This window comes from Schistocerca nitens, chromosome 8, assembly GCF_023898315.1.
Source record: "Schistocerca nitens isolate TAMUIC-IGC-003100 chromosome 8, iqSchNite1.1, whole genome shotgun sequence".
NCBI lineage: Eukaryota > Metazoa > Arthropoda > Insecta > Orthoptera > Acrididae > Schistocerca > Schistocerca nitens.
In genome coordinates, this window is record NC_064621.1 from 263,354,640 (window position 1) to 263,642,997 (window position 288,358).

General features: G+C 43.5%; 2 protein-coding genes and 5 non-coding genes across 9 annotated transcripts; 3 read left to right on the plus strand and 4 right to left on the minus strand.

Moving 5' to 3' along the window:
* Positions 1-12,697: 12,697 nt before the first annotated feature.
* Positions 12,698-66,545, minus strand: LOC126199376 (RING finger protein 141-like). 2 transcript variants are annotated; one of them, XR_007540161.1, is made up of 5 exons: positions 66,311-66,545; positions 36,272-36,443; positions 35,660-35,973; positions 24,717-25,034; positions 12,698-13,790 (listed from the first exon to the last, which is right to left on the minus strand). XR_007540161.1 is itself a non-coding variant. In XM_049936288.1 (4 exons), exons 1-4 carry the CDS (start codon positions 66,457-66,459, stop codon positions 24,878-24,880), a joined length of 792 nt encoding a protein of 263 aa, XP_049792245.1. In that variant the 5' UTR covers positions 66,460-66,545; the 3' UTR covers positions 24,095-24,877. The 2 variants fall into 2 exon arrangements, 1 of the variants encoding a protein (XP_049792245.1); XM_049936288.1 differs by lacking the exon at positions 12,698-13,790 and having other exon boundaries at positions 24,095-25,034.
* Positions 66,546-66,638: 93 nt separating this feature from the next.
* Positions 66,639-218,579, plus strand: LOC126199375 (ankyrin repeat and LEM domain-containing protein 2). Of its 2 annotated transcripts, none has more exons than XM_049936286.1 (11): positions 66,639-67,005; positions 67,085-67,200; positions 67,281-67,606; positions 72,061-72,372; positions 111,260-111,412; positions 111,509-111,726; positions 130,863-132,040; positions 178,066-178,101; positions 178,199-178,343; positions 217,985-218,116; positions 218,214-218,579. In XM_049936286.1, the coding sequence occupies exons 2-11, from the start codon at positions 67,092-67,094 to the stop codon at positions 218,383-218,385; spliced, it is 2,781 nt and encodes a 926-aa protein (XP_049792243.1). In that variant the 5' UTR covers positions 66,639-67,005; positions 67,085-67,091; the 3' UTR covers positions 218,386-218,579. The 2 variants fall into 2 exon arrangements, with proteins under 2 accessions (XP_049792243.1, XP_049792244.1); XM_049936287.1 differs by having other exon boundaries at positions 130,863-130,996; positions 218,214-218,577.
* On the minus strand, positions 210,245-210,319 carry Trnat-ugu (transfer RNA threonine (anticodon UGU)). Its single transcript has one exon. It is a non-coding gene; the product is annotated as a tRNA-Thr (tRNA).
* On the minus strand, positions 210,652-210,726 carry Trnat-ugu (transfer RNA threonine (anticodon UGU)). Its single transcript has one exon. It is a non-coding gene; the product is annotated as a tRNA-Thr (tRNA).
* Trnat-ugu (transfer RNA threonine (anticodon UGU)) lies at positions 211,059-211,133 on the minus strand. Its single transcript has one exon. It is a non-coding gene; the product is annotated as a tRNA-Thr (tRNA).
* On the plus strand, positions 211,403-211,477 carry Trnat-ugu (transfer RNA threonine (anticodon UGU)). Its single transcript has one exon. It is a non-coding gene; the product is annotated as a tRNA-Thr (tRNA).
* Trnat-ugu (transfer RNA threonine (anticodon UGU)) lies at positions 211,810-211,884 on the plus strand. Its single transcript has one exon. It is a non-coding gene; the product is annotated as a tRNA-Thr (tRNA).
* Positions 218,580-288,358: the final 69,779 nt, after the last annotated feature.

Here is a 288,358-nt window from a genome sequence, read left to right on the forward strand (position 1 = left end):
TATTACAGAAAGTAAGAGTGTTTAACTGTTTGAAGAATCTGAGGACTATATGGATGACAACAATTTGAAAGATTTTTCCAAACTAACAATGCATAATGGAATGAAACTGGATCTTAAGATCGTCTTACAAAGAGAGGAAAACACTGTGTTCATAAAATTGGGAGTGATGACTAGGAATGTTTAACAGTAATGATGACAGCCTGTGCTGCAGCAAAGATCTTTCATGCAATGATTGTTTTTAAATATGACTGACAGATAACTAATCTTGTCCAAGATGAATGGGGAATAGGTAAATTTGTGTCTGGAAAGTGGTTGATGACTTGCATTCAAGTGACCACTTCCCTGTCTGGATCCACCTCACAGGCAGAGCAGTCCTGAAATGAAGCCAACCATAATGGATGCTTAGCAGAGTAAACTGGACACCATACAGCCAATTAACAGTTTTTGAACCCTGAGATAGTGTTCAGAACCAAAGGGATCACACTACTAGCATGATCCATCTTTCCACTGATGCATCTATCCCCAAGTCACATCTGCTATGAACCTCACAGCCTTTTCACTCATGAGGGCAAAGACACAAAGGACAATCAAAGCGAGCAGAATGAGATCATGGCCATGGGCATCCACAGAAATTTTCCCAAGAAGGGCAAGATTCAAAACTTGCCAGTTTTGATATAACTGATTTAGTGAGTTTGAAAATATGTCATGCCCCATGAACTGCATCTGACAAGAATTATGCAAAGCTTATTGTATCACAAAAGAATGATAATTATCTACTTAGTATTTTTAAGGTAGAGTGCTTTGGGATCCAAACAATAAGCATATATGCAAAGTAAACTATGGGAACTCCAGATAAGAATATCAACAATGTAGGAAAAGACAGATTCTACTTACTGTAAGGCGACACGTTAAGTTGCAGATGGTACAACTGAAAGACGCTTACATAAAAGTTTCAGCCAAAGCCTTCAACAAAAAAAGAGAGAGACACACACCACACCATCGATACACACAAGCAAGTAAAACTCATGCACACATGACCCCCAACTGCAGCATCTCGGGCTGTAATGCTGGAGTTGGAAGTCATGTATGCGTGAGGTGTGCTTGCTTGTATGTAGGTGTCTTTTAGATGTGCCTGTCTGCAACTTAATGTGTCTTCTTTAAAGTAAGTAGCAATATGTCTTTTCCTAGAGTGCTGAATATGCAAAGTACATTTTTTATGTTGTTAATATGAACACGAATGCCACCTTTTTTTATTAATTTATTTGCACTCCCATTATGTTAAAGTAGAATGATTGAGGAAAATCCTGCTGGTTATCAACAAAAATGCCACATTAATATCAATCACAATTGAGAAACAGGGAATAAAAATTTAAAGAGGCTTATTCAACTATGATGTAATTTCAACACTTTGTTTGGTTATAAAACTTCAGAACTGTTTACAGTAGTGGATTTAATACATTACTTTCACAATTTCTATTTTCTAGTGTCAACCGACATAGCTGATGTTGAAAAAAATGTGTTTTGAAAGCTACTTTTTTGCTTGGTTATGTAAGGTGTAGTACAAGGCCAACACTACTATATGAATGTAGAAAATCTCCCGAATCCATCCTCAAGTTGGCCAATGGAAATAACTTTTAGCAGCATAGGTCTGCATCAACGAAATCCCCATCTCTCCAGTGTGTCACATGAAAATGATAAATTTGCACCTCTGTGACTGCATGTGGCATTCAGTTGCACCTGTAGACTTTGAGAAGGTGCCAGTATTGGAGAGTACATTTTCTCATCCTTCTCTCTCTCTCTCTCTCTCTCTCTCTCTCTTCTAGTGCAGAAAATTTTCTTTTTCTTTTTGGCTGATGTATTTGGAATTAAATGTAGATGTACACAAGTATAACATTACATGGCCCTGTTCTTCCGAGTGTATTAAAACAGATCTGTCAAATAAAACTAAATGCAGAATCACGAAGCCACCATGGATTTTCTTTATTCACAGACAAATGGTAAATTGCTGTTGTGATTTCATTGTTTCATTGTTCATAAAGTGTAGGTGGCGTCCTTATAGAATACAGGTGCTTACAGGCCTATTGCTGCCATCTTAATGTGTTTGGAATCGGCGATGAAATCTACAAAACAGCAAAACAGGTGTTTATCCAACTCCTTTCTGCAGCTTGGTAAGGGCTGAAGAGGAAGCAAAAGAAAATGATTAAAATTATTCTGGCCCAGTTCTGTAAAGGTTTGTATTCATCTTGACTGCAGATCAGTGTTAAAACTGCAGCTGCCCCAAGGAGTTGGCATAATCTCCCAAGGACAAATTGACAATAAAGAAAACCCAAGATAGGTATTGATTGTGAAGACTGCAGTATTTCTTGACACTGTCTGCAATGTTAAATTTGCAGTTTAATGCAGTCACAGATAATGCACGATAGAAATTTGAGAGAATTCTTTAATGAATAAAAAAGCTGTACTTAGATTGCAGGAGGACAAGCACCCCTTCTTGGGTTTTTGCAGACACCTATGGTCAGGTGAAGTGTTTTTGGACTTGATAAATAATTACAACAGTTCTTCAAAAATATAATGGGTAGCCATAATGAAGATATCTGGCAAATGTTTCAGAGCACCTATAACTATTGTACTGAGGTAGGGATATCTCCAGTTTACAGTTGCGGGGACATCATACAGGTAAATACAGAATACTTACGTTCAATCATGCCACTAAAAACCAGGAACCAGTTTCTACCACCATCATTGATTTATGGAGCACAGTGTTTGGGGTTTCCATTCCAACAACTCGAAGAACTACAATTGTCCCTTTTCTATGTGCGAGCTTTAATGTGCATTCTCTTGGGTCAAGTAGACTACATCAGGTAAGGACTCAATCCCACAGAGCATGTTACAGTACCTCAAACAGGATGCAAAGGAGATCCTCCTATCCCTTTTCAATACAGTTTGGTTGACTGGGGACTTTCCTGACTTGAGAAAGGAGCAATTTTGATGCCCCTTCTGAAATCAGGGAAGGACCATATGTTACCCAGTAGTTACATAGCATAGCTCTCATCAGCTGCATATGCATATAGAAAGTACGGTCATGTGCCATCTGGCTTGGGTCCTGGAATCATTGGACCTAGTTAAGTCATTTCCAGTGTGGGTTTGAGATATATCATTCAACCCTGAACAACCCCACCATGCTGGAGATGGAAATATAAAATCATTCCTACACAGACAACACCATACATGTATCTTCTTCGATCTTGAGAGGGCCTATGACACCACTTGGAAATGTCCTGAGATACACAAATGAGGCTCCCGAAGATGGCTACCAATATTCATATGGTCCTTCCTTTCCAGATGATTTTTTTCAATGTTGTGTTGGTGAAGTTTCTTCCAAGCAATTCACGCTAAAGAATTGTGTCCCTTGATGGGCGGTTAACATGGTTACCATACCTGAAGAATATTGAGACCAAAAGTTTAAAGGCATTGAATATTTTAAAATGCCTCACCCACAAGTCATGGGGAGCAGAATGAACATGTCTGTTCCAGTTTTACAAAGCATTGTGTGATCCCCTCTTGACTATGGATTTGTGTTTATGGCTCAGCTAGGCTATCTTATCGTATGACCATCAATACCTTTCACCATGGGGGATTCAGTTCACAGTGGGAGCACATAGGACAAGCCCAACTCCCACCCTCTGTTTTGAGGATGGTGAACAACCATGTGTCATCCAATGGTGGATCCACATGATGCATCAAGTATGCAAGCAGCCTACTCTCCACTCAACAGAACCCGGTATTCCATATTGTTGCTCACACTCCAATGGGGTAACTATTCAGGAAAAGGCAATGAGCAACAAAGTCGATCGGGACTCACATGTGACATGACCTAGTATCTCTTAATGTGGACTATATTTCTGTGGTTCATCAAGGTTGGAGCCATTTGCCAGCCTGGATAATATGGAGACCCAGAATTATTTTAGATTTATCAGCGTACCAAAAGAAATTTATTCCAGACTATGTTTTAAATTGACGTTTTGCAGAATTTTATCTGCGCAGTATGATTTTGTTTTTGTTTACACTTTGCACAGGGTTATTACATCAGCTGTGCTGAGTTATTTCCAGAATGTTTTCTGAAAATTTGCTTACCTGGTACATTCACAGTGAACGACACTGAATTACGTGTGATCTTGATGGTGCTGGAGAAAATGTGGTGTCCTCCTGTTACCAAATTCCTCATCTGCACTGTCTCTGTAAGCCTCCTTCAGGCTATCCATCACAAGTATCTTCAACTGATCTACAACATCCTTTTCCACTTAAAAGGCAGGGCAGAGAGGTGTCATTCTACTGGGTACCAGGGTATATGAGCATCCAGGGTAATGAAGCAGTGGATAAAGCACCTAAGAATGCCTGCTTGGAAAATACAATTTCTCAATTTGCTACCCCCGTACATGCAGTTACTATGCTGTTTAGGCACAGTATCATTTGCCTGTTAGAGGATGAGTGGTTAGGATTGAGGAACAACAAGCTGCAGTCAGTGAAACCTATGACATGGCCATGGTGTTTTTCCTTCCAACCGCTGCGGCAGAAGGACGTACTCTTAACGTGCTTCCTGAAAGGACGCTGTCCTCTGATGCATATATTCCTCCTTTGGCAAGAAGATCTGCCAATATGCAGTGTTTCTGGGGTACAGGTATCTGTACACATTTTAACAGATTGCATTTTTTACCAACCCACGGGGCTGCAATCAACTTACCAACCTTTTATTTTAGGAGACATTCAATTGAATGTGGTCCATGTTTTAAGAAGCTAAGTGATGTCTAATCTTCTCAATAGCATCTTACAAGATTTTCAGGTATTTCCATGGTAACTGCTTTCTCTACTATTTTTGCATTGTTCACTCAGACGCAGTTCCCTGTTACACTATTTTAAATGTTGTGTAGTTATGCTGTTTGTATTTTAATTATAAACTGCCTTGAGGCACACATCTTTTTGTTTGTGTGTGAGAGTGAGAGGGTGTGTCCGAAGGTGGCAGAGGATTCACTTTTATATTTTACCTTTTGGTGAATACTTTTCACAAAACAAAACGCATACATACCCAATTAGTTGGGTGAGGGCATCGATGACCTTGCTGTTGAATGCCCAATACACATTACCAACACAACATGTTTTTTAGTACAATAATACCATGGCTAAATGAGAAACAGATTCAATTGCAATATTTTTTAGGGTCATATGAATGTTTCTCATCTAACATTGCAAGTGTGTCAGTTGTGTGAACAAAATGGTGGTGTTTTAGTGTGGTTTCCAATAAACTCAACGCATATTGCACTGTCAATGGATGTTGCCATCTCTCATCCACCCAAAGTGACTTGGAGGACGACAATTGACAGTTTCCAAACAGAAATGTATTTTACAGTCATGTGTCATGAACATTTTGCTCTATTTTTGGAAGAGGCTTTGGATAGGATTGATTTCAACGACTATATTATGACTTGTTTTCAGTAGCCTTAATCTATTCACAGTTTAGGCTATTGACATGGGAAAATTAAGAAGTTCACTTTCAGAAGAAAAAGGTACCAGTAACAACAAAAATGAAAACTCGGAAATTTTGTTACTTGTCAGCTCAGATCCATTTAATCTATTTGAAGATAAAGTTTCTTGCTTCAGGAAATGTATAGAAAAAGATGCAGCGTGGAAAGAACCTGAGACTAAGAGATCCTTTTTCACTTTCTATAACAAAATTTGACAGATTCTAAAGTGTGTACATTGTAACAGTTCAAGTGCTTCAGTAATGCAGAATACATCAGTGGAGAGTAATGATGGAAGGCATAATGACAATTTACATGAAAACCTAGGGAACAGCTCAAGAGACATTTTACATCAAAACACCCCATTAACCAAGAAAAGAAAAAAAAAAAAAATTATCAACCGGCCTAATTTGGATGATTTTTCACTTAATCATGATATCATTCCCAAAAACCATTTTATCTAGAAGTGTGGATAAAACTTTGCCTTCAACCTTCAAATGGCTGTTAGTTTGGCCAGAAAAAGTTGCTTCTAAAAGCAAGAAGCCAAGGATAGAGTGCATAACATATATTGTGACATCAAGAGCTTACAAAGAGTGCTGTTGTTGTTGTTGTTGTGGTCTTCAGTCCTGAGACTGGTTTGATGCAGCTCTCCATGCTACTCTATCCTGTACAAGCTTCTTCATCTCCCAGTACCTACTGCAACCTACATCCTTCTGAATCTGCTTAGTGTATTGATCTCTTGGTCTCCCTCTACGATTTTTACCCTCCACGCTGCCCTCCAATGCTAAATTTGTGATCCCTTGATGCCTCAAAACATGTCCTACCAACCGATCCCTTCTTCTCGTCAAGTTGTGCCACAAACTTCTCTTCTCCCCAATCCTATTCAATACCTCCTCATTAGTTACGTGATCTACCCACCTTATCTTCAGCATTCTTCTGTAGCACCACATTTCGAAAGCTTCTATTCTCTTCTTGTCCAAACTAGTTATCGTCCATGTCTCACTTCCATACATGGCTACACTCCATACAAATACTTTCAGAAACGACTTCCTGACACCTAGATCTATACTCGATGTTAACAAATTTCTCTTCTTCAGAAACGCTTTCCTTGCCATTGCCAGTCTACATTTTATGTCCTCTCTACTTCGACCATCATCGGTTATTTTACTCCCTAAATAGCAAAACTCCTTTACTACTTTAAGTATCTCATTTCCTAATCTAATTCCCTCAGCATCACCCGACTTAAGAGTGCTATGGGGGAAAAAAAGCAAAACCTAAAACAGCAAAAGAAGGGAGAAGAAAAAGTAGCGAGTAAAGAGAAAGAAAATAAATTATCAAGTGAAACTGACTATGAAGAAGAAATGGAAGAGCTAGACAAAATTGTTACAAAATATAAAGGAAATAGTTTTTTGTACAGGACTAGAGTTAAATGGAGGTAAAAATATACAGAGAGAAAAAAGGAAAGGAAATGCAAACAAAAAGACAGTGATTTTGAAATGGGGAGTTTTGTTACTGTAAAAAGTGAGAGTGAATATTTTTCTGATAAGGATGAAAAAGTTAAAATCAAAAGATTCAATGTATTAACATGATGAAGATGAGTGGAAATGGTATGAAAAGAGAATTAAGACAATGTGGTACACAAGAGATGATGTTATTCATAAAGTCAACACCAATGAAGGTCAACATTAAAAGCACATTTTGTGTAGTGACATCTTAAGATATGTTAATTTCAAAACAGGTTTTCTAATATTTCAAGTAATCTTATTTAATGTGAACTGCGAACAGCCATTAGCTGAAATCGGGTTCAAATTAAGAATCTTCTCGAGCATGGTTTGTATTTCCAATGAAAAACTCTCAAAATATAAAAAACTTCATAAAATATATAATGTAAGTCTAATAAAGTATGGTATGAAAGATAACTTGATTCATTCTAATTGACTTGTCTAAATAGAACTTTTTTACAAATGTTAGCCACTATATCTATATGTAAGTGTGTCAGCTTCTAAATACATTGGTGTCAGCTATTAGCATTAAACATGTGTTGTGTAAGTTTCACATATTCATTTTCCAATTTAAAAAATTATAATCCACTTAGGTACTGAAATTTTGTGCAGGCCACTAGAAAATTACTAAATATAGTGAGCATTCAGGTAGGTCCTCAATATAAAACTCTGCAAAAATTTTACTTTTGGTGTCAACTACTGGTGCACTCCACCCTATTTAACTACCTGTATCTGAGAACTGAAAATCTCTGATAGCAGTAGGTTATATATCAAGGCTTAATGTAAATAAGTCCCAGTTTTTACAGGATATAGGTAACAGTCATGCTTTGGCAATTCTCAGTGTAGTCATGTAAACACTAAGAAAGTGAGGTGAATGAGGAACAGCTACCATGACAACAATTTCTCCAGTATGAAACTCCCTGGCAGATTAAAACTGTGTGCCGGACCGAGACTTTAAGTCAGGTAGCTCAGTTGGTAGAGCACTTTCCTATGAAACACAGAGTTCCAGTCTAGGTCCGGCACACAGTTTTAATCTGGCAGGAAGTTTCATATCTGCACACAATCCACTGCAGAGTGAAAAATTTCATTCTGTAAACAGCCCCCAGGCTGTGGCTAAGCCATATCTCTGCAAGATCCTTTCTTCCAGGAGGGCTACTTATGCAAGGTTCGCAGGAGAGCTTTTGTGAAGTTTGATAGATAGGTGATGAGGTACAGGCAGAATTAAAGCTGTGAGGACTGGTTGTGGATCATGCATGGGTAGCTCAGTTGGTAGAGCACTTGCTCACGAAAGGCAAAGGTCCTGATTTCGAGTGTCGGTCCGGCACACAGTTTGAATCTGCCAGAAAGTTTCATATCTGTGCACACTCCACTGCAGAGTGAAGATTTCATTCTGGAATTTCTTCAGTAATTAGTTATTTGCATGTTTTGTGGAACATATATGTGATCTCTCACTATGATGTAGAATGTGCCTGTTAGTTTCTAAATTTTACATTCTGTCAACAAAAAATATGGCACATGTTAATTACTTATGTGGCTATTACATTAATCTCAAGATTTCTTCAATTTTATTTTCATAAGGCGATTTACCTTAACTGTGTGAAATCTCTCTCTCTCTCTCTCTCTCTCTCTCTCTCTCTCTCTCTGTGTGTGTGTGTGTGTGTGTGTGTGTGTGTGTGTGTGTGTGTGTGTGTGTAAAACACACACACACACACACACACACACACACACACACACACTATTACACATTAGAAGTGGTTTCAGATTTTGTTTCACATTAATTTTAGAATCTGTTTCATTCTTCATATTGATAGGTAAGTGCTCAAATATTTTTATGGTTTAACAGCTCACTCCCTTCTGTAACACACTTAGGGCTAACAAGGAACCCCTTGAGTGCAAGGTTGCAAATGGCCAATGGTGTTTATGCCATTTGACACTCCACAAATTGTCTACACACAACCACAATATTGGCTTCTAATGGCAACAAGGGGGCATGACTGTAGGTATCCAATGGCGAGCACAGCATGAGGCTAAGGAGTGTCGTTGAACTGCTTAGTTGACAAGTAATTTACAACAGTGCTACAGTGCTAGTGGTGCTGATGCAAAGCAAAGCAATGACAGTGATAAACAAAGCAAAACTATATTATATCTACAACAACAGATGCCACAGTTTACATTTCATCATAAAGGAACCCAAGGAATTTTGCAAAGTGAGAAAGAAGTGGTTGATGAAATATTAACATTTCTTCAAGATGAGTCAGTGGAATGTGTGGTGGTGAACATGCTCGACTGTACAGTGTACACAAGGAGTACAATGATGACAATATATACTTAACAAGTGAAAGTGATACTGAAACAGGTGTCAAGCCATGTAGTTTCATCATCCTTGTCAGACAGGGAGTCACAAATCCTGTGTCTAGTCAAATGTAGTACAGGACAATCATTGTCCAAGTAGCGGGTACTAAACATAATTATGTACATGAAAGATTATCTGCAGCATCGTAATAAAACAATTATGAACATATTTTGTAAGTCTGCAGCAATATGACCACATAGTACATACAAAAAACTATGAATGTTCAAGGGAGAACAAGGCACATTTGTTACAAAAACTGGTGTTTGCTCAGGGTCAAAGACGCTCCATACAATGTACAGGGTGTCTATGGTAGCATAATACGAAGTTGTGCACATCAAAGTCCATCCAACATACATTACAGTGATTTCAAGGGAATCAGTGGGTGGTTGCATAACTTCAAACATTACTAACACCAATGTTTTAACACATTCATATACAATTATGACAACTATTAATCAGGGTGGTAAATTGGCTGGAAAGTTATTTATAGTGCTGTGAGAAGTTGGAGTTTCTCTGCCTCCTATGATTCTTTCTTGTGTGCATGATCTTGCAAGCGCAGTAGGGAATATTTACATCACAGCAAACAAGAATGGGAATATTGGCATAAAACAACTGCAACTATGGTATGAGCACTGCTTTTGGCCAATAGCTGGTCAAAATAACTTGGCTTTGCTAGATTCCTGGTCTGCATATAAAATCATACTCCTCTAGAATACTATCCCTCCAGAAAAGTGTGCGACACAGCAGTTTATACTACCTGGGACCACTGGACAAATCCAGCCTCTGGATGTTTTTTTTCTGAGCTTATAAACCATATTATTGCACTGTCTGCAGCTATGCCTTAAAGGAAAGCCAGTTTCACAATAAGCTCCTCAACAGACTGTTTTGCGTTAAGTTGCATGCCACCACATTCTATCAATTCTCATCATCCCATTACACCAAACTGATTCTATATTCATTCTTTAAGGGTGGATACCTAGCTGAATGTCCTGCACTGTTTGTGACTCTCAAAGAATTTGTTCTTGATCTTGATGGTGTGAACTGTTGTGATCACTGTGCCTTGCCATTTTTCTTTTTATGTTGATGGTGCAAGATAATGGTTTGTTCTGAACATTTCTTGAATGTAGACGATGTTCATTTTGTGAAGTGTAACACATACATCCCATATAAGGCTGACCTCTGCATCTCCTGGACACTCATTTTCTGTCGCTCTCCTGATACACATGGTGAGTCATTAGCAGCTAATATTTTTCCTGTCATAATTGTTACATATCACTTTCAAATGGGCTTCACTAAAGATTGAACATGCGACCTCACACTCAGGGGGGTTCCTTGTAAATGATGGATGGTTTAGTCCTCCTCCTGGTATTATATTTATCAATGTTATTGTTGTAATAGAGGGAAACATTCCACGTAGGAAAAATATATCTAAAAACAAAGATGATGTGACTTACCAAATGAAAGTGCTGGCAGGTCGGCAGACACACAAACAAACACAAACATACATACAAAATTCAAGCTTTCGCAACAAACTGTTGCCTCATCAGGAAAGAGGGAAGGAGAGGGAAAGATGAAAGGATGTGGGTTTTGAGGGAGAGGGTAAGGAGTCATTCCAATCCCGGGAGCGGAAAGACTTACCTTGGGGGAAAAAAGGACAGGTATACACTCGCACACACACACATATCCATCCACACATACACAGACACGAGCAGACATTTGTAAAGGCCAAAAATGTCTGCTCGTGTCTGTGTATGTGCGGATGGATGTGTGTGTGTGTGTGCGCGCGAGTGTATACCTGTCCTTTTTTCCCCCAAGGTAAGTCTTTCCGCTCCCGGGATTGGAATGACTCCTTACCCTCTCCCTCAAAACCCACATCCTTTCATCTTTCCCTCTCCTTCCCTCTTTCCTGATGAGGCAACAGTTTGTTGCGAAAGCTTGAATTTTGTGTGTATGTTTGTGTGTCTGTCGACCTGCCAGCACTTTCATTTGGTAAGTCACATCATCTTTGTTTTTAGATATAATGTTATTGTTGTCTTTGAAATGTGACTGTAATCACACCCGCTGGTGTAGTGTATGTGTGCGAGTTTTATCTTTGTTTAACAATAGCTCATTTGAGGACATGTTAATTTTCAAAAAAATGTTATTTACTTTTTCGAGAGTCGAAGAACCTCCATTAGGCTTGATTATAATACTCCCCTAATTACTGAACATAATTATTTCAGATTCTTGGATATGCAACAAAAGGTCTTTTTTTGTTTGCTTGACATAGTATAATATTAATCTCTGTGAGAGATAGACTTGAACTGCTTGCTGTGAACCATTTGTAGCCCTGTATGGTCATATTTGGTACAGCTGTATTTGGGTAGGACAGTAGTACATTGAAAACCTGACACTTTCAAGCATTCCTTTAAAGTTATTAGAAGGTCACTTACAAAGGTTATATGTATAAGTTGATGAAATATCAAGCCATGGGAGCTTCCTCATTTTACATTCTTTCACCATAACTATAATTCGATTGAAGTGCAATTTGTCAGTGAAATTCTTGCTTTTTTTCATGAAAATAAAATTGTGTCTTCCATGAAAGGAGGACACTATTAATATCTGACCACAATATTTTAGTTTTCCAAGTATAATTTTTTTATGGTCAATACAATCAGAGGCCTTGGCAAGATTACAAGATGATGATAGTTCTTCCAGAACGTCGATGGCATATCATGAATGGCTTTTCTTTGGAGAATATATTATGAAAGCCATAATATGGAGCAATTATCAGTTATGAGGTGAAAAATGAGTGAAGTGTCCCATTTTAAACCATTTTATGAAATTTCACTGGCAGGAATAAAGTGAGTCTGTAACTGACAGTGAATTTTTTTGTATATAGATGGGTGTGGCAGCTACATATCTACACCTGTAAGAAACAACTCACTATAACAGACTGGCTGCAGAAAGAATCAAATCAACAAAAGATTTTAATACTTTGCTAGAAACTGCAGCTAGCCTCATTCCTCCTCTTGGGGCCACAATGATTTTTGTAATCTCCTTATAAGCTTTACGTTTGAAACTAATGTTTGTCAGTTGTATAAACGGTGCTGTTGAAGTAAATATAATGCAACTGTATTTCGCTGTTTAGTAGCACATACAAGTTTGCTGCTACATTCATTTGTTCATTCATTCACACATCATGTTCTGTCAATCCCATCATGAAGAAGAGCCCTCAGGAATGTGAAATGAGTCACAGTACATCAACACAGGAATTGTTGCATATTATCTTGCTGAAATCAAAACTTTTCATAAAACTTATGCTGTGATAAATAGACAAATTGTAATATCCCATTTACTTTATTATTTACATAATTTGCTTTGTGTAAAAAGAAACACATACACAGTTAATTAAAGTATCAAGAATTAATCACAGTAATACATTGGAGGACATTACAGAAAAGGCACCTTGACCAAACATGACAGCATCTCAAAATGGCTCTGAGCACTATGGGACTTAACTGCTGTGGTCATCAGTCCCCTAGAACTTAGAACTACTTAAACCTAACTAACCTAAGGACATCACACACATCCATGCCCGAGGCAGGATTCGAACCTGCGACCGTAGCGGTCGTGCGGTTCCAGACTGTAGCGCCTTTAACCGCTCGGCCACTCCGGCCGGCTGACAGCATCTCATTCAGGATTTACTATCTGTAGTTCAGTAATGTGCCAAATTACATGTCTTAATTTATTGCTATTGAATGAAGATTTGGCGCAAATGGGTTAACATTTGCTATGTGCTGCAAGATGTACAAGTTGTACTTTTAATGGTATGCTATATATCATGCAGGAACAGAATGGTCACACAATGTGACATAGCTGGTGAGACAACACATGTATGTTCAATTTCACAATATGCACACAAATACCATAAAAAATCTGAAATTGGGACCCATACTTCAGGAGATGGGGATGTAATAACATATGATGTACATCAGCACAGAATTGCTTCATATGGCAAGAATTATTCCTGAAGAAAGATTCACATTTAGCAGCTACATATTCACTTCTTCATTATTGTCAGTAACCTTGAAACAATCTAAACTATTACTTGAAAAGTATTCTACACTCTTATCTGGTGCAAATTCATGTTCATTCTGTTTCTTATTCAATCCCCATAGTCTCTTAAATATACGCTTTAAACATAGACAAGGTTAAAGAGTACATTAGCTTGCTGCTTTTACTTATTTTATCATATTCAATACTTGTAGAATTCCTGTGTTTTTTTTTTTTTTAATTATTTTGTCTGGAATCTTGATCGTCATCTACAGACAATTTTGCATTATACAATGTGCATCTGCTGGCTAAAGCAGACAGAGGCAGTTTACATTATGTCTCAAAACAAATTTATCCGGGGTTAAAACAGTCCTCCATTTGGATCTGTGGAAGAACACAATACTGAGACAAAGACAAATCATCAAGTAAAATCAACATATTTAGTATCCTAGAGATTTCTAAATGGATTAGAAACTACTGAAGTAAGTATTCAGAGAATAGCACAGTTTCAGTATGAGAAACTGATTTGTATACCAACCCTACTAAATGACTACAATATGGAAATCCATTTAACAAAAATAAAATACTGTTGAAAACACAGGCTGGCTTCATCCAAAACGTGAAAGACATGAGATCACAGTATAAATTATTGCAAGTTGTTGCTAGAGAATTTGTTTTCCCATTCCTTTCAGCTATGTTTCTCAATTACGATACAAATTAGATATAATGGATAGTTATAAAAAAGTGAAACAGATAAATTAATAATGAGAGATAAAACACAATAAATCTGAAATACCTGAAAATCAGTGGGTCCACAGCTACACAGATGGCTTGTTAATGGAGAAGAGAGAGAAATGTAGGTGTTGGAAGATAAAGAAAAATTCTCTCTTTGTGTCAAACTTTAGGACCAAAACACTTGAATTTTGAAGGTGAAGTTGAAGCCATCAGAACTGCAATAATACAGCTAAACAACTTTTTATACACATTCAACAAAGCAGTTATAGTTTGTGATTGCAGAGTAGCAATATCAGCAGTTGTTGACACACTAGATCCAAAAAACATTAAAGCTAAAGAAATCCAAGAAGTAATTAAATCACTATAACAGAAGAACAAGCCAACTGCAATTCTTGTAACCTTCTCACTGTGGCTTAGATTTTCAAGCCAAAAGGGCACAAAAATTAAACAGATGCGAAAAAACTAACATGTCATATCTTTCAGTGAAATACACAGTTAAACAACATATTTTAAGAAGAATTAAAATCATCCAATAAAATTTCTTGGGAGGGAAAGATCTGGAAGAACTGTACAGATGACTCAGTAGTTCCTGATGGACAAATAAGAGAAGCCGTAGCCATATTCAGATTGATTACTGAACATGATTGACTGTCTGCCCACCTGCATAAGATCTGCATCCTGTTGTCTCCAGAATGTGTTCTGTGTCACAAGATTGGTTTGATGTTGAACAAAAAACATTTAAAAGAGTGTACAAGATTAAGTGATTGTAATTCAGATTTAGCAACACTGTATTGGGAAGCAAGATGAATGATGATAATTCATGTGCCAGAAGATTGAAATAATTGTAATAATAATAATAATAATAAATAATAATAATAATTAATTTTGTTCTAATGACACTCTTCTAAGGACTTTGTGCCATTATACATGTTATGATTCTAGATTTCATTTAGATAGATACTGCTTGGGTAAAACATTAACCAACTTTTTTCTAAAGCATATCATACCATTTTGCAGGATTACTAAATTTTTATTCTTATTTTTTCAGAAATAATATCTGCAGATGATTTATATAAGAGGGATATTTGATTCTGCGGTATTTCTCATATTAATGTCGTTCTTAATGGTTTGTTTCACAAAGTTTTGAAACTAAAATCAAATGTTTTGAATTATACAAGTCACAACTGAGTCTTACTGCCAGAGACCAACTCCTTGAAATCTGGTCCTAGTACTGGATTCTTTATTCTTTTCACACATCACTTTCTTGTGGCTTCTTTTTTCTTGGAATTTTATTTCCCTCTCCGAGCTTTCATTGCAGGTTACAAACCTGGTGAATCATTATTCAATGTGATCCTAGCGCACGTTGGTAGTCCTTGCTGAAGCTACATCGTCTCCCTCACCCTAACTGAACTAAAGGCAAATATGCTATCTGTTTGCAAATTTTGTAAATTCTGTGTGTTTGCACATGGTGACTTTTTGTGTGTTTTGGTTCTGAGACAATGAATGAGGTCAGACTTTGTGTTATTGTGTAAGAGAAACTTCCTAAAATCCACATTAAACCTGGTTGGCATACAAGATTAATAGTGAGATATACCATAAGGCCTGGTTCACTTTCATTTCTTGCAAACTATTACTCTGTGTGGTACACTACACTAGCAGATTTATGTCCTTGGGATTCTTTTTTTAAAGATTATTTTGACCTGGCCCGTATGCTCCTGTATCGGTAACTGTCCAATAACATACCTCATAATGAAAGCCTCCCCCCCCCCCTCCCCCCGCCCCCATGAACCATGGACCTTGCCGTTGGTCGGGAGGCTTGCGTGTCTCAGCGATACAGATAGCCGTACCGTAGGTGCAACCACAACAGAGGGGTATCTCTTGAGAGGCCAGACAAACGTGTGGTTCCTGAAGAGGGGCAGCAGCCTTTTCAGTAGTTGCAGGGGCAACAGTCTGGATGATTGACTGATCTGGCCTTGTAACACTAACCAAAACAGCCTTGCTGTGCAGGTACTGCGAACGGCTGAAAGCAAGGGGAAACTACAGCCGTAATTTTTCCCGAGGGCATGCAGCTTTACTGTATGGTTAAATGATGATGGCGTCCTCTTGGGTAAAATATTCCGGAGGTAAAATAGTCCCCCATTCGGATCTCCGGGCGGGGACTACTCAAGAGGATGTCATTGTCAGTAGAAAGAAAACTGGCATTTTACGGATTGGAGTGTGGAATGTCAGATCCCTTAATCGGGCAGGTAGGTTAGAAAATTTAAAAAGGGAAATGGATAGGTTAAAGTTATATATAGTGGGAATTAGTGAAGTTTGGTGGCAGGAGGAACAAGACTTCTGGTCAGGTGACTACACGGTTATAAACACAAAATCAAATAGGGGTAATGCAGGAGTAGGTTTAATAATGAACAGGAAAATAGGAATGCGGGTAAGCTACTACAAACAGCATAGTGAACGCATTATTGTGGCCAAGAGAGATACGAAGCCCACACCTACGACAGTAGTACAAGTTTATATGCCGACTAGCTCTGCAGATGACGAAGAAATTGAAGAAATGTATGATGAAATAAAAGAAATTATTCAGATAGTGAAGGGAGACGAAAATTTAATAGTCATGGGTGACTGGAATTCGTCAGTAGGAAAAGGGAGAGAAGGAAATGTAGTAGGTGAATATGGATTGGGACTAAGAAATGAAAGAGGAAGCTGTCTGGTAGAATTTTGCACAGAGCATAACTTAATCGTAGCTAACACTTGGTTCAAGAATCATGAAAGAAGGTTGTATACATGGAAGAACCCTGGAGATACTAAAAGGTATCAGATAGATTATATAATGGTAAGACAGAGATTTAGGAACCAGGTTTTAAATTGTAAGACATTTCCAGGGGCAGATGTGGACTCTGACCACTGTCTGTTGGTTATGAACTGCAGATTAAAACTGAAGAAACTACAAAAAGGTGGTAATTTAAGGAGATGGGACCTGAATAAACTGACTAAACCAGAGGTTGTACAGAGTTTCAGGGAGAGCATAAGGGAACAACTGACAATAATGGGGGAAAGAAATACAGTAGAAGAAGAATGGGTAGCTTTGAGGGATGAAGTAGTGAAGGCAGCAGAGGATCAAGTAGGTAAACAGACAAGGGCAAGTAGAAATCCTTGGGTAACAGAAGAAATATTGAATGTAATTGATGAAAGGAGAAAATATAAAAATGCAGTAAATGCAAAATGGCTAAGCAGGGATGGCTAGAGGACAAATGTAAGGATGTAGAGGTTTATCTCACTAGGGGTAAGATAGATACTGCCTACAGGAAAATTAAAGAGACATTTGGAGAAAAGAGAACCACTTGTATGAATATCAATAGCTCAGTTTTAAGCAAAGAAGGGAAAGCAGAAAGGTGGAAGGAATATATAGAGGGTCTATACAAGGGCGATGGACTTGAGGACAATTTGATGGAAATGGAAGAGGATGTAGATGAAGATGAAATGTGAGATATGATACTGCGTGAAGAGTTTGACATAGCACTGAAAGACCTGAATCGAAACAAGGCCCCCGGAGTAATGAAATGAAATGTCATGTGACGAGGGCCTCCCGTCGGGTAGACCGCTCGCCTGGTGCAAGTCTTTCGATTTGACGCCACTTCGGCGACTTGTGCGTCGATGGGGATGAAATGATGATGATTAGGACAACACAACACCCAGTCCCTGAGCGGAGAAAATCTCCGACCCAGCCAGGAATCGAACCCGGGCCCTTAGGATTGACAGTCTGTCGCGCTGACCACTCAGCTACCGGGGGCGGCCCCCGGAGTAGACAACATTCCTAAGAACTACTGACAGCCTTGGGAGAGCCAGTCCTGACAAAACTCTACCATCTGGTGAACAAGATGTATGAGACAGGCGAAATACCCTCAGACTTCAAGAAGAATATAATAATTCCAATCCCAAAGAAAGCAGGTGTTGACAGATGTGAAAATTACCGAACTATCAGTTTAATGAGTCACGGCTGTAAAATACTGACGCGAATTCTTTACAGATGAATGGAAAAACTGGTAGAAGCCAACCTCGGGGAAGATCAGTTTGGATTCCGTAGAAATATCGGAACACGTGAGGCAATACTGACCCTACGACTTATCTTAGAAGCTAGATTAAGGAAAGGCAAACCTACGTTTCTAGCATTTGTAGACTTGGAGAAAGCTTTTGACAATGTTGACTGGAATACTCTCTTTCAAATTCTGAAGGTGGCAGGGGTAAAATACAGGGAGCGAAAAGCTATTTACAATTTGTACAGAAACCAGATGGCAGTTATAAGAGTCGAGGGACATCAAAGGGAAGCAGTGGTTGGGAAAGGAGTGAGACAGGGTTGTAGCCTCTCCCCAATGTTATTCAATCTGTATATTGAGCAAGCAGTGAAGGAATCAAAAGAAAAATTTAGAGTAGGTATTAAAATCCATGGAGAAGAAATAAAAACTTCGAGGTTCGCCGATGACATTGAAATTCTGCCAGAGACAGCAAAGGACTTGGAAGAGCAGCGGAACGGAATGGACAGTGTCTTAAAAGGAGGGTATAAGATGAACATCAACAAAAGCAAAACGAGGATAATGGAATGTAGTCGAATTAAGTCGGGTGATGCTGAGGGAATTAGATTAGGAAATGAGACACTTAAAATAGTAAAGAAGTTTTGCTATTTGGGGAGCAAAATAACTGATGATGGTCAAAGTAGAGAGGATATAAAATGTAGACTGGCAATGGCAAGGAAATCGTTTCTGAAGAAGAGAAATTTGTTAACATCGAGTATAGATTTAAGTGTCAGGAAGTCGTATCTGAAAGTATTTGTATGGAGTGTAGCCATGTATGGAAGTGAAACATGGACGATAAATAGTTTGGACAAGAAGAGAATAGAAGCTTTTGAAATGTGGTGCTACAGAAGAATGCTGAAGATTAGATGGGTAGATCACATAACTAATGAGGAAGTACTGAATAGGATTGGGAAGAAGAGAAGTTTGTGGCACAACTTGACTAGAAGAAGGGATCGGTTGGTAGGACATGTTCTGAGGCATCAAGGGATCACAAATTTGGTATTGGAGGGCAGCGTGGAGGGTAAAAATCGTAGAGGGAGACCAAGAGATGAATACACCAAACAGATACAGAAGGATGTAGGTTGCAGTAGGTACTGGGAGATGAAGAAGCTTGCACAGGATAGAGTAGCATGGAGAGCTGCATCAAACCAGTCTCAGGACTGAAGACCAAAACAACAACAATGAAACCTCAACTTCACATTCCTGGCACACTGTTATAAAATTTCATATATCCATTTCAGTTACTGCCATAACCAGATGAATGAGTCACAAAGCACCCAAATTATGTTGAGCAGCAACCTCACTGGGTGAGTTGTTCCTTGCCTAAATTTTGGAGGTAGACATTTATCTGGTTGGATAATTTTTTTGTGAACACATCAACATGAAACACTACACAGCATTTGCAGTGAAGTTGGTATACAATAATGCTGTTCTCCCAGGTGGCTATTGGCCATGGTTCCAATGTGGTAGGAAATGTCAGTGACAGGACTTCAATAGGACATAGTCAGCAAATGTATGGCACATATCATATACTTGCATCTTTCACACTGATGTGCCAAATGGGACTGGGGTTGTTGGGTGCAAAAGTGGCAAAGGAATGGGCAAGGACGTTGTGTATGCTAGGTGAGAGAATGGATACAACTTTGAGATATACATTCCTGACAGATTTTAAATTGAATATGCTGTGAAATTAGCCATTCCTTAGTTCATATTTATCAGGAAACTCTACTGCAACAGTAAGTATCAAATATCTGAAAAATAGTGCAAGTAAAATAATGGGCGCGCGCACACACACACACACACACACACACACACACACACACACACACACAGAGAGAGAGAGAGAGAGAGAGAACACACACAGAGAGAGAGAGAGAGAGAGAGAGAGAGAGAGAGAGAGAGAGAGAGAACACACAGAGAGAGAGAGAGAGAGAGAGAGAGAGAGAGAGAGAGAGAACACACACACAGAGAGAGAGAGAGAGAGAGAGAGAGAGAGAGAGAGAGAGAGAGAGAATTACAGAACAATACTGTGAATTTCTGTCTGTTGCACGGTTCTATAGTAGATATAGCAGATTCAAGGTTGTAAATTTATAGTGTTCCTGGAGCAAAACTAGTGTTTTTCAAAGAAATGGAACGGTTTTAGGTAAAACTACTTTTGTGAAAGGAAACATTTTTTTCACACACCCAAGTGTCTTACAAATAATAGATGTAAACACAGGTGAACAGATATCATTCTTTTTTTCTGAATTTCCAATAGGCATCTATCACACTTGTAGACAGTTGACTGATAGCCAAAATATGACCACATATCTACAAATATGTGACTGGCTTGAGCAGTGTTTAACAAACAAAATGGCTCTGAGCACTATGGGACTTAGTTTAACAAACACAAAAAATCAAGCAAAGTTCCGCCACTTTGGCCTCAGATGAGCCTGTCAGGACTGACTGACCACTATTTCATGCTCAACCAGAGGCAGCATCTGGATGTGGTATGGAGGGGTGTTTTGGTCAGCACACTACTCTCGGACAGTTTTTAACAGAACCCAGCACATTATACAGGAGGCCACACTGCCAGGAAACAACAGGGCATCTCTATTGTTGGTTTTAGTAGTTTCAGCATTTGCAGTCATGGTCACTTTCTCTTTACACAATATTGCAACAACTTCCGTAGTTGTCTTTATCATGTGGTGAGCACAGACCTTATTGCTTTCTATGGTTGGAGTCCAACCAATCAGCAACAAAATCTATGCCAACTCCTGCCAAAGGAAAGTGAACTTCTTGTAGTATCATATAAAGAGAAAATCAGCTCCTAATCCCAAACTTGTAAGCCATCAATTTTCCCTTGAAAATCTGAAGGATCAGCTCTTAAGTTCCTAATATAAGTTAATGATTTTGCAGACACACTAAGATTGTTCACTGATGATACTGCTGCCTACAGAAAGAGTCATTACTGGCAGTTTGTAAGCAAATTCACACAGTATTTCTGTTTGTGTGATGAATTACAGAGATCTCTAACTGTGGTGTCTGATTATAAGTTTAGTGGTAAATTACTGGAGTCTGTCACATTGAATACTGGAAGATAATATAAAATAGTGATACAAAATGAACATGATAACTTAATAGTAGGAAAGAGGCACCTAAATCTCTGGAGTTCTTATCATGTAGGCATGACAACAGATCTCAAATGAATTCAGTCATACTGCTGGGATTGTAATAAGTAACAGGTAAGTACAGACCATATGAAACTGTAAAACGAGATGTTCAAAGAGTCTTGTCTATATCTATAAATTTAGGAAACCTGTATGTGACGACTATAAGCCTTCTACTGAACCATACAGTCAGTAATTTCCATAACGCTCCATGTGTGAATAAAACAGGACAGAAATTCAGTAATTTCCTCCAGCATACAGCAGCTTGCAGAAGATACGCATAAGTGTGTATGTAGATAGCAGGCAAAATATTCTATAGTTCAGGGCATGACAAGAAAAGTGTGTGTGTGTGTGTGTGTGTGCATAAAAAAAGTCATTTTTTGAAAATATAATTGGACAGATAAAAATAAATAAATAAAAAAATACTCAGCAAGTGGAGCCAGGAGTGAACGCATACAAAAGTTAAGGAAATGTACAAGCTTTTGGAACCAGTGGCTTCTTCTTCTTATTATTATTATTCTTTTTCTGGCGAAAGAGTGGAAGAGTTTGTAAGAGGTATGAAGAAAAAGAATTGGTGAGGTTTAGGAAATGATGAGAATTTTGGAAAAGTCACCCACAACTTGGGGTCGGGGGAGACTTATTGGATGGGATCACAAGGAAAGACTGATTGTTGGAGACTGCACCAGATGAGATTTGAAAGAGCTTGAAGGTGGAAGATAGGATAATAAGCAAGATAGAAATTACTGACAAAACATTATGCAAGAGTTAATATGAGCAGAAAGCTAAGTCTGTCATATGTGAAAGAGGTAGGGGGCAAGGAAAAATAGACAGATCAGAAAACAGAATATACAGAAAACAAAAAGGTAGTGAAGAAAGGAATACTTACTGAGAAGAAATTCTGAGACCAAACAAATTAACAGAAATTAAAAATTAAGGCCATGTGGCTGGTGAGGACTAACGACTTGTTATAATGCCAGTTCCTACCTGTGGAGTTCAGGAAACTGGTGTTGGGGGCTGGGCAAGAATGAGATGGCACATGTGGTGGAACAGGCATTGAGGGCATGAAATTCATGACCTTAAACAGAATACTGTTTATTAGTTTTCTCCTATCTTCCACCTTTAAACTCTCATGTTTTCAAAGGGACGACTTTCTGTAACTCACTCCATTTCTTAAACCTCACCAGTCTATTTTCTTCAGGAGGAGGAGGAGACAGAAGCTTCTATTCCTGTGTGTATATTGCTGCTTATTTTTAGTAAGGAACATCTTGTTATTCCACAACACACAAAGTGGGCAGATTCATCAATCTCAATACACCATATTATTAGAATTCTCAATGTCACAATTCCTGAAAGCATGAGAATAGTATAAATAGCAAAACTAGCATCCCTCATTTTGCCTACTTCCCAAATGTTTTGTGCAAACCTAGTATAAAGCCAACATGGTCACTCAATGCACACCATTCCTGACAATACAAAAGTGTCCTCAGTCACCATATGACCACCTGTCATTTACTGTGAAAAATGCACTTGGAGGATGAGGATGGGGACAATGTGATGCGGGTGAGGGGGTGGTGGCAAAACTCTTGGGCCACAAAGCCCTTCCAGAGCACCAAGTCATGAAGATGAATTTATTTGACATATCCATCTCTCATAACAGCTGAACACCTATGGAGTTAAGATTTAAACTTTAATAAGACTCGAAAGTGCTGATGGCCAAGGCCCTTTCAGTCACCCGGAGTGCATGTTGCTTAGTATTGTGTCACCATAGCAGACATCACCATCAGTTAAGAAAACAGGAAATTTATAAATAAACTGCATAAATGATGGAACTTTCTCAGCAAATTGCAAATTTAGAATAGAGAAGTAGATAATATATATCATTCAAGAGTGCCCTAAGATCATACACTAATGCTTCTGAGAATTTTCTGATGGCAAGTCAGACATTTATTAATTGCATTTTCAATTTAGTCTCTCTCTCTCTTATCCCCCCCCCCCCCCCCCCCCCCCCGCCACACACACAGCTGTGGCAGTGGTGAGAATGATTATAATGTTACACGTCAATTACAGCAAATAGTCATGTCAGGGCAAATACATCATAGCTGTGATACTAACTAACACAATAACAAAATGGATTGTATTATAGGGACAGAAATGAGGAGTGCAAGAGGCAGTGGGAGGAGGGCAAGGGGAAAGAGGAGTGCAAGGAGAAATAGGATGGTGAGGGGAAAGAGGAGGGGATACTGGTACTTTCTCCATCTACCGCACTCTTGTGCCTTCCCGGTTCAATATTTTTGTGAAGCCTCTTAAGAACTACTACTAAACATATCTATTTTTCGAACAAATATGATTGTATTAAGAATATTTTCTTGTGAACAGGTAGCAGCACACAAACTCTGAAAATTACTGTTAGCAACCTCCCTGTTTCACAAAATTTATCATTAGTGTTTCTGTTTACCATACACAGAAAGATAAATGTTTGTTTAAACCTGACTAAAGTGACTTACTCTCAAAAATACATATATTCATCATGACCATAAATAACTTAATAATCATAACTTGTAAGTTCATAAGTTACATTAGAAGGAAAGGAAGAAAACCCTATCAGCGTACACTCCGCTGCAGGGTGAAAATCTCATTCAAGAAAACCCTACTTTGAACACTTTTACATATTTATATAAATTTCATAATGATGTCCAATTTCATCACTAAATGGCAGTTACAGTAGAAGGTTTGTACAAACATATGCAAAATTCTTGATGAACAGTCAGTGATACAATTTATTCGTGTCACTTATTTATCTCATTAACAGTGGGCAAGAAATAATCTGTTCCACCAAATGACAAATCCACTACATTGTCAGCGTTGGGTATATCACAATAATATATATCTTTTTAATACTGACTTCTTATATATAGTCATGACTCACAATCTGGAAACTCAACACACTTGCAGACCACTACCACAACAGTCACTACAAGGAAAAAAGGAAGGGCAAAGAAAATGTGAGGAATAAAGAAAAATGGTAAATAATATTACTGCTGGGGGTAAAAGTTTTTGGCAAATAATGAATATAATGAAACAAAATTAAAACACTGAATGTAAAATGGAATAATTTTTTATCCTTTGTGTAGTTTCTTCAATACATGTACGACATCAAAATAATTTATCATCAGAAAATTCGCAATATTTACACCAATGAGTGAGTTTCTCTTCACTTTTCCATGACAATTTTTCTAAGAATTTTCAAATAGCTTGGGATCTGCAGTAAATACATATGCAGAAGTGATTAATTATAATTTTACTTTTCACTTCAGATTTGGGTTTCTGTAACACGATTTTACAATAACAAGAGTTACCTGTAAAAATTATTCCATTTCTACTAGCTGGCCATACCATCCATGGTCATGAAACCATATTTATCATCCTTACACATAAAACGTGTAACAGATGTGCAGGTGTATTCTGTCTGCATTTTATTTCATAACTATGACATGATAGTGCTGGACAGTCAGAGGCATCACTTTGGAGTGCCTGATGTTGAGGGCAATCCCATGAGAGCTGAACATATTGCTTCATTTATTTCATGGGCTCCTGGTACTTCAGAAATAACCCAGCTGTCATCAGTACTTTCACATGCTTCACGACATATGGGACATGTCTTGTGATTTACATTCCTGTAAACGAACAGCACAGATTAAATACTGCCATGACATATGAAAACACAGAGCTGCATGCTGGGAAAAAAGTGAGAGAAATCAAAGATCATAAACTTCTCTCAGGAGTTGTAATTCACTTGTCATATGAATACAGGATGACGCGATGCAGCTGAATGAAAATGAACAAAGTGAAGAAAATAACAACTTAAGTCTAGTAGCAACATCTCAATGTCACACGGTAAGTGTTGACCTTTAGTATGTCATGTCTTACAGCAATCTAGAATACAACAGTTCCTTCACGACTGTGAAAGTCATTCTGTTTGTCCAAAAAATGCTGCTATCATCTGAGACAGTACTGTTGAATTAAATTTTTAAATAAATTCAACTCTTTTAGTGCTATATATCCACTGCTTATGGTTTTACTAGTCATGACTGACTGATTTGCAACAGTATATTTTTCATAAGTTTTGTACATCAATGACTTCTGAAAATTTGAAACTGGTGAAATATCATCAACCTCCTTCAAAAATTTCCATATTTATAATTAATTATGAGTTGCAGCATTCTATGACACTTTAAAAACTTATTGACTTGGTAAGAATTTATGTTAGTTTACGGTTATATCTGACAGAATTTTACCCGCGATCTGCAATTCAGAGCAATTGTTCAATACAAAGTTTGAAATTCATTTAGCTGCCTACCTAATCACTGTAACGGTGCTACTTCACATGATGTATGCAACAGTTATCTCATTGTGAATATATAGAATAGAACATAACCTGATAACATTGGCATTTGCTGTATCCCTTGACTCCAATTAATAAGTTAGAGCTGATGACAATAATGCTTCACATTAAACAAACTTATAGCCACAAATGAGCTAAATCTAAGCTTTGACAGACATACCATAATAGTAGCATTCGCTGCAACCTCTACTGGTATACTGTTAGTAGCTCTTAACTACAGTGTAACAGAAAAAAATTCTATATGCAGGAGCAGGCGCAGCTCGTGGTTTCTATACTGGGGAAGGCTGCAGCATTTATCGATCGATGCCAACATAGACCTCGGGTTATGCTACAGATTAGTCTGACATAAACAACTAAGAATTCAGGTGGAGGGGGTGGGAAGATCACTCTCTACCCATAATTTTACGTACTGTATCTTCTATAATCAGGTATTAAATATCATTAGAAGCTAACTTCGAGTTAAAATCTTTGGTAAGTGTTTTTATATGTCATCATTACATTTTCTGACACTTTGCAGCAAATCATATGGAAAGACGCGTTTCGGAGAGATCTTTAATGCGGGTCTGGATGCACCAAGTTCTTTCACTTTCATTCTATGGCCATGTTCCAAGTTTTTACCTATTAAATTGCACACTGAATTCATATTACGCTTGTTTCACACTCGCGGTATGTCGCAGATATTCACCAGCAAGTAAAACTCACTAAAATCTTGCAAAATATACTCCGAAAAAGAAACTTGCTATTATTACACGGTATCAACAAAAGCAGTCAGCATCAGCAAGCAAGGAAAGTAAAGTAACGGGACAAATTTCGCGCGCTTTGTCCTCTAACCACTTATGAAACTCTCGCTAGATGGCAGTACTGGTATGTTACTGTAGTGTAGTGCACTCTGGCGGGATATTTGCAAACTTATTCTAAATGTGGATAAAATAGCCAATGGCAGAAACAAAACAACTATGTAAAACATTATCAAAACAATAATACTAAACGTCGATTAATGACGCATCGAAGCTTAGTAGAGATGTGCAGAGACAGAGATTGGATAGCGAAGTTTCGGCCACTCTACATTCCTTTATTACATAGATAGTGAAACCTGAAAAATGTGTGGTGGTTGGTATGACACCCTTAGGCTGCAATCTCTGAGCCTTCGGGTCGCCCATAAAGAGCAGTACTATGTAGAAGCCACACCCCCAAACCGCTACTACATGCAGCTTACGGACGTTCCAAGGCACAGCCTAAACACTACTAACCGTTCGGAAAACATCTATTGATACAAACAGTTCCATAAACGTTGACCGCCGTTATTTTAATCGGAATGGGAAATATGCTGAATTCATCCTGATAATTTAAATTATGTAATACGTTCTTGCGAAATTTACTTTAACATATATTTTGGGGTGGCTCCGCCTCAGAGCCTTTAATTACGAGCCGCGCCTGTGCAGGAGTATCAGATCACGCAGCCCTTTTTATATCACTACCAAAATTAAAGTGAGGCTGCACAACTCAAGAAAGTAGGAATTTTGGTTACAAAAATGGGGAAGAGTTTATATTAAGAAAAGAATGCTTCATCACATGGCCAGGTTTCAACACATGAATAAATGGCAACTACAAGAACTTATCTGTAAAGAGTGTTTCCCTTATATAACAGTATGAGACATGTCTCACTAAAAAAAATCATGGATAACAAAATGAATTTGAGTGTCAAACATTACAAATGAATAATATGCTTATGGAGGTAACAGTAAACTTCCTGCCACCAAAAATAAATCTGACAATGACAGAGAGAAACTGTCCAGGCTAAATTTTCCCATTTATCAAACTCTAATGTTATTAAACATTTCTCAAAAATTCAAATTCTGTAGGATAGCATGAGGTTCTCAGCGAAACAATAACAATAATCTGTCATGGATTTGCAGATTCTCTCTTCTTGATAATCATTAAATCTTTTAATGATTTCATGACCGGCAAATAAACTGAGGTAAAAACAGTAAAAAGATAAAATAAACTCTAGGCCTGCCTCACAGCTATAAATTTTCTAAAAAGAAAAATTAAAAAAATAAAAAAAAATTTAACAGCAGAAGGGTAAGATTTTAATTTCCACATATCATCAGTCCACGTAATCAGTGTGGTTTCAGGAATGGCCGCAGAAGACTTCATTCATTAAAGAAATTGGTCAGAAAGTAAGCAGCTACCTAGATAATATCACAAATGTGACATATTTTTTGTGCCCCCACAAAAATCTTCAATGCTGAAAGCCACGATTTGCTTGTCCATGAACTGTGGCCAAAACACTGGTATTTGTAGCACCGCATAGGGTTAGGAACATAACGCCTAATGACAGCTAAAGTGACAGCTAAAAGCATATTTATTTTCATGAATAATTATAAAGGTGCATTTCGTTGTGTTTTACTGTGTTTGTAAGATATCGATCATATGTGGCTTAGAATCTGCATAGCTTTGGTAGACTGTTTCTACTGTTTTATCAGTTGTAGCAAAGTAATAATAGCACTATATACACTCCTGGAAATGGAAAAAAGAACACATTGACAGCGGTGTGTCAGACCCACCATACTTGCTCCGGACACTGCGAGAGGGCTGTACAAGCAATGATCACACGCACGGCACAGCGGACACACCAGGAACCGCGGTGTTGGCCGTCGAATGGCACTAGCTGCGCAGCATTTGTGCACCGCCGCCGTCAGTGTCAGCCAGTTTGCCGTGGCATACGGAGCTCCATCGCAGTCTTTAACACTGGTAGCATGCCGCGACAGCGTGGACGTGAACCGTATGTGCAGTTGACGGACTTTGAGCGAGGGCGTATAGTGGGCATGCGGGAGGCCGGCGGAAGGTGCATGTGCCCGTCGACCTGGGACCGGACCGCAGCGACGCACGGATGCACGCCAAGACCATAGGATCCTACGCAGTGCCGTAGGGGACCGCACCGCCAATTCCCAGCAAATTAGGGACACTGTTGCTCCTGGGGTATCGGCGAGGACCATTCGCAACCGTCTCCATGAAGCTGGGCTACGGTCCCGCACACCGTTAGGCCGTCTTCCGCTCACGCCCCAACATCGTGCAGCCCGCCTCCAGTGGTGTCGCAATAGGCGTGAATGGAGGGACGAATGGAGACGTGTCGTCTTCAGCGATGAGAGTCGCTTCTGCCTTGGTGCCAATGATGGTCGTATGCGTGTTTGGCGCCGTGCAGGTGAGCGCCACAATCAGGACTGCATACGACCGAGGCACACAGGGCCAACACCCGGCATCATGGTGTGGGGAGCGATCTCCTACACTGGCCGTACACCACTGGTGATCGTCGAGGGGACACTGAATAGTGCACGGTACATCCAAACCATCATCGAACCCATCGTTCTACCATTCCTAGACCGGCAAGGGAACTTGCTGTTCCAACAGGACAATGCACGTCCGCATGTATCCCGTGCCACCCAACGTGCTCTAGAAGGTGTAAGTCAACTACCCTGGCCAGCAAGATCTCCGGATCTGTCCCCCATTGAGCATGTTTGGGACTGGATGAAGCGTCGTCTCACGCGGTCTGCACGTCCAGCACGAACGCTGGTCCAACTGAGGCGCCAGGTGGAAATGGCATGGCAAGCCGTTCCACAGGACTACATCCAGCATCTCTACGATCGTCTCCATGGGAGAATAGCAGCCTGCATTGCTGCGAAAGGTGGATATACACTGTACTAGTGCCGACATTGTGCATGCTCTGTTGCCTGTGTCTATGTGCCTGTGGTTCTGTCAGTGTGATCATGTGATGTATCTGACCCCAGGAATGTGTCAATAAAGTTTCCCCTTCCTGGGACAATGAATTCACGGTGTTCTTATTTCAATTTCCAGGAGTGTAATTAACATGATAACAACATTTTCAAAGAATGTATAAAACATAATTCAATCAAAGTATGGGCATATTAAAATTGCAACCTTCTCCTCCTCCCCCTCTGTGTCCACCACTTCCTACCCTTGTCTCTCTGTCCATTTTTGTTCTCCCACCTCTATCTGTCCATATCTTCCTCCTCCTCCTCTCTCTGTCTGTTCATCTTCTCCTCTCCCCTCTGTGCTCATCCCCTCGTCTATCCATCTCAAGCTTCCCCCAGCTGTGCCCACCCATGTGTATAGACCCTGCACAGCAGGTCAACGAAGTAGGCTGTTACTATTCCCACAAAGTGGTTGTCATATACAGCAGCCTATGTACCACGAGCTTGAAAACAGTTTCTAGTCCCTGACATGTAGGCTGCTCCACAAAGCAGGTCAATACTATTCCCACTCAACACCCCCTTTGTGCAGAGCAGCCTATTTGGCACGACCCTAAATAACATGCACGCCTGTATCTCCATAAATATTAGAGCTACAAGTTATAAACACCCCTATGATAGTCCTCTCAAGGCAAGGAGTTAGTGTGTCAAATTTGGCTCACTTTGGTCTAGGGATCTAGGAACAGTTCTTACATTATATGCATATGCTCTGCTCGTACTCTCTCTCTCTCTCTCTCTCTCTCTCTCTCTCTCAAACCTTTTCTCCATCCCTGCAGCTTTGTCTGCATACATGTGTCACATATTATGAGCTCAACCCTTGGTACATCTCCTCCTTTCCTCACTCTCTACCCATCATCTCCTTGCCACACCCTCTCTCTCTGTCCATCTCCTCTTCCCAACCTTTCTATGTCTTTACATCTCCTCCTACCTCATCTCCCTCTCATCCCCTCCTGCACCTCCTCTCCCTATCCACCCCACCTGCACCTCTTCTATCTCATCCTTCCCTAAGGCACGGCCATCTGTATATGTAGTCCTGCGAAAAGACTTCAATGAAGCAGGTTGGTACTACACTCACAACACACCTTTCAAGCAGCCAGCCTATATGGAAAGGGCTTGGACATCGTTTTTCCTGCGATGTGTAGGCTGTCACACAAAGTAGGCTGATAAAGCAGACCCATTACAACATGCCTGTTTGGCCAGGCAGCCTACACATTGGGAGTTGGAAAACCACTTCTTGCCCACTGAGTGTAGGCTACCCTGAAAAGTAGGTCAATAAGGGTGGTTGATACCATTCTCACAGAAGACACATCACACAGGGCACCTTATATGGTGGGGTCTTAAAAACACATCTGTGTGTCCATAAATATTGGAGCTAGACCATTATAAATGCCCATATGTTACTCCTCTTGGGGCAAGGAGTTAGTGTGTCAGATTTAGTCCACTTTGGTCCAGGCAACTGGGAGGAGTTATTACACGCATACATACATACATACATAAGTGCAGTTATATGTATATATAGCTATAGACCAGCCTTTTTGCCGAGGCTTTGCCAGCGAATGCATTCAGCAAATACATTGAATTCAACTCTACCTCCTCTTCCTCCTCTGTAATGTCACCTATTCCTCCCTCTGTCTATCCATCTCCTCCTCCCTCCCATATCTGTCTGTCTGCTCCTCCTCCTCACTTTCTCTGTCTCTTCATCTCCTCTTTCCTCCATCTTTGTGCATTTCCTCCATCCCTTCTCATTGACTATAATCTTCCTCCCCCTCCCTCTGACCATATCTTCCTCTCCCTCTTTACACCTCCAGCTCCTGCTTTTTCCACCTGCTCACTACCCCTTGACAACATCCACCTGCCACATGCACCTCCCCACCTCCACTCTCTATCAATCTCAACTTGTCCCCAGCCATGCTCATTAGGAAGTGTTGTCCCTGCAGTGCAGTTCAATAAAGCTCAGGTAATACTACTCCACAACACAACTGTCATGCAGTGCAGGCTACATGCCAGGGGACTGAAACTCATTTATTTCACCTTGATGTATAGGATGGCCACGCAAAGCAGGTCATTAAGGCAGGCTGAAATTACGCAGCACACCTATCATGCAGGGCAGCCTACATCTCAGGACCTGGTAAGCCATTTCTTGCCCCTGAAATGTAGGCTGAATGCAAAGCAGGTTGATCTAACAGGCAATAGCCTATATGCCACGAGCTGGAAATTACATGTTTTTGCCCAGATCTCCACTCCTATCAGAGCTATTTGGTGATACTTGTGAGGTCTGCTGTTTCTGTGCCAGATTTCATTGACTCTCTCTCTCTCTCTCTCTCTCTCTCTCTCTCTCTCTCTCTCCCCCCCCCCCCCCCCTTCCCCGCCGGCACTGGGAAGCCTGCAGCTTGCTGGCAGCTGGAAAACTGTTTCTTGCCCCCAACATGTTGCCTGCCCTCCAAAGCAGGTCAATCAGGCAATGGAAAATCTTTTTCCACAACGTGCCTGTCATGCAGAACAGCCTATACACTGTGGGGTGGAGAAAATATGTTTCTGCCCTGTTTCCACTCCTTTTGGGGCCAGGAGGTTATAAAACCCACAGTGCTGATACTTGTGTGGCCTGCTTTATCTGTCCCAGATTTGGTTGGATTCAGTTCAGGGATTTGGGAGGAGACACACACTCACACCCTCTGTTTTATACAGATAACAAATTAATGCTTTAATGGATAAAAATGGTGGCTCCATGAGACTATTGCAGATAAGGGCATCCATAATGAAAGTTCCAGTGCCAAAATTATGTAGAAATAGAACCACTGTCCAGAAGGACGTCGAAGTTGAACAGCATGTTATTGATGAAGGGGGAAATGCCATGAAAAAAAGAAAAACAATTAACGGAAATCTGACCAATAAACAGCACTGTTAAGTGTCAGAAGATGCACACCAAGAGATGTGCAGCACACAGCTGTTTCTCAGTTTGCATCTGAGATGTGCAAGATAATTGTCTCTATGAAGGATCATGTGCTGCTGGTAAAAGTCTTTTACAAGAATGGTGACTGGATGCCAGTAGCCCTGCAGAAGTCCTGGATATGGAAAAAGCATTGGTTTGATTCCTGCTAAAGGTTTGGAAAAAATGTTTACAAAATTCTAAGAGACAGATTCTTAAAAGTGCAATGTAGAAGAGGGACGGAAGCGGGGATCCAATGTCTGTTGAAGCCATGGCCACATCATCGTAGAGACTGATTGGTGGTGTGCAAATATGCAGTGCACAGGGCTCTGCCTGAATGCTGGACATGCCCGCGAGCATGGTGTACAAAATCCTACGAAACGTCCTGCATCGCTATCCTTACAAGATCATCCGTGTTCAGGAGCTGCTTCCGGCTGACCAGGCAGCAAGACAAATGTTTATTCTGGAATTTATGGCTTGAATGGGAGTGGACAAACAAAGGTAATGGAACATTCTGTAGACAGATGAAGCCCATTTCCATCTCCAAGTACATATCAATATGCAGAATTCCAGTATATAGCCAATGGAAAATCTGCATGCACATCAACCAGTACCACTTCATTCTGTAAAGATGACTGTATGGTGTGGCTTGACAGCATTCCTTATCATAGGGCCATATTTTTTTTGAGGAGATGAGTCCTGTATGTTTTGTTACCTGTACTGTCACTGGTAAACACTACCGGAATCTTTTACTCCAATCTGTTGTGGAACATACTGTTTCTAGATTTCAACTTGTAGCAGACAGCAGGGTGAGCATACTGAACAAGTCTTGCACCAATTTCAAGATAATTAATAACTAATCTAATTTTGCTTTTTATGTGGTCTTTGTCCCCAGGGCAATTAAAAACCAATGTCACTTTGCTTTTTGATTTTGCTTTTGATTTTTCCCACCTAATGTGGTACAACCTTGCCATGGAAACAAAAGATTTTCAAGCCTCTAGTGTGCAGCCTGCCCTACATGACAGGTGTGTTGTGGGAGTAGTATCAGCCTGCTTTACTGAACTATATGCAGGGGCTACAAAAGCCAATGAGCATGTCGGGAGATAGGTTGAGAATGATAGAGGAGGGGATTGAGAGAGTGAGGGGGAGGAGGACATTGATGAAAAGACAGTGGCGCAAAAGGATATGGTTACAGAGGAAGGGGGGAGGGAGGGAGGGAGGGAGAGGGAGGGAGAGGGGGGAGAGGGGGAAGAGGGAGAGGGAGGGAGAGGGAGGGAGAGGGGGGAGAGGGGGAAGGAGGGGGGAACAGTGAGAGGGGAGCAGCATGGCGGAGGGATCAGTGAGGGGGGAGCGGCGAGGAAGGGGGGGAGCGGCGAGGAAGGGGGGGAGCGGCGAGGAAGGGGGGGAGCGGCGAGGAAGGGGGGGAGCGGCGAGGAAGGGGGGGAGCGGCGAGGAAGGGGGGGAGCGGCGAGGAAGGGGGGGAGCGGCGAGGAAGGGGGGGAGCGGCGAGGAGGGGGGGGAGCGGCGAGGAAGGGGGGGAGCGGCGAGGAAGGGGGGGAGCGGCGAGGAAGGGGGGGAGCGGCGAGGAAGGGGGGAGCGGCGAGGGGGGGAGCGGCGAGGGGGGGAGGTGGTAGGGGGGAGCGGCGAGGGGGGGGGTGTGGCGAGGGGGGGGAGCGGCGAGGGGGGGGTGCGGCGAGGGGGGGGAGCGGCGAGGGGGGGGAGCAGCGAGGGGGAAGAGCAGCGAGGGGGGGGGAGCAGTGAGGGAGGAGATGATGAGACAGAGAGAGTGGGGAGGAGGAGATAAGGCAGACAGAGGTGGGACGATGAGGTGAACAGCCAGAAGGAGAAAGGAAACAGAGGGGGAGGAGGAGTCGAGTTCACTATGTGTGTCAAATGCATCTGCGGGTGAAGCTGCGGGGGAAAAAAAAATAACAATGGAGGCCCCATGACTGGTTGCAATGCCAGAAGACCGTAACAACGAGAACAAAGACCCACAGGAGATTGGCAACGGCTGTAGGGACTGGCAGTTGCACCTCTTAGGTCACGTTATTGGTGAAAAATTACTAGATATAGTACCTACTATAAATCACTAACCTGAAATGGGCTAACTGCATAAAACAAACAGCAGGATAAGCAGATTTTAAGGAGAAATTCATTGGGAGAATCTTAAAGAAATGTAATTCCTCTGCAAAAGGAGAGAATTTCAACACACTTTTTTGACATTCTTGTGACTTGCTCATTGGTCTACGGCCCTTACCATGTATGATTAATAGAATAGATACAGAATTTCCAGCAAAGATCAGCACACTTTGTTATGGGATCATTATGTCAACACAAGAGTGTTACAGAGATGTTCAACAAACTCCACTGACACTACAAGAGAAGCATTGTGATGTATGGAGAAGTCTACTGTTAAAATTCAAAGAGCGTACAGTTCAGGAAGGATCAGTCGGTACATTGTGTCCTTCCATATATTCCTTGTGAAATGATCATGATGAGAAAATCAGAGAAATTAGAAATGATACAGACGTCCACAAACAAGCATTTTCTCCTTGCTCCACTTGTGAATGGATCAGAGAAAGGAGGGGGTGGATGTTGTGGGAGGTACCATAACTACCTTCTGCCACACATGATAAGGTGGCTGGTGGAGTATACATATACATGTAAATTCAGAGAGCAGAATTTGTCAATAATTAGAAAAAAAGAGTAAGATGTGAGGACTCCTTTGTTGCAAACCATAGAGGTAGGGTAAGGACAGTAAGTTTTTCATACACTGAGCTATCCAGTTATTGTGGATTTCATAGCTAGGCTTCTAAATCTGAATTTTAGAGCAAACATCTGTGGCAAAAAGCTTACTAGTCTTGTAATAATATAATTCTCCTCCACTGTTATTTGAAGAGCAGTACACCCGAGCTGGGCTAGTTGTATGTAGTTTCCTCCGCTCCCTCTTGCTGTGACAATCCTTTCCCCTCTACCCAGATAATCACCATTTATGACAATAGAGGAAAGTAGAAGAACAATGAAAGGACAGATAAAAATGTCTTAACATATCTCCAGAAAAAAAAAAAAAAAAAAAAACAATTTCTTGGGGAAGAGTGAGGAGGCATGGTGGTCATCCAGTAAAGTGACTTCAACCAGACATAAAATACTTACAGCCATACCCACTACATTCAAATGCCTGTATATTAGCAAACAACTTACCACTGTTCTATACAAACAACACAGTAGCTGTGAGTGCATGGCAAAACTATATCTGGTTTTCTCTCCAAACAAATGCAGCAATCATTAGCACCACTTGTAAGTGTGGCTCTCTCCTCCAGTATCATGGATGTGTTAATTAACCTCTGAGTAGGCAAACTATGTGACTCTGACATTAATGCTGGGCTTTCAAAGGTATTAGAGGTACTGCCATTATGCTGGCTGTTGTTAACTTCCATTCCAGTCACTGGCTGGTTGGTTGCACAATCACTGCTTTGCTCTGCTACTAGCAGTTGACTCTGTAGAGACCGGCAAACCTAAAACAAGAAAAGGGTTGTGACTGTTCACTTCCTCTCAGGGTAATCGATGAAAGAAATTTATGGGTGTATCTTTGTGTCCAATGGTGTAACATTTTGGCAATGTGGTCCATTGGCAGAACATTGTACCTGTTAGACATGGAAATTTGGCTATACAGCACTGAATTATACTTTGCAGAAAAAAAGTTGTATTGGAAGAAATTTTAAATGCCCTTTTGCATAACAGTAATGGTAAATTCTGTGTGAACTGAAGGCAATGCAATACAGTGAAATAAAAGGAAACTGAACTAACACTTACTTTCAAAAAGTCACCGAGGCTGAAGAGCCTATGCCCTTCGATTTGTTTTGTAGAAGGGTCAAATTTTACACACAATATTTTAACAGTTCCCTTCCATAATAATGTTGAGTCAGTCCCTTTCTTTACAAGAAAGAATAACTGTTTGCCATTTCTATCAGCACAGTGACTGCATCTGAAAATAAAATATAATTCACTTTCAATGAATACGAAAACTACATAAGTATGTTTGAAATACATCACCAACAGTTACACATTTAAAGTGACAATGGAAGCAACACTAACAGTATTAGTAGGAGTAATAGTAGAAAAAATATGTTGTACATTCGGTACTTATGTAATTAAACTACATATCTAACAATGGAAAGGCCAGGTTGGAATATCAACAATATTATGAAAAGGATAGATTGCTACTCACCGTAAAGATAACACACTGAGTTGCAGACAGGCATAACAGAAAGACTGTTACACATTGAGCTTTTGGTCAAAGCCTTCTTAAGAACAGAAAACATACATATATTCATACAAACAGGCACACATCATGCACACGTGACAGCTATCTCTGACAGTTGGGGTCAAAATGCAACTGTTGTGTTCACTGAAATCAGTGATCAGGAATGGGGAGAAGAGAAGGTAGGAGAGGGATATAGCAAGGTACAGGTGTGGGGAAAGGAGAGCACTGTCTGTGAGAGACTTGATGGCAGAAGACAAGGTTGTCAGGTGTAGTGTAAAGAGACTGGGAGGGGGATTGGGAGTGGAAAATATTATCACAGAAGGGGAGAAGACTGGTAGGTGAATTGGCATGGAGCGGCACACCGTGACGGTGAGGGGACATAACTTGGGGAGGAGGTGATAGGACAGAGGGGACAGAAACTCTTTGGTGGAGGGTTTGGAGATATTAGATTACCACAGGCTGGGGTGGGGGGTGGGAGGGGTTAATTTTGGGAGCAGAGAACATGTTCTAAAGATAATTCCCATCTGTCCAGGTCAGAAAAGATGGTGGTGAAGGGGAGGATTCAGGATGACAAGGAAACTGGATCATCTAACAGCCTCACTCGCAGTCACTCACACAATCACACTAGCTCACAAGCTTCAAGATAATGTAAATACAGTCAGATGTTCTAAAATTGATAATTAAAACACAAGTTATACAAGAGGAAAGCTAAAATAATTACATAGGTATATGTGGCTCACTGATAACTTACAAAATACATACATGAGTCTGACACCCTGATAACATGTTACAAAGTTCCCTAAAATTTTGGGGAAAAAGTTGAACATTGCGCAGCATCTTGAAATCGTATCATTTGTATCATTGAGATAGAGGGCAAATCTGTCTGCAAATTAGCTGCTGCCCTCTTGTCAGAATTTAGAACAGAATCCACTAAAATGTGTCAATGAAAATAATATTTTTTTTGAAAATATGACGAAACAGGTAAGAAAGGCTGCTCACCTGCTGGTGGCAGGAGAAAACACATACAAAAGTTAGGGTAATGTGCAAACTTTAGGAACTAGTGGCTCCTTCTTCTTGCAGAAGAACTGAAGGGAAAGGAAGAGAGGTGAAGGAAAAGGATTGTGAAGGATTAGGAAATGGTGACAATTATGGGAAAGTCACCCAGAACCCTGGGTCAGGGGAGCCTTACTGGACAGGATGAGAAAGAAAGAGTTTCCTTCTTGTCCTATTCAATAAGTCTCTCCTGACCCAGGGTTCTAGGTGACTTTTTCTTGGTGGAAGGAACCACTGGCTTCAAAAACTTGCATATCTCCATAACTTTTGTGTGTGTTTTCTCATGTTACCGCTTGGTGAGTACATTTTTTATTGACCCAGTTATATTAAATCTACTAGAACATTGGGCACCGAGATCAGCATGCCGCAAGCACCTCATACTGGAGGGTCCTCTCATTAAAATAAGAAACCATGCACAATAGTGTTTTGTCCTATGCAAAGAGAAGTGAGAAGCACGTCATCCCATCTGTGTGGCTGGAAGAAGCTATGCTATCGCAGAGCTGTTGGCTTTATTAAGCACAGCTTATTGTCTGTCTCTGCCAGCCACTCTTTTTCCCATATATGCACAACTCTGTACCTCAACAGTAAAGTCATAGCATATAATGGGAGAGCACACTGAACAATCCGATTATTGTGACACGCCTACTTAGTTGCTACATTTAATTTCCACTAATACCCATGTACCTTAGTAGCAGCAAAAACCACCTCCTTTCTGAGCCTTTGCCGGTGGAGAAGGACATTCTGGATGTTCTGGACTACTTTACCATCTGGGTACAAGTGTTGTAGAGAGCTGCACACACTCAGAAAGTCAGAATAGATGAAGAATATAGCAGGCAGAACACATGTCATCTGATCCAGTACCCTCAAGATCATGTACAATTCTGCATTGAACACACTGGATTCTTGAGGTAACCAGATCTTGAGGACACAATCAGGGAAACCAAGAGAGCAGCCAATGAAGTCCCCCTGTTTAGACCCATCTGTGAATATGGTTATATAGTTACGGTGCTCATTCAAAACATCATAAAATATTGTATTAAAAACAGAGCAGAAGTGCAGGATATTGCACAGTAAATCTAAAATTACTCTGGGCCTCAGCAGTAACCAAGGGTGGCAGTCGGTTCCAGCCCTGGATTTGGGTTTCTACTTACACCACACCAAGCAACCTCAGCACATGCTTCACAAAGATCCCAAATGGCCTGGTTGCTTGTGGCCAATTTGAGGAAAAAGTTTTCCACAGCCGGAAAAGCAACAGTATGATATGCTAGAGAACTGGGAACAGTAACGATCTTATTTGCTTGACATACAATGAGGAGTTGCTGTTCGATGGTGAGTGGCAGCTTCCCAGCCTACCACAGAACTGGGTACAGGCTGGTCCTGTAAGTACCTATGGTCAACCTGATCCCATCATGATAGCATGTGTCAAATGATTTTTGGGTAAGAAGGTTTCACCTATTTGTATAGTGTGCTCGGATAGTGTAGCTGCAGTCTCACAAAAGCCCTGTAAAACTGGAACAGATGCACCCTGTCCACTCCGCAAGATCTGTGGCTAAGGCATTTCAAAATGTTAAGTGCTTTCTGGGCCCAGAACCATCACAGAATCTTTAAAATGCAAATATGTTTGTATGTTGGGTAATTTAAAAATACGATGAAAATGGTTAAAATCAACAAACACGTCCCCCCCCCCCCCCACACACACACACACTCAAAATTACCTGTAGAAAACATAAGAACCTGTCTTTGCAGCCCACTCCTCCAACCTTTTCATTACACCTGATGAGTGACTGTTGCAGTGTCATATGCGGGACAAAAAACTACAAAATCATCCACAAATAAGAAGCATTGTTCAGGTCTTCTTGCCGCAGACATTAGGTTGTTTACGGCTATGGCAAAGAGGGTGGGTGACTCTTAGAATATCTCCCTGGGGAACATTATTCTTCTGCTCAAAACAATCTGAGAGCATGTCACCAACTCATACCCTTTGGTAAGGAGGACTGAATGAACACTGATAGGAGCCACAAAGGCCTCACTGATATAACTGTACTAAAATATTGAGTCTCCAAGTACGCCTTACTGATGTCAAAAAATGTCCTTACACAAGGCTTCCCGCATAGGAAAGCCAGCTGAATAGCACCTCTAGCAAGGTCATGTTGTCAACAGTGGATCAACATTTCCTGGTCCTGGATACAATCTGCGAGTGGCTAAGGAGCTGCTTGGTCTCTAATTTACAGACAAGATGACAACTGACCATTTGCTCTAAGGTCTTTGTACATAGACTGATAAGACGATGCTTCTGTAACTGCTGGGACAATTTTAGTCCTTTCCTGACTTGAGAAGATGTATCAGAGTTTCCTCTCTTCATGAGTTAGGAAATTGTCCTGTCCGTCATATTGAATTCTATGATTTTTTAAATGCTATTTGCAAGTTTTGCAACATGCTGTATTGTATTTGGTCATGACTGAGCACAGTATCACGAGCCTCAGACAGTCTTGAATACAGATCCTACATGGAGAAAGGGCATGTGTATGACAGACAATTGTTGGGTATCAAGTCCAACTCACTCTTCTCAATGGTCACATGGTAGTGGTAGAACACTGGAGCCTGGCTAACAGGGCAGTAGTCATCACAAAATGCTCTCGCATCTTGGCGATATCTTCAGGCATTGTTGCAGATACCCCTGCTTCAGCACCATTGCTATAAGTACCCAATTGTATTTACTAGAAATCCTCCTGATGACTTCCCATACTTTTTTTTAGAACAAGTGGAGCTGTTGATAAAGTGCAGGAATGCTTTCCATGACTTTTTCTTGCTCTCCTTTCTTGTGTGTGTAGCTCTTGCTCTTACTGTGTGAAAGTCTGTAAGATTTCCTGTTGTTGGGAGCACTTAAAACATCACACAAGATGGAATGCTGAGCAGCACTCATCAGCCTACCAAGATACAGGCTGCCTTCTATGGAGACCTGATGATTTTAGGATGCATAAGCCGGGAGCACGGTTGATCATTACATCTGATGTGATCCACGCATTCCTGGACACTGCCTTGTTGTTCAAGCAGTCAGGTGGCTGAGCAGCATCCACTTTGCTCTGCTATTCATTCACATTGGTGATTTATTTTCAAGTATTGCTGCAATTGGTAGCTGGATCCTGAGTGGGAAGTGGGCACCAGAATTAAGTTCAATAGTGACTTCCCACTGTGCTGAATCTACAAGGGCTGTAGAGCACAAATAAAGGTCTATGACTGAAGATGATCCAGTAACAACATTGAAAAGAGTTGACTTGTCCTTGTTGAAGATACACAGCTCATAAGACATCATTAGCCTCTCTAAAGCTGAGTCTCTGGAGCAAGTAGTTTTTGAACCCATTAATACATTAAGGGCACTGAGGACTTGTTAGGTGTTGTTCTCTAAGATCTGTGAGAGAAACTATAGCATCTCGTAGTGACAAGTACACAGAGTATATATTAGTCCTTTGACCCATATAAATTTCAACTGCAACTACTTACAAGTCAGTAACCTGGGACGGAGCAGAGGAGTGGTGTGCGTTATTTAGAAACACAGTGACCCCATGCTTGGCAATTTCCCCAGTCAGGTCATCCTTGTGGTGGAGGATATAGCTTCATAGCACAGGTGAGTCAGTAAGTTTAAAATGTGTTTCTGGTAAACAAAAACAAAGGAACATTCTCCTGCTAGGAATCTCAGTTCCTTTACATGTGTTTTTGAACTCATTAATGTTCCACTGTAGTATGAGAGACATTTTATCAGTGAGATTTTTCTTTCACCCTGTCTTGTCTCCACCAGGGTGGGTATCCAGTGACTGCTGGATGCTTAGTCATGGAGCTTGATGGTAGCTTCAGGCAGACTTCATATTCCATTGTTTCAGAAACATAATCATTACAACCATCAGATAGAATGACATTACATGGTCTGGCAGTTTATGGCCTGTCTTCTTCTGATGTGTAATTCTTTAGAGATGACACTGTTGCAACTGCACTTACAAACACAGGCACTATTAACCTCAGTTTGTGTACAGGCATCAACTTCTGAATGGACTTTTTGAGAGCTGAAGCAGTGAAAGTGAAACGCTGCATTGCTTTATAGATCTTTTTTATCTCACCATACAGAATATGTTTTGTTGTTGTTAGTTAGCTCTTGTGCCTTCCTTTCTTTAACGTAGACACTGCAACCTCTACTGCAGAATGGGCCATCTCCCGAGCAGTTAATACACTTTGGACAGGATGACTCCTTCATGAGTCGTCTTACCACATTTGCCACAAGTGGCACCTCCCTTACAGGCTAGAGTGGTGTGCCCAAAGCTCCGGCATTTGAAACAGCATATTCAGTTGGGTATATAAGGCCTCATACTTAAACAATTGAAACCTCCGTTGATATGCTCTGGAAACATTGTGTTACTGAGTGTAGGAATCAAGGAAACTAATTACTGCAGTTTGCTATCTGCTCTTTTCAGCTGTTTTGCACACCAACTGCACCTTCTTGAGTCCACTCATCTTTCATTTCTTCTCCAGAAATACCAATAATATCTATACATGACAAAACACCTATCCTATATCTAAAGCTCTTTTTTGATGGCATACTGCCGGAAGAATTTAGCTGCCTGGAGGTTTGGTGCTAGTTGGGAACTAGACATTTCAACCAACAGTGTCCCCATTTCTCAATCACTTTCATAGTTTTAGGGCGGTAGGAATGCCCACTAAACCCTTTTGAATGTAATAAGTAAACCTTCATCAGAGTTACCATGCTTTCTTTTATTTATTAAAACACATTTTGTCTAACATCATGTGTTCTGTTACTACAGACTAAAGTATTTGGAATTATCCCTGCATCAGGAGCACTGGATACACAAACTCTCTTGCTGGGTTCAGTGTTGACACCCACCAAAAACACACCCATTCCGCTGGGAAATAATTGGAAAAAGTTTGATAGTTCCATCTTGGTTCCACGAGATCTAGTGAGTCCACTCAGAGAGAGCCATATACAACAGAGATAGTGGCAGGTGCTGCAAAGGGTGTCCGCTAATGAGTGTTGCACCTCAACAGCCATGCATCTCATTGGCATAGAATATGCCTTCAAAATTTTCTATTTCTACAGTTTTACACCACCCCTGTGATAGAAGTGGTTACGCAAAGATCCTCGTTCCCTGTTACGCACAACAATCCATCACCACACCACACATTGGTCACTGAAGCATTCCCAAAACTTACAGAGAATTGGCAGCACTCACCAGACCCCATCTCAGGGAACATTGGTTCACTAAGCCCACACCCTGAAAGTGAAGGCAATGCTTCCTGAGGCACTTGCCATTTAGAATGACCTGGGGAACACATGTGGCTTTAACGAAAATACCACAGACATAGCAATCATTACCCCCCTTCACCAATCTAGTAGATGGGTCATTCGTTGAACGATATGTTATTCCCTGGCGAACATTGAATCATGAAAGCAGAGCTTCAAGTTTAGAACAAAGAACTTTATGAATGAGTCAATGGGTTCCACAAAAGATGGGTAATGATTTAAGATACAGATGGAGAAAATGACAAAAAAGTGGAAATTATTACCGAGAAAGGAACACGTTCACAAACATAGGTCGCAATATTTCTGAGTCACTGAGAAGTACAGAAATTGTGGGAGGTGTGTTACACACGTCAATGAGACTTATGTGCATTTATTATACACCACTCATTACAGCAATAAGAACAAAGTTGTCAAAGTACAGGCCAGAGAGGGTAATAATGTAAGTAGAAGTGATATCTTGTAGGACATCGACAAATGGCTATCAACAGCAGTGTCCCACGAGTAGCCGCAGTCTCACATTACAGGTGTGTAACATTTACAATATTTTTCAAGTAGGTAGAAAATGGATGCATACCCTCCTTCCCACTTGTGGTGTGTGTCCCCCCACCCCCTCCCCCCAGTGTGGTGGCTTTCTTCTCCTTACATACAGCCCATGGTAGAACTTGCTGAGTATGCCACAGATGTAACTGTTTGGGATTCTTCCATCTCAATGTCCCTCATGCTGTGCATTGAGGAGCTAAAGCTAAGTCCCACTTCCAGTGTGGTGATGGCATCAATGGGAATAGTGAGGTGTTGGTGCTGTGGTCCCCACGAGTGGACACAGCACGGAATCAGCTAAGGCTGCATCTGTCTGCTGATGTTGTGGTGCAGGAAGTCAGTCATTGGCACCTGTTGAGTATCAGCAGTTACAAGATTTGTGATGATGCTACTGGTGCTGGCACTGCCATTAGTGGCTATCAACTGCTTGGCACAGAACCTCAGTGGACACTACGTGGATTTTCTTGGTGGACAGTAAGTGGATTTTGTGGTTAACTGAGAATCCGAACTGACTGAAAGCATCTAGGCCAAAGCTATTGTCTACATTCAATGGACTAGAGATCAAAAAGGAAATCTGTCTAGTTATAAACTGATTAGAAACAATGGAAACTCCAGGTAGGAATATCAACAGTGTAGGAAGAGACAGAGTGCTACTTACTGTAAGGTAGAATGTTAAGTTGCAGATAGGCACAATTAACAGGCACTTACACAAAGTTTTTGGCCACAGCCTTCACCAGCAAAAGAGAAACACACACCACTCATACATACAAACAAGCACACCTCATGCACACGACTGGGAGTTGGCAGTCATGCACTTGATGTGTGCTTGCTTGTGCGTATGAATGGTGTGTGTTTCTCTTTTGCTGATGAAGGCTGTGGCTGAAAGCTTAAGGTAAGTGTCTTGATTTTGCCTGTCTGCAACATAACATGTCTTGTTCACAGTAAGTAGCAAATCTGACTTTTCCTAGATTGTTGATAAACACTGATATGATACTTCACCTCAAAATGTTCCTTTTATTTGTAGCTCATGTGCTCTACATGACATACTTTTCTTGGCACATGAATGTAATAAAAGTGATCCAAGAGCTACACAAATATTCCAATCGATAAGCATTGCTGAAGCTCTTATGTCCATTCAAAATACTATTGTTTTATTTAAGATTTGTAAACCTATTAATTTTTGTGGCTTGCCCATTTCCATCTCTACTAAAAGTACAATTTTATGCACTGAATCACTAGTGGCCTTACAAGAAGCTCAAGAATTACAAACATTGCTAACAGGACCACATTTCTCACAACAAATGCAGATTTGGAACAAGGAAGCAGTGGAGCGGTGTTTAGTGGGAAAGTGATGCTCAACTGTGATTAGAATTACCTGAAGAACATTTAGAATCTGAACTATGTTACAGAAAAGTTGTTTACCTATTTTTGCTTAAAGAGTGTGCCCTTTGATGAATTCTGTCGTTTCCTATTACTGTTCCAAAGTGCAACCTGCTCCTGTGCTGGCTGAGCCATCTGTTTGTCCCTTTTAGCCATGCACAATTTTGAAACTTCAGTGTGTTTTTGTCAGTGCTTTTCAGTCTCTTGTTAGAATGCAAAACTTTGCACAAGATTGAGAATTTCTTTCAAAGACAGACCCAAGTATGCACTTCTTTATCAATGTATAGAAGTATCCAGGCCCTGCTTAGAGAAGCAGGGTACAATTATTTGTATTGTTAACTTGCACACACAAAATTGCAATGACAACTCAAAGCTTTAAGATCTGATGCCCAGACAAAATGTGATTCAGATTGCAACTTCCAACAGTGATAGAATTCCAATCTGGAAAACAGTATGCAATTTGTGACTATCAGTCAAAAGCCACTTCACTTCACAGATCCTGGAGAATGACAGCATATCAGTATATTCAAGTGGGGTTTAGTTTTCTAAGAAGACACACTACTTCCAGAGACGATCAAAATAAAAAAGAATGATTTCTGAAGATCAGGATTATTTACCTTGAAAGCAGCAAAACAATAGACTAGTCAATGCAGGTACATTTCTCATTCATCAGTGCCACCATGAAATAATGGGAATGGTGGAACCGCATGTGTCATAGATGATGTAGTTCAAAATACTGTTAACTGTTGCTGTTGCATGGCCATCTGCGGAATGGTGGAACTGCATGTGTCATAGATGATGTAGTTCAAAATACTGTTAACTGTTGCTGTTGCATGGCCATCTGCAGTTACTCTCAAGATGTGAACTGTTTTTGAAGTAAGAGCATTTATTGTTGTTTAGCTCCCACAACTCTCATTAAAGTTGCGTACATATTGTAGCACTGCAGGTTCATTGCCAATGTTGAGATGTGAAACACATCTAGTTTAGTGAACATAAGGCTCAAAGACAGTTTACACAAAGTACAAGTCCACTCATAATCTTCAATAAACAGTAACTCAGAATCTGAACAACACAGTAAACCATAGTGAGTTCATCAAAAATGCAATACTCACTGTCAATGATGCAGCCAGAATGTAGCATAATAACATCAACCATGTGAACACAAAAGTCTGGCTGTTATTCACTATGCAGACCTACTTATGTTGCTCCAGAGGCCACTGGTTGATGCCACATGACAGTGTTGGGCCACATCCAGGGATGATTGTTTTTTGTCCAGCCACAAATTAATTAGGTTGCATCTGTAAGGACAGGCCATGAGTTGTTCCATGTCTTGCACAGCACCACAATCACACTTATCATCATCCACTTTACCATGAACCTCACCGGTCATCTTTTTTTCACACAGCCACCCCTATTCTTACAAAATTCAGAGTCTTCCATGTTTTACAGCTTCTTGTGGACCTGCCAGGCACTATGTGTGCTGGTAGATACTAAGATGATGATTCCTGGATGCCCATGTTTAAGAACCTTTTATGGAACCTCACTCATCCAGGCTCAAACTCAGCTCCAAAAAGAGGATGTTGATCATTGATGGTTTGTCTGATTCTCTCTGTGAATTTGTTAGATGTTCTTTGGGATCTGTGACTCGCAAGACCAGCAACTCTGTAAAGCTTTGTTAGGGGCATGGACTTCACACACCCCATTGTTATTCAACATGGTTTCTTAAGGGTATGTCAAATTTCTTTGTGAGGGCTGATTTGGTCCACACTGGACAGGAGTATTCAGTCACATACAAGCCCAGCGCTTGTGCAGAAGTTCTAAGGACAGTAAGTTTTGCTCGCCATTTGCTATTCATGAGTTTTCACAAAATATTGTTTCTGGAGGCCACCTTCTGACTGATATTTTTACTGTGGTGTCTACATGTTAGATGTCTATCCAACGCCACAATAAAATAGGATGGTTTACCTGAATGTTCCAATGTGTATAATTCCAGAAAACATTCAGCTTTCGCTTTGCTTGTCGAGATCGAACATGGAAAGTGCTTACTTGAGCCTTCAAAGGATTCAATTTACAGGAACTATATTGATAATAATCTGACAAGTCTCTCACTGTTTTATCTGGCTTCTGCTATATATCCTCTAAAGTCCTCCTTAAGATGTGATTGCAAGATGATCTGCATATAGGAAAAACTGACTATGATTAGGTGTCTCCATCGGCTCTTTTTCCCCACCAAGAATGACATAAGACTATGTTTTGTACGTAAGTCACAACAATACTGACAAACTGTTAGTCTCCAAGTTTGTTACAGAATTTCTGGAAAAACAATCTATAGGTGATTGTATTGTGTACAAAGAAGAGGTCTTTTTATATGTTCTGCTAAGTACAGAACTTGGATTATGCATGATTTTCCAGGTGTAAAACCAGCTTGCTGAGGGATAAGTTTCAAATCGATACTCTGCCATGCAGTTCAAAATGAGTCTCTCATACAATTTATACAGGTGACAAAGAACTGATATAGATTGCTAGTTCTTTGGCAAGTCCGGTTCCTTTCCAGGCTGCAGCAGTGTCATTATCCTTGCCATTTCCACATCCTAGGGATATTATAAGTTTCACAGCTATAGTTGAAGAGCTGCAGGATCCACATTTTGGCACCGGGTCCAAAATGTTTGATCTGCTCGATACACATTGCCTTTCTTCGTGAAAGTCACTGAAAGGGTATGCATGAGGTAAGACAATTCCTTAAGAATATAATGAAGTGTACAGGTCATTAGGTGATGATGCCAACCAGGTATTCAGCTGAATACCCAAGAACATTTCAAAATGTGAAATTCAAATCATCTTACCCTCTTCACTTTATAGGAATTTCAGGCCTCAAAAATAACTCAATTTCTGATGTTTTCCTTGTTAAGCACCATACATTACCTTGTGACTGTTGCAGTGCCCTTGTCAAATACATCACAAGTGATGCATGCACTTGAGTTTCATCCTACGCCCCATATGAATCACATGTTTCAGCCTATCATGAAAAAGTTGTGCACAAACTTCATCTCTACCATGTAATACTGCCAAAATATGTTTAGGTCACTCAGATCGGTAAATAACTCAGAGGTCTAAGAGGAATCCAGCAAAAGCATTACGAAACTAAAACATGTAGATCTAAATACGTATCACGTCCTACCACTGAAGCATTTATGAATGTTGAATGTACTGATTCTACTTTCAATCAGAACTTGTCTTTTGGTATGATTGTGAATAATGGTGTTGTTCACTCATGACTGGTATCTTCAAAGAAGAAGGAAACCGCCAGACTCTTTCTGAGGAATAATGTGTGTAAATCCAGTTCTTTGAGGAAAGCTGGAGGAGGACGGCAGGCATTTACTTCACTTTTAGAACACAACAGTTCAATAATATGAATATCATCTTGGAATATGCTGTTGTTTGTTGTCAAAAACTTCCACAATACAATGGACAATAACCCCTAAATCATTTAATAGAACTTATAAATATCTGGATGAATATAATCTTCTTTTGGAATGTAATACTGAGAAGTCCCTAATGGAAAACAGTGAGTTTTTCTTCAAGGGAGTTATGGCATGCTATGGTTAACATGGGAGCTGGCTGAAGTCATAAACTCTTTATAGAATCTGAAAGAGATTTCATCAGGCCCTGCAACTTTGTTCAGGTTTTGTAATTTCATGTGTTACTCAAAACCAAAACACTAATATCTATATCACTTATTTTTGCAGGACTGAAGTGGGGAAGTAACCTTGGATTTTCCTTTCTATAGCAAACATGATCTACAGACTTGCGCATCCACAGAAATTTTTTGAAAGTGAGACAAAACTCTGAAATAGCCACCTTTTTATACAATAGAACTACTGAATCAGAAAAAGTGTTCTGCCATAAGAACTAATTTTGACAAGAAATAGACAAAAATTCTTATACCCCAAACGACTGATAGTTATCTAATCAGTATTTTTAGAACAGTTTACTTTGATATCTTAACAGTGACCATATTCAACTGTATATTAAAAGTATATCATTTATGTAAACCTAGGCTTCCGCAGCCATTGTCACGGTCAATAAAATTCTTCTGGGTTTGGGACTGCATTGCCTTCCTAAGGGTGTATTGCTAACTGCTGAATGGTGCTAGTTTGATTACTTATGTACTATGGGGAGTGCTGTCATTGGATATGAGAGTGAGGAGGAAGGGGATTAGGTGTTCTTTTATTGGTCTTTGCATCACATGTTGTCATTGGCTGAAATAGGCATTTTGCATTGGAGTTTCCTTTATTGCTTGTTATTGGTGGAAATCGGCGAATAGGAAATTGTGTGGCAACTGCAACGTAGCACTGTTTACTAACTGCCTAGTATCGACTAGGGCATGTCAGCATTCTGTGTACCATCTGTCACTGTGGTCTACCATGGACCTGTTGCTTTGCGAGAGCTGTCCTTCCGCAAAGCTGTCACTGCTGGCAGCCAAGATGCTGGAAGTCAGTACCTGTCTTCTCTATTCACATCGTCGGGGTGCTTGGCTATTTATGTAGACTCTCTGATCTTCCTCCTCAAAATAAATGGCCGTTTTGCCAGTACGCGGGCCTCTTGAAATTCACTCTTCATCCTGCGCTATTCCCGGTGTTCTGCCACCGTTGATTTGTTGTATTGAGACAGATACATCTATCGCATTCAGATAACCTTATGTTTATTGGATGCCCAGTCTCGCCTACATACACCAGTCCACATTCACACCTGATTTCATAAACTCTGGCAACATGGAACTTGTCAATTGTATCTTTAGTCGAGTCCAGAATATCTTTTATTTTGTTGTTGCTACAGAAAATCGGTTTAATGCCTGTCTGACGGAGAATTGTCCAATAAGCACAAGGATAACTGAACACAAGAGATATACCCGTCTCAAGCAATACAACAAATCAATGGTGGCAGAACACCAGGAACAGTGCACGATGAAGACTGAATTTTGAGAGGCCCGCGTACTGGCCAAACAGCCAATTAGCTTGAGGAGGAAGATCAGAGAGGCTATACAAATAGCCAAGCGACCAGACAACATGAATAGAGAAGACGATTACTGACTCCTAGTGTCTTGGCTGCCAGTAGTGACAGCTTTGTGGAAGGACAGCTCTCACAAAGCAACAGGTGCACGGTAGACCACAGTGGCAGAGGGTACACAGAGTGCTGACACGCCCTAGTGGATACTAGGCAGTAAGTTAACAGTGCTACACTGCAGTCGCCGCACAATTCCCTATTCATCAATTTTCACCAATGGCAAGCAATAAAGGAAATTCCAATGCAAAATGCCTATTTCCGACTCAATGCAAAGACAAATAAAAGAACACCTAATCCCCTTCCTCCCCACTCTCATATCCAATGACAGCACTCTCCATAGTACATAAGAAATCAAACTAGTGCCATTTAGCAGTTAGCAATACACCCTTAGGAAGGTGTCTTGCAATAGTCGCCGAAACGTCGGAATAAGTTGACAATGCGGTCCCAAACCCAGGAGAATTTTATTGACTATATAGTTTATTTAATTCCAGCATATCCAATAAGTTATGAAATAAAATTTGAAAATGTTTACAAAAAATTTATATATAGCCTCATAATGAGCTATGAGATAAAACTAAAAAAACTGAAACAGAAAAAAGTAACAACAGTGGGAAAATCCTGACATATATCAACAAAAATAACCAGTATGAATACTCTATGAAGTGGAGGTACAGGCGGCATACTCCGAAAAATGACTTTTTAAATTTGATGTCAGGTAGTAAAACACTTTCTTTGCTTAGAAAAAACAACTGATCACATTAATGACTTTATTTCATCACTTACATGTTTTCTATTTTTTGATACTAACTGAAATAACTAAAACTGAACAAAATGTGTTTTAAAAACTACACCTTTTGGTTGGTGACTCAGCATAATCCAGGGCATGTAACTGACTGAATGAACATAAGGATTCTTCCAAAAATGCCCCCAAACTGAATGATAGAATTTACTTTTAACAGCCTAGGACAGAATCAAGGCAATCTTTATCTCTACAGATTCTCACACTATTGTGTAGTCAGGCCAACTGGACTGCAGAGTTTGTAGCTCTATGCCTGCATTTTCAATCTTGAAATTTTACCTTTTTTTCTTGCTTCTACAGCATAAAAGGAGATTTTACGTTTCAAATGAAGCATTTGGAGTTAAAGATTAAGAACAGATGACTGAGTCCTTCACAATCTAAGGCAATGTCTCTGCCAGGTAACACTGAATGCATAACTTGCAAGCCATCATGAGTCTTATTTGTCCACAGGCAAACTACTATTGAGATTCTTTTGTGTGGCAAGGGGAGGGCATGTTTCAAACAAAGTTGGGGTCAGATGACAGGCATGGTGCCTTGGGGTAATATTGTAGATCAGTCTCTCTCTCTGCATTTTGGAGAGAGCTGCACAAGAAAGACAAAGAAAAGATTGATGACACTATTCCACTTCTGTTCTCTAAAGATTCACATCCATGCTTACACCAGAATAGTGTGAAAAGTGCTATTGTGCCAAAGGGATCAGTGCAACTTATCAAGTTGGGCACGTAAGTAGTAGTAGTAGTAGTAGTAGTCCTAGTGTCACCATTGATAACAACAACAACAACAACAACAATAATAATAATAATAATAATAATAATATGGTGATGCCCTTCATTCACCTCTACTGACAGCAGCAGAAGACATGCTGCACTCACCAAACATTGGTGGCCAGAGAAGCTGCTGTTAGTGTACCAATGCTTCTCTCCAGCACCCACACTGGTAACATCCACAGCAGATATCTCTTTGGCTCCCAAGCTTTCCAGGAGCCACTGTTCTAACCGCCACCATTAGTCTTTGTTTCAGCTCCTTCTAGTTGTGTTACCAAGAACTTGGCTCACACAATGGGATGTGGTTTGTGTCTTTGGCACGTGCCTCACCAGCGTTTGTTCTAATGGTAAAGCACCGTATTCAGTCTGATTAATTGAAGGATTTCTGTCACATTTCCCACGCACTGTTGGGCTTCTGCCACATCTCCTGCAGACCACTTTAGAGCTTCCTTAAGAAGACTTGCATAGTGCTACAAAGACTGATGCCAGATGCCTGATTTGTCCTCCAGGTATCAGTGCTGGATTATATAATGTGTAGTGATAAACAGTGCACTGATGTGAGAGTTCCAGAAGCACCAGGTGATCTATTTTACTAGTCTCATGCCTAGCCGTTTTGGCACCCCTTTACCGCCAAACGGCCCAGAGACAAATTCTGCCCTGACCATGCTGGCCTCCTCCACCGTCAGATGAGTCCCTTCTTTTAATCTTAATTTCACCTCATACGGCAACGCAGTATTCCAAGCTTGAGGTATGAATGCTAACCAGTGAGGATTCCACCAGTCCCTTGAAGTAGGAGGTCCTGTACCATGACAGTGACTGTTTCTCATAGTCTCATTTTTGGAACTGTAGAGGTAAGGCGTTGGCCCCGCAATATCTCAAGTGCTTTTTTGCCTCTGTATATATTTGTTGTATCAGCTAGACTCCGGAATAAATGTGGAACTACTGATGTAGAACCCAACTCAGAGTTTCATTTCTATGCCCTTAGGGGCATACGAACCTACCCACGTGTCCTCCTCATAGTAACTTGTATAATGTTACTTATTTTCTCATTCGAGCAAGGAAGAAAGCACATTCCTTCACTGGTGACTCCCCCTAAAATGGAGCCAGGTTCACTACCATTGGTTTCTGTTTTATCTGTTGGGTGTGCTCCACGTCACCAAAATTGTATTTCATTATTGCTAAGTTGGCAGGACACATTCCACTTGCCGTCCCACACTCTTATCTCCACTCTCCACATTCTCAGCATCATCATCCGCATGCGAGTGCCCCCCCCCCCCCCCCTCCCTGCACTCTTAGTTTGCCCCACCCACTCATTGTCATCACCCCACCCCACTCACTGCTCCCCCTCCATTACAGCTCTCTGAGCATGCTACCCATATGCTCAGCACCCCCAATGGTCACTACTGTGTGCACTCTTTCATCATGCAGCCTACCAGAATAGCTCTTTTTTGCAGCAAAAAAGAGATATTTCATTCCCTGATCCACACTGCTCATCTGATCCACACTGCTCATGTAAACCCCCCCTTATTTTCTGTAATACATTTTTTCATAGTTGCCACAATGTCACTACCACACTTTCCCTCTACTGTGGTGGCCTTGCCTGATAGACCCTCCACCCAGCAGCCTTCCATCACAGCTTCTGCCCCACTGTCCATGAGCAGTTCAAATGTTTCAGAACTCTGCACAAAATGGCAGAACTATATAAGCTTCGCTCAGATAATCAATGGTGCCACTGGCCAAGCCTCTGGCAACTCTGCAGAACCACCACCATGTTGCACTGAAGCCCATCTGCTCTTGAGGCAGTTTTCGCAGGGTGCTTCAACACAAAAGATGCTGCGAAGTTTGGGTTGGTCATCAGCCACCTTGACCTGACTACCACCCCCAGTCTGAGATATTATTTCATACCCTCCTGCCCCCTGCAAGAGCTAGAATAGCAGATTATTTCCCATTTCACATCTTCAGAGTTGCATGTGATTTGTTATCCTCTGAGCAGTGCAGTGACTTGCACCAATCTCTATTGCTAGATCATATCAGAGTGCTTACCCAGCCCGACGTTCTCCCCAAAGGTGTGCCCCTGAATTGCTCACTCGTGCACCTCACTGTCACCATCCAGACTGCTCTGGTGTTGCACGTCCATTTAATGTTGGGCAACATAAGTTGTTTGGCTGATAAACTGTTTGAGATTTTAAATTTCTCGTTGGCTGCAGTTGCCATGTGTCCCACTGATAATAACTCTCTGTCTCTGGCACACAGTTGATAGCAGGACGGCCAATTGACCACACCTCCCACTCCACCCCACTCTCCCCTGCCTCCCTGCGCATGACATCACTTGCATTCCCCCACTGCTTGTGACCTCCTATCCAGCACAACAGGCCCTGACCTCTATTGGATTCTGATGCACCTGAGCTCCGAAATGGCAAGCCTGACTGCACCTTTCCTATTCACTGCTGGGCACTGACAACCCCCACACGCATGATGCAAGCTCAGGAGGAAACAGCAACCCCCACTGGCATGGAAGATTACCACAGCGAGCTTACTTCAGTTTGCTATTATCATCAGAGGTTCAATGAGAATACCACAAATTGTCGATCCCCTTGCTCTTGGTCGCAGAACCACAGCAGCCCCCAGAAGTAGGCGCATACAGCTGCTGTATCATTTCACAGTGCCTATTCATTTGGGACTTGAATGATGCCAGTTCCATTGCCCAGTTCACTACTTCATCAATACACGTTCCAGTCTATCCATACATGCCCACTAACTACTCCCAAACCCAGGCCCCTGTCTCTCCTCTCTTGATACTGCCACCAACAACTCAGCGCTTAGTACTTATGGGGTACATACCTACTTGTTCAACCTACTTGATCGATTTAAGACTTCATTGTGAAATCCAGTGGGCCTTCGTAGTTGTGGACATTACTGATGCCATTCTGGGTGCTGATTTTCTTGTCCAGAGCCATCTAGCTGCCAACGCAGCAAAACACTGTTTAGTCAATAGCACCTCACTCAGGCAGGTTTGTCCACTGCAGCTTTCTTTCTGCTATGTGTTTTGCCATGAGACAGCTAGCATATACAGACCCATATGTCAAGATAGCCATCGCCATCGCCATCGCCATCGCCATCGCCATCCGCCCCCCTCCCCTCCTTGGTTTTCTGTCACACCTGTCCCCTGTTTCCCGAAAAGCAAAAGACTGTGCAGAACCAGCTAGAAGAGCTGCTCACAACTGGCGTACTTCACCCTTCCAAAAGCCCGTGGGCCTCCGCTCTTCACCTTGCCCCCAAGAAAGATGGTTCCTGGCGCCCATGTGGCAATTACCTTAACCTCAACACTCGCACCATTCCCAACCATTATCCCGTTCCACTCCTATGCACCTACAGCAATGCCATCTGGGAAGCAAATGCCTTCACTAAGACACATTGCACACAAATTCCGGTCACCCACGACGACATCAGAAAAAAATTGAAAGAAAGAAAGAAAGAAAGAAAGAAAGAAAGGCCATAATCACACCCTGCAACCTCTTCGAAAGCTTTATGGTGTTTGGCCTCCTCAATGCTGTACAGACCTGGCAGTGATATTTAGGCAACATCCTCTGAGGTGCACCACGTTGTTTTACCTATTTAGATGATGTATTCATCTACTCCAGAGACCACAACAAACACCCCAACATCTCCAAGCAGTTTTTACCCTCCTACAGAAAGCATAGGTGATGCTCAACACTGCTTTAATTTCTGCACAGGTGTGACAGTGCCACTTCACTATACAGTCGGTGTGGATACTTCATGAACAGCTTGGGAGCAGAACCCTGTGAGACGCAAACAAACTCACCATGCAAGTTGGTCTACATGAAGCACGGCGTCTGAATGCATGCAGAGATGGGTACCGGAAGAACTCAGCATGCAGCTGGCACAGATCGATCAAAATCCATGGGCTCCACATTGGCAGATCAGATACAGGTGTGGGCTTCACAGAGGGCCACTGACGCAGGCGACAGAAGGACAGTGGAGTGCGGGGAGTAGGTGGCATTGAGGTAGCATGCACCTTTAAGTGGAAGCCCTCACCTGGAATGACTTTGTGACCCAACCTGCCACCCAGCAAACAGGCAGATCGCAGTGCTGATGTATGAACAGGGCACAGGCATAACTCATTTGCTTGGCAGGTCAGTTGCTCCCAGTCCTATGCACCTGCAGTGGCACTATCTTGGAAGCAACTACATTCAGTAAGATACAATGCCCACAAGCCTAACCCAAAGCCTTGTTGCGCAACACTGTGCATTACATTTCCATCACCCCTGGCCTCCAGTTTTCTGCTGCCCCACCCCTCACCACTGACAAGCACAAAATTGTGCAGAATGAGTTTGAAGAGAGCTGCTCACCACTGGCGTACTTCATCCTTCCAAAAGCCCTTGGGCCCCGGCTCGTCACCTCACCCCTAAGAACAATGGTTCCTGGCACCCATGCACTAATGCCATAACACAAACACATGCTGACATTTGTGGCCCACCATGACACCCGGCAACCACCCCCGCCACCAGCCAAAGAACCAGGCCCAAACGGCAGCTCCAGAATGAAAACACAATGGGCCATGATGGCCCATGGGCTGTGACTCAGGATGCAGCATAACCAGACTTCATGGCTGGCACCTGAGCAAATGTTCCGCCAGACTGCTCACGCTGACTGGTGCCACCCAGTATGTTGCCATAAAGCTCGGACATCGCATCATCATGGTAAGCGCTAGACACAGACTCCTCCATTTGAGTCTTAAATGTATGCATGAAGCGTTCAACTTCCAAAAGTCGTCATATTCACGTGACACGAACTGCCGGCCATTGCCACATACCAGGATCTTAGGCGATTCCTCATTGGAAAAATAACTGGCAACATGCAAGAAGTGGCAGTCGATTATATGGAGGACAGCTTGGCTACTTACAAGAAATCTGATAATGCTTTGGCCACCAAAAGCTATATGCTGCCCCACAAGGGGCAAGTGAAATCAATGTACACCCTATCCCAGGTATGCTCTGTGACCAGCTAAGGAGAGAACAGGCACCACAGTGCAACCTGGTTCTGTGCACAATCCCCTGTGACCAGCTGTCAGTAGACATGATATTGTGACAGTGGTTTCATACAAGTCAAACCACAGTGCGACACATGTAGCAATTGGAGTATGCAAGGACACAACACCAGGAGAACAACCAAACAACAGCATTGCTCCTCCATGGCAAGCATGAGAACCCTCTGGACAACATTGCACTGATCATGTCAAAGGAAAAAGCGTATGCCACACCTGATTCACACCCAAGGTGATGCGCTCCTGCCAACCCATTTGGACTGCCAAAACAATTTCCCACAAAAATGGGTCAGTGGTCATGGTGGTTGTGACTTCGCTTGCTGTCAATGGAAAGTCTGACAGGCTTTGCTGCAAGGCATCATACAATGTGAACACAAAAGCCTCCTGCTGATCGAACTCCGGATTGGGTCCTACTGGTAGCCACAGTAGCTCATCAGCATTGGCCTGCTAAGCGGTGGAGTGGTGACCAATGCCTTAACAATAGCTACTAAGAAAGAGGGTCCACTGCTGCAACTGGTGGGCAGTCCTATCTACCAGCTTGGAATGGGGACCATATAATGAAACCAACAGCTTGTGTTCAATGAGGAGGAGGAATCTTGACCCATACATGAAGACGTGGAACATTTTAACCTTATAAATAATAGCTAGGACCTCCTTTTCTACCTGTAAATAAATACAGCAATCAGCAGAAGGCATATTTGTTATATAAGTGATGGGTCATTCAGTGCTGTCTGGATTCCAATGGGACAGGAAGGCACCCATGCCATAATGGGACCTGTCATAGGCCAGGGTAAAGGTTTACCTGGAGTAAAACATAGGGAGCAGAACACAAATGCTGCTTGAGAGGCTGAAAAGTCCATTGAAAATCCACACACAAGGCAAATTTAATGCCCTTCTGGTAAAGCCGATCAAGACACTAACAGATGTACATGGCCAGGGGAATGAACTGAGCATAGTACAAAATCTTACTCAAAAAACACTGGAGCTCTTTCAGTTTTTTGGATGCCAGCTGGCTGATAATGGCTCCAATGTGGTTGTCCACTGGGACAGGACTATCTTTGTTAAGCACACGTTCCAAAAAAGTGCAACTTTGGGGACAACAAACTGCACTTTTCCAGCTTGAAAAGAAGTCCGTTCTTCAAGTAGTGTTGGAAAACTAACTGAAGATTTTGAAAATGTTCCTCTCTGGTAGGGTCCATTACCTAGATGTCATCAAGGTAATTGACGCAACGGGAGGCATCCTGTATCAACTGCTGGTAAATTTCCAGCACAGACAAGATTCAGAAAGGCAAGAGATTAAACTGGTGAAGTCCACAGAGGGTTTTGAGGACAAGTAAGGTCTATATTGGTCTCCCGACAACTTTGCCAACAATTCCGCCAGCCCAGAATGGTATAAGAATCTGTGACGCATTTCATGTTGACCAACTGTTTAAAATTATGACAAAGGCCCACAGTGCTGTCGGACTTCTGAATCACCACCAAAAGGGTGGCCACTGTCTCGATGAAATAGGAGAAACAGCACCCTGATCCTTCCAATGCTACAACAAAGCCTGTACGTTGACATGTCTGGTGAAGAGAACAAAGTGGGGATGACCAAATTTGGGTACTGCTGACAGGTTGAGAGACACATGCCCCTCAAAATTTTCTGCTAGGCCCAAGGTCTTTACAAAAGGTAGGCTGTAGGACTGCAGCAAGGTGTCCCAATGGTGAAAAGGAATGGACCGAGACACTAAATGCATTTTGTCAATGATCTGGAAGGTGAAAACAGAAAACACTTGAGCCTGAAGATATTTTGCAACAATGGTGAGACGACCTCAAACAAGGTAAGCTGACGTTCCACATTCTTCTAGTATGCAGAGATGGAGAAGTTTCCCTGCAAAGGAATGTGCTGTTTACCATAACACACAACCTGATGCAGGTGTTGCAGCTCTGGTAACCCCAAGAGCCTGTATGTATCTAAGTTAATTAGGTGACTGTCGCTCCCGTGTCCACCTGAAATTCGACCAACTGCCCATCTATTACCAATGTCAGTAAAATACGCCATGGTGACACGTGCAGGGTGTCAAGAGACAGCCCCAGAGCCTTGCGAAAACACGCGGGTGTCCAACAACTGACTCAGAGCTTGCTGACTTTCACAAACAGTTGTGAAATGACCTATCAGCCTATCCGCCAGTATGCCCCACACAAGGCATCCATTTAAGTGCAGTCATGGCGAACGTGCAACAAATGATAATTGGGGCAAGACTGCTCTAGCTTGCCCAATGAGCAGTACGGGAATAACAACAAAGACCTGAAAAAAAAATGCCGCTGGCCAGGATTACAACACTGTGAGTGGCAAAAACCTACCAATCACAGCCTAGGCGAGAACAGACAGTGCCGCAACACCAATGCAGCAGCTTCATAAAAGGTGAGAACACACAGCCACTCAGTAGGAGGTGGGGCTGGTTGGGTTATCCTATGAGACTCTGGGGGCTGTTTATCATGCACACACAATGTAGCCACCTGTCAATTATCAGAAAGCTTGTCCCTCGCTGCCACCATAAGATCATGCAGTCTGCAATCTTGGTAATGTCAGGTAAAGAAGGGATAGACAAAGTAAAAGCCTTAGTCTGAACCTCTTGATCAGGAGCTAATCTGACAATCACATCCCAAATTTCTGAGTGCGCATAAGAGGTAGCACTCAAAATAACAACTGAACGAGAGGCCCTGTAAATCAGTGATCCAGATCATATACGACTGCGCAGGGCACTTGTGATGGTGGTTAAACTATAATTGCATTGCCGCCATATGGGTTTGATGTCCAAAATACTACACAAGCAACTAGCAAAGCTCATCAAAGAGAAATTTCTTGCGCTCTATGGCGGGCTTTAAATTTTGTACAACTTCGCATAAACCTGTGCTGCTGGACACTATGGCTGCCTTACCTGGGAATGAAGCTTTCTGGTGACTCACGAAAATCAGTAAATGCCATCAGTAAGAGCTGGCTTGTGGACCCCTACCAGTGAGGTAAGGTCACAAACAAAGCCCACATTCTGGGTTACCAGCACCTGCATCTACTACTGTTGCTGCTGCAGCTGATGTTGCTCCTTGTGTAAGCACAATTGTTCCTGGCAGCATTGCAGGCATGACAGGTCGATGGTGGTTCAAGTAACACTAGGAAATGGGGAAAGAAAATGGAGCATCACACACATAAGAATGTCCTTCGTCGCCACTTTAGCATCTTCACACGCATGCCAATGCCACTTCACTACACGATCAGTGTGGATACTTCATGGAGCCATGGTGGTTTTTATACTTTCAAGCTTTCTGATGTACACTGCTATTAGGGTGCTTATGAGTGTGAAAGCTCTTCACAGTCTATGGAGCAGTTCAATATTTTTGACCTTCAGTTGGGGGACATGTCTTAACGGTCTTCGTAGACCACTCCCCCCCCCCCCCCTATCACCAGATTTTACTGGAAAGATTTAGACCAAGGCCCCCCCCCCCCCTCCCGACAGTTCAAGATGCAAGAAGTCATGCAATTCACTGCAGACATCTGGCATGTTGCCAACATCTGTAACAGTGTCGCTGATTGTCTCAGCTGGTGCTGCACCTTCACTCAGCCACTAGGTTCCAACACTCTAGCCACCACACAAGAGCATGATCCGGACCTCAACCACTCCCTCCAGCACACTAACTCCAGCCTCAAACTGCAGTTAATCCCTTTACCTGGCTCTGATCACAAAATCTGGTGCTACACACTTAGGAAACAGCGTTTGGTGTGGCTGAACATTCAGCACGACTTCTGCTACTGGGACTGAACCTGTATTCCATGCCAGTGCACTGAGGTTGGCAGATGTACATGCCCACATCACCACCTTTCCTTCCACGCAACACCACTTCATCAAACACGTCAACATCGTCAGCCCATTACCTTCCTCCAGCAGCTTCGTGCAACAGCTCCAAAATTTCATTGCTCAACTGCGGCCAACACTTCCGCAGCATCACAGTGAGCACTGCACTGCCATCCACCATGATCTCACATCATGCACCCACATAATACTATGGATGGACGAATATCATTCACCACTTTGCCTGCAGTACTCAGGCTCGCACCTACTGTTACAATTCAGGGACAAGATGTTCTCCATTCATCTGAACACGGCTGCAACAACTATCTCCATAGACAGGCGCCAGCCTACTTCATGGAGCTACCCAGGCCAGTGAGCACAAAACCATCGAGCTGGAGTTCCCCCATCCACCACCAACCCAACTCGCAACACTGCCGAAGCTGGTGCTGTTTCTGATGTGGCAGTTGCCAATGCTACCCCTACACTGCTCCCGAAGTGCCACCAACTGATATCCCTCATAGCGCTGGGACCATACTGCCCTTTTCCCAGCTGCACAGGCACCTGATGTTCCTGACACAGAAATGCCACTGCCACTGTTACTGCCTGTGTCTGCTTGCCATACTTCTGCCAGGCAGTCGGTAGAATATTTATTATTTGTTGTAATGTGGAATAATACAGCTGAGGTGATTTTTATTAATTATTAACATCTGAAGTGTGCTTGTATACCTTCGCTGAGAGACAGTGTGTCTTGTCTTTCTTGGTCTGAATAATATTAACAACTGTTGTCTGTATGGCATTCGGTGGGGGATAGGGCTGACTGTTGTTACTTCTCCTTCAATGGTGTGGGGACTACCCATTTGTATGTCTTTGCTGGTTGGTTGTTTGGGGAAGGAGACCAGACAGCGAGGTCATCGGTCTCATCGGATTAGGGAAGGAAGTCGGCCGTGCCCTTTGAAAGGAACCATCCCGGCATTTGCCTGGAGCGATTTAGGGAAATCACGGAAAACCTAAATCAGGATGGCCGGACGTGGGATTGAACCGTCGTCCTCCGTATGTCTTTGCTGAATGTTCCAAAACCTAGAAGGCTGCTGAATTATGAGTTCACAAGAGTGCAAGGTGGCAACAACATGCTCAAAGCACACCTAATGCAATTGTGTCACTGGAAAAAAATAATGTGAGCAACAGAGGCCCATTGCCTAAAGTACCTAAGAGCTGTTTTCAGCAGCTTTGGCTGGAGAGCCAGCCACATAGTTCCAGGGATAGAACTGCAGCCAGTGGGACTCACAAAAATGGTGTCTGTGTTCCTACTGCTTGTTCATCCATACCAATTGATGTTCATGGTTTTGCTCCTCCTATCCCACAACAACACTTATGACTGTAGTCAGCTACCTTCACTGCTAACACTGTATTTTAATAAATTCTACTGAATCACACTATACACAATTAATCACATTGATATCTTGGCAAAACATTTCACTTCTGACAGAAGCATTAACTTCCAGATGGTGTATCAACAAACATAAAAAAAAGAACGTCGGAAAGTGCAGACACCTGGCGAAATATGCAGCTGTTATACATGTCATGTATGTGATGGTCATGAATTGTTCATTTTTGTTGCAGCTGGTCTTCAGTAACATCAACTTATGAAAGAAATTTGTCTTTGTTATTCACTTCATATTTACTTTGGCATTCTTGCTTTCCACATGTGATGTCAGTTGTTCAAACTGTTCTGATAACCAATGTACCTACACTGCATGGAAATTATGGTATCTTGAGATAAAGTTAATTCACAAGTAACTGCTCATTCTTGTGATATAAGCATATGCAATGTTGCACAATTGTGGGTGAAACAGGTGATAGACTTTGGTTTATTGGTAGAATAGTGAGGAAGTGCAAGCAATCTACATCGGAGATTGCTTACGAATCACTCATGCGGATGGCTCTATAATATTGCTCAAGTGTGTGGAACATGTACGAGAAAGAACTATGAGGGGATATTGAACATGTACAGAGAAGGGCAGCACGAATGGTCACAGGTTTGCTTAATCCATGGAAGAGTGCCACAGAGGTGCTGAAGAAAGTCCTGAGAAAGTCTATTAACAATGTTTCAAGAACCAGCTTTAAATGATTACTCGAAGGAATATAGTACAACCCCTATGTACCGTTCACTTAGGGATTGTGGGGGAAGAGATTAGAATAATTTCTGCTTGCAAAGAGCCAATCAGACAATAATTCTTCCTGCACACAATACATGAATGGATCAGGAAGAAATCCTAATAATTTGTACAATGGGATGTACCCTCTGCCATGCACCTCAAAGTAGCTTGCAGAGTATAGATGTAGATGTAGACCTCTTGATCTTTCTCTGTTGTAGGACATACGTGAGTCGATCAACAAGAATGAAAATTTGTAAGATCAATATTTATAAGTTAGAAATTCCTATGTCAATAATTTTTAAGCCTCTTCAATGTGCATGCTGAGGTATTTTTTCCTACATTATAACTCTCTTTTTATCAACTTCTACAGGTTTGACATTTTTTCTACTGGGAGGCATCCTGCTAATATCATCACATACACACAAAGCCCCAGTCACATCACAGTTATTATGAACTATCTTGTCAAATCTCTCCTTGTGTGATGTTCCAACAACAGCTTTGTGTCTTTTTGTCAGTGACAATTTGCTGTCATACCAATGTCTCTTTGAAGGGTGACTTTCGAAGTGTGTTTTTTGCTCTGAAGTCAGCATTTCTTAGTTCTTGAAAAGAAATTTTATGAAAATTTGTGTCTTGTAGCTACTTTTTAAGTTTTTCTCACTCTCACTGTCAATGCTTCCTTCATGTAGCCCTTTTATGTTGCTGTCTTCCTTTCCAATGTTGCAGTACTTTTCTTCCTTTGGTGATACTCTCTACCCCTCTCTTGTTGATTGATTTTAGTTTTTCTTCTTCAGTTACTAGCGTGTTCCTCCACATTTGTCATCTCTTCTTCAAGTATGTGAAACCTGGGCACTATATTCAGTCAATACTGGAAAAAGGTCATATTTCGGAGTAAGAACAGACATATCATATGTCTAACAAAATTAAACTTACAGAATGCTACATCTCATATTTCAGAAACATACATAATCTGATGAGAACTGAATGTTCAGGCAGAGTTGTTGATGAACATAGAAGTTCTCCATCCTGAAGGCATTGTTCCACAGCTTCAGCACCGAAAAAAGACTTACACTGATATGCATGTGACTAGAACCACATATACAAGAAGGTTGTTGACAGTCACTGTGAATGATTTACAGATGTTATGTGCAACTGTGCATGGTACCAAATTAGGCAATTTTCCTTTTTCATTGGGAAGAAAGAAAAATTAATGTTACATGCCTAACAGGAATTTTACAACATTTGTGTTTACTGTTACACCAGTCTTGATTCATGAAATTCAGGTAGCTAATTTTGCTATATTTGGAAAATAATTATGATTATCCTTCATTTCATGTGCAACTTCCACTAGTTTCTTAAAAACTGAAATACATATACCATTCCCAAAAAATTGTGAAATCTCCCAAGCAGCAGAGTGCCTACCCCTAACCAAAAAGAACCCAATAAGAATATTAAAAGTAGAACTAATCAAACAATGGAAAATCCAGGATGGAATGTAACAATACCAGAGAAGGAAAGTTGCTACTCACCATATAGCGAAGATGCTGAGTCGCGATAGGCACAATAAAAAGATTCACACAATTAAAGCTTTCGGCCATTAAGGCCTTTGTCAGCAGTACACACACACACACACACACACACACACACACACACACACACACACACACACACATCTGCAGTCTCATAGAGCTGAGACCACACTACGAACAGCAGCACCAGTGCATGATGGGAGTGGGGACGGGGTGTGGGTAAGGAGGAGGCTGGGGCGGGGAGGGGGAGGGAGTGGCGGACAGTCAAGTGTTGCAGTTTAGATGGAGGGCAGGAGAGAAGGTGCGGAGGGGGGAGGGGGTAAGTAGCGGAAAGGAGAGAAATAAAAGAAATTAAAAGACTGGCTGTGGTGGTGAAATGACGGCTGTGTAGTGCTGGAATGGGAACAGGGAGGGGGCTGGATGGGTGAGGACAGTGACTAACGAAGGTTGAGGCCAGGAGGGTTATGGGAACGTAGGATGTATTGCACGGAAAGTTCCCACCTGTGCAATTCAGAAAAGCTGGTGTTGGTGGGAAGGATCCATAGGGCACAGACTGTGAAGCAGTCATTATGATGAGTGGTATCATGTTTGGCAGCGTGTTCAGCAACAGGGTGGTCCACTTGTTTCTTGGCCACAGTTTGTCGATGGCCATTCATACGGACCGACAGCTTGTTGGTTGTCATGCCTACATAGGATGCAGCACAGAGGTTGCAGCTTAGCTTGTAAATCACATGACTGGTTTCACAGGTAGCCCTGCCTTTGATGGGATAGGTGATGTTAATGACCGGAATGGAGTAGGTGGTAGTAGGAGGATGTACGGGACAGGTGTTGCATCTAGGTCTATTACAGGGGTATGAGCCATGAGGTAAGGGATTGGGGGTTGTGTAAGGATGGACCGTGGTATTACGCCATCCACTGAACCTACACAACATACTCGTCCATCATGCACTGGTGCTGCTGTTTGCAGTGTGGTCTCAGCTCTCTGAGACTGTGTGTGTGTGTGTGTGTGTGTGTGTGTGTGTGTGTGTGTACTGCTGACAAAGGCCTTAATGGCCGAAAGCTTTATTGTGTGAATTTTTTTATTGTGCCTATCGCGACTCAGCTTCTCCGCTATATGGTGAGTATCAACTTTCCTTCTCTGGTATTGTTAAAAGCAGAATTAAGGAAATTCCTGCTCAAGATAGTGGGACCAAGGATCCTACTGTGAACCAAGAAAACCTCACTAATGACATCAGAAGGAGACGACTAGTATTCTATGGAGCCCATATGTTGTCCTACAAAATGTTCAAAGTAGCCAACAAGGGTGAATCCACTGGATATCAAGCAAATGAAGCAGGGCTTTGCAGAACTTCATATTGGGCAAGACTTAGTAACTAACTGAAATATCAACAATTTATCTTTTCAGATCACACCTTCCTAACATCCTTTGCAGAAGTTAACCACAATGAAACCAGGAAACAATCGGAGAGCAGGAAGATATAGTTCAGCAGGGAAATGAAGAAATACTGGGCGGCCGGCCGGTGTGGCCATGCAGTTCTAGGCGCTTCAGTCTGGAACCGCATGACCACTAGGGTCGCAGGTTCGAATCCTGCCTCGGGCATGGATGTGTGTGATCTCCTTAGGTTAGTTAGGTTTAAGTAGTTCTGAGTTCTAGGGGACTGATGACCACAGATGTTAAGTCCCATAGTGCTCAGAGCCATTTGAAATACTGGGCTAATAGAAAAACTCAAGGTACTAACCAGTAAACAGCCACTAAACTTCACTAAGAACACCATAAACGGCAGACAACAGCACAGTAAAAACATCATGCACCGTGGTATACAGACGGCCTAAACAACTTAATAATAAACACAGAAAGGTAAAAAAGAATATTTATTCCTTTCCTCCTACATATTTGAATGTTCCTTTCATATTTAAATAATGCAACACAACGATGTTTACAATGTCTTGCAGCAATCTCTCTTATTATCCTTGTCTTCTTTTAAAAATTAATAAATGCATAGGCTACATACTATGTACAGTTTGCGTGTCACTTCGGGTGTCGTGTTTTTGAAATTGTATTTCGCTTATGTAATAACATGGCTATATGTTTAGTAATAAACTTACAGCTGATTCAGTTGCTTAATGCACTCTTGCAGATCATCGTATGAAAGCGCAGCAATTTCAGAAAGTAATCTTGCTTGTCGGCAAATGTCGTCATGAAGGTTTTCCACCGTCTGTGGAATAACGCTGTCGGTGCTATTAGACTGCCCCATCAAGAAAAATTAAAAAACTATTTTGTGACACATCGAAAACACCACCCAAACACGAAGTAAAGTTCGTATGTTTATAATCTTCACAGCGCGAGTGACATTTCTATTATAATCTTTGCATGGAAATCACCGCACGAAATATACTGTCTTTGAGTCAGTCAGCTGTCTGTTTGAATGTGTGAATCTGCCTTCGTCAGTTAGTTATGTTTCGAGAGTGCTTAATGTTGTGATATTTTAATTCGTTTGAAGTTACACTGTTAAAATTATTGTATGTTAGTTTAGTTCTTATTTTAATTCGTCAGTTTTGGGATCTGTGTGGATGCTGTTCCGTAAATATCTGGTAACTCAGAATAGAAATGCCAGTTCATTTCTGAAAGTTTAATTTACGTTGCGCCAAGAGCGCTTTATTAAGAAGCATCGGAAATTAAGATCCGTATATCCGAGCCTGTTGCAAAAATGATCTGAGACGTAAGAAGATAGTGCAAGACTCTTTCATGGTTCATGTTATATGAGAATTTGCAGTGTTTGACAACAAAATGTGCTTGGCACGTATGTGGAATTCTATGGATTCCGTTCTGATGACACTAATTATATCAAAGAAAATATTGAAATAGTAACTGTTTAACAGGAACGCAATGAGAATGCCGAATGTGGGAGAAACATCCGAAGTTACAAGCCCGAATCCGGGTGTTTTATACTACGGCGTATATGTTCCGAATGATACAAATCTCGGAGAGGAGAATGGTAATAAAATATTTGCGCTTCATATTGCCCGTTTTCACATTTGTTTCGTAAAAGTTTATCAGAAGTTTCCTTTTTTTCAGATAAGGTTCATGTCTACACTGATAAAAGTGAAGCACTGAAACTTGTTAAAAAATATAAGAAAGCAAGATTCAAGGCATTCAGACTGAAAGAAGAAGCAGAAGAGTTTGCGGAACATGGTTCAGAATCATGTGGGACGACAGCCTCAACGCCAGAAAGAAGTGGACCAGTTGCTGAAAAGCCAAGCCCGTTCAAAGCGCCGAAACCGCAGGATCTTGTCCAGCTGAGAAAAGCAATCGAGACGGGAGCGACAGATATAGTTAAGAAAATTGTACTGGAAAATCCTCGTTACCTAATAAGCATAGGAGACACCCCTGCGATTCTGCAGGTAAGAGATGCATGTGATTGAAACGTTTGCCCCAGGGTCATTCCATGTCAGTTCAGCCAGGGGCTCCAGCTCAGTAGTCTCAGATTTGACTGAAATTCAGTATGTGGAACACTCGTGTGCAAAGTATTGGTTTCCCCCGCCAATTAGTTCCAGAATTATGACTTGTGAAAGAAGGTGGCATGACCCGGAAATAGCAACCCGCATCAGGCAATCTATCTTCAGACCCAACTTCAGGTCTTAATAACTTTGGAAGTATTCCACACAGTCCAGTGAAATTTTTACAACCCAGTAACACCCATTTATAGAACACACTCTCTGAATCAAAACACCAACAACATATTTCGGAGGGAAAATAAAAAATTCCAAAATGTGATTTAAAAAATGTAATAGGCCCTATGTTAAAAGGTACATATTGTAGGTGCCCTCTGTGTCAAATATAATTCACTCAAAAAGGGTATAATTTTTTTTTTTGATAAGCTTAATGTGGCCTAAACACACACAGAACTCATCATGCCCTTATCAGTCACAAAAACTGAGTTACATGCACACAAAAATACGAAAATTTGAAAAATTACCTGAAAAACATCGATTTACGAAGTGTGTTTTAGCACAAAAGGGAAAAGTGGTATCCAAGCCAAATTTCACACACTGCATAAGTAGACTGTAATATAATATGTGGCAAAATTTCAACTTGTTGTTGGAAGACATTTGTGTACAATGGAAGTTGACAGATGTATTTGGTGATGTGGCCATTGTTCACAACACAATTTTGTAAAAACATATCTTAAACTGTTCTGCCTCTTCTTATCGTGTCCCACAACTGTTTAATCACTAAGCAACAACATATAGATAGATTAACACAACCTATCATTAATGTTTACTGCACCTTAACTACTAAAAACCAGTTGACTGTGCTTCGAACAGAAGTTCTCCCTCACTTTAGCTACTGTACTCTGTACATTGAGTGGCAAATTGTACTGTCTTCCTGACACTGTGGTAGGAACTGGAACTGTCATAAGAATATGTTCGAAAGGAATCCAACACCTGTCTGCCAAATGTGGCCAATGAAATGATCTTGCTGGTCCTTTTGGTGCCATGAAGTTCACAAATACATCACCTTCTGCTTCACAGCACTCTGCAACACATCGTAAGTACCATTTGTCATCATAAACAGCAATAACATAGCAACCTGGTTGTATGTTGCTCCTTTTGCTTCTGAATCCAGAGTCAGACACACTGTGAAGACACGTGTTGTGCATGAACCTATAGTTATAACCAGACAGTCTGCTTGTCTGCACATTGTCAGAGTCCGCTGGAGAGAAGTGATGATGGCTCCTTGTGCCTGCAACAGTTTTAATGTGTTCTAGTCTGCTGTTTTGCAACTCTTTGATTTCACCTCATCTTTCGAAACATAGAATAATTGTATGCCAGAGATATTTTTCTGTACCCAGGTAAATAATTGAAGAGGTGTTAGAATGTGACCTTCTGTAGGGTGCCTTAGACTAGCTCGTGACGCCATGCGCTTAATGGTAGCACCAATACCATCACATACATTTTACCATGACTTGTGGCAAAAAAAAATCCTTTCTGCATGAATCTGATAATCATGGTAATGTGTGCATAAATTTTTGAGATTTTTACAGTTTTTGTACTGACTAGCTGCCCCATCACTGAAGTATTTCTCAAAATGTATGTGAGGCAGCCTGTTTTTCACATATGCCATGACAGTGCGAATGTGGGCATGAATTGCAATGGCATCATGAATTAAACAATCACTAAAAACGCACAGGTTCATTACAGATGCATCACCTGATTCACCTGTATAGTAAATCGCAAATGGCTGGAGAGTTGCTTGACTGTTGTCCCAATTATATCCTTGGATGGCATCTTGAACTAAAAATGAATAATTTTCAGAAAAGTCTAGTATTACTATAATTTCATCTTGTTTCAGATTATCGTTACAAAACTGGAGATAAGCTGATTGTGCTGTTGCTGTGAAGCTGTGTGTGGTCAGTTTGTCGGTTTTTTGACAATACATTTCAACAAAATCTTCCACTGTACTTTGCTTTGTTTCAAGACTTGTGCGATCCATGTGTGTCCATTGTTTATAAGAAACAAGTTCATCGTCATCCATAAGGACTTCACCATACAGTTTGTTATTCATGTGTTCAGCAAGATTTGCCTTACCAGGACACTTTTCACACCTGTGTATCATGCACTAGTAGGAACTGATGTCACACACTAGCAGCTTCATTGCACCTTTGTAATCCAGACCAGAATCCTTTATAGCAGTAAACATCAGCTTAGCATTTTGATGGGTCTCACATACACAAACATTGTGAGTGCCCCTTGCACTTAAAGGCACAACCCATTTTGGCCAAAGATTGAAAAAAGATGATAAACCTACTTTGTTATTGGGATACTTTTCCTTGAATTCTACACATAGTTGTGATATGTTGCACAGCTAGTCTTTTTTGCATCTGTACACATACATTTCCCATTTTCACCATTACATAGTCTTTTTTTTCCAGGCATTATTCGGCTGTAGTCATTCTTTTCATAGAACTCCAACACTAGCAGCTTTATTTCTGAACTCAATTGCTTACCCTGAGCCTGCTGAAGTTGTGGAAGCACTCCTTCGGTTGCTTTTATTTTCCTTGCTTGCTTTACCATATCTGTAGAAACATTTAATTCCTTTGCAGTGTAGTCAATAGACCAACTGGAAGGTGCAAGGGTAAGAATAGCTACTTTTTTCTGGCGTGTGGATATGGCACATTTTTCTTTCAAATCATGCACAATTTTGTCCAAATCAGAGCATTTCTGGCATGATTTCTGTTCCTTTGGAGCAGATAGTTCTTCCTCTTCCACCATTAGTGTGTGAGCTATTTTGTGTTTTAATTCCGTTTGAGCTTCTTGTAATTTTCTTCTACCATAGCTGGACCTGTCTCTTTTCCCAACTTTGTGTGTCTTCATGGGAGACAAACCAAGAGCAGTCACTGAAGTATTTAATTGCTCATCTGCTGTGGTTGTAGGTGGCTGTTACTCTTCATCACTGTCATGTAAATTATCAGAATATTCTTCATTTTTTAGCAGTGTAACACACCTGGAACATAACTTTTGTCCTGGTTTCATGTTAAGTCCCATGCACTGATTCACTTTCAATACTGATTTTATATCAATTTCTCTGAGGCTACACTTCACTGTCTTCTTATGAATCCAAAATGCATCAAAACAACTTCTTTGTAGGAAAGAATATGTACCCAGAAACACTTTCATATGATGATAACAAACACTAAAGTTTCCTGGAACTGTACTTCTTGTGCCCACAGGGTGTATCCCAGATCTCTATAGCAACAAATATCGGTCCGATTCATCCAGATCATACAGTACAAAATGAATGCCACATTTTGTTCCATATGTTGTTTTATGAAATTAAGATGCTTGTGCTCTACCAATACTGCAACTTGTTTGAACAAAAGCACCACTAGTACACTCTTCTGCCTGCATACTGACCTTCCACAACAGTACTGACCAGTCTGAACTAGAATCTTAAAAACATGAGTAACCTGTAATTGTTGCTTGTTTCCTTTATTGTTCCTGCCTAACAATGACTTATTCTGTCCCTGAAAACTTCCATTGTTTAACTTTCTGTTGCCTGATGGTTCTCAACAATTGCTGCAGCTTTATCTGAAACAAGTTGTCTGCATCATCACTATTACTTGCTAAATCGTGTTAAAAGAAACATAACCAAATACATCTGTCAACTTTTATTGTACACAAATGCCTTGCAATAACAAGTTGAAATTTTGCCACATATTATATTATGGTCTACTTATGCAGTGTGTGAAATTTGACTTGGATACCACTTGTCCCTTTGTGCTACCACACTTCGAAAATCCATGTTTTTCAGGTAATTTTTCAAATTTTTGTGTGCATGTAACTCAGTTTTTGTGACTGATACGGGCTTGATGAGTTCTGTGTGTGTTTAGGCCACATTAAGCTTACCACAAAAAAATTTATACCCTTTTTGAGTGAATTATATTTGGCATAGAGGGCACCTACAATATGTACCTTTTAACCTATTACATTTTTTTAATCACATTTTGAAATTTTTCTGTTTGCCCTCTGAAATATGTTTGTGTTTTGATTCAGAGAGTGTGTTCTCTAAGTGGATGTTACTGGGTTGTAAAAATTTCACTGGACTGTGCAGAATAGTTCCAAATGCAATTTCCGGGTCATGCCACCTTCTTTCACAAGCCATAATTTTGGAACTAATTGGCAGGGGAACTAAAAATTTTATACATGAGTGTTCCACACTTTGTAGCAATGGTGTGGTAAATCTCAGCCAAATCTGAGACTATCAGCTGGAACATTTTCTCAAATTGGTTGAATTGACATGGAATGACCCCTCAGTTTGTTTGTGTCTGTCAAACACACTGTTTTTCTGTTCTTAGGAAGGCTCACGTTACAATGCTTTACATATCGCAGCCAAAGCTCGACGTGACGATATTTGTGAGTTCATTCTGGATACTGTTGGAGATCCTGCATTCATTTCAAGGCTTTATGGCGATGATGACATGATAAGTTGTCAATCGAGAGCTAATATTTTATTAGACCTCTATCTTAACATGCCAGACAAAGGACTAAATGAGACACCACTACATTTTGCTTCGAAGTTTGGAGCTACTGCTGTTGTTGCTAAACTTGTGTCGTATAGTGAATGTGATAAACATCCAAAGAATAAATTTTCTCAAACGCCCAAAGATGTAAGTACTAAATAAATTTTATGGGAAAGTTCTGGTAGAATATAAATAATTTAAGAGTGAAAGTGACCCTTCACTGAGTAGCAGCAGTATTGTTGTCAGTGGACACGCATTAAAGAGGATGAAAAACTGCTATCTTTCTAGCTCATCAAAGGTTTTCTTCCGGAAGCTAGCAAATTTTCATTCTCTTTCGGTGTGTCCGCCATCACTAAAATTATTTATAAGTATAAATTTTCTTGTGTTTATACTACTTTGTTTCTTGTTTTTATAGTGGGTAACGAATCAGGTAGCCTCTGTATTGAAGATAAAGGTTTTTGAGCAGTTTATCCTCAGGGAATTGAGTTACTGATAACTAGTTTCTTTCTTTCGGTCTTTCTTTTCGTACCTTATTGACTTGTTCGTAGATGAGATTACACTTTTTAAGATATTGTAGCATGAAGGAGAAGTTTTCTAATTTGATTAATGAAAAAAAAATTGTGTGGATGGAATTGCCATATTACAGTGCAACCAGCACCTACATGTATTACCAAGTACTATTGTTATCAATATAATAGAGGGAAACATTCCACGTGGGAAAAATATATGTAGAAACAAAGATGATGTGACTTACCGAACGAAAGCGCTGGCAGGTCGATAGACACACAAACAAACACAAACACACACACAAAATTCAAGCTTTCGCAACAAACTGTTGCCTCATCAGGAAAGAGGGGAAGGAGGGGAAAGACGAAAGGATGTGGGTTTTTAGGGAGAGGGTAAGGAGTCATTCCAATCCCGGGAGCGGAAAGACTTACCTTAGGGGGAAAAAAGGACAGGTATACACTCGCACACACGCACATATCCATCCACACATATACAGACACAAGCAGACATATTAATTTATTGAACTTTGAGTACATTCATAGTAAATTCTCAAAAGTTACCATGAATATATCAACAGGTCTGAAGCACAAGATATAGCTAAAATTTTATCAGAGTAATTGTCAAATTTACAATTTTCATGCTTGTCTGAGGTCTGTGTTTTCTATTTGCGTATACTGTGTTCCTAGCTCCATTTCAAAGCAAGCTTCAGCCATGATAGGCAGAGTACATCATCAGGTTATTTCCTTAAAAACAATAAGAAAAAAATTGATTTGGCTGCTCAAAAAGGTAAGTATGTTGAGAATTGTTTCCCCTGCCAATTGCCAGGAGCAATACCAAACCATTCTTGTCATGCAGTTTATTGTTTGTTACTGCCAGCTAAACAGTAATATATTTTAAAAGTGTTTAACCAAATTATTCAACACCTTATATGCTACTTCGCCAACTACAGATCAGTCTGTCACCACAACATACTGTTCACATTTTACGATCTTTCAGTCTTGCATTTACACTTCTTTTGGTAGTTCCAGTGTAGACCTTTCCACAAGTTCATAGAATCATAAATACTCCACTTGCTGACTGAAAGAACATATAGAAGTTTTTGCTGACTAGGGAAAACAGAAAAATCATCTATAGAAGAGCATGCTCTTCAGTCAGAAAAACATGGAGTAAAGTTTTCTGAAACCAAAATTTTATCTACTATGACAAACTGTTATCCATGACTATATAGAGAAGCCATCAAAATATATAAGCATAGTGATAATTTTAAGAGAAAAGAAGCAGCTACGAAACTCAATTATATGTGGACAGTGACTTTGCAGAATCAGTAGACAAGTTTTTATCTGTTATAAGTGACAGTCGATAATTAAGTTTTATCCGTGACAAAGATTATCTCTGCTGATCATGTGTAAACTTGACCACACTCTCTTTACACGATATTTGTGTCACTCTTTGACATCCCACTTGTCAGGTGGCAAGACTCAGTGTCGCCAGCAACACCTCTGAAGATGTCTAGAACAGCTGTGGATGAAATATCAAGTATCTTTTAGTTTCTTTGATCGTGGCCATAAAGCTCAGAAGACTCATCAGCAACTATTATAATAAACTTCCCTGCCCCTCTCCCCCCTGCCCTCTCCTGTACCCAGCCACTGTGGGCAATCCTCATGCAACTGTTTACAGTTGGCACCACTGCACGGAGCTAAAAATCTTCATGACAGCTAAAGTGTGTCACCAAGTGGCACAGTTGTTTTGTCAGTTACATAAATTTACATTTATGACAAGGGAACCTCCCCATCACACCCCCCTCAGATTTAGTTATAAGTTGGGACAGTGGATAGGCCTTGAAAAACGGAACACAGATCAATCGAGAAAACAGGAAGAACTTGTGTGGAACTATGAAAAAAATAAGCAAAATATACAAACTGAGTAGTCCATGCATAAGATAGGCAACATCAAGGATAATGTGAGATCAGGAGTGCCGTGGTCCTGTGGTTAGCGTGGGCAGCTGCGAAACGAGAGGTCCTTGGTTCAAATCTTCCCTCGAGTGAAAATTTTACTTTCTTTATTTCCACAAAGTTATGATCTGTCCGTTCGTTCATTGACGTCTCTGTTCACTGTAATAAGTTTAGTGCCTGTGTTTTGCGACCGTACTGCAAAACCGTGCGATTAGTAGACGAAAGGACGTGCCTCTCCAATGGGAACCGAAAACATTTGATCGCAAGGTTATAGGTCAACCGATTACTCCACAGGAAAACACGTCTGGCATGTGCGTCACATGACAGGGATATGTTGTCGACCCATCTAACTTGTACACTTGGCGAATGGGTAAAAAGATTCTTCTACCTTGCCCGATTTAGGTTTTCTTGTGGATGTGATAATCACTCCCAAAAAAGTGATGAAAACATAACAGACGGACAGATAATAATTGTCTGAAAATAATAAATTAAACTTTTCAGTTGAGGGAAGACTTGAACCAAGGACCCCTCGTTCCACAGCTGCTCACGCTAACCATGGGACCATGTCGCTCCTGAGCTCTCGCCATCCTTGATGTTGGCTATATTCTGCATGGACTACTCAGTTTGTATATTTTGCTTATTTTTTTTATAGTTCCACACAACTTCTTCCTGTTTTCTCGATTGATCTGTGTTCAGTTTTTCAAGGCCTATCCACTGTGCCAACTTATAACTAAATCTGAGGGGGTGCGATGGGGAGGTTCCCTTGTGAACATGTAATAACATTGCCAGTCTTTGCACCACTTCGAAATTGTATCATGATCTGATTGCATATTTGTGCATTTACATTGAGATAGTACTCCAGTGTAGATCCCTGCATCAGATTACTTGTAATGTTTGACGCTACACATTGCCCTTGATCAGTGATGTAATCGAAATGTCCAGAATGCATCACCAACTAAATTACAAGGTGGTGGCTATTGTGTCACAAACACATGTTGCAATGGCATGAAAGAGCATGCACTGCCCATTTTGAAATTAATTTGGTTCCTGGTAAGTAAAATAACTAACAGAACTATGGCAGGGAACTGAGGGTTTTGGGTGAGGGCAAACAAAACACAAGAATGACAGACAACCAACCATCAAAAAATTAATAAAATATACAAACCCTAACAGAAAGCATTGATAACTGCTGTATGTAAAACGTGTCCCTCCTAAGAGGCATCAGGCCCGTTTTCTCTGATGTTTTGTCAGGTATTTCCAGTTTCGTTTTTACATTGTATAGCTGGACATGTCCAGACAAATATTGCTCATTGTGTCTTTCATGATACACCCAGTGGTGACAAAGCATTAGTTTGTTTCTCATTACAAACAAAATGATTTTTAAAGCAGAATTTTACAAGTCTGTCAAATAGAGTTGTCCCAAATTAGTCTAGTGTGATGTTTGTTTTATTGATATGTACTGATAGGGACAGCTTAGTAGCTGCTGAAGTACCGATTATTATTAGATTTTTACAGTAGTGGCAAACACACTTTCTACCAACTCTAGGTCTTGCATGAAATATGTGATGAGATGTCCCAAAGTTCATCTCTTAGAGAGGCATAGTTGTTTCATGCATAAAAAGTCATTATTGGTGTGATATTTGACTGTCAAAATGGGTTCCTTCACACTAAGTACCAAATTCAGTGCAATTTGTGATCAAAAGACACTAGAAAAGAGATTTTGTAAATGTCTCTTTGGTAAAACAGAGTTGTCACTGCTCTACAGTTGACTGCTGTTTCTCCTGCAGCCATTGTCACTTAACAGTTGAATGTGGGTGACAGTGGTGCTAACTGTTTGGGGGTCTTCTTATGTCAACTCAACTACAGAATGTCTTGAGAATCATCAGGGGTGCACAAGCATGACTGACCACCAGAGATGCCTGTGAGACACCTGTGAGAAGGACTGGGAATGGAAAAGTGTAGTGAGAAAATTCCTTACAGGCATTAATACTTTCCTAACGAAGTCTTGATGTGTTTGCAATCACCAAATGTTTCCACCTATTTTCATATGGCATACAGGTAACAAAAGGATTTGTAAGATGCTGTCAGCCAAAATTTGAAGGAAAATTATGCACAAGATTATATCACTTATCACTTGATTGATATTGATGAAGATCGACTATTCTATGGCTGCACCTCACCAGAAGTTGTTGAAGAGGCCTTCCACTGTTTGATGCAGAGCAGTGTTTTAGAATGGAAAGACTTCCCACTGCTATGATTGAACTACCCTTTGACAGTGACAACAGTGAGAATGGAGGTCGTGATCTCAAGAGCAGAGAAAGTTATGAGAACTCCATCTCTGATGACATTAAAAATTGTGGATTTTGTTCTCTCACATTGAAAAAATAAAATAAATATTAAATCACAGTGTACATTGAAACTTCCCTGCTGTCTCTTGCTCTATATGTTTGTAATAATATAATACTGATAAAGATTTAAATATATTGTATTTCATGTTAGACAAAACTTGAAAAAAAAATATTTAAAAAAAATCACAAATTTTGTGAAATTATTTGTCGAAAAGTAAGAAATAAAACAGAGTAGAGAAACATTTGACACACCTTCGAACGAGGCTCGAATTGGTGTACAGCAAATGAGGTGCCTATTGAGAAATTAAAATTCAATGTTTAACTTACAATCTTAGAATTTGAAAGAGTGCTAGATGATATTTGTCTGGTGGATTAATTACACAGTGCAGTCTGCTATTGTGTGGTCTTGACATATTTTTATCGTCTACGCCCAAAGGTGTAAAAAGGTTCCAACAATTTTTCACTCTCAAAAATGTTTTAATGAAGTAGCCTCCAAATAGTGGGAAAGGGAATGTGTGCACAAGAAGTCATGTCTCACACACCAGTGCTGTGGTCCTAATTTTTTTTTTTTCTCTCTCACTTTTCATGTTAAAAAAAGTACATGATTTCAAGTGTCATTCAAAGGTATGTCAAATTTTTATTTAATCTGTTTTCTTGCTTACTTTCAGAAAAAGTGATTTCATGAATGAAACATTCAACCAATTTCTTCATTTTTTCAACTTTTTTCTGTGAATCCTTTTTCTCTGCGCTGCAGTATTTCGTAGTGAGCAAGTTACTCTATCAAGAAGTATCAGATCATTTATGTAATTCACAAATCTGAATGGCGACTGTTATTAAAATTAATGTTATATTAGCTTACAGGAATTTAATTGCATTTTGCAACAGTGAGTTCAGGGTCAGCAAAGTTTGGATTTTTGAGCTTGGGTTGGTCATCACCATCTTTCCTTTACTACACTCTGCTCTAGGTATGCTTTAGCAACAACTTTTTGTCATACTGGTGACATTGTGTGTCACAAAGAGAAGGAATATGAAGAAGTTTGTACTATTTGTGTTGTGGATGTTACACTTAGTCCTAGCACCATTTTTGCCTCCGTTCTGTTTCAGTAATCCAGCGATGTGAGTGTGGAAGTACAAAATCAGTTGCTTTGGACCCATGTTGTACAGATGCATAATCACCAGTTTCAGTGAACTGATGGCCACCACCACCACTCATGATATTTTAATCACGTAGCACATAATAAGTGAATACAGTGTTGCCAAGCATGCTCTCATCAGCAGGTCATCAAAGTCTGAATCAAAATACACTGAGAAGCTAGTACATACAAAGAAGTTCTGTGATCACACACTGCTGTAACTGTTGTGCAACCCCATAACACTTTGTTGGGAAGATCAAATGATGTATAGATAACTCAGTAAAACTTTCAGGATCTGTCCATTTTCTGACTGACTCGTCTGTTGGCAGTGCCCGTCGTGAGTGATCGTGGGAAATTATAGTGCAGAACCGCTGATTTGTATAGCTAATGAGGTTGCAATTTTTTTTTAAGATTATGGAGGAAATAATAAATATTTGATGTAATGAACATCTCAATACTAGGTGTTAGAGAACAATAAAACTGAATTGTTGGAGAAAAGCACTTTTTCTGGACACAATACACAAACATGTAAAAAATAATTTAATACTGAATTATCATTTTCTGATTTTAGCACATTTTTTGTGTTTTTGTTGATGTACAGTGCCTGACAAAGAACTGAACCCTCCCAAAAGGAAAGGAGGTAACTCAGTGAAACTTCATGGTCTGATTGGGTACAAAATAAAGCCAAATTTTCAAAGAACTTGCAATATGAGTCCAGTTACCAGTATGATGGTGCACCTCCTCTGGCCTGCATTCCTGCACTGATTCAGTTGGAAAGGGTATCTCCTATGACAAGCTAGCCCAAAACCTATTTTAGCTGCTCCTTGATAGCCGCGATACTGGCAGTAAGAGTTGACATCCGAGCCAGTCCTGCTATTTTGGAGAGATCTGAGGGTCTTCCTGCCCAAGGAAACACCTGAGCATCACGCAGGTAGTTGATGGAGACATTTTTCAATTGTGGGCGGGCATTGTCCTGTGGAAAATGGCACGGAGCCACTGTTGCATGAGACTAACACATGAGGACACTATGTCAGTAACGTGCCATTACTCTGTTAGAGTTCCCTCATCACTACCAGCCATGACCTGAGGTGAACCTGATGGCTCCCCACACCATGATGCCAGGATAACACCACTGTGTCTCCCAAATCATTGGAAGAATGAAACCTTTCCTCAATCACCACCACTGACAGTGGGGTAATGCAGAACTGTGATTCAAGGCAGAATGCAATACGATGCCGTTCCTCAGCAGTCCATCTTTCCTAGTCATGGTACCACTCTAAATGCAGCAGTTTGTGTTGTGTTTACGGCAGCCTAGGCAAGAGACAGTAATTTTCTAATCCTGTTGCTGCTAGGCTCTGACCAACAGTGCAGGGTGGTGCAGAATGTTGCAGGGGGTCCATTACTTATTCTCGGATGGCAGGTGCAGATCTGAGGAGATTATAATGTGCTTGGTGCACTGTACAGCGAGCGTCCCTTGTGGCAGTTAGACTTGATTAACCGGAGCTTTGACATCAAGTATGACTGCCCTCTTGTTCCCATGCAGTCCAACATCAGGCCACTGTCACATCTCAGTGCCCCACAGATCTGGATGTTGCACGATTCAGACAGATGGACAAACAGAGACCCGCAATAAGGTCCCTTTCAAACACTCTAATGTACTGATAATGCTGACTCGCACATGTATGTGCACCTCCATGTCCTCCACAGTGACCACGAAACATCTGACACTGTTCACACTCTGCATGTACCCCACTAGGCCTAGTGGCAACACTAAACATGAACAACACTAATGCACTCTTGGTGGTCGTTCTACCTGTAGCAAAGAATTGCTACTCTAATCATTTACATTACCACTGAAGGTGAGTTCATGTATGAAGTTACTTTGACATCCAACCATGTCTTGTGGGTGCTTCACTTTTTTGTCATGGTCAATGTATACTGTAGAACTCCACACACAATAAACAGAAAATAGTGTAAAATGACTTCAGGAAACGCATTTTAACCATCAGCTGTTTTATTTAATCTATATATCATCTATCGTTTTCGATCATAGGCCCTCATCAATGGATGAAGGTAAAACAGATCAGTTAAAAACATACCCCATTTTCCTTTAAGCTGATACGTCAATGTTGTCACAGTGAAGCCGTTTAAACTGTTACCATAACCCATCACTGAAATACTAATGAACGTATCTCACCTTACGTCCAGTGATGATGGTCTATGACCAAAACCAGTAGACGATAGGTTAAATAAAGCAGCTGGTGGTTAAAATGCATTTCCTGAAGTATTTAATGGCTGTGTTGGTTCTCACCTGATGGAAATATTAAACATAAAATGATGCTGTCAGCTTCCAAGTTAACGTAGACCTCTGGCTAGTAATGGTGGTTATCACTGAAACAGCCTGTTTTTGGTCACATCAGTTTTTTTGAAAACTCCAGTTTACCTGACTTTTAAAAACTGCTCAAAATAACTGCTTTCTGAAATAACAAATTTTTGATTTTTTTTTTATTGCTGTTATTTCCAGTAACAAACAGACATCAAACAGAGACTGAAAAATTCTAAGACTCCCTCAGACTTGCGTTATGTTTCAAGACACACAAAATCAAGATATCAAATAAAATAGGTAAATAAAAGAAAACTTAATCTACTGTTCACTGCTTTTCTCAAAAAGTAGTGAGGGTTTGAATGGTACAAGAAAATTACTACAGATTCGAATTTTTTGAAACTGCTGAAACATGATCTTGTTAGCAGTGCTCATACCACTATTCGAGCATTGTAAGTAGTCATTGATAAAGCATGAAACAGGGGATGGAGAGCACTATTTTTTGTGTTAAATTGTTTATTTCCATGGGCTATAAGCAGATAGTCACATTGTGGAGACAGGCAGCATATCAGTGACTCCCTGTGGTTACTGTATACTCACATCAAAAAAAGTTTTGCTTCATCCCGGTGCCCAGAACTCCTGAAGATAGACACTGACTGTGGGCATTGTATCCCAGACACAGTCCCTTTGACTGCTCAGAGATGTCATTAAACCTGCCCAAAGATGTAAACAACCATGCATGAGCAGTGTTTATTAGACAGAGGGGGTCTTGACAGCCGGTCAGTTCCAGTCATTCCACCAGGAAGGGGCTAGATGGCTTGTGTTATCTGTAGTTCAGCCATGCCTAGACGGTCAATACCGCGGTTCGATTGTGTCCACATTGTTACTTTGTGCCAGGAAGGGCTCTCAACAAGGGAAGTGTCCAGGCACCTCTGAGTGAACCAAAGCTGTGTTGCTCAGACATGGAGGAGATACAGAGAGACAGGAACTGTCAATGACATGCCTTGCACAGGCTGCCCAAGGTCTACTACTGCAGTGGATGACTGCTACCTACGAATTATGGCTTGGAGGAACCATGACAGTAACGCCACCATGTTGAATAATGATTTTCGTGCAGCCACAGGATGTTGTGATACCACTCAAACTGTGCACAATAGGCTGCATGATGTGCAACTTCATTCCCAATGTCCATGGCGAGGTCCATCTTTGCAACCACGACACCATGCAGGACAATGGGTCCAACAACATGCTGAATGGACCACTTAGGATTGGCATCACGTTCTCTTCACGATAAGTGTCGCATATGCCTTCAACAGACAATCATTGGAGATATGTGTTGAGGCAACCTGGTCAGGCTGAACCCCTTAAACAAACTGTCCAGGGAGTGCAGCAAGGTGGAGATTCCCTACTGTTTTGGGCTGGCATCATGTGGGGCCAACGTACAGCGCTGGCGGTCATGGAAGGCGCCGTAACAGCTGTGCGATACGTGACTGCCATCGTCCGACCGATAGTGCAACCATATCGGCAGCTTATTGGCAAAACTTTCGTTTTCCTGGATGACAGTTTGTACCTGCATTGTGCACGTCTTGTGAATGACTTCCTTCAGGATAACGACATCGCTCAACTAGTGACCAACATGTTCTCCAGACATGAACCCTATGGAAATGCCTGGGATAGCTTGAAAACGGCTGTTTATGGACATTGTGACCACCGACCACTCTGAAGGATCTACGCCGAATTGCTGTTGAGGAGTGGGACAATCTGGACCAACAGTGCGTTGATAAACTTGTGGATAGTATGCCAAGACGAATACAGGCATGCATCAGTGCAAGAGGACGTGTGACTGGGTATTAGAGGTACCGGTGTGTACAGCAAACTGGACCACAACCTATTAAGGTCTCGTTGTATGGTGGTAAAACATGCAGTGCATGGTTTTCATGAGCAATAAAAAGGGCAGAAATGATGCTTATGTTGATCTCTACTCCAGTTTTCTGTACAGGTTCAGGAACTCTCGGAACCAAGATGATGGAAAACTTTTTTGATGTGTGTATTGTGAATGAAGTGTTTAAATTTATTACCGTTGCCATAATTTACTTTCTCTTTTCTTGTTTCATAGAAAAGGCAGACACATAACAAGCTTCTGCAAAAACATTTGTAGCATTCTTTAATTATTTCAACTGAAAATCCTGTTTTATAGTCAAAGATATTTATTTACTTTTTAACATGAGTTCAAATGCAATTGATTTTTTGATGAGAAAGGTAAAAACGCTCTTTCAAGAAATTCAGATGAACAATTTAGATAGTATCAAAATATAACATTTACCATTGACAATTACATGACAAGAGTTAAGAATTTCAATAATAAATTAAGCTATGGGCAAATATTTACTGTCCAAATTGTTCATGAATACTCATTCAATAATGTATTTATCTGTAAGGTGACTCCTTTCATCAGAAACAGAATCATTCAAACACATACTAATATTCCAGAATCTGCAGAAGTTTTCCCTAAAGAGAAATATTTTTGGGCTACAAGTGACTTGCCAGCCTGGCATACACCAGTTACTCTGCTCCCAAAAAACCTGAGGGTCACTGCCTCTTCGTAATAAAGAAAACTGAAAGTAAAGTTCTGTTTTGTTGGGAAACAAATTTCCAGGCTCCACTAGACCAGTATTTGCTACTTCCAGATCATGTGATGACCAAAGAGGGTTGTGACCTCCCCATTTGAAGAAAAGGTGAAAGTTAGTGATTTCGTCCAAGTAGTCATATACCTAGTGGGTCGAAATTGTAACAGCTTTGTGGCAGTTGGGAGCTTCCTGTATATTTTTTTAAACTATAAACTTGATAGTGTAACAGTGCACAGCATTGTGTTCTTTATTATAAGGTGTTTATAGTGAAATGCCCTATTTTCAATTTGCTACCTCACAAAATAAAATGAAATAAATTTATTTCCTTCTCAGAAACAAGTTATATCTCAAGTTAAGTTTTCAGAAGAAATTACTTCATCAAATAAAAGCACTTCCATGTGAGCCACTGTGGTGACACGAAGAATACCTGGTCTGTTTCAATTTCTGTCGAGACCTGCTGCGACATGTTTGGAGGGATGGTACTGATGACTTCCACAGCTCGAGTATGGAGGCTTGAAGGTCCCACACTGTGGTGAAGACCTTGCCCTTCACATAGCCCCTAGGAAAAAAGTCAATAGAACATGGAGGCCAATTTACAGGTCCATCACACCCAATCCAGCTCCTGGAAATGTTCAGAGCTTTTCTGAACATCCAGTGACCATTGATGTGGACCACCACCTTGTTGAAACCAAAAGTTTAGTTGCAAGTCTTCAACCTTAAGAAAAGCAAACATCTCCAACATGTCTAGATACGATGTGTGGCTAGAAAAAAACCGGACTAGTACTGGTGAAACAATAAAACGAATGCAATAAGGCTGAAAGTCGCGTGGCCTGTCATGTGACTCTCGCTCCGCCTACTGCTCGAGTTTCATCTGCCTCCTGCACTCAGTCTGCCCGTGGCGTCTGTTTTAAGTAGTTGACGTTTTGTCTGTGCGTCGGAAAATGTTGAGTGTACAGAAAGAACAGCGTGTTAACATCAAATTTTGTTTCAAACTAGGAAAATCTGCAAGTGAAACGTTTGTAATGTTACAACAAGTGTACGGCGATGATTGTTTATCGCGAACACAAGTGTTTGAGTGGTTTAAACGATTTAAAGATGGCCGCGAAGACACCAGTGATGACACTCGCACTGGCAGACCATTGTCAGCAAAAACTGATGCAAACATTGAAAAAATCAGTAAACTTGTTCGACAAGATCGCCGTTTAACAATCAGAGCAGTGTCTGAGTTAACAGGAGTTGACAAGGAAAGTGTTAGGCAGATTCTTCATGAAAGTTTCAACATGAACAAAGTGTGTTCAAAAATGGTTCCAAAGTGTCTCACAATTGAACAGAAGGAACGCCGAAGAATGATTTGTTCTGACATCCTGGAAAACATTGAAAGTGATCCCACCCCGACGATCTTGTCGAACAAGTTTATCGATTTTTTCAATGTTTGCATCAGTTTTTGCTGACAATGGTCTGCCAGTGCGAGTGTCATCACTGGTGTCTTCGCGGCCATCTTTAAATCGTTTAAACCACTCAAACACTTGTGTTCGCGATAAACAACCATCGCCGTACACTTGTTGTAACATTACAAACGTTTCACTTGCAGATTTTCCTAGTTTGAAACAAAATTTGATGTTAACACGCTGTTCTTTCTGTACACTCATTTTCCGACGCACAGACAAAACGTCAACTACTTAAAACAGACGCCACGGGCAGACTGAGTGCAGGAGGCAGATGAAACTCGAGCAGTAGGCGGAGCGAGAGTCACGTGACAGGCCACGCGACTTTCAGCCTTATTGCATTCGTTTTATTGTTTCACCAGTACTAGTCCGGTTTTTTTCTAGCCACACCTCGTATTTCGTCTCTGCGACAAGTCTCATCAGCAAAGAACAATAATCCAGTTATCTTGTCTCATATGAGGCCACACCAAATGTTTACTTTCGGGCTCTCTCGCTTGTTTTCCCTGATACTATGTGGATTTTGTGACCTTAAAATGTAAACATTATGCTTATTCAAATCCAGAGATACTGTGAAGTGGTGCCTCATCAGAAATACTACAACTGACAAGAAAGCAAGATTCTGGTCAATTCGGTTAAGCATTACAAATTCAAGTCCATATCACCATTTCTTGTCATTGGGCTTTGTTGTCTGCATAATCTGCACTGTGTATGTGTACAGACGTAATTGCTTTTTGAGAAAGTTATGAATAGTTGTACATAGCGTTGCTTGTGAAATTCCTGTGATGCCTGACAAACTGATTTGTGTGGGCTGCATTGGAATGCTTGGCAAACATTCATAACTTGCTCTTTGGAGATGTACTGCACTTCTGCATGCTGCTTCAGAGTGCTGCCATTGTTCAGAAACTGCATATGCCATGCTTTTGTCCTCTGAGAAACTACGGTATAGACAACGTGCGGGCAAGTCTTGCACACTGCACACCCATGCACATAATCTCCAGTGCCACAGGGTAACAGGTACCTTATTGTCTCAACAGTGCTGTACCAATTTTATATTGTCTTTGTTGCTCATTTCTAAATGTCAGCATTAACTAGCTCTGATCATTTCCCCATTTTCTATAACAAACCAAATATTTCAAAGCAAATTTTATGAATAAATATGTGTTTTTTTAAAAAAAGTTTTATTTAGAAACTGAAAATGTCACCATTGCTGCTATGGAAAATCAACGTGTCCATTTCTTTTGCTCGTTACTATTTAAAAAAATAAGAAACCTGTTATAACTTTGACCAGACAAACACCAAAAAATACCAGTTATTCAGAAATAAAATATTGATGTTTGTTTTAACCATTCGGTTTCTCCCATCTCTACATCTGGCTATATTATAGATCGGTCAATCATCAAAATCTCAATTCCACCTTTGAGATAAAATCATTAGTAATATTTGAACTTTTTGTGTTTGTAATTTGCAAATACAACAATGGTGCTGGAGACCTGAGTTTCTCCTGGCGTATACAACTTTCAAATAACTTCCGGGAATTCAGCCAGGTAACACTTTCAGCAGGGTGTTCTCCCTGGCTGCCGTTATTTTGATTACAATATCCTTTTATTTTGGCTGCATAGCCATACTCAGGTGTGTGGTGATACTGTTCAATGCACAGTCAAGACTTACGTTGGTTGTCTGTCATTAAAATGCAGTTGGATGACTGGACTTCAAACAAACAATGTGATATGATGTGTTTTTTGAAGAACTGTGATGTGCAACACCAATTGCAAGTGTGATAAATGCCTGGATATGTAGCCCGAGCTGCCGGATTAGTGGTCATGTGTGCACGAAATGTGCGTGCTAGTGTGAATGAAATATGTGTATTTCTCTATTTTCTGACGAAGGCTGCCCCCAGGGGACTCGTGGTTTTTTCATGAGGTGGCGCATGGCACACATGGGGTCCTGAGCTATTGCACTCCATTCTTTCTTCCCTGGCTGCATTTCCTTCACTCTGCCCCCTCCCTAACCTCACTCCTTACCCTCTGCCCCTCCTTCCCTGGCTGCATTTCCTTCACCCTGTCCCCTCCCTATCCTCACTCCTTACCCTCTGCCCCTCCTTCCCTCCTCTTAGTGTTCTGATTTACATCGACCTAGCTGTCCACCTTGTTCCCTGCATTGCTTGCAGTTTTGTTCCTCCTGCCTGTTCTCTTTCACCCTTTGGCATTTAGGTCCCCAATTGAGCTTTGACCTCCATTTCTAAATTTTCTGTTTGTAGTGTGAGCCATTTGGGGAAAAATTCCCTCCCTAGCATCTATGGTGTGGATTCATCTCTTCTGTTCCTTTCTTGCTGTAGCCCCTCTTCAACTCACTGTCACCAGCTTGTGTAGTCAGTCCTTGTGGTGGGGTTGTTATGTACCCATCTACCTGAGCTCACTGACAACATGGGGTTCACACTACTGATACCTGAGCTGCTCCCTCCCCATGTATGGCAAGGAGAGGTTACTTGTGTTCCTGGAACATCAGAACTCCCAGCAATGGCTGCCGTACCAGGTGGCCCTTGCTCTGGCTGGGTGGCATGTGTGGAGAGAGCCCCTCATCTGAGTGTGTGGTATCAGAGCAGATGCTTGGCGCATGAAGTGTATCGAGCTGCAAAAATCTGGCCATTCACAAATGGTCATCTCTTCTAATGGTGAAGGATCATTAAATGCTGCTTTGTATGACCTGACAGCCTTCCCTTCCCTGGCTACACTGGGGGAGGGGGGACCATGTTTGCCTTTTCCGGATGAAACACTTCGCCTACTACTTCGTCTGTACTAGGATGGATGGAGACACATTTACCACCACAAAGCCATTGCTTTTTGTGAAGAATATCAAGGACAAGTGTGATGCAGTGGAGTCTCCGGGTAAGATGTGGTTGGTCTTCCTGTTGATCAAAACTGCTTCTGCCACCCAATCTGCAGCTCTTTAGGCTTGTGACCATTTTGGCAATGTTCCAGTATCTATTACCCCTCACCAGTCACTGAATATGGTCCAGGGAGTGACTTTTCATAGGGATCTTATCCTGCCAACTGATGAGGAACTTCGGGCTAATCTGGAGTGAAGTGGCATTCATTTCATTTGACGTGTGTAGAAGGGCCGTAAAGATAACCACACCAATACTGGTGCCTTCATTCTGGCTTTTGAGGGGATACCCTCCCAGAAAAAATCAAGGTTATGTGCTACAGATGTGATGTGAAGCCATACGTACTATCACCCATGAGCTGCTTTCATTTTGGGCTTATGTTTTCCTGTTGTACAGGGGACTTTCTGCGTGGTGACTGTGGACACCCACTCCATGAGAGACTACCTCTTTCTTGCCCCAGCCCTATCACTCCCTCCCCTCCCCCGTTCCCCACCCCTTCCCACACCTCCCCACCCCACCCCACCCCTCCCCACTCCTTTCCCCTCCCCCATCCCATCCCTCTTCACCCCATCCCTCCCCACTCCTCCTTTCCCCTCCCCCATCCCATCCCTCTTCACCCCATCCCTCTTCACCCCATCCCTCTTCACCCCATCCCTATACACCCCATCGCTATTCACCCCATCCCTATTCACCCCATCCCCATTCACCCCATCCCCCTTCACCCCATCCCCCTTCACCCCATCCCCCTTCACCCCATCCCCCTTCACCCCATCCCTTCCCCTCCACACCTTTCCCTTCCCTTCCCCTCCACACCTTTCCCTTCCCTTCCCCTCCACACCTTTCCCTTCCCTTCCCCTCCACACCTTTCCCTTCCCTTCCCCTCCACACCCCACCCCTCCCTTAGCCACCCTCTTCAACTGCATTTGACTCACAGTTGCTTTCCCATTGCAATGGTGAGACAGTTTAGTTATCCCTGTCCTTATGCCCGGGAAGAACCCAACATCTCTTGACAGCTACTGCTCGATTATCCTGACGAACATACTTTGTAAACTGCTTGAGAGGATGGTTAGCTTCTAATTATGTTGATTGTTAGAATCTCGGAGCCTTTTGTCCCTGTATCAGTGTGGCTTCTGGGGAGGATGATCTCCAAACTGACCATTTAGGGTCATTCCACATCAAATCAAAAAATGAAACCATCATTTTCAACCTTACCCTCTTGGATTTAAATGAAATTAAGTATGCCTATAGTACTCATAAATAGTACCACAAATAAATTTTTTCACGTTTTTCTGATAAAAAGTTACCGAGTAATAGACTTTCAAACATTGAAATAAATGACAAATTTTTTTCTCGTGGAACAATGTTATTTTCTTTATAACTTGTGTTCTAATTAAGCTAGAACAATAAAATTTACTTCATTGGAAAGCTCTTTTAAAGAACTTTTATATGATACCAAACATCATTAGTTTAATATATATATAAACATAGATGATGTAACTTACCAAACGAAAGTGTTGGTATGTTGATAGACACACAAATAAACCAAACACATACACAAAATTCAAGCTTTCACAACCCACAGTTGCTTCATCAGGAAAGAGGGAAGGAGAGGGAAAGACGAAAGGATGTGGGTTTTAAGGGAGAGGGTAAGGAGTCATTCCCATCCCTGGAGTGGAAAGACATGCTTAGACATGTGCTTCTGTCTGTATATGTGCGGACGTGTGTGTGTGTGTGTGTGTGTGTGTGTGTGTGTGTGTGTGGGCGCGCGCGCGCGCGCACACCTGTCTCCCCCCCCCGCCAGGGCAAGTCCCTCCGCTCCCGGGACCGGAAAGACCCTCCCCCTCAAAACCCACATCCCCCCCCCCTCCCTCCCTCCTTCCTGATGAAGCAACCCTTGGCTGCGAAAGCTTGAATCTTGTGCGTGTCCGCGCTTGCCAGTGTCTCCATCAACACACCAACGCTTTCGTTTGGTAAGTTACATCATCTTTATTTTTAGATAATATATATAGCATGTTGATAGACACACAAACATACACACAAAATTCAAGCCTTCGCAACCAACGGCCGCTTCATCAGGAAAGAGGGAAGGAGAGGGAAAGAGGAAAGGATGCGGGCTTCAAGGGAGAGGGCAAGGAGTCACCCCAATCCCGGGAGCGGAAAGACCCACCTTAGGGGGAAAAAAGGGCAGGTACACACACACACACACACACACACACACACACACACACACAGACATTTGTAAAGGTAAAGAGTTTGGGCAGAGATGTCAGTCGAGGCGGAAGTACAGAGGCAAAGATGTTGTTGAATGACAGGTGAGGTATGAGCGGTGGCAACTTGAAATTAGCGGAGGTTGAGGCCTGGTGGGTAACGAGAAGAGAGGATATACTGAAAGGCAAGTTACCATCTCCGGAGTTCTGACAGGTTGGTGTTAGTGGGAAGTATCCAGATAACCCGGACGGTGTAACACTGTGCCAAGATGTGCTGGCCGTGCACCAAGGCATGCTTAGCCACAGGGTGATCCTCATTACCAACAAACACTGTCTGCCTGTGTCCATTCATGCGAATTGACAGTTTGTTGCTGGTCATTCCCACATAGAAAGCTTCACAGTGCAGGCAGGTCAGTTGGTAAATCACGTGGGTGCTTTCACACGTGGCTCTGCCTTTGATCGTGTACACGTTCCGGGTTACAGGACTGGAGTAGGTGGTGGTGGGAGGGTGCATGGGACAGATTTTACACCAGGGGCGGTTACAAGGGTAGGAGCCAGAGGGTAGGGAAGGTGGTTTGGGGATTTCGTAGGGATGAACCAAGAGGTTACGAAGGTTAGGTGGACGGTGGAAAGACACTCTTGGTGGAGTGGGGAGGATTTCATGAAGGATAGATCTCATTTCAGGGCAGGATTTGAGGAAGTCGTATCCCTGCTGGAGAGCCACATTCAGAGTCTGATCCAGTCCCGGAAAGTATCCTGTCACAAGTGGGGCACTTTAGTGGTTCTTCTGTGGGAGGTTCTGGGTTTGAGGGGATGAGGAAGTGGCTCTGTTATTTGCTTCTGTACCAGGTCAGGAGCGTAGTTGCGGGATACGAAAGCTGTTTTCAGGTTGTTGGTGTAATGGTTCAGTGATTCCGGATTGTAGCAGATTCGTTTGCCACGAAGACCTGGGCTGTAGGGAAGGGACTGTTTGATGTGGAATTGGTGGCAGCTGTCATAATGGAGGTACTGTTGCTTGTTGGTGGGTTTGATGTGGACGGACGTGTGTAACTGGCCATTGGATAGATGGAGGTCAACATCATTTGTGTATATCCCGCACGTCCAGGGGCTCGCTGCGATGGAGCACTTCCTTTCACGCCGATCACCTGCCACCCTACCTAAAACCTCATTCCTCATTACCTTAGCCAGCTTCATCCTGACTCACAACTTCTTCACTTTCGAAGGCCAGACATACCAAGAATTAAAGGGAACAGCCATGGGTACCAGGATGGCCCCCTTGTACGCCAACCTATTTATGGGTCACTTAGAGGAAACCTTTTTGGTTACCCAGGCCTGCCAACCCAGGTTTGGTACTGATTTATTGATGACATCTTCATGATCTGGACTCACAGTGAAGAAGAACTCCAGAATTTCCTCTCCAACCTCAACTCCTTTGGTTCCATCAGATTCACCTGGTCCTACTCCAAATCCCATGCCACTTTCCTTGACGTTTACCTCCATCTGTCCAATGGCCAGCTCCACACGTCCGTCCACATCAAACCCACCAAGAAGCAACAGTACCTCCATTATGACAGCTGCTACCCATTCCACATCAGACGGTCCCTTCCCTACAGCCTAGGTCTTCGTGGCAAACAAATCTGCTCCAGTCCGGAATCCCTGAACCATTACACCAACCTAACACAAGCGTTCGCATCCCGCAACTACCCTCCCGACCTGGTACAGAAACAAATTACCAGAGCCACTTCCTCATCCCCTCAAACCCAGAACCTCCCACAGAAGAACCACAAAAGTGCCCCACTTGTGACAGGATACTTTCCGGGACTGGACCAGACTCTGAACATGGCTCTCCAGCAGGGATACGACTTCCTCAAATCCTGCCCTGAAATGAGATCCATCCTTCATGAAATCCTCCCCACTCCACCAAGAGTGTCTTTCCGCCGTCCACCTAACCTTCGTAACCTGTTAGTTCATCCCTATGAAATCCCCAAACCACCTTCCCTACCCTGTGGCTCCTACCCTTGTAACCGCCCCCGGTGTAAAACCTGTCCCATGCACCCTCCCACCACCACCTACTCCAGTCCTGTAACCTGGAAGGTGTACACGATCAAAGGCAGAGCCACGTGTGAAAGCACCTACGTGATTTACCAACTGACCTGTCTACACTGTGATGCATTCTATGTGGGAATGACCAGCAACAAACTGTCCATTCGCATGAATGGACACAGGCAGACAGTTTTTGTTGGTAATGAGGATCACCCTGTGGCTAAACATGCCTTGGTGCACGGCCAGCACATCTTGGCACAGTGTTACACCGTCCGCGTTATCTGGATACTTCCCACCAACACCAACCTATCCGAACTCCGGAGATGGGAACTTGCTCTTCAATATATCCTCTCTTCCCGTTACCCACCAGGCCTCAATCTCCGCTAATTTCAAGTTGCCGCCACTCATACCTCACCTGTCATTCAACAACATCTTTGCCTCTGCACTTCCGCCTCGACTGACATCTCTGTCCAAACTCTTTGTCTTTAAATATGTCTGCTTGTGTCTATATATATATATATATATATATATATATATATATATATATATATATATATATATAATGTGTGTGTGTGTGTGTGTGTGCGCGCGCGCGTGAGTGTATACCCGTCCTTTTTTCCCCCTAAGGTAAGTCTTTCTGCTCCCGGGATTGGAATGACTCCTTACCCTCTCCCTTAAAACCCACATCCTTTCCTCTTTCCCTCTCCTTCCCTCTTTCCTGATGAGGCAACAGTTTGTTGCGAAAGCTTGAATTTTGTGTGTTTGTTTGTGTGTCTGTCGACCTGCCAGCACTGTCATTTGGTAAGTCACATCATCTTTGTTTTTAGATATATTTTTCCTTCGTGGATTGTTTCCCTCTATTATAATTATATATACACACACATTGTTTATAAAAACAACATTGTTGAATTTATCGAATTTTGAAAAACTATTTTTTAAATACTCAAAAAAATATATGTGAAAGATAGACTTTAGATCTACGTATTCTGAAAGTTTCAACTTTGGATGAGCATGGGATCACTATCAAAAGCAATTTTTACCAATATTCTCCAAAATCAAAGTCAGATAGGTGCATTTCTATTATTTTGCTACACATGAAAATATTACAGTGTTAGTTTGTTACATGGTCCACAAATTGTACTTTTGAAATGAATAACTGCTTATTAAACTTTAATGCTAACTATTTATTAATAGCTGTAAAACCACGGAAAAAAAGTAAAAATGGAAGCTATATCTCATTTTAATGATTATGTACAATATAATTCTTTGGTGTTACTATCTGCAATCTATTCAGTATTTTATCTCTGGTTAATATTGTCAGCAATTTTTACCTATTGTTGAAAGTGACCCACACATTCTTTTGTTGTGAGGCAGCTGTAGTGAAATTATGTGATTAACTCTGAAATGTGTTTTGAATCTAGCTTAAAGGTACTTTTGTACAAACCTCACAAGAGTCTGTAAGTTTGTATGCCTACAACCAGTTAATGTTTGCATACTATTAACATAATGTACTATTTTTTGACAGGAAGTGAAAGAATAGAGAAGTATAATTGTGTAGTATTGAATATAGAAAGCTGGGGCATTCAACTTCAAAAACATTTTTTTTAAATTAGTTTGTTCGCTTCAGAAATATAAAATGCCTAAAATTTCAGCTTTGTGCTGTAATCCATTTAATGAAAAGTGCCACAATAACCCCAAGAAAAACTTGCGGCCTGTTTCACAATGGATGATACCAAGAAAACTTTTCTTAACTTTAAATCAAAAACTGTGTGACAACTGACGTAAAAAAATTGCACGAGTAGAAATTTGTGATACGTTTAGCACAGAAAATGATGATGATCTACTGTATTCTGTAATGAAACAAGAAAGTCAAAAGGTTTTATGTGATAAGTGATGTAAAAGACATTGCAGCAAGTGAGGCCTTAGAAAGGTTGAATGCTTCTTTGCAGTCCCTTGGTGAATCGTCAATTAAGAAGAAACGACTGTGTGAAGCAAAATATCGTAAGGAAAAACTAATTAAATTAACTTCAACAATTCAAACAAAGGTATTATTGCTTCCTTCCAAAAAAGAAGAGGAGGCACATGATCATGCAGAATGTGAGATGATCAGTCAGCTAAAAGATAAATTTCGTACATGTACATCTTGAAGTAAACAGATGGAAATTCGTACCATTTTACCTGAAAGCTGGAGTGTGAAGAAGCTTCAAGATGAATTTAACGTAACAAATTACATGGCTCGAAGAGTAAAAGATTTGGCGAAGGCCAAGTGAATTTTTTCTTCACCAAACCCAAAACCTGGCAAGACTCTTGATCAAACAACTGCTGATTTTGTTAGAAACTTTTATTGTTCTGATGAGATAAGCAGGGCAATGCCTGGGAAAAGTAACAAATTACATGGCTCGAAGAGTAAAAGATTTGGCGAAGGCCAAGTGAATTTTTTCTTCACCAAACCCAAAACCTGGCAAGACTCTTGATCAAACAACTGCTGATTTTGTTAGAAACTTTTATTGTTCTGATGAGATAAGCAGGGCAATGCCTGGGAAAAAAGATGTTGTGCTTTTGAGAGATAACTGAGAAAAACTGCAAGTACAAAAATGGCTAATTTTAAGTAATTTGAAGGAAATTTACGTGAACTTTAAAGACAACCATCCATTTTCGAAGTTTGCAGACCTACATCCCAAAAATTGTGTTTTAGCTGGAAGTAGTGGTACACATAGTATCTGTGTGTGTACTACCCATCAAAACTTCAAACTCATGCTGACTGGATGTAACATTTCTCAGCTGACAAAGGATGAAGATAATCCAATAAAAACTTACAAAGACTGCATTGCAAGAGTTGTATGTAATCCGTCATTACCTGCTTGTCATTTTGGTGAATGTAAATTCTGCCCTGGCCCAGAAACATTTAAGACATATTTACAAGATTTGTTGAATACTAATGATATTATGTCCATTATAATTATCCGGGCTGTTATGCCGTGGTCGGTTGATGAATTCTGTGGCAATGGTAGGGAGGAACTAAGCCGGTTCCACGAACATCTGAACAGTATAAACTTGAGAATTCAGTTTACAATGGAGGAGGAGGTAGACGGCAAATTACATTTCCTCGATGTGCTTGTTTTTAGAAACAAAAATGGTAGTTTGGGCCACCCAGTATACCGCAAACCCACGCACAAGGACCGTTATTTGCAGCGGGATTTGAACCACCACCCACAACAGAAGCGGGGTGTTATCAAGACGTTAGCGGACAGAGATAGAAATATTTGTGAACCTGAGTTGCTCGACGCTAAGATGGAACATCTCCACAATGCACTAATGATGAATGGATATTCGTCCGCCGAAATAAAACGTGTGTTGAGGCAACCATGCAGAAATCATACTGACGTACAGGCTACTGCAAAATCTAAGGTTTTCCTGCCGTTTGTTAAAAATGTAACGGAAAGAATAGGGAGGATCTTGACGAAGCGGAATATTACCGTAATTTACAAGCCCACCAGGAAGATACAGGAATACCTTAAGCCTGCCAAGGACGCTCGCAAACCACTGGAAAAAGCTGGAGTGTATAGGATCCCATGCAGCTGTGGAGATGTCTATGTGGGTACCACTAAAAGAACTGTTTCTAAACGTTTGGAAGAGCACAAGGGAAATTGTAGAAGAGGAGAAACGGCATGATCAGCTGTTGCGGAACATGCTTTCCAGCCAGAGAACCACAATATTCGTTTCGAGGAGACGCAAGTACTAGCGGCGACAAGCGGATATTACGAAAGGCTCTACAGGGAGGCAATTGAAATCGCTAAACACCCAAATAATTTCAACCGAAAGGAGGAGGGCGTGAAATTAAACGGTATACGGATGCCGGTGTTAAAGATGATGTGTACCATCTGTCCACTACTGGGTGATGGCAACGGCGATCGACGGCGACGGACAGCGGCCAATTGCACTGACGTTTTCAAAACACGTGACGTCACGCCGCGGCGTGGGAGCATGCGGACATGGAATTTAGCGGCAGTCAGTAGCGAGCCAGTGGGTGTGTTGGACCTTCCATCAAGCTACGGACCCCCTTGAAGATGTCTCCCGCAGTCGGAGACGAAACGTTGGGAATTGACCCAGAATTCATCAACTGACCATGGCATAACAGCCCAGATAATTATGATGGACATGATATTTCCGGCCGTGAAAGTCTACATTTTACTAATGATATTGATAATATAACTTATCAGCAATGGGTTTCCGTTGATCACACATCTCTAGAAACAATCATAAAATCATCTGACAGTTTTATTGATTTTTTTTTTTTTTTGATAAATTAAAATCGCTTACATGACATTCATTTGTTGATAGTCAACAATCAACCTTCCAAAAGAGACTGAGAAATGAACTTAAAGAAGGCGAGGTCTTAGCGATCTGTGACTTTTCTGAGAATTACTCCTTTGTCATCCAGGATGAAGTTCAAGGATATCAATGGACAAACATGCAAGCAACGATTCATCACATTGTTGCTTATTACAAGGATGGGAACAAACTCGAGCACACAAGTCTTGTAATCATATCAGAATGCCTAACACATGACACTGTTGCTGTGCATTTGTTCCAATCGTACTTGATGGACTTCCTGACTGCTAAATTCGGTAGAAAACCAAGAAAAATATATTATTTCTCTGATGGAGCAGCAGCTCATTATAGAAATAGGAAGAACTTTATCAACCTGTGCCATCATGAAGATGATTTCCAAACTGAAGCTGAATGGCATTTTTCAGCCAGCTCGCATGGGAAGGGAGCTAGTGATGGTGTTGGTGGAACAGTTAAACGACTTGCAGCTCAAGCAAGTTTGCAACGGCCATACAGTGATCAAATAATGACGCCAAAACAACTTTATATGTTTGCCATTGATAACATAGAAGGAATGAACTTCAAGTATGCTACTAAAGAAGATTACAAAAATGAAGAAATGAAACTTATTGAGAGATTTGAGAAATGCTGCAAAAATTGTAGTGACACGAAAACTTCACACTTTTATTCCTTTTAGCAAGGACAAAATAACAACAAAAGTGTATTCAAACTCTGATGATAAAATTGAACTGGTGACAGTTTCTGACAGTGATACAATACCGTTCAGAGACATAAAAGGATATGTTGCTTGCGATTATAATGGACACTGGTGGTTAACCTGTGTACTTGAAAAAAATCAGAAGGATGAAATCACAGTTAGTTTCTTGTATGCACATGGACTGTCACCATCTTTTACATTTCCGAGTCATCCAGACATTCTTTCCATAAGCAGTAAGGAAGTAGTGGCAATCGTGAACCCTCAAACTGCTAACTATGGACTTCCGGCACCTTGTACGTTCCATCCCTGCAGAGTTCCAGGGTGCCATAATCTTCAACACTGATGGTTCTAAGACAGCACATAAGGCAAGATATACTTTCATATCTCCTACTAGCTTTATTGCTGGGCTCATGTAGTGTGTTCACAGCAGAGTTGCTAGCCATTCGCAGGGCACTCTTTATTGTTACTCAGCCCTCCCTCCACAATGTTTTAATATGTACCGACTCAATGCGCAGCCTTCAGCCTATCAACTGATGCTACTCTCGTCACCCTTTGATCTCTGCTATCCATGACCTTCTCTCTGCCCTTTGCCATGCTGCCTATTCAGTTGTCTTCTGTGGGTCCCAAGTCATGTGGGCATCCCAGGGAATGAACTGTCTGACCAGTAGGCTAGAGAAGCAGATACTTATCCCCCATTCCCTTTCATGATTCCAGCTGCAGATATGTGGATCTACTTTGCCCAAAAGTGGTGTGCTACTGCTGTCCGTAATAAACTCTGCACAATCAAGGAGTCTAATGCAGTTTGGCACTCTCCCTTCCTCTCCTATCGGAAGGAGTCCACTGTCATACACCTTCTACACATTGGTCATACCAGGCTCACTCATTGTTTCTTCTTGTGTAACGAACCATCTCCACAATTTGGTTGTGAAGCCAGACTGACGGTATCCCATATATTGACGAAATGTCCCCTATTTTTGGCCCTTCGTACTCAGTATAATCTTCCACATTACTTAATTTTAATATTAGCAGACGAATCACAGATGGTTTAACTGGTGCACAGTTTCCTCTGTGAAAGTTGTTTTTGTTTTCAGATATAAGGTTTTGATTTACTCCTGGAGCAGGGGCAGGGTGCTTATGGTTGGGGCCCCTTTTCATGTTTTCTCGATCTGGGACCCCATGACCGCTCTTTCTTTCCAGTTTTTAGATTTGGTCTATCCTTATATGCCTTGTATTGTGTGTGTTTTAACTTCTTCATTTTATAGTTTGACTCCTCTGACTGGATCAATACACTTTTAGCAGACCCTCTCTCATCCACAAGTCACTTTGGAATCACAGGACTGGTGACCTTGCCGTTTAGTCCCTTAACCCCCATCAATCAATCAATCAATCAATCAATCTGACAAAGGCTGAGATTGAAAGGTTATGTGTAAGTGTATTTTCATTGTGTCTGTATTCAACTTATTGTGTTATCTTTAAAGTAAGTAGCAATATATCTTTCCCTACGTTATTGGTATTCCTACCAGGAGTTTCCATTGTTTGAAATGATTGGTGTTTCAGTGCAACTGAACAAAGTAGTTTGGTGTAACACATCTACATTCTGAATATAGGGAAATCCTATGCCGCTGGTTTCTAATTAAAAAATAGCATTTGCTGTTGGTTATATGTGAGAACATTGTGTTATGTCTCTTGTAAGAAAGAGAAATGTCTGCCATCACGTGTCTGAATTTGTTGTCAAAGAACTGTGCCTTCCAGAAACTGAATTTATCATTCTGCAATATCATAGTGATTGGGCTCTCATGACTTGCTTGCAAATATAGTATTTATAGGTCCCGGAAGATCACATACAAACACAATACATGATCTCAGTGGCCACATGTGCCTAGCACCTGAGAGTACAGTCATATTGTTCACTTGGCATTGAACCAGGAAATGGGCTTGGTTGCAGCACGTACGTACCTGTACAGTCAGTGACAACAATGGAGCACCGTGGACTCGGCACAACCACCTGTATTGTGGTTTATCTTGACGTGAAAGCAGATGGAGGCCAATCGGCAATGATTTACGTAACAATATTGACACAGGACAGGCACTATGTCTATTCAAACTAGAGCTGGTTTTGCATACAGCAGCATAATGTCGTATCCATTTATGAAAATTCTGAAGAGATGAAAAATTGCCAGATTGCATTTTTCATCATGATACGGAGTGGTATCCAGTGTGATGGTATGGGGTGCCACTAAGTACACAATAAGTTCACCTCTACGTTACTTAGTTTCATGTTCTATGGATCATTTTGCACGATAGGTCATAATGATATGGAACGAGTTACAAACAAATTGCAAATTAGTTGGTGCATGTGGTTACATTCTGAACATTTCTAAAGGTGTGTGTGTGTGTGTGTGTGTGTGTGTGTGTGTGTGTGTGTGTGTGTGTGTGTGTGTAATTTAACATCGGGGGCATGACTTTCTGAGAGTGACACCTCATCCCTTGCTACCCAGTGTGATTGGTGAACTCTGGCATAGGGCTGGATCAGCATGCAATTATGAGCCCACATAAGTTGTGTTGAGGAACAGCTAAAATAACTGTAATCAAACAATACACCAGCATCCAAAAGAGTACTTGTCAGCTTCTATTCAGTATTGGTCTCTCTCCTATTTTAGCTGTTACACACAATAGATCCCTTGAACAAAAACTGTGTCCAGTGATTAGAAGAAAATATGTCATGTCTATCTATAAGAAGGGTAGCAGAAGTGATAAAAAAAACCTTCCATGCAACATCACTGATACTCATCTGTTGCAGAATCTTAGTATTTATTCTGTGCTCAAACAAAGTGAGGTATCTGTAATAGAATTATCTCCTCCGTGAAAGCCCCATGTGGGTCTGGGGGTAAGAATAGGCCCGAGGTATTCCTGCCTGTTGTAAGAGGCAACTAAAAGGAGTCTCACACTTTTCGGCCCTATAAGTTCAGATCCCATTTTATGGTTTGACCTGCCTCTTTCCAAATTCTACAGAAGTGTGGGCCATATGGGGAAGGACACCTTACGTGGTGCATGAGTTATTCATAGTGCCTTTAGATTCAATCTCCTGAATCTCTTGTCATGGCTTTGCATCTCCATCTACGATTCAACTATTTAGGTGAGGACACTTTGCGGGGTATGTTATCTTCTTCCGTTGTCTCCTGTCCTCTTTCGCCCCCATTGCTATTGGATTTCTCTGCACTCAATATCCAGCATGGTAGCCAATCCGTTGTGGTGGGGCCATCATGTACCCATTTGGTGGTAGCCCCCGACAACACAGGGATCGCACTGCTGGAGCCCGAGCTGTAAACTCCCCACATATGCCAAGGAGTAGATGCTTGTCTTCTGGGGGCATCAGGACTCCCGGAAACAGCCATCATGTCAGGTGGCCTTTGCTGTGGCTGGGTGGCGCCTGTGGGGAGAGCCCCTGATCGGAGTTGGTGGCATCAGGGCGGATGATCCACAATGAGACGGACTAAGTCATCTCTTGCTGTTGACCATATGGTGCCAGTAGCCTCTAAGAAGGGCAAGATCGATTACAATGCTGGCAGATATGACCCTTGATCATTTCCCTCCCTCACTACATGGGAAGAACGTAGGGCTACAGAAAGAAGGGAGCCATATTTGCCTCAGTATTTACTCTGTAGCAGAATGGATACTGACTCCTTTCTACCTATGAAGCATCAGTTTTTTTGTTGAACATTTTGAGGATAAGTTTGGGGAAGTGACAGCACTGTCCAAGATGAGAAGTGGTGCAGTCTTGATTCAGACAGCATCCCCAGCCTAATCCTGGGCGTTACTCGCTTGTGACCGACTGGCTGATATTCCTGTTTCCGTCACTCCCCATAAAAACCGCAACATGGTCCAGGGGATTATTTTCCATTGCAGTCATTGCAGTCTTGCAGTCTGACGACGAGCTCCCTGTCAATCTAGAATAGCAGGGTGTTCATTTCATCTGGCGTGTTTACAGGGGACCCAAAGACAACAGGTTTGCTACCGGTGCCTTCATCTTGGCCTTTGAGGGTGATTCATTGTCTGTAAAGGTCAAGGTGATGGTTTACCACTTTGACGTTAAACCATACGTTCCTCCCCCTATGCAATGCTTTAGGTGCTGGAAATTTGGGCACATGCCTTCCCGCTGCACCTTCAACACCACATATCGAGTCTGCGGACGTCCACTGCATCCAGATACTCCCTGTGCGCCTCCTCCCACTTGTATTAACTGCGGAGAGAAGTACTCCCCCTGCTTGCCAGACTGCACAGTACTCCAAAAGGAGTGGAAAATCATGGAGTAAAAGACCCTGGACCGGTTGACTGACCAAGAGGCTAAATGCAAATTTGAACGATTGCACCTCGTTTGGTTGACGTCCACATACGCTGCAGCTACATTACCATCGCCATAACAATTACTAGACATGCCACACTCTGTGCCACAAACAGTGGGCCCTCCAGAATACATCTGCCCCCTTGGTGCTAGGGGGAAAATATCGTTCCGTTGCTCCCAAAGTACCTACTTTGGGAGTAAGGCTCCCCAAGTACCTACTTTGGGAGCAAGGCTCCCCAAGTACCTACTTTGGGAGCAAGGCTCCCCAAGTACCTACTTTGGGAGCAAGGCTCCCCAAGTACCTACTTCGGGAGCAAGGCTCCCCCAACGAAGGGAACATCGGTCCCCTCCCCCCCAGCTGGAGAAGCATCAGCCTTCCCGGCTCCTCTTGTGTGGAACGGGTCCTTTGGGACTCTCTCTTCCAAGGTCTCCACTAATGCCACAGTGGACTCGTGCCAGTGACTAAAGGAGCCAAAAGCTGCTGGACAAAGAGCTTCATGGTCTTCCTCCGTGCCTGAAGCTACTTTGGATAAGTCCTCCCAGCAAGCTCCTAAAGAGGAGCGAGAGGGCAAGCAAACAAAGAAGTCTGCTAAGAAAAAGGACCCTCTGGTAGCCCCAACACCACCACTCCCTACCAGTTCTGCACCTGCGTTTAAGGTGGTGATCTCAGTATCCCCTGAGGACCTGGATCTCACTGATGTCTCATCCACATTAGGAATGCATACAAATACTCAGTCGGTGGCAGCAGGTGACACTGACGCATAACCTGCCTCCTTGCATGTTTCATGCCTTCCCAGCTCATGATAACATCATCCTCCAGTGGAATTGCTGCAGTTTTTTCCACCACCTGGCTGGGCTACAGCAACTGTTATACTTTGCACCTGCTTTCTGCATTGCCCTCCAGGAAACCTGGTTTCCGGCAATGCGGACCCCTGTCCTTCATGGCTATAGGGGATATTACAACAACCGTAGTGACTATAATAGAGTGTCAGGTAGAGTTTGTGTCTATGTTCTGAACTCAGTATGCAGTGAACTTGTGTCCCTTCAAACCCCCTCTTGAAGCTGTGGCTGTCAGGATAAGGACGATGCAGAAAATAACTTTCTGCAACGTACGAGGTGCTATCCAAAATTTTCAAGACTGGTGCCACCTGTTGAAAACCTTGCTTTTGGACTGATGGTCACCATCACCCTTGAAGTAGTTCCCATCAGTTCCCATCCGCACACACACACCAGTCCCAGTGCTTCTGGCACTGGTCAAGTGTTTTCTGGAAGTCCTATTCTTTGAGGGTGTTTATCACTCCAAGCGATTCTTCTTGAATCCTCTCTTGAGTGTCGAACCGACAGTCTTTCAACTTGAGTTTCAGTTTTAGGGATAGTGTGAAGTTACAAGGTGCCAAATCTGGCAAGTACGCGCTGTATGGTACAACCACCATGTTGTTTTTTGCCAAAAAGTTCCTGGTGAGCTAGGATGTGTGACAGGGTGTGTTGTCGTGATGCAGCAGCCAGTTCCCTTGACGCCAGAGTTCGGGCCGTGGTCACTGCATGTTTTCACAGAGCCGTTGCAAAATATCACAGTAGTGTGTGATATTCACTGCTTGGTTGGGACGAATTCTTTGTGCACAGTTCCCTTGGTATCAAAGAAAACGATGATCACACTCTTCACTTTGCTCTTCACCTGTCTTGCTTTTTTGGGTCTTGAGAGCCCAGGCTCTTCCACTGGGATGACTGTTGCTTTGGCTCTCAATCATAACTGTAAATCCAATGGTCTAAATGGTTCAAATGGCTCTGAGCACTATGCGACTTAACTTCTGAGGTCATCAGTCGCCTAGAACTTAGAACTAATTAAACCTAACTAACCTAAGGACATCACACACATTCATGCCCGAGGCAGGATTCGAACCTGTGACCGTAGCGGTTGCTTGGCTCTATACTGTAGCGCCTAGAACCGCACAGCCACTCCGGCCGGCTTCCAACGGTCAGACGAAGGTCCATGCACACTTCAACATGCTGTGCCTTTTGATCGGCAGTCAAGATCCTTGGCACAAATTTTGCGGCGACACGATGCATGGCCAATTCATCAGTCAACATTTGTTGACATGTCCCAAAACCAATACCCACTTCATCCGCAAGGTCTTGAATGGTTCGACGTCGATACGCACGAACATTTGTTGAAGTTGGGCAACAATGTTGGCGTTGTGCGGCTACGGGCCTTCCAGTGTAAGCATCATCTTCGACATCTGTACGACTGGCCCTGAACCGACCATGCACTCAAACACAAGTTTACGGCTCATGCTGTGTCCCCCAAACATTTTTTGAATCATTGCAATAGTCTCTGTAGCCCTTTTATCGAGATTCGCACAGAATTTGATACACACATGCTGTTCTGTTTTAATTCATCAGATATACAGCTCTTGCCATCTAGGGGTGCAAAGATCTACTACTCCTACTTTCCAGATTGCAGCACCAGTCCCGAAAGTTTTGGATTCCACTTCGTATATCTTCCTCCAGATGGTGCAATACCCTGAATGCATTGACTGCACTGATTCATCAACTCCCTAAACCTTTCCTACTTTTCGGAGATTTTAATGTCCATAACCCCTTGTGTGGTGGCACTGTGCTTACTGGCCAAGGTAGAGATGTCAAAACTTTCCTGTCTCAGCTCAGCCTGTGGCGCTTGAATACTGGGGCCCCGACACATTTCAGTGTGGCTCATGGGATGTACTCGGCCATTGATTTATCCCTCTACAGCCCAGGACTTCTCCCATCTGTCCACTGGAGAGCCCACAATGACTTCGTCATAGTGACCACTTTCCGCTCTTCCTGTAACTCCCCAGTGCTATTCCCCTGGGTGTCTACCAAGATGGGCTTTAAACAAGGCAGACTGGGATGCTTTCACCTAGGTGTTGAATCTCCCCCACATGGTACCATCATTGTGGTAGTTGAGCAGGTCACTAGAACGATCATTTCTGCAGTGGAAAACACAATCCCATGTTCTTTAGGGTGCCCCCAGCTTAAGTCAGAAAGAAAGACGGAAACAGGAGGTATGTCTCGACCATTGGGTGCCATATGTCACCTTCCCAAGTCTGGACGAAGATCAGACATGTTTGTGGGTACCAGACCCCGAAAGGTGTTACTGGCATTAACATCAATGACGTGTTATCTACCGACGCAATAACAATTGCAGAGCACTTTGCTGAGAACTATGCCCGAGCCTCCACGTCAGAGAATTATCCCCCAGCATTTAGCACCCTCAAATAGTGGATGGAAAGGAAAGCCCTCTCATTCACTGAATGTCGCAGCAAACTGTATAATGCTCCCTTTACAGAGTGGGAGCTCCTCAGCGTCCTTGCACACTGCCCAGACACGGTGCCTTGGCCAGATTGGATCCACAGTCAGATGATCAAACATGGCAAAATACGGCAGAAACCCGCTTGATGTGGATAACTATCAGCCCATCAGCCTCACCAGTGTTCTTTGTAAGCTGTTGAAATGTATGGTGTGTCGGCAGTTGGGTTGCGTCTTGGAGTCACGTGGCCTACTGGCTCCGTGCCAGGGCTCTACTGCTGATAATGTCCCTTGAGTCTGCCATCTGAACAGCATTTTCCAGATGCCAACACCTTGTTGCCTGTTGCCATCTTTTTTGATTTACAAACAGCTTACAACACGACCTTGCGACATCATATTCTTGCCACATTATATGAGTGGGGATTCCAGGGCCCACTCCAGATTTTTATCCAGAATTTCCTATCGCTCTGTACTTTCAAAGTTGGTGCCTCCCACAGTTCCCATATATCCAGGAGTATGGGGCCCCACAGAGCTCTGTATTGAGTGTATCTCTATTTTTAGTGGCCATTAATGGTCTAGCAGCAGCTGTCAGGCTATTGGTCTCACCTTCTCTCTATGCAGACAACTTCTGCATTTTGTACTGCCCCGCCAGTACTGGTATTGCCGAGTGGTGCCTACAGGGAGCCATCTACAAGGCGCAGTCATGGGCTGTAACCCATGGCTTACAGTTTTCAGCTGCAAAGTCGTGTGTCATGTACTTCTGTTGGCAACATACCATTCACCTGGAACCAGAACTTTAACTTAATGACAATCCACTCACGGTAGTGGAGACATAACAATTCTTAGGACTGGTTTTCAATGCCTGGTTGACATGGCTTCCTCATCTTAGTCAGCTGAAGCGGAAGAGCTGTCAGCACCTCAGTGCCCTCCGCTGCCTGAGAAACACCAAGTGGGATGCAGCTCTACAGAGCCTTTGTTGCATCCCATCTTGACTATGAGAGTCTGGCTTATAGTTCAGTGGCGCCCTCAGCATTGTGTTTACTTGACCCACTGCACCACTGTGGTGTTTGAATGGTAACAGGAGATTTTAGGACGAGTCCAGTGACCAGTGTCCTGGTGGAGGCCGGAGTCCCTGCATTGAAGGTTAGGCATGCACAACTGCTCGCTAGTTATGTTGCACATATTCATAGTTTTCCTGAGCATCCATTACCGTCTCCTTTTCCCAACCAAGGCGGTTTATCTCCTGCACCGGAGGGCCAGGTCAGGGCTTACGATTGCGCTTCGCGTCCGATCTCTTCTGTCTGAAGTGGAGTCCTCGCCTTTACCACCTATACTTGAGGTCCATTCATGTAAACCTCCATGGTGTACACATGGGCCGAAGCTTCGCCTGGACCTTTCACATGGTCCTAAGGACTCGGTTAACTCTGGTGCTCTCCGCTGTCACTTCCTCTCAATTCTTGACATGTACCGGGACCATGAAGTAGTTTACACTAACTGCTTGATGGCTGATGGTCACGTTGGCTTTGCGTATGTTCATGGAGGACATATTGAACAACACTCCTTGCCACATGGCTGTAGTGTTTTCACTGTAGAGCTGGCAGCCGTTTCTCGTGCTCTTGGGTGCATCCGCTCATGCCCTGGCGAGTCGTTTCTCATCTGTACTGAATCCTTGAGCAGCCTACGAGATATCAACCAGTACAACCCCTGCCATCCTTTGGTAGCGACCATCCAGAAGTCCATCTATGCCCTGGAACGGTCCAGTCATTTCATGGTGTTTGTGTGTACCCCAGGCCACTTTGGAATCCCAGGAAATGAACTTGCTGACAGGCTACACAGAAACCTCTTCTGGAGATCGGCATCCCTGTAATGACCTGCGATCATTATTACACCACAAGGTTTTTCAGCTTTGGGAGACAGAATGGCGTAATCTCAGTACACACAACAAACTGCGTGCCCTTAAGGAGACTACGAATGTTTGTAAGACCTCCATGCAGGCCTTTCTCAAGGACTCTATGGGTCTCTGCCGGCTGTGCATTAGCCATACGTGGCTAACACATGGCTACCTCCTCAGTCGCAAGGACCCACCTTGGCGTCACTGTGGTTCACATATGACTGTTGTCCACATCTTGCTGGATTGCCCACTTTCAGCTCTTCTGCAGCAGACTATTAACCTCCCTGCCTTCGGTGTTGGGCGACAATGTCTCAACAGCAGATTTAGTTTCACATTTTATTCGTGGGTGGGGTTTTTATCGTACCATCTAAGGGTGGGCATTTAGCCTCCTCTCTGAGGTTGCCAACCGCCTCCCGTTTTAACTCTGTTGCACTTTATTTGCATTTGTTTGTCTTGGTGGTCATATTTTCCCTACATATGTTCATCTCGCCTTCTATCTTTGGCATGGACATTTTTATGTGTTGCAGAGTGGCTGGCTCATCCTGTTTTATTATTGTGATCAGTCAGTCCAGACCATCTTCTCTATGGTTTTAATATCTTCTTCTACATTTCCTTGTGGTGTGTTTTCCTCGTTTTTTGTTCATTCCATTCGTTTTATTTTTAGGTGTGGTGTTGGGTGTTTGTGTACCTTGAGCCTTGCTTGTGTCAGAAAAAAGGGACTGATGACCCTGTAGTTTGGTCCCTTTATACCCCAAACCAACCAACCAATCCTCCATGAAACCAGTATAGATTGTGAAAATATTGTTTTACAAATGTAACTCAAGCTTTTCTCTCATGGCATCTTGAAAACCATGGATTAGGGTTGCATGGTAGATGCCTTATTTCTTGACTTCCTTTTTAGTATCACACATCACTTATTAATGAAAATATAATGCGAATGTGAAATAATCTGGGTTAAGTTAAGTATCAAAGGTGGGTCAGATATGATAGTCGGATGCTTCTATAGACCACCTGCATCAGCAACCGTAGTAGTTGAGCGCCTCAGAGAGAACCTGCAGAACGTCGTGAAGAAGTTTCGTGATCATACTATTGTAATAGGGGGAGACTTCAATCTACCAGGTATAGAATGGGATAGTCACACAATCAGAACTGGAGCCAGGGACAGAGACTCTTGTGACATTATCCTGACTGCCTTGTCCGAGAATTACTTCGAGCAGATAGTTAGAGAACCAACTCGTGAAGCTAACGTTTTAGACCTCATAGCAACAAATAGACCGGAACTTTTCGACTCCGTGAATGTAGAAGAGGGTATCAGTGATCATAAGTCAGTGGTTGCATCAATGACTACAAGTGTAATAAGAAATGCCAAGAAAGGAAGGAAAATATATTTGCTTAACAAGAGTGATAGGGCACAAATCGCAGAATATCTGAGTGACCACCATCAAACGTTCATTTCTGAGGAAGAGGATGTGGAACAAAAATGGAAAAAATTCAGAAAAAATTCAGAAACATCGTCCAGTACGCCTTAGATAAGTTCGTACCGACTAAGGTCCAAAGCGAGGGGAAAGATCCACCGTGGTATAACAATCATGTACGAAAGGTACTACGGAAACAAAGAAAGCTTCATCATAGGTTTAAGAGTAGTCGAATCATAGCTGATAAGGAAAAGCTGAACGAAGCGAAAAAGAGCGTAAAGAGAGCAATGAGAGAAGCATTCAACGAATTCGAACATAAAACATTGGCAAACAATCTAAACAAGAACCCTAAAAAGTTTTGGTCATATGTAAAATCGGTAAGCGGATCTAAATCCCCTATTCAGTCACTCGTTGACCACGATGGCACCGAAACAGAGGACGACCGAAGAAAGGCAGAAATACTGAATTCAGTGTTCCGAAACTGTTTCACTGCGGAAAATCGTAACACGGTCCCTGACTTCAGCCGTCGCATGGACGCCAAAATGGAAAATATTGAAATAAACGATATCGGAATTGAAAAACAACTGCTATCACTTAGTAGCGGAAAAGCATCCGGACCAGACGAGATACCCTTAAGATTCTACAGTGATTATGCTAAAGAACTTGCCCCCTTTCTATCAGCAATTTATCGTAGATCTCTGGAAGAACGTAAAGTACCTAGCGACTGGAAGAAAGCGCAGGTCGTTCCCATTTTCAAGAAGGGTCATAAATCAGATGCGAATAATTATAGGCCTATTTCGCTTACGTCAATCTGTTGTAGAATAATGGAACATGTTTTGTGTTCTCGTATTATGACGTTCTTAGATAATAAAAATCTCCTTCATCATAACCAACATGGATTCCGCAAACAGAGATCATGTGAAACTCAGCTCGCCCTATTTGCCCAAGAAATTCACAGTGCCGTAGACACTGGCGAGCAGATTGATGCCGTATTCCTGGACTTCAGGAAGGCATTTGATATGGTTCCGCACTTACGTTTAGTGAAAAAAAATACGAGCTTACGGAATATCGGACCAGGTTTGTGATTGGATTCAGGATTTCCTAGAAGAAAGAACACAACATGTCATTCTTAACGGTTCAAAATCTGCAGATGTAGAGGTAATTTCGGGAGTACCGCAAGGAAGCGTGATAGGACCTTTATTGTTTACAATATACATAAATGACTTAGTTGACAACATCGGTAGCTCCGTGAGGCTATTTGCAGATGACACGGTTGTCTACCAGAAAGTAGCAACATCAGAAGACTCGTACGTACTCCAGGAAGACCTGCAGAGGATTAATGAATGGTGCGACAGCTGGCAGCTTTCCCTAAACGTAGATAAATGTAATATAATGCGCATACATAGGGGCAGAAATCCATTCCAGTACGATTATGCCATAGGTGGTAAATCATTGGAAGCGGTAACGACCGTAAAATACTTAGGAGTTACTATCCGGAGCGATCTGAAGTGGAATGATCACATAAAACAAATAGTGGGAAAAGCAGGTGCCAGGTTGAGATTCATAGGAAGAATTCTAAGAAAATGTGACTCATCGACGAAAGAAGTAGCTTACAAAACGCTTGTTCGTCCGATTCTTGAGTATTGCTCATCAGTATGGGACCCTTACCAGGTTGGATTAATAGAAGAGATAGACATGATCCAGCGAAAAGCAGCGCGATTCGTCATGGGGACATTTAGTCAGCGCGAGAGCGTTACGGAGATGCTGAACAAGCTCCAGTGGCGGACACTTCAAGAAAGGTGTTACGCAATACGGAGAGGTTTATTATCGAAATTACGAGAGAGCACATTCCGGGAAGAGATGGGCAACATATTACTACCGCCCACATATATCTCGCGTAATGATCACAACGAAAAGATCCGAGAAATTAGAGCAAATACGGAGACTTACAAGCAGTCGTTCTTCCCACGCACAATTCGTGAATGGAACAGGGAAGGGGGGATCAGATAGTGGTACAATAAGTACCCTCCGCCACACACCGTAAGGTGGCTCGCGGAGTATAGATGTAGATGTAGATGTAGATGTGGAGTATCAAGCAAAATTTGGACTGCATTAAAGATTTCTTAATAGGAAATATTCAGCAAGTTGTCTGGGATGGGAAGTCATTCACAGATGTGGAACTAACTTCAAGCATGTCACAAGAAAGTGTGTTTGGTCCTTTGTTGTTCATGTTGTATATTAGTGACCTGGTAGACAATATTAGTACCAACCCCAGACTTTCTGCAGATGACAATAGGAAAAGGGGATTCTTAATTACTCTCAAATCCACTCTGTATTTTTATCGCAGATCTAGATTTCAGCTATTGAATAGCTACCTTCAGTGCATTTAAATTGAATCATATAGACAGGTTTTTACCACATGTGTTGTTATACGACTTTACTATATACTTCGACAGATTCTAACTGAGGCTATTCTTTGAAAGACAACATGTGGTCAACAGCTCAGTTTAAATGCATTGAAGACAGCTGTTCAACAGTTGAAATTTACATCTGCAATAAATATACAGAGTGGATTTGTGACTGATTGCTGAATCCCTTTGTCCTTTTTTCAGATTTACTACAGCCACTGTGAATAACTGTTCCAATGGAATCAAACTTGGCAGTTATGTCTAATGAAGTATAGTCCATGGAAAAAAAAGGCTATGCAAATATTGTCAGATGTAGATATGCTTTCAAATCATTGCAAATTTTGATAACTTTCTTTAAATGTTAGATGTACAAACTTGTGCACTTTACAAAATGCAGGTTAGTAGTCTCCTATGACTAAAACTTCAGTGAGTCACAACTGGAATTGGTAAACTCAAACAAATGACTGGGTGAAACAATTTTTTAGGGATATCTAATGGGACAATAATATAAGTGTTGTCATTAATAAAGCAGGTGACAGTCTTCAGTTCATTGTTAGGATAGTGGCAAAAATACGAAAGACTGTTTACAAAACACTTGCACAACCCATCCTAAGCTATTGCTAAAGTATGTGGGATTCATACCAAATAGGACAAACAGGGGATGTTGAAGATATACAAAGAAAGGCAACACAAATGGTCACACGTTTGTTTGACCCATTGGAGGGTATCAAGTGAATGCTGAAAAACCTGAACTGGTGAAAGCTTTTAGGTAGATACAAACCATCCCATGAAAGTCTACTTACAAATTTTCAATAAACAACTGCGAGGAATCTTAGTTAAGGTTAAGGCTCCCTACCTATAATTCCCACAGGAGTCATAAAGACAAGTTTAAACTAATTATAGTGCAATCATTCTTGTAGTGCTCAATATGTGAATGGAATAGGAAGAAACTGTAATAAGTGGTACAGTGAGAAGTATCCTCTGCCATGCACTTCATTTACAGTGGTCTGCATAGTGCTCTCTCTCTCTCTCTCTCTCTCTCTCTCTCTCTCTCTCTCTCTCTCATTTTCTCTCTTTCATTGTGTGGATAGCCTGGTTTTAATTTTTTTCCCTTCTGCTGCATACGGATATTACAGCACTTTTGCAATGTTCAACTTTTTCAATTTCTCAATTTCAGATGATATGCAGCAGGGCCCCATCTTCAAATGCAACAGATGTCAAGACTATAAGAAATCTTTTGGAGGAACAGTTCTATGTCCCAGTGTTGCGGTCTGAAGATAACTCGCTGCCACCCACTGTTGGGGAGCCTTTCAGCCCATCTCGGCCTCCAGTAATTTCCACATAAATATTTTATTTTGATTTTTTACGTTCAGGACTGTGTAGCTTTTAGAGGCTATACCAACTAACATGTTGTTTTCATTTGAAGGCTCTTGTACAGCATGTAGTCAATCCAACTGTTGATATACATGCCTATGCTGGACCGATGCCTCAGGAAGAAGCAAAAATTTTTCGTAAGAAGTGGAAGACACCACCTCGATCTGTGTCCAGTTCTGCAGGAACACCGACAAAAAATGAATCACCTTTGGCTTTGTCCACAACAGTAAGATTAATGGACACCGAGAAAGGGTTAGAACGAATTGGCAGGTAAGATGATTGCTTTTTAATAGCTTTTAATTTTGTTCCTGAGGAAAGAACTATTCTTTCTAAAAGTTTGGAAGTGTATCACTTTTATATGCCTATTGGCAATACTGGACATTATGGCCAACAGTTCTGTCTCATAATTTATTAGTTTACTTGACTGAATTTTCCTTTTTTCTGTGACATCTTTGTCTTCAGTCCTGGTACACTTGAAATCCTTGTGACAGAATACCGTAACATGTTGCTAGAGGAGCCTACAAGGAAGTGGCACAGCCCACCTCTGCTTCATCAGTGGACTGTGACACTTTGTTTCAGATTTTTTAGTGGTGCACTAGGATTCGTATCGGTATTACAGAAATGTACCTGCAAATGAAAAGAAAGTAATTACATAACTTCATTTTTGAGGTGGTAATTAAAACTTGGACCACCCACATATCATGCTTGACTCTTTGCACAGAAGATACACTCTCTGAATTTCTACAGTTAACTCTGTATGTTGCCCATGTCTCTCTTGCATCATCAGCCATTGGAGTTGAATGAACATCTTTTGATGATGGCCTAGGCATTCTACACACAACTTGTTTGAAACGTCTCTCTGTTTATTTGAGTTTCTCTCTCACCTATTAATCTTACTTACAGAGGTTATCAGACTGGCAAGTAGGTCCTTTTTGGTGACTCTGTTTGGCATCTCCTTCTCCTACAATTAGTTTCATGTGGGCATTCCATTTCACTTCACTCAACATGCATGTTCATAGAAATTGAGTGATTATCATTGTTTCTGAAGATTGCCAACTGTGTGAGTGAAACATTAAGGGCATTCCTATCTTTTTTTCACAAAACAATACATTTACCAAAGTGTTGGGTCACTTTCAGTCCTGGACCAAGTGTTAATGTTCTGAAGATCTTGCTGCATTTTGTGGGCATTATGGTAACATATATATATGCATATCACTCACAAACAGCATTGTGAAGTTTCAGACATAATCCTTCATGTCATTTAAGTAAATTGTGAGTAGCAGTAGCACTGCAACACTCATATTGTAGCCTTGTAGCCTTTAAGCCACTTTTGCATCTGAAAATTTCTTGCAGTGAAAACCTGCATACTAAGCTCCATTTGCTAAGAAGTCCTCAGGCCACTTTGATATTCTGTAATCCTGTATTGTGTTCACTAGGCAACACTGTGGAACATGCTATTAACCAAGAGCTGTTATCCGTTGTCTTCTGGGTCATATTGATGAACTTTTTGCAAAATCGATGTTCATTATTAGAGATTTCCAGTCACCAGAATAGTCACAATATGCGAACACAAAATACATTTCATAATTGGACATCAGGCTGACATCAATAAGATAGGTCTGTAGTGATGTCTGCAAGTCCATCAACCCTTCTTGAAACTTGGAATAATCTGCACCTTTTGTTCAATCAGTCAGAGTGCTTTGTTGTTCCAGTGATCTATGTATACATAAAAATCCTGCAGTTATTTTATGAAGTCTTTGCCTAGCGTGTTGAATTTTGTTTTAGTTTGTTTCTGCCAGCGATCCTGTGTTTCAGTGACAGTAATGTTACATAGTGGCTCAGTAGATGACTTCAGTCTTTTCATGTAATTTCTTAGGTTTTCAATCTGAAAACTGGTTTGATGCAGCTCTTCATGCTAGTCCATCCTGTACATGACCATTCACAGAACCTCTGTTTTTCCACTGGAGCCTACTTTGCAAGTGTGCCCCCATCAGTGATGCTTTAGACAGCTCATCAGCAGTACTTACTATTATAATACTAGTCTCGTGGACTGATCATGGATAGGTGACATCTGTTGGCACATAGGCCCAAGCCCAGCTGTAACTCCACAGTGGAACAAGGAAAAATTGCAAAATAATAATTTTATTTACCAATAAACTTTTCCCCCTGTTGGGCACCCCCCTGTGGGTTCGGGGGTTAGAATAGGCCCGCGGTATTCCTGCCTGTCGTAAGAGGTAACTAAAAGGAGTCTCAAATGTTTCGGCCTTTTGTGATGGTCCCCTCTCGGGTTTGACCTCCATCTTTCTAAATTATTCCGAAGAGCGAGCCAATTGGGGAAGGGTGCCTTACATGGTGCACTGTATCCGTCGTGCATTGAGACCTTTAGCCGTCTTTTTCGTCGTTGCAATGGTGTCCCGCTCGTTTTCCATATCTTGGGCGAGGATACGTCCCTGGGTGCGATTACCACACTGCACTCTGCAGTGTTGCTTTTAACTGCGCCCATGGGGAGGACCCTTGGTCGGAGTAGGTGGCATCAGGGCAGATGACCCGCAATGAAGCGTGGTACATCATCTCTCGCTGGCGGCCAGCCACCAGCAGTCTCTAAGCGTTCGAGGGCTCATTTTAAAGCTAACGTTTATGACCCCAAATCGTTCCCATCCCTGGGCACACCATGGGAGGAACGAAAGTCAATGAATGACAGTGACGTGTATTCGCCCAGGTATCTCGTCTGTACCAGAGCTGGTGGTGACTCGTTTCTATCCGTGAAGCCTCCGTTCTTTGTAGAGCATTTAGAGGACAAGTTTGGGGAGGTGGAGGGATTGTCCAAAATGCGCTCTGGGTCAGTTTTGATAAAAACGGCATCCTCTGCCCAGTCACGCAGGTTACTTGCTTGTGACAAGTTGGGGGATGTTCACGTTACCATCACCCCACATAAGAGTTTAAATATGGTCCAGGGTGTTATTTTCCATAGGGACCTCCTTTTGCAGTCTGATGACGAGCTGCGCGCCAATTTAGAGCGCCGAGGTGTACATTTCGTCTGGCGTGTTCATCGGGGTCCGAGGGACAATCAGGTAGCTACCGGTGCCTTCATCTTGGCCTTCGAAGGTGATACCTTACCAGAGAAGGTCAAGGTGATGGTCTGCCGGTGTGACGTCAAACCCTATATCCCTCCCCCGATGCAGTGCTTTAAGTGCTGGAAGTTCGGTCACATGTCCTCTCGCTGTACTTCTAGCCTCACATGTCGAGATTGTGGACGCCCATCTCATCCCGATACTCCATGTGCTCCGCCTTCCGTCTGTGTCAACTGTGGAGAGCCTCATTCCCCTTGCTCGCCGGAATGCAGTATCTTACAGAAAGAACGCAAAATCATGGAATATAAGACCCTGGACCGACTGACTTACACTGAGGCTAAGCGGAAATTTGAACGGCTACATCCCGTGCGCATGATGTCATCTTGTGCCTCCACTGTCACTCCTGCTCCAGCTCCTTCAGCTGCAAGATATACAGTCAGTTCTCAGAGTCAGAGGACCTCACCTGCCCCCTTGACGATGGGGGCCCCTTCTCTCGCTGTTGCTCCCACACCATCTACCTCAGGAGCAGCACCCACTAAACCACCGGGAACACCAGTCCCCACTTCTAAGCTGGAGAAGCGTAAGTCTTCTTCGGCTTCTCTCGCTCGGAAGGGATCCCTTGGGTCACTCCCTTCCCAGGTTCCTACCAGCGGCACAGCAGACACCAACCAGTGGCTGAAGAAGCCACATGTCGCTGGTCGACGGGCTTCGCGATCCTCTGCGGTCCCAGAGACTGACTCCAATAAGCCCTCTCAACAATGGCAACCAAAGGAACAGCGAGAGAAAACGACTTTGAAGACCCGTAAGTCCAAGACACCTGCGGTGGCACCTACTCCACCGCTACCTAAAAGCTCTGCGTCTGAGGATGAGGTGGAGATCCTTGCATCCGCTGAGGACCTCGATCTCGCTGATCCCTCAGACGCAATGGATAGCTCTTGCACGGGTGCTCCATCGGAGGCAGCATGTGACCCAGCGGCGTAATCTGCCTTCCCAGTCCCGTCACGCCTTTCTCCTCAATGGACAATACCATCCTCCAGTGGAACTGCAGCGGTTTCTTCCACCATCTAGCTGAGCTCTGCCAACTTATCAGCCTTCACCCTTGCTTCTGCATTGCACTTCAGGAAACTTGGTTTCCAGCAATGTGAACCCCCGCCCTCCGTGGGTATCGGGGTTATTATAAGAACCGGGCAGCATATGAAAGGGTGTCTGGTGGCGTCTGCCTCTATGTCCTTCACACTCTGCACAGCGAGTCTGTCCCTCTCCAAACACCTTTAGAGGCTGTCGCTGTTCGGGTGTGGACGCCACAGGCTGTTACCTTCCACCGGATGGTGATGTCTCGCAGCATGTCCTGGCTGCGCTGATAGCCCAATTGCCGCCACCTTTCTTGCTATTGGGCGACTTCAACGCCCATAACCCTCTGTGGGTTGGGTCAGTGGCAACAGGTCGAGGCAACACCGTTGAGCATTTATTGTCGCAGCTTGATCTCTCGATTTTAAATGAGATGTGCCTTCACACACTTCAGTGTGGCGCATGGCACATACTCCGCCATTGACCTTTCAGTCTGTAGCCCTAGCCTCTTACTGTCTGTCCAATGGAGTGTGCATGACGACCCGTGTGGTAGTGACCACTTTCTGATCGTTCTGTCACTACCACAGCGTCACTCTTCTGGGCGCCCTAGCAGATGGGCTATGAATAAGGCTGACTGGGACTTGTTCTCCTCCACTGCCGCTATTGAGCCTCTCTCTAATGATGAGTGGTTCAATCGGTCACCACCGGCATCGTTACTGCCGCCGAATCTGCCATTCCCCGTTCCTCTGGGTCCCCTCGGCGGCGGACGGTGCCTTGGTGGTCGCCTGAGATCGCTGCAGCGATTAAAGATTGCCGGCGGGCACTACAGCGTCACAAGTGACATCCCTGCATTGAACACCTCATCACCTTCAAACGGCTGCGTGCGCGGGCCCGCCGCCTTATCCGCCAAAGCAAGCAGGAGTGCTGGGAACGGTATGTGTCCACCATTGGCCTCCATGTCTCTCCAACGCAGGTCTGGGCCAAGATCCGACGCCTCTATGGCTATCGGACCCCTGTCAGCGTCCCTGCGCTCTCACTGAATGGAGCAGTTTGTACAGACTCCGGCGAAATTGCCAACAGCTTGGCAGAGCATTTAGCTCTTAGTTCCGCTTCTTCTAATTACCCACTGGCCTTCCGCTCCATTAAAGAGCGGATGGAACGTAGGAGCCTTTCGTTTCGCACCCACCACCCAGAATCTTACAATGCTCCATTCAGTGAGTGGGAATTTCGCAGTGCCCTAGCCGCTTGCCCTGATACTGCTCCTGGGCCAGATGGCATCCACTGTCAGATGCTGCAACACCTTTCAGTGGACTGCCAGCGGCGCCTCCTCGATCTTTACAACCGTCTTTGGGTCGAGGGGGAGTTTCCGTCGCAATGGCGGGAAAGCATTGTCATCCCCGTTTTGAAACCTGGAAAGAACCCTCTGGAGGTGGACAGCTACCGTCCCATTAGCCTCACCAACGTTCTTTGCAAGTTGCTTGAATGGATGGTGAGCCGGCGCTTGAATTGGGTACTGGAGTCTCGGGGCCTTCTGGCTCCGTCTCAGGGTGGGTTCCGTAAAGGCCGCTCCGCCACCGACAATCTGGTGAGCCTGGAGTCAGCCATCCGTACTGCCTTTGCCCGCCATCAGCACCTGGTCGCTGTCTTTTTCGACATGCGGAAGGCGTACGATACGACATGGCGTCATCACATCCTTTCTACGCTTCATGGATGGGGTCTTCGGGGTCCTCTGCCGATTTTTATCCGCAATTTTCTATCGTATCGTACCTTCCGCGTGCAAGTCACGGCCTCGTATAGTTCCTCCCACATCCAGGAGAACGGTGTGCCACAGGGTTCTGTTTTAAGTGTCTGCCTGTTTTTAATGGCCATTAACGGGCTCGCTGCGGCCGTGGGAAATTCTGTCTCCGCTTCCATGTATGCTGACGACTTCTGCCTTTACTACAGCTCTACTGGCATTGCAGCTGTTGAACGTCAGCTACAGGCCGCTATCCGCAAGGCGCAGTCTTGGGCTGTAGCGCATGGTTTTCAGTTTTCGGTTGCCAAGACCCGCGTTATGCATTTCTGCCGGTGCCGAACAGTCCATCCTGATCCGCGGCTTTATCTTGCCGACGAACTCCTTGCTGTGGTGGAGACCCACAGGTTTTTGGGTGTAGTTTTTGATGCCCGGTTGACTTGGCTGCCTCAGATTCGGCAGCTTAAACAGGCATGTTGGCGGCATCTAAATGCTCTGAGATGCTTGAGCCACACCCGCTGGGGCACCGACCGATCTACCCTGATACGGCTCTACCAGGCGTTAATTCAGTCTCGTCTGGATTATGGGAGCCTGGCTTATGGCTCAGCATCCCCATCTGCGCTGCGGGTACTGGACCCAATCCTACACAGCGGCATACGGCTTGCCACTGGTGCTTTCCGCACCAGCCCTGTGGACAGCATACTAGTGGAGGCAGGTGTCCCTCGCCTGCGGTTACAGCGCCAACGTTTGCTGGCCGCTTATGCTGCCCATGTTTTAAGCTTGCCCGGGCATCCAAACTATCGTCTCCTGTTCCCGCGATCGGTCGTCCATCTGCCAGAACGTCGGGCCCGGTCTGGTTGTACAATCGCGGTCCGCGTCAAAGAGCTTCTCTCCGGGCTTCAGGTTTTCACTGTTCCACCTCCTTTCCGGGCCACTTTGCATACACCCCCATGGTGTGTTCCTCGCCCTTGCCTTTGTTTCGACTTGTCACAGGGCCCGAAGGACTCAGTCCCTCCAGAGGCCTTCTGCCGCCGCTTTTATTCCATCCTGGCCACGTATCAGGGCTCTGGCATTGTTTACACTGACTGTTCGATGGTTGCTGGTCGTGTCGGGTATGCGCTCACTCTAGGGGACCATTCCGAACAATGTTCCTTGCAGGATGGCTGCAGCGTTTACACTGCTGAGCTGGTCGCCATCTTTCGTGCCCTAGAGTATATCCGCTCCTGCTCAGGTGAGTCCTTCGTTATCTGTAGCGATTCCCTGAGCGGTTTACGAGCTCTCAACCAGTGTTTCCCTCGTTCTCGCCTGGTGAGGCTATCCAAGAGTCCCTGCATACTCTTGCCCATTGCGGCTGCTCTGTGGTCTTTGTGTGGACCCCCGGTCATGTCGGTATCCCGGGCAATGAACATGTTGACCGCCTGGTGAAAGAGGCCACAAGTTAACCATCTCTGGATGTTGGCCTCCCAGAGACTGATTTGCGGGCAGTCCTCCGCCGAAATTTTTTTGCGCTTTGGGACGCTGAATGGCGCGATCGGATCACGCCCAATAAACTCCGTGCCATTAAGGAGATGACGACTGTGTGGCGGTCATCCATGCGAGGCAACCGCAGGGACTCAGTCGTCCTTTGTTGGCTCCGCATTGGCCACTCCCGGCTGACACAGTTATTTACTGCGCCGGGAGGACCCTCCTCTATGTCGCTGCGGGGCGGCTTTGACAGTGGCCCACATTTTGTTGGCCTGCCCCCTTTTATCTGTGGTCAGGCAGACATTTGTACTGCCTGATACGCTCCCTGCCCTTTTATCTGATGACCCTGTTATGGCTGGCTTAGTTTTACGTTTTATTCGGGCAGGGGGTTTTTATCGTTTACTCTGAGTGTTTGTTCTGTTCTTTTGTGTTGATTCTGGCCATTGGCCTATGATTTTACACTGAGTTTTTAATGTGTTCTCGGTGGCTGGCTTTTCCTTTTTATCTCTATGGTCGGCCAACCACCGTCACACTCTGTGTGATTTTAATTTGTTTTGTCTGATCTCTGTAGGAGTATTTCTTGCCCTGTGTTGTCTGACGTCTTTCCTGCTGATCGTTTTTATTCTCTTTGGGTGGTTTTAATTTTTTGGAAAAAGGGACCGATGACCATTGCAGTCTGGTCCCTTTAATCCCCCAAACCAACCAACCAACCCTGTTGGGCAGTCCACCATGCATACTTTTTGGGCCTGTACATCGTGTGCGTTTAACTATTATACAAGTCCACTCCAGACAAAAATCTTCAAGAAGACTTCCTAAAAAAATACATTCACATTCAGTGTTAACAAATTTCTCTTTAGGAAACAATTTTCATGATCTTCTCTATCCAGATAGGGGATCTCTTGCCAAACATTGTAGTCTCACTTACATGGTGTTGCGGACATTGGTGAAGTTACCAATAGTTCCAGTATTTCAGTTGACAACGTGTGTGAGCTAGAAAATTAACATGTAACTGTCAGATGTGTACAAAGGTGCAGCTGAAGATTAGGCATGAATTCTCAAAATTGTTCATTCAGTGAAACTTGTAATAGTGCAACTGCAAACTGAGGCTACTTTATTTATTTCTATTACTGTCACTTTTCCTGATAATTACAGTTGACTATGTTCTGTTACTCTTGTTTTACTTTTATTGATATTCAACTTCATAATACTTTACCACCTCTGACAGAATTACAGTGTCATTGGCAGAACTCAAAGTTCTAATTCGATCTTCATGAATGTTATTTTCATTTTCAGCTTTCTCCTTGGTTTCCTATACTAGTTGCTCATTGTACAGATGGAATATTTTATAGATTGAGTATAACTCCTTTTTCAACTTCTGCCTTGCTTTTGGGTTCCTGGACACTGCTGTTTGGTTCATGTATAACTTGTGGATAGCCTTTCATCCCTGCATTTTATCCCTAACACTTTCAGAATTTCAGAGAATTCACTCCAGTTTTTAAAAACTTTCTCCAGACCTGCAAGTGGTGTAATTTGAAATTTGTGGTAAGTTCTAAGCCTACACACTACTTAATCTAACTTAAACTAACTTACACTATCGACAAAACACACACACACACACACACACACACACACACACACACACACACACACACACACACACATATGTCCGAGGGAGGACTCAAACCTCCGTCGGGGGTAGCTGTATGGACCATGACAAGGTGCATTAGACTGCTCGGCTACCCAGCCCGGCCAAGTGGTGTAATAATAAGTTTGCTTTTCTTTGGTAAATCTTCTAAGATTAGTGTGAGGTTGATATTGCCTTGCACGTTTCTCTTACTGAAGATTTTTTTCTACAATATACCCATGCGTGAAAATGAAACATGGGAGATAAACAGTTTGGACAGGAAGAATGTAGAAGGTTTTTAAATGTGGCATTATGGAAGAATGCTGAAGATTAGGTGGGTAGATTGGGCAGTTGATAATTATCTGCTAAATCGAGTTGGCAAGGAACAAAAAACTTTACTAAAGAAGGGGTTGGTTGATAGGGCACATCCTGAAGCATGAAGGAATCATCAAATTGGTAACGGAGATAAAATTGTAAAGGCGGTAAAAATTTTGGAGGGAGATTGTTGCTTGACTACAGTGAGAAAGTTCAGATTTATGTAGGTTGTAGTAGTTGCACAGATTTGAAGATGCTTACACAGGATAGACTGGCTTGGAGAGCTACATTAAACAAGTCTTCAGACTGAAGACAAGAAATACTACTACTATACACTCATCCGACAAGAAATTTCATTCTTTCTGACGCCATACCGGTACTTCATTGGATCCCTTTGTATCTAACTCCAACGTATCTATTTCTCTTTCCATATTCTCTAACTTGTATACTCTAATAAGGGATCAAGCATTTCATGCTCTGACCCTCAGAATACCCCCCCCCCCCCCCCCCTTCTCTCTCTCTCTCTCTCTCTCTCTGTGTGTGTGTGTGTGTGTGTGTGTGTGTGTGTGTGTGTGTGTGTGTGTGTGAGACAGTTTCTGGTCATATGTACCTAAAGGAGAAAAGTCAGTACTGGTGATAAACATACACACAAATATTCCATCCTAGATTTCATAAGTAATTAATTTTTTCTGATAACACTATTTCTATGAGAGGCCTAGCCCTGAGATCCAGTTTTAGGGCAGTTTTACCTGTGAAATATTTTATCTAGGAGGGTGCCATTATCATTAAGTCGTACAGTAGAGTCTGTGTGTACTTCGGAATTACAGTATAATGGCTGTAGTTTCCCCTTGCTTTTAGTTACAGTAACAACATAGCAAAGTCACACTGGCTAATGTTACTATGCCAGATCAGTCAATCATTCACACATTGCCCCTGCAACTATTGAAATTCTGCTGCCCTCCTTCAGGAACCACATGGTAATCTGGGCTCTCCATAGGCACATATCCAATGTTATTGCACCTGTGGTACAGCTACATGTTATTGAAGTATACATGTCTCCTCACAGCAGCAAGATCCAGGGTTCACTGGTGGCATTCGTGAATAGGAAATTGAATGTAATCCTAACTCTGTTTCTAATTTTCTTTTGTTATTGAGCTGTAAAGACAAAGCCCTTGCAGTCATGATCCTATGAAACAAATTGGTTGAAGTCAGAATACCTTTCGTATTCTACCTCCCAAGGCTGCTTAATTTGATGATAGCATACCTACTGTTCTCTGACTGTTGTGCTTTGTTTTATTTACATTATATCAAAATTAATCATAACACATATTCAAGGTGTCTCACCAAAGAGTTGTCAGACACATTTTCTCTGGTGTTTTGCCAGATAGTATTAATTTCGTTTTTTCAATGTGTAGCTGGAGTCAGCCCAGAGAAATACTGGTCATAACATGTTTTATATGACACTAAATGTGAACGTAAAACTTCAGTTTGTTTCCTATTACTAACAGAAATATTTTTAAACCAGAATTTTATGTGCCCATTCAATAGAGTAGTCCCAAATTAGTCTAGCATAGTGTTCGTTATAGCAGTAAGTACTAACAGGAACAGTAAACCACAAAGAATAGATAGTACTCCAGCATTGGCTGAGTTTCTCTGTTGCACTCCTACACAATGATTAAAGGAAAAAAGTTTATGACTACTATATTTTCACTGTTCATGCAGGAAGACTGCTGTAGAAAGCAAGATGTTTAAATTTATTACTTCATTACTAATTATTGTATTCATGACACATTTTGTAGACAATATTCGTGTGTACCACTGAATGTACCAGAAAAATTAAATCATTGTATGTCACTTAGTTCAGGAGGTAAGGTATAATAAACACCAAGATGCCTGAAGAAGTACAGTATCGTGCAAGAGTTTTAAATTTATTTTTTCTCTACTACTAATACTATTCTAATACTATTCACAGCATGTTTCACAGATAGTAGCCATATATAACACTGGATGTACCTGCAACATTATGTCATTGTGCAGCACACAGTTCAGCAGATACGATCTTATAAGCCTGCCTGAGAATGAAACTGCAGGGGGAAATCTGCTGGACATACAGGTGAAATATGTGTGAAATGTATTAAATATATGTGAAATATAATTGACATGTGCATATGTGAAGAAAGCCACAGGTAAAAACCTCATCCTTAGCCCCTGGAATGATTGCAATCAAATTTGGCACTCATATTAGTTACAATCCCGAAAGAAATACTGTAGGAGTAAGAATTGTCAGTTGCTATAGGGGTGAGTGTGATAATGTGTGGGGAGGAAGAGAGATGGACAGACAGCTAGAGGGGGAGGAGGATATAGGCAAAGATAGGAGCAGGAGGAGATGGACAGAGAGAGGCAAGAGGAAGGAATGGACAGAAAAAGGAAAGAGGAGGAAACGGACAAAAATAGGGGGAGGAATATATGACCAATGAGAAGGGGGAGGATTAGGTGGACAGAGAGAGGAGGGAGGAGAAGGTGGACAAAGAAAGGTGGGGGGGGGAGGAGGAGGAGGAGGAGGAGGATGAGGATGAGGAGGAGGAGGCAGATAGAGTGCGGGTTGGAGGTGGACAGAGTGGGGGTGGAGGACAAGGTGGATGGAGTGTGGGGGGGGGAGGGGGGGAGGAGGTGGGCAGAGGGAAAGCTGGCCACAGAGAGGGAGAAAAGAGGAAATGGATCATTAAGAGATTGGAATAAATACATACCAGGTCAACGCCAGTTATTCTGGGGGAACACCTTGTACTCAGTGTGTGCGTGTGCGCATGTGTACCTGCCTTGTTACAACTTCAAGCTTTTCTTTCTGCCACTGCTGTTGCTCTTGCAGATTTATTTGTCATTGCCAGGACATGATAAATTATGTATCAATTTCACTCGTTGCTCATTTACATGCAAAGCTTGAAATACCTCATAGTGATTTTGTTTACTCAGAGCTGAGGGTATGAGAACAGGATGCATATGATTTACAAGATAGAACAATGACTGTCATTCAGTGGAGTAACGAGTATCTGTCCACTTTGAAAACCAGTTGTACATCTACACCTACATCTAAATCTATCGACATACTCTGCAAGCCATCATATGCTGTGTGTTGGAGGCTATCCTGTACCATTAATAGTTGTTTCCTTTTCTGCTTCACTTGTCAATAGAGCTAGGAAAATACTACTATCTATAAGGCTATGTATGAGCTCTAATCTCTTTAATCTTATCCTTGTGGTCCTTAGGTGAAATTTACGTTGACGACAGCTCTGCAGTCAACCTCAAATGATGGTTCTCTAAATTTTCTCAATAGTGCTCCTCGCAAAGAACATCGCCTTCCCTCCAATAATTCCAATTTGAGTTGCCGAAGCACCTCTGTAATACTTGCATGTTGTTTGAACTTATCACTAAGAAGTCTAGCAGCCTGCCTTTGAATTGCTTCGATGTCTTCCTTTGATCTGACCTGATGTGGATTCCCCAAACACTTAAACATTGTAATGTGTTGCACTAGTGTCCTACATGTGGACTCCTTTACATATGCTCCACACTTTCCTAAAACTCCCCCAATAAACCAAAGTCAGCCATTTGCCTTTCCTACTACAGTCCTTACATGCTCATTCCATTTCATATTGCTTTGCAAGTTATGCCTAGATACTTAATCAATAAGGCTTGCGTCAGGCAGCACACTACTAATACTGTATTTGTGCATTATGGGATCGTTTTTCCTACTCATCTGCTTTAAATTACTTTTTTCTACATTTAGAGCTAGCTGCTATTCATCACACCAACTAGAAATTTTGCCTGCCATCTTGTCTCCTTGTAGTCTAACTCAATGAAGGCACCTTCCCATACACCACAGCATCTTCAGCAAACAGTTGCAGACTGCTGCTTACCCTGTCTGCCTGATTATTTATGTGTATAGAAAACAACAGCAGTCCTGTCACACTTCACTAGGGCACCCCTAATGATACCATTGTCTCTGATGAACTCACCATCAAGGACATCATACTGGGTTCTGCTACTTCATTGACAAGAGTTTTAAGAGCACAGTCACAACAATTGCTAACAGCCCAAGTAGAGTAAGAGTGAATTCTGAATAGTGTAACAATGCTTTTGTATGTTACATCATGCTTGTTCCAGGTGAGTTAACTGCCCCCATTTTCTGGGGTACCTCTGGTCATGCAGTTCTTGTTGTAGTCCTCAGTTTGCAGTCCTGGTTTGATGCAGCTCTCAATGCCACTCGATCCCGTGCAAGCCTCTTCGTTTCCAATAATTACTGCAGCCTACATCCTTCTGAATCTGCTTAGTGTATTCATCTCTTGGTCTCCCTCTACGATTTTTACTTTCCACGTTGCCCTCCAATACTAAATTGGTGACCTCCTGATGCCTCAGAAAATGTTGTACCAACCAATCCCTTCTTCTAGTAAAGTTGTGCCACAAATTCCTCTTCTCCCCAATTTGATTCAGTACCTGCTCATTAGTCACGTGATCTACCCATCTAATCTTCAGCATTCTTCTGTAGCACCACATTTTGAAGGCTTCTATTCTCTTCTTGTCTATGCTATTTATCGACAGTGTTTCACTCCATACATGGCTACACTCCATACAAATACTTTCAGAAAACACTTCCTGACACTTAAACCTACACTCATGGAAATTGAAATAAGAACACCGTGAATTCATTGTCCCAGGAAGGGGAAACTTTATTGACACATTCCTGGGGTCAGATACATCAAATGATCACACTGACAGAACCACAGGCACATAGACACAGGCAACAGAGCATGCACGATGTCGGCACTAGTACAGTGTATATCCACCTTTCGCAGCAATGCAGGCTGCTATTCTCCCATGGAGACGATCGTGGAGATGCTGGATGTAGTCCTGTGGAACGGCTTCCCATGCCATTTCCACCTGGCGCCTCAGTTGGACCAGCGTTCGTGCTGGACATGCAGACCGCGTGAGACGACGCTTCATCCAGTCCCAAACATGCTCAATGGGGGACAGATCAGGAGATCTTGCTGGCCAGGGTAGTTGACTTACATCTTCTAGAGCACGTTGGGTGGCACGGGATACATGCGGACGTGCATTGTCCTGTTGGAACAGCAAGTTCCCTTGCCGGTCTAGGAATGGTAGAACGATGGGTTCGATGACGGTTTGGATGTACCGTGCAATATTCAGTGTCCCCTCGACGATCACCAGTGGTGTACGGCCAGTGTAGGAGATCGCTCTCCACACCATGATGCCGGGTGTTGGCCCTGTGTGCCTCGGTCGTATGCAGTCCTGATTGTGGCGCTCACCTGCACGGCGCCAAACACGCATACGACCATCATTGGCACCAAGGCAGAAGCGACTCTCATCGCTGAAGACGACACGTCTCCATTCGTCCCTCCATTCACGCCTGTCGCGACACCACTGGAGGCGGGCTGCACGATGTTGGGGCGTGAGCGGAGGACTGCCTAACGGTGTGCGGGACCGTAGCCCAGCTTCATGGAGACGGTTGCGAATGGTCCTCACCGATACCCCAGGAGCAACAGTGTCCCTAATTTGCTGGGAAGTGGCGGTGCGGTCCCCTACGGCACTGCGTAGGATCCTACGGTCTTGGCGTGCATCCGTGCGTCGCTGCGGTCCTGTCCCAGGTCGACGGGCACGTGCACCTTCCGCCGACCACTGGCGACAACATCGATGTACTGTGGAGACCTCACGCCCCACGTGTTGAGCAATTTGGCGGTACGTCCACCCGGCCTCCCGTATGCCCACTATACGCCCTCGCTCAAAGTCCGTCAACTGCACATACGGTTCACGTCCACGCTGTCGCGGCATGCTACCAGTGTTAAAGACTGCGATGGAGCTCCGTATGCCACGGCAAACTGGCTGACACTGACGGCGGCGGTGCACAAATGCTGCGCAGCTAGCGCCATTCGACGGCCAACACCGCGGTTCCTGGTGTGTCCGCTGTGCCGTGCGTGTGATCATTGCTTGTACAGCCCTCTCGCAGTGTCCGGAGCAAGTATGGTGGGTCTGACACACCGGTGTCAATGTGTTCTTTTTTCCATTTCCAGGAGTGTATATTTGATGTCAACAAATTTCTCTTCTTCAGAAATGCTTTCCTTGCCATAGCCAGTCTTCATTGTATATCCTCTCTACTTCAACCATCATCAGTTATTTTGCTCTCCAAATAGCAAAACTCAAGTACTGCTTTAAGTGTCTCATTTCCTAACCTAATTTCCTCAGCATCACGTAATTAAATTTGACTACATTTCATTGTCCTTGTTTTGCTATTGTTGATGTTCATCTTATATCCTCCTTTCAAGACACTGTCCATTTTGTACAACTGCTCTTTGAAATCCTTTGCTGTCTCTGACAGAATTACAATGTCTTCAGCAAACCTCAAAGTTTTTATTTCTTCTCCATGGATTTTAATTCCTACTCCAAATTTTTCTATTGTTTCCTTTACTGCTTGCTCAATATACAGATTCAAAAAAATTGGGGGTAGGCTACAACCCTGTCTCACTCCTTCCCAACCACTGCTTCCATTTCATACCCCTCAACTCTTATAAATGCCATCTGGTTTCTGTACAAAATTGTAAATAGCCTTTTGCTCTCTGTATTTGACCCCTGCCACCTTCAGAATTTGAAAGAGAGTATTCCAGTCAACATTGTCAAAAGATTTCTCGAAGTCCACAAACGCTAGAAACATAGGTTTACCTTTCCTTAATCTATCTTCTAAGATAAGTCGTAGGATCAGTATTGCATCATGTGTTACAGTGTATCTACAGAATCCAAATTTATCTTCCCCGAGGTCAGCTTCTACCAGTTTTTCCATTTGTCTGTAAAGAATTAGTGTCAGTATTTTACAGCCGTGACTCATTAAACTGATAGTTCGGTAAATTTCACAACTGTCAGCACTTTTCTTCTATGGAATTAGAATTGTTATATTCTTCTTGAAGTCTGGTGGTATTTCACCTGTCTCATACATCTTGCTAACCAGATTGTAGAGTTTTGTCAGGGCTGGCTCTCCCAAGGCTATTAGCAGTTCTAATGGAATGTTGTCAACTCCCGGGGCCTTGTTGTGACTTAGGTCTTTCAGTTCTCTGTCAAACTCTTCACGCAGTGTAGTATCTCCCATTTCATCTTCATCTAGTTCTCTTCTATTGCCCTCAAGTACATCACCCTTGTATAGACGTTCTATATACTCCTTCCACCTTTCTGCTTTCCCTTCTTTGCATGGGACTGGTTTTCCATCTGACCTTTTGATATTCTCGAAAGATCTCTCTAATTTTCCTGTAAGCAGTGTCTATCTTACCCCCTTAGTGATGTATGCCTCTACATCCTTAAATTTGTCCTCCATCCATCCCTGCTTAGCCATTTTGCACTTCCTGTTGGTCTCATTTTTGACAGTATGTATTCCTTTTAGGCCTGCTTCATTTACTGCATTATTATATTTTCTCCTTTCATCAATTAAATACAAATTTTCTCTCTCAAAGCTACTCATTCTTCTTATACTGTATTGCTTCCCCTGTTCTTGTCAACTGTTCCCTAATGCTCTCTCTGAAACACTCTACAACCTCTGGTTCTTTCAGATTATCCAGGTTCCATCTCCTTAAATTCCCACCTTTTTGCAGTTTCTTCAGTTTTAATCTATAGTTCATAAGCAACAGATTGTGGTCAGAGTCCACATCTGCCCTTGGAAATGTCTTACAATTTAAAACCTGGTTCTTAAATCTCTGTCTTACCAATATGTAATCTTCCACGTATATAACCTTCTTTCGTGATTCTTAAACCAAGTGTTAGTTATGATTTAGTTATGCTCTTTGCACAATTCTACTAGGTGGCTTCCTCTTTCATTCCTTAACCCCATTCCTTATTCACCCACTACTTTTCCTTCTCTTCCTTTTTCTACTATTGAATTCCAGTCCCCTATGACTATTACATTTGGTCTCCCTTCATTATCTGAATAATTTCTTTTATCTCATCATATATTTGTTCAATCTCTTCGTCATCTTTGCACCTAGTTGTCATATAAACTTGTACTACTGTGGTAGGCGTGGGCTTCTTTCATAGTAGCTTACCTTTTATTCATTATTAAACCTACTCCTGCATTACCCCTATTTGATTTTGTATTTATAACCTTGTATTCACCCGACCAATATGCACTCATGCAGTATCAGTGTAAAGTCAGGTACTAAAATTGCCATGTCAAATAAGAACAAAAACGGAGATTTCAGTCCCAACGTCCATAATTTTTGTCAGGAACAACTACTGATTATTGTAAGTTGCTGCTGTGATGGTCTTTTAATCAGTCTGCAATTGATTGGCTTATGGTGTCATGTTGTGTTACTGACAGTATGTGAACCAGATGGTAGTTTAGCCGCCATTTTATACTGCAGGCTGATGCACACTTTTATTCGTAACTCAGTGCACAGAGCTTCCAGACTCAACCCAGAAGAGAGTGGTTGCAGAAATTGACAGTTGTTTCTGACAAAGATCAATGAATTCAGACCTAAAACAACTGAAACAGTTGTTGCAAAAGATTAGATATGGAGACTGCGATTAATTTACCATTCTTGAAAAATAGAAATGCAAAATTTCCAAAAATCACATGGTGATTCACCTGTTACTTTTTTCCTTTCTATTTGAATGTGTCTGTGATATAGACAGGGTTCTGACCATATAATGTGTAAGACCCATTTTCTGACTGCCCTAGAAGGTGGTTTCATCACAATGTCCTTGGAATTGCCACTGTGGAAACAACTGTGATGATCAATCAGTCCATATAGTTTTCGAACAATTTGGAGAATAGCACATTAAAAATCATAACCTAGAAGTGCCAGCAGTAGCTAAGTGCAGGTTCACGAATAAATGTAAAATTATGTCCGTTAAAACAAAAATATTTTAACGTGCCTTAACCTACAAGGACTTTGTCGTCAGAGAGGCTTTAAAGGTCAGAATGTACAGTGGCAATTTTAACTAGGACAGCAGCTGTCATCTCAGTGCTGCATGTAAACTAGTTCCTGACCTTGAGAGACAACAATGGAATGCACTGAGCTCTTTACATACCAACAGGCACCACTGGCATCCTAAAGATCAGTACAATGCCTCTCAATATGTCATCATGAAGGTGCAAAGTTCCTGTTAGACCCCATCCTAATTTTGAAGGTCCTGGTACATTTTTGAGAGCACATAGTATGTCACCATTGACAATGAATCCACGAGTAAAACATTTTGTGGAAAGTTACCCCCTCATCCGAGACTGCCCCTGCCCCCAATCCCCTGAAAAGGTGGTTGCATTGTTTGTTGCTACCTTGAAATCTTTGTTTGCACCAAGTATCGTAAGTGATCCAGGAATATAACTTTTTTGCTTTAAGTTCCAAAGCCACTATTATGTTGATAAAGGTTAAAACCATAGTTTTGTCTTCACTGGCAGTTTTTTTTTCCAAAAATTGAAATTTATTTTTATATGATGCATGATCTGATTCGCCTCTATAGACTTTTTCTTTTATTAAAAAGTACAACGAAAGACATGCAGTAAATGTGTAAAGGCATAAACCAACAAGTGAGCTATAATGTTAAAATATATACATACATTGTGGCATGATGACAAATTAATGTATTATCATTAATGTCTGAGAATACATATGTAATCCTACTGTAGGAAACACAAATAATTACGAAGAAGCTGTCAAATACTTCAGCAGGTATAGACTTAGCAAATGGGACACAGTATATGTCTTAAGCTTTATCAGTGTTAATGAATGTATCTTCTCATTTAATTCCAAAAGCTTACCGTCAACTGTATTTTAAAATTTGTGTATCATTTCTTCTTCAGTAGTTCCAGTTTCGACAACTAATGAATAAATGTTCCTCCTCTTATACAAATATTAATGTTTACGTAATTGTTACCGCTGTATGATTGAAGCATATGCTGTGAAACCTGAAACATGGCAGCACACTGCCAGAAGTGGTGTTTTTGTGCAGACATTTTTTATTTTAATTTGTTCATTAAAATATTTGTGGTGTGTACAAATTCATAAGAAATGAATATATTGTGGGATTTTGTTGTGAGGTGTGTTCTGCCAACGTGTCATTAATTTTGTTTCTCATTTAATTTTAGGACTCTTGCTCATGAAACAAAAGTTGGCTGGAAAGAATACTGGCCATTCCTTGGAACATTTACAGATTTTGCCACTAAAGAAGGGCTTGACTTACTGGAAGCATATATGAAGAAGCGGTTCCAAGAAACTTGGGGTAAACATGTCTCCAATGATGCATCACTAAACACCAAGGATCGTTTTAACATGATGCAACTAACCAATACTGCTTGTGATCGGATAGAGCAGACTCCTTCAGAAGGATCAGCTCATGGGAAAAACTGTGTTGTCAGTCCAATAACAGATTTATGTGTAGCATTCAAAGCATGTAGTCTCGAAGAGAACTATAAAGCATATACGGACAATGAATATCATTCACCAGTTAAGCAGATAGTTACCAAAAATCCATCTTTTGATGATGACAATAAAGGAAAAGCAAAGCTAACCAGCTGTGAGCATGAGACACTTACAGACATATTAGAAAATCCAGATATCTGCCCATTACTATATGTTGAAAAGTCCTGTCAGGTATTTGCAAAACGTATAGCAGACGGTTTAAGTCATAGAATATCCATAGTACATCGTGTGCAGAGTGATGATATTATATTTGAAACACTATGGCCAGAAGTGAAGCATATTCAGCGTGTTGTGAGCAGTTTCATGGATGATCACCGTTTTGTATCTGTTGACTTTCATCGTATTCACTCTCGCATATCAGTGCTAGCTTGCTCAAAACTTAACACACTTGCTCAGGAAGACTTGGAGTTTATAGTTAATTGCTTGCAGTCAGAAACTAAAGTAGTTAAAATCACAGATACAGTTTCGTCAGATGAAGAGGATTCAGGGACAGTCAGGGATACGGTACAATATAGATCTCAAAAGATTATTCCTAGCAATGACAAGACTGAATCCTTAATTGAGCAGCAAGTAAAATGTTTTGCAAGAAATATTTTAAGTGCCTTAATGAAACATGGTGAGGTGTGTACGAACATAAATAATCTAAGTTCTCCAATAGCTACCACAGAGGAAGAATGTAAAAGCATGTGGTCCCATGCTTCTCCATGCTCATGCAAGTTGCAGAATCATTTGTTTACTAGGCGTAGTCGTGTGGGATCATCGTTCAAAAGGACGTGCAAAAATTCTGGTGTAACTTTCAAAACCATGCCAGAAAATCCTAGAAGACTGAACTTATGTCAGCAGGGTAAGTGTTGTAAAAGTATGTATTAGTTCTTTTTTGGCTGATGAGTAATAGTTTTTCTGTTTTCTTATACATCAAATGTATGATGCATGTGGAAAAAGATTCAGTTAAGTAATACAGCAAAGTGATGCAAGAATCGTTGCTGTGGCATGAGAAAAAAAAAGGAAACCCACTTTAATTATTTGTTTTTGCAATGCAAGTGTTGATGAGGCTGTAGTAAGTGTAAATATATTTAATCTTAAAAATGTTCAGCGTATCCCATCAATAGTTCTAATCATGCGCTCATTAGGGGGTGGGAGTGGGTGGGTTGGATTAGGCAATGAAAAAATATTGCCGCATATTCTCTTAAAGTATTCTAAAGTGCAATCAATGAATAGTGTTAAAAGCTACATAATTCATTATTTCTTAAGGTTTTTTCTTCTTCTGCTGTGCGTTAGTTGGATAATATATTATACTTCAATTAAAAACAGGTGTTTGAGCCGAGCACCAACCAACCACAACTTTTTCTCAGGCTCCACATGCTCACTGTCTCGCCTATTATGTAGGTTCAAGCAGAGCGTTGCCAGATGTAGCAGGTTACATGAAGTGATTTGTATAAATCATATGAGTATGTGCACGTTGAGATTTCTACCAGACATCACTACCCCATGCTGTTGACATCTGTCAATCCTAAAGCTATTTTATTTGTTCAAATAATGGTGTAAAAAGATTTATCTTACCTTTAGGTAACCTGTATGTGAAAGTTGTCTACAGTTAAAATCAAGAAATAAGTAAACAAACAAGAAATAAAAGTGTTGCAATGCCTTGCCCCCCCCCCCCCCCTCTCTCTCTCTCTCTCTCTCTCTCTCTCTCTCTCTCACTCACACACACACACACACACACACACACACACACAGACCACTGTAAAGAGTTAAAAGTAATGGTTTTTGGAAATGATTACTGGTGTCTCCCACTGCAAGAGATGAAATGGTAGACAATCATCTTTACCCAACATGATAGCTTAAATTAAAAAACTCAGATGTCACTATGGCTTAAGAAAAACTATACGTACAAACTCTGGAAAGAATATTGTGCTATTTTGTTTGGCGTATCAAAATCAGAACAGTATGATATTAAACAATAATTGGGAGGAGGTGTAAAATATGAGATGGGCATTTTTGAAAGAGATTTTCACGTTAACAGTGGAACAAAAAGGATATGTCATATATGAGAAATGGACTCAAAGCAGTTTCAGTAGTCTGTGAGATGGGCAACAGTTTTCAATTAAGAAATCTGAAATTGCAAAATGATGCAAGTAGTTAACGCATCTGATAAAGAAGACAATAAGTATAATAATCAAATAAATTGGGATGTTGTCCCAACATTGTAATATAATTACAATAACAAGCCACTAACTTAAGATACTGACAGTTTCGTAATGTAATGTAATGTTGTGTTGGAGAAAATAGTAGCAAGAAGGTAAACATTGTAATGGAACTGACAAAAATCAAAATATCTAAAACATTTCGAATCCTGATCTTTCCAAACAGTGTGTCTGGTATCAGGCTGCATGGAAGTTGAATGCCAACGAGAGCAAATGGATCTCAATGGACAATAGAGGGTAGTGTTGGTGCAGCGCTACACCCGTCTAGTGAGTGTGCCACCATCTTGCCACATGAATACGCTGGCCAATAGTGCCCCTCACGGCTAACATAAAAACTGCTGCACGTCAACCGCTTATTCAGTCTTGCACTTCATCTGCTAGCCTTCATTATTGTATCTACCATACTACTGACTACTAGTCGATGACTTTGCTTTAATATTGGTTTTCCTCTTTGGTCTCAATTTGGATTGAGGGTTGTACTTGGTCTGTTGGCATTGTTGTGTTAAAGATTTGTTGCATTTCATTGTTGCATAGGTTGCCACTGACGTGCTCTTGTTGTGTTGGGCCCACCGTTTGGTCAGCCCAGTTGCTAGACTCCGGCATGGGTTTGAGTCCTGTCCGTAGGCGGTCTTCCGGCCTTGCGTTGTCACCATATCTCTCCAGTTTTCTGATGTGTGCACTGCTATCTAGCCAACTGCGGGTATAGCAGTGTGTGTCCTTTAGGCAGTGGTGTAAGATGGGAAAAGCAAAGAGATGAAAAACGTTGCAATTAGGATGCAGTAAACATTTAATCATTCCTAGATGAAGCAAGACATAATAGTTCATCTCTTTTGACACTGTATGACCAAGCAAAATGTTCAGTTGTTAAAAGACGTGGTTATTCTTGCATTTTTTTTTAAACGAGCCACCCAGATTTTGATTTTCCATGGTTTCCATAAGACAAATGCTGAGAGTTCATTTGAAAAGGACACTGCTCGTTTTCTTCCTCAGTATGAACTAGTTACTGGGAACTGCTGAATGAATACAGTAGGTTCAGTCAGCTGCTGTAAAACAATTAGTCCAGTCCATTGTGGCTTTATTTATCCTTGGGATTATTATTCTTTGAGTTCTTTAGAGTGAAGAAACCCTGTGGGAGCAACCAGATGAAAACAGTCAACGCAGTCTGATCCATTCATTACTGAGCTGAAAAAAATTGATCATTATTAAATCATTATTGTTGAGTGAGCTCTATTATCACCTGTCACTACCGTTATTGCCATTCTGGTCTTTGCTTTTTATTGAGTGACAATATTTAGTTTTTTTTTTCGGGTTTTTGCCTATGTTTAAGAATAGGAGTTTTTCTTAATACTGAACTTAGTGCCTGGATCAGAATGCCGAAATGCTCAGTGGCATGAGAATGGAAAAAAATTACATTAGTGGCTAAAAGGTGAATCTCAAGATAAATTCAATATGATATACAGTATCTGCAAGGAAGATTTATATCATGAAACTATATTAATTAAAGAAATTCAAAGAAAATTAATGAATGATGATAAATATTTCTCGCAAAAATAAAAAATAAATGCTTTTGACAAGTGACAGTATATACTTAAAAAACAAGTGGTTAAGTCACCACACAATTTAAGAAATTGCATCTTATATGTTTTCTGTTCACATCACTTCATCATTTACAAAAATAGAGTTGTTAGTGAGGGAGGCAATTTATTTATTTAAACATAAATTTATAATTTAGTAGCAGTTATTACCCTTTTAAAACAAGTCAAAAATCCACATTTAACTCCAGAAGTACAAAAAAATTGTATTTAAGTCAATCAGCACATAAATTTTAAAAATACTTCATTTTAAATGTAAACTTTTTCTTCACCTCTCCTTGAGATAAGATACATTATTTGTATGTAAAAAAAGTTGGCAACACTAGTTGTGGTTTATGTGTAACCTGAAAGCCTGAAAAAGTACGTAAATGAAATCATTCAAATGTGGAGACTGAGTGAAAACGTTCATATAGCTGACATAACTGCTTGAGACTTGTTAGTCGGTCGTTTCACTTAGCGACAGTGAGTGAAAACATTCATATAGCTGCAGAAACTGGTTTCATTTGATTTTTTATTCAACTGGACAAAATAGACTAAACAGTTGACTGGCTAATTGGTTTTTAAAACCAGGCAGTTGACCCATCACTCATCTTGTGTTGCCTTTCTAATGGTCATGCCATCAACGTGATGTTAAACTTGAGTCTTTCTTCCTTTTGCATCTTATGATCAGTTCTATGTCTTCAATAATGGTGAATATTTGCAGACAAACTTGTTACAATGGTTGCTCTATAAGTTTTACAAAGAGACAGATCAAGATAGATAGATAGATAGATAGATAGATAAAGAGGAGGGGGGGGGGGGAGAGAGAGAGAGAGAGAGAGAGAGAGAGAGAGAGAGAGAGAATCATATTTTTACGTGAATCATTTTACTTTCTCTCCAAATGTTGTTCTTAATATTTATTCTTTTGAAAATCATGGTTTGCACTTTTTTTTTGTTTGGAATAAGGGCAGAAAGAAAAGTTATTATGTGATACATCAGATGAATATATATGCAATTAGATACTAATTAAACATTTTTTTCCTCAAATAATCAATTGTTTGAGATGCTGTGTGACATGTGGCATTGCTACGATAAAAAATGAGGCAGTATTTTCTGTTGCTTTCCCTGATTTCATCAGTGACTTGGGCGACTCAAATGGTTGGATATTTTTTTCCTCCCTCACATATTTATCCCTTATCTCCTTGCGGTTGGCATGTTGATCGAGATTTGGCAATGTTAATGACATAGAGTAGCTGGATATCTTTTCTGTTGCCACCACTGTCCCCCCATCCCCCAGTCTCTGACAGTACTTGATTTGTCCAGATATCTTATTTACTTTGTACTTTTCTTTTACTTTGTCCTTTTCTTTCAGTTATCATTTTCATCCCATTTTCATGTAATACTGAATCATCCGCACATCACCATATCATCTTTTCTTATCATTTTCCAGTTTGCTTCTCTGTTTACTAATCTGTTGCAACACTGTGTCTTCCGTATTCTTTTCCTTTCTACTGTCCCCCCCCCCCCCCCCTCTCTCTCTCTCTCTCTCTCTCTCTCTCTCTCTCGCTCTTTTTCTCTCATTCTGAGTATTTTTCGTGTCCCTGTGTTGTACCGTTCAACTATCAGTGGAGGAACTGCTATGTCTGAAAGTTCAAAATGCATCATCCAGCCTAGTATATAGGTCAAAAATTTTAGAATGGAATGCCATAAATCGTGTTCAGATACATATCTTTTAAAACTAGAATATTAAGGAAATAATTAGTACTGTGATTGTGTTGTCATATAGCTTTACTAGTGGGTTTGTCAACAGTGGCTGTACCTCCTTAGCTGCACTAGAAAACAATATAATCAGTTATCATACATATCTGCAGCTGCAACGATTAAATGTTTTGAAGTCCATTATACTGTGTAGGTTTATCTTGAGGTAGCTATTCTTCATGTTAATTTACTTTACCACAGTTGCATACCATGTTGGGGAAGTATGCTTTGTATTACTGACTGCAGCAGGGGCATTTTTATGTCAAAATGTACTCTTTTTTTACAGTCTCTCTTAGTCCAAGTCTCTTTGTCTAGTGTTTATCAGATAGTAGAATCATACCCAGAAGTTTATTTCTTGAAGGTCTGGGTCATTCCATGTTGTTCAGCTAGGGGAGAAAAAAGAATTTTCTCACTCAACATCTCTGATTTGGAGGAAACTTGTCTTCTTTGATCTCCTTATGGAGACAAGTAATCATACCAAATTTTACAATTTTATGTCTGTTTCCAATTTATGGCGCTTCAAAATTTGGAAGTTACATTTTTCTTGACATTGTAATGGCATAAAACGGCAGTGCCTAACATTATGAAAATAAATTACCACTTTTATTGATAATCCAAAGAATGTGAAATTTGGAGGTTGTGTTTGCTATAGGATGAGTAATATAGAACAATATCTGGTACCCTCAGGACAAGTATTTTGACTGGAAATAATGTATTCTTAAATTTCCATATTTTATTTTGAAAAAAATGTGGTACATCATTGCATCAAATATCATGGAAATAAATAGGGACCAACCCTAAAACTTCTTTTGCAAAATGCTAACAGCATATACCATCACCTGGGAAAATAAAATTAATGGGTGTTTTGTTCCTTTGTCATTTTTTGTTGTTATAACAAATAATAATTTTTTATTTTTTCTTGGGGATTACAATAAACCATTTAAATTTCAAGGATCCTGAAAATATACTTATGAACTAATTGAAATTATAAGTGGTTAAACTTATAAAAGAAATGGACTTGACCACCAGTGTTTAAAAAAGTTCAAGTTAATTTAATTTTTTTAAACAACTGTAAATACAGTGGACGTAATTTATAACAGTGATATTTCCTTGCAAATAGAGCGTGTCGCCCTTCCAAAACTTGATAAGTTTTCCAGTTGATGTTACAGAACTTTCAGCAACACCAAGTACATGAGGAATGGGAGCCATGCATTTATTCAGTCATCTGGGCAAATGGAATGATGGAAAGTTCCTGAAAGGAGTAAAAATTGTACAGTTGTATTAGTTAAATGATTGTCCCAAAGTACAGTTACAAACTGCATGTCTTTATGGAATCACACTTTCTTTGCTCATAAGTGCTTCACTTTATTCTTTAAATTGTATTTCATGATGGGCTCCACATATTTCAGAATTCATGCTAGAGGTGTCACCTCCCTGTATGTGTTGAGGGGTAGGTGCCTATCTGTTTGGGACCACTGGGACTCAGAGCATTGGCCAACATGCCAGCTGTCTTTAGCTCTGGCTGAGTGACAGCTGTGGGGTGAGCCCTAGTTTAGAGTAAGTGTCATCATGGTGTATATTTGGTGTCATGAAACGGCCAAAGTTGTCTGACAGTAGCTGTGAGGCCCTGGTAGTTTCCTCTGATAGATTGAAATTTACTGCCGATCATTATGACCGTAGCAACTTTCCCTCCTTGGCCATGCCATTGGAGGAAAACAAAACCAAGTAATTTTTAGACACTTACTCCCTTCAGTTCCTGTTTTGTATCCAAACAGATTGAGGATCTTTCCTCTCTACCAAGCCAATGTTATTTGTGGAGAATATTGAAAATGTATTTGGTGAATTCTCCTACTAAAATTTCGAAGTGCTTCCATCTTAATTAAAACTGCAATGCTTAACCAGTCTCAGCCATTATTCTTTAGTAAACAACTTGGTGTTGTACCTGCTACCATACCCCCCCCCCCCCCCCTGCGGGTTCAGGGGTAAGAATAGGCCCGCGGTATTCCTGCCTGTCGTAAGAGGCGACTAAAAGGAGTCTCAACTGTTTCGGCCTTTAATGTGATGGTCCCCTGAGGGGTTTGACCACTCTATTTCCAAATTTTTCCATTAGTGCTTACCATTTGGGGAAGGACACCTTACGTGGTGCATCTTAAATCCATCTTGCCCTAAGATCTGGCACACCTGATATTTTCATGGAGTTGGACTTACATCCCTGCAGTGTGTTCCGGATAGCATCCCTTCCCTCCATTGTGCACTTCCATCTTTGCCCTCGTGATGTACATGGATATTTCGACACCCGACATCCAGCACGGTAGCCAGTCCGTTGTGGTGGGGTCGTCATGTACCCTCTTGGTGGTAGCCCCCTGAGTATACAGGGATTGCACTGCTGATGCCTGAGCTGCTACCTCCCCACGTATGCAGAGGAGTAGATGCCTATCCCTTTGGGGCATCGGGACTCCCGGCAAAGGCCATCCTGCCAGGTGGTCTTTGCTACGGCTGGGTGGCGCCCGTGGGGAGAGCCCCTGGTCAGAGTGGGTGGCATCAGGGCGGATGACCCGCAATGAAGCGTGGTACATCATCTCTCGCTGGTGGGCCTCCACCAGCAGTCTCTAAGCGATCGAGGTCTAACCTCAATGGAAAAAAATTTGATCAGAGATCATTTCCCTCACTGGCCACTCCATGGGAGGAACGTTTGTCCAAAGAAGGCAGTGGAGATAATTCACCCCGGTACCTCGTGTGTACGCGAAGAGATGGGGAATCATTTATGTCGACCAAGCCCCAGTTTTTTGTGGAGCATTTAGAGGACAAGTTCAGGGAGGTGGAGGGCTTGTCCAAAATGCGCTCTGGGTCAGTTCTCATCAAAACAGCATCCTCTGCCCAGTCACGGAGGTTGCTCACTTGCGACAGGTTGGGGGATGTTTCCGTCACCATCACTCCCCATAAGAGTTTAAACATGGTCCAGGGTATTATATTCCACAGGGATCTTCTTCTGCAGTCCGACGATGAACTATGCACCAATCTAGAATGACGAAGTGTTCACTTCGTCAGGCGTGTCCATCGGGGTCCGAGGGATAATCAGGTAGCCACCAGTGCCTTTATCTTGGCCTTCGAAGGTGATGTTTTACACGAAAAGATCAAGGTGATGGTTTACCGCTGTGATGTGAAACCATATATCCCTCCTCCGATGCAGTGTTTTAAATGCTGGAAGTTCGGGCACATGTCATCCCGCTGTACTTCCGGCATCACATGTCGAGATTGTGGACGTCCTTCGCATCCCAATACTCCTTGTGCTCCGCCTCCCATCTTTGTTAACTGCGGAGAACACCATTCCCCCTGCTCGCCGGACTCTAGGATATTCCAGAAGGAACGAAAGATAATGGAATATAAGACCCTGGACTGCCTGACCTACACCGAGGCTAAACGGAAGTATGAGCGGCTCCATCCTGTGGCAATGAAGTCGATCTACGCCGCTGCTGCAACAATGGTTCTCCCATCGTCACTTATCGTTGGCTCTAAGATCTGTCAGAATCCACCGGCCCCCTTGGTTGTGGGGGGCACTTCACTCTCTGTTGCTCCTGCTCCATCTTCTTCAGGAGCAACCCCCCCCCTCCCCCCCAACCATCAGGGACATCAGTTCCCCCTTCCCAGCCGGAGAAGAGTAAGACTTCTTTGGCTACTCTCGCCAGGAAGGGGTCCCTTGGCGACCTACATTCGCAAGTTCCGACCAGTGGAAAAGCGGACGCCCGCAAGTGGCTGAAACAACCACCAGTCCCTGGTCGTAGGGCCTCACGGTCGTCCGTCCCTGAGACTGACCCAGTGAAGCCCTCCAAGCCTGAACCACCGAAGGCACAGTGAGTGAAACAGAAGAAGAAGAAAGTCCCCAAGGCTAACGACATTGCGGTGGCACCCATCCCACCGCTTCCTACAAGCACTGCGTCTGAGGACGAGGTGGAGATTATGGCGTCCGCTGAGGACCTCAATCTCGCCGATCCCTCAGACACCATTGATAGCACTAGCACAGGTGCTCAATCGGAGGCAGCAGGTGACCTAGCGGCGTAATCTGCCTTCCCAGTCCCGTCACGCCTTTCTCCTCAATGGACAATACCATCCTCCAGTGGAACTGCAGCGGTTTCATTCACCATCTAGCTGAGCTCTGCCAACTTATCAGCCTTCACCCTTGCTTCTGCATTGCACTTCAGGAAACTTGGTTTCCAGCAATGCGAACCCCCGCCCTCCGTGGCTATCGGGGTTATTATAAGAACTGGGCAGCTTATGAAAGGGTGTCTGGTGGCGTCTGCATATATGTCCTTAACACTCTTCACAGCGTGTCTGTCCCTCCACATACAGCTTTAGAGGCAGTCGCTGTTCGGGTGTGGACGCCACAGGCTGTTACTGTCTGCAGTCTTTACCTTCCACCGGATGGTCATGTTGCACAGCATGTCCTGGCTGCGCTGATAGCCCAATTGCCGCAACATTTCATGTTACTGGGTGACTTTAACGCCCATAACCCTCTGTGGGGTGGGTCAGTGGCAACAGGTCGAGGCGTCACCGTTGAGCATTTATTGGCGCAGCTCGATCTCTCGATTTTAAATGATGGTGCCTCCACACACTTCAGTGTGGCGCATGGCACATACTCCGCCATTGACCTATCGATCTGTAGTCCTAGCGTCTTACCGTCTGTCCAATGGAGTGTGCATGACCACCTGTGTGGTAGTGACCATTTTCCAATCTTTCTGTCACTGCCACAGCGACACTCTTCTGGGAGCCCCAGCAGATGGGCTACGAATAAGGCTGACTGGGACTTGTTCTCCTCCATTGCTGCTATTCAGCCTCTCTCTAGTGACGACATTGATGCGGTGGTTCACTCAGTCACCACCAGCATCGTTACTGCCACAGAATCTGCCATTCCCAGTTGTTCTGGGTCCCCTCGGCGGCGGACTGTGCCTTGGTGGTCGCCTGAGATCGCTGAGGCGATTAAAGATCGGCGGCGGGCGCTACAGCGTCACAAGCGACATCCCTGCATTGAACACCTCATCACCTTCAAACGGCTGCGTGCGCGGGCCCGCCGCCTTATCCGCCAAAGCAAGCAGGAGTGCTGGGAGCGGTATGTGTCCACCATTGGCCTCCATGTCTCTCCATCGCAGGTCTGGGCCAAGATCCAATGCCTCTATGGCTATCGGCCCCCTGACAGCGTCCCTGCGCTCTCACTGAATGGAGCAGTTTGTACAGACTCCAACGAAATTGCCAACAGCTTGGCAGAGCATTTTGCTCTTAGTTCCGCTTCTTCCAATTACCCACTGGCCTTCCGCTCCATTAAAGAGCGGATGGAACGTCGGAGCCTTTCGTTTCGCACCCACCACCCAGAATCTTACAATGCGCCATTCAGTGAGTGGGAATTTCGCAGTGCCCTAGCCGCTTGCCCTGATACTGCTCCTGGGCCAGATGGCATCCACTGTCAGATGCTGCAACACCTTTCAGTGGACTGCCAGCGGCGCCTCCTCGATCTTTACAACCGTCTTTGGGTCGAGGGGGAGTTTCCGTCACAATGGCGGGAAAGCATTGTCATCCCCGTTTTTAAACTGGGCAAGAGCCCTTTGGAGGTGGACAGCTACCGCCCCATTAGCCTCACCAACATTCTTTGCAAGCTTCTCGAATGGATGGTGAGCCGGCGCTTGAATTGGGTACTGGAGTCTCGGGGCCTTCTGGCTCCGTCTCAGGGTGGGTTCCGTAAAGGCCGCTCCGCCACCGACAATCTGGTGAGCCTGGAGTCAGCCATCCGTACTGCCTTTGCCCGCCGTCAGCACCTGGTCGCTGTCTTTTTCGACATGCGGAAGGCGTATGATACGACATGGCGTCATCACATCCTTTCTACGCTTCATGGATGGGGTCTTCGGGGCCCTCTGCTGCTCTCTATCCGCAATTTTCTGTCGTATCATACCTTCCGCGTGCAAGTCGCGGCCACTCATAGTTCCTCCCGAGTCGAGGAGAACGGGGTACCATAGGGATCTGTCCTCAGTGTCTGCCTGTTTTTAATCGCAATAAACGGGCTCGTTGCATCGGTGGGAAATTCTTTCTCCGCTTCCCTGTATGCTGACGACTTCTGCCTCTACTACAGCTCTACTGGCATTGCAGCTGTAGAACGTCAGCTACAGGGCGCTATCCGCAATGCACAGTCTTGCGCTGTAGCGCATGGTTTTCAGTTTTCGGCTGCCAAGACCCGCGTTATGCATTTCTGCCGGCGCCGAATGGTCCATCCTGAGCCGCTGCTTTATCTTGCCAATGAACTCCTTGCTGTGGTGGAGACCCACAGGTTTTTGGTTGTAGTTTTTGATGCCTGGCTGACTTGGCTGCCTTAGATTCGGCAGCTTAAACAGGCGTGTTGGTGGCATCTAAATGCTCTGAGATGCTTAAGCCACACCCGCTGGGGCGCCGACCAATCTGCCCTGTTACGGCTCTACCAGGTGTTAAGCCAGTCCCGTCTGGATTATGGGAGCCTGGCTTATGGCTCAGCATCCCCATCTGCGTTACAGGTGCTGGACCCAATCCTCCACAGCGGGATACGCCTTGCCACTGGTGCTTTCCGTACCAGCCCTGTGGACAGCATACTAGTGGAGGCAGGTGTCCCTCCCCTGCGCTTACGGCGCCAACGTTTGCTGTCCGCTTATGCTGCCCATGTTTTCAGCTTGCCTGGGCATCCTAACTATCGGCTACTATTCCCAGAGTCGCACGTCCATCTTCCAGATCGTCGACCCAGGGCTGGAAGTACGATCGCGGTCCGCGTCAGAGACCTTCTCTCCGGGCTTGTGGCCTTACTTCTTCCGCCTCCTTTCAGGGCACCTCTGCGTACACCCCCATGGTGTGTGCCTCGCTCTCGCCTTCAGCTGGAATTGGCACAGGGCTGAAGGACTCAGTCCCTCCGGAGGCCTTCCGCCACCGCTTTCTTTCCCTCCTTGCAACGTATCAGGGCTCTGGCATTGCGTACACTGACGGCTCGATGGTTGCTGATCGTGCCGGTTATGCGCTTACTCTAGGGTACCATTCCGAACAACGTTCATTGCCGGCTGGCTGCAGCGTTTACACTGCTGAGCTGGTCGCCATCTCGTGCCCTAGAGTATATCCTCTCCTGCTCAGGCGAGTCCTTCGTGATCTGTAGCGATTGCCTGAGCGGTTTACGAGCTCTCGACCAGTGTTTCCCTCGTTCTCGTCTGGTGTTGTCTATCCAGGAGTCCCTGCATACTCTTGCCCGTTTTGGCCGCTCTGTGGTCTTTGTGTGGACCCCCGGTCATGTCGGTATCCCGGCGATGAATATGTTGACCGCCTGGCGAAAGAGGCCATCAGTAAACCATCTATGGACATTGGCCTCCCAGAGACTGATTTGCGACCAGTCCTCCGCCGAAAAGTTTTTGCGCTTTGGGACGCTGAATGGCGCGATCGGATCACGCCCAATAAACTCCATGCCATTAAGGACGACTGTGTGGCGGTCATCCACGCGAGCCAACCGCAGGGACTCAGTCGTCCTTTGTCGGCTCCGCATTGGCCACTCTTGGCTGACACACAATTACTTACTGCGTCGGGAGGACCCTCCTCTGTGTTGCTGCGGGGCGGCTTTGACAGTGGCCGACGTTTTGTTGGCCTGCCCCCTTTTAGCTGTGGTCAGGCAGACATTTTCTCTGCCTGATACGCTCCCTGCCCTTTTAACTGATGACCCTGCTATGGCTTGCTTAGTTTTACGTTTTATTCGGGCAGGGGTTTTTTATCATTTAATTTGAGTGTTTGTTTTTTAATGTGTTCTTGGTGGTTGGCTTTTTCTTTTTTATTCTATGGTCGGCCAACCACAGCCACACTCCGTGTGATTTTTATTTGTTATGTCTGTTCTTTGTCTGAGTTTTTCTTGTCCTGTGTTGTCTGTTGTCTCTATTATCCATTTTTTTACTTTGTGTGGTAGTTTTTAAGTTTTGGAACAAGGGACCGATGACCGTTGCAGTCTGGTCCCTTTAATCCCACAACCAACCAACCAACCATAACAACCTATAGGAACCTAAAAATGGTACAGGGATTAATTTTTTATTTTGACCTAACAAGGCAGAGGGGTGAAAATCTATGTGACTGCTTGGAGAAGTGAGTTCACTTCATATGGTGTGTATGTTGAGGCCCGCTAGCCAAAGTTCACATTGGTGCTTCCATCCCCATGCTTGAGGGGGTTATACTTCCAGAGGTGGTCAGCTTCATGTTTTACTGCTGTGACGTGTAGCCATATTTTCCCTTCCTCCCTCCCCCTTTCCTCCCTCCCTCCCCCTTTCCTCCCTCCCTCCCTCCCTCGCACTCTCTTACCTCCCTCCCACACTCTTTACCTCCCTCCCACTCTCTTACCTCCCTCCCACTCTCTTACATCCCTCCCACTCTCTTACATCCCTCCCACTCTGTTACCTCCCTCCCACTCTGTTACCTCCCTCCCACTGTGTTACCTCCCTCCCACTGTGTTACCTCCCTCCCACTCTGTTACCTCCCTCCCACTCTGTTACCTCCCTCCCACTCTGTTACCTCCCTCCCACTCTGTTACCTGCCTCCCACTCTGTTACCTGCCTCCCACTCTGTTACCTGCCTCCCACTCTGTTACCTGCCTCCCACTCTGTTACCTGCCTCCCACTCTGTTACCTGCCTCCCACACTCTTGCCTCCCTCCCACCTCCATCCCACCCTGTTACCTCCCACACTCTTTACCTCCCACGCTCTTAGCTCCCACCCTCCCACCCACCCTCGTAGCTCCCACCCTCCCACCCACCCTCGTAGCTCCCACCCTCCCACCTACCCTCTTAGCTCCCTCCCTCCCTCCATCTTAGCTCCCTCTCTCTCTTGCCATCCCTCCCTCTTGCCATCCCTCCCTCTTGCCATCCCTCCCTCTTGCCATCCCTCCCTCTTGCCATCCCTCCCTCTTGCCATCCCTCCCTCTTGCCATCCCTCCCTCTTGCCATCCCTCCCTCTTGCCATCCCTCCCTCTTGCCATCCCTCCCTCTTGCCATCCCTCCCTCTTGCCATCCCTCCCTCTAGCCCCCCTCCCTCTAGCCCCCCTCCCTCTAGCCCCCCTCCCTCTAGCCGCCCCCTCCCTCTAGCCCCCCCTCCCTCTAGGCCCCCCTCCCTCTAGCCCCCCTCCCTCTAGACCCCCCTCCCTCTAGCCCCCCTCCCTCTAGCCCCCCCTCCCTCTAGCCCCCCCTCCCTCTAGCCCCCCTCCCTCTAGCCCCCCCTCCCTCTAGCCCCCCCTCCCTCTAGCCCCCCCTCCCTCTAGCCCCCCCTCCCTCTAGCCCCCCCTCCCTCTAGCCCCCCCTCCCTCTAGCCCCCCCTCCCTCTAGCCCCCCCCTTCCCTCTAGCCCCCCCTTCCCTCTAGCCCCCCCTTCCCTCTAGCCCCCCCTTCCCTCTAGCCCCCCCTTCCCTCTAGCCCCCCCTTCCCTCTAGCCCCCCTTCCCTCTAGCCCCCCCTTCCCTCTAGCCATGCCTCCCTCTAGCCATGCCTCCCTCCCGCTTACCCTCCCTCACTCCCTCCTTCCCGCTTGCCGCCCTCTCTCCCTCTTGCCTTCCTCCCTCTCTCCCTGTTGCCTGCCTCTCTCCCTCTCTCCCTCTTGCCTGCCTCCCTCTCTCCCTCTTGCCTGCCTCCCTCTCTCCCTCTTGCCTGCCTCCCTCTCTCCCTCTTGCCTGCCTCCATCCCTCACTCTTGCCTGCCTCCATCCATCACTTTTCCCACCCTCCCTCCCCAACTCTTCCCATCCTCCTTGCCTGTGGGATTCAGAAGAGGAGACTGAAAACCTTGCTAATAATAACCAACAAACCGAAAGTGATGAACATTACTCAGCTAATTCTGCAGCACAGCACGGGACAAGTGAAGAGTCTTCACAATCTGAATTTGATGATGGATGGGAAATGTCGCTGTCGCCCATGCCGGCGTACCTATTCGGAACTGCAGGGTCATCCGCTGCGAGTGAAAACCCTGTGGGAGCCCCATTAGAAAGTGAATCCTTGCTACCTAGTATTACTAGTGGCAAGATTCCGCGTTTTCGGCCTTGTGCAACATCCTCAAGGTCGCCTGCAGGCCAGGACGTGCCTGACTGGCTTGGACATGTTCCAGATGTTGCTGCAATGCCGTGTCGCCGCCGTGGGTATAAAAAGAGGAGCGAGTCATTTCTTATTACAGTCGATGCTACTTCTGTTTGTGGAAAACAGCACTTTGTTGACACTATTTTTATCTGTGTGGTCTATTCTGGAGTATTACATTGTTATATAAAGCTCAAAGTTAAAATGTGTTTAAATGAAGTTGGATCTAGTATTGAGTTTATGTTCGGCAGTATTAATGGGGTTTTTGATGTTCAGAATTGCAGGAGCCACAAGTCGGCATTAATTTATATAACGAAGTATGACTCTCTTCCAATATCTAATTGTAATGATTCAAGTTTGTCCTTTAATGTTCGGTTGCGTAGGTGGGCCGATCGAACTAGTAGGATCGATTATACCGATCCTTTTTTAGTTAATAATTGGAGCCGTATTTACTTTATTGAAAAGTATTTTGATTCATTTCAGGCTAATCGGTTGGTTGTCAAGTCTTTCAGTGAGTGTCATCTTAATTACAATGGCTGGGCGGGCCGCGTGGTACGGTGGTGTATCAATGCCTTTCGGTCCACGGAGGTTCGTAAGAAGCAATTGTACTTATTTGGTGATACAAATATCGGCAAGTCTACTTTGATTGAAAAGATTTTGTCTAGAAAGCAGCATGTGTATTTGCCTTTCTGTTCCGAATTCGGATTTGGTGGCTATGATTCACGTGTACATAATGTTATTGTTTTCGAAGAATTTGAATGGTCTAGGTGGAGGCAGTATGCATGTATATTGAAGCGTATTGTCGAAGGATGACCTGTTACTGTTAATGTTAAGAATAAACCTGGTATGGTTATTAAACATCGTGGCTTGGTAATATTTGTACCCAATGAGTTTAGTATTGGAGATGAGGCATTAATTTCACCTTTGGATGTTGTACATGCCGATTGTCACATTGTTCATTGTCGTTAATTGAAGGAGGATGTGGATGCATTGGACACATCGGACGTGGAAACCCCGCAGGAAATAGTCTGTATATCGTCGGATGAGGATGTACCGGAAGTTTCGCACTGCACGCCCGAGGCGTTGGATACGCCGACGGACGAATCTGACTAGACCCATATTTGGTCGTATGTGTAGATGGCATACTGAGTTTACACAAACAGACGGCGTAAAATTTGAGTATGGCAAAATGGCCACCATTGAGAAGCATGACGAAACAGCCAAGAACTTTGTAAGGCTTCAGCATTATGATATTACAGATGAATTTCAGTTTTTTTCTAATAAATATGCTTCTGTAAATTTTAATAAGGTAGTAACATACGTGTATAGAATTAATGTTAGGATTGAGCGACTAACGTTGGATGAAAGATCTAACAAGAAGATATTTGAAGATCAAGGCGCATTGGAGAAAGTTCGTATTGCTTGTACTAATAAAATTGGTGCATTTGATCTTAATCCCGAGCGTTCGGCAGGTGTTCCATGGCGTAAATATACTAGGAAAAATAGATTTAAGTTTGCAACATATTCTAAACATCTCTCCCTCTTGCCTCACGCCCTCCCTCCCTCCCTCTTGCCTCACGCCCTCCCTCCCTCCCTCTTGCCTCACGCCCTCCCTCCCTCCCTCTTGCCTCACGCCCTCCCTCTTCCCTCCCTCCCTCCCTCTTGCCTTCCTTCCTCCCTCCCTCCCTCTTGCCTCCCTTCCTCTTTCTTGCCTGCCTCCATCCCTAACTTTTCCCACCCTCCCTCCCTCACCATCCCACCCTCTCACTCACTCTTCCCACCCTCCCTCCCTCACCATCCCACCCTCTCACTCACTCTTCCCACCCTCCCTCCCTCACCATCCCACCCTCCCTCCCTCACCATCCCACCCTCCCTCCCTCACCATCCCACCCTCTCACTCACTCTTCCAACCCTCCCTCCCTCACCATCCCACCCTCTCACTCACTCTTCCCACCCTCCCTTCCTCTCTCCCTAACTCTTCCCGCCCTCCTTGCCTCCCTCCCCAACTCTTCCCGCCCTCCTTGCCTCCCTCCCCAACTCTTCCCGCCCTCCTTGCCTCCCTCCCCAACTCTTCCCGCCCTCCTTGCCTCCCTCCCCAACTCTTCCCGCCCTCCTGGCCCCTCTCCCCAACTCTTCCCGCCCTCCTTGCCTCCCTCCCTAACTCTTTCCGCCCTCCTTGCCTCCCTCCCCAACTCTTTCCGCCCTCCTTGCCTCCCTCCCCAACTCTTCCCGCCCTCCTTGCCTCCCTCCCCAACTCTTCCCGCCCTCCTTGCCTCCCTCCCCAACTCTTCCCGCCCTCCTTGCCTCCCTCCCCACCTCTTCCCGCCCTCCTTGCCTCCCTCCCCAACTCTTCCCGCCCTCCTTGCCTCCCTCCCCAACTCTTCCCGCCCTCCTTGCCTCCCTCCCCAACTCTTCCCGCCCTCCCTGCCTCCCTCCCCAACTCTTCCCGCCCGCCCTCCCTGCCTCCCTAACTCTTCCCGCCCTCCCTGCCTCCCTCCCTAACTCTTCCCGCCCTCCTTGCCTCCCTCCCTAACTCTTTCCGCCCTCCTTGCCTCCCTCCCCAACTCTTTCCGCCCTCCTTGCCTCCCTCCCCAACTCTTTCCGCCCTCCTTGCCTCCCTCCCCAACTCTTTCCGCCCTCCTTGCCTCCCTCCCCAACTCTTTCCGCCCTCCTTGCCTCCCTCCCCAACTCTTCCCGCCCTCCTTGCCTCCCTCCCCAACTCTTCCCGCCCTCCTTGCCTCCCTCCCCAACTCTTCCCGCCCTCCTTGCCTCCCTCCCCAACTCTTCCCGCCCTCCTTGCCTCCCTCCCCAACTCTTCCCGCCCTCCTTGCCTCCCTCCCCAACTCTTCCCGCCCTCCTTGCCTCCCTCCCCAACTCTTCCCGCCCTCCCTGCCTCCCTCCCCAACTCTTCCCGCCCTCCTTGCCTCCCTCCCTAACTCTTCCCGCCCTCCCTGCCTCCCTCCCTAACTCTTCCCGCCCTCCCTGCCTCCCTCCCTAACTCTTCCCGCCCTCCTTGCCTCCCTGCCTCCCTAACTCTTCCCGCCCTCCCTGCCTCCCTAACTCTTCCCGCACTCCCTGCCTCCCTTCCTAACTCTTACCACACTGCCTCCCTCACCCTTCCCTCCCTCCATTACCCTTTCCTCCCTCCTTCCATTACCCTTTTCTCCCTCCCTCTGTCACCCTTTTCTCCCTCCCTCCCTCCCTCCCTCCCTCTATCACCCTTTTCTCCCTCCCTCCCTCCATCGCCCTTTTCTCCCTCCCTCCCTCCATCAACCTTTTCTCCCTCCCTCCCTCCATCACACTTTTCTCCCTCCCTCCCTCCATCTTCCTTTCATCCGTCCCTGCCTCCCTCCATCACCCTTTTCTCCCTCCCTCCATCACCCTTTTCTCCCTCCATCACCCTTTTCTCCCTCCCTCCATCACCCTTTTCTCCCTCCCTCCATCACCCTTTTCTCCCTCCCTCCATCACCCTTTTCTCCCTCCCTCCATCACCCTTTTCTCCCTCCCTCCATCACCCTTTTCTCCCTCCCTCCATCACCCTTTTCTCCCTCCCTCCATCACCCTTTTCTCCCTCCCTCCATCACCCTTTTCTCCCTCCCTCCATCACCCTTTTCTCCCTCGCTCCATCACCCTTTTCTCCCTCGCTCCATCACCCTTTTCTCCCTCGCTCCATCACCCTTTTCTCCCTCGCTCCATCACCCTTTTCTCCCTCGCTCCATCACCCTTTTCTCCCTCGCTCCATCACCCTTTTCTCCCTCGCTCCATCACCCTTTTCTCCCTCGCTCCATCACCCTTTTCTCCCTCCCTCCGTGACCCATTTCTCCCTCCCTCCATCACCCTTTTCTCCCTCCCTCCGTGACCCTTTTCTCCCTCCCTCCATCAGCCCTTTTCTCCCTCCCTCCATCACCCTTTCCTCCCTCACTCCATACCTATTCCCATACCTCCCCCTTCCCCAACCCTCCCCGTTCCCCCCATTCCCTCTTCTACCTCTCCCCCTCAGCTCCCTCCCACCTCTCCCACCCCACACTTACCTTCAACCCTCCATCCCTCCCTCCCCTCTTTCCCATCCATCCCTCCCTCCCCTCTTTCCCATCCATCCCTCCCTCCCTCACCACCATCCCTCCCTCCCCTCTTTCCCATCCATCCCTCCCTCCCTCAACGCCATCCCTCCCTCCCCTCTTTCCCATCCATCCCTCCCTCCCTCAACGCCATCCCTCCCCCACCGCCGTCCCTCCCCCACCGCCGTCCCTCCCCCACCGCCGTCCCTCCCCCACCGCCGTCCCTCCCCCACCGCCGTCCCTCCCCCACCGCCGTCCCTCCCCCACCGCCGTCCCTCCCCCACCGCCGTCCCTCCCCCACCGCCGTCCCTCCCCCACCGCCGTCCCTCCCCCACCGCCGTCCCTCCCCCACCGCCGTCCCTCCCCCACCGCCGTCCCTCCCCCACCGCCGTCCCTCCCCCACCGCCGTCCCTCCCCCACCGCCGTCCCTCCCCCACCGCCGTCCCTCCCCCACCGCCGTCCCTCCCCCACCGCCGTCCCTCCCCCACCGCCGCCCCTACCCCACCGCCGTCCCACCCCCACCGCCATCAGTCCCTCGCCTCTATCCCCTCCATCCCTCCCTCGCCTCTCTCCCCTCCATCCCTCCCTCGCCTCTCTCCCCTCCATCCCTCCCCCACGCCCCCCTCCCTCCCCCCATTGCTTCCTTCCCTCCCACCGCCGCCTCCTTCCCTCCCACCACCGCCTCCTTCCCTCCCACCACCGCCTCCTTCCTCTTCCCACCTCTTCCCCCCTCTTCCCCCTCTCTTCCCCCCCTCTTCCCCCCTATTCCCCCCTCTTCCCCCCTCTTCCCCCCTCTTCCCCTATCTTCCCCCTATCTTCCCCCTATCTTCCCCCTATCTTCCCCCTATCTTCCCCCTATCTTCCCCCTATCTTCCCCCTATCTTCCCCCTATCTTCCCCCTCTCTTCCACCTCTCTTCCACCTCTCTTCACCCACTCATGCCCCTCTCTTACCCCTCTCTTACCCCTCTCTTACCCCTCTCTTACCCCTCTCTTCCCCCTCTCTTCCCCCTCTCTTCCCCCTCTCTTCCCCCTCTCTTCCCCCCCTCTTCCCCCCCTCTTCCCCCCCTCTTCCCCCCTCTTCCCCCTCTTCACCCCCTCTTCCCTCCTCTCTTCACCCCTCTCTTCACCCCTCTCTTCCCCCTCTCTTCCCTCCTCTCTTCCCTCCTCTCTTCCCTCCTCTCTTCCCTCCTCTCTTCTGCCCTCTCCCCCCTTGCCTCCTCTCTTTCCCCTCTCTTCTGCCCTCTCCCCCCTTGCCCCCTCTCCTTCCCCTCTCTTCTGCCCTCTCCCCCCTTGCCCCCTCTCCTTCCCCTCTCTTCTGCCCTCTCCCCCCTCGCCCCCTCTCCTTCCCCTCTCTTCTGCCCTCTCCCCTCTCTTTCCCCTCTCTTTCCCCTCTCTTCTTCCCTCTCCCCTCTTGCCCCCTCTCTTTCCCCTCTCTTCTGCCCTCTCCCCTCTTGCCCCCTCTCTTTCCCCTCTCTTCTGCCCTCTCCCCCTTGCCCCCTCTCTTTCCCCTCTCTCCTGCCCTCTCCCCCCTTGCCCCCTCTCTTTCCCCTCTCTCCTGCCCTCTCCCCCCTTGCCCCCTCTCTTTCCCCTCTCTCCTGCCCTCTCCCCCCTTGCCCCCTCTCTTTCCCCTCTCTCCTGCCCTCTCCCCCCTTGCCCCCTCTCTTTCCCCTCTCTCCTGCCCTCTCCCCCCTTGCCCCCTCTCTTTCCCCTCTCTCCTGCCCTCTCCCCCCTTGCCCCCTCTCTTTCCCCTCTCTTCTGCCCTCTCCCCCCTTGCCCCCTCTCTTTCCCCTCTCTTCTGCCCTCTCCCCCTTGCCCCCTCTCTTTCCCCTCTCTTCTGCCCTCTCCCCCCTTGCCCCCTCTCTTTCCCCTCTCTTCTCGCCTCTCCCCCCTTGCCCCCTCTTTTTCCCCTCTCTTCTCCCCTCTCCCCCCTTGCCCCCTCTCTTTGCCCTCTCCCCCCTTGCCCCCTCTCTTTGCCCTCTCCCCCCTTGCCCCCTCTCTTTGCCCTCTCCCCCCTTGCCCCCTCTCTTTGCCCTCTCCCCCCTTGCCCCCTCTCTTTGCCCTCTCCCCCCTTGCCCCCTCTCTTTGCCCTCTCCCCCCTTGCCCCCTCTCTTCTGCCCTCTCCCCCCTTGCCCCCTCTCTTCTGACCGCTCCCCCCTTGCCCCCCTCTCTTCTGACAGCTCCCCTCTTGCCCCCCTCTCTTTCCCCTCTCTTCTGACCGCTCCCCTCTCTTTCCCCTCTCTTCTGACCGCTCCCCTCTGGCCCCCTCTCTTTCCCCTCTCTTCTGCCCTCTGCCCCCTTGCTCCCTCTCTTTCCACGCTCTTTCCCCTCTCTTTGCCATCTCCCCTCTTGCCCCTCTCTTTCCCCTCTCTTTGCCCTCTCCCCTCTTGCCCCTCTCTTTCCCCTCTCTTTGCCCTCTCCCCTCTTGCCCCTCTCTTTCCCCTCTCTTTGCCCTCTCCCCTCTTGCCCCTCTCTTTCCCCTCTCTTTGCCCTCTCCCCTCTTGCCCCTCTCTTTCCCCTCTCTTTGCCCTCTCCCCTCTTGCCCCTCTCTTTGCCCTCTCCCCTCTTGCCCCTCTCTTTCCCCTGTCTTTGCCCTCTCCCCTCTTGCCCCTCTCTTTCCCCTGTCTTTGCCCTCTCCCCTCTTGCCCCTCTCTTTCCCCTGGCTTTGCCCTCTCCCCTCTTGCCCCTCTCTTTCCCCTGGCTTTGCCCTCTCCCCTCTTGCCCCTCTCTTTCCCCTCTCTTTGCCCTCTCCCCTCTTGCCCCTCTCTTTCCCCTCTTGCCCCTCTCTTTCCCCTCTCTTTGCCCTCTCCCCTCTTGCCCCTCTCTCTCCCCTCTCTTTGCCCTCTGCCCTCTTGCCCCTCTCTTTGCCCTCTCCCCTCTTGCCCCTCTCTTTGCCCTCTCCCCTCTTGCCCCTCTCTCTCCCCTCTCTTTGCCCTCTGCCCTCTTGCCCCTCTCTCTCCCCTCTCTTTGCCCTCTGCCCTCTTGCCCCTCTCTTTCCCCTCTCTTTGCCCTCTGCCCTCTTGCCCCTCTCTTTCCCCTCTCTTTGCCCTCTGCCCTCTTGCCCCTCTCTTTCCCCTCTCTTTCCCCTCTCTTTGCCCTCTGCCCTCTTGCCCTCTTGCCCCTCTCTTTCCCATCTCTTTGCCCTCTGCCCTCTTACCCCTCTCTTTCCCCTCTCTTTGCCCTCTGCCCTCTTGCCCCTCTCTTTCCCCTCTCTTTGCCCTCTGCCCTCTTGCCCCTCTCTTGCCCCTCTCTTTCCCTCTTCTTGGCCCTCTCCCCTCTTGCCCCTCTCTTTCCCTCTTCTTGGCCCTCTCCCCTCTTGCCCCTCTCTTTCCCTCTTCTTGGCCCTCTCCCCTCTTGCCCCTCTCTTTCCCTCTTCTTGGCCCTCTCCCCTCTTGCCCCTCTCTTTCCCTCTTCTTGGCCCTCTCCCCTCTTGCCCCTCTCTTTCCCTCTTCTTGGCCCTCTCCCCTCTTGCCCCTCTCTTTCCCTCTTCTTGGCCCTCTCCCCTCTTGCCCCTCTCTTTCCCTCTTCTTGGCCCTCTCCCCTCTTGCCCCTCTCTTTCCCTCTTCTTGGCCCTCTCCCCTCTTGCCCCTCTCTTTCCCTCTTCTTGGCCCTCTCCCCTCTTGCCCCTCTCTTTCCCTCTTCTTGGCCCTCTCCCCTCTTGCCCCTCTCTTTCCCTCTTCTTGGCCCTCTCCCCTCTTGCCCCTCTCTTTCCCTCTTCTTGGCCCTCTCCCCTCTTGCCCCTCTCTTTCCCTCTTCTTGGCCCTCTCCCCTCTTGCCCCTCTCTTTCCCTCTTCTTGGCCCTCTCCCCTCTTGCCCCTCTCTTTCCCTCTTCTTGGCCCTCTCCCCTCTTGCCCCTCTCTTTCCCTCTTCTTGGCCCTCTCCCCTCTTGCCCCTCTCTTTCCCTCTTCTTGGCCCTCTCCCCTCTTGCCCCTCTCTTTCCCTCTTCTTTCCCTCTTCTTGGCCCTCTCCCCTCTTGCCCCTCTCTTTCCCTCTTCTTGGCCCTCTCCCCTCTTGCCCCTCTCTTTCCCTCTTCTTGGCCCTCTCCCCCTTGCCCCTCTATTTCCCCTCTCTCCCCCTTGCCCCCTCTCTTTCCCCTCTCCCACTCTCCCCCTTGCCCCCTCTCTTTCCCCTCTCCCACTCTCCCCCTTGCCCCCTCTCTTTCCCCTCTCCCCCTTGCCCCCTCTCTTTCCCCTCTCCCACTCTCCCCCTTGCCCCCTCTCTTTCCCCTCTCCCACTCTCCCCCTTGCCCCCTCTCTTTCCCCTCTCCCCCTTGCCCCCTCTCTTTCCCCTCTCCCACTCTCCCCCTTGCCCCCTCTCTTTCCCCTCTCCCCCTTGCCCCCTCTCTTTCCCCTCTCCCACTCTCCCCCCTTGCCCCCTCTCTTTCCCCTCTCCCCCCTTGCCCCCTCTCTTTGCCCTCTCCCCCCTTGCCCCCTCTCTTTGCCCTCTCCCCCCTTGCCCCCTCTCTTTGCCCTCTCCCCCCTTGCCCCCTCTCTTTGCCCTCTCCCCCCTTGCCCCCTCTCTTTGCCCTCTCCCCCCTTGCCCCCTCTCTTTGCCCTCTCCCCCCTTGCCCCCTCTCTTTGCCCTCTCCCCCCTTGCCCCCTCTCTTTGCCCTCTCCCCCCCTGCCCCCTCTCTTTGCCCTCTCCCCCCCTGCCCCCTCTCTTGCCCCTATCTTTCCCCTCTCCCCCCTTCAGAAAATATCGTTCTTGTGCAACACAGCTAGCTCTTTATTCCCATGAAGTAATGGGTGCTGTCGAAAAGGGATTTCAGATCGAGTCCATGTTCCTAGATCTCCAGAAGGCTTTTGATACCGTTCCTCACAAGCGACTATTAATCAAATTGCGTTCATGTGGAGTATCATCTGTTTTGTGACTGGGTTCGTGATTTCCTCTCAGAGAGGTCGCAGTTCGTAATGATAGACGGTAAATCATCCAGTAGAACAGAAGTGATATCCGGCGTCCCGCAAGGTAGTGTCATAGGCTCTCTGCTGTTCCTGATTTACATAAATGTTTTAGGGGGTAATCAGAGCAGCACCCTTAGATTGTTCACAGATGACGCTGTAATTTACCGTCTAGTAAAATCACCGGACGATAAATTTCAAAATTATCTAGAGAGAATTTCTGTATGGTGTGAAAAGTGGCAATCAGCACTAAACAAAGAAAAGTGCTAGGTCATCCACATTGGTACTAAAAGAAATCCGATAAATTTTGGGTACACAATAAATCGCACAAACCTAAGGGCGGTCAATTCTACTAAATACCTAGGAATTACAATTACAAGCAACTTAAATTGGAAATACCACATAGATAATATTGTGAGGAAAGCGAAACAAAGACTGCGCTTAGTTTGGCGGAACACTTGGAAGATGCGACAAACCCACTAAAGAGACAGCCTACATCACACTTGTCTGTCCTCTGCTGGAATATTGCTGCACGGTATGGGATCCTTACCAGGTAGGATTGACGGAGGACATCAAAAAAGTGCAAAGAAGGTCAGCTTTTTTCATGTTATTGAGCAATAGGGGTGAGAGTGTCACTGGTATGATATGCGAGTTGGGGTGGCAGTCACTGAAACAAAGGTAGTTTTCTTTGCAGCAAGATCTGTTTATGAAATTTAAATCACCAACTTTCTTTTCCGAATGCGTAAATATTTTGTTGTCACCCACCTACATAGGGAGAAATGATCATCATAATAAAATAAGAGAGATCAGAGCTTGAACAGAAAGATTTAGGTGTTCCATTTTCCCTCATGCCATTCGAGAGTGGAGTGTTAGAGAAGTAGTATGAAAATGGTTCCGTAAACCCTCTGCCAAGCACTTAAGTGTGAATTGCAGAGTAACCATGTAGATGATCCAATGGAACTGCAGTGGATATTACTGCCATTTTCCAGAACTTCAGTTACTACTTTCGTAATGTTCAGTGATCTGTGTAGCTCTCAAAGAAAACTATTTCACTTATGACCAGTCTCCAAGTCTTCAAGATTACCATGTGTTCTATAACAAGCATACTGGTCCATTTTGAAGGACATTGCACATTGATTATCACATATGTCATCAGTGAATGGATTCCCCTCCATACCACATTAGAAGGAATGGTAGTGTGAGAGCAAATGACCCCAGTGACCTTCACTTGTAATATTTATTTACCTCCAAGCATGTCAGTTATCTTCAGGTGACCATCTTAATCCAACAACCCTGCCCCTTTTTCTCCTACTTGGAGATTTTAGTGCATACCATTCTGTGTGGGGAGTACCATTTAGTCTGATTGACCAGCTTCTTTCCAGTTTTGACCTGTGCTCCTGAATGGATGGTACATTTTAGTGCTGCCCATGGCACATTTCCCACTATTAACTTTACAGTCTCTTAACTAAAATTTGTGTCTTTGCTAAATGTTCACTGCATGATGATCTTTGTGACAGGGACCTCCTTCCATGCTATCTAATTAAATGGAGGAATAAGGAATGCTGGAGGTGCTACATCTCCTCCTTAGGAAGAATGCCTTTTTCTCCCAGTTGTGGGCCAAGCTGTGTATTGTGCCGGGTCTCCTTCTTAAAGATGTTATATTCACTAATGTGATAGTTGTCCCTGAACAACTTGTGTCCCACTTTGCAATTACAACATCGGTTTCCTCTTTAACCATCTACCATTCGAATGCATAAAAGACAAGTTGAACATATGTTACTCAAAGACTCTGTCTATTCAGGGTCTTCAACCATATTTGGCTAGAAGGTGTTTTTCCTGTGCAATGGCAAGATAGTGTTGTCCTAGTCCTTAAAGAGGCTAAGAACCCCACATCCATTGACCTCACCCTTGTGTCTTCCAAACTGCTTGAAAGGATTGTAGCTCAGTGGTTGATTGTCCAGCTATCATTTTTGTTTTCAGTAGAGACGATTCACAATCGACCTTGTGAGTAGATTGTAATCAACAATCTGAAGATGCCAACAACATGTCATTGCAGTCTCTTTCTACCTACATAAGGCATATGAGACTGCTTCGTGCCATTACATTTTACTTACCTTCCAACAGGCTTTCAAGACTTCTTACTGATTTTTCTGAGTTTTATCCCACTGGTTGTATCAGGCTAGAGTTGGTACGTCACTCAGCTCTCTCTGGGACCTAGAGAATGGTGTCCTGCAGGGCTCAATACTGAGTGTTACACTCATCTTCTTCACTGTCAGTGGGTTAGTGACCACCATTCAACCAATGGTAACCCACATTTTGGTATAGCTCTCACTTTGTAGCCTTAGCTGAATGCTAGCTCCAAGGCACTATCCGAAGGGCCTCTGCTTGGACCCTTCTCTCCCATAAAAACACAAGTTGTACATGTCTGTCATTGTACCAGGGTTCATCCTGACCCAGAACACTGTGTGGCTATCTGTCGCTTGAATATTGTTGCAGTCTGGATTTTTGAGACTCCTGTGATAAAAAAGCTGATGGGGCTGTTCTGTACTCATCTAAAGGCTAGGCTGATTGAGAAAACTTCACACACTCTGCTTTCTTGCCCCCATCTGTTGGGGCATGATTCACACTTTTCTCCTCCTCATTTACCAGGCTTTGGCCTCATCCTGATTGGATTATGGCTGCAGGCTTGTGTCACAAAAGCACATTCAACTTGGAAATAGCTGAACCCAGTCAATCATTGTGGATTAAGACGGGTCACTGGAATCTTCTGGACTAATCTTATAGACAGTCTCCTTGCTGAAGTGAGGATCGTACTACTTCAGTTCCAAAGGTATCAACCTAGCTCACTTATGCAATCACAGTCCAACAATTTCCTAATCATCCAACATATCAGATTCATTATGGATGGTTACAAGTATGTGTTTATACAATATCTGTATCTTCACTTTACAATGTCCTTCAGATATGTCCAATTCTGAAGGAACAGGCACTGTTGTTACAGTTACAGCAGTGGTAAATATTATAGAATGGATTCACATACTGCAAATATGGATTGATATCAGCTGTTTGTGACACATGAAAATTTGTGCTGGACCAGGGCTCGAACCTGGATTTGTGTTATTGTATGAAAGTTTGGGTCAGTCCTCAAGGTGTGTTCAGATAGCTGAAGTGGTTAAGGTGATCCCTCGTGATAAATGGGAACTCCGGGTTTGAGTCCCAATCTGGCAAAAATTTTTGTGTTGCAAACATGAAAATCGTCAAGACAGATTCACAAAGTGCAAATCCACTTCTTATCAGATTACTTTTAAATACAAGGGGCATAGGTTTATAAAATTATTTTTTTAGTGATCTACACGGCCATTACTACAGATATTTTGAAAATGTTTCTTTGATAAATTCAGTTCTTACCTTTTGTGGACCGAGTGAAAAGGTGCAGTGGTTGGCACACTGGACACGCATTTAAGAGGACGACGGTTTAAACCCATGTCCTGCCATCCCGATTTAGATTTTCTGTCATTTTCTTAAGTTGCTCTTAGCAAATGCCGGATGATTCCTTTGTAGGGGTACGGCTGACTTCCTTCCCCATCGTAGACACAATCCGAGCTTGTCGATGGCACATAACTCCAATCTTTCTTCCATTTTGTGCGAACACAGACATGTTTCACTTCATCATGAAGACATTTAACTAATTTCACTTGCAATGTTTTTTAGATTACTTATTACAGAATTCACAGTACAAGGGTGATTAATTGTATAATCGGGTTTCATACTGATTAGTAAGAGTATTTTTCATGGAAGTCCATTTATACTGCGGCAAGATTTGCAACGGATGATTCTGTAACTGTCTTATTGTATGTTGCTTGAGACTTGGTGATGTAAGAATGCGGAACAACTTTTTTCCAAATTAGATGAAAGATCCTCAATAAAGCCGTCAATGTTTGCAGTAAAAATGATCATTTATATTTTGTCGGTTTAAATCTATTGATGACAAACAGGAGGTTCATCTTTATTATAGTTTCCCAAATTTGTTTGTAGGAAATAATGTTTCTTTTGGAGATTATTCTTTACAGGATCATAGCATACATCCAGAGGTCAGGTTTTCACTGGAGACTGGCAGTCCGCTCCTGAATTGATTCGAAGAGCCAGATCTTTCTAAAGAGTGGATGATGGGTGATTCAGAAAAAAATGAATGGTAGCTCACCTGATTTAAAAATGCATCACTGCTGGGTGTAATTAGCATGATGAAAATTCTGCACTGGGCTACTGCAGGGCACCCCACCCCTCATCCATAAGAAAACGTTTCCCAAGCTACAAAAAATGTGTTATTGACCATGTGCACTTGTGGATTTGTTAGTGCATGAAGCTTTCCTCATTCGTGAAAACAGAAAATACAGTAAGCTCCAGGTTTTTTTAAATTGATTGGCTGTCGGTCAGTACTCATTCAGCTATCTCAATAGTAATACTAATTAGGATGATATGAAAGTAATCACAACACAACACTCAGTCTCCGAGTGGAAAAAAAGTCTTTGACCTAATGGGAATCGAACCTGGGCCCCTTCACTTTACATTCCATCGTAGTGACTGCACAGCTACTGAGGCAAATGGATTCCAAGTACTTCTGCACAATTCGTTAAGGTGGAAAACACTTCCAGCATCGTGTTTCCACTCTTGATTTCAAAAGAATATCTCAGATTTCAGAAGCTCAATAAAAGCTTGCATACTTTTGAGTGAGTTGTTACTTCTTATCCTTTGATCCTTTGATCCTTTGATTCACATCCGGAATGAGTTGTCAGCGATTATAAAAGCTGCTGTCTTCAGCCACCTTGCGGTCGGAGCGCATCGCAAAGCGACCCAGGCATCACTCCCCTCCCGACAGCTCAGGCTCCCCAGCACTTTCACTGATTGGACCTCTCACTAGCTCACTGCTCCCGACCACTCTCAGGAATCAGATTGGAATCTAGCGCACTATTCCCCACCACTCTCAACTGATCAGACTGCAAGCTAGCTGCCTGCTCTTTGCTGCTTTTGCGGACGAGATTGTACAGAGCAGACCACACAGTGACTTGAAGCATCACTCTGTTCTCTGCACTCTTGGTACAGTGATCCAGCTTGTATCACACTTTCTTGACTGAGCACTTTTCCATCTGAGGCAGCTCTTTATTCTTTGTATTCTTCTTTGATTTGTTCTAGTTATTGTCGTCTTGTGTTGTTGCTCTTCTGTTTCTTGTTGTGTGAGTATTCTTGTTAAGTGTACTGTTATGCCTTCTTCTATGCCTGTTGCATTTGTAGTTGTTGTTGGTGTGTTGGTAGCCTTTTTGCAGGTTTTAATTACTGTGGATGGATAGGATACTAAATATAATGGCATGTATAACACACAAATATTTTAACATGCATGATATTAGAGGCACTCAAAAAGAAATGAGCCAAAGGCATAATTACAGAAACCCAGTACCTGTATGTTAGAAGTATTGACCCTGGCTGTTGAGACACTTGTCCCACTGTGACAGAAGGCTGTGTGAATGGCTGTCTCATAAAATTCCCGGGGCTGCAATGTTAACCAGTTCCACACATACAACTGGACGTCCTCGTCAGAGGTGAATCGTTTGCCCCTCGGAGTCTTTTTAAGGGGACCAAAAATGGCGTGATCACAAGGAGAGAGGTCCGGACTGTATGGGGGGTGGCAGAGAACCTCCCATTTGAATTTCTGCAGGAGTGCCGCGACTGTGTTGACCACATGAGGCTTTGCATTGTCGTGGAGCAGAATGACCCCCAGGTGAGATTACCTGGTTGTTTTGATTTGATCGTTTGGCAAAGGGTGGTCAAGGCTTGCGAGTAATGCTGGGTATTCACTGTTGCCCCATGCCGCAGGAAGTGAATCAGAAGGGGGCCATCTTGGTTAAAGAAGAACATCAGCATAACCTTTCCTGCAGTTGTGTGGATGGCCTTGGCTTTTTTTGGTGGTGGTGATCCTGGGTGCTTCCACTGGAGACGGTGTCGTTTTGATTCTGGTTCAAAGTGATGACACCATGCTTCATCCCCAGCCACCACTCGTGCCAGGAATGCATTCCCTTCCCGAGCATAGCTCTGTAGATGAGCAAGACAGTGGGCCATTCGACATGCTTTCTGGTGTGGTTGAAGACTGTGGGGCACCCATTGGGCATGCACTTTGTGCATGTGCAGTTGTTCCTTCATGATGGTGTGAACACTTCCGACGCTCGATCCGACCACGGCGGCTGTGGCTTTCACTGTCACCTGGTGGTCCTGGGTAATGAGTGCATCCACCAGCTGGATGATGTCTTTGGTAATGCAGTGTGGTGCTCCAGACTTTGCACCATCGGGTAATGACACCCTCCTTCCCTAAAGCGCTTGTGCTATGTCTTGACCCTTGCAAGGAACATGCAGTGTTCACCGTATACTTGTGACATTTGTTGATGAATGTTCCTCCTACTCCTTCTGCTGTCAGAAAACGAACAACACCTCTTTGCTCTTCTTTTGACACCTCCATATCACTGCAATGCGACAGCGTTGGACGATTGATGCATGCTGCTGCTAGCTCTGTGTAGTCACGTGATGTGCAAGTGTGCCCTGTAGTGACAGGCTGTGAACTTCCACTCTCCGATTGGAACCACACCTTATTACACACACCAGGATATTACCCTCCTGTCACCGGTTTGCGCGTTCCAGACTCTGACTCGTTTCTTTCTGAATGCCCCCTATAATCCATGTATAAATGTTATCTCAGGAGAAATCGTCAATATTCAGAGATATGACAGGAACGATCATTTGAAGCAAAAAAGTAAATATGGACGTGTGCCATATTCCAAATAGATTCTGAGATGGATCATATTTAAAGTTACTTTTGTACGTTTTTCTTGAATAACACGAAATCTGCGGACTATAGCAAAATCTTGTTGCAGTAAAAAATTAAACTTCTTTAAATTTCTTTTAAAAAGGTCCAATTCATTTTTTCTCAAGGAATTATAGATTGCGTGAAGAGAGTGAGAGAATATGGAAAATCTTGTGCAGTGTGCATGCGTTGAGATGTAAGCAAGCCATTTTGCAATAGTTTCCCGACGTGATAGACCATGTGTCCTATACCAAATTATTCATGAAATTATTCATCTTGACTTCGTCTTCACTACTATGGAACATTGTAAACAATTATAATCTACTGAACAATAAAGAAAATAAGTAACAGTGTACATTAAACATGTTCTATCTCGGAAACCATTCAGAATAGTGCATGTGTCCACATGAAATTTTTTGCTTCAAATGATTGTCCCTGTCATATCCTGAATATTGACCATTCATCCTGGGACAACTTGTATATTATGTTTAACTTTTTATTTATTCATTTAACCTAAACAGATTAATGCCTTCAGGATTCCTCTTACATTAGACTAGAGTTTTATTTGTAATTACAAAACTCATTAAAGTCACAATTTCTTAAAAAATCATAATATTTTTAATAAGACCTCTCTCTTCTTCTCCTTGCATGTATTAGGCATTTGCCTGGTATGCCCTCTTGGTTGAAATTGTTTATGTGCCTCGGTCTTCCTAAATATCTTCTGCCCTTTAGGTAATAATTATCACCAATTTTGGTATAATCTGTCATCTTCCATTCTTGTGACATAATCTTTCCAGTTGTATCTGTATACTTTGATGTCCTCATTTAAGTTTTTCCTTCTCAGTTCTTTTCTGACAACTACATTCGCCCTCCTGCCAGACAGAATGTACCCAGCTATTCTTATTAGCAGTCGGATCTCTTGTGCTTGTATTTTGAAGGGAACGAGTATTTCTGCTGAGTTGTCCAGGCAAGAACTATGAGGTCTAAGGAGCAGTAATTACTATGAGCAATAGTGGGTCAACAATAAGCTTGATCATTTGGACTGTGACTTCATCCTATACAGTAAATGCTGAGTTGAAAGACTTTTTGACAGCATTGTCAGCTGGAGAAAGAACTTTTCACCACTGCCATCATTTACCTCCTCGAAATAATCAGTAAAGTCTATGTTTTCTTTGCAGTTCAGTGAATGTTATTGCTAAAGTCAAGTACTGGTTTATTTCCTCCCACTTGCATCAACTGTGGAGAGCACCACTTCCCCTGCTTGCCAGACTGCCCAGTACTCCGAAAGGAGTGGAAAATCATGGCGTACAAGACCCTGGACCAGTTGACTAACACAGAGGCTAAACGTAAATTTGAAAGATTAACCCCATTTGGTTGACATTGACATATGCTGCAGCTACGTCACCATCGCCGTCCCAAGTGCCAGTGGTTTGTCACTCTGTGCCACAGACAGTGGGCCCTCTGGGCCACCGGAATACATCTGACCCCTTGGTCGTAGGGGGCAAATCTTCCTCCGTTGCTCCAGAAGCACCTACTTTGGGAGCAAGGGTCCCCCCAAACACAGGGGATGTCGGTCCCCTTCCCTCTGCTGGAGAAGCAAAAGCCTCCTCCGGTTCCTCTCATGCAGAAGGGGTCCTTTGGGCCCATCTGTCCCAAGGCCTCCACTAATGCCACAGTGGACACTCGCCAGTGGCTCAAGGAGCCAAAAGCAGCTGTACGAAGAACTTCATGGTCTTCCTCTGTGCCTGAAGCTGCTACGGAGAAATCTTCCCAGCAAGCAAGAGATCAAGCAAACTAAGTAGAAGTCTGCTAGGAAATAGGACCCTATGGTGGCCCCAACACCACCACTCCCTATCAATTCTGCTTCTTAGGATGCGGTGGAGATTTTAGCATCCCCTTCGGACCTGGATCTCACTGATGTCTCATCCACCATAAAAATGGCTACAAATACTCAATCGGTGGCAGCAGGTGACCCTGAGGCACAACCTGCCTCCTTGTGTGCTTCATGCTTTCCCAGCCTCCAGTGGAATTTCTGCGGTTTTTTCCACTACCTGCCTGAGCTGTGGCAACTGTTAAGCTTTACACCTGCTTTTTGCATTGCCCTTCAGGAAACCTGGTTCCCGGAAATGCGGACCCCTGCCCTCCATGGCTATAGGGGATATTACAAGAGCTGTAGTGACTATAATAGGATGTCAGGTGGAGTTTGTGACTATGTTCTGAACACAGTATGCAGTGAACCTGTGCCCCTTCAAACCCCTCTTGAAGCTGTGGCTGTCAGAATAAGGTCGGCGCAGGAAATAACAGTCTGCAATGTGTATCTTCCTCCAGATGGTGCAGTACTCCTGAATGCATTGGCTGCACTGATAGATCAACTCCCTAAATCTTTCCTCTCGGTTTGCAGTCCTGGTCTTCTCCCGTCTATCCACTGGAGAGCACATGATGACCTGTGTGGTAGTGACCACTTCCCCATCTTCTTGTCACTGCCCTGGCATCAGGCCCATGCATGCCTGTCCAGATGGGCTTTAAACAAGGCAAACTGGGATGCCTTCACCTCTGCTGTCACCGTTCAATCTCCCCCACATGGTAAGATTGATGTGGTGGTTGAACAGGTAACTACAACGATCAGTTCTGTGTCTGAAAACGCAATCCCTCGTTCTTTAGGGTGCCCCCAGCAAAAGACAGTTCCTTGGTGGTCTCCGTAAGTAGCTGAGGCACTTAAAGAGTGTCAGCGAGCTCTACAGCAGCATAAGCACACCCCTCCCTGGAGCACCTCATAGCCTTTAAAACGGCTCCGTGCCCACATTCACCGGCTTATCAAATGACTGAAACAGGAGTGTTGGGAGAGACACATCTTAACCATTGGGTGCCTTAGGTCACCTTCCCAAGTCTGGGCAAAGATCAAATGAGTTTTTGGGTACCAGACCCCAACAGGTGTTCTCGGTGTTAACATAAATAGCACATTATATACCAATGCAAATGCCATTGCCGAGCACTTTGCTGAGCACTATGCTTGCGCCTCTGCATCAGAGAATTACCCCCCAGCCTTTCGCACACTCAAACAGTGGATGGAAGGGAAAGTCCTCACTTTCACTACATGCCACAGTGAACCCTATAATGCCCCATTTACAGAGTGGGAGCTTCTCAGTGTCCTTGCACATTGCCCCGACACAGCTCCTGGGCCAGACTGGATCCACAGTCAGATGATCAAACATCTCTTGTCTGACTACAAGCGACATCTCGTTGTGATCTTCAACCGGATCTGGTGCAGTGACGTCTTTCCATTGCTCTAGTGGGAGAGCACCGTCATACCAGTACTCAAACTCGAAAAAAAACCCACTTGATGTGGATAGCTATCAGCCCATCAGCCACACCAACGTTCTTTGTAAGCTGCTGGAATGTAGAGTGTGTCAATGATTGGGCTGGGTCCTGGAGTCACGTGGTCTACTGGCTCTGTGCCAGGGTGGTGTCCACCTGGGTCACTCTACTGATGATAATCTTGCGTCCCTTGAGTCTGCCATCCGAACAGCCTTTTCCAGATCCTAACACCTTGTTGCTGTCTTTCTTGATTTACGAAAAGCATATGACACCATCTGGTGACATCATATCCTTGCCACATTATACAAGTGGGGTCTCCTAGGCCCGCTCTAGATTTTTATGCAGGATTTCCCATCACTTCGTGCTTTGTGTGTCCAAGTTGGTGCTTCCCATAGTTCCTCCCATATCCAGGAGAGTGGGGTCCCACAGGGCTCTGTATTAGGTGTATCTCTATTTTTAGTGGCCATTAACAGCCTAGCATCAGCTGTAGGGCCGTCCGTCTCACCCTCTCTGTATGCAGACGACTTATGCATTTCGTACTGCTCCACCAGTACTGGTGTTGCTGAGTGGCGCCTACAGGGAGCCATTCACAAGGCGCAGTCATGGGCTCTAGTGTTATGTGCTTCTGTCATTGTTGTACCGTTCATCCGGAACCAGAACTTTGCCTTACTGATGGTCCCCTCACTGTAGTGGAGACATATTGATTTTTGGTACTGGTTTTCAACGCCTGATTGACTTGGCTTCCTCCTCTTTGTCAGCTTATGCAGAAGCGCTGGCAGCACCTCAATGCCCTCCACTGCCTGAGCAACACCATCTGGGGTGCAGATCACTCTATGGTGTTGCAGCTCTACAGAGCCATTGTTCAATCCCACCTTGTCTATAGGAATCTGGTTTATGGCTCGGCGGCACCCTCAGCGTTGTGTTTACTTGACCCACTGTGGCATTTGACTAGTCAGGGGAGCTTTCAGGACGAGTCCGGTGACCAGCGTCCTTGTGGAGGCCAGAGTCCCTCCACTGCAAGTCAGGCGTGCACAACTGCTCACCAGTTACGTTGCGCATCCTAATTACCGTCGTCTTTTTCCCACCCACAGTGGTTCATCTCCTGCATCAGCGGCCCAGGTCAGAGCTTCCAATTGCAGTTCGCATCCGATCCCTTCTTATCTGAACTGGAATCCTTGCCTTTACCACCTATACTCGAGGTCCATTCGCGTACACCTCCATGGTGTACACCTAGACTGCAGCTTCACGTGGACATTTCACATGGCCCAAAGGACTCAGTTCACCCTGTGGCTCTCATGAAGTGGTTTACACTGACAGCTTGATGACCGATGGTCACATCAGCTTTGCGTATGTCCATGGAGGACATACTGAACAGCATTCCTTGCTCGATGGTTGCAGTGTTTTCACTGCAGAGCTGGTGGCTATGTCTCGTGCTCCTGAGCACATCCGTTCATGCCCTGGGGAGTTGTTTCTTCTGTGTACAGACTCCTTGAGCAGCCTACAAGCTATCAACCAGTGCTAACCTCGTCATCCTTTGGTAGCGACCATACAGGAGTCCATCTATGCTTTGGAATGGTCCGGTTGTTCAATGGTGCTTGTGTGGGCCGCAGGACATGTCGGAATCCCAGGCAACGAACTTGCTTTGATAGGCTTGCCAAACAGGCTACATGGAAACTGCTTAAGGAGATGCTGCCAGGTTTTTTGGCTTTGGGAGACGGAGTGGCATAGTCTCAGTACGCGCAACAAAACTGTGCCCCCTTAAGGAGACTATGAATGTGTGGCCGTCTTCCATGTGGGCCTCTCGCAGGGACTCTGTGGTTCTCTGCCTGCTTCGCATTGGCCGCGCTTGGGCAACCCATGGCTACCTCCTGCGTTGTGAAGACCCACCTCAGTGTCGATGCAGCGCCTCGTTGACAGTGGCCCATATTCTGGTGCACTGTCCCACTTTGACTGCCCTGCAATGAAATCTTCAGTTACCGGACTCATTGCAGCTAATTTTATCTGACAATGCCTCATCAGCTGATTTAGTTTTATGTTTTATTCGTGAAGGTGAGTTTTATCATTTGATGTAAGTTTTAGTGCATGTCCTTTGTCCCTCTGTGTCCTCCACCCTAGTGCTTTTAGGGTGGATGTTTTAATGTGTTGCAGAGTGGCTGGCTTCTCCTGTTTATTCTCAAGGTCAGCCAGCCATGGTAATCTGTTTTGTCGTTTTAATCCCTCCTATCTGTTTCTTGCATTTCTATGGTTTTCTTCTCCCCTTTTGTCCATTTAAGTGTTTGTTGCCCTTCTGTCGTTGGCTTTTCCTTTCTCTCTGGTTTGTGTTGTCAGTCTCGCTTATTTTATTCTCATCCTTGTGGCATTGTTTTATTCAGAACAAGGGACCAATGACCTAAAAGTTTGGTCCCATCTCCCCTCTTTTAAACCAACCAACCAACCAATCAATGAACTAAAAAGAAATATGTAGTGAAGGAATATTTGCCTAGAAACAGCAATACCTTAAAGTGTTGGGAAACAAGAAAATTGCTGTGGCCAGCGCTGTATCAATTTGTTCTAAAAGTATCATGTATCACATCAACATCAGTGGCCTCTGAACAAATTATTTCCAAAGCAGGACAAGTGTGCACTAGGAAGAGAAAGAGACTCTTGTCGACTAAAATGGGTCAAATTTTATTTATAAATGACAATATAGATTAATTTTTCCTATATGGAAACGTACACGGTAATACTGGCTGTAAATGACTACTGCAGATACATTTCAGTTACAGTTGTTATAATTTTTATATTTCTTTTCAATAAAAGTTTCAAATTATTACAGGGATCAGTCTTCATTATTAAAATGTTTCTATTCTATAAAAAAATTTAGATTTTGGATGTAGTATTTATAATTTTTGCTGCAGACAAACTTTAAAACTTCTGTATCTGAAAATTACTAGGGACACAACACAAAATTGTTACTCCTCTTCCAAAATAGGACCAAATCAGATAAAAATATAGGTTTAATGACCTGAATTAAAAGGCAATGTACTTTCCTTTTACTTATTTTTGTGAGTGAATGGTGAGTGCTGAGTCGTGAAAAAGAGCTAGTTCATTCCTCCGAGTGACCAGTTCTGATCTGATCTCTGAAAAGAACACTTTTGCCCAACTCAAGTTTCAAATACAATCTTTTTGCGAGATCTATAGCTTTCTTCAAGTGGTACTGCATTCATTAATAAAATTATGCTTTAATGAATTATGGAGGCACATACTGAGAAAGCAGCGTTAGCACCTGCTAAAACACACCATTTTGGACAAAATAAATCCTTTGAAGGGCTGAATATATTTCATGCAAATTGTGTAAAATCAACTGGTCTCATTTACATTGCTTTTCCTCTGTGCTTCCAACATCTTTTATACTTTTCAACATTGGTAAACTGTTCATCTCTTTGTTAAAAATTTATTACTAAATCCATTGCTTTGTGTTTGTCTTTTTAGGCTTGGTTCTGCTAAGAAGCTCATTTCTTTACATAGATTCTGTGCTTGCTGTGCTGAGTATTCAGAAACTTTGAAAGTATTTTGAATTTTTGGCCAAGACCATTTAATGGACATGGGACTAGACAGAAACTTAATTTGTTTCTTCCTTGTACCTAGGCGAATTTATGAGAGAGATCACATTTGTTTTCAACTCTTTGTAGATGCTTGAAGAAGGCATGACTTTCCAATATCAATAGTGAACTGAGAACGTTAACGGCTTAAAGCGAATATGGTGTCATTTAAAATATTAATAGTGTTGTGGACCTATATTATAAGAAATTAGTAGGTGCAAATTGTTTCTTATGTTATCAACTAGCAAGTCCAAATCACATCAATACATGAAGCTTGTAAATGTACCAATCTGTGGTACTTCAGGATAATTGTTGAACAAAATACACCAAAACATAATGTTACTGTATAGTTTCTACACCCTTCAGGACTTTCGCTACCATTACATTGGCCCAAATGAGAGGATATTTGCCCCATTCCCATTCCTAATGTGCTTGCTGTTGTTGAAAGTTCTGAAACATCAGCTGGAAGAACTTAACAATTTTTGGAGGTGGGTTTGTGCCTGATTGAGATGACAATGTTACTGTTATAAAATATCCACATTGTCTTTTGAGTTATTTAAAGGTGCTTAAATTAACTTGAACAATGGAAAATCAAAGGTGGAATGTAACAGTATTACGAAAAGGATAGTAGTTACTCACCACATACCAGAGATGCTGAGTCGCAGATAGTCACAACAAAAATACCAGGGCCGTCGCATCTGCAGTGACGATTAGTCTCTCTCAAAATATACTGAGGATCTCACTGAAGCCTTCACTGACTAATTATCCTCTCAACCTTGTACAACAACAAATCTCCCATGCCTTATCTTTCCAGGCTCCCACCAACTCCCAAAGCCCCACCGTCTAGCCACAGAGAAGCACTCTCTTCGTAATTCAGTACCACCCAGGACTGGAGCAACTGAATTACATTCTCCACCAGGGTTTCAATTACCTATCGCCCTGCCCTGAAATGAGAAATGTCCTGCCCACTATCCTCCCCACCCCTGCCACAGTGGTATTCCACCATCCACCAAACCTACACAAATACTCGTCAATCCTTACACAACCCTTGCTCCAAATCCCTTACCTCATGTCTCATACCCCTGTATAAGACCTAGATGCAAGACCTGTCCCATACATCCTCCCACCACCACCTACCAACTTCACCTATCCCAGTCACTAACATCACCTATCCCATCAAAGTCAGGGCTACCTGTGAAACCAGTCGTGTTCTGCAAGCTAAGCTGCAACCACTGTGCTGCATTCTATGTAGGCATGACAACCAACAAGCTGTCTGTCTGCATGAATGGCCACCGACAACCTGTGGCCATGAAACAAGTGGACCACACGGTTGCTGAACACACTGCCAAACATGATATCCTTTATTTCAATGACTGCTTCACACCCATATGAAACCTTCCCACCAACACCAGCTTTTCTTAATTGCGCAGGTGGGAACTTTCCCTACAATACTTCCTATGTTCTCATAACCTTTCTGGCCTCAATCTTCATTACTCGCTGTCCTAAACCATCCAACCCCTTCCATGCTCCCATTCCAGCACTACAGAGCAGTCATTCCTCCACCACATCCAGTCTTTTATTATTATTATTATTATTATTATTATTATTATTATTATTATTTACCTCTCTCCTTTTCTGCTACTTCCCCTCCCCCACCTCTTCCCGTCCTGCAGCACTTCACTGTCAGCCATCCCCACCATACTATCCCTCCCCCTCCCCGCCCCAGCTTCCTCCTTTCGCCCACCCAGTTACCACTCCCATCATGAATTGGTGCTGCTCGCAGTGTGGTTTCAGTTGCCTGAGACTGCAGTCGTGTGTGAATTGCATTTGTGTGAGTGTGCGTATGTCTGTCTATTGTTGACAAAGGCCATTGGCCAAAATCTTTAAGTGTGAAAATCTTTTTGTTGTGCCTATCTGTGACTCATCATCTCCGCTATATGGTGAGTAGCAACTTTCCTTCTCATAATATTGATACATTCCATCCTGGATTTTCCATTGTTTGATTTAAAATTTAAAAATACATTTTCTCCCTCTCATTATAATTTTACTTACAGGTATATTTTTCTACAATCCTCATACTGTAGAGTACACAACTCCCGAATGTCACATTCGTTAAATGATCAGTAAAACATGGCAATTTATTTTCAGAATGTTAGCTAGTGTTATTCTGTAAGATCACAGTGTAAAAAATGACAAAATATATGAACTTTGAAGTGTCCTAAAATGGAAAGAGAAAGGGAGATGATGATGGGTAAAATTTGGTGTGGTCGCCTATCTTCATAGGGAGTACAAATAAGCAGAGTTTCGTCCAAATCTGAGATAGTGGCTGAGTTGGCTGGATGCAAAATACCAGTCACTGATTTGCATAACGTTTTCATTGGAATCAAAACAATTCTAGCCACATATTTCTTTAAATATAGTATATTTGAAGTCATTCACTGCCAAATTTGTTTAATAACAGTGGATTTCTTACAATTCATTCTTAACCCCTCCACCCAGATAACCCTTTGCAAAGTGTCTTTTGGGCAAGCATATTGTCCTGAAAATACAAGACACTTTTCTTTTGGAATTCAGGGAATTGTGGGTAGGATGCTCATTTCCCGGCCTGTTTTTTCATCCAGTTGGTGCATAAGCTGTGCATGGTTCCTGCTTATTATTGTATTACTCTTTACTAATCAGTTAATGAGAAGAATCCTTTTTGTGTCTTAGTAAATATTGCTTTCGGCCTTTCTAGCAAATGAAATCAACAACACAAACTTGTTTTTGCAATTGGCTTTGGACAGTATTAAACAAATGTCACACCTGTTTTCCACAAGGCTTTGTGGTCGTTAATAGTGCAACACATGGGCAGTGGATCCAGAGAATTTGTGCAGTTCATTATGGCAGTGATGTGGGTTGGGAGTAGGTGACAACAAGACAGAGGAAACAGAGATTGTTGGAAAGAGGTTGTGCGTTCAGTGAATGGACATTGAGCCCAGGATGAATATGGGAGTGGTGCAGTGGTGCATTGTTGCAAGGCTAATGCCACCCCCCCCCAACCCCCCCCCCCCCCCTATGAATTTCAGGAAAGTTAACCTGGGAGGAAGGATGCAGATGGCAAGGGTTGTGAGGAAGCCCGTGAAATCGAGCATGTTGTGCTCAGTAGTGTGTTCTGCCACTGGGTGGTCAACTCTTCTTGGCCACAGTTTTACAATGGCCATACATACAAGTGGAGATCGGATTGGTGGTCACACCCACATAAAATGATGTGCAGTGATTACTGCAGATTTAGTGTGACATGGCTGCTTTCGCAAGTGGCCCTGCCTGAGTTAGAGGAGACATGCAAGTGGAATAGGATGTGCTGAGTGGGTGAATCAAACTGGTCTTGCACCTGGGTCTTCCACAGGTATATGACCCACATGCAAGGGTTTAGAAGTGGGAGTGGCGTATGGAGGACCAGGATATTGTGAAGGGTGGGTGGGTGCTGGAATACTGCTTTAGGAGAGATGGGAAGGATTGTGGGTAGGATGATCATTTCCCGGCATGATGATAGATAATCAGTCTCCAAACGTAGTTGGCAAACGTATTTCCTGTGCCATATCCTCACATACTCCTAACTGCTTCACCACCTTCAAGAACCAGCTGCAAAGGAGCACACCCTCAGTACCCATGATAATTGTGGACTGGAGCACCTGAACCATGTCCTTGCCCAGTGCTTTGATTGTCTATCATTGTGATGGGAAATGACACACATCCTACCCACAACCCTTCTCAAGCCTCTTAAGGTGGTACTTTGCCACCCACACAACCTACACATCATCCTGGTCCACTCTATGGCACTTCCACTCCCAGCACCTTGCCACCAGGGCTGTATCTATGTGGAGGGCCCAGGTGCAAGACCTGCCCAATTCACCCTCCCCGAACACCCTGTTCCAGTCTCTTCACAGGCTTATGCCATTCCCTATTCCATTCCTATCCCACACACTCGCCACCTCCTTCCAAGCTGTCAGCCACCCATCCCGAAATCATCATTGCGCCCTGCCTCATTTCTTCCTGCATCCACTCCACCCTACACAATTCCCCGAGACGGTCTGCTGAACTACAGTCCTGGCATAATGTATTCAGCTAGCTGAAGGTAACTGTACAGGTTTGTTTGTGTGTGTGTGTGTGTGTGTGTGTGTGTGTGTGTGTGTGTGTGTGTGTGTGTGTGTGTGTGTGTGTGTGTTACATCCTGCCAGAACTTTTCATGCCACATTTATTTTGCAGATGAAGTTGATATTGTATTTACATTGCTGTTCAGCATGTACCAGCATACCTATAACAATATTTCATTGGTTTTGACATCATCCCTGCGATAGGCCAAAACTCTTCATCTTTCCCTTGCAGCATATTGAGCATTGTATTCAACATTATGCTGAAGCTGACTCTGCATGGTGTGGTCTTTAAACAAACATGTATTAAAAATTGAGTACACCTGGAGGAGGACTCGCAGGCCCTGATGTCACTTTCTTAGGGAAATCATTTGTCTGGTAGCAAAAGTCCCAACTGCATCATGAGGGGTGCAATGTAAGGGTTGGTGATATGCAGTTCGGTGGTCATTAGCAGGACTACATGCAGATGTTTGCTTTATGCCTAGTGCATACATTGAGTTATTCCTATTAGTTCATATACCGAATTTTCTCTTTTATCCTGGCTGTGTGTATGTGGCTATAACCATATTGGCTATTGTGTTAACTTATATATCCATCTTATTTGTGACACTATCAGTGTGCGTTTTTCACGTAAATTAAAACTTAGATTTTTTTTTTTTTTGTTGTTGTTGCATCATTGGAGGTTGTACAGCTTTGTTAATGGCATGTGTGCTCACAAGAAAATGCATGTTACCTGAAAAATTTCTTAACTGTCTCTTATGAGGAGAAGTACATGTTCTTGTCAGTGTAACCTTTATAGCATGAATACAGTAATATTAATTTAACTGCTTGTTACATTTGTGTGTTTATTCTAGGAGTTCACTTTGCAGCCATTCTTGTATTCTCTTCATTATGTTGGCACCAAATATTTATCCATTACTAAAATGTGCAAGGGTGTACTGAAAAGTAATGCCCTAGAATTTATTCATTGTTCTCATATTGGTTGATTGATTACATGTTGTGCATGTTACTCAGTCAACTTCCTTACTTCGTAGACACAACTTGAAACCCTTGTCTCTAGAGGGCTCAGAGCTGTAGAGTGTAACGTGATGAAATGTAATGTAACTGTGTTAGTGTGTGTGAGAGCGCGTACTGTAACTAAGTTCTTAACTGTGGAAAAGTGCCTCCAGTTGAAATCCATAGAAGAATTGAAAGCTGTGTTTGGTGATGTTTCTATCGATATCAGTAATATGAGACATTAGTTTGTTCATGCTCGTAATGAATGAAAACTGTGATGTTAAATTCAACTTGCCCCATCCCGTTTTCGTCTGTTTTCAAAACTTCAAGAACACCTCTGAGTACTTAACTTTTCATAGTGGTGAAGTGGTGCAAACAGAGGTGAGGTTGAGGCTCTGTCAACATTGTTAAACATTCTACAGCGACTTTATCAACAAACTGGTCTCTTGTTGGAATAAATTGGCTTGTTGCTAGGGTGACTATGACAAGAAATAAATATGTAGACATGAAGAATAACGATATAGAATGTTAATAAAGTTTGTTTTATTTAAAAAGCTTTAAAAGTTTTCACATAAAAACTTTGGAGGCATTACTTCGCACCACACCCTTGTATATTGTTTTTTAGATTTGTCCATGTCTCTATTCCTGTTTATAACAGACCACTGTGGTGTATAGCACCAAACTGTTCCCATAGTGGATCAGATAACTGACAAAATGATGTGTGGGCTTCATGATCATTCTGAACAATATTTGAAAGCTAGAACGAAAGCTCTGGGAAAAAGACAGAAAACTAAATTCAGCATTTAGTGTTTATATTGGGTAAGTGGCATGCAACCAACATATTTATTAGCTAAAAAAGTTGTCAGAGAAGGTGGTGATAGCAAAGAGAGAGTTAAATCAGACCTAGTGTGCATGTACCCAAACTTCACAAACTAAGCAGGAAAAAGAAAGGGTTGTGAGATTTGTAAAACTGATGTTTGGCTCTCAAGATGTAATTAATGTTTGGTTTGTTATTTCTGCATCAAGTCAAGAGAGTTGTTTTCAAATGTTCATCAGTCACACTCTTTTGATGTGCTGACGTAATATATCTCATGTCTGAAAACTTTTACTCACAGACGTAAGTTGTTCCAAATACTGATACCACACCAGTATAAAATTTCTTCAGTTTTTGAAACTAAACATGAGGTAAGCAGTGGTAAAATTCAAAAAGTTTTTCTTATCTGTGCTTCTCTTTCAACAAGTCATTTTCTTACAAATCAATGAGCTCCAGCTGTAATTCAGTTGACACATTATCAAGGTTACAATCAAATGGCTCCTGGAGTAGGATGTCACTCTCAGTTCTGCCAAGGTCTGTAAATCTCTCCAAAAAATGCACGACATGAATACTTTTTTCCCCTGGAAAAACAAGGTTGATGTCATTTAGGGATCGTTGCACAAAATTCTGTAAAATAGTGAAAAATGAGAAAAGATTTTTCTTTCCAGTTGCGCTTCAAACAATGACAGCTTTCTCTGATATTCTTTGATGACTCTGTAGGGATCACAAATGAGTTTATTCTTTTCCTGAAGTTTCAAGTCAGTTCATTCATGTGGGATGGGATGTTGATCAAAAGTGACAACTTTGACACTCAGGTAGGATCCGATGAATGTGAACCAGCTCCATATTTTTCAGTGAGAAAAACATCTGTTTCATTTTGGGGCTCATGAAAGCGAAACTGGACTTCACCGCAGATGAGCCACCTCACTGTTGTGTGATAGGGCAAGCCACAGAATTTAGAATCGATTTATTCAAGAAAAAGCTGGAACTGTGTGTGATTTAGTGCATGTCCAAGTATGTAGTTCACAGCAGAAAAGATTGGTTTCAGCACACAAGAAATATCTAAGTCTTTCCCACAGAGTGCTCTGCACATGTGAAGATCTAGTATTCTAAACACAGTACACAAATTTAAATTGTATCATAACATCTTGTGTTCCAAATATTTTATCAAGCAAATTCAAGTATTGTCTGTGTGCTGGATGAACTGAAGTCATGGGCTGTAGTTTAGTGACCCCTGATGTAGAGGAAATCAAAATAAAGAATTTGATATAGGATACTTCTGGTCTTTTGTGTCTGGAAATTGCCTAAAATTTGCTTACAAATAATTCTGAAACAATATTGTCTTGCACTCTTTGCTCAGATTATTAGTCCTAGAGGAAAAAAAAATTACTGGGACATTTGTTGTAGGAAATTTAATGTAGTCCAGTTTTGTAGTGGGATACGTTTATGCTAGAGGTGCAGCAGTTTTAGAGTTATTCAAGAAAATGCATAAAAATTACCTTCAGATGCACCCTCTCTCACATCTGCACACCACCTGTCAAGATTTTTAATGTGTTGCTCAAGGCACTCCCTCGTACAACAATAGAAACATTTGCGATTCCACAAATTATTTCCCACATTTGACCTTTTTTGTTCATCATTAACTGGGTTATTATGCCACTGGCTTGATCAACTGTTTTGTTAAGATTACTAATTTAACTTTTCTCTTGAGACTAATGAAAAAATGTCTACTGTAAACATTATTCACAAACTTATTATTTTTTCAGTTTGATGTAAACTTAACCCTTAGATGCACATTAGTTTCATAGTAACAAACCAGACGGAAAAAGATTTACTTGTTAATTTTATGCTATTAAAAGCCACAAAATTGAGAGGTAAAATTTATGCAAACATTAGTGTTACAATTTGTAAGTGCATGACTAAACTGGTGGTGTAATAGCCCTGTCAATGAAGCCCAATAAAGGTTGAGTGTTGGAAATAATTTATGTATTCACAAACTTTTATCTGTTGGTAATGGAAGAAGTTCTGTAAACACATACTAAAAAATCCTGACCATTTGGGATGAGTGCAGGGGTGGCAGTGCATTTGAAGGTCACTTTCGTACATTTTTCTTGAATAACTCAAAAACCACTGTGTCTAGCAAACATGTATGCCAGTACAGAATTTAACTAGATTAAATTTCTTACAAGAAAGGTCCTCTCTCTCTCTCTCTCTCTCTCTCTCTCTCTCTCTCTCTCTCTCTCGGACCGATAATTTGCTTGCAGAGAGTGAGAGAATATTGAAACTGTCACATGACACACATGTGCTGTAGCTTAGGTTGTTTGTGTAGCCCAGTTTGAGGTGGTTTCCTGACTTGATAGAAGTGTCCTATATTAAACCGTAAGTCTATACCACTGTGTAACATAAACAGTTATTGTTTACACCTTGTGTGTGTGTGTGTGTGTGTGTGTGTGAGAGAGAGAGAGAGAGAGAGAGAGAGAGAGAGAGAGAGAATTGATCCCTTCTTGGCACCCTTCTAACACACCTGCACCTTCCCTCTGTATTGCCCACCATGCCCCCAGTAGTTTGCCTCATTTAATTGTACTTGATGAAAATTAATTTTTACCAATTTCTTTCAGGTGACGATAACTTTGAGAAGCATTGTGAACATAAAGGTAATGTGCTAAGCTTTTGTTTCCATACAATTACATTAGTAAAACTGTGCTTGGTGGAAATGTGAGTTTTAATTTTTGCATTTCTTTTGCAATATAGAACTTGCTGGTGGAGGCAGTGGTGATGTTGACAATGACGGGAATCCCAGTGATGACGATAAGTTCTTCACTCCTCCGGGTTCTCCTCATGATTCCATTGAAGAATTTGCCGATGTTTCAGATGGTGAAAATGTATTTATAGAGGGGTAAGAAATCTCTCTTTCAATCTGTGAATGTTACACACATCACAGTACGTTATGAAGAGTTGCTTTGTTACAGTCATTTGAAACAATGGATTTGCATTTTGTACAAGTTTTCCTTGTTTTCTTCATATCCACTGCATTGTTTCTTTCATTTTACTTTTAAAACTTTTTGTTGCTAAGTCGTTTTGATTGCATCTATGTTCATTTCAGAATGGTGAGTTAAATAACTCTATAAAAAGTAGTATCAAACACTGGCAAATCCAGGCTGGAATAATGAGAATATTATGAAAAGTATAGATTGCTACTCACCATGCAGAGGATATGCTCTGTCGCATTGAGCTTTCGGCTGAAAGGGCTTCATTCAATGTAGAAAACAATCACACATTCACACAATAAAACTTGCACACACAGGACCACTGTCTCTGGCAGCCGAGGCCATATGTGTACAGAAACTGTGCGTAATGGCAGAAGCAATTTGTCCATTGAGGGGGGGGGGGGGGAGCAGGGGATAAGGAGGTGGCTCAGGTGGGGAGGAAGAGGGATAGCAGAAGCTGGGTGGGGGAAATGGTAGTGTGCTTGTGACGCATGCAGGGACATGATGAAGCAGGCCAGTGCTGCTAGGTGCAGGGAAGGGGAGTAGAAAAAGGAGAGAAGTGCAGGAAGAGAAAGGATAGGGGATAGACGTGTGAAGGACAGGGACTAGCGAATGTTGAGACCAGGGAGGTTACGGGAATGTCCAAGTCAGAAAAGCTCGTGTTGAGAGGAAGGTTCCAGATGGCACAGGATTTGAAGCAATTATTGAAGTACAAGTGGGTAGTCCAGCTGTCTTGGCCACATTTTGTCAGAGTCCATTGAAACAGACAGGTAGCTTGTTGGTTGCTATGCCCACATGGAAAGCAACACAGTGTTTGCAGCTTGGCTAATATATCATGTGACTGCTTTCACAGATAGCCCTGCTTTTGAAGTGAGTCACAAGGCGAGTGGGGCTGTGGGAGGTGGTAGGGGGGAGAGAGAAAAGATGCTGGAGATGTTTCTGTATAAGGTTGGGAATGTAATTTCGGTCAGTGAAGGCCTCAGTGAGACCCTTGGTATACTTGGAGAGGTACTGCTGGTCACTACAGATGTGATAGCCATGGGTAGTTGGGCTGTATGGAAAGGACTTCTTGGTATGGAATGAGTGTCAGCTATTGAAGTGGAGGTATTGCTAGTGTTTGGTTTGTTTGATATGGATTGAGGTACCAGTCTGGCCATCTTTTAGGTGAAGGTCAACATCAAGGAAAGCGGCTCGTTGGCTTGGAGAAGACCAGGTGAAGCAAATGGGAGAGGAGGTGTTGACATGAACAGTTTGGCATAGGATGGTGCCATGTGGGCGCTCATTCCTGTACCCTGGATCTGTTTGTAGGTGATGCCTTCAAAGATTAAGTACCCACACTCCTACTTACTTCATGCTTCCTAAAGTCCATGAAGCTACCACTTAGGTTAATCTATTATGGCTACTTATTGTGTCCCCATGTGGGAATCTCTGCTCACATGGACCAACATCTTCAGCCTATTACCTGTAACTTACCCTCCCTCCACTGACTCTCCACAGTTCCTGTTCCTTTACCATATGGTGCTCTTCTTATCACAATTGATGCTACCTCCCTCTACACTAACATCTCTAATGCTCCTATTGAAGACTACCTTCCCCAACACCTGACAGATTCCAAACCTACAACCTCCTTCCTGGTCACCATGACCAACTACATTTTTATCCACAATTACTGCACCTTTGAGGGTATCACCTAGAAACAAATTTGTGGTACAGCAATGGGCATTCACATGACACCATCCTATGCCAACCTATTCAAGGACAATCTAGAGGAATCCTTCCTAGCCGCCCAGAATTCCACACATCTTAGTGATCTGGACTGAGTGTGAACTAACCCTTACGCATTGCTCCAGAACTTCAACACCTACTCCCTCATTTGCTTCACCTGGTCATCCTCAACCCAACAGACCACTTCCTCCAGACCACTTCCATGATGTTGCCTCCACCTCAAAAATTGGTAAATCAGTGTCTCCGTCCATATCAAACCAACCAACCAACCAACAGCAATACCTTCAATTCAGTAGCTGACACTCACTCCATTGCATGAAGTCCCTTCCATACAGTCTAGCCACCCATGGTCACTGCGTTTTTAGTGACACGCAGTCCCTCTCCAAATGTACCAAGCTATCACTGAGGCCTTCCCAGACTGCAATTTCTCTTCCAACCTCGTACAGAGACAAGTTTCCCAAGCCTTGTGTCTCCAGTCACCTACTACCTTCCACATTTCCAACTCCTCTAGAAGGTTTGGGGGCTAGAACAGATCCAAGGTAGTACTGCCCATCATAAGAGGTGACTAAAAGGAGTCTCCTACTTTTCGGCCTGTGAAGTTACGGTCCCCTTTTAGGATTTGACCCCCACCTTTCAAAATTCTACTGTAATGTGGGCCATTTGGGGAAGGACACCTCACGTGGTGCATCATGTATCCAAAGTGCGCTGAGATCTTCTGCACCTATTATTGTAATGGAAATGTAGTTGCACCCGAAACCCAGCCTTTTGGGCAAGGACACCTAATGGCATGCTTAATTTACATCCATTGTGCACTGTCCTCTACTGTACCCACGATAATAATGGATCCTTCATTTACATCCGATATCCAGCATGGTAGCCAGCCTGTGACGGGGGTCATCATAAACCCTTTCGTTTGTAGCCCCCTGACAGCACAGGGCTCACACTGCTGATGCCTGCACTGCTGACTCTCCACGTATGCCAAGGGGTAGATGCTCATCTGCCTGGGGCATTGGGACTCCCAGCAATGGCCATCCTGCCAGATGGCTTCTGCTGTGGCTGGGTGTCATCCATGGGGAGAGCCCCTGTTCGAAGTGGGTGGCATCAGGGTGGATGGCCCGCAATGAAGCAGATGAAGTTGTCCGACACTGGTGTTTGAAAATCTCCAGCATTCTTTAAGAAATGTAAGGTGCAATGTAATGCTAGGAATACGACCCCACATCATTCCCTTCTGTGGCTACACTACAGGAGGAATGTAAGAGTAAAGATCAACGAGAGGCATATTCTCTCCAATACTTAGTTTGTGCAAGGTCTGATGGGGAATCTCTTATGACAATCCAGCCTCTGTTTTTCATCTAGATCTTAGCTAACAAGTTTGCGGAAACTGCAGGAATGTCCAAAATGCAGAAGGGTCAATATTGATAAAAACAACATCCCCTGCCCAGTCACATCCATTACTCACCTGTACCAAGCTGGGTGATGCCTCAGTTTCCTTCAGCCCCCACCCCCCTCCAGTTAAGTGCTTAAACATGGTTCAGGGGATTACTTCCATCAAGATCTCCTATTGCAGTCTGATGACAAGTTGCGCACCTGTATAGAAGGCCCTAAGGACAACATTCTTGCTACCGGTGCCTTCATCTCAGCCTTTGAGTGCGATTCATTTCATGAAAAGGTCAATGTCATGATATATTGGTGTGACGTTAACCCTGTGTTCCTCCCCGTATGCGTTGTTTCAAATGCTGTAAATTTGCGCACATGTCCTCTTGATGTAACACTGGCCCCATGTCAGGAATGAGGATGACAGTCACACAACCATTCCTTGTGCCCCTCCTCCCATTGCTGTCCACTGCAGAGAGCACCATTCTTTCTGTTTACCAGGCTGCACTGTTTATCAGAGATAGAGGATGATGATGGAATATAAGACTCTGGACACGCTGATCTACACACAGAGGCAACAAAGAAACACGACCATCTTAACCCTGTATGCTTGACATCATCATCATGCTACGGCAATGACGTCACACTTTATGAAAACAGCATCCCCATCAACTATGCCTCTTACAGTGCCCCCCAACCCCCAGGGCAGCCAGACCATACCTGTCCCCTTGAGGGTTGGAGACACTCCTCCTCCCATTGGTCCCTTCCCACTTACTTCAGGAGCAATGCCCCCCCCCCCCCCCCCAAGCCATCAGGGACATCTGTCCACATTCCTCAGCTGGAGAAGCAACCACTTTCTCCTGTTTCTTTCACCTGGAAGGGGTCCCTCGGGACACAACCTTATGAGGTTTCTGCTGCTGTGAAGCCATACACAAGCCAGTGGCTGAAGGAGCCACAAGCTGCTGGTCGTAGGGCTTCACGATCATCATTGGTTCCTGAGACCAACTCAGAGCAGCCCACCTGACCAGCAAAACCTAAGGAGAAAAAGAAGCAGCCTATAAAGAAGAAAGAGCTCCCGGTGGCTCCCACACCATCACTTCCGGCAGGCTCCAATTCTGAGGATGAGGTGGAGATCCTAGTGTCCCCCGAGGACATAAATGTCCCTGGTGCCTTAGAACCAATGGACACAACCATCACAAGCACTCAACCAGTGGCACTGGTGACCCTGGGGCATAAACTGCCTCCTTGATCCCTTCATGCCCTCTCAGTACACCAAAAGGTTAATCCTCCAGTCGAATTGCGGCGGTTTTTTCCACTGTGTAGCTGAGTTACCACAACTCTTAAGCACTCCACCTGCTTTCTGCATTGCTCTTCAGGAAACCTCGTTTCCAGCAATGTGGGCACCCACCCTTTGCGGCTTTCAGGGATAGTACAAGAACCATAAAGACTATGACAGTGTGTCAGGTGGAGTATGTATATATGTCCTTTACTTTGTATATAGTTAATCTGTGCCTCACCAAACAGCTTTAGAGGCTGTGGCTGTCATGGTAAGGACAGCACGGGATCTTACTGTCTGCAGTGTGTATCTTTCCCCAGTTGGTGAAGTAACTCAAAATGTATTGGCTGTACTGGTTTCTGAACTCCCCCCACCTTTCCTCATTCTGTACCCCCTGCGGATTCGGGGGTTAGAATAGGCCCGCGGTATTCCTGCCTGTCGTAAGAGGCAACTAAAAGGAGTCTCACCTGTTTCGGCTATTAATGTGATGGTCCCCATTGGGGTTTGACCTCCATTTTTCCAAATTCTACAGAAGTACGAGCCTTTTGGGGAAGGACGCCTTACGTGGTGCACCATCAGTCCTCTGTGCCCTAAGACCTTGGCACTTTTTATCGTCTTGGCGTCATAACTGCACCCTCCATTCCTCTTTTTGGGCATACACACCTGATGGTTTGTGTCAGTTACACCATTAGTGCGTCACCATCTGCACCCACGATACCTCTGGACTTCCCATGGCACCCAAAATCCAGCACGGTAGCCAGCCCGTTGTGGTGGGGTCGTCATGTACCCTCTAGTTTCTAGCCCCCCTGACAACACAGGGATCGTACTGCCGATGCCTGAGCTGACACCTCCCCACGTAAGCCAAGGAGTAGATGCTCGTCTCTCTGGGGCATCAGGACTCCCGGCAACGGCCATCCTGCCAGGTGGCCTTTGCTGTGGCTGGGTGGCGCCCGTGGGGAGAGCCCCTGGTCGGAGTGGGTGGCATCGGGGCGGATGCCCCGCAATGAAGCGGGTGAAGTCTCAATCCAGTGGCCACACGACCGCCAACGTCTCTAAGCGCGGTAAGACAGAATTTAATGCTGTGATATATAACCCCAAATCGTTACCCTTCCCAAGCCACACCATGGGAGGAACGTAGGGCTGCGGACAGACAGGAACCGTATTCACTGCAATACCTTGTGTGCAGCAGAACCGATGTGGATTTGTTTTTGGGGACTAAGCCTCTCTTCTTTGTTCACCATCTTGAGGATAGGTTTGGGGAAGTGGCATCTCTTTCCAAAATGAGGAGCGGGGCTATTTTGATACAAGCAGTTTCATCTGCACAGTCACGGGCGTTACTCGCCTGTGAGCAGCTCGGTGACATCCCCGTTCATGTCACTCCCCGTAAGTCCTTAAATTTGGTCCAGGGGATTATCTTTCATAAAGATCTTCTGCTACAGTCTGATGACGAGCTACGGGAGAACCTGGCACGACGAGGTGTGCACTTTGTCCGTCGTGTCTTTAGGGACCCAAGGATAATAGGGTCGCTACCGGTGCCTTCATCCTGGCCTATGAGGGTGACTGCTTGCCTGAGAAGGTCAAGGTCATGATCTACCGGTGCGACGTCAAGCCCTATGTCCCGCCCCCTATGCGATGCTTCCAGTGCTGGAAGTTCGGACATATGTCCTCCAGATGCACTGCCAGCCCCACGTGTCGTGATTGTGGCTGACCTTCACATCCTCATGCTCCATGTGCTCTGCCTCCCACCTGCGTTAACTGCGGGGAGCATCATTCTCCCTGCTCGCCAGACTGTGCAGTCTACCAAAGAGAGCGGAAGATACAAGAAATTAAGACCCTGGACCGTTTAACCTACCAAGAGGCAAGGAAGAAGCTAGAACGGCTCAACCCCACATCTATGTTGAGGAGTTATGCTGCTGCAACTCTGCCGGCACCAGTTCCTGCAAAGACTCCCTTCTCAGTTGGCCCACAGAACGGTCCAGTTACGCCTGCCCCACTGCTGGTAGGGGGCCACACTCTCTTCCGCTGCTCCCAAAACACTCGGTTTGGGAGCAGTGGACCCCAACCAGCTGGGGACATCCATCCCCACCTCTCAACTGGAGAGGCAACAGCCTCCTCCGGCTCCTCAGCCGGAGAAGCAACAGCCTCCTCCGGCTGCTCAGCCGGGGACGCAACAGCCTCCTCCGTCCTCACTTGTTCGGAAGGGATCCCTTGGGGGAGTCCCTTCCAAGGACTTCCCCCAGTGTCTCACAAGACACTAGCCAGTGGCTGAAGAAGCCACCAGCTGCTGGTCGACGGGCTTCACGCTCTTCCTCTGTTCCTGATAATGTGTCAGGAAAGCCCTCCCAGCATGCAAACCCTCCTCCCAAAGACAAGAGCGAGAAGAGGAACCTCTCCAAGAAGTACAAGGACCCAGTGGTTCCCGTGCCACCGCTTCCTGTCAGCTCAGCCTCTGAGGATGAGGTCAAGCTCTTTGCGTCCCCTGATGACCTCGATCTCGCCGTCTCAGAATCGATGGCAGTTGCGACGTCAGTCACTCAGTCGGTGGCAGCATGTGACTCTGTGAAGTAATTTGCTTTTTCAGTGCCTTAATGCCCCTACAGGACACGCTTTGTACAATCCTCCAATGGAATTGTGGCGGTTATTTTAGCCATCTCCCTGAGCTACGACAGCTTCTAAGCATGACACCTGCTTTCTGCATTGCCCTCCAGGAAACCTGGTTCCCGGCAATGCGGACCCCTGTCCTTCGTGGATACAGGGGTTATTACTGCAACCGTAGCACTTACAATAGTGTGTCAGGTGGAGCCTGCGTGTATGTCCTTACCTCTGTATATAGTGCCCCTATGCCCCTCCAAACATCATTGGAAGCTGTGGCTGTCCGCGTAAGGACTACCCAGGATATAACCGCCTGCAGTGTCTATCTCCCTTGAGGTGGTACAGTCTCCCTGACCGAATTGGCTGCATTTGTCGCCCAACTCACCACGCCTTTTCTTCTCCTGGGGGATTTTAACACCCACAATCCCCTGTGGGGTGGAACGAAGGTTACTGGCCGAGGCAGAGAGGCCGAGAATCTCATCTCCCAACTCGACCTCTGCCTCTTAAACACTGGCGCCGCCACACATTTCAGTGTGGCGCATGGCACGTTCTCGGCCATAGATCTGTCATTGTGCAGCCCAGGGCTTGTACCATCGGTCCACTGGAGAGTCCATGACAACTTGTGTGGTAGTGACCATTTTCCCATCTATTTGTCACTGCCCCATTGTCATTCTTCTGGGCGCCTGCCCATCTGGGCTCTCAACAGGGCTGACTGGCCGGCTTTTACTTCCGCTGCCACCATTGCGTCTCCCCCACAGGGTGACATTGACGAGGTGGTCCGTGTCTTGACCACATCAATCATTTCTGCGGCCGAGGCTGCCATCCCCCGCTCTTCTGGACTCCCTCAGAGGAAGGCTGTATCCTGGTGGTTGCCGGAGATTGCTGAGGCTATTCGCGACCGTAGGCGCGCTCTCCAGCGTCATAGGCGGCACCCGTCTCTGGAGACCCTCATCGCCTTTAAGAGGCTCCGTGCCTTGGCCCGTCGTCTTATTGCACAGCGTAAGCAGGAGTGCTGGGAGAGGTATGTCTCATCCTTGGGCTCCCGTGTCTCCCCCTCGCTCGTGTGGTCCCGGATCCAGCGGATTTATGGATACCAGACCCCTATGGGTGTCCCTGGGATCTCCCTGGACGGCGCTGTCTGCACGGACGCTGCCACCATTGCTGACCGCCTTGCCGCGCACTTTGCTACGAGCTCTGCGACTGCAACTTACCCCCCCGCCCCCCCACCTTTCGCTCTCTAAAGGAGCGGGCCGAGCAGACGCCGTTATCATTCCACACGTGTCGTTCTGAAAAATACAATGCTCCTTTCAGCGAGAGGGAATTCCTCGCTGCCCTCGCCGATTGCCCTGATACAGCACCAGGACCAGACTGCATCCACGCGCAGGTGCTGAAGCATCTCTCCAGGGACTGCCAGAGACACATCCTCACCATCTTTAACCGCATTTGGAGCGAGGGCGTGTTCCCGTCGCAATGGCGAGAAGGTGTTATTGTCCCCATCTTGAAGCCCGGTGCGGACCCACTGGTGGTGGACAGCTATCATCCCATTACCCTCACCAACGTTTTGTGCAAATTGCTGGAACGTATGGTGGGGCGGCATTTGTGTTGAGTCCTTGAGTCGCGCGGTCTCCTCGCTCCCTCCCAGGGTGGCTTCCGTCGGGGCCGGTCTGCTGCGGACAATTTGGTGCGGCTGGAATCTGCTATCCATACGGCCTTTGCCCGACGTCAGCATCTCGTTGCTGTATTTTTTGATCTGCGGAAGGCGTATGACACCACATGGAGGCATCACATCTTTGCTACGTTGCATGTGTGGGGTCTTCATGGTCAGCTCCCGGTTTTTCTTCAAACCTTTTTATTGCGCTGCTCTTTCCGGGTGCAAGTCGGTACCGCCTCTAGTTCCTCTTATATACAGGAAAATGGGGTCCCGCAGGGCTCGGTGTTGAGCGTCTCCTTGTTTCTAGTGGCCATTAATGGTCTGGCTGCAGCCGTGGGGTCGTCGGTGTCTCCTTCTTTGTATGCCGACGTCTTCTGCATCTCATTTAACTCAACGACTACGGGAGTCGCCGAACGCAGGCTGCAAGTAGCCATTCGCAAGGCAGCATCATGGGCTCTGACTCATTGTTTTCAGTTCTCTGCAGCCAAGACTCGAGTTATGCACTTCTGCAGGCATCGGACGGTCCACCCTCATCCTCAACTTTACCTCGACGGCCGCCTACTTGAAGTGGTGGACACTAGCCGCTTCTTAGGACTCGTCTTTGATGCCCGGCTCACATGGGTTCCTCATATTACTCAGCTGAAGCAAAAGTGCTGGCGGTACCTCAATGCCCTCCGCTGCCTGAGCCACATGTCTTGGGGTGCAGATCGCTGCACGCTGTTGAGATTGTACAGAGCCCTTGTGCAGTCCAGGCTTGATTATGGGAGCCTGGCCTATGGGTCTGCATCACCCTCAGTGTTGATGTTGTTGGACCCCATACACCACTGTGGGGTTCGCCTTGCAACTAGCGCTTTCCGTACTAGCCCTGTGGATAGTCTACTGGTGGAGGCCGGGGTTGCCCCGCTGCGGATTCGCCGCCATCGACTGCTCGCTGACTATGCTGTCCACGTGCATTGCTCGCCGGGCCATCCCAATCATTGCCTGCTTTTCCCTGCCATGGTCCCCCATCTGCCCGAACGGCGACCTCGGTCTGGGCTTTCCATAGCTGTCCGCGTCCAGTCCCTGCTGTCAGAGCTGGGGTCATTCCCTCTTCTGCCTCCCTCCCGGGTCCATGCCCCTACGCCTCCCTGGTGTTTGCCCCGGCCGTCTGTCCGTCTGGACTTGGCACAGGGACCCAAGGACTCGGTTCCACCTGTGGCCCTCTGTCGCCGTTTTCTTGCGCTCCTTGCCTCATTTTCGGGCTGTGAGACTGTCTACAATGATGGTTCCCTGGTTGATGGTCGCACTGCCTACGCTTTTGCTCATGCTGCCCATGTTGAACAGCACTCCTTGCCGGCTGGCTGCAGTATTTTTACTGCAGAGCTGGTGGCCATATTGCGCGCTCTTGAGCATATGCGTTCCTGCTCAGGTACGTCCATCGTCATCTGCAGTGACTCCCTGAGCAGCCTCCAGGCTATCGACCGCTGCTATACCTCTTCTCCTCTGGTATCCTCTATTCAGGAGTCTGTTTCTGCCATTACCCGCTCTGGTCGTTCGGTGGTCTTTGTTTGGACGCCAGGTCACGTTGGCATTCCGGGGAACGAATGTGTCAACAGGCTGGCCAAAGGGGCGATCGATGCCCCAGCTTTGGAGATCGGCCTCCCGGCTCGTGATCAGCAGTTGGTGTTGCGGCGTAAGGTGCTTGGGATGTGGACTGATGAGTGGCGTGGCCTGACATCCCCAAATAAACTACGGGCTGTTAAGGAGACGACCGATGTGTGGCGGTCCTCCCTGCAGGCTTCTCGCAGGGACTCTGTCCTCCTGTGTCGCCTCCGCATCGGCCATACCTACTTGACGCACGGCCATCTTTTGCATCAGGAGGATCCCCCCCTGTGTCAGTGTGGGTCCCGGCTGACGGTCGCCCACATTTTGCTGGAGTGTCCCCGACTGTGCACCCTCCGGCAGTCTTTTAATCTCCCGGGCACTTTGCGTTTGGTTTTATGTGACGATGCCTCCATGGCTGACGACGTTTTAAATTTTATCCGTGGTAGTCCTTTTTATGGTTCCATTTAGGGAGGTCCTGCACCTTTCCCTTTCTGTGTCTCTTGTCCTCGAGTCTCTCTTAATTGGTTGCAGATTTTAGTGTGTAGTCGGATGGTTGACTCTTTCCCTTTTTTTTCCCCCCCGTTGTCAGTCAACCAGTCTCCGGCCATCTCCTCTTCTTCTGTTTCTTTCTGTCTGGTGTTCATCTGTCCTCTTCTTGTCTGTAGTGTTCGTTGCCGCATTTGTGTTCTTTCAGTGCCTGGGGGGGGGAGTCTCCTTCCCCTTGGGGTTTTACCTGCTCCGCAAATTTTCGTCTCACCTGTTTTTGGATTGGGGGACTGATGACCTTAGCTGTTTAGTCCCCCTTAAACACCCCAACAACCACCACCATCCTCATTCTGTGTGCTTTCAATGCCCATAACCCTCTGTGGGATGGAACCATGAGACTGATCGTGGCAAAGATGCCGAAAATCTGCTGACACAACTTGATGTTTATCTTTTAAATATTGGTGCTCCCACACGTCAGTGTAGCAAGTGGCACTTACATGGCCAGTGATTTTACAGTCTGCAGCCCTGGCCTTCTACCATATCTTCACTGGAGAGTTCATGACAACCTGTGTGGTAGTAATAACTTTCCGATCTTCCTGTCCCAGTCCCAGTGTCATTCCACTGGCCGTCTGCCCAGATGGGCTCTTAATGAGGCTGACTGGGTTGCTTTCATCTCTCCTGCAACTGTTGGATCTCTACCACATGGCAGTATCAGTGTGGTGGTTCAAAACGTAACTGCGACCATTGTTTCTGCTGCCAACTTGACAATCTCCTGTTGCTCAAGATTCCCTGATGGAAGATAGTGCCTTGGTGATTGCCAGAAATTGCTGAGGATTTTAGAGCTCAAAGGCAGGCTCTCTACCATCATAAGCGGCACCCATTGCTGAAGCACCTCGTTGTCTTTAAATGACTCCGTGTCTGGGCCCACCAATTTATAAAGAGGTGCAAGCAGGAGTGCTCGGGAATGGTACGTTTCAACCATTGCTTCATGTACCTCTCCTTCTCAGGTTTGGATTTCAGACCCCTGCAGGAGTACCTGTGTTTTCCACAAATGGAACTATCTGCACTGACCCAGACACACTTTGCTGTGCATTATGCTCGAACTTATGCATCTGAGAATAATCAACCTGCCTTTTCTATCCTAAAACAGCTGGTGAAATGAAAGTACTTATCTTTTACTACATGCCACATTGAGCCATACAGTGCACCATTCAGTGAGCAGGAATTTGTCAGTGCCATTACCCGTTGCTATGATACAGCTCCTGTGACAGACCATATTCACTATCAAATGCTTAAACATCTTCCAGTGGATTAGCAGTGTCACATCCTTGCCATCTTCAACCGCATGGGAGCGATGGTGAGTTCCCGTTGCAATGGCGGGAAAGTATCCTCGTCCCATTTGCTGAAACCTGCTAAGAAGCCCCTAGAGATGGACAGCTACTGCTCCATTAGTGTCAACATTGTTCTGTGTAAGTTGCTCGAATGCATGGTGAGCCAGCAGCTGTGCTGGCTCCTTGAGTCTCGGGGCCTTCTGGCACTGTCTCAGGGTGATTTCTGCCAAGGCCACTCCACCATCACATCCTCACTACATTATATGAGTGGGGTCTTTGGAGCCCAATCCCAATCTTCATAGAGAATTTTTTGTCGCCCCATACTTTCCTGGTTCAAGGTGGTGCTTTCCACACTTCAGCCCATAACCAAGAGAATGGTGTGCCACAGGGCTCTATATTGAGTGTTCTCTCTTTTAGGAGGCCATTAATGGTCTAGCAGCAACTGTGGTGTCCTCAGGATCACCTTCCCTGTATGCTGATGATTTTTGCATTCACATTTCCTCCCCTAGTACTGGTCTTGCTGAATGCCGACTGCAGGGAGCCATACAAAAGGCAAGGTCATGGGCTGTCACCCATGGCTTTGTTTTCAGCTGCCGAGACTTGCGTCATGCTCTTCTGTCATCATTGTCCTGTCTGCCCACATCTAGAACTTTACCTCGATGACCAACTACTTAACATAGTAGAGACTTATCGCTTTTTAGGACTGCTCTTTGATGCCCAGCTAACTTGAGACTTCCCCATATTTGTTAGCTTAAGCAAAAGTGCTGGCAGCATCTTAACACTCTTTGCTGCCTGGGTAACACTAGCTGGGCTGTAGACCGCTCTACTCTTCTACACCTCTATAAAGCTCTGATACAGTCCCGCCTTGATTATGGGAATTTGGCTTATTGTTTGGCATCACCCTCAGCACTGCGGATAATGGATCCAGCACACCGGTGGAGGGTTTTGTTTGGGACAGGAGCTTTCCGAACAAGCCCTCCCTGTGAACAGCCTACTCATGCATGCTGGAGTCCCTCCAGTATGGATCAGGCACGAACAAGTGCTTGTTAATTATGCCACATGTGACAGTAGTTCACCTGAGCATCCAAATTATGCCTCCTCTTCCCAAATAGGGTAATCCATATCCTGCAATGGTGGGCCAGGTTGGGGATTATGATAGCAGTCTGCGTTCAGTTCATTCTTCCTTGTCTAGAGTTTTTTCCTCTACCATCATTCCTGCTGGTTCAGTCATGTACCCCTCCATGGTCCTTACTTTGGCCACAGCTTTGCCTGGACTTACCATTAGGCCCACAAGACTCAGTTCATCCTGAGGCCTACCGCCACCAATTTTTTCTATTCTTCACGCATTCCAGGTCTCAGAAAGAGTCTACATCTACATGGATACTCTGCAAATCACATTTAACTGCCTGGAAAGAGGGTTCATCGAACCACTGTCACAATTCTCTATTATTCCATCCTCGTATAGCAAGTCGAAAGAACGAACACCTATATCTTTCCGTACCAGCTCTGATTTCCCTTTTTTTATTGTGGTGATCATTTCTCCCTATGTAGTTCGGTGTCAACAAAATATTTTCGCCTTATCTGAGGCACTTGGTGTATCACAATCAACATTTCACTGCACAGCTGGACGTCTCTGTTGATAGTGCTGACTCACTCGTAAACCAGTAGGGGTTCTGCAAGGTATTATTCCATCCTCGTATAGCAAGCGGAAAGAACGAACACCTATATCTTTCCGTACCAGCTCTGATTTCCCTTTTTTTATTGTGGTGATCATTTCTCCCTATGTAGTTCGGTGTCAACAAAATATTTTCGCCTTATCTGAGGCACTTGGTGTATCACAATCAACATTTCACTGCACAGCTGGACGTCTCTGTTGATAGTGCTGACTCACTCGTAAACCAGTAGGGGTTCTGCAAGGTGTGTGCCAGTTGGTGATTGGAATTTCGTGAGAGGATTCAGTCACAACGAAAAACGCCTTTCTTTTAATGATGTCCAGCCCAAATCCTGTATCATTTCTATGACACTCTCTCCCAAATTTCGCGATAATACAAAATGTGCTGCCCTTCTTTGAACTTTTTCGATGTACTCCATCAGTCCTATCTGGTAAGGATCCCACACCGCGCAGCAGTGTTCTAACAGAGGATGGATAGGCGTAGTGTAGGCAGTCTCCTTAGTAGTCTGTTCCATTTTCCAAGTGTCCTGCCAACAAAACACAGTCTTTTGTTAGCCTTCCCCACAACATTTCTGTGTGTTCCTTCCAATTTAAGTTGTTCGTAATTGTAATACCTAGGTATTTAGTTGAATTTAGGGCTTTTAGATTAGCCTGATTTATCATGTAACCGAAGTTTAACGAATTCCTTTTAGCACTCATATGGATGACCTTACACTTTTTGTTATTTGGGGTCAATTTCCAATTTTTGCACCATTCAGATATCTTTTCTAAATTGTTTTGCAATTTGTTTTGCTCTTCTGATGACTTTATTAGTCGACAAATGTCAGCGTCATCTGCAAACAACCTAAGACAGCTGCTCAGATTATCTCCCAAATCATTTATATAGATAAGGAACAGCAAAGGGCCTATAACACTACCCTGGGGAACGCCAGAAATCACTTCTGTTTTATTTGATGACTTTCCATCAATTACTACGAACTGTGACCTCTCAGGCAGGCATTACCAAATCCAGTCACGTAACTGAGATGATATTCCATAAGCACACAGTTTGACTACAAGCCGCTTGTGTGGTACAGTGTCAAAAGCCTTCCGGAAATTCAGAAATACGGAATTGGTCTGAAATCCTTTGTCAATAGCACTCAACACTTCATGTGAATAAAGAGCCCGTTGTGTTTCACAGGAATGATGTTTTCTAAACCCATGTTGACTATGTGTCAATAGACAGTTTCCTTAGAGGTAATTCATAATGTTCGAACACAATATGTGTTCCAAATTCCTGCTGCATATCGATGTTAATGATATGGGCCTGTAATTTAGTGGATTACTCCTACTACCTTTCTTGAATATTGGTGTCACCTTTGCAACTTCCCAGTCTTTGGGTGCGGATCTTTTGTTGAGCGAACAGTTGTATATGATCGTTAAGTGTGGAGCTAATGCATCAGCATACTCCAACAGGAACCTAATTGGTATACAGTCTGGACCAGAAGAGTTGCTTTTATGAAGTGATTTACGTTGCTTCACTACTCCGAGGATATTTACTTCTATGTTTCTCATGTTGGCAGCTGTTCTCGATTCGCATTCTGGAATATTTACTTCGTCGTCTTTTGTGAAGGCATTTCGCAAGGCAGTGTTTAGTAACTCTGCTTTGGCAGCACTGTCTTCGATAGTATCTCTATTGCTGTCGCACAGAGAAGGCATTGATTGTTTCTTGTCACTAACGTATTTCACATATGACCAGAATCTCTTTGGATTTTCTGCCAGGTTTCGATACAAAGTTTCGTTGTGGAAACTGTTATAAGCATCTCGCATTGAAGTACGCGCTAAATTTTGAGCTTCTGTAAACGATCGCCAGTCTTGGGGATTTTGTGTCTGTTTAAATTTGGCATGTTTGTTTCGTTGTTTCTGCAACAGTGTTCTAACCTGTTTTGTATAATGAGGAGGATCAGCTCCGTTGTTTGTTAATTTATTTGGTATAAATCTATTTCTTTGAATTCAAGCCACATCTGGTCTACACTTAATATGAACTAACTGCTCAAAATAATTTTCAGAGAATGCGTTTAGCACAATTTTGGATGATATTTTATTCATACCTCCGGAATTGAACATGTATTTTCACCAACATATTGAGGGTAAATTAAGCTCGTCACCATCTGTTATCGTATGAGTCACGTACGCGTTTGAAATCAAACTCAAGTTTTCTTTGAACCTTTCAACAACTGTATCATTGGAACTGGGAGGTCGGTAAAAGGATCCTATTATTATTATTTTATTCTGGTTGCCAACAATGACCTCTGCCCATACTAATTCACAGGAAGTATCTACTTCAGTTTCGCGACAAGTTAAACTACTACCAACAGCAGCAAACACGCCACCACCAACTGTGTTTAGCCTATCCTTTCGGAACACCGTTAGGTTCTTCACAAAAATTTCGGCTGAGCTTATATCCAGCATTAGCCAGCTTTCAGTGCCTATAACGATTTGAGCATCAGTGCTTTCTGTTAGCGCTTGGAGCTCTGGTACTTTTCCAACACAGCTACGACAATTTACAACTATTATTCCAGTGGTTCCTGTATCTATGTTCTCCCTGTGTTCGGCCTGCACCCTATGTGACTGCAGCCCTTCTTGTGTTTTTCCGAGGCCCTCTAACCTAAAAAACCGCTCAGTCCACGCCACACAGCCTCTGCTACCCATGTAGCCGCTTCCTGCGTATAGTGGACACCTGATTTATTAAGCGGAACCTGAAACCCAACCACCCTTTGGTACAAGTCGTAGACGGTCGCAGAACCGTCTGAGCCTCTGATTCAGACCCTCCACTCGGCTCTGTACCAGAGGTCCGCAATCAGTCCTGTCGACTACGCTGCAAATGGTCAGCTCTGCTTTCATCTTGCAAGCGAGACTGTCAGCTTTTACCACTTGTGTTAGCCGCTCGAAACCAAAGAGAATCTCTTCTGATCCAAATTGACACAAATCATTGGTACCGACGTGAGCAACCACCTGCAGTTGGCTGCACCCTGTGCTCTTCATGGCATCTGGGAGGACCCTTTCCATATCTACACTGATGGCTCAATGGTAGATGGTCATGCTGGCTTTGCTCATGCTCATGCTGGACATACTGAACAGCGCTCCTTGCCAGATGGCTGCAGTGTATTCACTTCAGAGTTGGTAGCCATCTTTCACTCTCTCTTGAGCATATCTGCTCCTGCATTGGTGAGTCCTTTCTCATCTGTAGTGACTCCTTAAGCACCCTGTAAGATCGTGATCAGTGCTATCCTCACCATCCTTTGGTAATGACTATCCTGGAGTCTGTTTATGCCCTCGATCAACATGGACATTCGGTGGCCTTCATCTGAATCCCTGGGCATGTTGGAATCATGGGAAATGTGCTTGCCGACAGGCTGCCCAAAATAGGCTACCAGTAAACCGTCTCTGGAGATCAGCACACTGGAAACTGATCTCCAATCAGTATTATGGCATAAAGTTTTCAGGATCTGGAATACCGAATAGCACATGATAACTATGCCCAATAAATTATGTGCTATGAAAGAGACAACAAATATGTGGAGGTCATCCATGCAAGCCATGGGACTCCATTGTCCTTTGCCAATTCTGCATCAGACATATTGGCGGACTCATGGTCATCTCCTCCATCGTTAGGACCTAACCCAGTGTTGCTGCAGTTCTCAATGGACAGTAGTCCATATCCTGTTGAACTGTCCCATCTAGCTACTCTGAGGCAGACTTTTAACCTTCCTTATGAGCTACCTTGGTGTTAGGTGACAGTGCCTCAACAGCTGATCTGGTTTTATGGTTTATGCGAATGGGGGTGGGGAGGGGGGGGGTGTATCTCTCAGTCTAAGGGTGAGTGCCAGCAGGCATTATCTCCCAGGCCCTCACACTACCTGCATTTAACTCTTTTTCATTCCCTCTGATGCTGTCTGTTCGACTTGGAGTTTGTCTATTCACCCTCTGTTTTTCTCTTGCTTACTGGTTTTAGGCTGGAGATTTTAGTATGTTGCAGAGTGGCTGACTCATCCCTTTTTATTGTTGCGATCAGCCAGCCAAGGCCATCTGCTATATTGTTTCGACACCTACTGCTTTTTTCCTTTTAGTTAATGTTTCCAATTTTGGCTTGCTACTCTCGTTTTCTCCTTCATTGTGGTTACACACGCAGTTTTTCACATTTTGTTTCTTCACGTGATTTCAGGTGACAGGATTCTTTTGGGGTATAGTTTTAATCTGAGACCTGTTTAACTAAGGAAAAAGGGACTGATAACCTTGCAGTTTAGTCCCTTTAATCTACAAACCAAGCAACCAGCCATTCCCAATGTTCAGCCACAAAGGAACACTCCCCCTCAAGACTCAGTACTACATAGGACTGGAGCAACCTAATTACATTTCCTGGCAAGGTTTGAACTGTGACTCGTCGTTCCGGAAATGAGGGATACCCTACCCATTATCCACGTCATATGTCCCACAGTGGCATTCCACCATCCACCAAACCTACACAATATTCTTATCTATGCCCACTACAGCCCTGCTCCCAACCCCTTGCCTCATGGCTCATTCCCCTGCAAAAGACCTAGAGGCAATATTTGTCCCATACATCTTACCACCACCACCACCACCACCACCACCACCACCACCTACTCCTCCAGTCCGGTCACAGGCATCACTTATCCCATCAAAGGTAGGACTACCTGTGAAAGCAGTCACATGCTGTACAAACTAAGGTGCAATAATTATGCTCCTCTTCTTGTGGACATGATAACCAAAAGATTAGCTGTCCACATGGATTGCCATTGAGTAACTGTGGCCCAGAGACAAATGGACCATCCAATTACTAAACATGCTGCCAAACACAACATGCTTCACTTCAATGACTGCTGCACAGCCTGTACCATCTGGATCCTTCCTACCAATACTACCTTTTCTGGATTGCGCAAATGGACACTCACTGCAATATATCCTACATTCTTGTACTCAATCTGGCCTCAGTCTTCGCTGGTCTCTGTCCCTTATCTACCTATTCCCTTCCTTAATCTCACTCCAGCATTCCACAGCTTTCTATTCCACCAGCACATGTACTTGTCTCTTCTCCCCCCCCCCCCCCCCTCCCCCATCGCCACTTCCTTCCTTTTCCACCCACCCCCATCCCAAACCAACCAACTGCACCTAGCAGCCCTGCCCTATCCCCACCACACCCCTGCCTGCTCCCACAAGCAGTACTACTCTCTCCCCCACTCCTCCATTGCTATCCCTCCCCCTCCCTTCTCCAGCCTCATCCTTATCCCCACCACCAACATATGGCTTCTCATATCAGGCACAGTTGCTGTCTGCCTCAGCGGCCAGAAACAGTGGTCATGTGTTTCTGAGCTGTGCCTTTGTGAACGTGTGTGTGTTTTCTACTTTAAAGAAAGGCTTTTTGACTAAAAGCTCAAATATCTAGCTGTCATTTTGTTGTGACTGCCTGAGACTCATTGTCTCCTCTATGTGGTGAGTAGCAACCAATCATTTTCATAATATTGTCTATAAGAAATATACTTGAAATGAGTGCATTCGTGAACACTTCATCTCACAGTGAGGGAATGAACATTCACTCTTTAGTAACATAGGCAATGTTATAGTCCTTCTGGCCCTTTATGAAAGATTAAAATTTTGTTTTGAATCAGGATGCGAACCCAAATCTTCACCTTGCATGGACAATCTTAGTTTAGGGATTCATAAAAATATATCCTGACTTCTTCCTTTGATTTGCATGGAAAAATAATGCTACAGTATATCCAGCTCTTCCTCAAGAAGTGTTCTCCTTTAACTTAGTGTTGATTTATGTTAAGTCTACATCATACTTCCAAAAAGTTCAGGGACTGATTTTATTCCTGGTGTATAAGTGACGCCAGGACAGTAACCATGGTGACAGCTGTGGTGTTTTTATTTGTGTTGGCTCTGATCTGTAACTATTAAAAAACTCCTCACTTGGTTGATTAGTTTCAGACACTATCTCCCTTAAACTGATATCAGGCATCATCCAACTGGGAACTCATTACATGTGGGGTCCCACAAGGTTCCATTTTGGGGCCCTTACTTTTTCTTGTGTATATCAATGACCTTTCATCAGTAACATTACCAGATGCCAAGTTTGTTTTGTTTGCCGATGATACAAACATTGCAATAAATAGCAAATCAAGTGTAGTCTTAGAAAGATCAGCCAATAAAATATTTGTGGACATTAATCACTGGTTCCTAGCCAATTCTTTGTCACTAAACTTTGAAAAAATACACTACATGCAGTTCAGAACTTGTAAGGGGTGTCCCAAGAGTATATGTCTAACATACGATGACAAGAAGATAGAAGAAGTGGACAGTGTTAAATTCTTGGGCTTACAGCTTGATAATAAATTCAACTGGGAGGAGCACACCACAGAACTGCTGAAGCGTCTTAACAAATCTCTGTTTGCAATGCGAATTTTGTCAGACATAGGGGATATAAAAATGAAAAAGCTGGCATACTATGCTTACTTTCATTCCATAATGTCATATGGGATTATTTTTAGGGGTAATTCATCAAGCCAAGCTAAAGTTTTCCGGGCACAAAAACGTGCAGTGAGAGTTATATGTGGTGTGAACTCAAGAACATCCTGCAGAAGCCTGTTTAGAGAACTAGGGATACTAACTACTGCTTCCCAATATATTTATTCCTTAATGAAATTTGTCATTAAAAATATATCACTTTTTCAAACCAACAGCCCAATTCATGGAATCAATACTAGAAATAAGAATAATCTTCACAAGGATTTAAAGTCACTTAGTCTTGTACAAAAAGGTGTGCATTATTCAGGAACACACATTTTCAATAACTTGCCAGCAGCCATAAAAAGCTTAACAACCAATGAAATTCAGTTTAAGAGAAGCCTAAAGGATTTATTGGTGGCCAACTCCTTCTACTTCATTGATTAATTTCTTAGTAAAACCAACTGATTTGTATATAAATACAACATAACTTCAGCACAATTTCAGTGCAGTAATGTGTTCATTGAAAATTTGTGTGTGTGTGTGTGTGTGTGTGTGTGTGTGTGTGTGTGTGTGTGTGTGTGTTAGTGCAGTAATGTGTTCATTGTAAATAAGTATTACATTAGTTGTATTACCTTATAAATAAATAAAAAACTTTTTTATTTTAAATTCAGTGCATTAGTATTTGTAAAATGACTCTTAGTGTTCATTAAAAAATGACGATCATTCCACTTGGGACCTGTGGAATGGTACATTAGCTTATTTATTTTAGTAGTAAATATTTGTCATGTATTGTTGTTTTTCTGACATGTTCCACATCCTGGATGACCACCTCACTACGGATCAATTGGAATGAAAGTAAATCTAATCTAATCTAAAAGCATATCAGTGTAGCAGCACGCCGGAATGTGTAAGCAGCCCTTGTTTAAAATTGAAGCACTGATGTTGGAAGTCTGTCAGTATTCTTTACTTTGACCCCACATTGTGACTGCACCACTCAGTACCGCAACAACTCCTTTGATCTGAATCAATTAACCAAATATGTTTTGCGTGTTCGCAACAGGCTGATAAGCTTATGTGAACTTGATAACTGTAATTGTTATGTCCGGTTTGCGAATGAGTGTTGAAACGTGGATAATAGGATACCTTGAATTAAAGTCCACCACTCAAGGCGATGCTACATCATAGTTGTGAGAGGATGTTGATTTATTAATTAATATAGCGTCGTCAAGGTGTTGCTACAGTGTTAATTCAGCAACTAATATGACGTAATTCCAGAGATAAAATACTCTTCTGACAATGTACAGAAAGCGTCGTATTTCGGTGTAAACTTGTTGTTCACTGTTAATAAAATCACTAAATCACCTTTAACTTCTGCGTTCTCTCAAGAAATAGTTAATTTCACAATTACACAGTAAATCTCCATTAAATGACGTAGCTGACACAAATCATTAAGGTTATATTGGAATTTATTGAACTTTTTTAATTATTTAAACCTGCACTGAAAACACACCGATCTGTGATTCAGGTTCTTGAACTATTTGCATGAGCTATTCTGACATTGACTACACCTTCCGACAACACGGCTTAACTGTAAGTTCTTCGTGATCACGTGTAGCTGTTTCCTACTCAAGGCTAATAATATATTTTATGTCGGTGGTTGGTATATTGCTGTGTCCTTTGATGTTCGTGACAATCGTGGATCATGAAGGCTAAGTCCCAGCGGTAATCGAGTATCACACGATTTACTTTTCTTTGACATATAATAACTGTTCCGTTGTCTGGCTAAACCGTAAATGTTGTTTTACTTCAGTTGGAAATTCTGACTGGTATGTCAAGTTGATACTGGAAAACTTTTAAAACTTCATATCAATAATAGAGAAGGAAAGTTGCTACTCACCATATAGTGAAAATGCTGAGTCGCGATAGGCACAATAAAAAAATTCACACAATTAAAGCTTTCGGCCATTAAGGCCTTTGTCAGCAGTAGACACACATACACACACACTCACATAAACACAACGTGCACACGTATCTGCTCAGAGAGCTGAGACCACACACTCAGCGAGGTCCGAAGGATAATCAGGTTGCCACCGGTGCCTTCATCTTGGCCTTTGAGGGTGATACATTGCCCGAGAAGGTCAAGGTGATGGTCTACTGGTGTCTTCCCGCTGTACTTCCAGCATCACATGCCGAGAAGGCGGACGCCCATCACATCGCAATACTCCATGTGCCCCGCCTCCCATCTGTGTCAACTGTGTCTTGCTCGCCTGACTGCAGGATTCTCCAGAAAGAAAGGAAAATCATGGAGTACAAGACCCTGGACAAACTGACCTACACTGAGGTTAAGAGAAAATTTGAATGCCTGCATCCTGTGTGTATGACATTGTCTTACGCCGCCGCTACAACAGTTCTGGCACCATCGGCTCCGCCAACTCAGGTCACCTCTCAGAGCCAGAAGACTACACCTGCCCCCTTGATGGTTTGGGACATTTCCCTCCCTGTTGCTCCTGTACCACCTACTTCGGGAGCAAAGCCCCGCTCTCCCACCCCCACCCCCAACCATCAGGGACACTTCTAAGCCGGAGAAGCATAAATCTTCTTCGGCTTCTTTCGCTAGGAAGGGGTCCCTTGGGTCACTCCCTTCCCAGGTTTCTTCTAGTGGGAAAGACGACACCCGCCACTGGCTGAAGAGCCCAAAAGCAGCTGGTCGTAAGGGTTCACGCTCATCCTCAGTCCCGGAGACTGAGGCAGCGAAGTCCTCCCATGCAGGGAAACCCAAGGAGCAGCAAGAGAAATCCAAAAAGAAAACCCCTAAGACCAAGGAAATTGCGGTGGCACCCACACCACTGCTACCTACAAGCTCTGCAGCTGAGGATGGGGTGGAGATTTTGGCATCCGCTGAAGATCTAGATCTCGCCAGACCCTCAGACACAACAGATATAGACTGCTCAGGCAATAAATCAGTGGCAGCAGATGACTCTGAGATGTAAACTGCCTCATTGAATGTTCTATGCCTTCCCAGTCTCACGATGTCATCCTCCAGTGGAATTGCGGCAGTTTTTACCACCACCTGCCTAAGCTATGGCAACTGTAAAGCCTTACACATGCTATCTGTGTTGCCCTCCAGGAAACCTGGTTCCCAGCAATGCAGACCCCTGCCCTCTGCGGCTATGAGGGATATTACAGGAACCGTAGTGACTACAATAGTGTGTCAGGTGGAGTTTGCATTTGTGTCCCAAACTCGGTCTGTAGTGAACATGTGCCCCTTCAAACCCCTCTTGAAGCTGTGGCTGTCAGAATAAGGACGACGCAAGAAATAACTGTCTGCAATGTATATCTTCCTCCAGATAGTGCAGTAGCCCTGAATGTATTGGCTGCACTGATTGATCAACTCCCTAAACCTTTCCTACTTCTGGGAGATTTTAATGCCCATGACCCCTTGTGGGGTGCTACCATGCTTACTGGCCGAGAAGAGATGTTGAAACTTTACTGACGCCATTTGACCTCTGCCTCTTACATACTGGGGCCGCCACACATTTGAGTGTGGCTAGTGTTAGTTACTAGGGCATTGATTTATCAATTTGCAGCCCAGGACTTCTCCCATGTATCCACTGGAGAGCACATGATGACCTTTGTGGTAGTGACCACTTTCCCATCTTCCTGTCACTGCCCCAGCATCAGGCACATGGATGCCTGCCCAGATGGGCTTTGAACAAGGTGGACTGGGTAACTTTCACTTCTGCTGTCACCGCTCAATCTCCCCCACACGGTAACATCGATGTGATGGTTGAGCAGGTGACTAGCACAATTGTTTCTGTGGCAGAAAACGTGATCCCTCGCTCTTTAGGGTGCCCGAGGTGTAAGGTAGCCCTTGATGGTTGCCGGAAGTCGCTGAAGCAGTTAGGAGCGTCAGCGAGCTCTGCAGTGGCATAAGCAGCACCCTTCCCTGGAGCACCTCATAACTTTTAAACAGCTCCATGCCCGTGTTTGCTACCTTATCAAACAACAGAAGAAGGAGTGTTAGCAGAGATACGTCTCCACCTTTGGGTGCCACATGTCACCTTCCCAAGTCTGGGCAAAGTCCAAACGTCTTTTGGGTACCAGGCCCCAACAGCTGTCCCTGGTGCTACCATAAATGGCAAGTTATGTACCGACGCAAATGCAATTGCCGAGCTCTATACTGAGCACTTTGCTAGAGCCTCTGCATCGGAGAATTAACCCCCAGCCTTTTGCACACTGAAACAGCGGCTGGAAGGGAAAGTCCTCTCATTCACAACATGCTGCAGTGAATCCTATAACGCCCCATTTACAGAGTGGGAGCTCCTCATTGCCCTTGCACATTGCCCCGACACATCTCCTGGGCCGGATCGCATCCATAGCCAGATGATTAAACATCTCTCATCTGACTACAAGCGACATCTTCTCATCATCTTCAATCGGATCTGGTTCGATGGCATCTTTCCATCGCAATGACGGGAGAGCACCATCATTCTGGTGCTAAAACCCAGTAAAAGCCCGCTTGATGTGGATAGCTTTCGGCCCATCAGCCTCACCAATGTTCTTTCTAAGCTGCTGGAATGTATGGTATGTCGGTGGTTGGGTTGGGTCCTGGAGTCACTCTACCACTGATAATCTTTTGTCCATCGAGTCTGCCATCCGAACAGCCTTTTCCAGATGGTAACACCTGATTGCTGTCTTTTTTGACTTACATAAAGCATACGACACGACTTGGCGATGTCATATCCTTGCCACATTGTATGAATGGGATCTCCGAGGACCACTACCGATTTTTATCCAAAACTCCCATGTCCAAATTGGTGACTCCCATAGTTCCATCCATATCCAAGAGAATGGAGTGCCGCAGGGCTCTGTATTGAGTGCCTCTATTTTTAGTGGCCATTAATGGTCTAGCAGCAGCTGTCGGGCTCTCTGTCTCACCTTCTCTGTATGCAGACGGCTTCTGCATTTCGTACTGCTGCTCTAGTACTGTTGTTGCTGAGCGGTGCATCCTAGGAGCCATCCACAAGGCGCAGTGTTGGGCTCTAGCCCACGGCTTCCAGATTTCAGCCGCAAAGTTGTGTGTCATGCACTTTTGTTGGTGTCGTGCCATTCATCCGAAACCCACACTTTATCTTAATTATGATCCACTCACTGTAGTGGAGACATATCAATTCCTAGGACTGGTTTTCGGCGCTCGATTGACTTGGTTCCTTCATCTTCGTCAACTTAAGCAGGAGTGCTGGCAGCAACTCAATGCCCTCCGTTGCTTGAGCAACACCAGTTGGGGTGCAGATCGCAGTGTGCTGCTGCAGCTCTTGTCCAATCCCGAATTGACTATGGGAGTGTGGTTTATGGTTTGGCAGTGCCTTCAACATTGCATTTACTTGACCCTGTGCACCACTGTGGGGTTCGATTAGCGACAGGAGCTTTTAGGACAAGTCCGGTGACCAGCATACTGGTGGAGGCTGGTGTCCCTCCACTGCAGATCAGACGTGCGCAACTGTTCACCAGTTATGCAGCACACATTCATAGTTCCCTTGAGCATCTGAATTACCATCTCCTTTTCCCTCCCACAGCAGTCCATCTCCCCCATCGGCATCCCAAGTCGGGGCTAACGATTGCGGTTTGCGTGCGTCCCTTCTCTCCAAACTGGAGTCCTTTCCTTTACCGCCCCTGCTTGCTGTCCGTTCATGTACGCCTCCATGGTGTACGCTTTAGCCGCAGCTTCATCTGGACCCTTTGCATGACCATAAGGACTCCATTCACCTCACCTCCGCTGTCACTACCTCTCGATTCTTGACGTGTTCCGGGGCCCAGAAGTGGTCTACACTGACTGCTCAATGGCTGATGGTCACGTAGGCTTCACATATGTTCATGGAGGACACATTGAGCAGCACTCCTTGCCAGTTGGTTGCAGTGTTTTCACTGCAGAGCTGCGGCCATATCTCGTGCTCTTGAGTACATCCGCTCATGCCCTGACGAGTCATTTCTCCTGTGTACTGACTCACTGAGCAGCCTACAAGATATCGACCAGTGCTACCCTCGCCATCCTTTGGTAGCGTCCATTCAGGAGTCCATCTATGCCCTGGAACAGTCCCTCCGTTCTGCGGTGTTTGTGTGGACCCCAGGACACGTCGGAATCCCCAGCAATGAACTTGCCGACAGGCTGGCCAAACAGGCGACGCGGAAACCACTTCTGGAGATAGGCATCTCCAAAGCTGACCTGCATTCTTTCTTACACCGCAGGGTTTTCCGGCTTTGGGAGACGGAATGGCATAACAGCATGCACAACAAACTGTGTGTCATTAAGGAGACTGTGAATGTGTGGAAGTCTTCCATGCAGGCCTCTCTCAGGGAATCAGTTGTCCTCTGCTGGCTCCGCATTGGCCATACTTGGCTAACGCGTGGTTACCTACTCTGTCGCGAGGACCCACCTCAGTGTCGCTGTGGACTGCCCACTTTTAGCCACTCTGCGGTAGACTTTTAACTTTCACAGCACCCTGCTTTCGGTGTTGTGCAACAATGCCTCCACAGCAGCTTTAGTTTTACGTTTTATCTGTGAGAGTGAGTTTTATACTTCTATGTAGGTTTTAGCGCATGTCCTTTATATCTCTGTGTCCTCCACCCTAGTGCTTTTAGAGTGGAGGTTTTAATGTGTTGCAGAGTGGCTGGCTTTCTCTTTTTATTCTCGTGGTTGGCCAGCCACTGTAATCTGCTTTCATGTTTTTCTCTCTTCTGTTTCTAGAATCTCTCTGTTGTTTTCTTGTCCTCTTTTGTTCCTTTTAGTATTCGATGCCTTCCCTTCATTCTTGTGGCTTTTCCTTTCTTTTCGTTTTGTGTTACATGTTTTGTCCATTTTATTCTCACCCTTGTGGCGTTGTTTTATTAGGAACAAGGGACTAATGACCTCATAGTTTGGTCACTTCTCTCTCTTTAAGCCAACCAACCAACCAACCAATCAAGACAGTCCCCAGAATATTTTGGAGAAGACGGAAGTGTGTGCAGAGAGCAAAAAAGATGATGCATGGATGCCTGCTGCAGCTTGACAGCATAATAAACGTTGAATTTAGTGTAACGTACGAGTTGAGCAACATCTCAAGACTTTTCTGACAGTTTCACAAGGTTGTGTGAATGTTCTGTGCATTGTACTCAGTATTGGGGGTGGGGGAGTGACTGTGGAGCACCTGAAGCAATAAAACCACCATCTTAACTTCATTCTTCATTAATGCAGTCTCTCAACTTTTTGGACTGATATGGTGTATTGTTACAAACAGATAAGAAAGTTCAATTCGATCATTTACCATATGCAGCACCCAACATATGCGCATATGTTTACAATGCTGATTCTTTCAGTCCTGTATGACACATTGATATGGACATAGTATATTTTGTATACATAAGTTATTCTCTTGTTTTGTTCCTTGATGGAAGGGTAAATAGTTTACGAAAGCTGGTTTTCTGCATAGAATATGCAGTATCAGTAATCTTTTATTACTGCAGACTATAGACTCATTTCTTTTGAATTCATTGCAGTGTGCTAAGCCTCACATAAATTGCATTTTCCACTGAAAGATGGTGATTGTTTTCTATATTTGGTAAAGTAATGGAAGTAGGCCTATTGTGAAAGTGGTTTGTTATGATATTTATCTCTCTGATGATAAAGATTTGGTTTTGAAGTTTGTTCCGAAATTGATCAGGACAGTAGAAAGGTGTATTAGGCAACTGTAACTAGAGGCATTTGCATGAAGTATGCACACACAATTTGTGTGTTTCTACCAGATCGATCATAATTTCCAGTAGCCATACCATGCAGAAAGCAAAGGTGTTTTGTTTGGGGAAACAGCTCAGAGATGTTTTGGGAAAGCAGCATGATGTTACTGCTCAGAACACTAGCTTTGTTAGCCTATACTCTGACATCCAGCCATTTATAAAGACACTGCTATATGCATACACACAGAAACCTACACTCCCTACTATCATAAAACTATATGTTGCTGTAAATAAAACTGATTTTGTACAAAACAAAAATTAAACAATGGAAACTCCAGGTAGGTATAGCAACAGTATTGAGAAAAGATTAAATTGCTACTCACCTTAAAGATGAACATCTGAACTGCAGACAGGCACAACGAAAAGACAATCACACATCTTGGCTTCTGGCCATAGCCTTCTTCAGTAAAGAAAACACACACACATTCACACAAGCAAGCACACCTCGAGCACGCATGACCATTTCCACCTGCAGCTCCAATCAAAATATGATTCTCACATGATCAGCAATCTGGAGTGAGGCAGGAAAGGGGAAGGGATAGCAGGGTATGGATGTAGAGAGAGAAATGTGTTGTCTGGCAGGGCATGCAGGGTCGAGAGACTGCCAGACACAGCTTCTGGATGTAGGGTGCAGGGGAAAAAGGGAAGCGGAAAAGGAGAGGAGCAGGGAAGGGCTAGGACTGGCAGGTACGTGGGCGGAAGGCTGCACACAAAGAGGGTGAGGGAATGTGAAAAGGGAGGAGATAATAGGACAATGGGTGGAAGTTTTGGGCGCAGTAAGTTACCCTAGGTTGAGGCTGTGATAATTTTGGGAGTGGACCATGTGTTTGAAGGATGACTCCCATCTGTGCAGTTCAGAAAATCTGGTTGGTGGTGGTGGATGAGGATGAGGATGGGCGAGGAGGAGGAGGAGGAGGAGGAGGGCGCAGGTGGCTCAGGTAGAGAAACAGCCATTGACAAGAATGTTGTGTTCAGCTGCATGTTGTGCCACAGTATGGTCTACCTTGCTCTCTCCATAGTTTGGCAGTGGCCGTTCGTACTGGTGGACAGTTGGTTGGTAGTCATATCAATATAAAAAGCTGTGCAATGGTTACAGCAAAGCTGGTATACAAAATGGCTGTTTTCACAGGTGGCCCAGCCGTTAGTAGGGTCACATAAGCCTGTGAGAGGACTGGAAAGTAAGTGCTGCGTGAATGGATTGGGCAGGTCTTGCACCTGGTTCTTCTGCAGGGATATGATCACTGTGGCAATGAGATGGGAGTGACATAATAAGCGCTTCTCATACATGGGTGACTACATATTTGGGCAGGTTTAGTGACATCTCTGAACAGTCAAAGGGACTGTGTGTGGGATACAATATCCGCAGTCAACATCTGTCTTTCTTCAGGAGTTCTGGGAACTAATGTGATGGAAAACTTTTTTTTTAATGTTTGTATGAGGTTGGCTTTGGTTAGAGGGAGTGGTGGTGAAGAATTATTTCCATTGCAGGGATGAAGAGGAGGAGAGTAGGTCTTCGACAACTCCAACAAGGTTAAATTTGGGTGTAAGGCTAAAGGTGAAGCCTTTGGATAGAGCTGAAACTTTGTGGGGCTGAGGATTTTGGTGGAAAGGTTGACAACAGTGTTCTGGGATTGTTTGGTCTCTGTATTTGGAATGTTTGTAGGTAGTTTGGGGGGATTTTACAAGTTGAAAAAGTCCGCCAGATGGAGTCTGGTTGCTGTGAGGGTTTGATGATGATGAGGAGGAGGAGGAATGCTGTCGGTAGGACAGGGCTTGGATAGTAGAGCACCAAGATGGCAGTAGGATGTCAGCAGGTTGGATAACTTACGGAGGTGGTCTCTTACAGCTGCCGGACAAAAAGGATTCAATTTCACAGATGTTATGTGTGTAGTAAGGATTGCACAGCAGCAGTATCTAGTGGAGGGAGCAGAAATGGTTCAGGGATGCCTGTGCCATGGAAATGTTTTTGCAGTACCATGTTTATAAGGGGCTGGGACTGGTAGAATCTGAAAATGTGGAGGTCATTATGAAAGGAGGTGTGGAATCCAGAGAAAAAGTTGGTGCAGGTGTCCATTGTGGCACAGTGTTGGGGAAATGGGAAATTTTGTAGGAAGTGGTCAAATGAAGACTGTGTGGTTTTGATGGGCGCTGGATAACAGAAAAAGATGCATAAAAACACATACATGCATACATACATACATGCAGAAACATGCACAGATATGCAGAAACATGTACAGATATTGTGTTGTGTGCAGACACTATCATTGATACATTGTGGCATGAAGTCAGAATGTGTGCAGTTTGGAGGGTGATGAAAAAACATATGAAAGAAGAGAAAGAACGTACACTGAGAAGAGTACTGCTTTAGAGGAAAATAACACAGGATTGTGGGTTGGAAAAAGCTGTTAGGCAAAATCAAACCGTCGCAACTCCAGGTTGAAAAGTCTGTTACACATAATAGCTTTTGGCCAAAGCCTTTTTCAGCAAAGAAAGCGCACATGCACACACACACACACACACACACACACACACACACACACACACACAAGAGCAAGCGCACCTCACACATGTGACAACTACCACCAGCAGCTCTGCCCGGAATGTGACTGTTATGTAAATAGCAATCCGGAGGGTGCAGGGAAGAGGGAGGAATAGCGGGGTACAGGTGTGGGGAAAAAAGTGTGTTGTCTGGCAGGTTGTGCAGGGACTCAAGGCTGGCGCAGCATCAGGAGGGAGACTGTGGGGGAAACAGGGAGAGGAAAAGGAGAGGAGCAGGGAAGGGAAAGGATGGGTGGGTACATTGGCAGAAGGCTGCACACAAAGAGGTTGAGGGAATATGAAAAAGGACATGGTAGGATAAGGGGGCAGAAACTGTTGGGTGGAGGGTGTGGGGTCATTTGGTTACTGTGGGTTGAGCCCAGGATAATTTCAGGATTCGTTTAGATATTTTTTTCATAAAATGAGAACTGACATGTCTCACTTTCTACAATTACAAATTTCTCGGTTTTTCCTGTGACATTATAATGTAATAACTGTTAAAAGAGTAAACCCATAACAGTGGAATGAATTCAATGCTCAAACATTACAAGAATTAAAAGGTTTAATTTCTTAAAGCATTTATTAACAATTCTGTCAACATGTGCAATATTTATATTAAGTGACTAATTTCAAGCCTTTATTATTTATTTACAAGTTGCAAAGGCCTTATCAACCATATGCCTGCTCTGTAAGACTCTTCCATTTCCTCCTGATGTGTGCACTGTTTGTCCATTCAGTGTTCGTGTTCATCCTAGTTGTGTCCTCCCGGATGTTATCTCTCCACCTACTTCTGGGTCTTCCTCTTCTTCTTGTTCCATCTATTGTCCTTCTGAATGCATTCTTGCTATATGGCCCACCCAATACAACCTTCCCTTCTTTAGCACATCTACAATGTTACGTGTTTGTAAGCTGTCTTAAGTCTTCATTTTTTCTTATCCTCCAATCCATGCTACCTTTACCATATACCGGACCAAAAATTTTTCTTAGTATTTTTCTTTCAAATATTAACTGTTTTTCATCATCTTTCTTTGTAAACATTAATGCTTCACATCCATATAATGTTATTGGTATAATGGTCGAGTGGTATAAGTTAGTACTAAGTGATCTTTTCTGTAAGATTTTGCTAAAACTGAAGAGTGTTTTGTTTGCTGTTGCTAGACTGGCATCTACTTCTATATCCATTTCATTATTTTAACTATATATGACCATGCAGCTTTGCTAGAATAGAAATGATAATTAAATGAACACCCTAGCTGCAAGCAGGCGTTGATACACTTCGTTGGGGACATGCTGAAAATGTGTGCCCCGACCGGGACTCGAACCCGGGATCTCCTGCTTACATGGCAGACGCTCTATCCAACTGAGCCACCGCAGGCACAGAGGATAGTGCGTCTGCAGGGACTTATCCCTTGCACGCTCCCCGCGAGATCCACATTCCCAACATGTCCACAACACTACATTCGTAGTGCGCCTATTAGATGTTTGCCCATCATACTCATTACTCGTGGCAGATTAATCTACCAAGTCCCGTACGAGTTCGGGCATAGCGTGTGCGTTCGCACACAAGAAGGTCAAAGGCCGGGAACCCATATTTTATTTTAACTATATATGACCATGCAGCTTTGCTAGAATAGAAATGATAATTAAATGAACACCCTAGCTGCAAGCAGGCGTTGATACACTTCGTTGGGGACATGCTGAAAATGTGTGCCCCGACCGGGACTCGAACCCGGGATCTCCTGCTTACATGGCAGACGCTCTATCCAACTGAGCCACCGCAGGCACAGAGGATAGTGCGTCTGCAGGGACTTATCCCTTGCACGCTCCCCGCGAGATCCACATTCCCAACATGTCCACAACACTACATTCGTAGTGCGCCTATTAGATGTTTGCCCATCATACTCATTACTCGTGGCAGATTAATCTACCAAGTCCCGTACGAGTTCGGGCATAGCGTGTGCGTTCGCACACAAGAAGGTCAAAGGCCGGGAACCCATATTTTATTTTAACTATATATGACCATGCAGCTTTGCTAGAATAGAAATGATAATTAAATGAACACCCTAGCTGCAAGCAGGCGTTGATACACTTCGTTGGGGACATGCTGAAAATGTGTGCCCCGACCGGGACTCGAACCCGGGATCTCCTGCTTACATGGCAGACGCTCTATCCAACTGAGCCACCGCAGGCACAGAGGATAGTGCGTCTGCAGGGACTTATCCCTTGCACGCTCCCCGCGAGATCCACATTCCCAACATGTCCACAACACTTGTGTGCGAACGCACACGCTATGCCCGAACTCGTACGGGACTTGGTAGATTAATCTGCCACGAGTAATGAGTATGATGGGCAAACATCTAATAGGCGCACTACGAATGTAGTGTTGTGGACATGTTGGGAATGTGGATCTCGCGGGGAGCGTGCAAGGGATAAGTCCCTGCAGACGCACTATCCTCTGTGCCTGCGGTGGCTCAGTTGGATAGAGCGTCTGCCATGTAAGCAGGAGATCCCGGGTTCGAGTCCCGGTCGGGGCACACATTTTCAGCATGTCCCCAACGAAGTGTATCAACGCCTGCTTGCAGCTAGGGTGTTCATTTAATTATCATTTCTATTCTAGCAAAGCTGCATGGTCATATATAGTTAAAATAAAATATGGGTTCCCGGCCTTTGACCTTCTTGTGTGCGAACGCACACGCTATGCCCGAACTCGTACGGGACTTGGTAGATTAATCTGCCACGAGTAATGAGTATGATGGGCAAACATCTAATAGGCGCACTACGAATGTAGTGTTGTGGACATGTTGGGAATGTGGATCTCGCGGGGAGCGTGCAAGGGATAAGTCCCTGCAGACGCACTATCCTCTGTGCCTGCGGTGGCTCAGTTGGATAGAGCGTCTGCCATGTAAGCAGGAGATCCCGGGTTCGAGTCCCGGTCGGGGCACACATTTTCAGCATGTCCCCAACGAAGTGTATCAACGCCTGCTTGCAGCTAGGGTGTTCATTTAATTATCATTTCATTTCATTATTGTTATTAAACAGACTCCCTAAGTACTTGAAGCGGTCATTGTTTTTAAAGTGAATCCATCTACAACCAAAGGTGCATCATGTTGGTTTTTCTTACTTATGACCAGATATTCTGTCTTTTCTTCATTAACCTGTAATCCTGGTTTCTCAGCAATTTTGTAATAATTTTGCATCATTTTGATTAATACTGTTTTGAAACTACTTACAATGCTAAATCATCTGCAAAGGCAAGTCTAGTAATGTTCATCTCCTGCATTTGGATCCCTTGTGGACTAGTATTACTAAATTCTCTATCAATCTTCTCTAAGACGAGGTTAAATAAAATAGGTGAAATAGCATCTCCAAGTTGTCTCAGTCCAGTGAACACCTAAAAATTTTCTGTTTCTCCTACAGGTGTCTTGATACAACATAAAGTTTCTTTGGTGCACATTTTAATTAATCTGATTAGCTTTGATGGTATTTCAAATTCCCTCATTATATTTAGAAGCATCTGTCAGTGTATGCTATCGTAGGCATTTTCTGAAATCTACAAATAATATACATACATCTACATTGAATACCCATGGCTTTTCATTTATCTATCTTAGAGTGAAAAGATGATCTAATGTGGATCTATTTCTGCAAAAACCGCATTGGTAATCACCAATTAATTCTTCAGTAATTGGGATCAGTCTGTTTAATAGGCACATCAATAGGATTTTATAAGTAACATCCAGTAAAGCATTTCCTCTGTAGTTGTTGCACACAAGGGGATCATTCTTTGTAAATATGGGGTATATAATTGCAGTTTACCAGTCTGCAGGTATGGTTTCTGTCTTCCAAATTGTTTCTATTAGACATTGTATGTAGTTCTATTTCCAGTTGTAGTCCTCCATTCCTTAATAACTCAGCGTATGTCTGGTCTTCACCACAAGCCCTGTTATTCTTTAATTTTTTTACGGCTTGTTGCATTTCATTTACTGATAAGATGGTAACATGTGCATCGATTGCATCAGGTTCTTCAAATTTAAAGTAAGAATGTGGATCATTGCTGTTGAGTGATTGTGAAAAGTATGTATTCCACCTTTTTTGTATATCATTCTTGTTGGTCAGTGTTTTCCCATGCTGATCATTTATAAACTGTTCTCTTGAAGCAAATTTACCCAAAGATTTTTTAATACTTTGTTTCATCTGCCTTGCTCTGTGGTGCTTGAAATCATCCTCTGCTTCTTTTATCATGCTGTTGTATTCCCTTTTCTCTTGTCTTAGGGTTTGTTGTGTTTCCTGACGGATTTTGTAAGATCTTTCCTCCAGTGTCATATTGTTCATTTCTGTAATCCACACTTTTCTTGCATTTCTTTTCTCCAGAACTTTTTCTTGGCACTTTTTGTTAAATACTGTTCTTTCAGGTGTCTCCATCTGCTTTCAACATCTTGTTGTTCCCTGTTGGACAGTCTAGTTTTTGTTAGGTTGCTTTCCATTTCTTTGATAAAGTTTTCTTTTAGATTTTCAGCCAGATTTCCTGAGTTATATCTAGTTATTTCCACTCTGTTTCCATTTATTTTTCTTAATTTCTTCCATTTATTTTTCTTTTTAATCTTATTTTCATTTTTGATGTAATTAACATATGGTCTGTGCCACAATCGGCATCCCAAAGGTTCTAATATCCTTAGTACTGTTCTGGAATCTTTTTTGGATAGCCACATGGTCTGATTCACTACTACTCCATCTGTTGATATCCATGTCCCTAAGTGAATGTGTTTGTGTTGAAATTTTGTGTTGCTTAGTGTGAGATCGCCAACGGCGTTGCCGCATTGGTAACACCAGTTCCCGTCAGATCACTGAAGTTAAGCGCTGTCGGGCTGGGCTAGCACTTGGACGGGTGACCGTCCTGTCTGCTGAGCGCTGTTGGCAAGCAGGGTGCACTCAGCCCTTGTGAGGCAAACTGAGGAGCTACTTGATTGAGAAGTAGCGGCTCCAGTCTCGGAAACTGACATACGGCTGGGAGAGCGGTGTGCTGACCACATGCTCCTCCATATCCGCATCCAGCGACGCCTGTGGCCTGAGGATGACACAGTGGCCAGTCGGTACCTTTGGACCTTCGTGGCCTAAGCGGGAGGAGTTCAGTTTAGAGTTTTTAGTTTAGTGTGAGATCATTTGTTATTGCAAAGTTTATAAGTCGAACCTCATTATCCTAACTTTTATTGTGTAAGCTGAAATTACCAATGGTGGGTTTGTACATTTCCTACTTTCCTACATTGACATTAAAATCTCTTAGCACTACATTTACATTATGTCTACTTACTGAGTTGTATGTGTGCTCCAATTGACTATAGAATTCTTTCTTCATATCATTATCCTTATCTTCTGTGGGTGCATGTGCATTTAGAAAAGAAATATCTAATCACTGAGTCTGAACCGTGATGTATGATATTCGATTGTTGACATGTTTGAATTCCTTTGTTGAGTCACTTATTGATTTATGAATGTAGAATCCAGTTCCAAATTCATGGCAATCTCCATAAATTAGAGTCATGTCTTCTATTTTCAGTGAGCCAGTTCCTTGCCATCTTACTTCTTGGAGAGCTGCCAGTTGTTCCCTGTATTTCTATAGTTAATTTATTAGTATTTGGGCACTTCCAGGGCGGTATAGGCTTCTGATATTCTAAGAACCAAAAGAAAAATCCTTTTAGCTTTGCCAACTTTTGTTCCAGTATATTCTGTCCTGTTTCTAAGACATGCGTTGAGTATCCCGACTGGTCAGCATTTTTACATGAGCAGGTTGGTAGACTCAGCACTACCACCAACTTGGAGGACCAGAAGTCTTGATTTTGGGATGCTCTTCCCGTAGGAGAATTGCCTTCACCACAGCTTGGCGAGCCTCTTCTGCCTGTGTTAGTTTCGGTCAACCCAGGTATTTTATTTCCCCGGTACCCTCCATATCTGGAGAGCTTTCCCCTATCTGCCACCTTGGGAGGTGCTCGATGAGGGACTAGCAAACCCCACACAGGAGTTTCAAACCTTACAGGTTCATTTTCAAGCCTGACCTACTGAGGCCATGCTGGCAGTGCCTGATCTTAATAATAAACTTCAAAGTGGCAACACATACTTTATAAATGATTGCAGAATGAATTCACAACCAACACAGGCCTCTTACAGAGTCAGCTTGGTTAGAGAAACATGTGGATTGTGGCGTTCGTTCTGCAATCTTTTATAAAGCATATGTTGTCACTTTGATGTTTATTATTAAGATCAGGCACTGTGAGTGCAGCCTCAGTAAGCCAGGCTGGAAAATAAACCTGTAAGATTCGAAGTTACTCGCATTAATATAAATATTGCAACTGTTAACAGAATCTTTACTAAATTCTTTAAGTATTTTAGTAAAGTTGCTGGTTCCCTGCGAGCAAAATGTTGAAAATGAAAAAAAGAAAGATTTAGTTGCTAATCGAACTGTTGATGTTGTTGTAGTAACTAATATAATTTTAACTCATTCATTAATTGAACAGGGTTAATGGCTGAATCATTATTATTTTTTCCTCCCTCTTTTCTTTCATTATTTAAGATTCTAGCTTGGCTCACTCAGGAATGTGGAACGAGTTAAGCTACTAGAGGGCATGCTGAAAAATAATGCTTCCAGTTTTTTTTTTTTTTTTTTTGTTGAAACTCTTGAAGCTTTTTAAATAACACAAACATTATTAACATTCTACATCTTTATTCTTCATATCTACATATTTATTTGTCAATATAGTAGAGGGAAACATTCCACGTGGGAAAAATATATCTAAAAACAAAGATGATGTGACTTACCGAACGAAAGCGCTGGCAGGTCGATAGACACACAAACAAACACAAACACACACACAAAATTCAAGCTTTCACAACAAACTGTTGCCTCATCAGGAAAGAGGGAAGGAGAGGGAAAGACGAAAGGATGTGGGCTCTAAGGGAGAGTGTAAGGAGTCATTCCAATCCCGGGAGCGGAAAGACTTACCTTAGGGGGAAAAAAGGATGGGTATACACTCGCACGCACACACACATCCCGTGTGCGTGCGAGTGTATACCCATCCTTTTTTCCCCCTAAGGTAAGTCTTTCCGCTCCCGGGATTGGAATGACTCCTTACACTCTCCCTTAGAGCCCACATCCTTTCGTCTTTCCCTCTCCTTCCCTCTTTCCTGATGAGGCAACAGTTTGTTGCGAAAGCTTGAATTTTGTGTGTGTGTTTGTGTTTGTTTGTGTGTCTATCGACCTGCCAGCGCTTTCGTTCGGTAAGTCACATCATCTTTGTTTTTAGATATATTTATTTGTCAACATAGTCACCCTTGCGACCAACACATTTCTTCCAATGAGATACCTGTTCATTGATGCTGTCTATGTAGAGTGTTTGTTGATGGAGCCTCTGCTTGCATCACTCCATCATTATCAAAGTGAAGTCCTCCAAGATGTTCTTTAAGTTTTTTGAAACAGATGAGGCTTGGATGGGGCCAAGTTGATACTGTATGGAGGATGATCAATGAGAATGAACCCAAGGCATCGAATTGTTGCAGATGTCGCAGTGCTTGTGTATGGTCTGGCATTGCCCATGCTAAAGGAGAGGGTGGTCCATGGGTGGACAAACTCTCTTAATTCAAAACTCAATTACAGCACACTTTCTCACAGACCAACATATTTACTTTACACATTGCGATGTTACACACTATGATTCGGAGCACTCTAGCACCAGAGGGCTACAAATATGTATATATGAAGAAAAAATATGTAGAATTTTAATAATGTTTATTGTATTTAAGAAGCTTTTAGAGCTTTCAAATAAATTTGGAGGCTTAACTTCTCAGCATGCCCATTTATATTAAAAGTTTTCTTGTGCCTTATAACTTCCAACTTGATTCTCATAGAGTAATTCGTTTATTTAGCTGTTCTATAAACTTAACATATTTGGAACCACTTTTTCACAAAATCGCTTTTTATATAATGTATTTGCAGGCTTGACTTTAAGTTAATGTTGCACTTAACTAAATGTATGCTCTGTCCTCAAAACACGGTAAAGCAATATTCACATGATTTTTCCCATAAATTATGTCATGAGATAAAGAAAATGAAATTCTTCGCTAGCAGATGTGAGATCTACATTTTTATCTTGAGTCTTCCTCATAGCTGTGTTGTGAATAAAATTGATTCCATCATCAGTAAAGAGCAGCTCAGCCATACGCAGCAAGAAACATATATAATTCCATATTTATATGAAAAGATGATGGTAGGAATACTGTGTGCAGAGATTAGGGCTCCAATTTACTTTATTTAGTATAAATGTGTACCTCCTATAGTTAGGGGTGAAAAAACATCAGTAAATAATAAAATAAATTTGAAGGCTAAAATGATGATTGGTTGCTGCAAATCTTCCTTAGTAGTATACATCAGTCATGTATTCCTTAACACATCACACAGAAAAGCAGAATAGTGACTGGCAAAGTGAAGAAAAAGCAAAATGAGTGTGGGTGGTTAATCTATTTTGACGATAAATCAGCTGGAATATCCTTACAGTTTTTACATTATACACTTAGGTCAGTTATATATACACATAACATGTGTTCATCAGTCATAATCCCGATCTCAGAAGAGTCTGGGATTCTGTAATGATTATAGCATCTTGGTTTTTATAAAATGAGTACTGAGTTTTCCCACTTTTTGCAGTCATATACTCATAGATTACTTTGCCTTTCTAGTGTGTAGCAAATTTGCATTGTCATTACCAAAGACAGTGTTTGAGTGTTTCTGTTGTGACCTATCCTTACTTGAATCATATTTCCACCACTATGCCCTTTGTAATCTTGCCCATTGCTTAAGGAATAACAACACTTTAGTCAGGTGTCTGGATTTTGATCCAATAGAGAACACACACACACACACACACACACACACACACACACACACACACACACACACACACACACAGTGCATTTATCATTTTGATCTGTAGTCAACCATTTATAGACACAGAAATAACTCTTTTCCTCAACTTAGGGCATTTTCGTTGTTCCAGTAACACTCCCGGAAAAGTGGATTTGGATGTCCTTCATGCTCTGGCAGGAGTTGATATATTACAACAGAAGTATCCTAATATTTACAGGTGGCGACATGCTATTCTACTTTACCCAGAAAAAGAGAGGCAACTGTAAGTTAAATAAAGCTATTGACTTTATTAAATGTTTTGTTTATTTTAAAACACTAGCCTGATTGTTGCTACTTATACTTCATTAACAAAAATACAGGTGGGCCAGTCCTGCATTCACACGGCACCTAAAGAAGCTGCAGACTCCGGGTACTCTGACGCCAACCCATAGACATGAAGATGGATTCTTATCTTCTCCAGATGCATGGCATAGAAGACTGGTGCGCTGTACACATGCTCCCAGAGCAGTTGACTTCAGCAATGTAACATAGTGGCTGGAACTGTAGTAACTCCTTTATCATCCTCCAAGAATGTTGTGCCTCGTTTTAAAAATATTATATCTTCTGTATATATTTCTCAAAATTATTTTTAATGTACATAATGACTTTAAACTGTGATGTACTTCTAATGTGCTTCCCTAAGCATTTTAAAAGATCCCTTGACTCTACAGATATTTTTATAATTTTATAGAGAAAAAGTATCTGTGTATATTCAAAAGTTGACTGTAACATTAAAATTTTACATAAATACAGAAAACTGTATAATTTCTCTTTTATTTGAGTCTTTACGTATACCAGTGTCTGTTGTATGCTTTTCTAATAAGCTTAAGCCCTTCTTGCGTAGAGTAAGGTTTGACCTAAGTTTGCTAGGTGCCATGTTTGACTATTGGCTTGTAGGGAGATTAGCTCACTTGCCCAAGCTCTCACATGGTGCAAGACCCGGTACAGAAGCTAGCTGGCTAACTTGACTGTGGATAGGCACACAAGCCACCAGTTTGCAGTCTTTCTCAAATGATTTTAAAGGAAATGTTTGGTGAAAAAAAGATGATTCTTCAGAATCCCATAGCTTCATTCATCAGCTCCATGATGAACAACCTATGGTGTGGTTTATCAATAACATTTCAAGATTAGGTAAACTACTGCAAGAAATTCAAAAAGGTTGCACTGAAAAACAGGCGTTACTGTGGATGTGCAGGTGGGAAATGTTAGGTCATACATTGCTGTGCCTGAAGTGTAGCTAACATATTAAAATAGTCCTTAAACTCGGAAAGATATCTCTATCTCTAATCGTGAGAAGGATTTTATGTAAAGCACTCCGTTGTGATTGTGTGCACCAGCAAAAATGCCAGAATGATATATTCATAACATATCTCGTATCTTGTTAACAGTCTGAGATGTCGAAACAAGATTTTGGCAAATTATATCTTGCAAAGAGGAAGGTATTTGGCCATATGATTAATATGCAAAACTTCCGTATCTCCCATGATATTCAAGCAAATACGGACTTTTTCAGTGAACTAATGTAACTGTTCAGACCATCGAGCTTTGGTGAAATGAAAATGTGTATGGATTCTGCATCATTGTAAGTGAAGAAATTACATGTTTATTTTTGTACCAAGAATTGGCTTCTTCATACTATGTTGACTTGTCTTGTCCTCAGTTGCTAGTTTAATTGTACACTGTTTCATGATTCTATCACTGTTTCAATTGTGTCAGAATGCTAATGAGATGAATATTTGTAAACCCTGCTGTGTTTGAGCAAGAGAAACGGGTTTTAAAATGGCAACAAAAGGTTCCATATTATTCAAAACTCATCACTGATTACGTTTCTCTCGAGAAGTAAATAGGAGTAACAAGTAACAATAGGAGTAACAAACAATAGGAGTAACAGTCCCTTTTGTGGGTACATGTGTGACATGCGCAGGGCACCGAGCTATTGCAGTCTCCTTCCTTTTTCCAAACTGCATTACTGTCCCTGTTCCTCTCCTTCCCTGTCCTTGCTCCTTCCTCCCTGCCCCCTCCTTTCCCTCTTGGTGGAGTTCTTTATATCGACCTGGCTATCCTCCCGGCTTTGTTTTGGTATGTTCTATTGTTTAGTTTGCTGTTTCCATCTCCTTTTCGGTGTTTTTGGTTCCCTTGGGGTTTGACCTCCATTTCCAACATTTTCCATTCAGTGTGAGCCATTTATGGATGAACCCCCAACCTAGTTTCCGTGGTGCAGGCTCCTCTACCCCTTCCCTCCCTTTTCCCCCTTGCACCCTGGCTCCCTTCCTGCTGGGTCACCAGCACAGTAGCCAGTCCATGTGGTGGGGCTGTTTAAGTACCCATTTGGCTGAGCCCCCTGACAACACAGGCATCACACTGCTAGTACCTGAGCTGTTAATGCCTCATGTATGCCAAGGAGTCGATGCTCATCACTTTGGGGCATCAAAACTCCTGGCAATGACTGCCGTGCCAGACCGCCCTTGCTGTGGCTGGGCGGTGCCCATGGGGCGAGTCCCAGGTTGGAGTGGGTGGTACTAGGGCGGACACCTTGCACATGAAACGACAAAAGCTTCAACATCCTGGCCATTCTGTGGGTGTCTCTAAGAGTGATAGAAGACATAACGCTCCTTCTTCTGATCCTTCGGCCTTCCCCTCCCTGGCCACCCTGTGGGAAGAGGGTCAAACCTGCCGGCTTGAGTTGAAACCTTTCCATCGGTACCTGGTTTGTACCAGGACAGATGGTGAAAGTTTTGCCACAACCAAGCCTTTGTTTTTCATCGAGACGATTGAAGATAAGTATGGCGAAGTTGAATCCATGAGTAAAATGCGGTCTGGTTCTTTGCTCGTAAAGATATCTTCTGCTGCCCAATCTGAAGCCCTGCCTGCTTGTGACCATCTCGGTGACAACCCAGTCTCTGTCGCACCCTACCAATCTTTAAACTTGGTACTGGGCATCATTTTCCACTGGAATCTTCTTCTCCAAACTGACAAGCTCCGTTCAAACTTCGAGCAGTGGGGAGTCAGATTTATCTAAAAACAATCGCACTGATACAGTTGCCTTTATCTTGGCCTTTGAGGAGGATACCCTCCCAGAGTAGGTAAAGGTGATGGTATATTGGTGTGATGTAAAATCTTACATTCCACCACCGATGAGGTGCTTTAAATGCTTATGGTTTGGACACATGTCTTCCCACTGCACCAATGATACCCTCTGCAGTGAGTGTGGGTGCCCCCTCCATGAGGGGAGTGCCTGTGCTCTCCCACCAGTGTGCGTAAATTGCAATGCGCAGTGTCCTCCACGCTCGCCAGCATGCCCGGTGTATGTGAAAGAACGACAGATTCGAGAGTACAAGACCTCAGATCGACTTACCTACACCGAGGCTTGTGGAAAGTATGACCAGCTCCATCCCATGCCTATAACTTCTACTTTTGATTCAGTTACGTCCATTCCCCCTCCTACCCCCTCCTCTTCCCAGCCTCACCCCATTTGCCCCACATCTTCTGCCTCATCCTCACTCTCCCACTCCCCCTCCCCATCAGTACCCATACCCGCCCCTTCGGGTGCTGCTCCCCCTCTGGTGCTGCTCCCCCTCTGCCGCCAGAGAAGCACTCCCCTTCTTCGGCAGTCATCGGTACTGGAGCTCCCTCCCAGGACTCCTCTTCCTGGCACCCTGCCTGAAAAGCGATCTGCAGCTCCACATCGTCCGCGCAATCTGCGGCCGGTGGGCGCCAAGATTGCCAGGTGTAATTCCGTGGCCAGCCTCGCTGCAGTCTGCCCTTCTCTCCCTTCACAAGCAAAGAAGCAGAAACACAAGAACAAGGGCAAGGCCCCTACGGTACCAACTGAGGTGCCGCCTTCCTCTCCTCCAGCCAATGAACCAACAGAGTCTGACCCCACCTATATGAACATTACCCCATCCATATCGGTGATGGATGGCAACTCAGCAGCGTGACTGGTTCAGGTCTGTTCACTTCCCATTTGGACTCCAGCTTGAGAATCCTCCAGTGGAATTGTAATGGCTATTTGTGTCACCTCCCGTAGTTGCAGCCCCTTCTTTCCTCGTACTCTGCTGCTTGCATTGCTCTCCAGGAGACCCATTTTGTCAATTCTTACTCACCCACCCTTCGTAGGTTCCATGCTTTCTGTTGAAACCAAATTGGACCCTTGCGGGCTTCTGGTGGTTTTTGCACCTTGGTTCACAAGGACATTGTTAGTAAATGGGTTCCCCTCCATACCAGTCTGGAAGCAATTGCTGTCAGTGTCCAACCGACCACTCCAATCACAATTTGTAATCTCTACCTCCCACCTGACAGGCTGCCCCCATCCATTGCCCTAACCACCCTTCAACAACAACTCCCTTCTCCCTTACTGCTTCTAGGGGACATTAATGCCCACAATCTTCTTTGGGGTAGTCACATGACTACTGCCCTGGGCAGGATAGTTGAAGCTGTTCTGGCAGGGCTTGACCTCTGTCTCCTAAACACAAGCGCTCCCACACACTTTAGTGTGGCACACGCCACTTTCTCTGCCATTGACCTCTCCATCCGCGGTCTCGGCCTTCTTCCCTCCATTCAGTGGAGTGTGCATGATGACTTATGTGACAGCGATCATTACCCGAGTGTTTTGACCTTCCTTCAGTGTATCTCGCTCCATCACCCTCCCAGGTGGTCCTTTTCTAAAGCTGATTGGGGTGCATTCTCCTCTGCTACCATCCCCCCTGTACTATCACTCAGTAGCATTGGTGAGTCTACACAGACTTTGACTGCCGCAATTCTTTCTGCAACTGTTTCAACCATCCCTTCTTCCTCTGGTTCCCCCACCCCCCCACCCCCCCTCAGAAGATGGTCCCTTGGTGGACTCCAGAAATTTCTGCGGCCATAAAAGACCACTGCCGTGCTCTTCAATGCTTCAAGCGGCACCCTTCTACTTCAGATACAGATTTGCTGGGAAGGATATGTGGCTGCCACAGGATTGCACACCCCTTCTTCACAAGTCTGGGTGAAACTAAGGTGAATTTTTGGCCATTGTCCTCCCACCGGCATTGCAGGAATTTCTGTGCATGGTGTTGTCCTTACCCATCTGGACTTTGTCGCAGAGCATTTCGCTCAGCACTGTGCCCAAGTCTCTGCATCGACTCAGTATTTGCCCGTGTTCCTCCTCCTGAAAGAGTGCTTGGAACGACTGCCTTTGTCTTTCGTTTCTCGCTGCTTGGAGCCTTATAATGCCCCATTTAGCAAGTGGGAATTCGCCAGTGCCCTCGCCCTTTGTCCTGACGTGGCTCCTGGACCGGATCAGATACCTAACCAAATGCTCCAACACTTATTGGTGGCTGGCCACCGTCGTATACTGACCCTTTTCAGTCGTCTGTGGAGTGATGGGGTATTTCCTACCCAGTGGCAGCAATGCATAATTACTCCAGTGAAGAAGTTGGGAAGCTCCCTCTTCAGTTGGATAGCCACTGTCCAATTAGCCTTACCAGTACCCTCTGCAAGCACCTTGAACACCTGGTGATTCTGCGGCTGTTTCGGATCCTTGAATCCACAGCTGTGAGTTTTGTGCCAACAACAGCTGATATCTTACACGCTCCGCATTCGCTGCACCCCACAGCACCCTAATTATGGTCTCCTTTATCCAGACATAGAGATCAACCTCCTGCGGCAGTGGACACAATGTAGGCTTACCATGGCTGCCTGCATTCAGTCGCTCTTTTCTGAGCTCCAGCACTTCCCTTTATTACTGCCTCTTTTCTCTGCTCATGCGCGTACCCCTCCGTGGTGCATCGCTCAGCCACAGCTCTGTCTTGATCTCTCCATCAATTCAAAGGATTCTGCCCCTCTGGAGGCCCTTTGCCACCAATTCTAGTCTCCTCAGTTCATTCCAGGGTTCAGAAGTGATTTATACTGATGCCATGGTTTCTGGACACACTGGTTATCCTTACACCTATGCGAGACATGCGGAACTTCGTTCCTTGCTAGATGGCTGTAGTGTTTTTACTGCAGAATTGGTAGCTCTCTTGCGTGCACTGGACCATGTCCACTTCTGCTCAGGACTGTCCTTCACTATCTGTAGTGACTCCTCGAGCAGTTTTCATGCTATCAGCCACTGCTTCCCTCGCAACCTGTTGGTCATAGCTATTCAGGACTCCCTTTCTCTTCTTGATCAACGTGGATGCTCAGTGGTTTTCATTTGGACCCCAGGCCATCTTGGGATCCCTGGCAATGAACTTGCCGATCGACTGGCTTAAGTGGCTACTAACGGGCCGTCTCTTGCTATTGGCATTCCAGAAATAGACCTTCGCTCGGCATTATGTTGTAGGGTTTTGTGACTTTGGAATGCAGAATGGCACACTCTTTCTTCGCCAAACAAGCTCAGGGTAATAAAGTGTTCTACAACTATGTGTCGGTCCTCCTTATGGGCCTCTCATAAAGCCTCTGTCGTCCTTTGCCGGCTCCGCATCGGCCATGCTTGGCTGACTCATGGTTAGCTCCTCTTCCGTGAGGACCCCACACTCTGTCGTTGTGGTAAATGTTGGCTGTGGTTCACCTCTTACTGGACTGTCCCAACTTAGTTGCCCTGCAATGGGCTTTTAGCTTTCCTGACTCACTAGCCCTGGCGTTAGCCGACAATGCCTCAGTAGCTGATCTAGTCTTAGATTTCTTCATGATAGGGGTTTTTATCACTTTATTTAAGAGTGGGACCTTCAACCTTATCGGTGGGTGGAGGGGCAAGCCGTCTTGACCTCCCCCCCCCCCCCCCTCCCCATTCACCCCGATTGGACTGGCTTCGATTGGGCTTGGTGGTTCACCCCTGCCCTCTGCCTTCCCACTCCTTTCTTTATGGAGTCTGTTTATCTTGAGTGTTTATCTTGTCTACCTGTGCTTCTTCCTTCATGCTCCTGTCTTTAGTCACTTTCTTTCCCTCCTCTCTTCTTCCACCTTCTTCCTTACTTCTCTGTCAATAATTCGTAATTTTATGGCCATTTTAGTTCCCTCTTATAGTGTGAGGTTTTATTGGTTTTAGGTAGTTTGTGTAGTTTGGTCCCTTTCTCCAATCCAACCAACCAATTAGTCTGGGCAAAATAAATTGCTACTTCTGTTGAAATTTTGGTTGAAACCTATAACCCAGTGTATTTTCAGTAAAAAATAATTGGTGCTGAAACAGACCAAAGAAATTTATTTCTATGTCTCAATTGTCTGAGAAATGTGAAAGTAGTTTCACATACTCTACCATCTTTTAGTTTCTATATCTATACACAGTGAAGGATTGTACTTTTTCGCCACAAACCTCTTTTGGTTCAATAATAAGGATAGCTAAAGAAATGAATTAAAATTTGTGCCACAGCCAGGACTAGAACCTCGGTCAAATGCTCTCCCTAACACAAACTTAAATTCATGTCTTGAACTTATGTTCTCCTCATTAGATTGTCACTGTTGCTGAGGCTCTCCAGTAATGGAATAGCATTCCAGAATTGGGTGTAATGACGAAATACTGCCTCTACCTCAGGTGTAGGTGATCCATAGATCTGATATAATTCATTTCTTGAGCTTCTATCATTATTGTAGATAAAGATGAGACCCTAATGTCTCAAGAAAAAATTAATTATATCTTTTAGTTCTTCAAAAATATTGATATTCTGTTTACATCTTGATGGGTAGTTGTCAAGATTCCTCAAATTAAATGTTTTCACATTTTTCAGATTATTGAGACACAGAAATAAAATGCTTTGGCCAGTTTCTGTACCAATAATTCAGTATTAACAATACACTGAGGTCCAGGATTCCATCGAAATTTCAACAAAAATAGCAATTTGTGTTCCCCAGACCTCAGATTCAGTTTCTAACCTTAGAGACATGTTATCGGTAACAGTTTTTGAGTAATGTGTAGCTTCTCTTGTTGCCATATTAAAATCTGCTTCTTTTGCTGAAACACAGTGGAGTTTACAAATATTCATCTAACTAACATTCTAATGCAGTTGAAATTATGACAGTGTACTATTAAACTAGCAACAAGGGGAAGATAAGTAAATGGCTTATGAAAAAGCTCATTCTCAGTATAAAAATAAACGTGTAATTTCTTCACATATATTGTTGCAAAACTCACATCAATTCTCATTTCACAAGCTATTGATGGCCCTTAAATATTAGAGTATTTCATTGAAAAACTCTGTTGTTGCTTGAACATTGCAGTGCACGTGGAAATTTCACTTAAATCATGTGGCAAAAATACACTCCCCTTTGCATGCTATTATTTGCCAAAATCTTTGAGATATGAGGGATGTTATGAATATTTCACTCTGGCGTGTTTGTTGGCACTCATTATAGGGACAGACTGCTTTACATAAATCCATTTTCTCAGTATTGACAATAGATAGTAGTATCTTTAAAGAATAATTCAATATGTTAGCATATGTTTCATATGCAGTACTCTATGACCGAACATATACCAAATGCAAATTCTTAGCAACCTCTATTTTTCATTGTAAACTTTTGGAATTTCTTGCTGTAGTTTGCTTATTCTTGAAATATCACAATAACTATGACAAATAATGAAATGATATACAGCTCGTCAGGAAGCTGATAAATAAGTTATGAGATGCACTAGAATCTATTATTATTATTATTTCTTTCTTTTCTCAGACGTTATGTCTGATCAAAAATGGAAAGTGACGCGGACCTTGATCAAGCGTGACTTCCTTTTAACTGTACGGTATATGTTATATTGCATTTAGGAACTTTCGGGTAATTGAACATGTATCAATAATTACGGATTTCTGTAGTTGTATATATAAGTTTGGATGTAGCTGTATTGCATTGATGTACTGGTGGATATTGTGTGGTATGACTCCTGTAGTTGATAGTATAATTGGTATGATGTCAACTTTATCCTGATGCCACATATCTTTGACTTCCTCAGCCAGTTGGATGTATTTTTCAATTTTTTCTCCTGTTTTCTTTTGTATATTTGTTGTATTGGGTATGGATATTTCGATTACCGTATTTACTCGAATCTAAGCCGCACTTTTTTTCCGGTTTTTGTAATCCAAAAAACCGCCTGCGGCTTAGAATCGAGTGCAAAGCAAGCGGAAGCTCTCAAAAATGTTGGTAGGTGCCGCCACAACTAACTTCTGCTGTCAAATATATGTAGCGCTAGACAAGCATGCTTTGTAGGCACAAAGATAAATACTGGCGCCAAAACCTCTGCGTCAGTAAATAAATTTTAAAAAAAGGTGGAAGACGAGCTTTTTTTTCTCCGCCCCGAGTTTCGACCACTGCATTTTCATACATTATCCAACAAAGTAAATACAAATTCCGTATTGTTCATCTTCGAATGTAGCAGAATTTCAATGTACCACGAAAATCTGACTGGCAAGACTGTTTGGGATGTTTGTCAATATGGCCAACTCTACGTTCTGAATTTTTTCCTACCTGTGAGAAGAGATGGTTGCTAATAAATAGGAACCTGATGAAATATGAACCACATACAGTATTCTCTTCACCATAAGAATAATACGAATATAAACATTTTGCCATGTATTCTTTCGTGTTTGCTGCTATCTCATTTAAATCCTGTCTGCCCAATAAACTACGAAACCAGAGTGAGACAACAGCAAACGCGGAAGAATATATGTATCATTTCATGTTTATATTTGTATTGTTCTTATGCCTAATAGTGATACTGTCAAAAATGAAGCATGGCAACTGACTAGATTTTTAAATCTAAGATGACTCTCATTTCTGTGCAGAATTTGATGTACTAAAGAAGTGGCCGCAAAGATTTTCGAACGGAGAAAAATTTTCGCCTAACTCTCTTTCAGAACCTGTTCTATCATACGCAGTCTATTATTTGGTTCTTGTTGATCATTATCAAAGAAAGCGGCAGTGTAAGTAACAACAAATAGCAGTCTTTTACCATTGTTTCGCTAGTGAGACAATTCCCCTCTTTCTTTTTATTGTAAGCGGTGGTAGCGCGTACAAAAGTAAGCCATGCCACTAGCGGCGACAGGCCGTAAATACGCACTATCAGAATGCAACGAACAATGCATGACACAGTACAGTAATGTATTTTCAGCTTACAGTGACGTAAACACCTATAACAAAGAAAACGGCACTTATCAGAAATCAAAGCAAAATAAGCAATCGATTCAAACCAGACGAAGCACGTGAAAAAGGAAGGGTACCCATATAAATACGGACGGAGCGCCTGACGCTGTTCGACTCGCTGCGACTCATCATCACCGCACACGCAACGCTATGGCTGGGAAGCAGATTGCCGCCGCATTGGAAGCCCTCATCAATGCGATGGGGTTCACCGGCGGACGACAACGGCAGCCAAGGCGCAAGCGAACGCAGCGGAACGGGACGATGCTCCAGTGCTGCAACTGCCAGTGGCTGGGGCATACTGCGCGCGGGTGTAAGAATGCCGTCGCGTGCTTGAAGTGCGCGGCGGCTCACGACACCCACAGCTGCACGAAGCCTCGTGGGGTAGCCTGCAGCTGCGCGAACTGCGGCGGACCACACGCCGCCAACTCACGTAGCTGCGGCTACCTCCACGAGTCACGCCGTCTACCCGCCGCACCACGCCCTGTGGCGACGTCAAGCGCCTCGACGGCTGCTGCCCCCCCCCCCCCCCCCCCCGCTCCGGCGAGGGGTGCGAGCCGCGCCGCCTTGAGGCCGCCACCAACGAACGAAGCTATGGCCGGCTTCCAAGCAGCCTTCGCGGCTGAAAAGGCCGCACTGAAGGAGGAGCTCGCAGCTGTGCATCGCCAGCTCCAGCAGCTGCGCGATGAGCTGCGGGCTATCAAGAAGAAGCCGCCAGCTCCCGCCGCCGCCCCCACCGTGAGTCGACCAGTGGGGGTCGATGCGGCCACGCAAACAACTGCCGCTCCGCCCCCTGCAGCAATGCAGGAGGTGGCGCCTATGGAAACCGACGATGTGACGCCACAGTCGTCACACTCCACCAAGGCAGCTGCAAGCAAGGGTGCTGTGGCAGCAACCGACTCCTCCCATGTAGAGAAGTCTACCGCCAAGAAGTCACAGCAACTGAAAATACCAGATCCGCACGAGCTGCAGCCGTTCCTCAAGAACATTGTGGCGTTGCTACAGGACGGGTCATACCCATTCGAGCAACCGTACCCCATCTCCGTACCACGTGCTAGGCCGCCTCCCCTCCCCCATCGCCCCCACTGCTTTAGCAAGTCTCAGCTCAAGTGGCTAAATTTCATGACCAAGGAGGAGTTAATCCTAATTGACAAATACCCCATCTTTACGCCAGACGACTGGCAGTTATTCGCAGGACTAGCAGAAATACGCGTGACGGGACATATACCTTCCTACCTGTTTGATTCTGGAACCTAAGTAGCAAAGCAGTGAGAGAGCATCATCACAACTCGGCGTGAGTCATTCGAGCCTACCGGCCAACCATTTAGGCCGTTCGTTTTCAGTGTCTCTTACTGTCCCTCTGACTATCCTTTAATCTTTCTTTTATTATTATTATTTAAAAAAAATGCACAAAGCCAAGCCAAGCAGCACAATAAAGCCATGTAATTTTCTAGCCAAATCGTCATGCCAGAAGGTGAAGCGCCTCGCGCGCTAGTACTTCGCCCCCAGTCGAGGATATCTTCCTCCTTCAAATGTGCAGACGCAGAGCAATGGCTACCTGGTAAAGCTTAACTGCTAAGCTTACGACTCTAACCAAACTACTGTAGGTGTATCGCATTCATTCGACCTAAATTGTCTCTCATATTACAATGGACCAACTTTGTTTCGATTTGAAGGTGCGGCCTTAAACTATTCTCTCCCCTTGAATTTCGAGTCTCAAATTTCAGGTGCGGCTTACATTCGGGAAATTTTTTTTTCCCTTTATTTCGAGTCTCATTTTTTGGGTGCGTCTTAGATTCGAGTAAATATGGTAGTTGTGTTAATTTCTTCTTTTTATTGGTGAGTATGATGTCAGGTTTGTTGTGGTGTTGTTTTATCTGTTATAATGGTTCTGTTCCAGTATAATTTGTATTCATCATTCTCCAGTACATTTTGTGGTGCATACTTGTATGTGGGAACGTGTTGTTTTATAAGTTTATGTTGTAAAGCAAGCTGTTGAGGTATTATTTTTGCTACATTGTCATGTCTTCTGGGGTATTTGCTAGTATTGTACATCCGCTTGTGATGTGATCTACTGTTTCTATTTGTTGTTTGCAAAGTCTGCATTTATCTGTTGTGGTATTGGGATCTTTAATAATATGCTTGCTGTAATACCTGGTGTTTATTGTTTGATCCTGTACTGCAATCATGAATCCTTCCGTCTCACTGTATATATTGCCTTTTCTTAGTCATGTGTTGGATGCGTCTTGATCGATGTGTGGCTGTGTTAGATGATACGGGTGCTTGCCATGTAGTGTTTTCTTTTTCCAATTTACTTTCTTCGTATCTGTTGATGTTATGTGATCTAAAGGGTTGTAGAAGTGGTTATGAAATTGCAGTGTTGTAGCCGATGTATTTATATGAGTGATTGCTTTGTGTATTTTGCTAGTTTCTGCTCGTTCTAGAAAGAATTTTCTTAAATTGTCTACCTGTCCATAATGTAGGTTTTTTATATCGATAAATCCCCTTCCTCCTTCCTTTCTGCTTAATGTGAATCTTTCTGTTGCTGAATGTATGTGATGTATTCTATATTTGTGGAATTGTGATCATGTAAGTGTATTGGGTGCTTCTAGGTCTGTGTTACTCCATTTCACTACTCCAAATGAGTAGGTCAGTATTGGTATATCATAAGTATTTATAGCTTTTGTCTTGTTTCTTGCTGTCAATTCTGTTTTCAGTAATTTTGTTAGTCTTTGTCTATATTTTTCTTTTAGTTCTTCTTTAATATTTGTATTATCTATTCCTATTTTTTGTCTGTATCCTAGACATTTATAGGCATTTGTTTTTTCCATTGCTTCTATGCAGTCGCTGTGGTTATCCAATATGTAATCTTCTTGTTTAGTGTGTTTTCCCTTGACAATGCTATTTTTCTTACATTTGTCTGTTCCAAAAGCCATATTTATATCATTGCTGAATACTTCTGTTATCTTTAGTAATTGTTTGAGTTGTTGATTTTTTTCTGCCAGTAGTTTTAGATCATCCATGTATAGCAAATGTGTGATTTTGTGTGGGTATGTTCCAGTAATATTGTATCCATAATTTGTATTATTTAGCATGTTGGATAGTGGGTTCAGAGCAAGGCAGAACCAGAAAGGACTTAATGAGTCTCCTTGGTATATTCCACGCTTAATCTGTATTGGCTGTGATGTGATATTACTTGAATTTGTTTGGATAATAAGTGTGGTTTTCCAATTTTTCATTACTATGTTTAGGAACTGTATCAATTTAGGATCTACTTTGTATATTTCCAATATTTGTAGTAACCATGAGTGGGGTACACTATCAAAAGCTTTTTGGTAATCAATGTATGCGTAGTGTAGCGACCCTTGTTTAGTTTTAGCTTGATATGTCACCTCTGCATCTATTATCAGTTGCTCTTTACATCCTCGTGCTCCTTTGCAACAGCCTTTTTGTTCTTCATTTATAATTTTGTTCTGTGTTGTATGTGTCATTAATTTCTGTGTGCTACGGTCGCAGGTTCGAATCCTGCCTCGGGCATGGGTGTGTGTGATGTCCTTGGGTTGGTTAGGTTTGGGTAGTTCTAAGTTCTAGGGGACTTATGACCTAAGATGTTGAGTCCCATAGTGCTCAGAGCCATTTTTTTAATTTCTGTGTAATGACTGAAGTTAATGTTTTGTGTATTGTTGGTAGGCATGTTACGGGGTGATATTTTGCTGGGTTTGCTTGATCTTTAGGTTTCAGATAAGTTATTCCATGTGTAAGTGTATCAGGGAATGTGTATGGGTCTGCAATGTAACTGTTAAATAATTTCGTTAGATGTGAATGTGTTGAGGTGAACTTCTTTAGCCAGAAATTTGCTATTTTATCTTTTCCAGGGGCTTTCCAATTGTGAGTAGAATTAATTGCTCGGGTGACTTCATGTTGCAAAATTATCACTTCAGGCATTTGTGGTATCATCTTGTATGCGTCTGTTTCTGCTTGTATCCACCGTGCATGCCTGTTACGCTGTACCAGATTTGACCATATGTTGCTCCAGTCATGTTCCATGTTTGTTATGTTTGGTGGGTTGTCTATTTTAATGTGTGTGTTATCTATTGTCTGATAAAATTTCTTTTGATTTGTGTTGAACGTTTGGTTTTGTTTCCTTCGATTTTCACTTTTTTTGTATCTTCTAAGTCATTTGGCCAATGCTTGTAATTTCTGCTTCTTTTCATCTAATTGCTCTATTGCTTCTTGCTGTGAGATTTTACCTAACCTTTTTCGTTTTTTGTCTGGTATTTCATTTCTTATAAACTGTGTTAGCTGTCCGATGTCTTTTCTCAGTTTTTCTATTCTGATCTGTAGCCTTTGTTGCCATGCTGGTTTTGTGGGTTTCTTCTGTGTGTTGGTTTGTTCTGATCTCTGCCTAGTGTGTATATTTAATGTAGTGAGTGCTCCTATATAAACCAGTAGTTGTAACTCTTCCATAGTTGTATTTTCATTTATTTTGTTGTGTATGATTGTGTTGATAGTTGTTATTGTTGTTTCGACTTGTGGGTTATTTGGTGGTCTATGCAAGAATGGTCTAATGTCTGTATTTGTGTCTTTGTATTCTATATATGTTAGCTGAAAATTTTCTTCTATATCTAATATGTGTGTCATTTCATTTTCTATTTGTGCTTGTTCTGGTGGCTGTCTTAAGATTTCGTTTTCCTCTGATTGTTTAATTGATGCGTGGTGTTCTTTGTTTGTTTGTTTGTTTGTTTGTTTGTTTGTTCTGGGATGTTTGAGTCCATTACTGTATTTTCTTCTTATTCTGATTGCACATTATTTTGTTCCAGTATTTGTTATACTTGTTGTTTGATGTTTTCTAATTCTGACTGGGTTATCCTGTTATTTTTGATTATTACACGGATCTGATCAGCTAGTCGTTGTTCTGTTAAAAATTTTAATTCTGGGTATCTGGTAATAAATGTTGTGTGTACTTGTGATCTGTATCCAGTTGTGTTGGTTCCTAAGTTTGTTGCTTGGTAATAACAGAACATGAGGTGTTGGTTAACTTCATCTGACCATCTCATCCTCTGTCTTTGTTTTCCTTCTAGAGTGGTTGCAGGAAGCATATCCTGCAAAACACCTCTATTTGGATTTAAATCATTTTCCGTGTGGCTAGCAGTGTGGTTACTATTGCGGACGGGCATAGGGTTCAAGCGTTGTCCCCGACCATGACAGCGCTTGTCCGAGGCTTCATTAGTTCTGTCCTGAACCAACTAATCACACTAAAAGGGGGGTTAGCCCTATTAGTGGTTTGTTCTTTTCGTCGCCTTTTATGACTGGCAGAACATACCGGAGGCCTATTCTTTTCCCGGGCCTCCACGGGGTTTATTATTATTATTATTATTTCTTTACTTTCTCAGACGTTAAGTCTGGTTAAAAATGGAAAGTGACGCGGACCTTGATCAAGCGTCACTTCCTATTAACTGTACGGTATGTGTTATATTGCATTTAGGAACTTTCGGGTAATTGAACATGTATCAATAATTACGGATTTCTGTAGTTGTATATATATGTTTGGATGTAGCTGTATTGCATTGATGTACTGGTGGACATTGTGTGGTATGACTCCTGTGTAGTTGATAGTATAATTGGTATGATGTCAACTTTATCCTGATGCCACATGTCTTTGACTTCCTCAGCCAGTTGGATGTATTTTTCAATTTTTTCTCCTGTTTTCTTTTGTATATTTGTTGTATTGGGTATGGATATTTCGATTAGTTGTGTTAATTTCTTCTTTTTATTGGTGAGTATGATGTCAGGTTTGTTATGTGGCGTTGTTTTATCTGTTATAATGGTTCTGTTCCAGTATAATTTGTATTATTATTATTATTATTATTATTCCTTTACTTTCTCAGACTTTTTAGAAGTCTGGTTAAGAATGGAGTGACGCGGACCTTTATCAAGCGTCACTTCCTTTTTGCTGTACGGTACATGTTATATTGCATTTAGGAACTTTCGGGTAATTGAACATGTATCAATAATTACGGATTTCTGTAATTGTATATATATGTTTGGATGTAGCTGTATTGCATTGATGTATTGGTGGATATTGTGTGGTATGACTCCTGTAGTTGATAGTATAATTGGTATGATGTCAACTTTATCCTGATGCCACATGTCTTTGACTTCCTCAGCCAGTTGGATGTATTTTTCAATTTTTTCTCCTGTTTTCTTTTATATATTTGTTGTATTGGGTATGGATATTTCGATTAATTGTGTTAATTTCTTCTTTTTATTGGTGAGTATGATGTCAGGTTTGTTATGTGGCGTTGTTTTATCTGTTATAATGGTTCTGTTCCAGTATAATTTGTATTCATCATTCTCCAGTACATTTTGTGGTGCATACTTGTATGTAGGAACGTGTTGTTTTATAAGTTTATGTTGTAAGGCAAGCTGTTGATGTATTATTTTTGCGACATTGTCATGTCTTCTGGGGTATTCTGTATTTGCTAGTATTGTACATCCGCTTGTGATGTGATCTATTGTTTCTATTTGTTGTTTACAAAGTCTGCATTTATCTGTTGTGGTATTGGGATCTTTAATAATATGCTTGCTGTAATACCTGGTGTTTATTGTTTGATCCTGTATTGCAATCATGAATCCTTCTGTCTCACTGTATATATTGCCTTTTCTTAGCCATGTGTTGGATGCGTCTTGATCGATGTGTGGCTGTGTTAGATGATACGGGTGCTTGCCATGTAGTGTTTTCTTTTTCCAATTTACTTTCTTCGTATTTGTTGATGTTATGTGATCTAAAGGGTTGTAGAAGTGGTTATGAAGTTGCAGTGGTGTAGCCGATGTATTTATATGAGTGATTGCCTTGTGTATTTTGCTAGTTTCTGCTCGTTCTAGAAAGAATTTTCTTAAATTGTCTACCTGTCCATAGTGTAGGTTTTTTATGTCGATAAATCCCCTTCCTCCTTCCTTTCTGCTTAATGTGAATCTTTCTGTTGCTGAATGTATGTGATGTATTCTATATTTGTGGCATTGTGATCGTGTAAGTGTATTGAGTGCTTCTAGGTCTGTGTTACTCCATTTCACTACTCCAAATGAGTAGGTCAATATTGGTATGGCATAAGTATTTATAGCTTTGGTCTTGTTTCTTGCTGTCAATTCTGTTTTCAGTATTTTTGTTAGTCTTTGTCTATATTTTTCTTTTAGTTCTTCTTTAATATTTGTATTATCTATTCCTATTTTTTGTCTGTATCCTAGATATTTATAGGCATCCGTTTTTTCCATCGCTTCTATGCAGTCGCTGTGGTTATCCAATATGTAATCTTCTTGTTTAGTGTGTTTTCCCTTGACTATGCTATTTTTCTTACATTTGTCTGTTCCAAAAGCCATACTTATATCATTGCTGAATACTTCTGTTATCTTTAGTAATTGGTTGAGTTGTCGATTTGTTGCTGCCAGTAGTTTTAGATCATCCATGTATAGCAAATGTGTGATTTTGTGTGGGTATGTTCCAGTAATATTGTATCCATAATTTGTATTATTTAGCATGTTGGATAGTGGGTTCAGAGCAAGGCAGAACCAGAAAGGACTTAATGAGTCTCCTTGGTATATTCCACGCTTAATCTGTATTGGCTGTGATGTGATATTATCTGAATTTGTTTGGATATTAAGTGTGGTTTTCCAGTTTTTCATTACTATGTTTAGGAACTGTATCAATTTAGGATCTACTTTGTATATTTCCAATATTTGTAGTAACCATGAGTGGGGTACACTATCAAAAGCTTTTTGGTAATCAATGTATGCGTAGTGTAGAGACCTTTGTTTAGTTTTAGCTTGATATGTCACCTCTGCATCTATTATCAGTTGCTCTTTACATCCTCGTGCTCCTTTGCAGCAGCCTTTTTGTTCTTCATTTATAATTTTGTTCTGTGTTGTATGTGTCATTAATTTCTGTGTAATGACTGAAGTTAATATTTTGTAGATTGTTGGTAGGCATGTTATGGGGCGATATTTAGCTGGGTTTGCTGTGTCTGCTTGATCTTTAGGTTTCAGATAAGTTATTCCATGTGTAAGTGTATCAGGGAATATGTATGGGTCTGCAATGTAACTGTTAAATAATTTAGTTAGATGTGAATGTGTTGAGGTGAACTTCTTTAGCCAGAAATTTGCTATTTTATCATTTCCAGGGGCTTTCCAATTGTGCGTAGAATTAATTGCTCGGGTGACTTCATGTTGCAAAATTATCACTTCAGGCATTTGTGGTATCATCTTGTATGTATCTGTTTCTGCTTGTATCCACCGTGCATGCCTATTATGTTGTACCGGGTTTGACCATATGCTGCTCCAGAAGTGTTCCATGTCTCTTATGTTTGGTGGATTGTCTATTTTTATGTGTGTGTTATCTATTGTTTGGTAAAATTTCTTTTGGTTTGTGTTGAATGTTTGGTTTTGTTTCCTTCTATTTTCACTTTTTTTGTATCTTCTAAGTCGTTTCGCCAAAGCTTGTAATTTTTGCTTCTTTTCATCTAATTGCTCTATTGCTTCTTGTTGTGAGATTTTACCTAACCTTTTTCGTTTTTTATCTGATATTTCATTTCTTATAAATTGTGTTAACTGTCCGATGTCTTTTCTCAGTTTTTCTATTCTGATCTGTAGCCTGTGTTGCCATGCTGGTTTTGTGGGTTTCTTCTGTGTGTTGGTTGGTTCTGATCTCTGCCTAGTGTGTATATTTAGTGTAGTGAGTGCTCCTACATAAACCAGTAGTTGTAACTCTTCCATAGTTGTGTATTCATTTATTTTGTTGTGTATGATTGTGTTGATAGGAAAACAGGCACAGCTTCCTGCAGGGAAGCCACGTAGTAGACAGCAAAGTTTTCGCATGAGCCAGTAAGCAAGCGTACAGCTAGTCTTATTGCATGTCAGACAGGCTTAATTGCAGAATACATAAACCGAGTAACTTGAAGTTAATATGCGTGGATGTAAGTGCCTGGAAGATTACACCATGGATGACTAAAAGTGGGTAACTTCATTAGCTATTTGAAGTAGGTCTTCCATGGTGCAGATCTGACAGAAGAGCAAGTGGTTTGTGGTTTGTGCTTCTCAACAGTAACATTCAGTAGTGACCTTTGGAAATCTTGATGTTTGGAGATTAGATCTGGATGTACTGACTCCAGATTGTAGGCAATTGAGTGAACACTGCGCAGTTCAGTTCACTTCTCGTGGTGACCAGGAAGGAAACTTGAGATGGTTTAGGCCAGTGATCATTTTCTACCTGTTTTTTCCACATGTCTATACTTGTTTTGACTGTAGTGATTTGTTGCTTGTTTTCATGGCGCTTTTTGTAGATGTAAATCTCTGGACAGTTGGTACCTAATAATGTAATGGGTGTCTAGGCTTGGTGACATGGTTTGTTCTTTCCACTCTTGCAGCAACTTCGAAGCATGTCTAGGGGATAATACCTACCAAAAGATTTACCTAGTTCAATAGTGTACATCTGACTATAAGCTTGCACGTCTCATTTAGTGCCTCTTGACTTATTTTGGGTGTACAGATTTGTACCAGACAGGGCACTCACATTTTGCCATAGACTAGCTGACATAATGCTGTTCTTAAAGTCTGTGGCTGAGAGCCATGGGTAGTGCAAATTATCTACCTTCAGATGCTTTTGGGCCATGTTTTGGCAATATTACGTGCAAGTCAAGTGTGACACCTAAATATTTTGAATATGGCAACCAATTATACTCCTTGCCATGAGACATAAAGCTTATGATAGGCCTGTTTGTGTTTAAAGTGGAGAGCACAATTTAAGTTTTAACTGTGTTTGGGGGAAGTTGTGTTGTAGTTAATAGTCATCTCCAGAGCATCTATCAGGTGAACTTCCACTTGTTATGAAAGCCAGATAATCTGTATAAAGAAAACCACTTATGTGCTTTGGAAGTGACTGGTCATACAGATGTATGACTCACTTTCTTGTGATAATCCATTTTTCAGACATCACTATCCACTGCATTATTCCTGACAGTCTCTATACAGTAGCTTCAGTTTCCAATTAATTCTTCAATCAGTTTAGTGAAACCATAACCTTTGGTAACCCCATAGATCTCTTATCGGTATGTGGTGATTAACAGTATCATAAGAAGCTGTTGATTTGATGAAAGCAATACCTGTAATATTGTATGCTCCAAACGCATCCTCTATGTATTGGGTTAGATTAAGAGTTTGACAGGTACAGTTCTTTCCTCGCCAGAAACTTGTTTGTTGCTGAATGAATGCTGGTTCCATCATATACCATAAGCAATTCAGCAACGTTCTTTCAAATATTTATAAAAGTGACACAATAGTGATTTGCCCATAGTTTTTAGCATCTATTGGTGGTTTACCTGTGTGGTAACCCAAAGTGGGCCCACTGGACTCGCATTCGGGAGGACGACGGTTCAATCCCGTCTCCGGCCATCCTGATTTAGGTTTTCCGTGATTTCCCTAAATCATTTCAGGCAAATGCCGGGATGGTTCCTTCGAAAGGGCACGGCCGATTTCCTTCCCAATCCTTCCCTACCCCGAGCTTGCGCTCCGTCTCTAATGACCTCGTTGTCGACGGGACGTTAAACACTAACCACCACCACCACCCAAAGTGGGCCACAAAATACCTACCCAGAAGCTATGCTTAGATCAGAGGTGACAAGGTATTTTAGGTCATCCGTGTCTTGGTACACAAGTGGCCGGGTACTGGAGCGAAGCAATGGGGTCAAGCTGAGATTTTTCATGTCTGTGTGGTTGGAGACTACAGAATTACTTGGAGGATAGGCAAAGGAATTAGTTATGGTGATAAGGAAATGCGTCTCTTGGTTGGCTTACTGGTCTGCTTTTTATTGATTCTTCATGTGTTTGCGATGAACATGCAGAAGATTGCAGACACTGTAGCTGACCTGGGGTAAGTTGATCCCTTACAGTTGCATAAATGTCTTTGTGGCAATGCTTAAGTTTTATCACAGCTCTATAGACAGCTGCTGTTTTTTCCTATAGCTGTTTGTGCTTTGCACCTGAAAGCTGGCAACAGTGCTGCAGTCAGGGTTCTTCTTATGCCATCTGTACTATAGTTTGTAACTAAAGTGAGTGTGAAACATAGATGAGGCTTATTAGATTCTCCAGTCAACTACCAGAACAAATGGCCACCCTGGCCTATAACTTTGCCAAGATTTGGGTGTACACAGTAACATAAGGTACTATAGACCACAAACCATGGAAGTGCCAGATTCTGTTGCTCTAACTGAACCCTTGGTTCAAGTATACACCACAATAAAAGGGACATACAGACGTAGGTATATGTAGACAAATGTACGATGGAAATTGCTAACCATAGTCCAAAGGCGTGTGGAGGCATGTTCTTCTTGTACATAATGCTCACTCGTATAGTATCTGCTGCAGGCTCGTTCATCTGAGGCTGCTAGAACTTTTCTGCTTGCTGGAACTGTGCCCTGCTAGATGTCTGAGGGCCCCTATAAATAACATTTGGGGCTTTTGCTTAAGGATGGGACATGACTGCATCGCTTTTTACGTCCAGTTAACTACCTTGAGTGAAAGCAGTGGTTTCTCAGTTTGTATGACCTCTTAATGGACTCATGAAAGCAACTTGCACTCTCTCTCTACATAAGTTACAATGTTTAGAGCTAATATTAATACTTAGTTGATTTTTTTTTTCTGTCAAGCCTTCATGAATTTGGCATTATACCTGGCCTCCAAACAGATATTGAATGCCATTTCGTCCAAATTTTTGGGATACTATGTATTTTCTCTTCATTTCTGATGTCATTCACACCTACTGCTTCACTGTTCTTGGACCTATGAGATAAATGCATGTGATGTTGTACTGTCATCACTTAAAACTTCTGGGCTAATAGGCGATGCTCAATATATGAAACTTTCTCTTAACGTGTCCTCTCCAACTGCGAGGGACATCTTGAGAGGTAAAATGGCGAACTGCAACCAGAGCCTGAGGGAGTGCTGAATATATGGGCAGCGTAGAGGGCACCACAGTCCAGCACTTGATGTGGGCTATGAGATTATCTCTGGTAGTGCCAACATTCTTGGCTGAAAGTAATAGATTGTCATTCTTACATTGCAACGTTTACATCCAAATGTTAAATAATGTAACACCTTCCTCTTTTCTGTTAAAATTATTATGTTGTTTTATAAATCTCAATACCCTCTCTACACATAAAGGCAAGATAATGTGATGCTTTTAATATAACAAACATCTTGCTGAATTTTATTTTGTGATCACCCTCTTGGTAAAGATTTTCCACTATGGCCAAGTTACCCTTATGTCCCAGGTGGCAATTCCTCTTGTGTGCAACCAGATGGGTATCAAAATTTCTTTTTGTGGTTCCTATATAAACCGGAGCACAACTGCAAGGAATTTTACACACACCCGGTGTACCCAAAGGATGTTGTATATCTTTTGCCAATCATAAACATTCTTTTATCTTTCTGACGGATGTGAAGCTAGTTTCCACGCCATACTTGCCCAAGTGTGTGTGGTTTGAGGTTTTCGGGCGCTAAACAGCGTGGTCATCAGTGCCCAAACGCACAGAACCAGGAACACATGTGGTGAAGGGACAAAGATACTTGCCCAACACTACAGATTGTACCTGCCCAACACTTTCCCAGTGCAATCTGTAGTCATACTGATGAGTGGAAGGAAAACTTTCCCTTTGGGCGGCCGTCGTTTCTTGTCGATCCTGATTCTCTCCCTAGGGTGAAGTGCTCAATCTACCTCCTTGTTTGGATAACTGCTTTCCTGAGTGTTGGACATAGAGGTTTAAAGTCATCTTTTAAATAAGTTGGTTCACAAATTTTGTTCACCTTGGCCACCAAGGTTTTAATCATACCTCTTTTTTTGTATGGATTGGTGATTAGAATCTTTGTGCAGGTAATGGTTAGTGTGCGTGGCTTTTCTGTATACATGATGGCCCAACATCCAATCACCTTGCTTGTTACCAGACACATCCAAGAAATTCAGTTGGCCATTATTCTCTGTCCCCATAGTAAATTGTATTTTTGGATTGCTACTCTTTAGATGTGTCAGGTAGGCATCCAATTCCTCTGTATTGTGTGTCCAAACTATGAAAGTATCATTAACGTAGTGGTGCCACTTGGCTGGTCTTTTACTGGCAGTCTGCAACACTCGTTGTTCAAAGTTCTCCATAAAAAAATTGGTCACTGCTGGACTAAGAGGATCAATTTGCTCATATTAAAAATTCATTTCATTTCATTGACAAATAGAGAGAGGCACGTGGGCCAAGGTGATATCCTTGTTAGTTTTAATGCTGTGTTGTTATTTATCATGATTCCAGTTAACGAACCTATCTCGTGTAGAATGGAAATTTTTCCAGCAAATATTGTGGAGTTACTCAAACACTGCCTCACGACGATCTATTTTCAATACAATGATTTTAATGAACAGATTGACGGGGTGGCTATGGACAGTCCTTTTAGAGAACACGTACACACTGAAAGATTATTTGCTGATCCTTACACAGTGCCTAAAATAATGAATTAAGGTCCCCCCAGGAGGCTCACAGTTCTTTTGTGAGTTCATGCGTGGCGCACATGAGGCCCCGTGCTGTTGCAGCTCCTTCTTCATTCATTAACTGCATTTCATTCTCCCTGCCCCTCCCTCCCTATCCCTTCTCCTTCCCTGCTGCCACCTCTTTCCCCTCTCTCGGTGTTCTGATATATTTTGACCTGCCTATTCCCCTGATTTCCTGTATTGGTTGCAATTTTGTTCCTTTTGCCTGTTTTTTCACCCTTTTGGCGTTTCGGTCCCCACTTGAGATTTGACCTCCACTTCGAAATTTCCTGTTTTTAGTGTGAGACATATGGGGAAGAACTCCCTCCCTAGCATCTACTGTGTGGATTCCTTTCCCCCCTCCATTCCCCACTGTAGCCCCCTTCACCCTGCTATGTCACCAAGCACGTGTAGCCAGTCCGTGTGGTGGGGCTGTTATGTATCCATACGGCTGAGCCCCCTGACAACACAGGGATCACACTACTGATACCTGAGCTATCCCTCCCTTTGTATGCCAAGGAGTGGTTGCTTGTCTTCTTGGAGCATTGGAACTCTCAGCAATGGCTGCCGTGCCAGACGGTCTTTGCTGTGGCTGGGTGGTGCCCATGGGAAGAGCCCCTGGTTAGAGTGGATGGTATCAGGGTGGATGCTTGGCGCATGAAGTGTATCAAGCTGCGAAAATCTGGCTGTTCTCACACGGCCATCTTATTGAATGGTGAAGGATCCTTAAAGGCTGTCTCGTATGACATGGCAGCTTTCCCTTCCCTGGCTACCCCATGGGAAGAGGGCCAGGCTCGCCATCTTGAGCTGAAACCCTTTCCCCTTTATGTCGTCTGTACTAGGATGGATGGGGACACTTTCACCACCACAAAGCCATTGTTTTTCTTGGAAAATATTGAGGACAAGTTTGGTGAAGTGGAGTCTATTAGTAAGATGCTATCGCACTCCCTGTTGATCAAATTTTCTTCTGCCACCCAGTCCGCAGCTCTTTGTGCCTGTGATTGTCTTGCCAATGTCCCAGTGTCTATCACTCCTCACAAATCTCTGAATATGGCCCAGGGCATCATTTTTCATAGGGACCTCATCCTGCAAACTGATGATGAACTCTGGGCTAATCTGGGGTGGCTTGGTGTTCATTATGTTTGACGTGTGCAGAAGGGTTGCAAAGACAACCGCACCATTACTGGTGCCTTCATTTCTGGCTTTTGAGGGGGATACCCTGCCAGAGAAGGTCAAGGTTATGTGCTACAGATGTGACGTGAAGCCATACATCCCTCCACCTATCCAGTGCTTTCGGTGCTTGCGTTTTGGGCATATGTCTTCCTGCTGTACGGCGGACCCTTTGTGTGGTGACTGTGGCCACCCAGTCCATGAGGGAAGTTCTTGTGTTCTGCTGCCTGTGTGTGTCAGCTGTGCTGACCGCCACATGCCTCACTCGCCAGATTGCCTGGCTTACAAGAGAGAAAAGAAGATACAAGAATACAAGTCCCTGGATCGCCTATCTTACGCTGAGGCTCGCAAAAACTATGAGAGACTCCATCCGATGTCATTATCTTCAACTTTTGCCTCTGTTATGTCCTTTCATCCTCCCCCTCCTCCTCCTTCCTTGTCCTTACCCCAGCCCCGCCCTACTCTCCCCTCCACCTCCCCTGCAGTTCCCAGGACCTCCCGTCGGTGAGTTGTTTCCCCTCTCCGGCCAAAGAAGTGCCCCCCCCCCCCCCCCTTCTTTGGCATCTTCCAGTGATTGGGCTCCCTCCCAGGAACCCTTTTCCCTGCGTGTCTCAGGCCAGAAGACTCTCACCACCACCTGGCCACAAAGCGCACCATCTGTATGCCCCAATGTCGCCCACTATCTTTCAGTCCCCGATATTGCAGATGCCTGTACTCCCCCTGTGATCTGCCCTCCTCCACCTCAGAAAGAGAAGAAGAAGAAACGTAAATTCCATGACAAGGCACTCCTGGTGGTCCCGGAGGAGCCAACTCCCCTCTCGCAATCTGAGTCTGATATCTTATTTATAGATGTCACCCCATCCTTGTCAGTGACTACTACTGACGAAGTGCCTTGACCTCTTCCTCAGCCCCTTCATGCCTACCTTGGACTCATGCCACATGATCATCCAGTGGAACTGCAACAGATACTATTGTCACCTACAAAATGCAACATCTTGTCTCCTCTTATTCTGCGTTCTGTCTTGTTCTCCAAGAAACGCATTTCCATGATGACCACTCTACAACTTTCCATGGTTATCGAGCATTCTGTCAGAACCATGTTCACCCTGGGATAGCATCTGGTGGGGTCTGCACTTTGGTTTGCTCCAATGTTCTTAGTGACTGGATCCCCCTACATACCACCTTGGAAGTGATAGCAGTTAGAGTGCAAACGGCTCCGGCAATTACCCTTTGCAATGTCTACCTCCCTCCAGGTCAGCCACCTGCTTATGTTGCACTATCTACCTTAATCCCGCAACTCCCGACTCTGTTTCTCCTCCTTGGGGATTTCAGTGCCTACCATCCACTGGGGGGAGGGGGGGGGGGTGAGTGTCACCTCAATGGGTTGGGGTATCCTAATCGACCAACTTATCACAGACTTCAGTTTGTGTCTCCTCAACAATGGTTCCCCTACCCACTTCAGTGCCACTTGTGGCACCTTCTCTGCTAACGATCTCAAGATCTCCTCCCCTGCCCTCGTGGCTTCCCTACATTGGTCATCCCATGACGACCTTTTTGACAGTGACCACTTTCCAGTGACAGTATCGTTCCCCTGCTCCCACCATGCAGACAGGCCCCCACGTTGAGCATTCCAAAGGGCCAATTGGCCTTTATACATGTCTGCTGGCCGCTTTGACACCTGCCTCTCAGATTCCATTGATGTAGTCGTGCAAGACATCTCTGCCACTTTTCTTCATGCTGCTGGCACTGCTGTCCCCCTGTCCCCAGGGCCCCCTTGTCATCGGCTGACACCGTGGTGGGCCAAGGGCATTGCAGTTGCTGTCCAGGACCGCCAAAGAGTGCTGCAGCGATTTAAGCGACACCCCTTCCAGACCAACCTCACTTTTAAGTGTCTCCGAGCTAAGGCTCGTTACTATATTAAGCGGAGTAAAAAGGAATGCTGGGAGCGCTACGTTTCCTCCCTAGGGACATATGCCTCTTTATTGCGGGTTTGGTCAAAGCTCCGTAGCATTCTGGGCCACCGGCAACAGTGAGCTGACCAGGGTCTGAACGTCCAAGGAGCTCTGTGCACTGATCCATTGGTCCTCGCGGAACACCTTGCGACACACTTTGTGATTGCATCGTTGTCCACTTACTCTACCCTCTTAACTTTCTCCAGCAGAAACACAGAGTTGAACAGACCCCCCTCCATTTCATCCCGCACCACGTTGCGCCCTATAATGCACTTTTAACTGAATGGGAATTGGTGCAGGCTCTTAGCTCTTCATGAGACACAGCCACAGGACCAGATTTCATTCACAATCAGATGATTCAACACTTGGACGCTCCCCAGAGGCAACAGCTCCTCAGGGTCATCAATCACATCTGGCTCACGGGTGCTTTTCCGTCACAATCGCGAGACAGTATAGTTATTCGCGTACTAAAGCCCAGGAAAACCCAACGTCTCTAGACAGCTACTGCCCCATTAGCCTTACGAATGTGCTTTGTAAACTGCTCAAAAGGATGGTCAACTCCAGATTATGTTGGGTACTCGAATCTTGGGGCCTTTGTCACCGTATCAGTGTGGCTTCTGGGCAGGGCGATATCCAACTGGCCATTTTCTTTGATTGGAATCAGCCATCTGACAGGCTTTTACTCACCCCAGCACCTTGTCGCAGTTTTCTTTGTCCTACATAAGGTGTATGACGGCTTGGCGCCATCACATTTCAGTTACCCTCCATGACTGGGGTTTCTGTGGTCCACTTCCGATTTTTATCCGCTAGTTTTTATCTTACCCGCTCTTCCGGGTTCAAGTTGGCACTTCACTCAGCACCCCTCAGATTCAGGAGAATAGTATCCCACAGGGTTCTGTGCTAAGTGTCACACTCTTCCTCATTGCCATAAATGGGCTAGTGACCTCTGTTGGGCCTCTGGTTACCCCGGCGTTGTACATTGATGATTTTTGCATCTGATGCAGCTCCCACTCAGTGGCGTCTGCTGAGTGCCAGCTCCAAGGCGCAAGGTGCCATTCAATGGGCCTCTTCGTGGGCCACTGCCCATGGCTTCCAATTTTTCCCCTCCAAAACATGGGTTATGCATTTTTGTCGTCAATCCACAGTATACCCTGATCCAGAACTTTATTTAGGCAACCAGCCCCACGATGTTGTAGCACAATCTGGTTTCTGGGGCCTTATTTTTGATAACAAGCTGACATGGGTGCCCCACATTGCCACCTAAAGACTACATGCATGCGGAAGCTCAATGCTCTCCGCCTCCTGGCCCATACATCTTGGAGTGCAGACTGTTCCACTCTTCTCCATCTTTACCGTGCTCTGGTCTTGTCCACACTCATTTATGGTAGTCAGGTTTATGACTCAGCAGCTCCTTGCACTTTGAAATTGTCCATTATTGTGGGTGCGTCTGGCTATTGGTGCCTTTCGCACTAGTCTTGTTGATAGTCTCCTCACAGAAGCAGGGATTCCCTCTCTACACATCCGATGGAGCCAACTCCTTGTTTATTACGCATTCACAATTCGTCAATTTCCTGAGCATCGTGTGTACCCTGTGCTCTTCGCCAATGAGGGATGTCTCCCTCCTAACACCCACCCACCGGTGGGATTGCCAGTTGGCATGTGTCTCACTACCATGTGCTGGGATCTCCAGCTGCACTCACTGGACTGCACCCAGTGTCTTCCCTCTCATAAACCCCCCGCTCTTGGATGGTGCCTAGACCACGGATTAGGACCGATCTTTTTCAGAGTCCTAAGGTCTCTGTAATGAAGCAGGCAAAAACGAATACAAATGTCTCAAAAATGATATCAACAGGAAGTGCAAAATGGCTAAGCAGGGATGGCTAGAGGACAAATGTAAGGATGTAGAGGCTTATCTCACTAGGGGTGAGATAGATACTGCCTACAGGAAAATTAAAGAGACCTTTGGAGAAAGGAGAACCACTTGCATGAATATCAAGAGCTTTGATGGAAACCCAGTTCTAAGCAAAGAAGGTAAAGCAGAAAAGTGGAAGGAGTATATAGAGGGCCTATACAAGGGCAATGTACTTGAGGACAAAACTATGGAAATGGAAGAGGATGTAGATGAAGATGAAATGGGAGATATGATATTGTGTGAAGAGTTTGACATAGCACTGAAAGACCTAAGTCGAAACAAGGCCCCCGGAGTAGACAACATTCCATTAAAACTACTGACAACCTTGGGAGAGCCAGTCATGACAAAACTCTACCATCTGGTGAGCAAGATGTATGAGACAGGCGAAATTCCCTCAGACTTCAAGAAGAATATAATAATCCCAATCCCAAAGAAAGCAGGTGTTGACAGATGTGAAAATTACCGAACTATCAGTTTAATGAGTCATGGCTGTAAAATACTGACGCGAATTCTTTACAGATGAATGGAAAAACTGATAGAAGCCGACCTCGGGGAAGATCAGTTTGGATTCCGTAGAAATGTTGGAACACGTGAGGCAATACTGACCCTACGACTTATCTTAGAAGAAAGATTAAGGAAAGGCAAACCTACGTTTCTAGCATTTGTAGACTTAGAGAAAGCTTTTGACAATGTTGACTGGAATACTCTCTTTCAAATTCTAAAGGTGGCAGGGGTAAAATACAGGGAGCGAAAGGCTATTTACAATTTGTACAGAAACCAGATGGCAGTTATAAGAGTCGAGGGACATGAAAGGGAAGCAGTGGTTGGGAAGGGAGTAAGACAGGGTTGTAGCCTCTCCCCGATGCTTTTCAATCTGTATATTGAGCAAGCAATAAAGGAAACAAAAGAAAAGTTCGGAGTAGGTATTAAAATCCATGGAGAAGAAATAAAAACTTTGAGGTTCGCCGATGACATTGTAATTCTGTCAGAGACAGCAAAGGACTTGGAAGAGCAGTTGAACGGAATGGACAGTGTCTTGAAAGGAGGGTATAAGATGAACATCAACAAAAGCAAAATGAGGATAATGGAATGTAGTCAAATTAAGTCACGTGATGCTGAGGGTATTAGATTAGTAAATGACACACTTAAAGTAGTAAAGGAGTTTTGCTATTTGGGGAGCAAAATAACTGATGATGGTCGAAGTAGAGAGGATATAAAATGTAGACTGGCAATGGCAAGGAAAGCATTTCTGAAGAAGAGAAATTTGTTAACATCGAGTATTGATTTAAGTGTCAGGAAGTCGTTTCTGAAAATATTTGTATGGAGTGTAGCCATGTATGGAAGTGAAACGTGGACAATAAATAGCTTAGACAAGAAGAGAATAGAAGCTTTCGAAATGTGGTGCTACAGAAGAATGCTGAAGATTAGATGGGTTGATGACATAACTAATGAGGAGGTATTGAATAGAATTGGGGAGAAGAGGAGCTTGTGGCACAACTTGACTAGAAGAAGGGATCGGTTGGTAGGACATGTTCTGAGACGTCGAGGGATCACCAATTTAGTATTGGAGGGCAGCGTGGAGGGTAAAAATCGTAGAGGGAGACCAAGAGATAAATACACTAAACAGATTCAGAAGGATGTAGGTTGCAGTAGGTACTGGGAGATGAAGAAGCTTGCACAGTATAGAGTAGCATGGAGAACTGCATCAAACCAGTCTCAGGACTGAAGACCACAACAACAGCAACAAGGTCTCTGTTGCTCCTATGGTTTACCAGCGTCTTGTATGTGCCATTCTTGCAGAGTTCCAGGGTGCCACCATCTTTTACACTGATAATTGTAAGACTACTGATAAGGTGGGATACACTTTCCTGTCTCCTATTGGCTTCGAGCACCATTTGTTGTCAGGATCATGTAGTGTATTTACAGCAGAGCTTCTACCCATTCACAGGACCCTCCTTTTTGTTTCTCAGGCCTCCCTCCGTAGTGTTTTAATTTGTTCCGACTCCATGAGCAGCCTGCAGGCTATCAATCGATACTCCTCTTGTCACCCCTTGGTCTCTGCCACACATTACCTTCTCTCTTCCCTTGAATGTGCCGCCTCCTTCAGTCATCTTTCTCTGGGTCCCAAGTTATGTTGGAATTCCAGGGAATGAATTGGCTGACCATTTGGCTAGAGAAGCAGATAACTTAGCCCCTCATTTCCTTTCACAGTTCCAGCTGCGGATATGCAGATTTATGTCAAAGCTCTCTTTGCCCTACAGTGGAATGCCATCTGGAGCACTACTGCTCATAGTGATAAACTCCGCACAATCAAGGAGTCTACTGCAGTTTGGGGCACTTCTTTCTGCCCCTCTTCGAAGGAGGCCACTGTTTTATGCCGTTAACACATAGGCCATACCCGTCTCACCCATTGTTTCCTCCTATGTAACGAACCACCCCCCACAATGTGGTTGTGGTCCCAGACTGATGATATCTCACATATTGGTGGCACGTCCCCTTATTTCGACCCTTCGTGCTAAGTGTAGTGTTCCTGCTTCCTTACATTTAATATTAGCAGACGATCCACGGGTGGTTGGCCTGGTCCTCGGTTTCCTCTGTGAAAGTGGTTTTTATTTCCAGATATAAGGTTCTCCTTTAGTCTTGGAGCAGGGGCTGGTTGGTTGTGGTTGGGACTCCTCCTGCAGTCTTCCTGGTCTGTGACCTCATAACAGCCCCCCCCCCCCTGCTTTTTTCCAGTTTTTAGATTTGGTCTCACCTTTTATGCTTCTACTGTGTGTGTTTAATGTTTAGTCTTTTATAATTTGACTCCTCTTACTGAATTCGTCCACTTTTAGCAGACCGTCTTTCTTATGTAACCCACTTTGGAACTGCGGGACTGATGACCCCGCCGTTTGGCCCCATACTCTCTCAATTAATCAATCAATCAATCAGTGAATTAAGGTAATAGCTTGTGGTTCCAAGCTCACGTATCAGATTGTATAAAGTGATTAAGAGAAATCTCTCTCCTGATAGTCATTGGATGGCAACTAACTTATAAATGTGCTAGTGTGTTTTGACGAAGATATTTGTAATTGCCTCAAAACAATGATTCAGTGATCGGTTGCAAACAAAGCATCTAATGTGTGTAGCACATATCGCTACAGCTTGGGTGGATGTTGGTAGACCATAATAGTAAGAGGATGAAAAAATCTCTGGTTACCTCTTGCCTTGAGGCAGTGTTCCACCAATTTAGTTATTGCTGAAATGGTTGTAAGATTAATAGAAAACATCAGCAGATGCATTGGCTACAGCATTTATTTGTGAAAAAAAATCTTAAGATAGTCGCTTACATCCATCAGTATGCCACGAAATATTTGATCAGGTGAACATCAACAACTGAGGAACATATTATTAGAATAAAACATCCTTTTCAGTTGCCAGTAATTTTTCATTTATTACACGGCCTAGTTCAAAGCCTAAAGCTTCACCTTCAGGTGCCATGAAATAAACATGGTAACATAAATGTGTGGTGGTCGGGATAGTGAGTCACAGAAGGGTCACACACAATTGGGAGTTTATTAACAGCAACTCTGGTGCCTGCCTAAACACAGAAGTGCTGAAGATGAAGCCTTAGGCTTCGAAAACAGTCTTGCAATAAATGAGAAATTACTGGTAACTGAAACGATTTTTTATTCTATTGTCAGTACATCAATTGAAACTGTAAATGGATAATCATCTCTTCTAGATGATTTGATTCATTAATGACTAAAAGAAGGGTTAATGATTTCAAGAAATGATTTTCTACTCAAAGTAAGAATGAAAATATTTTTTAATCGTAACCTGTTAACTGAATTGAAATTCTGTACTTGCGCCACTCAGTTATTCATTGGAAAAGCAATTAGTTTTCAAATGATTAGTTATCTTTGCTGTTTACAAGGTATGCTAAGATGAATATTTAATTCAGTCAGTGTAATAAATCATTACAATTACTGCAAATGTTTTGTTTGTCCCAGTATATTTTATACTACAGCACATCTAGACTTAAGAGAGAGCTAATTACAAGAAATCTGCTCTTTTGAAACACATTTCACACGTACATCTGTGGAGAGATTGATAATTAATTAATCACTTTTTCAGTGCTTTGCTAGAATTTTTTCTTTTTCAAACATTGTGCCTGTGACATCTGATGTAAGAAAAACATACTCATAGGCCTCTTGCAGGACCACTAGGATGCAGCGACATCTGTTCACATGTTATCAGATGTAAAAGGAAGAAAATGTGTCATTATTTGCTCTTGGCCTCTCATCCCTACTTTTGAAGGTAGAATTTGATCTGCATCATTTTGACGACTGAGATCACATACAGGATCTGTAAGAAACAGATACACAACAAAAAATGAAAGGAAACATTTTGATACTAACTGAGTAGATTTTAACCTTCCTTTACTGAATGGTTGCACAAAACAAGTGTTTTTCAAAAATACATAAATGACCCAACAGTCATAGTGGTCACATCCTGAGAACTTAAATTTATCTTATCTATATACATAAAATATTGAGACTCAAACAAAAATAAGTCGTAGAAAAGTAAGTAAACTATTTATTATTTCAAAAGTAATTGCTGTAACTGTTAATACATTATCCTGCTGAGAGACAAGATGGTCAACGCCTTAATGGAAAATTGTAGTTGTCTATGGAACCTTGCCAGGCATGCACCTCTTCATCCGAAGCAAGTCACTGGCCACAAATGTCTTTCTGCAGGCCTCCAAAAATGTGGAAGTCACATGAGCAGGGATGAGAATTGTATGGAAGATGTGCAAGGGCTTCCCTGACAACATGTGATCCCACTCACAAGTTGCAAAGACTGTTTTGACTACACTGCAGAAGTTTCCATGGGAAGCCCTTACATATCCTCCATACAGTCCTGATATTTCCCATGGTGATTTCCATGTTTTTGGAGCCCTGAAGAAAAATATTCACGGTCGTCAATTTGCTTCAAACAGAGGGGTGCATGCCTGAGTACAATCGTGGTTCTGGAAGCATCTGCAAACATTTTTTCACTGAGGCTTTGACTGTCTTGTCTCGTAGAGGGATGAATGTGTTAACTGTTTAGCATTTCAATTGTAATCACTGTAACTGTTATGTACTTCTTTTTTTCAATCTATCTCATTTTCATTTGGCATCCTCTTAAATATATGCTGAGGTGACAAAAGTCATGGGATACCTCCTAATATTGTGTCGGACCTCCTCTTGCCTGGTGTAATGCAGGAATTTGATGTGGCATGAACTGAAACAAATCGTTGCAAGTCCCCTGCAGATATTGTTGAGCCATGGCGTCTCTCTAGCTGTCCATAATTGAAAAATGTTGCTGGTGCAGGATTTTGTGCATGAACTGACCTCTCAATAACATCCTATAAATGTTCGATGGGATTCGTGTCAGGCGATCTGGGTGACCAAATCATTCGTGTAAATTGTCAAGAATGTTCTTCAAACCAATCGCCAATAATTGTGGCCTGGTGACTTGCTGCATTCTCATCCATAAATATTCAATTGTTGTTTAGGAACATGAAGTCCATGAATGGCTGCAAATGGTCTCCAAGTAGCCAAACATAACCATTTGCAGTCAATGATCAGTTCAGTTGAACCAGAGCACCCAGTTCATTCCATGTAAACACAACCCACACTATTATGGAGCCACCTCCATCTTGCACAGTGCCTTTTTGACAACTTGGGTCCAAGGCTTCATGCAATTTGCACCACATTCAAACCCTACCATTAGCTCTTACCAACTGAAATCAGGACTCATCTGGCCAGACCACGGTTTTCCTGTTGTCTAGGGTTCGACCAAGTCACGAGCCCAGGAGAGGCACTGCAGCTGATGTCATGCTGTTGGCAAAGGCACTTGTGTCACTCATCTGGTGCAATAACACAGTAACACCAAATTTCAGTGCTTTGTCATAACAGGTACTTTCATTGTAAGTCTTACATTGATATCTTTGGTTATTTCATGCAGTGTTGCTTGTCTCTTAGCACTGACAACTCTACGCAAACGCCACTGCTCTGTCATTAAGTAAATGCTGTCGGCCACTGCATCATCTGGCGATAGGTAATGCCTCACATTTGGTATTCTCAGCACACTCTTGATACTGTGGGTCTCTGATTTCCAAAATGAAATGTTCCAAGCATCTAACTTCAGCTACCATTCCATATTCAAAGTCTGTTAATTCCTGTTATGCAGAAACCCTTTCACATGAGTCACCTGAGTACAAATGACAGCTCTGCCAATGGGCTGCTCTTTTATACTTTGTATACATGATATTACTGCCACATGTATAGGTGCATATCGCTATCCCATGACTTTTGATATCTTTATGATTATAGCATTTAATTTGGAACTACAGTAGAGCATTGATTATCCAAACGTCGGTCAACCGAATGACCGCTTAATCGAACTGTGTACTCGATCGCACCTGTTACTCTCCTGCCCTACCGTCCATCACCCCCTCACTCCCAAACCAAGTTTCCCACAGTAGTCGCCGCACTGGACCACCGCTGGCGGAACATTGTTTCTAATGGGGCCTTCACAAGGCGCTGCTGACCGGCCAAGCCGCCATTTGCTGTGTTTCAACAATCAGCACACTTCTGTCGGCTTGGCACTGGCAGTAGAAGTAGCGGCAGTATCAAAGCTGTTCACAGCACCAGCTTAGAGTTGAGGCGTGCTGCTCCGCACAGTTTGAAGGATTGCGCGCCCCCAAGAAGAGCTTCTCATGGTGCAAAAAGTCACCTTCTGTTCTCTGTTACGACCACTTGTGTGCTGCTGCGTGAAAAAGTGAACTTGACGATACAAAATGCTTAAACGTAAACGTGTTGTCCTTTCTATGAGGGACAAGTACGAGATTATTAAGAGGTTATACCAACAGCTTCTGAGGCGTTCACTTGTTTAGATACTGCCTTGTGATGGTATGAAGCCCAAGATGAAAGTGACCAGTTTCAGATATCTGTAATGAAAAAAAGTACGTTACTTACCTGCTCGTAAGCATGTAGGCTTGCTTAGACAGACCAAAATAAAGGATTTTTTTAAATGTTAATTTTGTATACTGTGTGTATTGTTCATGCAAAATGCGTATGTAATATGTATATATTTTTGTTTAATAAACTGTGCCACAGACTATATATTCCTACTGAAGTTGCCTTTGTATGTTACTTTGTAATACTAGAAGAGATGCCTGTTTCTATGAATAAATTTACTGGACAGTACTTCTTTTTGGCAAATAAACATGTACAGTTTGATTATCCGAACACCCATGTCCCCCAATTACTTCGGATAATCGACACTCTACTGTGCTAATATCTTGAAAAATGTGTGTTGTGTGAAAAAAATGTTCTAGATGGAAAGTTGAGATTTCCAAAGGGAGCATTTGTCTGCTAAAACTGGCCACTCCCAATACCCTCCCTCGTGGGGAACTCAACTTTTTATTTTCAAATGGGACCCCCTTTTTTATTGCATGTGCAGGTTCCATGCCAAAAAATACCTAGGGTTCATCTGAAATACTTTTTTTCCATTTGTGGTAGATAGCATTGTAATCAGTATGAGAGGTACGGCAGTTGGATGGAACATCACACAGAATTCAGTTGCACTAATGTTAAGATTCAAGGGGCTCGCCAAAATTGGCCCTCCTGGTAATGTGAGGGCTCATTGAAATCAAGCCCAAAGGGAACAGGAAACTACATAATGTTAAACATAGCTTATTTGCCAGACTTTTAAATGTCTAAATTTAAAAGGTCTAGTGTACAATCAAATTTACAGAACCCCTTCGGGGTTGATTTCGGCAAGTCTCCTAGAATGCTATCATAAGGGGGAGCGATTTCAGTGTCTTCTTCCATCCAACCACCATTATTCTGGCATTGATTACAGTGCAGTTTGCCATGGATGGAAAAGAAAAAAAAAGCTGTTTCAGATAAATGGTCAGTATTTTTGGCACAGAATCTGAATCTGCAGTAAAAAAATGGGGGTGGTTTCCATTTGAAAGTAAAAAGTCAATTGTGCTTGAGGTGTTAGTGGCTAGTTTTGGATACTGCTTTCAGCTATTATATTTATATTGAATGTATTGGTTAATCACCAAATCAGTGGAATAACAATAATTGCTAACCCTAGCAGAGAAAACAAAATCTTCCTCCTGGCTGTTCAAATATCAAAGGAAAAGTTGATGTTTCATAGGACCCATTTCACAGTTCCAATAATAATTCCCTTGTCTATGACTAATTTTATTCAGGTATAGCTTTTTTAGTACCCTTCTTTGTTAATTATCTACAAATAATGCAGTTCGTAATGGTCAACATTCCAGAATAATAATAATTATTATATTAATCCATAATAACTTACTTTGTTGACAAAAGGTAATATACACCACACCCATCAGCCTTCATCTAATCCTTTTCCCCTGACTACCTCAGTAACTGATTAACTTCTACAATTTAGCTATACCATGTAATTTGTTCCCTTAAAGAGACATACTTGTTCCTCACTATGATGCCTGCTATGTTCATTATCAAACAAAAGAAAAAACATTAATTCTATTTGCAATTCTGTCTACTATTATGGGGCAATTTATTTCCTATTTTATACTAATACCTCTGCATCTTTTTTTGTTTATCGTCTTCATCTGAGTGACTTAAAACAGTACTTTACTGTTTTTTTTTTTCTTCACCTATTGTGTCCTGGTAATATCCATAACGAAACTGTCACTTCCACACCGTCAGCCTTCGAGGTCACAATCTTTTCCAAAAGAAGTTTATATTATTACAATATTTATAAATCCAATTGGTACCCAAAAGCACATTCTTCATACACATGTGTCATACAACAAGCATTGACTAAAAACATGAAAAAGACCAATACTTACTCTAAGAAATGTTCCTTTCCTGATTTATGTCGATCTCTGTAATTATACTCCTGTTACTGGGAACACAAGATTACTTAGATCTGTAATCTGTGTGTAACATTTGTTACTAAATTGCTTCCATTATCAATGAATGTATTAGTATATCTACACATTGCTTTACCCTGAATTACAGCCCTGACATCTAGTTTTTCTTTATATCTAACCTCCAGATATCTATCCGAATACTCCATTGCCAGGTATGACTGGCATAGTGAAACAGCTGAAAGTTGAAAACATATAAGTCACCAGGTCCAGATGGAATTCCAATTCAGTTTTACAGAGAGTACTCTAAGACATTGGCCCCTTACTTAGCTGGCATTTATTGCTAATCTTTCAACATAAACTTCCAAATGAAAGATGTAGAGAACTAAAACAGACTGAAAAAAGGAATAGTTACTTTGAAGAAATGCTGAGACTGAAGAAATTAACATAAATTAAGGTCAGGTAGTTGGCAAGAACCAAGGACATGTTGTAGTGGCAGTTCGCACCTGCAGAGTTCTGAGAAGCTGGTGTCTGGAGGGAGAATCCAGATGGCACATGTTGTGAAACATGCACTGAGGTCATGACTGTCATGTTCTGGTGCATGCTGTACAACAGGATATTGTGTGTTGCCAATATTCACCTTCTGGCTATGCCCATTCATCCAAACTGGTAACTTGGTGTTAGTCATGTCAATATAAAATGCCAAACAGTGTTTACATAACAGCTGGTATATGACAAGTGTCATTTCACTGGTGGCTCTCCCTTTGATAGTATATGTTTTGCTATTTACTGGGCTGGTATAGGTGGTGGTAGGAAGGGCATGATGCAAGTCTTGCAGCGGGGGTAGGAGCCATGGGATAGAGAGATGGGTGCAGAAGGAGCATAGAGCCTGACAAGGATATTGTGAGATTGGGAGGGCGACAAAAAGCTAAGGCAGAATGGATCTAATTCCAGGGCAAGATTTTAGGTAGTTGCGGCCTTGTTGAAGTAACTGATTAATACATTCAAGATCAGGATAATAGTGAATGACAAGTGGTTTACTCTTTAAGTTGTTTTTTGGAGGTATCAGCAGTACAAGGATTGGATTTGATGGCCCGGGAAACCTGCTTTTGTACTCAGTTGGTGGGGTAATTATGTCCAATGAAGGCTGAGGTGAGAATGGTGGTGTATTGCTGTAAACCTTTGCCTCAAATGTCAAGGCTATATGGGAGGGAACGTTTGATATGGACAGGATGACAATTGTCAAAATGTAAGTACCGTTGTTTGTTAGTAGGCTTAATGTAAATGGAAGTATGTAGCTGGCCTTCGGTGAGGATGAGATCAACATCGAGGAAAGTGGCATGGGATTTGGAATAGGACCATGTGAAATTTAATTGGGAGAAAATATTTAGAGATTCCAGGAGTTTCAACAGTTCAACCTCACCCTGAGTCCATATGGTAAAGATGTTGTCAGTATATCCAGAACAATGAGGGGCTGAAGGCTTATGGGTCCCAGGAAGGCCCCTCCAAGTGACCCATGAAAAGGATGGCATAGGAAGGAGCCATCCTCTTTCCCTTGTCCATATCCCTGATATACCTAATATTTTAGTATGTCTGCCCCTCAAAGGTGAAGTGGTTGTTGCTAAGTATAAGATAGATTAAGGTGAGCATACTGAAGATATGCCTCAGTTGGTCGATGAAAGGAGGAAATACAAAAATGTTCTGGGAAACTCAGGAATACAGAAATACAAATCACTGTGGAATGAAATAAATGGAAGTGCAGGGAAGCTAAAACAAAATGGCTGCATGAGAAATTAGAAGAAATTGAAAAGAAATGACTGTTGGAAGGACAGACTCAGCATACAGGAAAGTCAAAACAACCTTTGGTGACATTAAAATCAAGGGTGGTAACATTATGAGTGCAATGGGAATTCCACTGTTAAATGCAGAGGAGAGAGTGTATAGGGGGCAAGAATACATTAAAAGCCTCTGTGAGGGGGAAGATTTGTCTGATGTGATAGAAGAAGAAACAGGAGTTGATTTTGAAGAGAAAGGGATCCAGTATTAGAATCAGAATTTAAAAGCGCTTTGGAGGACTTAAGATCAAATAAGGCAGAAGGGATAGATAACATTCCAGCACAATTTCTAAAATCATTGGGGGAGGTGGCAATGAAACAACTATTCACGTTGGTGTGTAGAATGTATGAGTCTGGCAATATACCATCTGACTTTCAGAAAAATATCATCCACACAATTAAGAAGGATGCAAGATCTGACAAGTGCGAGAATTATTGCACAATCAGCTTAACAGCTCATTCATCCAAGTTGCTGACAAGAATAATATACAGAAGAATGGAAAAGAAAATTGAGGATGTGCTAGATGACGATCAGTTTGGCCTTGGGCCTAAGGGCACCAGAGAGGCAATTCTGATGTTGCGGTTGATAATTGAAGCAAGACTAAAGAAAAATCAAGACAAATCCGTAGGATTTGTCAACCTGGAAAAAGCATTTGACAATGTAAAATGGTGCAAGATGTTTGAAATTCTCAGAAAAATAGGTGTAAGCTATAGGGAGAGATGAGTAATATGCAATATGCACAAGAGCCCAAGACAGATTAACAAGAGTGGATGACCAAGAACAAAGTGCTCAGACTAAAAAGGGTGTAAGATAGGGATGTAGTCTTTCGCCCCTACTGTTTAATCTGTACATCGAAGGACCAATGATGGAAATAAAAGAAAGGTTCATAAGTGGAATTAAAATTCAAAGTGAGAGAATACCAATGATAAAATTCGCTGACGACATTGCTATCCTGAGTGCAAGTGAAGAAGAATTACATAATCTGCTGCAGGTAATGAACTATATAATGAGTACAGAATATGGGTTGAGATTAAATTGAAGGAAGACAAAAGCAATGAGAAGTAGCAGAAATAAGAACAGCGAGAAACTTAACATCAGGATTGATGGTCACGAAGTAGATGAAGTTAAGGAATTCTGCTACTTGGGCAGCAAAATAACAAATGATGGACGGAGCAAGGAAGACATCAAAAGCAGTCTAGCACTGGCGAATATGGTATTCCTGGCTAAGAGAAGACTACTTGTATCAAACATAGGCGTCAATTTGAGGAAGAAATTTCTCAGAATGTACGTTTGGAGAACAGCATTGTATGGTAGTGAAACATGGACTGTGGGAAAATCAGAACAGAAGAAAATCGAAGAATTTGAGATGTGGTGCTACAGACGAATGTTGAAAATTAGGTGGACTGGTAAGGTAAGGAATGAGGAGGCTCTGTGCAGAATCAGAGAGGAAAGGAATATGTAGAAAACACTGACAAGGAGAAGGGATATGATGATAGGACATCTGTTAAGACATCAGGCAATGACTTCCATGGTGCTAGAGGGAGCTGTAGAGGAAAAAAGCTGTACAGCAAGGCAGAGATTGGAATACATCCAGCTTATAATTGAGGATGTAAATTGCAAGTGCTATTCAGTGATGAACAGGTTGGTACAGGAAAGCAATTTGTGGTGGGCTGCATTAAACCAGTCAGAAGACTGATGACCCAAAAGAAAGCGAGCAGGAAGGATGGCATAGGTTTGGAATCAGGTGGGCGCTGACTGAGGAAATTTTCAGTAGCAGACAGACCATGAATGTGGGGGATGTTTGGTGTAGAGGGAGGTGGCATCAGTTGTGACAAGCAAGGTGTGTGGTGGGAATAGGACGGACACAGATTTCAGATTCATGGTGAATGATAACAGCCAGATTTCAGATTATTTAGGAAATGGTTGGTGTCTATCATGTAGGAGGGAAGACTTTGCACTATAAGTTGCGTGTGCTGACCAACTACATTCAGCAACTATGGGACAGCCACGATAACTGGGTTTGTGGATTTTAGGATGAAGGTAAAAGGTGAGGGTGTGTTGTTTGGGTGGGATAAGAAGTTCTATAGATTTAGGTGCTAGCCCTTGAGAGAGGCCTGAGATTTTAAGGAGAGGCTGCATGCCAATTTGTATCACAGGCATGGGGTATTGATAGCCGATGCCGTGTGTAGAGGTGTCAGACAGCTGGCATACATCTTCAATAACATACTACTTTTGGTCAAGTACCACAGTGGTAGATCACTTGTCTGCTGGGATGATAATGATGGAGTCATCGGCTTTTAAGGAACGAGGAGCTAGGAGTTCTGCAGAGGACAGGTTAGGATCACATTCCAGGGAGACAAGGAAGCAATGCTGGATATGAGGAATCCTGATCTGAGGAATCCTTGGAAGGCTTGTAAAGGGGTGAAATTGAGGTAGTGGTGGTGGATCAAATTGAGGTCATGGTTGGAACTGTTCAAGACTGGTTTCAGTGTCCGGTTTGCTATTGGTAATATTTTGGGATTGGGTTGCAAAGTGATATCTTCAGTTGACATTACGTTTTAAGGAAAGGAGGTCCTTCATCAAAGCAGCATGATTAAAAGGAGGCTTAGGGCTGGAAGTGAGACCTTTGAATAATAGAGATAATTCGAGAGGGGAAAATGCTTTAGACATGAGGCTGAGAACAGTGTAATGTTGTGACTGGTTCTTGTTATTATTGATCTGTTAGGCAGTGGCGAAAGTTGGGGGATGTAAAGGACGTTGATCAAGCTCGGTTTGTAGGACTGAGGTGGTGGTTGGTGGTGTGGATGTTCAGGGAGCTGCAGAGGGACAGGAAGGGAAACACCACTGTCGAGGTACTGTAGTTTAGAAGGAGGTGGGATAGCTTTTTGAGGTGAAGTCTGGCATGTTGTTGCAGTTTGGAGTTGTCTTAGCAGATGATACCATCCAAGGAAACATTAGGGGCAGATAAGTGCATGATTTTTATAGAAGGAGAGAAGTCTGGTGGAGTGGAAGCTGGCAGATAAGATATATAGGTCACAGTTTAGCCGGGTAAGTGCAAGAGATGGCTGTATTTGACTCTGTAGAAGAGGCTGCTGTAGAGTAGGATTACATCCAGAAACAGGGACTTGCAGTGTTAAACCTTCAGGAGTAACTTAAAGGGACAAGCAGGTTTCAAGAACCAGAATATGAGACCTTAGTTTTGATTATACAAAAGCATATTTTCAAAAGGAACAGATGTAATATGTGATGGATTCATCATGGCAAGAGAGGAGGGTTTGGAGTGTTAGAGATGGTAGGAGAGGCAAAAAAGAGAAGCAGAGGGCGGAAGAAGATAGAAAAATGGAAGAAAGACGGAAAAAGATTGGAAAATCAGAAAAATCTGCACGAGAATTGAGAGAACAAACAAGACGGTAATGAGTGGGCGAAAATTTCTCACCAGGAAAGTGGCCCATATGATACAAAAACATGACTGGAAAAGAATAGCATTGATAGGGAACATTGGGGAAAGGAGAGAAAATTTTAAAAACTGGGCAAAGATAAAGAGGGAGTCAGGAGAAAATGTAAACTACTGTGTTTGGCAAATAAAGCAATGTAGTAGACAACAGTAATAGTTGATCAGAGCGGTTTGGTGAAAAACGCGAAAGAACTATGTATATACAAGATAAGGTGAGGGTGGAAAAGAAAATAACTGTGAAACAAAACCTTTCATATATCAGCTGTTATGTAAACACTGGCATTTTACATTGGCATGACTACCACGAAGTTATCAGTTTAGATGAATGGGCATAGCCAGAAGGTGTATGCTGGCAGCACACAATATCCTGTTGCACTGCATGTACTACGACATGACAGTCATGACCTCATTGCATGTTTAATCACACGTCATCTGAATTCTTCCTCCAGACACCATTTTCTCAGAACTCTGCAGGTGAGAACTGCCACTACAACATGTTCTTGGTTCTCGCCACCCATATGGCATTAATTTACGTTAATTTCTTCAGTCTCAGTGTTTCTTCACAGTAACTATTCCTTTCTTCAGTCTGTTTTAGTTTTCTACATCTTTCATTTTCTGATCTGTCTGTTTTTCGTCATCCCCCTCCCACCTGTATCACATACAATGCACTTAGATTTTTGCTCTTAATAAACTGTGCACAATGTATTAGCAGTAATCTCTGTCTTGTCTTCCACCTTTAAGCTCTCAGGTTTTCAAATCTTGTCTAATGCAGTCCTCAACAGTCAATCTCTTTCCTCCTCATCCCATCCAGTAAGTCTCTCCTGACCCAGGCTTCCAGGTGACTTTTCTGAACTCTATCCCTTTTCCTTCACTCCTCTTCCTCCCCCTTCAATCCTTCTGTGGGAAGAAGAGGCTATTGACTTCAAAAGCTTGCATACGTAATACCTTTTATATGTGTGTTCTCCTGCAATCACTTGGTGAGTAGATTTTCTATCTATCCAATTGTTTAGGATATCCATTTGACAATATTATGAAAAGGATTGGCACCCACATGGAACCATCCTCTGCCAACCTATTCATGAGCCATCAAGAGGAATACTTTCTAACCACACAGAATCCTAAGCCCTCACCTGGTTCAGATTCAATCATGACACCTTCATGATCTGGATCAAGGGTGAGGACACCCTATCCACATTCCTCAAGAACCTCAACACCTTCTCCCCCTCATTCGCTTCACCTAGTCCTCCTCAACCCAACAATCCACCTTCCTCAATGTTGACCTCCACCTCCAATATGGCTACATCAGTACCTCTGTGCAAATCAAACCTACCAACCACTAGCAATACCTCCATTTCAACAGATGCCATTCATTCCATATTAAGAAGTACCTTCCATACAGCTTAGTCACCCATGGCCATCTCATCTGTAGTGACGAGCAGTCCCTCTCAAAATATACTGAGGGTCTCACTGAGATATTCACAGACTGCAATTACCCTCCAAACCTTGTACAAAAAAAGATCTCCCATGCCGTATCTCTCCAGTCATCCACCACCTTCAAAAATGCCACCATCCAGCCACAGAGGAGCGTTCCCCTCATGACTCAGCACCAACTAAGACTAGAGCAACTGAATCACATACTCGTCCAGGGTTTTGACTACCTGCTTTCATGCCCTGAAATGAGGAATGTCCTACCCACTATCCTTCCCACTCCTCCCACAGCGGTATTCCACCACCCACCGAATCTACAAAATATCGTTGTCCATCACTACACAACTCCTACTCCCAACCCCTTTCCTCATGGCTCATATCCCTGTAATAGACCTAGATTCAGGACCTGTCCCATACATCCTCACACGACTACCTCTGCCATTCGAGTCACAAGCATCACCTATCACATCGGAGGCCTGTGAAACCAGTTATGTGACATTCAAGCTAAGCTGCAACCACTATGCTGCATTATATGTGGGCATGACAGCGGGCAAGTGTCTGTCTGCATGAATGGCCACCAACAAACTGTGGCCAAGAAACAGTTAGACCATCCAGTTGCTGAGATCGCTGCCCAACATGATGTTCTTTACTTCAATGACTGCTTCATAGCTTCTGCCATCTGGGCCCTTCCCACCAACACCAGTTTTTTCTGAACTGCGCAGGCGGAACTCTCCCTGCAATATACCCTACGTTCCCATAAACCTTAGGGCCTCAACCTTTGTCATTGTTCTTTACCCACCTGTCCCCTTCCCTCTTCTCATTCCAGCACTACACAGCCTTCTATTCCACCAATACACCTAAGTCTTTTTACTTCTCTCCTTCCTTTTCTGCTGCCCCCCCCCCTCCCACCTCCACCACCATGCCCCCCGTCCAACCTGTCAACTGCACATAACTGCCCTACTCCCTCCACATCTCATCCCTGTATGCTCCCACAAGCAGCACTTTACTGCTGCAGCACTTTACTCCTAGCTCACTCATTTCTTACATAGTTTAATTCTTAATTTCTTTGCGTGTTTTTGGTACTTGCATGGTTTGATACATAAATTTCGGGCGTATTATAGTATTTGAGAGTTGTAGCATCGCGTTTTAGTACCTGAATAGTGTAAAATCGCGTAGTCTCCTTCCGCTGCCGAGCAGTGTGTCAGCAGTGCGCAAGTAGCAGCATTACTGCATTTACTAGGCAATCTTGTATTTTAATAACCGTTTAAATTTTGTCGATTTGTTTGCGCTCTCTGTAGATTAGTTCAGACGTTCTTTGCAAAACAGTTTTTAGCATGGATAGGGACTGCAACTGCTGTGTTCGGATGCAGGCTGAGTTGGCATCCCTTCGCTCCCAGCTTCAGGCAGTGTTGGCTTCGGTCACACAGCTTGAGGCTGTTGCCAATGGGCATCACTGTGGGGGTCCGGATGGGGGTTTGTCGGGGACGGCCAGCTCGTCCCTCGCATCCCCCGATCGGACTAAGACTGTGGTTGCCCGGGATACTGCCCACATTGAGGCTGATCCCTCACCTGTGGTAGAGTGGGAGGTCGTCTCAAGGTGTGGCAGGGGCGAAAGACATTCCGGAGGGCTGAACGGAAGGCCTCTCCAGTTTGTCTGACGAACCGGTTTCAGGCTCTGTCTCAGGCTGATACTGATCTTCGGCCTGACATGGCTGCTTGTCCTGTTCCAGAGGTTGCCCCTCAGTCTGCAAGATCCGGGCGGTCGCAGAGGGTGGGCTTACTGGTAGTTGGGAGCTCCAACGTCAGGCACGTAATGGGGCCCCTTAGGGAAATTGCAGCAAGAGAGGGGAAGAAAACCAATGTGCACTCCGTGTGCATACCGGGGGGAGTCATTCCAGATGTGGAAAGGGTCCTTCCGGATGCCATGAAGGGTACAGGGTGCACCCATCTGCAGGTGGTCGCTCATGTCGGCACCAATGATGTGTGTCGCTATGGATCGGAGGAAATCCTCTCTGGCTTCCGGCGGCTATCTGATTTGGTGAAGACTGCCAGTCTCGCTAGCAGGATGAAAGCAGAGCTCACCATCTGCAGCATCGTCGACAGGACTGACTGCGGACCTTTGGTACAGAGCCGAGTGGAGGGTCTGAATCAGAGGCTGAGACGGTTCTGCGACCATGTGGGCTGCAGATTCCTCGACTTGCGCCATAGGGTGGTGGGGTTTCGGGTTCCGCTGGATAGGTCAGGAGTCCACTACACGCAGCAATCGGCTACACGGGTAGCAGGGGTTGTGTGGCGTGGACTGGGCGGTTTTTTAGGTTAGATGGCCTCGGGCAAGTACAGAAAGGGCAACAGCCTCAAAGGGTGCGGAGCAAAGTCAGGACATGCGGGGACCAAGCAGCAATCGGTATTGTAATTGTAAACTGTCGAAGCTGCGTTGGTAAAGTACCGGAACTTCAAGCGCTGATAGAAAGCACCGAAGCTGAAATCGTTATAGGTACAGAGAGCTGGCTTAAGCCAGAGATAAATTCTGCCAAAATTTTTACAAAGGTACAGACGGTGTTTAGGAAGGATAGATTGCATGCAACCGGTGGTGGAGTGTTCGTCGCTGTTAGTAGTAGTTTATCCTGTAGTGAAGTAGAAGTGGATAGTTCCTGTGAATTATTATGGGTGGAGGTTACACTCAACAACCGAGCTGGGTTAATAATTGGCTCCTTTTACCGACCTCCCGACTCAGCAGCGTTAGTGGCAGAACAACTGAGAGAAAACTTGGAATACATTTCACATAAATTTCCTCAGCATGTTATAGTCTTAGGTGGAGATTTCAATTTACCAGATATAGACTGGGACACTCAGATGTTTAGGACAGGTGGTAGGGACAGAGCATCGAGTGACATTATACTGAGTGCACTATCCGAAAATTACCTCGAGCAATTAAACAGAGAACCGAATCGTGGAGATAACATCTTGGACCTACTGATAACAAATAGACCCGAACTTTTCGACTCCGTAAGTGCAGAACAGGGAATCAGTGATCATAAGGCCGTTGTAGCATCCCTGAATATGGAAGTTAATAGGAATATAAAAAAAGGGAGGAAGGTTTATCTGTTTAGCAAGAGTAATAGAAGGCAGATTTCAGACTACCTAACAGATCAAAACTAAAATTTCTGTTCCGACACTGACAATGTTGAGTGTTTATGGAAAAAGTTCAAGGCAATCGTAAAATGCGTTTTAGACAGGTACGTGCCGAGTAAAACTGTGAGGGACGGGAAAAACCCACCGTGGTACAACAACAAAGTTAGGAAACTACTGCGAAAGCAAAGAGAGCTTCACTCCAAGTTTAAACGCAGCCAAAACCTCTCAGACAAACAGAAGCTAAGCGATGTCAAAGTTAGCGTAAGGAGGGCTATGCGAGAAGCGTTCAGTGAATTCGAAAGTAAAATTCTATGTACAGACTTGACAGAAAATCCTAGGAAGTTCTGGTCTTACGTTAAATCAGTAAGTGGCTCGAAACAGCATATCCAGACACTCCGGGATGATGATGGCATTGAAACAGAGGACGACACGCGTAAAGCTGAAATACTAAACACCTTTTTCCAAAGCTGTTTCACAGAGGAAGACCGCACTGCAGTTCCTTCTCTAAATCCTCGCACAAACGAAAAAATGGCTGACATCGAAATAAGTGTCCAAGGAATAGAAAAGCAACTGAAATCACTCAACAGAGGAAAGTCCACTGGACCTGACGGGATACCAATTCGATTCTACACAGAGTACGCGAAAGAACTTGCCCCCCTTCTAACAGCCGTGTACCGCAAGTCTCTAGAGGAACGGAGGGTTCCAAATGATTGGAAAAGAGCACAGGTAGTCCCAGTCTTCAAGAAGGGTCGTCGAGCAGATGCGCAAAACTATAGACCTATATCTCTGACGTCGATCTGTTGTAGAATTTTAGAACATGTTTTTTGCTCGAGTATCATGTCGTTTTTGGAAACCCAGAATCTACTATGTAGGAATCAACATGGATTCCGGAAACAGCGATCGTGTGAGACCCAACTCGCATTATTTGTTCATGAGACCCAGAAAATATTAGATACAGGCTCCCAGGTAGATGCTATTTTTCTTGACTTCCGGAAGGCGTTCGATACAGTTCCGCACTGTCGCCTGATAAACAAAGTGTGGCTGGATTGAAGAGTTTTTAGCAAACAGAACACAGCATGTTGTTATCAATGGAGAGACATCTACAGACGTTAAAATAACCTCTGGCGTGCCACAGGGGAGTGTTATGGGACCATTGCTTTTCACAATATATATAAATGACCTAGTAGATAGTGTCGGAAGTTCCATGCGGCTTTTCGCGGATGATGCTGTAGTATACAGAGAAGTTGCAGCATTAGAAAATTGTAGCGAAATGCAGGAAGATCTGCAGCGGATAGGCACTTGGTGCAGGGAGTGGCAACTGTCCCTTAACATAGACAAATGTAATGTATTGCGAATACATAGAAAGAAGGATCCTTCATTGTATGATTATATGATAGCGGAACAAACACTGGTAGCAGTTACTTCTGTAAAATATCTGGGAGTATGCGTGCGGAACGATTTGAAGTGGAATGATCATATAAAATTAATTGTTGGTAAGGCGGGTACCAGATTGAGATTCATTGGGAGAGTGCTTAGAAAATGTAGTCCATCAACAAAGGAGGTGGCTTACAAAACACTCGTTCGACCTATACTTGAGTATTGCTCATCAGTGTGGGATCCGTACCAGATCGGGTTGACGGAGGAGATAGAGAAGATCCAAAGAAGAGCTGCGCGTTTCGTCACAGGGTTATTTGGTAACCGTGATAGCGTTACGGAGATGTTTAGCAAACTCAAGTGGCAGACTCTGGAAGAGAGGCGCTCTGCATCGCGGTGTAGCTTGCTCGCCAGGTTTCGAGAGGGTGCGTTTCTGGATGAGGTATCGAGTATATTGCTTCCCCCTACTTATACCTCCCGAGGAGATCACGAATGTAAAATTAGAGAGATTAGAGCTCGCACGGAGGCTTTCAGACAGTCGTTCTTCCCGCGAACCATACGCGACTGGAACAGGAAAGGGAGGTAATGACAGTGGCACGGAAAGTGCCCTCCGCCACACACCGTTGGGTGGCTTGCGGAGTATGGATGTAGATGTAGATGTAGATGTAGATGTAGACTGTCTCTCACCCATACCTTGCTAACCCTTCCATTCGAAATGATTAATGGAAAATCTCATATAAAGATGTGAAACAAATACTAACAAAGAGATAGAGGGGCTGGCCAGTACTTACCTCAGCTCAGTACAACCGATAGATACACATAAAACAGAACTGAAAATTTAAGTTCCTAGCTTTCGGAACTTATCGGTGGGGTCAAAGGTCAAGCGCTCAGAGGGCTGACGTAACATGCTGTTGCAAACTCTATGCCGACAGATTCTAGATGTACCCTTGTCCGATTCTCAGCTACGCTACAGATCAATTTATTTGTGAAAATACAAAGTACAATCTCCAACAAACTTAACATATTCACAAACACCTTTCCCCTTACACCACACAAATACAGTTTCATTTACAGATATTTTACGTCTATTACGTGTAGAAAGGAAGAATGGTGAGGGCGACATATATGTTGATTTTCCAAAGTCTTTATTTGCATTTTCAGTAACATGATAAGTCTTGTAAGCGATGATGTCTCTGTCGACGAAACTTTCTAGTCCAGACACGTTTGGAACACCTGTTACACCTCGTACAATGGCCACTGTCAGCCATCCATTGCCATGTGTAAAGGTATCATTGATGTCGATGCTGAAGTTCAATTTACATCCACAAAAGACTGCGGGTCCATCTAGAAGCGAGTGTGCAGCGACAGATTTAATTGTGTTCTTCTTCTTGTCAGCAGCTGATGTTGTCATTTCCACATCTTCAATTGTTTTATATATTGTCTGTCTTGCACGACGTTGTTGTCTTCTGTAACGTTGAAATTACACCAATAACCTGATCAGTGCTTTCCTCTCCCGCAACTATCCTGCAGACCTTGTCCACAAACAGATTTCCCGAGCAATACATTCCTCCCCGTCCAACAACAACGTTCCTACCCCCAGACCACACAGAAGCATCCCCCTTGTCACCCAATATTATCCTGGCCTCGAAAACATCAACAAATTACTCCGCCAGGGATATGACTTTCTCAAGTCAACCCCTGAAATGAGATCATCCCTTGACAAAATTCCCCCCACACCAACCAGAGTTGCCTTTCGTCGCCCCCCTAACCTCCGTAACATCCTTGTTAAACCCTACAATATTCCCAGACTACCTTCTCTACCCAGTGGTTCCTACCCCTGTAACCGACCCCGCTGCAAAACCTGCCCCATGCATCCCCCCACAACCACCTACTCCAGCCCCGCTACTGGCAAAACATACACAATTCAAGGCAGGGCTACGTGTGAAACTACACATGTCATTTATCAACTGACATGCCTGCACTGCACAGCCTTTTACATCGGCATGACAACAACTAAACTGGCTGAGTGCATGAACGGACACAGACGAACTGTCCGCCTAGGAGATGCCCAATACCCAGTAGCGGAGCATGCCCTCCAGCATAATTCTAGGGACCTAGCAACCTGCTACACCGTACGTGCCATTTGGCTTCTCCCACCCAACACCAGTCCCTCTGAACTGCGAAGATGGGAACTTGCACTCCAACACATCCTTTCATCCCGCCATCCCCCTGGACTGAACCTACGTTAAACAACCTCACTCCCATGCACTCTTCAGTCTTCTCCTCTTTCCCTTTCCTCTTTAGCCATTCACGCATCTTTTCATCCTACATAGTTGTGTTTATCTTTATACTATATATCTCTTTACTTCTGTATGCATCCTCTTTGGTTTGAAGCTGGCACAGTACTTACAGTAGAATATCTTTGGCTTCCCTCTGACAACCATGCCTCCATCCTTGCTACCCTCCCTATTTTCCTTTCCCTGTTGCTTCATAACCTGGGTTGTGAGTAACTGAATCTCTTTTCCCTTCTTCCCTTTCTTTCCCCTCTCTCCTCCCCGATGAAGGAACATTTGTTCCGAAAGCTAGGAACTTAAATTTTCAGTTCTGTTTTATGTGTATCTATCGGCTGTACTGAGCTGAGGTAAGTACTGGCCAGCCCCTCTATCTCTTTGTTTGTAACCCTTCCATTCCCTGCCCTAGCCGCCTCCACACCCCCGTTACCCAGTTTGCTTCTCCCATCATGCACTGCTGCTCGCAGTCTGGCCTTGGCAGCCATAGATTGTGGCCATGTTCACAGGTGTGTGTCTTTTTTTTTGTCTAATTCCAATGAAGGTCTTTTTGGTCAAAAGGATAGTTGTTCGAACGTCTTTTTGTTGTGCATATCTGCGACTCAGCATCTCTGCTGTGTGGTGGGTAGCATCCTGATTTTCCCTTGTAAGGTATCAGTTTGGTTCAGCCACTAAATACAACCTAGACATACATCACTTGGACGTTGTTACTGCATTTTTACAAGGCAGTTTGAAAGAGAAGATTATGTCTAAATCCCAGAGGCTGGTTTTTATTCTAGAACCATTAAGAACAAATGTATTAAGAGGCTCATGAGAACAGTTTATGGATTAAAACAGTGTAGTTGCAAATGGATTATTAAGCTAAATAAGGCACCCAAATTGCTACTTTCCAAGAAGTACAACAGATCCATGTGTGTGTCAGAAGAATAATGAAAATGAACATTAATTGTTGCAGTTTGTTGGCAACATGTTAATTTTCAGTAAGAACCCATAAGAGACGGAAAGCTAAAAAAATGTCAAAGAGCTAGGAGAAAGGCCAATTTGCCTAGCAATCAGAATCACAAAAGGGGAATATTATGGATGTATAAATCTCATTATATAGACAAATATTAAATAAATACAATATGAAGGATTACAGTCAAGTGTCCACACCTTTGGACAACAGTCAATCACTTACACACAATATGGTCACCAAGACTGTCAGAAAGAGAAAAGCTATGGGAAATAGTCCCTACAGAGAAACTAAAGGCAATTATATGTATGCACAGTTGAGAACCAGACCCGACCTCACATATGCAATCACAGTTTTACTTCGCTTCAACGATGATCCAGGCATGTCTTACTGGCAAGCAGTTACAAGAACAATTAGTTATTTACACTAAAATGCCAAAGAAACTGGTACAGGCACGCTTATTCAAATACAGAGATATTTAAACAGACAGAATATGGCACTCCGGTTGGCAACAAATCTCTGGCACAGTTATTGGACTGGTTACTGCTGGTACAATGGCTAGTTATCAAGATGTAAGTGAGTTTGAATGTGATGTTATAGTCGGGGCACAAGTGATGGGATGCAGCATCTCCAAGGTAGCAACGAAGTGGGGAATTTTGCACATGACCATTTCACGAGTGTATGGCGAATATCAGGAATCCAGTAAAACAAAAAAATCTACAACATTGCTACGGCCCAATAAAGATCCTGCAAGAACGGTACCAATGACAACTAAAGAGAATCATTCAGTGTGACAGAAATGCAACCCTTCCACAAATTGCTGCAGCTTTCAATGCTGGACCATCAGCAAATGTCAGCGTGTGAACCATCCAATGAAAAATACCAAACAAAAGTGCTGGCAGGTCGATAGACACACAAACAAACACAAATATACACACAAAATTCAAGCTTTCGCAACAAACTGTTGCCTCATCAGGAAAGAGGGAAGGAGAGGGAAAGACGAAAGGATGTGGGTTTTAAGGGAGAGGGTAAGGAGTCATTCCAATCCCGGGAGCGGAAAGACTTACCTTAGGGGGAAAAAAGGACAGGTATCCAGTGTATACCTGTCCTTTTTTCCCCCTAAGGTAAGTCTTTCCGCTCCCGGGATTGGAATGACTCCTTACCCTCTCCCTTAAAACCCACATCCTTTCGTCTTTCCCTCTCCTTCCCTCTTTCCTGATGAGGCAACAGTTTGTTGGGAAAGCTTGAATTTTGTGTGTATATTTGTGTTTGTTTGTGTGTCTATCGACCTGCCAGCGCTTTTGTTTGGTAAGTCTCATCATCTTTCTTTTTAGATATATTTTTTCCACGTGGAATGTTTCCCTCTGTTATATCCAATGAAAAATAATTGATATGGGCTTTTGGACCCGAAGGCCGACTTGTGTACCCTTGATGACTGCACGACACAAAGCATTATGCCTCGCCTGGCCCCGCCAACACCGACATTGGACTATTGATGACTGGAAGCAAATTGTCTGGTCAGACGAGTCTCGTTTCAAATTGTATTGAGCAGATGGATGTGTACGGGTATGGAGACAACCTCATGAATCCATGGACCCTGCATGTCAACAGGGGACTGTTCAAGCTGATGGAGGCTCTGTAATGGTGTGGCGTGTGCAGTTGGAGTGATATGGGACCCCTGATATGTGTAGCTATGACTATGACAGGTGACACATACGTAAGTATCGTGTCTGTTCACTTGCACCTATTCATGTCCATTGTGCATTCCGAAAGACTTGGGCAATTCCAGCAGGACAATACAGCACCACACAAGTCTAGAGTTGTTACAGAGTGGCTCCTGGAACACTCTTCTGCATTTAAACACTTCTGCTGGCCACCAAACTCCCCAGATATGAATATTATTGAGCTTATCTGAGATGCCATGCAACAAGCTCTTCAGAAGAAATCTCCAACCCCTTGTACTCTTACGGATTTATGGACAGCCTTGCAGGATTCATATTGTCAGTTCCCTCCAGCACTACTTCAGACATTAGTCGAGTCCATGCCACGTCGTGCTCGCTGGGGTTCTACACGATGTTAGTCTGGTGCACTAGTTTCTTTTGTTCTTCAGTGTATAGTGAAATTGAGCAAAAAAATTGGTTCTTTTGGGAGCAGAAAAACGTAACAGATGGGCAGAATCTACCTGCTTTGTCACTGACCCTAATTCCTTTTATTCAGTGTAACCTCTATTAGTCTAAATTTTCCTGTGACATGTTTTCCTTCTGTAAAAGCTTTACGATTTTCTATAATGCTGGATCTTCCCTTTGTTCAACTGTAATGTTCATCATTGTGGGTTACAACTTGGTGTTGTAATGTTATTCCAATAGATTCTGCAAAAGGCTGTCGGCATCCTTGTGTTGACATCCATTTTTATATACTGTGACACTATTCCTAAAACGTCATTGCTAATCTTGTTGTTTGTGGTGACAGATCCCACAGGCTTGTCAGCCATCATAAAGAATGGTGATCAATCACAACAGTGAATAGTCTGCTGTATAAATAGGGTTGGAACTTATTGACTGTCCACACAACTATAAGGCACTCTTACCCAGTCATAGGGTAATTCTCCTCAGACTTGGAGAGTACTCTGGAGCCTTAAGCAATTATTCTTTCAGTAACTTCCAGTTTGAAATGGAACGACACCTAATCTGAAACCACTAGCATCAGTGTATAGTTCCACTCTCCATTCTCATCAAAAAGTGCTAAGATTGGTGAAGATGCTGGCATCTCTTCAAGAATACAGAAAGTTCAGTCTTTCTACTCAGTCAAGGCTCCAGAGTACTCTCCCAGTCTGACGACAATTACTTTAAGACTGGGGAAGAGTGTCTTAGTGTCTTACAGCTGTGTGGATAGTAAGTAAGTTACAAGCTTATTTATACAGCAGACCATTCACTGTTGTGATTTATCACCATTTTTATGATGACTGAAAAGCCTGAAGGACCTCTCAGAATAAACAGCAAGATTAGCAATGAAGCTTCAGGAATTCAGTGTCACAGTATATAAAAATGGATGTCAACACAAGGATGCTGACATCGTTTTGCAGAATCGATTGGAAGAATATTATAACACCAAGTGGTAACCCACACTCATGAACATTACAGCTGAACAAAGGGAAGATCCAACATTACTGAAGATCATAAAGCTAATAAATAAATAAGTGTCATGTAATATTTTGTGTAATGTAATATCTTGTATAGCCTTTTCCACCCTGATAGAAAAATTCTTAGAATTTTATCTAATAGATATCAGTTCTGATACTTTATGACCTCTGGAGTTCGGTAAAAATACTGAGAAAATTCTCATGGTGATAGTTTGTTCAAGAAGTCGCTCGCATGTTCGTGCAACTCAAAATACAAACATGTATAGTATAGAAAAGGCACTTCATACATGTGTTTGGACACCTTACATATATTAAATGAAACATTCTCAGTCTAAAATAACGTGGGAATTCCCTTAAACCAATGAAATATAGGAAAACATATTCTATTTATCTCTGTGACGCATGGTTTTGTGTTCTTGTTGAAGTTTGAAATGATCTTTTGCCCTCGGTGGCCACAATGCTGAACAAAACAACTACCAAACGGAAGATGTGATCTCGCAGAATCTTTGCAGTCCGGGGTTAGCATAGGAAAGTGATGTAGTTGAACCACAACAAATTTAAAACGTAATCCGCAAGATTGTGCGGGCCAGGGTGAAAAGGGTTATACACCTTTTATTAACCTGACACGTTCCACATCATTATGAAGTGTTGTATTCATGGTCTATGTAACAAGTACTAATATGATCTAATCTTAGAGAAGGAAAACATGTCACAGGAAAATTAAGACTAATAGAGGAAACACTGAATAAAAGGAATTAGGGCCAGTGACAAAGCAGGTAGATTCTACCCATCTGTTACGTTTTTCTGCTCCCAAAAGAATCAAATTTTTTTTTTTTTTTTTGCTCAATTTCGCTATACACTGAAGAGCCAAAGAAAATGGTACACCTCACTAATATTGTGTAGGGCCCCAGCAAGCATGCAAAAGTGCTGCAACACAACATAGCATTGACTCGAATAATGTCTGAAGTAGTACTGGAGGGAATTGACACCATAAATCCTGCAGGGCTGGCCTTTAAATCCGTAAGAGTGTGAGGGGGTGGAGATCTCTTCCAAACAGCATTGCAAGGTATCCCAGATATGCTCAATAATATTCATGTCTTGGGAGTTTGGTGGCCAGCGGAAGTGTTTAAACTCAGATGAGTATTCCTGGTGCCACTCTGTAGCAATTCTGGATGTGTGGGGTGTTGCATTGTCCTGCTGGAATTTTCCAAGTCTACTGGAATGCACAATGGACATGAATGGATGCAGGTGATCAAACAGGATGCTTACGTACATGCCATCTGTCAGAGTTTTATCTAGACAGTCCCCTGCTGACTCACAGGGTCCATGGATTCATGAGGTTGTCTCCATACCCGTGCATGACTGTTCACTCAATACAATCTGAAACAAGACTCATCCAACCAGTCAACATGTTTCCAATCATCAACAATCCGATGTCAGTGTTGACAGGGCCAGGTGAGACGTAAAGCTTTGTGTCATGCAGTCATCAAGGGTACATGAGTGGGCCTTCAGCTCCAAAAGCCTATATTGATGATGTTTCATTCAATGGTATGCACACTGACAGTTGTTGATGGCCAAGCATTGAAATTTTCAGCAATTTGCAGAAGGGTTACATTTCTGTCACATTGAACGATTCTCTTCAGTCATCGTTGGTCCCGTTCTTGCAGGATCTTTTTCCGACCACAGCGATGTCAGAAATTTGGTGTTTCCCAGATTCCTGATGTTCACAGTACGTTTGTAAAATGGTCATATGGGAAAATCCCCACTTCATCGCTACCTTGGAGATGCAGTTTTCCATTGCTCATACGCCAACTATAACACCACATTCAAACTCACTTAAATCTCGATAACCTGGCATTGTAGCAGCAGTAACGGATCTAACAACTGCACCAGACACTTGCTGTCTTATATACCGTATTTACTCGAATCTAAGCCGCACATTTTTTCCATTTTTAGTAATCCGAAAAACCGCCAGCGGCTTAGAATCGAGTGCAAAACAAGCGGAAGTTCTGAAAAATGTTGCTACGTGCCGCCACAACTAACTTCTGCCGTCGAATATACACTCCTGGAAATGGAAAAAAGAACACATTGACACCGGTGTGTCAGACCCACCATACTTGCTCCGGACACTGCGAGAGGGCTGTACAAGCAATGATCACACGCACGGCACAGCGGACACACCAGGAACCGCGGTGTTGGCCGTCGAATGGCGCTAGCTGCGCAGCATTTGTGCACCGCCGCCGTCAGTGTCAGCCAGTTTGCCGTGGCATACGGAGCTCCATCGCAGTCTTTAACACTGGTAGCATGCCGCGACAGCGTGGACGTGAACCGTATGTGCAGTTGACGGACTTTGAGCGAGGGCGTATAGTGGGCATGCGGGAGGCCGGGTGGACGTACCGCCGAATTGCTCAACACGTGGGGCGTGAGGTCTCCACAGTACATCGATGTTGTCGCCAGTGGTCGGCGGAAGGTGCACGTGCCCGTCGACCTGGGACCGGACCGCAGCGACGCACGGATGCACGCCAAGACCGTAGGATCCTACGCAGTGCCGTAGGGGACCGCACTGCCACTTCCCAGCAAATTAGGGACACCGTTGCTCCTGGGGTATCGGCGAGGACCATTCGCAACCGTCTCCATGAAGCTGGGCTACGGTCCCGCACACCGTTAGGCCGTCTTCCGCTCACGCCCCAACATCGTGCAGCCCGCCTCCAGTGGTGTCGCGACAGGCGTGAATGGAGGGACGAATGGAGACGTGTCGTCTTCAGCGATGAGAGTCGCTTCTGCCTTGGTGCCAATGATGGTCGTATGCGTGTTTGGCGCCGTGCAGGTGAGCGCCACAATCAGGACTGCATACGACCGAGGCACACAGGGCCAACACCCGGCATCATGGTGTGGGGAGCGATCTCCTACACTGGCCGTACACCACTGGTGATCGTCGAGGGGACACTGAATAGTGCACGGTACATCCAAACCGTCATCGAACCCATCGTTCTACCATTCCTAGACCGGCAAGGGAACTTGCTGTTCCAACAGGACAATGCACGTCCGCATGTATCCCGTGCCACCCAACGTGCTCTAGAAGGTGTAAGTCAACTACCCTGGCCAGCAAGATCTCCGGATCTGTCCCCCATTGAGCATGTTTGGGACTGGATGAAGCGTCGTCTCACGCGGTCTGCATGTCCAGCACGAACGCTGGTCCAACTGAGGCGCCAGGTGGAAATGGCATGGCAAGCCGTTCCACAGGACTACATCCAGCATCTCTACGATCGTCTCCATGGGAGAATAGCAGCCTGCATTGCTGCGAAAGGTGGATATACACTGTACTAGTGCCGACATTGTGCATGCTCTGTTGCCTGTGTCTATGTGCCTGTGGTTCTGTCAGTGTGATCATGTGATGTATCTGACCCCAGGAATGTGTCAATAAAGTTTCCCCTTCCTGGGACAATGAATTCACGGTGTTCTTATTTCAATTTCCAGGAGTGTATGTAGCGCGACAGAGGCATGCTTTGTAGGCACAAAGATAAATACTGGCGCCAAAACCTCTGCGTCAGTAAATAAATTTAAAAAAAGATGGAAGACGAGCTTTTTTTTCTCCTCCCCGAGTATCGACCACTGCATTTTCATACATTATCCAACGAAGTAAATACAAATTCCGTATTGTTCATCTTCGAATGTAGCAGAATTTCAATGTACTGCGAAAATCCGACTGGCAAGACTGTTTAGTGTTTGGGATGTTTGTCAATATGGCCAACTCTACGTTCTAATTTTTTCCTACCTGTGAGAAGAGATGGTTGCTAGTAGGAACCGGATGAAATGTGAATCACATGCAGTATTCTCTTCACCATAAGAATAATACGAATATAAACATTTTGCCATGTATTCTTTCGTGTTTGCTGCTATCTCATTTACATCCTGTCTGCCCCATAAACTAAGAAACTAGAGTGAGACAACAGCAAACGCGGAAGAATATACGTATCGTGTCATGTTTATATTCGTATTATTCTTATGCCTAGTAGTGATACAGTCAGAAATTAAGCACGGCAACTGACTAGATTCATAAATCTAAGATGACTAATTTCTGTGCAGAATTTGATGTACTAAAGAAGCGGCCGCAAAGATTTTCAAACGGAGAAAAATTTTCGCCTAACTCTCGTTGAGAACATGTTCTATCATACGCAGTCTATTATTTGGTTCTTGTTGATCATTATCAAAGAAAGCGGCAGTGTAAGTAACAACAAATAGCAGTCTTTTACCATTGTTTCGCTAGTGAGACAATTCCCCTCTTTCTTTTTATTGTAAGCGGTGGTAGCACGTACAAAAGTAAGCCATGCCGCTAGCGGCGACAGGCCGTAAACACGCACTATCAGAATGCGACGAACAATGCATGACACAGTACAGTAATGCATTTTCAGCTTAGAGTGACGTATACACCTATAACAAAGAAAACGGCACTTACCAGATCGAAGCAAAATAAGCAATCGATTCAAACCAGACGAAGCACGTGAAAAAGGAAGGGTACTCGAATAAATACGGACGGAGCGCGTGACGCATAGCAATGGCTACCTGATAAAGCTTAACTGCTAAGCTTACGACTCGAACCAAACTACTGTAGCTGTATCGTCATTCATTCGACCTAAATTGTGTCTCATATGACAATGGACCAACTTTGTTTCGATTTGGAGGTGCGGCCTAAAACTTTTCTCTCCCCTTGAATTTCGAGTCTCAAATTTCAAGTGCGGCTTAGATTCGGGATTTTTTTTTTTTCCCCCTTTATTTCGAGTCTCATTTTTCAGGTGCGGCTTAGATTCGAGTAAATATGATAGGCACTGCCGACTGCAGCACTGTATTCTGCCTGTTTACACATCTCTCTATTTGAATACACATGCCTATACCAGTATTTTTGGCGCTTCGGTGTATTTTCAATGTGTTTATCTGTTGATATGGTGCACTTATCTACAAATTTCAAAATTCTATTTAGACTTAATTTCACTTAAATTCATTATTGATATTATTGTTTCAAGTGTTTTGATTACATTTGTGTAATTAATTTTTATTTGGGTACCATTAAGTGAAAGTTATAGTTAACTAAAGTTAGCACAACAGTTTGCTATCTATGAGCTAATCAGCATAATTTATTAAAATGTAAGCATTTTCACTTTCCAGTAAAGTATTTTAAATGATTAAAAACTAATGATCCTCTGCACTAATTAACATTAAAGTTTCTGGGTCATAACATTTTTCATTGCAGACTTCATCACAATCATTGTTAGATTGTGAACATTGACTACATGCTTTTGTTACGTTATGTTTTCTGTATCATCTGCTATACAGAATTGATATGTAATTCACAATGATTTTCAATAAGGCACTCATTCATTGAACTCTGTCAGTCCTAATGTGATTGAGAAAAATTGTTCTTTATTATCATTCTATAATAAGCTAAGAATACAAGAAGAAGTTGGCATAAAGTAAACAATCAATTGTTTTAAGGAAATAATTTCAGTTTGAAATCACTGCGACGTACATTTGTCACCCACTCACCTTTTCATGAGATCTATTTTTTAAAGCAATTTCCCATTTTTCTTAGACACAATCCCACATCTTAAAACATCCATGAAATCATAATGCTAAAAACAAATTATACTCCTAAATAAAAAGAGAAAACATGCCTAAATTTTAATAATTTAAGTCAGTAGTACATACTGGCTCAGTGGCTTCATTTCGAAACCATTCATAAAAGCAGCAGTACAAATTCAAATTTATGTTACAATAATATTAGATATCCTTATTTTCAATGCCAATGCTGTCCTCAAGTAACCTCAGTGTACCCCTATACGTCTCTGAATTGCAATAGCAAGATTGGTTTCATGCAAAAGGCACTGGTACTTCAAATGAAAATTAATGGTTTCAGGAAGAAAACACTGCTACTCAAAGGGTTAAACAAGGGACTCACATTGCAGAAGAAAAATTGTGTCCATGTATTTTTCTAACTTGATAAGCCGTAATATTTTCTGTAACCCAAACTTCCATTGATTCTTGCAGTTCATCAAAAACAGTAGTTTCCAACTTAGCCATTTTTAAAGTATTATTTAGTTTTCAATAACAGTTTGTTCATATGTCCATCTAAAAGCAGTCGAATGTAACCTCAAACATCAGTTCGCAGTATGAAAGGAAACAAATAACATCTATGTTAGGTGTGCTCTCATTGTTGACTCACACCCTATTATTTATGTTCAGTACACAAAAATACATGCTCCATCCACCACAAATCTCAAGAAATTTAATATTTAATTACTTTCACATAATATTCATAATTTAAGTTAATGGATGTTTTAATTCAATTGTGATGTGAAACTGAATTTAGCTATTGTTAGATTCACAGACTGTTTTAAATAACAACCAAAGTGTCAAACAATCTTGTAAATTATTCTGGATGGTGATAACTGAGAATTGTGACATTTTATTGTAAATATTAACATTGTGAAAAGTGGAAAACTGTTTGGCTTATCTCTCTTCATTTTATTCTATGATAAATAATTCAGCTGGAGGGGAGTTGAGTTAGGATAGCCGTGAATACATAAAAGTTTTGACAGGTTAATGAGATTACAGTGATTGTATGTGCTGACTTCATCTCCTTATTTATCCTGGTACTGACTATAGTACTGCCTTTTTTGGATGGATCATTAAGCACTGAGGATATAGGACAAGAGTCACATGTGTGCAAAAACACCTCTTGGTGGCCTTTCACAGAAACACAAAGAGAGCAAGCTTCAGGTGTAGTGGGTCTCATGTTGTTGGGGTGAAAGTCACCACAGTGAGAATAATTCAGGTGCCCTGTGTATTTTTGTGTTTATGGCATGTTTCCACCATGGACGACTGAGCTGAAAGCATTCAATCTTGATGATTGAACTCTGTCAGCAGAAGGTCGGTACATGAACCATGATAAGATAAGTGCAATCAGAAATAAATACCCCCCCCCCTCCCCCAGTTTTCCAAACAACATGGAAAAGCACCTCTGACATACTACAGGTTCAGAAGATGACACAGAATTGATGGCTAGCCTGGAACGAAGTCTCTTAACTTTTCACAGGACCTGTGATGTGAGGTTATTTGCTGGGTGAGAGGACACTGACTGCTGAAACTGATGTGATCTCATGAGGAGGTAACACACAGAGGGAAGTTTTTTTAGAAAAGAGGGGAAGAAATTGAGCTCATTGGTGTTTCAAATGTTTCATCTCTTCTTGATGGGATATTTTGTTAAACAATTATGCCATTGGTGGACATATATAACTTTCAAGAGGATCTGTGGTCAAGTTTTTTCGGTGGGAAGAAAGGAGGAGTCAGTTCCTTACTGGAGGATGTATGAGAGGAAGGATACTGTATCACATTGGGACAGAGTGATGACAGGCACACAAAGAGTGCGCGCAAGGCTAACATGAATAAAAGAGAGAACATAACAAGAGATATGACTACTCTAACGAGAAGTACGTAACTACTACATTTTACGTAACATCATGAGGACTACTGCTTAACTTCATTGGCATTCTGATGGGAATTTTAAATTTTAATGTAATAATTTGTGTTGTTGTTCATTTAAAATATTGTTCACAGGTAGAGAATGTATGGGGAAAGTGCTTCACAAGAAAGAGCATTATGTGAAAGAATAAGAAGTGAATAGATCTACCACAAACAAAATTACAGATACAAATACAAAATGGGGAGGTGGGACAGAATAATCTGCCAAAATAGAACAGAGAGCAGAAACCATACCTTGATTACATGAATCACTGATGACAGTGTTCTTATGTACTGTTTGTATGCTGGAAGATAACTAATTGGTTACTGTGTTGATGCAAACAATTACACTTTGTTGATCCTACAGGATGGTATGAGTAGAGGAGAACTAGAATAGTACTAATAATCTACCAATAAATTACTTACCTTGTACTAACATTAATGTGTTCGTTAGGTGACTATAATTAAACTTTCCTTATTTAACACATTATAACTTGGAAACCAATTACCATATGAGTACCAAACGTGGTAGCATTAATGTCCAGAGTATGGGCTGCACAACTTCCATGAGCCACAGTGCCACTGTCTAGTTCCAACTATGACCACCTGGTGCCGTGATCAGTCATCGTGATTCAAAGTCTCACACACCTGACGAGTCGTAGTGCACTTGTTGATTTATCAACATGAGATTGGACAAAAGGAGCACGGCATTATTAGTGAAGCTCTATTATCAAAACAACAGTAATGCTGCAGCTGCACTTTGAAAACATCGCCGGCTGAAAGGATTACAGAAAAAGTCCTCTATCTCCACCTGCTGTACGGAGCATGATGAAGTAGTTCAAATCAGCTGGAGAACTGAGCGTAGCTCCAGGACGAGACCAACAACCAGTTGCACCACAGGTGATTGATGGAATTGCTGTTTCTATGGCAGACAACACACCGAGCGAGGTGGCGCAGTGGTTAGCACACAGGACTCGCATTCGGAAGGACGATGGTTCAATCCCGCGTCCGGCCATCCTGATTTAGGTTTTCCGTGATTTCCCTAAATTGCTCCAGGCAAATGCCAGAATGGTTCCTTTGAAAGGGCACGGCCGACTTCCTTCCCCATCCTTCACTACTCTTATGAGACTGATAACCTCGCTGTTTGGTCTCTTCCCCCAAACAACCAACCAGCAGACAACACTGCGCACAATTTCTGATCGTCAGGCAGTGCACGTGCTGTGTCATGGCAGTTGAACATCCCAAGGTCCACAGTACGGAAGGTGCTTCAAACCATTCTCAAATGGTATCTGTACGAGATCCATATCATGCAGCAGCTTGCACCACAGGACACTTAACGACATATTGACTTTGCTCACCACTTTCTCGCAAGGACTGAAGTTGATGAGGGCTGGCCCCGAACCAACCTATGGACTGATGAAGCTCATTTTTCTCTGACGGGGGAGGTGAACACACAGAATTGCCGAGTGTGGGGATCTTCACCTCCAGTCACTGTGCATGAAGGTGTCACTGTATGATGTGGCTTCATGGCTATGTTGTCCACCTCCGTAGCGTAGCGGTAGCATTATCGCCTACCACGCAGGGGGCCCCGGGTTCGATTCCCGACAGGGGACAGGGTGTTGTGATCCTTCATCATCACTGACGCGCAAGTTTCCAATGTGGCATCAAGTAAAAGAACTTGCAATGCTGTGGCTGAACTTCCCTGAATGGGGCCTCCCAGCCATCAATGCCATACAACTATTTCATTTCATGGCTATGTTCATCATTGGCCTATTTGTTTCTGAACAGGTTGCACTCAAGGACCAAAAAAATCCAGTGTGACTGGCCAACATTACTGCGATATGTTTCACCAGCATGTCATACCCGCACTACAGAAGAGACACGCGTTAAACTCAACAGTTTTCATGCAAGATGGGGACCCACCGCATATTGCTCATGAAGTTCACCTTCTTCTCCAAAACACATTTCAAATTGATTGAATTATCAGCTGACCATTTCCAAATGCTTAGACAACATAATCGCCTGATCTCAGTCGCTGTGATTTCTGGTTGTGGGACTACCTGAAGAAAGATTTTATCAGGGAAACATTTACACACGTGCTGATCTGAAGTGCAGCATATGAAGAGAGGTAGCCAGCATACCTATGGACATGCTTTGTTCTGCTGTGCAGAATGCAATCCTGTGCTTTCAGACTCTTCTGGACACCATATTGAGCACATTTTGCAGCGGTTAATTGTATTGGTATGTAATGGTATGATGTACCATAGCAGCACATTAAAAGTGTTTCAGTTGAATTGATTCTGCATTATTTCTCTTCCACATGTCCTTGGCATTAATGCTACCAAGTTTGGTGCTCATACGGTAATTAGGTTCTTTGTTATAACATATTAAATAGTGGAAGCTTAATTATAACCACCTGGTATAACAAAAATTCAGCATGTAATACGAAAGATAGTGACAACCCATAGCGGAAACAATTCATCAAGTTCACTGTCAAGTAATAACATTAATATCTGTATGATAATAATATTGGAAATAAGCTAGTGAATGTTAAAGGTTTTTGTGAATTTACACAGTGTGATACTATTATGTCTGCAGCATTACTGGAAGAGAACAAGGGTATGTTTAATTCTTTCATAACATTTTATAGGATTACACCATTGCATAAATTTGTGTTAAAGTAACTTTGGAGATCTTAAAAATATGTTGTGATTATTTTCGTATTCGAACAAATTTTGTAATGGATCTGGTTTTGAAGATTGTGCAGTCACGACCGTGGAGTGGGTATGCGACAGTGGCTTGGACAGAGAGCATTCTGAACCATGGCCAGGTGGTGTCAGTGATCATCAACCCAGCTGTAAATGGGGCAGCAAGACCAATGATGGAAACTGGTTACAGCAGCTCAGGCACTTTCACAGCTGGTGGAAGAATGGAAGGTGGAACGGCAGGACATGGGCTTGTCTGGTGGAGAATGAGAAAATACTTCAAATGAACATACATCCTATTTTTAACTGTAACCGACATACAGCTGTTCACAAATCAATGGCATCAGTTATATGTCCCTCTTCATCAGCATTAATATAGGAATACAACCAAAGTGACATTAGACTACATACTGTTGTCTTTACTGACCATTTCAATGCATACGGTACTTCACTTATGGAGGGTGGAATGATGAGTCCTGTAAGTGTACATGTTATTTACCTCATGTCTCAGTACTAAGGTGGCTGTACCAGTGTACTACACTGTTGTTATGTGTACAGTCACAACAGTACAGGCCAGTGTAGTGAAAATGCCACAGGTCTTCACACATGCAGAGTATGGTTATCTTTGTCTAAGGGTTTTGCAGTGGGAATTTCAGAGCTACTGTTCATGAATACAAGCAATGAATTCCTAATTGCAGAGCACCAGACAGGGTACTTAAAAGGGTGTTTGACAGATCGCATGAGCATGGTATGCTTTCCAGTGTACATGTTGTAAACAAATGTCCCAGCCAACAAGATCTTAGTGAAGTTGAGAATACTCTTGAAAAGATAGAATGCAGCCCAGCTATCACATCTAGAAGAATTGCTGCACAGCTTGTTATTCCACAAACACAGGAGATGCACGCAGTACATGAGTGTCTGCCTCCATATCATCAGCAGTGTGTGAAACATCTACATGTAGCAGATGGTGCCAAACAAAAGCAATTCTGTCAATGGATCATGCCAATAAACACTGTATTCCATGTATTCTGTTCACTGATGATTGATCAGTTAACATTTACCTGCAATGGCATCAAAAACATGCGTAACTTTCACGTGTGGGTGAACAAAAATTTGCATGCTGCTGTGGAATCAAATTTTCAATGATGTTTCTTAGTGAACATGTGGTATGCTACGCTGCCAATCCCTCCAATCATAACAACCTAATTCCAACACTGAAACCCTGCCTCTCCCACTTCATACCATCATCAAACTGTGATCCTCCCCTCCTCCCTCCTATCCACCTGCTGGTCACCTTCCAGGAATTCCTTACCTCCAACTTAGCCTCGCCATCCTTTCCTAGGTACCTTTCTCAGAACACCAACCATTCAAAGAATAGCCATACACAATCTCAAAACACATCCCACCCACAAGTCCTAATCTACAAATAAATCTCAGTGATCATATTCCTGTGGAACAACAAGGTGTAAGTCCTGCCCAATTCACTGATCCAGAACTTCCTTTCCAGTCCTTTCATAGGCTTATCTTACTCTATAAAAGGCTGCGCCACCTGTGAAAGCAGCCATGTTGTATACCGTCTCTGATGCAACCACTGCACAATTTCTATATTGGTATGACTACCAGCCAGCCTACCAACCAGTTGTACAAGAGTATGAACGGCCACACCAAACTGTGGCCAAGGGCAAAGTAGACCAACCTGTGGTGCAACAGGCAGCTGAGCAAAACATGCTTGATTTCAATGGCTGCTCCACTACCCAAGCCACCTGGATCCTTCCCTCCATCACCCACATTTCTGGACTGTGCAGATGGGAGTTATCCTTACAACACATTCTCCACTCCTGTAATTATCCTGGCCTCAGCCTATGGTAAAATACTGCTCTGCGCCCTCTGTCCTATCGTCTCCTCCCCTCTCTTGTCTCCCACCCTCTTTGTTTGCTGCCGTCTGCCAATGCACCCGCAAGTCTTTCCCCCTCCCCCCTCCTCTCCTTTTTTTCCCCACCTCCCTGCCCCACAACTCCTGATGCTCTGCCTGTTGGCATTCAAGTCCCTACGCACTCCACCACACAGCATTCCTATCTTCCCACACCCATACACTACTATCCCTTCCCCACCATCTCCAGATTGTTGCTTCCATTGCACATGATAGTTGCATTCTGTTCTGAGCTGCTGTAGTTGGCAGTCACAAGTCATGGGGTGTGCTTGCTTGTGTGTATGAATAGTGTGTGTTTCTCTTTTGCTGATGAAGGCTGGGGCCAAAAGCTTTGTGTGTCTTTAATTGTGCCTGTCTGCAACTTAATGTGCCTTCCTTAAGGTAAGTAGCAGTCTGTCTTTTCCTACATTGTTGATATTCCTACCTTTCCAAGGTTAGATCATAATGTTTCATTTCTACATCTACTACATACATACTCCGCAATCCACCATATGGTGCGTGGCAGAGGGTACCTCGTACCACAACTAGCATCTTCTCTCCCTGTTCCACTCCCAAACAGAACAAGGGAAAAATGACTGCCTATATGCCTCTGTATGAGCCCTAATCTCTCTTATCTTATCTTTGTGGTCTTTCCGCAAAATGTAAGTTGGCGGCAGAAAAATTTTACTGCAGTCAGTCTCAAATGCTGGTTCTCTAAATTTCCTCAGTAGCGATTCACGAAAAGAATGCCTCCTTTCCTCTAGAGACTCCCACCAGAGTTCCTGAAGCATTTCCGTAACACTCGCGTGATGATCAAACCTACTAGTAACAAATCTAGCAGCCCGCCTCTGAATTGCTTCTATGTCCTCCCTCAATCCAACCTGATAGGGATCCCAAACACTCGAGCAGTACTCAAGAATAGGTCATATTAGTGTTTTATAAGCAGTCTCCTATACAGATGAACCACATCTTCCCAAAATTCTTCCAATGAACCGAAGATGACTATCTGCCTTCCCTACAACTGCCATTACATGCTTGTCCCACTTCATATCGCTCTGCAATGTTAAGCCCAAATATTTAATTGATGTGACTGTGTCAAGCGCTACACTACTAATGGAGTATTCAAACATTACAGGATTCTTTTTCCTATTCATCTGCATTAATTTACATTTATTTATATTTAGAGTTAGCTGCCATTCTTTACACCAATCACAAATCCTGTCCAAGTCATCTTGTATCCTCCTACAGTCACTCAACGACGACACCTTCCCGTACACCACAGCGTCATCAGCAAACAGCCGCACATTGCTATCCATCCTATCCAAAAGATCATTTATGTAGATAGAAAACAACAGCAGACCTACCACACTTCCCTGGGGCACTCCAGATGATACCCTCACCTCCGATGAACACTCACCATAGAGGCAACTGTCACCTGCATTTGTTCTGCTACTTGGTGTTTTCTTGTTTCCCTGGAAACTGTTAAGAACAGAAAATATTAACATATGACTTAAGTATGACTAGTAGCATCACCCCTTGAACATATGTTTCCTCCTTTCTCACCCTTCATGTAGGGACTACAATAAAGAGATGAACTGACACACCTTTCTTTACTGTGGGAGATTTAAAGCACAGCCAGTGAGTATCACTTCGCAGTACTGTGCTACATGGCCACAGTTCATTTACCATAATTTGCTCTTCTAGGAAGAACACCCAGATGCTACAATCCATCACAAACAGTATTGATCAGCATATCCACTTCAACCTAAACCCTTGAGTATTGAGGACCTACCTATTCACACTACTCCATGTCTGAAAACTTTTCAGCTCGTGATGGAGCTGTTAGCCCCTCACTGTCATCGTACAAGCAAGCTGACAATCTCAGAATGACCAACGTCCATTAGCAGCATGTCAACCTTTGGGAGGGGCTACAGACCATTTGTTTTTGGCCACAAACACATGTTGCCATGGAGCAGAGGACAAAGAAGCCAGAGTCCTGTCACCACTGGTTGCTTGGTGCCACACCATAGACAAGACTCATTGACACTCAGTCGCCAATAAAGCTTGGGATCCACCTGCTGTCTCCAGTTGGAGGTGAACCTGCCAGATGCATCGTGCTCAGTCTGCAATTCATGATCACATGTACATGCTCTGAACTGACCCACACCTTTTCCCAGTATGTTTGTGCATTGATATGAGTGTCCTACCACTCTCATGTGTCGAAGCAGATGCCCCAGAGTTCTCATCTGACAATATAGAATCTTCAGTCTCAGATCAGGTTCATGTTCATGTTCAGAGATGTGTGTTCTCTTTTATTTTTTGATGACATATGCAGTTTTTTGCTGTGTTGCAGCAACGATGTATGCTGTATAATCAACAATACTCAGTATGTTAATAGATGAATATACTATTTTTTGAACATAAATTGTGGACCTAAACAAGTAAGAATGAGATCATAGTTTTTGTTTGTTTTCTTTTGTATTTACACTTAATATTACGCCAGAGTATAATATTGATAGAAAATATTAAATTATTTTATGAATACTGTATGATGTTTGAAAATAGTGTTATGACATACTTAGTGCCTGTAATCATTTGTTATCATTAACACAGCAGAGTAATTACACCCACCCTGTTTTCACAGATCTTTCTATTAGATTTAGCTGTTTCATTTATATTTCTGTTTCTCATGCATTAAAAGTACACATCTCCCACATGTGAAAACATGGGCAGCTGTAAGGGTACAATTGTTGAACTTTTGTGTGTGTTATTATGAGAACATACTTTGTAAAGGGCAGAGTAGCAAAATGATAGTGTAACATAATTTCAACTCTAGTCTTGGTAAAATGTCAAATGATTTGACCAGCTGGAGATTGAATGTTCACTTTGAAAAATTATAGATTATCAAGGATTTGCCTTTAGTATCTTGGTCAGCTTTAAGGATGTATCTGGTGGTTTCCCAGTGGATATGTGTGTTTCCTTTTGATTTTAGAACCTTTATTTTCATGTTGTGGTTGGGAAAGATACATTTTTGTTGTACGCTATTTTCAGCCAATGGCAACAGTTGTCATCTAGTTAAACCTGACGACGTCATCAGGTACTGCTCACTGTTTCAATTTTGCTTTTAAGTGCCACTCTATATCTTTCTTTAGATGGAAA

Coding starts and splice junctions, on each gene's coding strand:
- LOC126199375 (XM_049936286.1), top strand. CDS start 67,092: ATGAGAATGCCGAATGTGGGAGAAACATCCGAAGTTACAAGCCCGAAT. Junction 132,041..178,065: donor ACTGAACTTATGTCAGCAGG/GTAAGTGTTGTA, acceptor AATTTCTTTCAG/GTGACGATAACTTTGAGAAG. Junction 218,117..218,213: donor CCAGAAAAAGAGAGGCAACT/GTAAGTTAAATA, acceptor ACAAAAATACAG/GTGGGCCAGTCCTGCATTCA.
- LOC126199376 (XM_049936288.1), bottom strand. CDS start 66,459: ATGGGGCAGTCTAATAGCACCGACAGCGTTATTCCACAGACGGTGGAA. Junction 36,444..66,310: donor ATTAAGCAACTGAATCAGCT/GTAAGTTTATTA, acceptor TTTTATTTTCAG/ATGCAGTCACTGTGCTGATA. Junction 35,974..36,271: donor GCCTCGGTGACTTTTTGAAA/GTAAGTGTTAGT, acceptor TTCTTGTTTTAG/GTTTGCCGGTCTCTACAGAG.